Source organism: Lagopus leucura, unplaced genomic scaffold (genome assembly GCF_019238085.1).
Source record: "Lagopus leucura isolate 7727_CA_CO unplaced genomic scaffold, USGS_WTPT01 Super-Scaffold_760, whole genome shotgun sequence".
Lineage (NCBI taxonomy): Eukaryota > Metazoa > Chordata > Aves > Galliformes > Phasianidae > Lagopus > Lagopus leucura.
Genome location: NW_024962257.1, coordinates 5,106,425 through 5,357,348, shown reverse-complemented (window position 1 = coordinate 5,357,348; position 250,924 = coordinate 5,106,425). Strand labels below are relative to the sequence as shown.

General features: G+C 46.4%; 3 protein-coding genes across 6 annotated transcripts; 2 read left to right on the top strand and 1 right to left on the bottom strand.

Annotated features, from left to right (window-relative positions):
• Window positions 1–75,319: 75,319 nt before the first annotated feature.
• CACNA1H (calcium voltage-gated channel subunit alpha1 H) lies at window positions 75,320–197,191 on the top strand. 2 transcript variants are annotated; one of them, XM_042864868.1, is made up of 35 exons: window positions 75,320–75,427; window positions 84,630–84,692; window positions 87,820–87,975; window positions 88,823–88,956; window positions 92,762–92,859; window positions 95,918–96,077; window positions 103,682–103,997; window positions 115,496–115,588; window positions 117,443–118,232; window positions 122,149–122,561; window positions 146,677–146,828; window positions 147,851–148,036; window positions 148,715–148,832; window positions 150,245–150,400; window positions 154,242–154,332; window positions 156,486–156,694; window positions 158,403–158,837; window positions 159,564–159,664; window positions 160,086–160,209; window positions 160,341–160,409; window positions 160,520–160,704; window positions 162,779–162,905; window positions 163,491–163,616; window positions 164,309–164,398; window positions 165,307–165,499; window positions 172,259–172,410; window positions 174,113–174,222; window positions 175,366–175,499; window positions 176,090–176,160; window positions 185,057–185,135; window positions 186,561–186,682; window positions 187,296–187,634; window positions 192,514–192,697; window positions 195,069–195,247; window positions 195,839–197,191. In XM_042864868.1, exons 2-35 carry the CDS (start codon window positions 84,645–84,647, stop codon window positions 196,946–196,948), a joined length of 7,050 nt encoding a protein of 2,349 aa, XP_042720802.1. In that variant the 5' UTR covers window positions 75,320–75,427; window positions 84,630–84,644; the 3' UTR covers window positions 196,949–197,191. The 2 variants fall into 2 exon arrangements, with proteins under 2 accessions (XP_042720802.1, XP_042720803.1); XM_042864869.1 differs by lacking the exons at window positions 75,320–75,427; window positions 84,630–84,692 and adding an exon at window positions 83,442–83,467.
• A 4,198-nt stretch (window positions 197,192–201,389) lies between these two features.
• B9D1 (B9 domain containing 1) lies at window positions 201,390–203,659 on the top strand (the record flags this gene model as incomplete). The annotated part of the gene is made up of 7 exons (XM_042864445.1): window positions 201,390–201,623; window positions 201,769–201,837; window positions 201,910–202,021; window positions 202,089–202,185; window positions 202,584–202,646; window positions 202,965–203,032; window positions 203,194–203,659. Coding segments are annotated over 7 exons (789 nt in total), but the record flags the coding sequence as incomplete, so codon positions are not given.
• Window positions 203,660–210,525: 6,866 nt separating this feature from the next.
• Window positions 210,526–250,652, bottom strand: EPN2 (epsin 2). Of its 3 annotated transcripts, none has more exons than XM_042864229.1 (9): window positions 250,529–250,652; window positions 232,189–232,960; window positions 223,756–223,871; window positions 222,241–222,333; window positions 221,816–221,975; window positions 219,104–219,277; window positions 217,433–217,525; window positions 216,251–216,466; window positions 210,526–214,772 (listed from the first exon to the last, which is right to left on the bottom strand). In XM_042864229.1, exons 2-9 carry the CDS (start codon window positions 232,781–232,783, stop codon window positions 214,435–214,437), a joined length of 1,785 nt encoding a protein of 594 aa, XP_042720163.1. In that variant the 5' UTR covers window positions 232,784–232,960; window positions 250,529–250,652; the 3' UTR covers window positions 210,526–214,434. The 3 variants fall into 3 exon arrangements, with proteins under 3 accessions (XP_042720163.1, XP_042720165.1, XP_042720164.1); XM_042864231.1 differs by having other exon boundaries at window positions 223,756–223,868; XM_042864230.1 differs by lacking the exon at window positions 250,529–250,652 and adding an exon at window positions 249,587–249,669.
• Between the last annotated feature and the right edge of the window lie 272 nt (window positions 250,653–250,924).

The window sequence follows — 250,924 nt, the reverse complement described above, 5'->3', positions numbered from 1 at the left end:
TATATATATATATATATATATATATATATATATATATATATATATATGATGGGTTGGAGCAAATACACAGCTTGGGTGTAGCTCTTGTGACACAGGCAGTGGTCAAAGCTGAGTTCTTTGCTGTCTGGTGTTGTATTGTGTTACCTTCTGTTATTACCGACATTATTTGCTCTTTTTTAAAAGATATATAATTGGAAGCAAACTTACTTATTTCTCCAGTCCTGGATCTCCTACGTGGGTTTATTTATGGAGGGCTGTGGGTGGGACGTTGTGTACTTTGTGTGCACGTTGTGTGGCGCAGAGCAGGATTTGGGCGTTGAGACCCTGCGAGGTCCTTTCCTGGTTATTCCCAAGCTGTCAGCCCACAGCAGCCCCAAGTTATGTATGTATGTATGCAGCTCATTTTTTTATTTTTTTTTTCCCTTGAACATAATGTTTTGCTGTTGCTAACATTTGGACCATGAAGTGCCGAGTCGCGCTGTGCCCATCACTGGGTGTCCCTGCTCCCCATGGGTGCTGGGTGCAGCAGAGCTGTGCTGGGAGGGCAGGGTGCAGCCAGCTCTGTGCATGCACTAGGGCCGGAGCAGCAGCAAGGAATGCTGCTTGGTGCCCCCTGGCACCTTCCTACGTGCGTGGCTGGGAAATAGGCTGCAATCCGTGCTGGGACCTGCTTTCCATCACAGCCCCAAGTGGCAGCACGGCTTCGATAAGGCTGGAGGAACTTTGCTGCTTTGTTCGTGATTCATAAAAACATTCCGTGATTCATAATAGGTTGAGTTCTGTGTGCCTTCGTTGGAAAAAACCTCCTGTGATTTATGGTCTCGAGTGGTTACAGAGCGTGGCGGTGCCAGCGGGGTTGCTGTGGGACTTGGCTCTGCTCTCCTATTTGGTAGAGCCTCTGCTTGCATCAAACCTGATTTTTTTCCTAGTTTTTATTATATTTTCTGAAGCGCAGCTCTTTGCAGCGCTTGCTGGTCGCCCTGTCATCGCTTTGGGGCAAACCCAACATTCCCAACAACATCCTGCGTGTTATTCCAAACCAGCCCTCAGTGCAGGTGTCTATAAATACACTTGGATGCTGAAAAAAAATGTACTTTGTGCAAAATGATGTATGTGATCTGTGTCCAACGCTCCAGTTCACGCTGCAGCTCCGTGCTATGGACAGGGCCGAGCTGTTTGTTGGGTGCTGCTATGGATCCAGCCCTGAGCTGGGGCTTGCAGTTGGTTCATTCCTTATTGCATGAGCAATGTGTGCTGGCTCTGTTCTGCTGCAGTGTTGCAATTTGTGGCTCAGGGCTCTGTGCTGGAGCACACGGAGGTGTGGATGCAAGCGGCTCCCGTTGCTTTGGCAAACTTTATTTGCTTTGCGTTCTGCTCCGTAACCAGCATGTATCAGATGTGAGGAGCTTTATCAGAAAGCCTTTGCTGCTAATCTGGCTTTATTCAGCCCATACCCTGACAAGTGCAGCGGGAGGCTTTGAACTAATCATCGTTTGTCATCTCCGAGTATAAATATTGCTGTTAAAATATTGAAGCGTGCCGTGGAAAAACCTGTTCCCAAACAGCCATTCTTCTGGTATCATCCGGAGCTGCTGAGCACTCACAGAGTGCAGGGAGAGGTGCAGGTGCAGCACCCAGCAGCATCTCCTGCTGAATGGCAAGCAATTAGGCACGGCAAGGGAGAGAACTTGTGCAAATTGTGACTTGTCTAAAAATATGCTGTACATCCACGTGTGTTTTTAGTTCCGCTTATTTTGGCTCTCTGTGTTGGCTCAATACAGCTAATCAAGAGTTTAATCCCGAGCTTCCTGTTTAATGTCAACAGAAACTGGCTCGGTTGGCACCCGAGGTCCGTGCTTCCCTCACCCTGCACTCCTCAGCTTTTGCTTTTCTCTGTGAAATGCCCTTTGTTCCCATCTCCCAGCCAAGCTCAGGTGCGTGGTTCAGCAGTGGGAGTTCCCATCCCTTGCAAAGTGACTGACATGCAGGTGTAGCCACAGAGCTTCTAGTGCTGGAGCACAATGTTGGGATGGCTGGGATTTCCGGCAGGCACGTGGGGATGCTTGGTTCCTGCTTTCAGGATGGCTTTTGTAACAAGGGAGGTTGGAAAGCTAATTACAGAAATGCTTGCAAAGCAGATGGGGGGGGGTTTTCCTTGTTGTCTTGCAGTGAAGGTTGGTGTGTGGAACACCTGTGTGTGCTCGGGAGTGTGAAGAAGGGAAAGCAGATGGGGCTGGTGCTGGTGCCCAGGAATGGGAATGTGAAATTGTGGCTGGTGGAGTGAAGCTGAAGCAGAACCAGGAGAAAAGAAAAAAAATCCAAAAACAAAACGCATCTGGGCAAAGTAGATCAAGAATATAAATAATGAAAATAAAATCATATTTTTGACATTAAAAACATAACGTTCTGTAAGCTGTGGTGCAGCCATGCTGCTGCCATTCCTCACTCCTCACGCTACCATCAGCAGAGCCACATCCACCAGCCTTGAGTTGCACAGTGGGAGTAATTTCTTCTCCAAAAGGACAGCTCTGTGCACTGGCACTGCTGCCCAGGGGGTGGTGGGGTCACCATCGCTGGAGGTGTTAAGAACTACGAGATGTGGCACTGAGGAATGTGATCAGTGGGCATGGTGGGGTGGGTTGGGGTTGGGCATCTCAAAGGGCTTTTCCAACTTCAGTGGTTCTATAATTCATCTCTGTCCCTATTCCATTTGTGCTTTAGTTACAGGCTACTCATGCAGTGACTTAGAGTAGAAATTTGTCCCAATATTGTCCCAAGCCAGGTGTGTCTGAGCAGGTTTGATTCCAGATGCACTTAGAAAACAACTGCTCACCCATTTCCTCCTCGTTTCTTAACCTCCTTAGTGCTCCTACAAGAGCTGGGTGGTTCAGAAGTTAACTGTGCATCTGCACACAACTTACTATACCCACCATTCACTGCAGGCAATCATTACAATTCTTTCAGTGTGTTTGTGTGTGCTTTCCCTTTGCTATTAATTTTTTAAAATTTATTCCAAGTTGGATATTTCCTACTGAGAGAGATGCTGAGTTGTTGCAGTAGATATTAATAAACATTTCTTGTGAACTGTAGCTGTTTCACAGGCACTACTTTTTATTTTCAGGCTGTAATTTATAATGCTTCAGAGAAATTCATTTGCTGCTTTTTGAGGCACTTAGAAGCTGCATCCCAGACTGCGCTTTGTGAGGTTCTTTGGTTGCCTTCGGAGTTCTCACCTCTCAGATTTGGTGGGAACCAATGAATGCAATTTCAGTTTGCAGTTTCATACAAGTTGGCCTGATGCATTGAGACCACATGTCCTTTTCCCAGCATGTTTCCATGCCAGATCCACCATTCACTGAAACAGGAGGCACTGCGTTTGCCCTATCTCTGGTGACATGCAAGGCCATGGATGGGCCCTGGGCAGCCTGGTCTGGTGGGAGGCAGCCAACCCATGGCAGAGGGGTTGAAACTGGGTGATCTTTGAGGTCCACTCCGTCATAAACCATGCTATCCAGTTGAACTCTGCTGATTAATGGCAGCAGAAGTCCAGAGCTCAGAGTCAGTGCTATTTCCTCATGCTGAGGAAGAGTTTTAGGCAGTTTGGGGCTTCTCTGCCTCTAGATGTTTTCCTAATTACCATATAGCTGTCTCTGAGATGTTCTACTGTATTTTGGTGTGTTTTCTTGAATAGAAAAGTAGGTTTAAGTTTATAATTCAGTTATGCTCTGAGCAGCACCTTCCTAGAGCCACTCAGGTTGCAGCTAGCTCCTGTTTACCTTTTCCTTGGCTTCTGTCACCTACATTTTTAGTTTGGGGCCAGCGGCATCCACCCACCTTACTGGGAAGGAAAAGATGAGATTTATCCGATGGGCTCTGCCTAAATGACATCTTTGGAGTAACTCCATTAGAGCAACCAGGATCGCATTAGTTTACAGTGAATGAACTCTGAATCATGTTTCTGTGTTGGTTGGTTGTTTTAAATTGCTTTTACAGACAGGGAGCACTGTGAGTGCCCATGGACAGAGCTGCGATTAGTTTTCCCTGGATTATGCACAGAGCTCATGATCTTGTGCCCATGTAAATGAGGAAGAGACGCAATACAGCCCCAGCCCCACGTCTGCATGCCACAAACACTTGGTGGGCTGCATTCTTACCCCATGTTCCTCCCTGAATTCGACCCTCCTGGGCCCCCAAACCATACCGCAGCAACCTCTGCCGTTAGCGTTAAAGCTCATGCAAGAAATATGTTACCTCTATTTGCACAGATGTTTTAAGAGAACTTGAGCTCAGATTTTGCCCTTAATTCTTAAGGTAGCATCTGGCGTTCATGTCCAATCCGTTAATCCTACTGGTGAAGCAGCGCTGTGATTTTAAATGAGATATACCTTTAAGTGAATGTTTAGCTTTTGGGATGGTGGGAAAGTTATGATGCGATCTCCTGTGATAGTTAATACTAAGATTTCAGAAAGCCTAAAATCACTGGGATGTGAGCTGGATTTTTGAACCAGCGGTCGGGAGCCACTGGGCTGCATAGAGGGGGAACTGGGAGAGAACTGGGGCTGAGGTCCACTCAGAGCTGGGTGGGAGTCACAGCTCTGATGGTATGCAGCTGTAAGAGACCTTTTCCTCTTTATTCCCCATAATAAAAATCTGTACTGAGCCCTGTACCAGGCGGGCTAGTTTTGGCAATGGATTAAATGCATGGATTCGGGATCTAATAATGCCGGTTTCAATTGACAGATGGAAATGGTGCACTTTCACAATGCTACCAGTATTTTGCTGTTACTGCTCAGCAGCCGGGCCTCTGGAAGCCATCCGGAGAAATAAGAGAACTCTGTGTGCCCATCTCTGTGTCACGGTTCCTTCAGGCAGTGAGTTCAGGCTGGGCGCTGCTCTGCGCCTGCTGCTCCCATCCTTGTCCTGCAATGTAGGAGAAGGACTTGCCAGATTTTCTAAGATTCCACAAACCTTGTTGCAGAAAGTCAGCCAGAAAGGATGGGACGTGGTGGTTGGGACATCTGTTGTGTTCCAGAAGGCTGGAGAGTGCCACGAGCTGTGGGTGTTAAGAGCAGGGATGCCTTGGGACTGGTTGTCCCCTGGGGCCATTGGCATACCCAACTCTTCAGTTCCCCCCCATTGCCCATGTTTCTTGTGATTTGCTGTTGTTCTGATGCAAGGGCTTAAGCCCTCTGAGATTTGTGTTGGAAAAGCAGCAATTTGCACAGAGCTCCTGTCTCAGAGGAGCTGCAGCCCAGGTTTCTTCTTGATGTGGCTTAGGAGAGGAAGCAGCAGCAAGTTGCTGCTCTCCCTTGTTGGCGATGGCAGATGTGGGGAAGGATGAAGAGCTCACCAGGAGACAAAGCAAACTGCAGCATTTGGTACCACGCATGGGAATTCTTTGGGCTCAGTTTTCAGGCACAGATGATGGAAAAGCAGAGGGACAGACAAAAGCAATGTGTGTGTGCATGTGTGATATATATCTGTATGACACATACAGAATACTTATCTGTGTGTACCTGTGCTTTTGTTCCTAGTGGTGTAGACTTTGCGTTATTTGTTTATTTGTTGCAAAGGAATGGAAGCCCTTCTTGTGCAGCTTGATAGCAATCAAGCTTATTCCTTGGTTTCTCCATGAGGGTGTATTCAGATGGATTTGGAGGTGTTAACAGAAATCTGAACTGAACTGACTGAAATAATGAATCTGCGAGAGCTTTGTCATTGACTTTGGTTCCCTACCATAGAAGAAGCTCAGAGAAGGTTCAGTAGGAGACAATGGGTTGGCTTTGGAAAAGAAAACAAGACTTGATTCTTTTTCTTTGGCCCCATGTTCTGGATAGGTAATTCCAATGCCAGCAAGGCGGATGGATCCAGGAGCAGGATTTAGCCCTAAACACACTGTGTATCCCCAGCCTCTTATTACCAAGCCCTTTTGTAAGTGTGTTTGTGCGGAGCCTGTAATGGTATAATGTACACTGTAATTTTGTTGTTAAATCTGAGCCACTTTGGCATGGTGGGGACTAGACAGCTTATAGCGATCGGAACATTAGGGCTTATTGAATTTCATAGCCTGGGGGACTGAACCGCACAGAGCAGCTCTTGTAGGGGGAAAAAAAAAAATAATACCCCATCTATTTCTCCTGAATTTCTTTTCTGGATTGATTTTTTTTTTTTTTTTTTTCCTCATTTTACAGACTCGGACTTCTGGGCACAGAGGGTTGGGAGAGATGCCAGTGGTGGGAAACAAACCCTGGGATGGTGGTGTCCTATGAAGTAGCCTCTCAGGGAAGGAGGTTTGGATCCATTCCCAAAGGCGCTGGGAAACGCCGTGTCTGCTGGGATTTCCTTCACCTCCCTTCCCAGTAGAGGCTTTGGTTTCATCTCTCTCAATACTGGAAATGAAAAAGAAGCCAGAAGGGCTTTCTGGTTCTGATGTGGTTGCAGCATTTTCCTTTTATCATTGATCTCAAATGTTGTTTCTGCAATTCCAGGCCTACACCTGTGCTGTAACCACTTCTGCCATGCTCTCACAGTCTGCTTAGACTGGGAGAAACTTGGTCATTGAGGGCTAGGGTTACAGAAAAGGACAGGTTTTCATTACTGGGAACTTAGCTAGATGCTTGTCTCGCATACTATGGATTAGCTCCATTTTTCTGATCCTGTCTGAGTGTTTCTTGCATGTATGAGATGGCTCCATCCCCAACCCACAGCTCCACACACCCATTAAGATGAGCTGAAATCTTACTGTATTGCTGGAGCAGGGCTTGCCTGGAAAAAATCAATGCTCGGCCATAGCCAAGGGAGGGTCGTCTTAAGGCTGTATTTAGTCTGTTTTTACATTAAAAAAAAATTAAACACATCTCTTATTGAAATTTCCCAGGCCCTGCTGAGTCATGGCTGTTTTCTTGGTGCTCTGTTGAGTTTTTGACAGGCACCTACCAGGCTCTCCTGTATATGTTTGTCAGGGGGTGGAGCTCACCAAGCTGCTTCTCATGTGCACAGGCAATCAATTATGGAGCCCATTTGCTGCTCTGTTATTAATATTTACAGAGCAGCACTTGCATTATAAGAGCAGATCATGTGCTTGGAAAGCTTCAGGGAAGAAAGGTCATCATCTTGTAGAAAGAAAGAAAGGAACCAAAGCCAAGAAGCAAGAAGGTGACATGTAAGGGGCCAGCAGCTGAGGTGTGAGACACAGGTTGACAGTCAAGGTTGAGGCTGGGGCTGTAATTCCTCCTGTGAAGCATCACCAAAATAGTTTATATCCCTGTGAGCAGAACAGAACTTCTGAGATATGGGTTCTAGAGGTGAGTACCAATTTATGAAGCTGTGCACTGCATATGGTCAGCGTTCTCCAAATGCTCCAGAACTTCTGATTACCCCAGTGTTGGCTTGAGGAGGACAGGCAGAGCTTGGGAATGATGGAAAGGGAATAACTTAAGCTAAATCGCAGAAACCTTTGGGTGTTACGTGGTCATTGGGAATCTTGTCTTGCTGTGAGCTTTTCTGATATTTTCCTGTTGCTGCTTATCTGAGACCAGTGGGTTCCATGTGCAGGGAGCTTCCACCACGCAGTCCTCTATTGCACTGGTGCATTCCCACAGTCCCACTGTGACCTAGCAGAGCTGCTCATTTTGGTAAGGGCTGTAGAATTTGCCCTTAAGCAAGACAAGAGGCATCAGTTAGGCAAAATCAATCCCCTGCCTGCTTCATATCACTTTGTCCTGATAAGCTGTCACTTTGGCTCTTAACACTGCATTTGAAAGCACATCCCTGCTCTCCAGGATGGGTCAATGTCAGCAGCAGTATCAGCTGAAGGATGGATTTAAGCCTCCAGCTCATCACAAGAAAAGGGAACGACATCTGAGGCATCACTTCTTGGCAGCCTTTGGTCTTTCACAGGTTGGAGAGAAATTTGGTAGGCTAAAATATCCCTGAGCCATCCCTTTTGGTTTAATGGCGCTAATAGGAATTGTGACGATGAGGAGCTGGAAGTGTATGAAGGAGACTCTGTGTCACCTCATGGCCGTACTTGGGGATGCACCAAAGCAAACAGGTCCTTGGATGTCATGTCAGGGGGTCACGTAAGGACCGAGTTCAGCTGACCTTAACCCTGCGTTTCCTGGCTCTGCCTGATGTAAGCCAGACCTATTGCCTTGTTTGCACACTGGCTTTGCAGCGGGGGTGATGGATTGCAGTGTGAGCTTTACCACCCTTCATCACTGCTTCCTGTGCTCTTTTGGCCTGTTATGTTCAGTTCAGTCAGAGTTTATTATAAATAACTTCAGATAGCTGAAATATCCCGGGCTCGCTTCTTTTTTTTTTTTCTTGGCAGTTGCAGAGCATGAATCGGCTTTGAGGTTATTGAGGTATTTTAACGTAACATTTACAGCCCCTATCTATACAAAATGTGACTTGTGTTTATAGAAGTGTGCCTTTAACAGTCTCTTATCAAAACATATGGGACTCTACAGTTGGATGCTGGGGTTCCTCTAAAGCATTCCCCAGACAACACAGTTCCACGTTACGTTGTCTTATGATGTCTGGAGACTTAACCGAGTCTGTTGTTCTGCAAATACAGTTGTGTGTCTTTCTGTCTGGCCCATGATGCTCGCCTCTCCTCCTCTGAGCTCCCTTATCGCCGAGTCCCCCTTCGCCCCTCTGTGTCCTTGGCAGGCAAGGCAATGTCACAACACAGAAAAGCACGTCGTGCTAAATAGGATAAGATATCAGCAAAATGGAGCGACAGGCTGACATCACGATATGTCTGGGAGCAGGAGGTTGTGAATAAGCCCCAAGAAGTGACGTTTGCATTTTTCCCTGCTGCAGATCTCACAGATGTTTTGTTCTTATTTACGGCTCCTTATTTACATGGCCAGAGGCTGGGGTCAGACTGGGCTGTGGGTCACCAGAGTGTAAAACAGGGAGAGCTATCCTTCCTCAAAGACATCAAAAGGAATGTGTTTGGCCCTATGAGTGTGTCCTCATCCAGTCCCACGTTGGACACTGTCCAGGTTTTATGCAGCATCACAGGGCTCTTGGTGCAGTCTGTTACCGCCTGTTGTTTCACAGCAGGAGGACGGGGTGTCCACTAGATGCCCTCTGCATTGTAACGCCCAGACCAGCATCCTTAAAGAGTTGCGTTGTTGTGTTGCATTTAATAGGGCTGCCAAGAAGAACAAGATCTATTGGGCTCTCGTCCTGCAGTGTTGTTTTCTTTGGTACATTGTGACACGTTGCCCTTGCTGGAGAGCTGGAGAGCCTTCCGAAAGCTTCACTTTCTCATTCAGAGCCTGTCCAAGCTTCTATCCTGAGCTGCTGTAGTCTGTAAATTGGAAAGAAAGTTTGAGCAAAAATTGGCCTTCCTGTGGAAGCTCTTGTCCTCTCCAGCCCATAAATTTTAATGGGAATTGGGCATGCTGAATCCCTAGGTGGCTATGCAAATCTCAGCCTTTTCTGAACCGAATCACAAGTACTCAAGCCTAAAGTTCTTTCTTATCCTGGTGTCGGGTTTGAACTTTGGTACTTAAGTTTGTATCTTATGGCAATTTGTGAGAATTGATCAATTTATCTCGAGACATTGTTTGCCGAGGCTCTGGTGAGTTGAGGAGGATAATGCTTTATGTCTGAGCAGCATTATCTAAATTAAGTAATGAAGTTGTCTGTCTATGGGCAGTCTGGTTTGCCTTTCTGATGGGGGTAGATGGTTTGATTTATGCAAGTTCACAGACTGGTAGCCCAGGCCTTGCTGCAGCTGTCAGGGGGAAGGGAGCCTTTAGAAGGGCTGAGAGTGGGTGACCCTATTGAGCCACCCCTTGTGAATCCACGTTGCAACAGCTGGCAGCCTGTGGGGCTGATGGCTCCGTGCAGCCCTGTTGGGTTTTGGTAACCCTATAGCAGTGAAGTAGGGAGACACTGGCTTGTTTTTGGCATTTCAAAAATAGAGTACCACATGTGCTTGCTCGATGTCCCAGCATCTCCTGGAGCCTGCCTTGCTCTTGGATCTCCTGCCAGCACTGGGCCTGGGTAACCTCTCCCTGATCTTGATGCTGCCTGGTGTCTTTTGGTTGCAGTAACACCCCAGCTGTCGTGTGGTTGTCTGTGGGGGCCGGTGAGCCCCTGCTCTTTGAGTCTCATCCAGCAGGGAGGTGACTTTGCGCTCATGTCCCCTGCCTGCACGGTGACAGCTTCTTGGGAGCCATCTGTCCACTAGATGTCAAACCTCTGCTGCAGAAGGGGTGCTCCAGCATGCGGGGAGGTTTCAAACACCGATGACGTGTAGGGAGCAAAAATGGGATTTAAAGTCTGACATGGGCGGACGTCCACCGATGACCTCACTGCCCATCTGGGGAGCGTGCAGGGTTTCAGCTGGCTTTCTCTGCTGACATATTTCAGGTTAAAGCAGGGTGGGACAGGACTGTTTTTTTTTTTCTTTTTCTTTCTGGAAGCATATGAATTATTTCAAGTGAAGTATTTCAAGGGTTCAGTTCTCCTGCAGATGCAGTCCTTCGGACTGAAGGGGCTTCCAGATTCAGAAGTAAACCTACAGGGACCCACTTCTGATCTTATCTTTCTTTTATACCCTTGTTTGTTTGTTGTTTTTTAAATGGGAAGCACCTGCTTTAACACAAATAGCTGTTGATCATCATGAGCATAACTCCCTTGAGCTGTTGCTGGACATGGATGAGGCTGGAGCACAGTCAGAACCTCTGCTCTCATGCAGACTGGATGTCTCCAGTGCTGTTGCTTGCTCCAATTTTACTTATTATCAACTTACAGCAGGAATTTGGTGTTTCTTTTGTCTTGGATCTTACTGTTTCACTTTCATTTGGTTTTCATATTCTTTTTTCTCTGCTTCTTTGCTCCTGCCTGCTACCAAAGACAGGACATAGACAAATTTCTGGTGGTGCCAGGTATGCAGGCATGGATGGAGGTTGGAGCATTGTGTATGTTCCCCACTGTGTGCCTGTCCCTTAAGGGCTTGGCTGGGCCCCATGTTTGGGTGCCCCAAAGGAAGGGAGAGTGCTTCTGCAAAACAGCAGACAGTCCCAACTCTGCCATGACCCCATTGTGCCAAAAGCCAAACACATCTAGCCCTTGGCAAGTGCTGCTCAACTTGTCTCACAATTCGCATCAATCATGGTCTCCTTTTGTCTTAATTAAGCAAAACATTATGCTTGTGTGTTCCTCAGTGAAAAGCGCACGCAAGATTCCTGTTTGGGATTGTTTTTAGTCTCTGAAATTATTCATGAGGCTGCTTTTCCTGATTTATGACAGCACCCAGCACATCGTCATGTAAATGACTTTTAAATGGAATGTTTCAGCAGTTTTATAAGAATTCCTCATGTGAGGGGAAAATAAACAGTTTGTCATTTACCAGACTGTATTTGATTATTAGATTTGTTACTATAAACAGCAGGCTACGCTTCCTTAAGCTGAAGCTGCCGGAGATGTATGACTTCTGAGAGACATACTGTTAAATAAAAGCAAACCTGATGTGAGAAATCAGCATGGGACTGATCAGCCCCATTCCTCACTGGCCAGATACACAAATCTTGGCCAGAAATGAATATCTGACGCTGGGATTAACAAGGCTCTAGATTTTTATGTCTCATTTGAAGAGCTGTGAAAGGTGGTAGGCATGGGTTGGGTGTCCTAAGTACGTGATGGAGCTCCAGGCTGTGCTTTAAGGTCAAAATACTTGTGTGATGTTTGAAGAAGTTAATGCAAAGGGATGAGCATGGCAAGACAAGTGCAGTACAGTAAAACTTAAGCATTCTGTGAGGAGATGGGGTGGGCAGAGCATTTTATATGCAGGCAGTGGCATGGAGGGACCTTCTTGTTGAGTGGAAATGCAACCATGCAAATTCATCAATGTGTTGCTAAAGGGATGTAGAATGCCTCTCAGGCCCATGGGGATTGGGTTAGAGAGGAAAACCTTAAACCAATAACTGCATGGCAGGTTAGGAGCTTCATGCAGAACTCATCTTCTTCCCTCAAGCTAAAACGCACCCTGCATGGAAAGGAGTTTTGTGTAAAACTGTGATTTGGAGGAACGTGGGGGCTTTAAGGACTGCAAAGAGCATTTGGGAAGTGACAGGACCAAGCTGTGGGGCTGGTTGTGTTGTAGGTGACTGTGTGCACAGGGATGCTTTGGGCCCTCTGCCTGCAATCGATGACTTTGTGCTTTGCCACAGCACTGGGTCTGAATCCCCTGTCCCCATGCATGCGTGATGTTGGCATCCCCAGTGCACTTGGAAATGACTCAAGCACCAGGACAGACACAAAACCGGTGACACATTCCCGTCACTAGGCTCCAGGCAGCTCCATGAACCCATCCCTGCTGCGACGCACCAGGAGCCAGGAAATGTGGGGGATGCGAGTTACAGACAGAAATGAGCAGGGAGCAAAATCAACCATGAAATTGGTAATTTTAGGAGCTCCACGAGGGAAGAAAATGCTTGTTGTTAGACACCATGTAATTGCATCGCGGTGCCCTTGGTTACAGGAGCCAGACAGCATCAGTTTGCTTAGGAGTCCTCACGCCTCCTGACACCCGTCTGCAACAAACATGGGAAACAAGGCTGGAGGGAAAAGATGTCATCATGACATGGACCACGCTGTGCACTTGGATGTTTGGGTCCCCAGTGGATATGGCTCATGCTTGCAAAGGCTGTCCCTGACCTGGCTGAATTACTTTGGGCTACGTGGTGAAGGAGATGCGCTTATGTCTTATAGTATGACCCTATGGCATGAGCAGTTCTTACCTAACTCCTGCTCCTTCTCTCTTGCACGTTGGTGCAGGATTCTCTCAATTGAGGTGCGTGCTTTCAGATGCTCCTGGGGCTGGTTTGTGGTTGGTCACAATCACAGTTTTGTAGAAGTTTGGTCTTCAGAGGTTGAACCGCAGTGTGAACCAAACATAAACCATAGTGTTAGGGGTTAAAACCTGTTGCATGGTAAAAACTGAGACTCGAGGAATAGGTTAAGGTTGGATTTTAGGAAATGTTTATTCTCTGCAAGAATGATGTTGCATCAGCACAGGCTGCCCAGGAAAATGGTGGAGTCATTGTCCCTGGAGGTATTCAAGAACTGTGGAGATGTGGCCCTGAGGGATGTGGTCAGTGGGGATGGGTTGGAGTTGGACTTGGTGTTCTGAGAGATCTTTTCCAACCTGGCTGATTCTACGGTTCTCTATAATAAAGGGGAGAATGGTCTGAGAGGTTGTGGTGGTGCGTGAGTGGGCAATGTTTGTAGGGAGAGGCTTTGGGCATGAGTCCCCTCTCCATTGCAGCAGGGTTGGCTGTGATCCTTCACATCCTCTCAGCAGTGCTAAGGTTGGCAAGGGTGAAAGCCAGGGAGGGCATGGGGAGCTCGTGCTTCATCTGTCACGGGAATTTAACTGGAATTAGCGTCTGAGCCGAGTGCTGTGGTGTCAGCTATAAATCCTGCCGGGAATACGGTGTACGTCTGGGTGAGCTGTCATGGGGCTGGGCCCCTTGCAAGGGATGATGAGCTGCAGGACAGCCCTGGGAGGAGCTCTCTGCCCTGAAATCACATGTGTTGCTGAGTTTTGGCAGTTCCCAAGTCTGCAGCCCAGGCACCTGCAGCTGGGGGCCATGGAAAGCAGCAGGAGTGGGGACCTGGTGCCACCACAGGGCTTCAGATAGGATTTTTTTTTCCTTTACTTATGGTTATTTCTATCAGTGCTGAGCTGAAGGGCTGTCCTTTGCTGACACTGGGCCTGGTGCCAGCCCACATGCAAGTTTGGGTCTACCTACTCACTGGCACCCCTCTGCTCAAGGGTAACAGATTGTGATTTTTACATGCAAACTTGTTTTGCTGACTCTTTTTATTTATCCCTGAAAAATGAATGCTACCTCAGTTGTAAAAACAAATCTCTGCCCTTTGCTTCCCAACCAGCACGAGCCTATGGATGGGAGGGAGGCAGGCAGGCAGGCATGGGTGGTGACTGCCACTGAGGTGGATGCGTTCCATCCCCAGCACTCCAGTGTGCCTGGTGGCCACCAGCTCAGGTCCAGGAAGCTTTCCTGCCATGGCACACGTTCTCTGGATGGGTTTTGTTGTCTCCAGCCTTTCGAGCTGATCTCATGGTGGTAGGGCAGTGCCAGGAGGAAGCTGCTTGCTGCTGTGCAGGTCCTAGCGCTGCCTTCGCCCTTCCCTCCTCCTGTGGCCTCACTGCTCTTCTCCACAGGGAACTGTTTCATTATTCTTTCTGCCTATTGAAAAGGCCTTTACCTCCCTTGCTCCTCAAGTGAGCCTTTTCCCAAACACTTTTTTTTTTTCTCTTTTTTTCTTCAACAAAACTGATTTTTCACCTTTTGCCAAGGAAAATGTCATGCCATTCTTTTTTTTTTTTTTTTTTTTTTTTTTTACAAGAAGTATGGATTTTCTTCCTGCTTTTACCAATAAAACAGCACGTCCCTGCATCTTCACCCTTTCAAAAACTTGTAGAGCTGTGCTGAAACTGATTCCAGATTTAGATGTATTTCCATGAGGGCTCCACGTTGGGACTGTGGGGCAAGGACATGGACATCCCAGTTTTGTTCTATGCAGAGCCACTGTCCATAGCAGCCCATCACAGGGGATTATTCTATATATGTTTAAGACATTAGCATTATAATCCCAGTAATGCTCTCTTTAGGCTTAGTTCAATTCAGTGGGCTTTGGGACTATGAGAGGGACAGGATTTGATCTGATGGAGCTGTGGGAGGATGGAGGATCTGATGGAGCTCATTGCAGGGAGTTGGACCAGATGGCTTTTAAAGGTCCCTTCCAACTCAAACCATTCTATGGTTCTTTGGCTGTGAGAAAAAGCTCTATATTAACTCTAAAACAAAAAAAAAAAAAACAAAAAAAAAACAAAAAAAACAAAGCACTTTGAGAAATGGAACCTATGTAAAGCCTAATGACCATCTATTATTTCCCTTTCCTTTACTGTTTTCAAAACTTGTAATTCGCAGAGGATCACTTACGGTATGCAGCTGTGCTGTACATAATATGCAGCACACGTTCGTATTCAAAAACCCAATAAAACTGGTAATTAGCCCCTGAAACAAATTAGAACCGAAGATACAGTTTTATTTTGCGTAGTGCCTTTTTTGCAAACTATGCGTCTCAAAACACGTTGGAGAGTTAAGTAATGCAGAACGTAAATAATAAGAGCACTGGGAGAGCAAATTAGTAGAGAAGGGATGTATATTGCTGCAAAGTGTGGGAAATTGGGGTTGGGAGGTGTATGTGCAGGTGCCACGTGGAGCTCGGTGTGGTGAGGAGGGGATCTGTCTGTCTGCATGGGTCAGGCAGCCGAGCTGAGCAGCCAGGCGGGTGAGGGATGTGCAGCAGGCTGTAAAATTAAGGAGGGCAATTTGGAGGCAATTTGTTCATCTTTCCCTTCCGTGGCTGAGGACAAGCAGTTATTGCACCGCGGCGTTTCCCTTCGCTCCCTCTCTGCCTCATTGACTCAGCTGCTCGCTTTAAATCTCAGCTGAAAGCATCACTTTTTCTCCTTCCTTATAACTCTTACTTTGCCTCTCTGTGCTGTTATTTGTAATGCTAACTTCGTAGCTGTATTTAGTGCTGGGCAGTGGTGTGGGGTGTGAAATACGGTAGTGTGGGCACAGCTGAGCTTTCTCACCTTCTCCTCCATAGAGATATTATGTTTGGAAAAGGCCTTTAGGATCCCACAGTCCAACCCCAACCCATCCCCACCATGTCTCTCAGTGCCGAATCTTTAGGGTTCTTGAACACGTCCAGGTACACCTCCTATCCTTGAGATGAAGGAGATTTTCCTGCATGAGCTGAATGCTCTGGGGAAACTTGAAGAATGTGAGGGAAAAAGTATGTAGGATTTCCGTAGGGCTGATGGACCTGATCTGGGTCCCACTGAATAGTTTTAGCTTTAGGGCGTTTTGTCTTGCCTTGATAGAATGGAACTCATATTTTGATTTTTGCTTCAAGAAGAGAATGGGGAGTAAACTTTAAATAATAAAAATAATAACAGTAACAAGAAGTGTTTCTAAAGCAGGTGCAGGAAGCAAAGAAGAAACTCTGTGTCAGGTGGGAGAAAGCTGCTGCAGTTCTTAATTTCTTTGGGACGCTCACCAAGACGAGGAAGCCAAGCATCACTCCTTGCTTCTGCTTCATTGCCCCAGATGGGTTTGATTTGTGGAGCAGGGCAGAGGCAGCAGCCTCACACACATGGAACCCTGATATAGGGCTGGATATAATAGGCACATCTCTGCATGGATTTTGTTGACGTGGGGCTGAGCCGAGGCAGCACAATGGGAGCAGCATCCATTGCCCTGACCTTGTGAGGAACAGCAATCAAAGAAAGCCCAGACCATTGGTTTTCCTTGGGTGTTATGTGGTTTGTATGGTGGACATCAGCCAACCTGTGGGACCTGTAATCCATCTCCAGCCCTGGTGAGCTGTGCAGTCTGATTGTTGATTTAAAAACAAACAAATCCCTACTGTTACATCTAGAGTTTCTCAGTTTGTTTTTTTTTCAGCACATTGATCCGAATGTTTGTTTGCTTTACAAAAGCCAAGTTGTTTCAGTGAGTGGGAGCATGGATGCAGTTATAGTGGTCTAAAGGATGAAAGAAGATGAGGCCAGGGGAGCACTTTCTTTAGGCCAAATGATTTATCAACAGGGAAAAGACACCAAAAAGCTTTGGGGTTCAGAATCGTAGCTTGAGCAAAATGTGCAACTTTTGACACTTCTGAGGATTTTTGATGTTTTGTTTTTGTTTTTGTCCTGGTGCATGTTTGCTCCTGCGTACAAATTCCCCAGGCAGATCCTAGAACAGAGAATGTCAGCACCTGAATTTGTTGGGTTTTGCAGCAGAAGAGAAGCTGTGTTTACAGCAAGCCATGCCATGCTGCTGCAGGAGGATGCACTGTGATCTTGCAGGATGGGTTTGTGCCAGTTTCACAGGCTGGGAGGGAACCATTTGGTATCTATTTGGGATTGTGCAGGGCTATGGAGCACCTTGTTGGCACAGGAGCTGTTTGCTCAGAGAGGTTGTGGATGCCCCATCTCTGGAGGCATTCAAGCTAGTCTGGATGGGCCCTGGGCAGCCTGATCTGGAGGGGGGCAGCTCAGCCCATGGCAGAGGTTGGATCTGGGTGATCTTTGAGGTCCTCTCCAACCTAAGCCGTTCTGTGATCCTATGACTTGCAGTCATTCAGGGCTACTGGAAGTTGGGCCTTGAGTTCAACACCCCAGAGGCTCAGGCTGGGGAGCTTTAGGCTCGTGGTGCCATTATTTCAGTTACCATGGAAATGTGGTCAAGCTGCTGGTAACCTGCCTCGGTCTTATCTCTGGTTTGGGTTTGCTCCCATGTGCAGCCAGCTGCTGAACCAAGCTCTTGGCACACATTCATGGCTCTGCTTGAAGTTAGAGGGAAGTGAGAATATTTGGGTTTATTCGCATGTAAAGCAATCCTAAAAGCAATGCAGTTTGGTTGCCCGTCCTTCCCTGGAGCACACAGGAGGCATCAGCTCCCCCTCCTGCATTTTACCTCCTGTTGTTTTGGTGCTCTGAAAACTTCCCTGCACAGATCCTTAATGAAGAGAGATGTGCGAGCGCTCGGAGGAGACGTGGCTCTCCTTATGGTTCCGGGACATTTATAAGCTGAAAGAGGCCTGCAGCGTTCTGTATGCTGAAAGATGAAACCATCTCCTGAAGCTACGCTGGAGAGATCCGGTGATTTTTTTTTTTGTGCTTGATTTTTTTCTGTTTTACTTTTTGGGGGAACCCGGAGCAGTCTGCACAGCGCTTTTAACTCTTGTTTTGGTCTGATGGGATTTCTTCATCTCATTATGCAGCAGATGAAATGCTGTCCTTGAGGAAAGGAATCACTGCTTTGTACAAAGCCTTAAAATACTGAGCTTTTTCTTCTCTATGGAAGCCTGCTTATTTAAAGTGAAATTGGGCTGTGGTGAGAGGCACTGGAATGGTGGAACCAACCTGTCCAAAGCAAAGTTCTTTCCCTTGTGCTGTTAGGGTCCTACACGTGAAACAGTTCCCTGGCAAGCTTTGCTTTTCAAGGCCATGATAGCATTACATTTCTAAAGACCTACATTAACCCAACAACAGCATTTAATAGGACAAAACAAGCAGCATTTAACATCTTTACTCTAATCCTACTCTGTGTAAGTTGCTTTTAATTCCGCTTGTTAAGCTAATTAAACCCCACAACTAGTGTAATTATTTAGGTTAAAGCTATAGGCGTTTCTAAAAAAAACTTGTAATTCTGAATTTTTTTTTTTTTTTTTTTTAAGAGCACGTTCCTGTAGGTGGTATTTATTGTGTGCCTCAACAGCACTGGCACTCTACAGCTGAGAGATGTGGTGACTCCATTGATAGGAGTGTTTCACATTCCTCTGCCATCCTTCACAGTACATTTCTGCCCTTGAGACCAGAGAGATGACACTGCTTGTGGGTGGGTGTGACAGAACTGAGGGATGGTCCTCTTTCTTGTGTTCAGGATGCGTGATAGCGGGGATGTTTCGTGTTTGCATGGTTTGGCCATCTGCAGAGTGGTAATGTGTCATCCCCAAAGTATGTGAAGCTGGGAGCATCATCAGGCACTGGTCCCTGGGGAGAAGTGACTGTTGTTAAGCTTGGGTTTCATCAGGTGGACCAGTGTTACAGGGTTTTTTTGTGCAAAGGAATGCTTTATGACAGTGATGTTTCAGGAGGCTTTAACCTCGCCACCCTCAGCTTCTGTCCCATATGCTGATGGTTTAAACAGCAGTGAGATGCTGAGTGGCTTTTACAGATGCAGTGCTCTTGATGGCATGCAGATCTTGGGATATCCCTCCCAAGCTTCAGCTGTTGCAGAGAGCACACATGTCCTCCCAGAGGTGCATCTTCAGCAGCTGACCTGACTTCACATGTATGGACACTTGGCAGATGCTTTTTCTCTTATTTCAGATGAATTTCACTCCACAAATGTGCATGCACATGAGCTTTAACAAGCTCTCAGCAGCTTTGCATATTTGATTCTGCGATCTTTCCTGTGAGGGTGGTGAGACATTGGAACAGGTTGCTCAACCAGGTTATGGATGCCCCCTCCCTGGAAGCATTCAGGGCCAGGCTGGATGGGGCTTTGAGCAATGTGGTCTAGAGGGAGGTGTTCCTGCTTATAGTGGGGGGGGGGTGTGGAGGCGGGGGGAGGGGGTTGGATCTATATGATCTTAAAGGTCCTTTCCAACCTAAACTATTCTATGATTGGCTGGCATTGAAGGAATGGCAAGCCTGGTTATTACATCTCTGAGCAGCAAACGAGGCAGCTACCTCAAAAGCATGGTGGATCAGCCATATGCAGTGCTGTTTTCTGGGAACCTGCTCATCCCTGCTACAAGAAGATGGGTTTGAGTTTCTGTGGCCAAGTCATGCAGGATGTTTCGTGCCTTGCAGTGGGATGGGGACTGAGTGCAGCCAGAGATGTGCACACAGCTTCAATTGCAAAGAAGTCATTGGGTTGCCTTCTCCCATCAGAGCTGCAGCATCAGACTGGAGCTTTCTCCTGTGCCATCGTCTTCATCCTGGTCCTGTTGAGTCCATCACGGCAAGCCAAGCAACTCCCTCTTGAGCGCTATTAATATCTCTCTTCAAGTCTTACAGTCTTATTATGGTGAATAATGAAAGCATTTTCCCTGACCTTTGCTCCTTCGATCCAATTGCATTCTAACAAGTATGTGTATTTTTGACCCATCACGTGATGGGAAAAAGGCTCTGTCCTATTCAGGCAGAATTAAAAGGAAGTCCAATTTCAGAACGTATCCAGATGATGGCTTTCTTTTTGGCAGCTTATTAATTTGCTGACTCTCTCTCTCTTTCCATCCCCCATGTTATGATGAACTTTAACAGCAGCCTAAGCAATTGTAATAAAGAGAAGCACTGAAGTTGCTTCTTGCTGTTGTCGCTTAATTGCTACAAGGGAAAACAGTTAAGATGCCAGGTTATGAGGTGTCTGGGGCTTGGCTTATTAAAATTGAAAGAACAATCCTAGGCTGGGAGCTCAGTGGGAGCAGGGCTGTCCTTATAGCATGTTTGTGCCATACTGAGCGTGATGGGATCCCGCTCTGACTGGGGCTCAGGGGTACTTCTGCATTATGAACATCTTATTGTTCAGCTCATTTACTTACGTTTGTTGCTGTTTGGAGAATTGGAAGATTCAGTTCTGTTGAAACTTAGCAACTTCGTAACAGGTCTGTGTTAATGTTCATCCACTGGTGCTGCACAGTGATTCCCAAAGAGTCCCTTTATCCAGAGGTGATGCTGTGAGTGGAAAGGTTTGAAGTGTCATCCTTATATTTATGAACAGAGAGAAACAGCAGTGAACCTGAGTTCTGATTGATTTAATGAGATTTCTGACTCGTATCAGCAGTCTGACTTGGTGAGCTCATTCTGCTGCCCTCTTAAACACAACTCTTTTTAATTCATGTATTATATGTAGAGTTCCCAAATGTGTTAGTCCATACTATCTGACAGCTTCTCTGAAGTGGGAGGTTCTTTCACCCAAGATGTTGGTTTTACTATTTAACATCTAAATGAGAGATTAAGCTGGAGGTATAGGAAATAAAGCTTCTCTTGAAAGTCTGACAGCAGTAGGCTGGGATGTAATATTTGCATGTGAAAGGTATTGGGTTAACATTGCTAAGACTTTTTTTATTGTAACTGCAGAGGATAAAAACCATAGAGACGGCTTGATTTGTTTGATATTCATAATAGTTTATCATAAGAGATTATGTCCCATTTACACAAAGCAAACAAACATGAAAAAGTAGAAGCCATACATTCTTCCCCCAGGCTTGTTTAGTTATTATACTATTAATACAGTTAATTCAATATTATTTGCCTTTGAAAAGAATGGTGGTTGTTATAGAGGTGCTCCAGAATGCTTCATACTATGAATGCTCCCTAATGGTCCTGTGAGCAATCTCACCAAGATCTGTAAATAACAATAAAAGGAGAAGGTTTGGGGTTTGCTCTGCTTAGTCCTATACTATTTGGACTGTTTTTGAAATACTAGAGCTCCCCTGTTGAGAAGACATGCAGAATAACAGCAGAATAATAGCAAAGGAAAGCTGAGCAAATGCTTTTCAACCTCCTTGATCCACTGTGTTTGAGTTCAGCACAAGCTGCATGCATTGGAGTCTGTGCGTGGTTTAGGGAACCTGTTGGGATCTGAAAGATGTGTGGTGGTGGTATCTTGGAATAAGGGAATTCTTCAGGGATCAAATATTGCTGTCCCTTGAAGCCGCATTTCTCCCTGGAACTTCAGATGTGACAGGACAAGAGGTGATGGCCTTAAGTTGCGTGAGGGAAGACTCAGTTTGGATATTAGGAAACATTTCTTCTGGTCAGATGCTGGCCCTGCTGCCCAGGGGGTGGGAGAATCACTGTTCTGGAGGTGTTCAAGAACTTACTCTGAGGATCCTGGTCAGTGTGCATGGTGGGGATGAGTTGGGGTTGGTGATCTGAGAGGACTTTGCTAGCCTGAATGGCTCTGTGTAAATGAGGGAAACCTCAACTCAGCTGGAAAGTGAATGTTTGTTACAAACAAACAAACAAGCAGGGATTCTTCTATGCTGATCTGTAGTGTGTGTCCTGCTGTACTGACACACTGTTTTTGTGTAATTCCTGTTCCCCTTCCCCAGCTCTGTGCCAGGCAGTGGGAGCACTGTGTGCCATGCCTGCCCAGTGCCCAGCTCAGTGCAAAGCACAGAGCACTGCCATGCAGAACATCCCATTCCACCACCTCCTCCAAAAACACTTTGCAGATCTTGCATTGTGCTATAGATGTTTCCTCGTTTGCAGCAAATTTGCTGTTACAGCAGAGAATGTAGAGGTTTCCTCGGTTGCTCTCTAAGCCCTCTTAGTGCTTGCATCTCCTTCCTTGTCTCCTTCCAATCACATAGATGCTGCCGTGTCTCCCCAACGCCTCTGCGTGTGATCTCCTGTGATGCTGTATGAGCTGGGATGTCCCTGCCCATCATTGGGGTGTCCCTGCCCAATGCTGGTGTGTCCCAGCCCATTACTGATGTGTCCCTCCCTGTACACCACTGGGGTGTCTCTGCCCATCGCTGCCCACTTTGCACGGAGAAAGCCAAGAGGGAGGGGACAGTGCTGGAGTTTGGGTCTCACTCTGAATATGCCAATATCTTCTCTGAGCAGTTTTAGAAAGCAGAAAGCAGGACTCGGCTGTGGGAGAGGAAGGGGGGAACTGTGTGGGTGAGGCAGGAGGGAGAAATGTCTGCTCTCAGCCCAACCCAGGACTATTTGGCCTCCATCTCAATGGAGAAATCTTTTAATTTTGCCCTCTCCAGGGTGACATACCCCTTATAGCATGGTGCTGCCCTGCAGAGGGTGTTCGTCCACCCTAACTGCTTGCTGTTATTTTATATCAAGGGTTAAAATGGCAAATCCTGGGGGTGGGTGGTGGGGGATGGCGCAGTGCCATGTGTGTGTGCGCATCCTCTGTTGGCTCAGCCCTCCCTGGGGGTTTTGCACACCCACACACCAAAAGTTTTTTTGTTTTTTTTTTTTTGAGGGGGAAGGGAGAATTATTAATGAGTTTGGAGCCGTTACCATGGGAACCTGTTGCTAATGAATCTCTGGGGTTTCCTCTCCACCTTGAGCCTTGTGTTTCCTGGTAATAGTGTTCCCATGGCAACGGATGTCACCGATACCCCGCTGGCTCCATCCCCGCCATGGATGTGCAGATACTGCTGCTCACTGTGTTGAGTGATTCACACCATAAACCAGCCGTCCCACCTTGCACCTCCTGCAAGTTTGGAAACTTCTCTTTTTCCTTTTTTCCCTTTTTTTTTTTTTTTTTTTTTTTTTCTTTTAGCAAAGAGTTTAACATTTACCCAAAATCCCAGATGTGATCTCCTTCTCTCTGCTTGCTTTCCATCCAAAGCTGAGCACTGCTGCAAACATGACCTTTGCTTCCCACATACCTGTACGTGCAGCCTCCCCTACATCACTGTTGGGTTCACTGCTGCAGCAAGCTGGTGCCAGTTTTGAGGGCAAAACCTGGGAAATTGGTGAATTTCTCCCGAGGTTCTTTGTGTTCGGCCCAGTAGCAGAAAGTGGGAGTTGTCAGATAATTACCGTAAGGTAGTTAGTTTGCAGCCCTGTGTTTTTGCAAAGGCTGTGCTTAGCTGGGGCTGTGAGCAGTGCCATGAGTGTGACTGATGGACAGTGAACACCCCAAACCATGCAGTACCCACAGTGAATTTTCTGGCTGGGAGCAGGACAGCTTAGAGGACAAGACTTTAGGACAAGGGCCACAGCCCTCAGCTCCAACCGCCCATCCGAGATGCACAGAAGTTGCTCATCTTTGGTTTTTCACTTTTTTTTTCTGCCATTAGAAAGAAGTGCATCGCTTTAGGAGCTTTGATCTAATTAGCTCTGTGGATGTCAGCATGGATGGCAGTGGTCCCACTGCCCGTTGTCATAGGATGGGGACAGTCCTCACTCACACGGTGTGGGCAGCTGTGTCCCTGTTCCCATATTTTTTTTCAGGTTTGTTTTGGAAGTGTCTCAGTCCTGCATAGTAATGGGGAGCACTAGGAGCTGGGTTTTCCATAGTGGACAGCTGAGAACGGATGTAGGTGTCTGAGTGACAGCTTACACCCAGGGCCAGATCCTGCAGGCCTTGTGCCAGTGATACCAGCTTGGTGTGCGCATCTACTTTACTGTGTTTCTCTGCTGAAATCGAGTTTACAATTACAGGTCAGTTATCTACTCTAGGACTGATACTTGGGCATCCCCGTCCCTGTGCAAACAGTATGTGATAAAAACAAAAGAGGCAAAAAAACCACATTTGCATTCTTGTTTAGTACCAATATTCTGGTAAGGATGGTGAAAGAGGTGCATTTCCTTAATGGGAAGTGTGCCTCTGTGTCTGCTCTAGCTGCTGGAGTGGCCGGTGCAGCCTGGCGCCATGAGCTTGTTATGCAACACAAATTCATTATGAGACCACAGTGCTAATGCAGCCCTGAACAGAGGCTGTCTGCTGATTCAGCGTGGCACTGTTTGCTATGGTTGGTCTGGCCATTGGGTTTCCTATCATCTAAAAGCTGTTCTTCAGCAGGAACAAGAGTAGAGCAATTGAGAATATACAATAATGTCAGCAACAACCACCCAAAAGAAAAGAAAGAAAGGTGTTTTTTTCTTTGAGTTATGTCACGAATGCAACGTGACCAAAATCTCCCCCGTCTCAGCACTGTCTCATTGGCAAGCAATGGCAAGACGTGTAATGGATGATTAGTATCTGTGAGGCCTGGCCGTTTATCTCCTTGTGCCAGCTATCTCCCAGCCACTGGCCCTGGCTGTAAATTGTCAACGAAGGGAGAAGCAGTGTGCGTAAGCACTTAAGTGCTTTTGCTATTCAAGGCAGAGCAGACACCGAAATCCATCAGAAGGTCTATTTTTCACCAGGCGGTATTGACTAATCTGTTAAAGCCAAGTCACCTCTCATCACAGGCTTTGGGCATGATGATATTTTTCCCCTCTCTTGGCACCTCTTGTACAGTGATATTTTTTGTTGGTAGCGCTTTGTAGGTGTGAGTAAATCAAAGCTCTGTGATTGAGGTGGAAGAAGGGAGGCAAGAGAAGGCCAGAATCCAACAGGGGAGGGAAGCAGCACTGAGAACTCCCAAGTCCTCGTTCCACGGCCAGACTTTGGCTCCTTAATAAAATGAGAATAGCCGAGGGCGTTTCTCCCAGGATTGCTATCACTGGGATGAAAGCTATCTAGCGTTAATGATGATCATCTAAAGCTTTCCATGTGCCTGTATTCCGAGGTATGAAAGAGCATGGCTAATGATACCTTGTAAAATGATGAATAATTTATCTTGCGGTTGATGGTAGCTCTGAAGTAGATATGAGATCCTGTACCCATCTCACAGATGAGTAAACTGAAGCTAATTGAGTCTTTGAGAGATCATAAATAAATTGAACGTGTTGTAATACAGGATGTTGCTGTTGATATTTTTTTATCTGAAAGAGGAGGAAGGCTCTTGGCAGCATGAAATTATCACAATGCAGGAAAAGGAAAATTAAATACATGCAGCCCACCAAGTGATTGGCAAGTGAAGTGGGGTTCTGCTAAGTGATTCAGCCATTGTGTCTGCCCAGATTCCCACCAACAACAGAGAGAAGAGTTGTTTTACCTCAGTTGCGTGCAAAGACATGACTGGGGAAGGATGGGCATGGGGACAAAACTACCTCATGGGAAAAGATGTGCTCTGTGTGCTGCTTATTACCTCTTTCCAGTTCAGGAAATATAATAGTGGTACAAATTTATTGCACTTTGAGCATTGCTCATGTATCCGCCTTATGCTGCAATATGCAGTAGGCTGTTTGCATCTATGGAGAAGGAGCCGTAAATGAAGCACTTCCCCTTGCTCCTTTTTGCTTCCTTCCTGCTGGAGGCTGTTGCCTTAAGACCTGACACACTCCAGGCAGTTCCCCACATCCCACTCTCCCATCTCTGCTGGCAAAGACTTCTCTGGATGGAGTTCCTCCAGTGCTGAAAAATCTCAGCTCTTTATTAAGCAGCTGTTTGGCTGATGTTGGAGCCATCCCATCTGCTCCCACGTTCCTACTGAATACAGAGGACAGAAGAGAGATGATCTCCCCACCCCTTGCCTTTGCAGGAGCTGTTGGCTGCAGCACATGGATGATGTCCTCCCTGTCACCAGTGTTTTTTCTTCCAATGTTTTCACATGTCAATGCAGGAAATGGCAGCAGCGTGTCCATAAGGAAGGGTTGAGGTCTGCCTGCTTCCCTCTCCTCCCAATTAGTTACCTCTCATATATTTCTGTTGTTCCCAGTTTTCTTTCTCAGAACTACACATTGCAAAGAAATCTGTTGAGGGAAAAAAATCCTTTTTTTTTCCTTGTTGTTTTTAGTTGTTTTGGAATGATAAATATTTCGTCAAATGCCTGCCTTCTGGCCTTTGCTCTCTTTCAGCACTTCCAGTACAGTGTATGTAGTGATCTAAATAGATGTATTTAGATTAGAAGCACTCAGAAGAGCTGTTTGCTTTTTCTAAGAAAGTTGAGTTTTGGAGTAGGCTGGTCATCTTGTGTTTAAATCTGTGGAAGGCCGCTTGGAGTCACCAAAAAATGTTTTGAAGTCCTGTGCTCGTCTCCAGTAGATGCTTTGCCTTCCAAGGGCTCCTCTGAAATGGATGGCTTTGCTAGGGAGCCTGGAATGTTTTGCTGCTTAATTTAGACTGTTTATCTCAAGAGGTCCTGGAGTTCAAAGCCGAAGAGATGTGCCGAAGCCATTCTCTCTCTTTGCAGCAGCTGCCTCTCGGGTGCACTCATCCCGGCTGCAGGTTGACCATCTTGGGATGCCTGTGCAGAACATCCTAATCCATCTGCTTAGGATTTCTGCCTCTTCGCAGCTGGGTAACCCAACTGGATTCTTCTTCTTACTCTTCTTTCTTTCTGGAATTCCAAAATTTCCACAGAAAAACACAACATCCAGTACAGCGTTGTGTGCAGAGCTCCCACCGCTCCATTGCTTGCTTTGAAGAAGAGCAGTCAGGAGACTGAGGAGGATTTATTGAATCTGGCAGCCCCTCTTCAAGGTTGTCATTGCAATCCTGACCTTGGACAGGGTGTGCAGGACAGCACTGCGGGGTGGTTGCCAGTTGGTTTGCTGGCATGAAGTCCCCAGGCTGTCAAATCAGGTTGAAACGCTGATGTTTTCGATGAGGTCTGGGTTTGGTGGATGTGATTCCGTCTCACTCGGGCTAATTCCAAGGGAATTAAATCATTGCACGTGAGAGGCTGTTCGTGGCCTTGCCTCCTTTATCTGAGGGACTGATACAAGTTTTATTTATGATTTCTGCTGTTATCATTTAAAGTTAAAAAAAAAAAAAAAAACAACAACAAAACAAATCCCTCTGCTCAATGAAAAGAGGATTTACTTATTTCATTTAGATCGGAGCCAGACCATTATGAAATCTTTCAGTTGCGAGAAGTAACAATTTCTACAACAAAATGTTAAGTGGTCACACTCTGATATATGCTATCCTTTATGAATTTAATTAGTAAGCATTTGTTTTATTTCATCTGATAATACCAGAGTGCTGGGAAGGTATTCCAGTTGTCAGGACAACCTGTTTTTCTTTATTTTTCTTTTCTCTTTCTCCCTTTCTTTATTTTCTGTCATTTTTGATCACATCACATTGAAAGGAGATTTTATTATTTAGGTGTTCGGGCTACTTTGATTGAAAGGCAGATTTCTTACAGCTAATGTCGTTTGTGGAGCTCTTCTTGCAGAGTCCCTCTGCGTTTTTGCCAGTCCTCTACAGTAAGTCACAGTGGCAGCAATGACAGAAAATGATGTGGAATCAGAGCAACAGCAGCAAGCAGTGTGTTCCCCTCATCCCACCAGAGCCTCTTCCCTGCGGATCGTGGCTCTGGAAGTCCTTGAGCTGTCTTCCTGAGTTAGCTTCAAGCAGTGCATGCAGCACCGGCAGCAAAGCTCTCCAAATGAGGGTGTAGAGGAAAGGTGGTTCTTTTTGGGGTCAGAGTCCTGGGAAATTCCTTTTCTCCCCTTCCCTCTTCACTGCAATAGTCTGAATTTGAGGCTGTGGGAGTTGGGATAGATGACCTTTAAACGTCCCTTCCAAAACTAAGGATTCTATGATTGTAAGAAGTAAATGGAAACAAAGGAAGTCATGCACACAAAGCTTGGCTTTCTTGACAGAGGAAAGCACCTTCCAGTGTGTAGCACCTTCCCCAGCCCCTTAGAAGAGTTATTTGTGGCAGGTCCATGCACGTGCCTTGAGTGGGTCACTGAGGCTGCAAAAAGGAGTTGAGCAAAATGCCAAAAAAGCTGAATTGGGTCAAATCCTGAAAGCCATGCTCAGCCCTTGCTAGGGCAACTCTGGGCTGATGGATGGATGTGAGCCAACAGCGGAAGAGGGATGTCTTTGGTCAGCAAGGTCAGGGACTGGGGACAGTTGGTGTTATAGAATGGAATCATAGAATGATTTGAACTGAGACGGACCTCTAAAGGCCATCTGGTCTTACTGCTTAGAGCAGGGAACCCACAGCTCCATCAGTGCTCAGAGCCCCATCCAGCCTGGCTGTGGGTGTGTGAAGGGATGGGTCACCACTGTCCCACTGCAGACAGTGGGAGATGTTCTGTTGGCATTCGTGGGATGTGGTGTCTCTGCTCATGTGTTTTATTTTTACAGCGTGGATAGCATGCGTGCATAAACTCAGAAGGAAATGTTCCCACTGTGTTATTTACGTATGAAAATGTAGTGCTGTGTTGGGACGCTCAGGTGGATTGCTGCTGCTGGTGGAAGGTTTTTCTCCCCCTAGCCAGTAGAACAGCATCGTTAGATTACAAAGATGCTTGTCTTTTATTCAACCCAGGCAGCAGGGAAAAATGGGAAAAGCTACAGAATTCATAAAAGATTTGTCATTGGACTGCAGTGATTTACAGGGAGATAATTTTGTTGATTAGTTTTGGTGCTGTTCCCATGTTACACAATGTCACCCAGCACACAACCAGCCCAGATGTTTGATTTTTATTCCTTTTACAGAAGATTGGGAATCAGGCGCTAGTTCTGATAGCATTTCCTTTTCTTATGAAGTATCTGGGAAGCCCAAATGATCCCTTGCCAAATGATATATTGCTTCTCTTCCTGGATTATACTGCTTTGCATCAAGCCTTATAGAAAAATGCAATGGAACTGGTGTCCTTTTCCCTCCTTTCTTTCCTGTTTTGAAGTAATTACAATGGCTGTATTGTCTTCAATAATGATACGATATGGTTATGTTTAACAAAACACTGCTGACTCAAAATTCCAACCGAAATGCATATTTGCTTTTACTGCTGGTAGAGCCGTGGGAATGGGTACCATAAAGCAAAATGAAGGGGTTGGGGTGGGCTGGGGCTTGGGGTTGGCACTTCTGAGTTGTTGGTCTGGGGAAAAGCAGAAGGTAATCAGGTTTTCAGTTCAAAACAGGACTGTATAGTTTCTTTCCTTTGCATATTCTTTTGGTCTTAAAAGTCCCATCAAATGCATTTTAGAGCAAACCTTTTTTAAAATAAAATAAGGTCAAGTTTGAAATTAAGCACTGCACTGATAGCAGCGTATCTTGACCTGAAAAAAAATCAGAGGATGAAAGGATTGCTTACACAGATCACCCAAGTGCTGGGAATAATGGAGCAGAGCATCAAAAGGCTTGGGTTCTGAATCCTGCCTCTGCTGCACACTTGCCATATGATGTTGGACAAATTGCTGATTCTTCCTTGCCTTTAGACCCACTGTAAATGTCTGAAAAGCTTGGAGATGCTGTGCTAAAAAGCTGAGTGTGTCCCCAAAGCGTTATTATAGCGACAAGTGAGCTTGGGATGGGCCATGCCGTGTCACCTCCTCCTTTGCAAAATCTGGTGGCTGAAGGAAGAGCCTCCTACACGAGCCTGATTCCATTTGTGGGGCAGTGGCATTGCCAGGGATGATTTTGGTTGGCGTAATCCAAATTCTGCAAGTTCTTTGCTTTGACTTCTGTCAAAAGACATGAGCGAGTTGGAACACAAAGCTCATCTCCAAAATGCAGAAAGTATCATTAAAAAGGGGCTTTGCATATATTCCTGTGAACATTTAAATGCTGCAGGTTTTCAGTCTTTCATTTCAAATTTAATAGTGCTGAACAGGAGAGACAAAGGAGGTGGATTTTTTTTGTACCTAGATGGGGGTGAACCCTTTAATGGACTCCATAAATTGATTTTGTGCTGTGCCTTCTCTAAGCAAACAAAAGTAACTAGAAAATCCTTTAGCATATTTCTGTGTTTGAATTAGCAGCACATCGTCCTGTGTTACAGAGTTGGTATGTGTTGTTTGATGAGAGAAACCATAAAACCAATGGTATAATAGAAATATTTTCCAAAAGAGTGAATTTTGTGCAGATCTTTGTCCCAACTAAAGCAATGGCTTTGGCTATCTGGCTGTCTTTGGGGTCAGGCATGGAGCGTGGTCAGGGCTGATTAAGTCCTCTGCTTTTATTGCTCGTAATCAGTAGAAAGCAAAAAGGAAGATGTGAAACTACTAAATATTATGTTGAATTTAAAGCTCTCTGATTTTAAGAGACTAGTTAAATGTTTCATGGATTTCTTGCATGGCTTCCGAAGCACTCGGCTTCTTGGCATGAGGCTTTGCTGCTCTTGGCTTCCCATGGCCAAGAGAAAGCCTCCACGTCCAATTGCTACATGACTCATTTGCTGATCTGTAATGTTAAAATGATGATGTTTTTTTTATTAGTTTGAATTTTTAACTGGCACGATCCATGTGGAAGTCATTTCCCTTTCCCTTCCATTGTCCGCCTGGGACAGAGCTCCCATCCCTTCTGGGTCTATTTGGGCATCACTGATTCATCCAGCCTATGAGTTCCCAAATTAGTTAACTGTGTGCTACCTGTAAGTTGTGCTGTTTGAAGCCAAAACAAGCATAAAGTTTGCACTGTAAATAAGGAATTCTGTGCAAACCTCCTCCTGGAATGTCAGAAAGATTTTCGTGGGGATTTCAGAAAGATTGTGGCATTTCAGTGCTCACTAGAGCTGCTCTGCCTTGCAGGAACAGCAGGTAAATAAAGCAGGTAAATAAGCCAGCAGCTGATATGTTGTGCTGAGCTCTGGTGGGAGCTAAGGAGCACTGTGAAAGCAGGTGCTTGCTCATGCAACCAGCTTTTTTACAGTATTTTTTTAGCTTAATTTTTCAGCCAAACTCTTTTGCAAGCTCTTGACCTACTGTGGTCTCCTATCCCAACTCCAGCTGCTGCTCTCAGTGGCTCTGAGCATGGCGTGTCCTGCTGGGATTCCCAGGGGACTCGTGGTGCTGCTGCCTCCATGTCCTGAAGGGACATCTCCCACATCAAGAGAGAAAAATCCCTAAGATGCCTTATTTCTGACAGCAAGCTGTTACCCAATTAGATTGCACAAGGCTGGCCAGCGGAAGAGACAGGAAGCCATCAGCGTGCTTGGGAGGAACAACAAAAATGGTGCTGATGGTTTATAGCTGACTTCCAAATGAGATTAGCAGTTCCTGCTGCCTCATTGTCCTGCCAGTTGCCCTTATAACTTAATCAATAGCATTGATTGGTCAGTAGCAGCATGTACAGTGCCGGGGAGCTTTGTTTTTGGCCAGAAGGGTTGTGATGGAAATGAGCTTGGGGGAACGGGTAAGCCCATGGGAGGATGGCCACCAGTTAGGAAGGTGACAGAGGAGGACAGGCACCATCTCGGGTGGTGCCAGAGGATATCTGTATTGTCACCGATCTCTCCTGAGCTTTGTGACTTCACAGTCACACGCTGGGGATCCACCCTGGAACCCAGCAAGTGGTGGATGGGGACAAGGTTGGCAGAGGGTGAAGCTTGGGCTCGGTGGTGCTTTGGAGGTACGTTGGGGGTTCCTCTCTGGGAGGATTGTCACCGACAGCTCTCCTTTGTGCTGTATCTCAGCTGGGGTGAGCAGTTAAGAAAAAAATTATTCTCTAAAATAGTGGTGATGCACTGGCACAGGCTGCCCAGGAAGGTGGTGAAGTCGCCATCCCTGGAGGTGTTCAAGGACTGTGGAGATGTGGCACTAAGGGACATAGGTTGGTGGGATGGATTGTAGTTGGATTTGATGATCTGAGAGGGCTTTTCCAGCCTTAATGGTTCTGTGATTCTGTGATTCAGTTTGGGGGTTTGAGTTGAGTTCTGGGTTTGGGCATACATGGGGCAAAGCAGACCCTGGATGGCTGGTTGGGCTGGATAAATAACATGTACATGGCAGGGATGGAAGTTAGGGAGCACTCATCCAGGAAAAAGACCTAGCTATAGCCAGATTGTCTTCCTCAATGGTTACACATCCTTGGATATCAGAGGTTCTTAGCTCTCTTTTTTTTCTGAGGGTTAGGAGCTCACTGGGCTCAGAACTCTTCCTGCTGTTGCTAATTGCTTGGGCTGAATTCCAGCCAGGCTGATGTTGGCCACAGTATGCCTCTGAGGCCACAAATTTATTATGGCTTTGTCTCTCAGGGAAACACCTTAAAAACAGATCGACATAAAGAGGAATCAAGTGGTTTATTCTGAAGCTAATATATCTAGAGGAGTTGTTTAGGAATAGTGAATTTGGAAATTGTTCTTTCAAAATCAAAATCTTGTGTTTGATCAAATGCTCTCATTCAAAAAAGGGTTGTGGCCTTTAGTGGTGACAAGGAGCTGTGGATATTTGTGGAGAGGGAAAAGCCCTGAAATAAAGCCCCTTGGATCTTTGTGGGGAGGATGAGTTGGCTGCTGTGGGAAAGGGACTGAGCTGACAGCAGCAAGGAGCTTGCTTTGCTCTCCCTCAAATTCATTTTCAAAAAGACATAATAACCTTCCCAGCTGCAGATGGTAACCCCAAAATCTGGAGGGGTTGGGGACAGCAGGTGCCTGAGATGTCTCCTGGGTTTTCTGTGCCTCCTGCATGTTTTCAGTATTGTGTAGGACACGGAGCACACGTCCAGCTGGGCACTTTCTCCTGCTTCTGCAAAAGGCCACACTAAGCCGAATTTCAGCTGAGGAGCTAATGAGGAGGAAAGGCAAGAGAAATTGTACAGCTGCTGGTTAATTGATAGCAACATCGATTTCTCTAATTGATGTTTTAGGAGTGGCTGTGCCAGGTTCTCTGCAGAGCCTGTCCCATGCTGTCATGTCTCCCTGGTCCCTTGCTCTGTTTGCTTTCTGCACAAGAGGATTTTGCCCAGCATCTCCAGCATGCAGGCAATAAGCAGGGGACCCCCTCCCACCCTTGCACCCCATGGTTTCCCTGATGATGGACTGAAAATCAAAGTCCTTTGTGCATCTGTATAGTGATGGGGTGATGCTGTGCTTTGTACTGTAAAGTGATGGAGGTGTTTCTTACAATTGTAAAGTGTGGATCCCCATCCCAGTGGGGTTCCTCTTGCTGTGGCCATTGGTCGTGGACTTTGGGATATAGGGACACTCAGCTTTGTGTGTGAGATGGAATTGTCCCCAATGCAAAGCTGCATCACCCCACAGCTTTCTCTGTATCCAGCCACAGTTTTGAGATGTTGCTTCATCTTTGAGAATCCACTGGGCTGGGACTCACCCAGCACTGAGTAGTGAACACAGAGCCATTTTTCAGGGAGAAATAGAGGAGTTTATTTCCTCGTTTCAGTTCTGTGCCCACTCATTCATCTCGGTGCTGGCAAGTGGTGCTTTATGCAGATTTTCTGGGGGATTTTCCTGGCCTAACACTGACTCAAGGCTTGCTAAGCCTCTTTTTGGGGCATTTGCTTAGCTCCTTTTTGGGACATTTCTTACCTCGCTGCCATTAAGAAATGAGGTTTCTCAGCAGGGAGTAGCCTGGAATCTCTCCTATGGCTCAGCGAATAGAAAAAGGTGAAGATTCCCATTGGACTAACAGGGATCATGGAGGAATAACCAGTTTGGGGTTTCCTGCTGTATTTGAACCCAAAAGTGCTAATTCTGCATGGTGGCGTGCTGTGGAGTTGTGCTGAGAGTACGAATCCACCTGCTCCGATTCATTATTTATCCCACAGCATTTACTCCATACAACAGTCTCACTGTAGTTTGTGCCAGAGCCAAACAGCCCTTTTGATCCACAGTTTGGGTTTTGTCAGTTTAACTCGATCCCTGGGGGACAGGAAGGGAGGCTCAGGATAGGGGTGGGGGGGAGGTGCTAAATGGAGCAGCCCATCTGCCCTTTGCTTTTCTGCTGCTGTCAGTAGTTCCCATTTTGTTGATGATACCCTCACAAGGAGCAATGAAGTGAGATCAAAGCGAGGAGAGAAATAGATGTGAGTCGGTGGAGCTGCTGCTTGTTGCGCTCTCCCCTTTGAGATGTCTAAATTGATGCTTTGCTGGCCCACATATTAATTACCTATTGTTTTTTTGGTTGTTTTTTTTGTTTGTTTTTTTGTTTGTTTGTTTTTGTTTTTTCCTTCATGTCATTATGGAAATAGAACGGTGAAAAAGTGCTCTTTCAACTTCCTGGTGGCACTTTGTGCTTTCTTTTGAGCTGTGGCTTTTTGGAGAGCGATTTCGGCACTGGGATGGGTGTTTGGAGCCCTGTAGCATTTGTCTTGCTCTAAATAATAGGATGATTTATTTTCCTTTTGCAGAGCTATGAAATAATCCTTATCTGTGTACTTCTGGACTCTAATCCCTCCTCTTTTGTAGGGTGATTGCACTGAGTGTTGTTTTTTTAATCTTTTTCCTGGAGTCGCTCTGATTCTGAATTAAAAATGCGTGGTTCAAAACCCAGTCTGTAAATAAGAGATGAATGAATGTTTCTGTTAGATTTGTCCTTTCCCCTTGACTTCGTTTCAGTTATTTTTCCCTTGGAGTTGCCCCTCTCCAATCCTTCTCCTGGCTTTGATCAAAAATTCCAAATCCTCCCATTGGACACAGTGCACTTTCCTGGCTCCCCATCCATTGCCATTCCCTCCCACCTCAGGCATCGCATCCTATATAAACTCTCCCATGCACTTAATGGCCTGTAAAGGATTCAGATTTCCAACTCCTGCTAATTTGGGAAGCGGGCAGGCTCGCGCCGGGGCACGGTGCGTCATGGAAAAGGCTTTTACACCCTGAATGGAGGCAAAAAAGAATACATAATCATCGGAATGCAGCCACTGCCATTAGCAGGCACTGCATTTCCATCAACCTCAGCTCATCTGAGGGTGCAGCTCTCCATTTGTGGCATACAGGCAGGACGGGGGTATGCAATCTGTTGCAGCATCATTGATTCCCGTCAATAAATGAGTGCTGGTTGAGATCACTTGGTATTGTTCTGAGTGCCAAAGCACAAGGCGAGTTTAGCTCGCTCTTCACGCCTAGGTACCGACTGGAAATGCACTGGACAGCCTCCAGCCCAGCCTGGGTGTTGGATTTTGGCTATCAAAAGGCTTTTGTATTGGTTGGACTTTGTGATGGAATTATTCACTTTTTTTTTTTTTTTTTTTTTTTTTTTTTTTTTGCTGCATTAATTTAATTGACGGAGCTGTGTTTTTTTAATTATTTCTTTGGTTCATGAATTTTTATGATTGGAAGATGTGTTCTCTTGTGTAGCAAGCATGAAAGATTTATGTTGGAATAAATGGGTTGGCTTGACACACGTAGAGTGGCCACACAAATTGCTCTTTTTAAGCTCAGTGGAGATAATTAAAAATAGCTACGTGGGCATGGGAGAAACAACAGCCCAGATTCGGGCCCCATGGCACCGGTCATCTCTCTCCATTTTGCCCAGCAAAGGATCAGGAACAGATATGGGGCCTTCATTGATTTTGTATTAATTGCTCACATTTAGCGCTCGTGAAAACACTTATGGCTTTTAATGGAAAAAAATAAAAAGACATCTAGAGCCTCAGTGGGTGACTGAGCACAGGGCACGGCATCACAGGGGAACTGCAGAGCCACTGAGCGTTTAAGAGAAATGCAGTGACAACAGGGGGTGGGAATGGAATTAATGGAAGTGAAATTGCAGAGATGCTGGGAGGAGCACAGCACCCACTTCCCATAGCCCAGCAGAAGGGAAACGTGGTCAAGAAGCCCAGATTTCTTCATGTTGAGCTGTCATGTTGTAGAATAAGATCACCCAGTTAATTATCAGTTAAGGGTGGTGGTTTTGCAGAATGCACCATCCTGACATCCAGTTGTGTGAGTGCATTCCTGATGACTAAGAAATGCCCAGAGCAAAAGATAGGCAAGATAACCTAAAGTGTGGCTTTCTTCTTTTTTTTTCTTCTTTTTCTATCAAATACTGTTACAGATGATGCGTAGTTGAAATGTTTTGGGTTTTTTTTTTACTGTCCACATTTGATCCAGTGGTGAGCACGCACCTAAATCCCAGCTTCCCTGTTTTAATTCAAAGCAGTAAGGAGCATTGTGCACCATTCTCTCCCAGCTGCAAACCTGAGCTGTGGAACAGTCCCATCTGTGAAGCTGTGGGTGGGAGTCTGCTTTCAGTATTGCTTTGGTTCCTGTGCTGGCCAGGGGCAACCTTCCTGGGCTCAGCTGGACTGGTGGTAGGTCCCAGGGTTCATGACCTTGTGATTTTCCCTGGTCATTTTGTAGTAATCCTTGATGTATGATTAACATTCATTTTTCTCTGCTTTTTGAATGAATTTGAGGATTTTGAATGTAGGAATAATAAGGAGTAAGGGATTCTGCAGGTGAAGGAGGGCAGGCCATTTCCTCTGCCTCCCTCCTGCAGCTGCTGCCAATCTGGGATGTCCTGTTCCATAGGTCTGAAAGAGCTTTCAATTTGTGGTTTCTGTCCATTCCTGGACTGGAAGTTGCACAATTCCTGTGGAAATGAGTCAGATTTCCTTCTGTATCTCAGTTCTGCTACTTTCTGCTGCTTTTGTCCAATTGTTTCAGAGCTAAAACTGTGAGTTGTCATGATTTCAGGTGTCAGTCCAATGCAAAGGGATGAAGGATGCCCAGCATGTCAGTGACCCTCCAGAACCCGGCCTGTGCCAGGTGAAGGAAGTCCACATGGGTGGGTCTAGGCCAGTTCCTCTTGCTAGAGGAGACTCTTGCAATGCTCTGGAGATGGCTGCAGGACTCCTTGGTGTTTCCTTACCCCTGCAGCTGGGCTGGAGCTGGTCCTTGCATTGCCTCAAGCCCTTGGCTTCTGGGAAATTTGCCTGCAGCTCCTCAGCAGCGCTGGGCAGGAGTCTCTGTCCCCTCCAAGCCCCTTCAAAATGGTCTGACTCCATACCCCCACTATCCAACCATTTATATTAGAGGTGGAAGGAGGCAGAGACATCCTGCAGTTCATCATGCTGCTCCTACTGGGACAGGGCTTCAGTCATATGAAATACACAGAGGACAAGATATTTATCTGATGCAACACTGAAAAATCAGAGTTTTTCACAGAATCACAGAATGGCCAGGTTTGGAAGGGACCTCAAGGATCATGAATCTCCAACCCTCCTGCCACATGCAGGGCCACCAACCTCCCCATTTAATGCTAGACCAGGCTGCCCAAGGCCCCATCCAATCTGGCCTTGAACACCTCCAGGGATGGGGCATCCACAGCCTCTCTGGGCAGCCAGTTCCAGTACCTCATCACTCCCTCTGTAAAGAATTTCCCTTCCTTGCTCCAAGCCCCAAGTGTGTTGCCCGAAGGCACTGGTACAAAGGAAGCAGATAAGTTTGGGAAGAGGAATGCAATTCATTAAAACCCTCTTCCTTTTGTTTTAGATACACGCTGTGCATCTCAGAGCATCTTACCTTGGAGTCCTTAGAGCCCTTCCCAATACCTCTCTTTAGTCCCCTGCCCTTCATGGCTTCTAAATACAGTGCTTGCTTTTTTTTCTGCTCTCAATGAGTCTGGATGCAGAACAGCTCTGCTGGGTTACCCCAACAGGAGTGCTGCACTTTTTGCCTGCTGAACACAAATAATGTGACATTTGCAATATTTGCACTGGCACCGCATGCGCCAGATGCTGAGAGCAGCAATTAACACCTGATCTGAAACGTCAATTGGCTGCTGGAATGCCTTATAAAATTGAACCATTTTTTATCTGATCTTTTCCTTCTATTGTATCATGCGAGGTGGTGGCAGAGAAGTATTCAGCACCAAACAGAGAGCAGTGCTGGCACGGGGCTGTCGCTCGGGACTGCATCTGGATTTGATTTTCCTTCCAGTTTGCATCATGCGGGTGCATGGATGGTGATGGGACTTGGGGGGTTGACTCTATGCTGGCAAAGAGAAGGCTTCCTCCAGTAGGAAGACAGAAGTGCACCAAGCAGTGCACCCAGGGCTGGTCAGGTCTCTCTCAATGCCTTTGCTTCACATCACTGCTCTGAGCTTCAAGTTTAGAATGCTACAGCGTTTACAGGGGAGGATGTCTGTAAAGATGAATAACAATGATAATTTAACAAGGAGTCCGGCCAATTTTACTTTTAAATCAAATTTCAACAAGGCAGGCTGTACCATTGGAAATGCCAGGGCTATTTATAGTCAGCAGGGATAAAGCAAAGAATTGGAAAACTTTGGTATTTCAACAGCTTGTTATCGGAATGCAATTTGTAACGGGGCCGAAGCCATTAGTGGTGATGCAGACCAGGATCTGGAGTACAAATCTGTGTTCTCCAAGCCCTGCATCGTGGGATGGCATTTAGGACAAGCAGATACATCCACGTTTCTTCTGCTCTCTTGGAAAGACAATTACGGAGTTCTTATTTGGGGAAAAGTGCTGCATTTCTGCTCAGAGTGGGACTTTTTTGGCATCATTTGGGCTTTTCTGTTTCTCCTCTGGTCTGAGGAAGAAGCACCGTGAATCCCAAGTCCTCAAAAGCATTTGGCCTATTCACTCAATTTAGTGCTGACTCTGGTTTTGGCGGGAGCATGAAGCTTGGTGGTAGGATGAGCTGGGTAATGGATGCTCAAGGATGCTCTGCCAAAACCAGTGGTGAGGGATGGATCTGCAACTGAGACGGGGGTACGGAGCCTTCGTGGCACTGTCCATAGCGATGGAGGTGTGTTTGGGGCTGCAGTGCAGGGTTGTTTCTGCCAGCTTTGTTCTCTGAACTGTTGGGTAGCCAGGTGAGCCGGCTCTGCCCCGCTCCTTTGAGCCTCCCAGGATGCTCCCACCAGTGGGGGCCAGGGGATGCTGGTGGCTGCCGATGGCCAGCACTGCTCACTCCTTTTTTTCTCTTTGCACAATCCATATAAGGGGTGTTTCCAGCAGAAACCTCCCAGTAGGACTCTAATCTAAACAGTGGCAGCATCCCAGTACTTTCACATAAACGTGCAAGCATAAGCTCCTGCTTGCAGCAGCAGGGAAAAGCCTTCATCTAAAATTAAAAGATTATTAGGAATACCGAGCAGTTCATATAAAAACTCGCCTGGAAGTTGGCTCTTAAGTAGCTGTGCCTCTAGTAGAAATCTGAAAGGAAGGAACCTCTGTCTGCTCAAGATGCAGGAGCTGGTGGAGTTGGAGCTAATATGTTGCACATTCATTGCTGAGGGTTTTCTCTTTCTTCCTTTGCTGTTGAAAGCTCTGCTTCCACCTCCAGTAAAGGAAGCTAACTGTCTGTATCTGGTTTATGCAATGCAACGAACATCTGTAGGGATTTTATAAATGCATTTTAGCATTTATGCTGCTGCACTCATAATAACACCGTGCTGCATCCCGAATGTGCTGTGTGCTGAGATCAGAGGGCAAAGGCTGTGTACAGAGAAAGGGAGGAAAAGAGAAATGCCCCCTTCTCTCTGTACTTTTGCTTCTTTGCACATATCAGCAAGGAAGACTGCACCTGTGCTATCTCCCTGCAATGGCATCATTGCACAAGGGATGAAAAGTTCCTGAAAGTCGCCTCTGTGTTGGTGCGCTGCCGGTAGAAATGTTTTCCTGCTGGAACTCAGCTTCTTGGTAGTCTGAGGACAGCACTTATGTAGAATCATAGAATCATTAAGGTTGGAAGTGACCACTAAGATCACCAAGTCCAACCATCAGCCCATCCCCGCCGTGCAAAAAAATATCAACCATGCCCAGAAAGCCATCTCACTTTGCAGCCCCTCTGCCTGCATGTGGCTGGAAGAGAGGCAGAGAGCATCCTACGGTCATGGAATACCTGCTGGGTATCCCAGGGCTGTAGCACGCTATAGGAGTCACCATGTCCTATAGTGCTGCTGAGCTTGAAAACTGTATTAGGAGATGAATGGTAGCTTCACAATGGGACGACACAGGGCTCCAGTTCGTATCCATCAAAGGAAATGTAGAAACATTTTATGACTACAAAATCTTCTGACTTCATCAAAATTGTTGTTTTTTTCTTTTACCCTTTTGTTTCAAGAGTGGTGTGTTTAGGGCAAAGCGGCCAAGAGTAGGGGAAAATGGGCTCTTTGTGTGAGAGCTTTCAGTTAGCAGCCCCCTCCCCCTGTTGGAATGGTTGGTGGGAAATCAGCCCTAGCAATCTGTCATTTGGAAAGCAGCAGCCCCCTCTGCCCCTCTGTCTGCTGATGGTGTTGTGCATTACTGCGAGAACTTTGGGATGTTTTATATGTTCACAGCGTATGTGTATCATGAATGAGTTCATTTGTCTGGAAATGAGTTGATGGCAGCAATTAAATTGGCTTGGTCGCTGCCAATGTGTCTCTCTCTGGCAGGAGGCTTGCAAGGCACTGAGACAAAAGCTTGGAAGCACATGGGGAAGGGATGGGGAGGAGTCCATGCGTTGGGGATGTCCTTGGGGGCAGCGTGTCTCAGATTAAAGCTCTTGGAAGAGCTCAGAAAGGTCCTTGTAACAAACAGCAAACTGAGTGCACAGGGCAGGGCAAGTTACTCTCAGCCATCTGTGCCTTTGCATGTATTTTTTTTAGGGTTTTCAAGGCTCTTCCAAGAAGTGTCTGAGTAATTCCATTTCTATTTTGGGGTGTGGTGGGGGGTCTGTGTGCTGGGTGTGTGGGTTAGGGGCAGAGTATTCGGAGCTGTGCCCAGCTGGGTCTGGTGCTGGGGGGCACAACTCCCTGCTTGGGTTCTCTCAGCCTCACCTAGGGCTGTGCAGTGAATAGGAGGAAGGTCATGAGCCCTCAGTGCACAAAAAAGGGGAAAAAAAATTACCAAGAAGACAATAACATTTGTTCTATTTGCTCATCTTCGTGCTGTTGAGTGCTAATTAACGGAGCAGACGGGCTGGGATGCATAGGGGCCGTTTCATGGATGTGAACTTGGCCAGTGATGTCATGATCTTGAACCTGTGACATCAGAGTTCATGTTGTGATAACAGAGAAAGTTTGTGGTATCATGCCAGAGGTTTTAGGTTTGGCTGGGGAGGAGCATTATAAATAGCCCTTTTACCTAATAAGGGCTGGCTGAAAAAAACCCCATTCCCAACTTTGGCTTTTCTTTCCCCTTGCAGCCAGCCAGCTTGCAAGCTTCCCATTCATAACGTATTCAAAAAAATATTTCTTTAAGAATTTTTGTGTCTTCTCTGTGCTCATACACACTGCACAGGAACTTCTTTTGCCCAAGGACTCCCTGTGAGGTGAAAGCCCTGCTCCATCTGTAGCTGTGGGTCGCTGTGGTCTGGAGCAGCTCATTTATCCTCCCATTATTTCATCATCCACAGTTATAAGATCAGGCTGCTGTGAAGAAGAATGACCTGACAATGAAGCACTAGGAGTTAATGGGATCTTTTCAGGGATTTTTTGTGAAACTTTGGGTTGACCTGTGAAGGGATGGTGTGATGAAAGCAGACGCTGAGAGGAAGAGGTGGTTTGGAATGACAGAGGGGGGGATTACATGGATAGTGCTGGGGATGATGCCAGGCTGCTGCCTCCTTGGCAAGAGCTGGGCACGGGGTGGAGGTGGCCTCCAACCAATGGCACACATGAAAACGAGCATCCTCAGGCTGGTACATTTCTTTTTAATGACTGTTTTATTTAGCTGGCAGCCCTCCCTGTGGCTGAAGCTGTCACCTTTATTACTTGCAAGAGTAAGGAGGAGGGGATAATGCAGCAACTTAGTGCAAATATTGCCAGGCAGCAGCAGCGAGCCAGATGAATTGGCTGTTTATTGAGCTGCGTTGCCTGACAGATACGAAATTCTTTGCCTGAACTGTGTTGGGGTTTCTCTGGGGAGCAACTGCTCCCTTTTTTTTCTCTTTCTTCTTTCTGTGCATCATCACCGAGCAGTGCAGTGCAGTGCAGGGTGGAGGCGATGCCCATCGGGCAGTGCCAGCATGCACAGCCCTGCTGCTGTGCTGAGCAGAAGTGCCACATATCCTGTACTGATGCAATTCCTCCCCCTAAAATTCATCAGACTTGTGTAGTTGGGAGACCAATCCAAAATAATGACTGCAAAGTTTGGGTAAACTACTTTTACCCAGCAGCTACTGTTGCTATATGTTGGCAGGTTCAGGTTAGATAGTAGGAACAATTTCTTCTCTAAAAGAGCAGTTGGGCACTGGAAAATGCTGCCCAGGGAGTAGTGGGGTCACCATCCCTAGAGGTGTTCCAGATCTGTGGAGATGTGGCACTGAGGAACGTGGTCAGTGGGCATGGCGGGATGGGTTGGGGTTGGACCTGTGGATCTGGGAGACCTTTTCCAACCTGTAAGGTTCTATGACTCTACGACTGGTTTTAAAAAGAAAAAGCACCAAGAAAACATTTTAATAAGCAAATGGTACAACTCTGTCTGATCTTGTTTTTTTGGTTTTTTTTTTTTAGTTTTAAAGGAAAATTCTTGTGCTATTAGGGGTGTTCACACATTGTGACACAGGGAGAATACCGGAGTAATGCGATTCTCCATGTTGTTAGTCACTAAATTAATTTCTGTGCTTCTTTGTCAGAAAGTTGGCAACACATTTTGTCATTGTGAGCAGCAGGGTTAATGAGCACATTCTTCAATATTAATCTTATAATCAAATTCTATTGACTCATCATCTCGTAGACATCTCACAAAAGCCTCACACTGTTGTACGCTGTAAGGAGACAGAGCTGTACTGGGAGAAAGGAACAGCTTGGTGCCCTTCTCATTGCCCTTTGGGGCAGTTTGTGCCAGCATGGGTCTGACCCTCGTGGGATGTGATAAGTGATGTTTCGTGGGATGTGTTGGTTATGGTTGGGTAGATGCCCACACGCCACAATGAGTGATGTGGTTTGCAACCTTTTGCTTTTGGAGCTTTCTCTTGGTATTATTTTTTGTCCAGGGAAACCCGGTCTAGGGAAGCCAAAGTAGGATTAAGTAGTGCACTAAGCAGTGCACTGTTTAGATGGTGCATCTGGATGTGTCCTTCTGAGAAGATGACCTTCACCATTGTGGATAAGCCCTGGCCACGTGGAGATGCTCTGCCAGGGATGCTCTCCCATGTGTTGGGATGGTGTTGGGAGCATGGCTTGCAGCCCTGGTATTCTGTGCCTTTCCCTGCTGGTTACCCTAATCTGCATCTATCCGGGCCCCACACAAAGTCTTCTTACTGAGCAATCAACGCTTTCATACACTGTTTTCCTTTTCTCTTTTATTCTCTGCTCTCTCCCCGCTTTTCCGAGACCCTCTGTGTTTAACAAGGGTGGATTTGGAAGGAGATGGCAGCAAGGCCAGACAAGCCCTCTCAGCACCCATTAGAAGATGGGAAATGTTTCTGATGTTGAAAAAAGCATTCGCAGTGTCACTTTGTGTTAGACACAAAGCCAGAGACGGTACGGCCTCGGGTATGAGACATCACTCAATAGTTTTATTTATTGCAAAAGTACGTTTTCTTATATTTTGAAAGACAAAGCAGGTACTCAGCAGGCAGGAACGTCTCCTTTGGTGCTTTTACGTATTACTTATTGTGTCAGTGAGTAATGCAAGGCCTCTCTGTGTTGATGTGAATACAGATATTGAGGCGAGTGTTTAAAATGACGATGCGTGCCATGATGTTATCACCCAACAGATCTAACCCCGCTCTGCCTGATGGCTGCTGAAAGCAATCCGAGCTCCCAAAGGGGCTTAAAGCTGAGCAGCAACAGAGCACAGTGGGACGGGGGGCAGCTGGGAGGGGGTCCGGACTCAGCACGCACAAGGAGAGGAATTCCTCTCTGCCCCAAATACAGCGCTCAAGTCAGCTCTGTGCTTTTGTGTTGGCATCTCACAGACTGTAGAGGACCAAAAAATGCCTGATGTAGCATTTATGTGATAGAAAAAGCCCTGAAGCCAGATTTATTGCATGACAGGACAGCTTGGGTTTCCAAGGCTGTCATTTTGATGTCTTCAGGCTTTCCTTTCCAAATGGAAAGGAGCTAACACAGCCTAAAGTGCCAGAAAAATGCCATAGGAAAGCCTTCTCCTGCCACAACCCTGGGCAATTAAAAATAAGGCAATAAACGAGAACAGCTTTAAGAATTCTGCGGGAGTTCTCCCAGGCTGTGAGGGCTGCACAGGAAGTGTGCAGGGCCGTGGTGGGAGCTCAGGGCTTGAGAATTGGAGGAGGGAGGTCCCTGGATTCCCCTCCTGTGTGGAGGGGGTTAATGGACTGCTTGGGGGAAAGAGAGGAAAAGTCAGTCGGGGAGAGTGTGTGTTTGCAGCTGAGTTATAAACTTCTTGAAAATACGGACTTATAAGGCAACGCTTAGGAGAATCTCATGTTGAGCCCTGTGGCATTAATGGGGGGTGGGTCTATTTTTAATTAAAATTATGAGAGGAGAAAACTTCCCTTTGGTGAAACGGAGCAAAAAGAAAAGTGTTGGAGAGCACTCGGTGTAGGCGTTGCTTGGGGTCGGGGCCAAACCTAGGGGAATCTCACCAGCCAGGCATGAGGTCCCGTGCCTCTTAGCAGTTGCTTTCCATTGTAAATGTCAAATTTGACTTCAAAGAGGGGCTTAAAAAGGGAGGGAATAGCATGAGGTTTATTCCTCCAGTCTGCATGTTCCTCCATGAAGCTCTCAGGGATGCACATATATTTTGGCATAGTCTGAGCAAAGGAGAATGGTTAAAAACTAGAAAGAAGGAGATTTTGATAGATGTTGGGGAAATCCTTCACTTGGAGGGCAGTGAGGTGTTGGCACTGCTCCCAGAGCAGTGGGACGGGGCACCCATTGCTCTAGGAGCAGTGCCAACACCTCACTGGAGGTGCCTGAGGCTATGGATGGGCCCTGGGCAGCCTGAGCTGGGGGGGACACAATGAGCCCACAGTAGGGCTGGGGGCTGTGAGATCTGTGAATTTCTTTCTCATTTACCTAAATGAATGGGCATTTATAGAACTGCTAGGTTTGCAGTCAGCCAAGTGGTAATTAACTGGAGCTAATGAGCAATCGGCAGCAGCACAAGCTCTGCCCACAGATGGGTCAGCAGGGCAGGGTAGAAATGTGGGGTGCTGGATGTATGTGTGTTGCTGAGCCTTCTCAACCCAGAGGCGCCCTTTAAAGGGAGCAGCAGCAAGGCACCCTTGGCATCCCGGTCCAGAGGGGTATTTATCCTTACACCCCATGCTCCAGGAGCCCTGACATCTGCACAGACATCCTACACCCACACGCAGCACAGCTCGCGGCAATGAAGCTCTCCAAGGCAGAGGAACTCAATAGCATACTTTAATCCTTGGCTGAGACAGTGAAAATATCAAGGTCAAATGTGCACTGTCATGAAGGTTTCGATTTTCCTCTATACTCCTATAGCCTTTCCTTTTATATGACACATGGCAGCACGGCTCCTCTCCAGCTGACAGGGCTCAGCTGATGGCTCTGTCCCCAAGTGATGGTTGGGTGGGGTGGAAACCTCCTCAGTCCCCTGGACCAGGCACCTCTGCTCCCCAAAAATGTGTGGGTACGGTGCGGGACACAGTGCTGGCTTAGTGTCTGGAGGTAGATCTGTAGGCTCTGAGCTCCCACCAAAACCCACTGGGCTTTCCCTGGATGTCTTACATGAGATTTCAGTGAGGAATCCCCACAGCCACCTTAGAAGCCATGAAAATGCCTTGGCTGCTCAATGGGATGCTGCTGCCAGTTGTGATTCTGTTTTCTGTCTGAGGCTGAAAGCAGAACTGGATGGGATTTGGTCTTTGGAATTTCACACTTCTTCATTTAGAAGGATAAGTGCACACAGCCACCTTCTTTCCCCAGCAAACCTGTACCGATGGTGCTCAATTGCTGTTGCAAAGCCCAGTGTGGTCATGGCAGCCTCCATGCATGTGTGGGCAGATGGGACACGGCTCCTGCCACCCAGCTCATCCCCCGTTAGCACAGCAGTAACTGCCACTTCCACTGAGCAAACCCACCTGGTTTATTTGTAATGCAATAGGATTTGAGGAGACAGCAGAGAACGTCTGCGCCCAGTGTGTGGGAAATGTATTGATGTTAAACTGGAGGAGATTTTATTTAGCAAACTTTGTCACCAGGTTTGCAAGGCAATGAATCAGCTGTAGAGTGGTGGGGAAGCAAGAAGGGTTTGTAAAATAGGATAAGGAAACCTCAGGGATACACTGATCCCTCCATATCCTACATCCACAGCATGGGCATTCCACTGGGAGGGTCTGCATGAGTGCAGTCGGAGCAGAGTGAGGAACGGAGTGGGACCTCGAGCAAAGCTCTCATCTCAGTGCATTGGTTGGGCTGTGAGTGGCATTACAGAGATCCCCAAATGGGACTGCTGGGGGGCAGCAGCTATGGGGTATCCCTACTTGTGATAGCACTTTATGGCATGGACAGGTCATTGAGCTTCACCCCTTAGCTGCGTGCACATAGAGTCCAGGTATACCAAGCACGCTGTACCACTATGTAATTATTCTCCATCAGGTAGTGAACTTCCTGGTTAAATGAATTAAGAGTAATTATAGGTATCACGGCGTAATTGCAACGTGCCCCACTGTTTGCAGGATGACTAATTGCCTTATCCCAGGGAGCAGCTCAGCTGTGTGCACACACTGAGGTTAGGGAACGTGTCAGGGCTCACACCCATGTGCCCTGGCCTAGGGGAGCTGCTGGCCTCATGCTTTGCTTCTCATGCTTTGTAGCTGTGTGTTTTGCTGCTCATTTTGCTATGCATTGCCCCATTCCTGCTCCCCAAACTCTGACCTGCTCCCCCTGGTTCCTGCCAGGAGCCACTTCCCAGCAACGATGCTGAGTCTGCAGTGGGATTTGGCACTTGCCATCATTATCCTACCTGAGTCTGCCAGGATCTGCAGCCAGAAGTTTGTGGCTGAGCTGTCAGTGGGATGGGAACAAAGTGAGCTCAGGTCACCAGCCCTGCTGCACAAAGGCAGCGGCTGCAGCCTGCACCTTTGTTGAAGGGATGCCCGACATCTGGCGTGTTCAGGCAAAGCCAAGAGTCATGTTGCCATCAGAAAACCTGTGAGATACCTTCTCCTGTAGAGAGGAAAGCCATCGCCATGTTATTTTCATGGCCACATGCATTGTGCTTTGCAGCACTGGCTGTGCTATTTCCTTGGCCCGTGGGTGACATCCAGTAGCCAGCAAGCTTAATCACAAGCAAATATTTTCTATAGACCTTTCAGAATATCTACTTCAGCCTGAATTTAAAACAAACATTGCCATGTTTGGAAATCTCCCTGGTGCTCCCCCCCCCATCCTCTCTGCATGAACTTTTGCTGAAGGGTGACTCATCAGAATCCCTTCCCAGCAGCACAAATACCAACCGAGCTGCCTGGTGGGAGCTGAGGGTCTGCACTCAGAGCTTGGACTCAGGGATCCAACAGATCACACACCCTCAGCCACCAGACAGATTTTCCTCCATTTAATGCTTTTCCCCCTCATTCCTTGTTTTTTTTCCCCTCTGGTTTTAGCAGAGCAGCAGGAGCATTGCCCTGGGGTAGTGCTGCACTGGGAGCCATGCATAGCAGGGCAGGGATGTGACATAGAGGATGCTGTCACCCTGCTCGGTCCATGTGGCAACTGGGCACCTTTCCCCAGGGAGCTCATTAACCATGCCCCAAAGTGTGACCTCCGTGTATTTATATCCCCTTCCTGCCTTCTCTTCTCTGTGTTGGATTTAAATGTAAATGTTGACTTCTGGCTTTAATCCTCGCAGCAGCGGGTTGGGAGGTGGATGAGAGTAAAAATTGGCGGAGATTCTTCCGCTGGACGCCCGGGTTCTTTAATTAATGCTCTGCAAAATTGCAGTTTGATGAGGGATAACTTTAAAGATATAATTAGAGCGGTGTGATAATTAAATAGGCTGATGGGGATGTAAGCATTTCCAATTTACAGCCAACAAAAAGGTCTTTCTTTGGCAATCGATAGATACAAATCTATGAGCTCCGGTGCATCGAGGTGGACCGAGTCAGTCAGAAGCATCTCCTGAACTCCTGATTTGTTTCTCCAAAAATGGAGAAATTAAATGAAATGATGACTGCCCACCAGTGACAAGGATGCATCTCCTTCAGCAAAGAACGTAATTAGCTTTCTCAAATGGGAGGCATTACAAAAATCCATCATATTGGAGTGCAGGGAGCACCGTAGCCAGGAGGTGCTGGTGGCATTGCTAAACCCCAATAGCAGTGCACAGGGAGACTTCCCAAAACCTATTTGTTTCTTGATAAAATTCACTAAAACTTACCCCAACCCCATAACTATGACAGCAATCTGTTACAGTCACACATAACATTGTCCAGTTGGAACTCTTCCCTCTTTTCCCCCATTCCCAGCTGATCTTGTTGGACATTTCATACGAAATCTAACATCTTCAAATTCAGAAACTCCTTTTTAGGGCTTGCAGAGCAGCAGTCCCCAGTGGTCCCTAAACATAACCTGCCACTGTCAGAAAACCCAGTGTTGTCTTTGGGGGACTTTGCACGAGCACTCTGCGTCCTGGCCTGGCCTCGGTGCTGTTCTGATGGCTGAAAAATACTCAGTGAGGAGAAAAGAATATAAAAGGGAGGAAAGAAATGAAAGCTTTGCTGCTTTGACCGCATCTCATGTTTCTTAATTTATTTCAAAAAATACAATATCCAAAAGTTCCAGCTGCCAACTTTTTCCTCTTTGATGGTTTCATAAATCCTTTAAATTAAAGTTCCGCGTTTTCCCCTCAGCTGAAGTTAAAATCTGTTGATTTAGAAGAGGGAGAATGAAACTGAACGTGTATGCACGTGTACGTCTGAACACTCTGGTTGCAAATGTTTTGGGAAATGCCTTTGCAGGAGTTGGGTTTGCATCCATCCCTGCTGTTTCTTGGTAATAGTGCAGTGCTAACACCAAGCTCTGTGCTAATCCAGTGCTGCCTGGAAAACTCAAGTAGAAGGGGTTGCAGAGATCTATGTAAAACACAAATAGCAAGCAGTGCTTGAGGCAGCCTCTGCTTCCTGGGCACAAAAGTCCTTTTCATCAAAATTCAGATTCATATTTAGGATCTGATGTTAAATTTACCACGAGGGAGAAAAAACCCTTCCCACTAAACCTGCAGTAAAAGTAACTGTGAATGTGGGCAGCATGAGGATGCCAGGTCTTGACCCAAATTTAGGGGCTCGCCGGGGACACAGTCAGCTTGTTGGGTCGTGGAGCTCCAGTGCACAGCCAGAGTGCTTTGCAGAAGCTGGAAGGAGTTCTAAAGGCTTCCTCACTGAGCACATGTCCAGCTTGGTGTGTGTGTGGATGGGTGCTGCCATCCAACCTCTGCCAAAGCACTGCTTCCAAAGGGGCGGCCAGAGGAGGGGATTTCCCACACATGCATTTGTTTCCCTTGGGTTTCCCAGCTGTAGGAATCCCTGGGGATGTTGCAGAAGGACTGCTGGAGGGGCTGCGCGTGGCCACCTAAAATATGAAGGGACTTGGAGATAAAATACGGGGTGGGAGCCACCGCTGATGTGAACTCCTCTCAGTTCTGTGATTGGTTTCTGGCTGCCACCCATCCTTTGCATCCCGTCATTGCTTGCCTGGCTCTGTGGAATTGTTTCAAGGATTCCTCCTCTGTCACAAGTTGGCATGCTGGAAAATGTTCTTTGCTTTAGTTCCCTTCTGAATTTCTCTGGGCTCAGCAAGGCACTTGTCTGCTGTTTGGCTCCAGGGCTGGAAGGGGAACAAGAATTTGTGGTTGCTGGGCTGGGAGGAGTCCCAAGGTGCCATCCCCCCCATGCCCAGAGCCCTGTGTTCTTCTGGCCACCCTCTGATTCTCATCAAAATACCGAGTTGTTCATTTAAAATTAAGCTGCGTTCTCCAGTGGGAACCGCCTTGGCACCAACAAAGAAAATCCCACTTTGTTTGATGTGAGCCAGTCCCCATCCCATGAAGATGAATTCCTGTTTGCATTGACGCCCATAAATAGTCTTCCTGGGTTTGGAGGGACCGGACGTGTGCTGTGATGCTCTGCAGTGAGAGCTGGGCTGGGGACACCCATACGGGACTTGTGCCAATTGCAGGAAACCCTCTGATGTCGATGAGCCCTTAACCCTTCCTCACCACTATTTCTGTATTTGTAGAAGAAAAGTGATGGTGGTGCTGTAAGCAAATGCACCAGTGTGGCATTTTCCACTTTGTTACATATAAATCCGTGGTGTTATATACATATGCAGATGTGCACATATGGGTGCATGCAGATATGCAGCCGATGGGGGGGATAGCTTCCACCACCCATGAGCTGCATTTTGTGCTGGGTTTGGAATGCCATGCCTTCTTTCCCAGTGGGTTTGGCATTCCTGTTGGAGCCAGCAGGATGTTTTAGGCAGGGAGCCACGAGTAATATAGAAAGCAAGCCAGGGCTGCGACTTTGTATTTGAGCTTTGCTTTGTAGCTCATTGCCATGGAGCAGGCTGCAACAGAAGGATGCGGCACTTCAGGGGCAATGGGGAGCAGGCGTTGTCATTGCAGCTCTGCCAATCACACCTCACCTGTCTATGTTGCCAGGTTGAGAGCAAGTGTGTCCCTCCCTTGCAGAGTGGTTGGAAACCAAGCTTCCCTAGAAACCTCCTGGGAAACGTATTTAATTGGGCTCTAAACAACGAAATGGGAACTTCATAGGTTGTTACGCATATGTGAGTTGTGGGGTTTTTTGTTGGCTTTTTTTTTTATTATATTTTATTTTTTTTTCCCTTCTTTTATACCTTGTCAGCAGCTTGCAACTATGGTAACAACACAAAGATGAAACAGAAACTTGATTAAATCAATACATCAGACAAGGAGCTGCCATATCCAGAGCTTCCTCACCCCCAAACAGAAAAACTGCTGAGCAGTGAGATGGAGCTGTCCTGGAGGACTTTTATTCCCTCTGGAAAATCATTTGGAATCACTGTATTTATTTTTTACTGTGGGTTTTTTTTTCCTTGACTCTTGCTTTTTCATTTTTCCCCCTTTTAAACAAGATCGAGGCCATTGTTTAAATGGCAGTATTTTGCATAGCTTCGAAGTCATGGGGTAGGGGAGAAAAATAACATGTTGTTTGGTTTTTCTTTTTAACTGGGGAGCTGGATGGTGGTCCTAAGTCGATCTAAATACGGTATTTCCACAAAGCTCCACGTGTGCAAGGAATTGCACCATTGCCCAAAGTCTTGTTGCAGGGACTTTCACGCAGTAATTCCCTAGCATGTTTGCACTGACGTCATAAAGTGCCTTAAAAGCACTCGTGCAACCCTACAATAAGCAGCCCTCGAAGTGGGAATTACCTTCAGCCCTCTGCTTCCCCTCCTGCCAGCATGCGCAAACAATTCCTGGCAATTCTCAAACCTTGCTCTTCTTTCTGAAAAGAACTCTTTTAAGTGAGCATGAACTCCCAGTGCTGACGAGGGGTGAGCGCAGGGCAGAGCGGTGCAGTGAGGATGGGGATAAATCCAGCCAGCAAAGCCCATACGTCGCCCGTGCGCTGGTGCAGAAGGAATGCAGGATGCAGCCCTGGGGCTGACAGACAAAGTGAGGCACCAGAATTTGTGAACCCTTAAAATGAACATGTGTTTTTTTTCAATTTTTTGTTTGTTTGTTTTGGTTTTGTTATTTTTTTTTCAGGGCGCAAACTGATTTTTCTTCAGTTTGATTATTTTGGTGGAGAAATTTGAGCTGACGAGGGTATGCAACTGCAAGGCAGCCTCAGCAACGCGAGTCATAAAGAATCTTGGATGACTGTGATCCCTGCTCTCTTTCTACCAGAAGACTAAATAAGAAACGCTGAGAACCAGACTTCTCACTTGCTAGGAGCAGACGGAATTGGGGCCCCAAATTGAAAGCACATTCTTAAATCTTGCTAATGGCCCTGGGATGCGGCTCCTCATTCGAGTTCCATTGTAAGCCATGGGAAGTCTCTTTCTCTGAGGTAGACTGGAGCGCTTGTTCCTGTTTGGTGAAACCAGCTGGTGAAATCACAACCCGTTCCCAAATTGCCCCTTTGTCAGTTGCCAGTGACTGAGTTCACTCCTGGCCTTGCTCATACCTTCTCCTAAACCTGAGGCAGGAGTGCTTGGGTTTGTGGCTCAGGAGCATGCACAGTGCTGGAAGATTGGTTGGATGTTAAGAAAAAAGTTGTCTCTGAAAGAGCAGTGATGCATTGGTTGTGGTTGAGTCACCATTCGTGGAGGTGTTGGTGAGCCATGGAAGTGTGGCACTAAGGGATGGTCAGCGTGCATGGGATGGGTTGGGGTTGGACTTGGGGATTTGAAGGGCTTTGCCAACCTTAATGATTCTATGGTTCTTTGACTCTTTATTATAAAAGAGAGGGGGAAAACGGCGGAGAGAGCAGGGACAGACAGGTTCTGCTTATTCCAGGTTATCTATGGTGAAGGACTCAATTGCTGTACAGTTTCAGGGTATGGATGAGAAATCTCACTTGTGTGGTTTACATTTGGGATTGCTCTCAATGAGGCCGTGGTTTCCATCACTGTGGGTTGGGGTCTTCCCAGGATGGGAGTGCTTCCTCACTGATGCACCAGGGTGAGTCTCCTTGTTCATGCCTTTTCCCTTCGGACAGTTGTACAGAGTTACAGTTTTGGGGGTGCTCAGAACTGGGAGTTGTTGGTTAATTACAATTTTGGAAGTGCTGTTCCTGCAATATATGTTGACAAAGCTGCCCCAGATGCTGTGATCTCCTTGGCAGTGGCTGGCAGGAGGTTAAACCTATTTGTGATGTTTTATATATTTGTATTCTTGTGAAACATGGTTTTCAGAGTCTCTATAAATGCATTCGGGCAGATTCTTTAAATAACCGAAGATGGTAAAACCTTATCAGTGGAAAGGCCATCTGTTCCCATTGCCTTGGCAGGGCAGCGGGAGCATGGTAACTTCTCCCGCAGCCCTTCCTCCCTCCCGACCTCCCATTCTCCATCCTGCCCATTTGCTGACTTTTCTGTGCACTTTCTCAACCATTTGTGTGCCCAAAGTCTGGCTCTTCTTGGACAGAGGTTGCTCTCCGTGCTCTCCCTCCCCACGAATTTCTCCATCCCTTCACACCAGTCTGTTTGTTTGGCCCAGACCGAGGGGACCAGTTAACCTTAATCAAGGCAAGCAAATGGAAGGGTGGGAAATAACCTTGTTGAAGTGTTTAGATTTAAAGATCTGACATTAGAGAGAGTAAATGTCAAGTTGAGCTTAAACAACAGAATAACACATGAAGGGACAATTTTTTCTCTGGTAGATATGGCTGCAAATCCACTCACACAGAGTTTGGCTGCACTTCCACGTGAGGACCACATTCCCTGTCTGGGTCCTGAGGCTGCCCCGGCCACCCTTATCCTGTAATCCTCTTTCTTGGACACCCGTTGTATTTTCCCTTGTTTTTATGTCCCTATTCAGTGCTTTTTCCCACAACCCTACGTAGGTTCCAGGCTGGAGAGCTGTTCCCCACCTATTCTCACCCTTCAGCCCCATAGGGCTGAGCTGCAGATTGCAGAGCCCCGCTTTGACTCCCTTTTGTGATTCTGCTGAAGGGCTTTCCGTTCCCGTGCAGATGCTGCACTCAGGAAATGATGTTTAATCATCCCTTGATTGAACAGAAAAACAGCGAATGCGCTCACTTTTGGGTTTTTCTCGGAAGCTGTTACACAATTGATCAAATGATGAGAAACCTCATTTGGCTCAGTGGGAGCACAGTCTTCGGTTGGGAACTTATTTATGAGGTCCCCTAATGAAGACAGATGACGCTTGTGATACCTGAAATAGAAAAACATTCAGCATGCAGGAAGATAATGATTCTGTGGTTAATTACAAACCCCAGCAAAACACCTGAAGAAATATCAGGGCCCTGGTGCTACCTTCCAGCCTGTGTGCTCGAGGTGACTGCCAACAGCTTTTATTGCCAGCAGTGATCAAAATGATCCTGTATGGGCATACCTGCGAGGAGCCCGCTGGAGGCAGAGGTCCTTGCAGCTCTGTAGAGGGTAAGTGGCAGGAGCAGCGTGGAAGAAGCATGAATTAAACAGCGCTTATGAAGTAATTGGTATTAAACATCACTAAAGCTGCCTTGCTGAAGAGTTGTAATTACTGCAGAGCACAGTTGCTGGAGGCAATATGTGTAATACGTTATGAGTGAGTGCGAGGATAGCCCACAAACAGCACGTGGCTGGCTTGGCTGGTGGGATGCAGAGCAGTGGAGCAACACCTGGGTGCTCCTGGTGGGATCCTGTTGGGTTTCATGAGCCATTGGGAGGAAAAGTCAGGTCAGTTCACAGCCACAGGTTTACCTTGGCTTCTCTTGATAGCTCTGTGGTCTCCAAAAGCCATCGCTGGTACTTCTTAAATGTGCTGAAGGTGCTTTCTGGAGTTTCTAGAGCTTGTGCAAGATTCAAGCAAAGGCAAAGATTTATTTGTCCCCTTTACACACACTGAGCTCAGAGTTTTGGGGTCATCTTTCTGCTCCACTGCCCCTTGGGAATCGAGGCCCAGATAGCTCAGGCACAACTGCTGCCTTCTGTACCTCCAGAGGTCAGACATTAGGAGGAAATCCTTCACTCACAGGGCAGTGAGGTGCTGGCACTGCTCCCAGAGCTGTGGGTGCCCCATCCCTGGAGGTGCCCGAGGCCATGGATGGGCCCTGGGCAGCCTGAGCTGGGGGTGGGCAGTGAGCCTCCAGCAGGAGTGGGGCTGGGGGTGTGAGATCTGTGTTTCTTTCTCATTTACCTAAGTGAATGGGCTATTGTAGAACTGCTAGGTTTGCTGGAGGTAGCCAGCGTACAGCAGAGGTGGGGCTGGGGGGAATTTAAAATCCCTTCCAACCCAACACATTCCATGATTATAGGATTCTAAGAGCAAGCTGGGATCTTGCTGACATGTTGGGCTGGGAAGACACAGTGGCACGGGCTGCATTGCAGCTTCTTTTTGCCATGCTTAGTTGTGCTGTTTTTGGGGGCATCCGGAGTTTCTAGGATTGTTTGGTGGATTTGTCTTTGATGGAGCATCTTCATGCCCCAGGAGGTGCCTTCTTCTCCCATCATCTCTGCCAAGAAGCAGAGCATCAGGGGAGAGCTGTTGCTTTTTTTTTCCTGATCCTGGTTCTTAATTTGTTTGCATAAAAAGCTAAAATCAACTCATTGAGTAATCCTGCTCCTTGAAGAGCTCACAGTTGGCCACATCGCAAGCACTGCAGATAGGAGCAAGCTGGTCACGGTGGTTTTCATCTTGCAGAAATTTGCAGCCCAAAGGAGAGGAGTTGATGCAATGCACATTTCAGGTTTTCAGGCAAAAGTGCTGACTGTGGGAAACCTGAGCGCCCAAGTATCATGCAGAACCAATTGAAAATGGCTTCACATTTTTTCAGTGAGAAATTGCGCTCTTCTCTCAAGAGGGAACTTTTTGTGGAGGTTCTTGTTTCACGGACAAACCCACTTTGCCTTCATTTGGATAAAAGCTCCCTCAGAAAATTTATGACTTTAGCTAAGCTACTGAAGGACAAACTCCTCATAATAGGGGAAGAGGTGAAATAAAGGTGCAAACAACAAATTACATTAGTTATCTCATAAATTTTGGGCTGGAGGAAGAAGTGCGTCCTCCAATATGAGGTACATACGTGGGCTATATGTGTAATCAGGTTTATGGCCCATAGAACTGGCCAAAATTTGGGCTCATATGAAGGGTCCTTACCCTGTCTCTGCACCAGGTTCTCCTGGGTTGACATTTCAATGGTTAAATCACTTCTCCATCACTGCTGCTGCTTTCCTGCCACTGAGCACATTGGCATTCCCAGTGTCACACGCAGAGATAACTGCAAAGCTGTTCTGGGCTTGTTTAGCAAAATGAAATTATATCTCCTTCAGCCTTTGAGGAAAAGCCATGTCACTAGTCGAGCATAAAGGATCGCTGACCCTTGTTGCTGAGATAAGGGTAAAATATCAGGCTCTTTTCTTCCTTGTTCTCCCTGCTTAACACAAGGTAGGAGTGTGCCTGCCTAAAGACACGAATCAAGCTCCATTGCTTTTATCTTGAGTTAGATAATGCTATAAAGAGCAAAAAAATACAGAATAGAGCAGCAGATTTACAGGAGCCTGTGGAACCCCATCACCAGCACCGGGCACAGCAGAGATGGGGCTGGCATTGGGTGGGTGAGGGGGGCTGAATCCTGGTTACTACAGCTTCCCTGGAATTTCCTGGAATGCCCCCAGCCTGGCGGGAGCTGCTTTCATCTGTGCAGACACTGGGGCCCCTTTTGGAACCTATGCTGAGGGGTGGAAGATGATATAATAAGAATGTGACAGCAAGAAGAAAAAGCAAAGCAATGAGGAAAGACAACATCTGACAGCTTGCAATGGAAAGAGATATTTTCAGGAGCAGATAATTCCTATCTTTATGCCTAGGGAGGCTTCTGTCCATTAGTCACTTTAACGTTAATAAGAATTGTGTGGCCAAGTATTAAAGAGTGGCTTATTATGAAGCAAGCAGGCTGCTGTAAACCATGTTGTTCAGGATGATAGACTTGCCTTGTGGCTCTTTTGTCCCCAAAATGTGAGACAGAGAGGAAGGAGGGCTGCCAGCTGTGCCATATGCTCGCTGCCCAGCTTTCAGCCCTGCAAGGTGGGATTTGGAATTTCTCATCCCAGTGTACACGAAGGGCTTGGCCACCTCAAGGGCTGTTGATGGAGGAGAATGAAGAGCTCTGTGCTACTGGGTTGCTCGCTTGAGCTTGTTCTTTGTGGTAGTATCCAGCTGACATCCTCTAACAGCCCAGTGATGTGTTGTGAACTGGTGATCTCCATCCAAGTCCTGCAGAGAGCGTCAGGTCTCTCAGTACTTTACGATGGAAATGAGTGAGCTTCATTGACTTCATTTTTCCCAGAGGATAGATTTGAGTAGGAAACTTCAATTGCATGATTTAAGGGTAAAGATATGTCTGCTGCTTTTAATTGGAGCTACCAAGATAGCCACATGGAGAAGAAATGAATCTGGGAGACAGGAGGACAGGAGGCAGTAGGTGAATTGGGCTGATGTTTAAGACATAGGACACAGTGCTGTCCATTAGTGGAAGAAGGAAGATCTCCAGTTAGTTGGGCTTGTTCCCATGCTTGCTGCTTTGGAGTCAGCAGCACCACAGCACTGCATCAGCTCGCCCCATCCAGCCTGGACTCTTGTTAACACTTCAGCAGTGTTCTCTTGGTAATGCTTTCAAAAGTAAGTAGGAGAAATGCTGAACTCTGCAGCCAGCTGCCCAGTGACACAGTGAGCACTGTCCCATCAGAGCACTGAGAGCATGGCAATTCCTATTTCCTATTTCAGCGAGGTTTACATGGCTGTTATTTTTAGTTCCAGCACGTTACCCGTATCAAGTCATCTGTAGGATCAGACACTTTCTGCACAGTGCTGGAGAATTCATGTGGGGGAACCCTCGGGATTTACTGTGTAAGTTGAGACCAGCCCCGGCTGCCCAGGACAAGGCTGGATTTCCCCAGGCGTCCCCACCGGCTGCTGCTGCATGCCCAGGGGCTTTGGGCTGGACAAGCCTTGGCAATGCAGGTACATCCCCATGGGACCGTCAGCAGGACTTGGCTTTTCTCTCTGCGCACTCCACTGGATGTTCATAGGGTGCAGTAGGGCTGCCCAGTGCAGCCATCCCCATCTGCAAGGTTGACTGCTGGAGCGTGCAAAAGGGTTCGTGCAGAAGCTTTTAAAGCAAGGGAGGGGAGGGGAATGAACTTCGTGTTCAGTCTGTGGCAGTCTGGGTTCATTATAGCTCCCTGGCAGCTCTGTTCTCCTTCCACCAGCCACTTGCTTTATGAATTTGTCCATCTGCTTCGAGGGAAAGTGAGAGAAGTGGGACTGGGGGTTTTCTCTTTCCTTTTTGCAGTCCGGGAAATGGGGAAGAAAAAGAAACATCATCTGGGAAATGTAGGCCATCCCATTGTGCCACAATCTGGGTCTTGAAACCATCAAGCTGTGCTTATTTGATAGTAGCCCTTTCTTCCTTAGTCTCGCCCTTTTGATTTTATTTTGGTTTTATTTTATTCAGTCATCTGGAACAAGGAGGCACGGAGGGGAGATGAAAGCAGAGAACACTGATAATAGTTCCTCGGCAGCAAGTTGTGCATAAAATAGCATTATCTGGGGGTTTTGTCCTTTTGTGCTCAGATATGCAGCAGTTGTAAAGCATCTGGAGGAGGGCTGAGTTGGGCCTACCCCAGTGGTTGGTGTTTTGCTGAAATCTCTATCCTTTCTGCTCAGGGAGCATAGTGGGGAGCTCCAAGCACTTGCTCCACGTGCCTTGCTGCAGAGCAGAACTGCTGAGACCCAGCCTGCTCCTGTGCTCACTGCTATCCCATGGCATCCCTGTCCTTGGGATAACAGCATCAGCAAGCTGAAGGTCTGCATGTGCAGACCGTGGAGTTTTATTCTTTTGCCTACATACCTCTGACAGTGATCGATTAGGCTTTTTACCCTCAGAGAATTTCTACTGGCTCTTGTCTCTGAACCCTGAACTTGCTGCTGTGCTGCAGACTGGTTCCCTGTGTTCTCTGCTACTTGTGCTTGCAACTTCTTACTTGCTGTAGTTCACTTTAATTGTGTCAGCCCCAAACTTGGCAGCTTTCTGCTCGCATGGCATGCAGGATGCTCAGGGGTGTACATGGAAGTTGCCAGCCAGGAGGAGCAAACGTGCTCACGGCTTCGGGGAGCAGCATGGATGCGTGTGCACTGTGTTCCTCTTTGCCCTTTCTGTTGTCATCAATCCACTGTTTTCTATCTGCACTTTTCTTTAAATCCAAAACCTGGCCTTTCCCTCCTTCCTGCAGTCTGTCTGTTATCCCTGTGAGGTCTCACAAGGTGGCAGTGTTATTGCTCTCCGCCGGCATCTCCTCACTATATGTTTAGCACAACGTATGGTTCAAGTCAGCTGTGATACAGGCTGTGATGCTGCACATGGTGCTTTATACCACAGAGGAGCAGACAGCAGCATGTCCCCATGGAGGGCTTGCAGGGATTGTCCCACACTGCTGCTTTCCCACCTTTGTGGCTTGCAGATGCAGTTCTTTGTCTTAGCAGCTCCCATCTGCAGTGCTTATTGGTAGGGCATGCACAAGGTCAAATGCCCCATCCTTGGAGTACTCAAGGTCAGGCAGGACCAGGTTCTTAGCAACCTGATCAAGCTATGGGTGCCCCGATCACTGCAAGCTAGTTGGACTAGATGACCTTTAAGGGTCCCTTCCAGCTCAAACAATTCTGTGGCTCTAAGGTAACCGGTCCACTGTGTTTACTGAAAAGCTTCTGTGCATCTCTGTTGCTATAGTAAGGCAGGATTGCCATTTGAGAAAGCAATTAGCTCATTATGTGCCCCGATTTTAGCACAAAATGCCAGACATCACACACATATGAGAGTGCCTGGCTGAAGCAGGACCCGTTTGGGAGTGTAAAGACAGAAGTGCAGAAGGCAAAAATCTTGTGAGCAGTGCAGTGCCTGCAGAGCCGGAGGAGGGCTGGGGCTGTGGGAAACCCATGTGAACCTGCTTTGTAGCAGGCACCCATGGTGGCACAGGCACACATCTGCTGGCCAGAGGGTTTGGCTCCTTGCTGCTTTCCCTATGCCTTTGGTGTGAAAGTGGCTTTGGAAACTCCTCAAGAGCAGAGGGGTGTCAGAGCTGCCAACAAACAGCTGCTGGGGAGCTTCTAGAAGAGAGCGTGGGGCTCTTTGTAGCTTGCACTCACCCACCACTGCGTGGGAGAAGTGCATGCTTCCATATCACAGCAGCTCCAGCAAGCAACCTCTTGTTAGAGCCATGATCAGAAAGATAAAGCAATAGACCTAAAGCATTTCCAAGGACAAACTTAGATCCTTCCCTTACGCTGAAGAATCATACAATCTCTAAGGTTGGAAAAGACCTTTAAGATTGTCTAGTTGAACCATCAAGCCCTGCCAGCAGGAGGGCTACGCTGGGATAGAGCTGGGTCTCCTCCAGCCACAGTTCCAGGCTGCTGTCCTGGCCAAGGGCACCTTGAGCTCCCCTGGAACTTCTCCATAGTATCAATCCCTCTGCTGTACCAGGGCTGTGCTTCTCCCCTCGCATTGGTCTTCCAGCATTCTTATGTTCATGGCTGATAAGAGTCATATATAATATCGATGCAGATCTTCTGACAGCCTTAAAGTGCTTTTGAAGTGATGGCTGGAGCATCAGAGCGAGCGCTGGTTGTAAAACCAAACCACTGCTGTTCTGCGGTATTTCTGGAGCAGGCTGAGCCAAGATGTTGAAGTAAAAGGCAATTTCAGGGACTGCAAGGCTGGTGAGAGTTCCTTCATCAACTTCTTCCGAGCAGAGCTGTTTTGTTTGCATTCAGTTAGTACGCATGCCTTTCCAAAACATGTCAATTAAGAAAATTCTGAAGGGGATTCATGAAATAAACACATTTTCTTTTCCTGAATTTGTTTTTGTTGAGCTTTCATCTGAGAATTCAAAGCTTTTTTTTTTTGTTGGGGATTTTCACGTTGAGCGTTCTGCTCCTTTTTCAGTTCTGGCTGGAAGTTCTGAGTGCTGCATCCCTGCCCAAGGATGAGCTGTTGCTCTGGAGCATTGCAGTCTGTCCCCAGTAGCCTCTGCTCATAATGACTTGGAAAAAAGTAAATAAAAGAATGGCTGGGTCGATGTGCCGGTAGCACATGTCAGTAGTGAGCAATTCCATGCTGCTCACCAAAATAGCCTACAAAAACACAATGGAAAATCAGAATTTCTAAGCTTTTTTTTCTTTCTTTCTTTTGTTTTTGGCTCTATCGTGTTTTTTCTGCTGGGTGATGAATTGGCTGCAGCCTCTTGCTGGAGACAGTGAGGGCACTGTGAGTCCAAGTGAGTGTAAGCTTTGAGAGGAGGGAGACAAAGGGAATTCGGGGTGCTGGCAGTGTTGCTCAGGGGGTGGGATGCATGTATGCCTAAGTTGGGATGTCCTGAGCAGCGCGTTGGTCCTGAGCAAATGCTCAAGTATAGCATTTCCCATAGGACCTCTCTGGGGCAGAGCACGAGAAGGGAGGGAATGGGAAACCCAGGCTTTAACAAAATGTTCAGTTTTGGTGGAGGAAGCAGCAGTTCACATTTGCAAGCTCAGCTGGTAGCAAGAAAGTAGGAAACTCCTAATTAGCAATTAGGAAATGTGTTCTTAAAGTCAGCAATTGTGACAAAATGAGTCTGGCTTTGTGGCAAGAAAAATGTGTGATTCAAGTTTTAATTCCTAAGGCAACAGAAAGGAGAAAATATGCAGATGTAGGAGAGAGCAGGGAGGCCTGAGAGCACAAAATGTCTTAATGAAGATTAAAACCAATATTGCTACTTCAGCTTTTGGGTGATTGTACGAGAGGAGTGTTATGAAAACTTGGAATTAATAGGTCTATTATCCTCTGAATGGTAAATGCAAACAAAAGCCTCCTATACGTGGAAGCTTTTTTATATGTGAAATAACTTCTGTATTTCTACTGTGAGGTGCAGTGCAAGTGGGCTCCTGGTGCAGACTCATTGCTTCAAGGTGCCTTGTTCAGGGCTGGGAAAGGTATCTCGTGCTCATCCCAAGAAGCACACATGAAACCCACAAATAAGGTGATGTTCTTTCTCTGCTTTCCTTTTGCTGAAGACTCCATCATGGGGATATGACTCAAGGGATGGACTCCTCTGGGTGCTTCAGTCGTTTGGACGTCCAAAGACAGCAAACCTAATGGCATCTCTGCACAGGGCACGGTTGCTCAGGGCAAGACTCGAGGGACCTCTAGGATAAGCACTGAGCTGAGAAGTGGGATCAGCTAAGTGCGCATCACCTCCATGGAGGTTTGGCTTCCTAGATCCACGCATGGTTTGGAAATGTCATCCTTCCTAGAATCATAGGATCTATCTATCTATTCATCTTGACTCTGTTCATCAACTTTTGTTTCACCAAGGAGTTGCTCAGAATGAGACAAAGGGCTCTGTGTTGCGACGGTGTAGCACTGCATGGAGAAATACAAGCATCCATGGAGTTCTATAAACTTGAGCTGCTTTTTCCCTTGCTTGCTTAGTCACAAAGCCTGTTAAATCAGAAGGTTTGTAGCAGTGGTTTAATGTCTTAAGCACTGACCCAAATTATCCACTGTCTGCCCCATGAGTGATTGAATGTGCTGCAGCTCAGGGAGAGATTGTCTGCTCCACAAGCCTTCTCGTGCCCCAGCAGTTCAGCCTTTGCAAGTTTTATTGGTTTAGAGTGTATTTGATAGCAACAATTTGACTTTTGTTTATTGTAATGCTTTTTTTGTAAGCAGATTGGTTTGGTTGGAGTTTGTTTTTAAAAGCCTTATTCATCTCTAATCCAGAATAATACTATCTCTGTGGCTTTTAACGTGATTAAATAAGGACAGGCTATGACGACACCGGGCCATTTGCTTTCCCAAAGCGTATTGGATTTAGCACAGAGGGAGGCTGTTGAGCCATAAAAGGAAGGATATTGGTGGCCTCGGTCAGGCAGACCTTAGCTCAACCCCCGTGTTCTCCCTTGAGGTCACAGTAGCACAAGTGCTCCACAATTAGAGAGTGGGAAAGGAGAGCCTTTGGCAATCAGTTTGAGCCCCATCTCTGGATCCGTCATGGAAAGTTGTACCATGTTCCCAGCCATCAGCTCTTAACACCGTGGGGTTTCCTTCCTCATGGGGACTGGTGATGGGAGAAGCAGTGGTGTGCCCTCTGCATTGCCATGGCTATGGATGATCCCAAGTCCTTGGGATCGCTCAGCAGGGGAGATGCTGCTGCAGCCTGGCAGCACCCAGAAGCAGTTCCTTCCTGTGTGATCTCATGCCAGCCACTCAGCCTCATTATGTCCCATTTCCTTTGTACATGAGGGGCGGATAATCCCTCTTAAAAGAGCTTTCCATGAGTGTTGTAGGGATAAACCTATTTGAGACCTCAAAGTGCTCCCAGGTGCAGTGATGCTGGGTGCCCCAGGGCTGAGCCATGGCACAGACGTGAATCCAGATTCACAAAGCGTGGCAGAAGCTGGCAAATACAGCACATAAAGGTGCTAGGAAAAAGAAAATCTCTGCTTGTTATTATTGTTACTATCACTCCTCATAATAGCAAAGTGCTGTAAAAATAAGTAGCAATTCACAAAGGAAAGCCATAGGCCAAAATCCTCCGCTGGTGTGAAGTAATCTAGGGATTGAGCTTGTTAAATCTGCTTCCATAAGCTCATGTTTCTCAATGGCTATAATCTTAATGCTCTTCCAGTACAAATTCTCCATTGATCTGTGAATACATACATAGAATTTTGCAGGAGTTTTTTTTGCCCCAAATTCTCACCATTTCCCCCAACATGCTGCTTGCTCTCAGCTGCCATGGGTTGGCTGAGCATGTCTTCCAGGGTAGGACCTTTGTCCAGAGCTCATCAGATGGACGCTCTGGGTTTGAAAAGGGACAACGTGAGTGTCACTGCTAGGACTGCCACCAGCTCTCAGTGCCTAAGTATAAATTACAGCATGTGTTACCTGGCTCCAAAGAAGATGGTTTGTAATTATGAGGCAGCTTCTCTGTGTCCACGGTGTCATTAGTAGCTATCAGAAATAATGAAAGGTGACGGTGGTGGGATGAAAGCAGAGGCACCTCTTCTGCTTTTCTGAATGTGGTTGCCCTTTAGGTAAATGATAGGCTTTTCCACAGCAATTAGTGCTTTTTGAAGTGTGTTTGATTAAATTAGATATCTCCCTTCCAAAAGCAGGAATAATTAATCTGCTGGTGACTTGAGTGCTGACAACTTTGTCACTTTGCCATCAACATTCAAAGTATTTCTCTAAGTAAGGGACATTCTCATAAGTAATGAGGACACTGCTTTCAAGTCCTCCTTTTTGTGAACTCTGAGGCTGCTTTTTGGTAACTCTTCTTCATCCAGGGCTTAAGCACAAGTTTTGTTTCTGAGGCGTTATTGAGCAGCCAGGTGGCACATTCATAGAATCACAGAATCATAAAGGTTGGAAAAGACCTCTGAGATCCCAAGTCCAACCCCAACCCACCCCACCGTGCCCACTGACCACAGCCCTCAGTGCCACATCTCCACAGCTCTGGAACACCTCCAGTGACAGTGATCCCACCACCTCCCTGGGCAGCAGTGCCAGTGCCTGACTGCTCTTTTGGAGAAGAAATTGTGCCTAATATCCAACCTGAGCACTGAAGTGAGGCATAGGGTTCATATTTGGTGAATCAAGGCTGTATCTCATGGTTCGTAGGCTGGAAGCCAATGGAGTTTGGATCCCCTTTTCTACCAGCAGTGGAGGTGTGCTGTGGAGAGGTGTGGGAAGCCAGGTTTTCTGGTTCCTGTGCCGACAGAGCTCTGTGCCCATTGCTCTGCCAGTCTCTGTGAGCCAGGAGCAGGCTGCCATCTGTGTGACCAGCTGCCAGCTGTGTGACAAGGCAGGCTGCAGCTCAGCAGCTGTTTCAACACTTTGTCACCGTGTTGCTGCAGGAGCTGCTCCTGGCACTGATACAGAGCCATGGGCTCCAGGGTCCATCCCATGGCACAGCATCCCATGGCTGCATGAAGGTGACGTTGTGCTTGGGAACGTCCCATCTCCCATCACTGCGACTGCACACCTCACTGCCTCACAGCATCACCAGCAGCCCGTGTGGCTTTGCTGTTCTCCTCCCATCAGGGTCTCTGCAGGCGAGGTCAGCTTGCAGCACACCACTCTGCTGACAAAGAGGGAAGTAGGCATGAAGTATAATTAAATTGAAAGCATATTTAAACTGTTTTCTGAGCACTACTTATGAAGGAGCATGGATATTCAGAGCATATTAAACTGTCAAATTTAATAAATCTTAAACAGCGTGGCCATGGGCCAACACCAATGCATATTTTTTGCAGCACCATTTAATTAAGAGTGAGTATTGTTCTTTAAGCTTACTCATTGTTCATCCAAGGCGGAGTGCACAGTAAGAGCCGTAGAAAGAGTCGGTTCAATAAATTAGACCTGGCTGCTGCTTTTTTGTTCGGTAGCATTGAATTTTTACCCAGCAAAAAGAAATACTATGGAAAAGATTAGGGAATACAGGGTGAAAATAGCACTGGTGGTGGAGAAACCGGAGCTGCACGCTCCATCCTAAAGCAGTGTGAGCGCAAGGGATGCATATGAGGCATTTCTTGGGGTGAGTTACAGTGGCAACAAATCAGAACTGGAACAGGTCTTAAAATCAGTTATTGCTGGGAGCTCGGAGCTGTTGCAGCCTCGGCAGTGTTTTGGTGAGGATGGATTTTCTTTTTTCTTCCAATACAACCTTGTTCCTTTGACACAGGTTGGGCAGACCAGGCTGTGAGTGGCCATCTGATTCAGAAATGGCTCCAGCGTAGTCTGTGGCATTAAAAATGATGACTTGATTGTGGGAAAAAGAAAGTGGTAAGGGGCAAAGGAGTTTGCCTTTTTCATGCACATTGGAACATTGCTTCCAGCAGCGTTCCTCCCTGTGCACAATTGCATTTTTCCATGTCTCAGCTTTGTCAAACAAGTAGTGGCCAAAGGATTTGTGGGAATTGCAATTTCCCAAGCAGAGATTGCAACAAAACCATTAGTAAAGCAGTGGCGGGGAGAAAGGTGGTGCTCTGGGATGCTTGGGAACTTTCTGCTCTGGGTTGCTGCTGAGTTCAGCTCTGAGCTGGGTCGGCTGCCCCAAATTCAGTGCTGCTATGCTGGGTTAAGAGATCTCTGGCAAAGAGGATGCCAATTTGGATGCTGTGTAGGTCTGCTGGTGAGGCTCTTCTCTTCCCTTTCACATCCTTCAGAGGTGCCTAAAAGTTAACATGGAGGTTGCAGCACTCCAGATGTTGCTCTTTAGAAAAAAAAAGAAAGAAGTCAGAATAATTTGCTGAGGAACTTCAAATGCAAACGAGTGAAGCTTTCCCAAGATCAGGCGAAACGTAACATTAACATTCACACCCACCACTTCTGTCATGCTTTCTTAGGCTCTGACAGTGAGGAGGCCAATGCTTGGCAAGTCCTCATTTAGAGCTGTCAGTCTGTAACCATTGATTTAGATAACTTGCGAGAGGAATCAAAGTCCCCTTCCTTGTGTCACCTCCTCAGTTCCTCCCCATTTGGCTTCTCAGTCAAAGAACGGATGCTTATGCCCTTATTCTTTACCCAAATCTTTGGGTCAGTGAGGCCAAGGAGGCTGTGATGTTGCTATTTCCTCTCCCATGTGCTACATTAAGACCTTCATCTCATAATAAGGGTAATTCAGGTTGTATATTAGGAAAAATTTCTTCTCCAAAAGAGTGGTTGGGCATTGGCACTGCTGCCCAGGGAGGTGATGGGATCACCATCCTAGGAGGTGTTCCAGAGCTGTGGAAATGTGGCACTGAGGGTCGTGGTCAGTAGGCATGGTGGGATGGGTTGGGTTTGGACTTGGGGATCTCAGAGATCTTTTTCAGTTTTCATGGTTCTGTGATTATATGATTACAAAAAAAAAAAAAAAAAGAAAAAAGAAAAATCCAACAGTAGCTAGTGAGTGCCAAGCTGTAATAGTCCTTGTAAATCAAGAGCTGAGGTCTCCTTTTACAGGGAGATCTGATGGTGTGTTGCCTCCTGCCCAAGGCTTCAGCTCTTCCTGCTTTTGTGTTGTTCCCACCTTGCTTGCAAGAAGTCCTTGTGCTCATGTAGGTTGCAGCCAGATCATTTGGAGGCTGAGATGCAGAGCTTGGTATGAACCATCTTTGAGGGGTTTTCTCAGCTGAAGCACTTTCTATTTGCATGGAAATATAGAACAGACGTTTTTGATGGCATGGCCATTCAAGAAGGTAGGATCACCCCTTGGACATCCACCTGAGCCTCGCATCGGGCTGCAGATCCAACTCGATCTCTGCAGCTGCGTGATTTTTCAGAGGACAAGCAGCCGAGCTGTAATGGAGTGGCTGACACACCGTAGGGAAGGGAAAAAAGATAAATCAAAGAGGAGATCGTCTCTTGAAGGTGACAAGTGCTGAGGTACTGGTGGGAGGTTGTCAGAAGCAATTAGGCACGAGAGCGGCGGTGCGGGCGCACGTGGGGATGCAGGGACGGCGTGGGCAGACTCGATGCTGTGTTCCTAAACCCGAGTGAGGTAATGGGGGAAATCCTCCTCTTGCACTGAGTCACTTCTCACTGCTGAGACGTTTCCAGAATTACGCGTCCGATTGCCAGCAGCCTCCCCAGAACTTTGCAAAACGCTATTTTAACGAGTGCTCTCCACCCCCGAGCTCCCAGCAAGGCTTTGGGAGAAGACCTTGAAATGGAGCACAGCATGTTTCCCTGCTTACGCCGCGGACAGGGTGTATTTCTGGCACCATTCAATGTCAAAACACCCTTAGTATTTTTAGTAAAATTCCTCAGTAGGCACGAGCTTCTTGCAAATCAACGAGAAACAGAGCTCCCCTGCAAATATTCCTGGGATTCTTGGAAAGGGTATCGGGCTCTTGCTTTCCTCCCACTGCAATGGCGCAATCCCACTTTAATTAAAGAAATGATGAACGTGGAAAGGCACGGAGAGCAGCTGACCCAGGGGCAGGCGCTGCCATAGAGCAGAGCAAGTTGCTTCATCCCATGGGTTTTCACGCTCTTGTTGTGCTCTGTCCATTAGCCGTGTGGCACCACAGACAAGTGGCTTTGAGTGGCTTCTTAGGGTTTTCTGCAGTCAGACAGATCTTAAATGCAAAGATTTCCCATTTGCATGTGACCGAGAGGTCTGGATGCCTCTGAGCTGGAATGCAAATATTTTTCAGTTCAACCTCTCCATCCAGCTGGGGAGGAAGAGCAAACAAACAAGCAAACAGATTAAAGCAGTGCAGAAGGCAGATAAGAGGGCTGCTGAGAGGTAGAGACCAAAGTCATTCCCTTCTGATGATGGTGATGATGATGATAAGGCATCTGAAGCAGACGCGACAGCGGGTATCATTGGCTCCAACAAGTGGAAACCCTTTGCATATCTCTGGTTCATGTGCTCCATCTCCCTGTGGACTCCTATTATTTAAGCCACTTTTTGAAACTAGGAAAGCAACAAAGAATGCATTCTTCCCCAAGTGCCCATGCTCCAAAACAGCCCCATCTCCTTTGGCACATACTTTCTGCAGATCGAGAATGTTCACCGTCGTGGCCTTGGTCTCAAATTTAATATGCTGGGTTCTGCTGGTGGGGAAAGAATCAGAGGGTTTTTTTTCTTATTTTTAATCCTTCAATGGGCTGCTTAGTCACGACTCAAAGTGGACCCGTATTTCTGTGTTTTGTGAAAGATGCGACTGTCATTGCAAAACAACTGTAGGGAGAATGTGAAAACAGAATAAATCATGAGATGGATAAAGGGAAGGGTGGGATGCTTTTATGTTGTCCCATAGTATTAAGATTTTATGCCACTCACATTCACTTTCAGATCTGCGAGACAAGAAAGTTGCATTGAAGAGGATGAGAGGAGATAATGCAGTGGAACATGGTTAATTATTAATATTAATATTTCAAAAGAATTTATGGTGGTTGTGGAAGGTTCTGTACTACGTGTTTTCCTCTGCAATGTGCAACATATTTTGCTTTTTGCTAGTAAACTGCAGGGTGCAAAAACTCAGGTTTTGATGTCTGCAGCTCCATACCAGCAGGGAGCATCTTAGGGGTGACCATGTGCGTGCTGCAAGGTTGAACTTGAGGGTTTCAGTGAGAGTGAAGGAGAACTTGAGCTTGGCACACCTATGCAGGGCAATGCATCCCTGGGCCAAAGCTCCCAGCCAGGATCTGTGCTATGTTGCAGCCACATCGTGGGGTCCCATGCTATGGTGTCTGTGCAGGTGGCTTTGCTAGTGGAGATCAGCCTGGTGGTGGTGAATGTGAAGGGAGCAACGTGACTTTCAGAGCCATATCTGAAGCTCATGTAAGATCCAGAATTTGAGAAGTTTGTCTCATCCTCTTCTGTTTGCCATCTGAAAGGTATCAAGACGCACGAGCAGATCGTAGAATAGAATAATAGGATCATTAAGGTTGGAAAAGACATCCAACATCATCTAGTCCAACCGTCCACTTCCCAGCTATACTGCCCACTAAACTATGTCCTTAAGTACGAGATCTACTTCCTTAAACACCTCCAGGAGCAGTGACTCCAGCACTTCCCTGGGCAGCCTGTCCACGTGCCTAACCATGGATTTAGCTTTAATTGGCACTAGTTATCTCCTAAGCTCCTCAGAACGAGCCTTCACCGTGTCCTTTTAAAGGATGAAAATTGAGATCTGCTGTTACTTCTAAGCTCTGTAAATTCATCTCTGCCTGCTACAGCAAGGCGCGGGAGAGGAGAAAAGGATGCAATACGCACATGCTCTAGCTGTCACTGCTGGGCTATAACTGCAATTTCATCCAGTCCTAATTTCATTGCTGTCTGACACTTTGATTGAGCAGTGTGCCGGTGCTGGCCGGGGCTGCCACGTTACTGTGTGTTAATGCAGGTTTGCAGTGCTTCAGCGTTTGCTGCTCTGCAGGATTGATGGACTTGGAGTGAACAGAGGGCAGACGGGTGCTGCTCTGTGAGCTTCCCCAGCTCCAGCTCACGGTCTCCCACGGCTTTCCTTACAGCCTGCTTGACACCATGTCTAGCAAAGTGCACACAGCACAAGTTGGACTTGAAGTGAAGAAGTGCTTTTGTCTGGATGAGTTTGGAGAGTCCATTTGGAGTGAGAGGCTGCTCAGAGTCCCTGAGCCACAAAAGCCACTTCCAGCCAGGAGGTTCCCACCTGGACCCCAGGCAGCATTTCTCCCTGCTGAGCTGTACTGTGGAATTCACAGAATCACAGAATCATTAAAATTGGAAAAGTCCTCTCAGAGCACCAAGTCCAACCCCAACTCATCGCCACCATGACTCCAAACCATGTCCCTCAGTGCCACATCTCCTCAATTCTCAAACGCCTCCAGGGATGGTGACCCCACCACCTCCCTGGGCAGCAGTGCCAGTGTCTGACTGCTCTTTCGGAGAATAAATTTTTTCTAATATCTAAGCTGATTTCCTTTCTTTGCATTGCCCGATGAGGTTTGGGACCACACAAAACTTGACATTCCCAGATGAAGCAGAACAAGAAGCATGGCAATTATTCACCAATTATTTCTATCCCAGAGGGACCATAGGATTCCTGAGTGCCTTACAGAACCCAATCATTAATCCTGGTTAATGATTTTGCCATTATCACCTGGTTTTGTTACAGCCTTCCCTGGTGCTGTGCTGTCCTGCAAGGAGAAGCGAAGAGCACCAGCAAGGAGCAGGGCTGAGCCTATGGCTGTGTACAGCTGTGTCCGTCTGTCTGTCTGTAGGTGGGAGGTGGGTAAACTCTCTGCTACCAGGGAAAGCAGCCCCATACATGGCCTTAAGGAACATTTTCTGCCTTGGTTTGCAGAAGGCTCACGCAGGTGTGTAGTTATAGTGTTAGTAGGGAGCATGTGAGAGTGAGACCATCAATAAAAACCAGAGCTCCATCAAACTGTCCTCAGATAACACTCATCCTCTAAGAAGTGTTCTTCCGCTCCTCCCATCAGCCAGGAAAAATGCACACTGAAATTTTCAACCAGAGAGGTTTTGTTGTTGTTGTTATTGTTTCGGGGTTGGTTTTTCTTTTTGCATTTTCTCTGAAGGAAAACTCACATCAAAAGGCACCAACCCTGTGAGCACACAGCAGCCAGCACCACCTCTCCCCAACAGCTGTTCTCTGCACTCAGAGCCAAATTGCAGGTGCTGCTTCGGTCCCTTTCATTTGGGGAACTAAAGGTATAATCAAAACACAATTGGGCATCGCTGCCCAGACATGATCTGCTCCTCCCTGAAATTCCATATTCAGGGGAATGATGGAGGTAAAGCAGTTCTGCCACGTGAAAGCCACCCACGATGCTTTGCTGAACCTCATCCTGCAGTGACCCAGAGCCCATTGCTGTGTGCTGTTTCCCCTCTCCATCCACCCTTAAAGCTGCAAGCAGCATTTCAGCTCCTCTCTTTGGTTGTTTTCAGAGGAGAGTGCAATAAAGACCACTAAAAACTCTCACTGCAAAATATCAAGCAGTTTGGCCAAGGGAAAGGCCAGGAGTATGCTGTGAAGCAGCGCTTGGGATGAGCAGAAGTGGGTGTTGGTGGCAGTATGGTTTTTTCCTTCTGTGCAAGTGGACTTTACAGGCACATCTGCCAGACAGTAAGAACAAAATAAAGAACCGAAGGAAAAAAAACCCACAGATCAGCAGAAGGAGAAGTCCTGGATTTGAATGAAAATTCCCACCAAACCATCCTGTGATTGCCAGCTGCCAAATGAGGATAATCTTCTGAATTTCATCTTGTGGGCTGTATTTTTTAAGTGAAAAGCCAGATTTCTATTACTGTTACAAAAAGTCATCCGCTGTGAAAACTTCTGTTGCCAAGCAAGTAACAGAGGAAAGCTCTGTGGTGATGTCAGGAGTTGGGCCAGGTGCTTGCAACAAGGGACAACCTGCACCAGGGGAGCTGCTGCGTTGCAAGAGCATTGCTAGCTTTGCAGAAAAGCTGCTGAAAGATGTTTTCTGGAAAAAAAAAACCCTTCTCATGCATCTGGTGTCCCAGCCCAGTGCTTGGCCATCCCTGCACAACCTCTATGCACAGCACTTTGGGAGCTGCAGGTTTGTGCACTGGGGTTTGCAGGCTGGAGATGCCAAGCAGAGTTAAATTAGTTCATTAGAGCTGCACGAGGCGCTGCTCAGCACACGATGAGCTCTGATCTGTGTTTTTATTGAAGCTTATTAGAGCGTCAGTGGATGAGAATTTATTTTTGATGTATTTTATTGCACGGTGATTTACAATAAGCTCTTAAAGAATGCACCGTCATTGCTCCTAATAATCATTTAATACATATTCATAAAACATTTCTAAATGGTACCTTTGTTCAGAATATGTTATTGGAAGTGGTGCCTGGTTGTGTTGGAGCATCTCAGCAGTGAGGCAGCTTCAGTCATGGCATTGCATTGAGACCCGGGACTGAGGATTCTGAGGGGAAACATGAGTTGGTTGGATTCCCCCAGCAGTTCAGAGAGAATCCTGCTTTGTTTGAAACCCCCACATTGCCCCCAAAAGGTGGTTTATGGGTGTGCTGCACTGTGGGGCGTAGCAGCACTCGGTCCATCACGATGCAATTTTGGTGGTGGTTAGGAAAAAGCCCGCATGGAAGAGATGGGCTGAAAGGAACTCGGTGCTCTGCTTGCAGGTGGTGAAGTTAGGTGGGCACAGTGGGGAAAGTCAGAACTTTCTGAGGTTAACTGCTGAACTTTAAACAGTGATACCTATGCTTTGCTTATTGTTTCATACCTTGCTCACCTCGAATGGAGATGCTGCGTTTTCTTCTTTGAGTTCTGGGCTGCTTCAGTGGGATGGGCTGAGTGGGCAGCTTTGTGAGAGCTTTGTGTGATGTCAGCATGTGATCTGATCACAGACGGCCATCGCTGGGGACAGGCCTTCCTGCAGGTATCCTGCTCTTCCCATGCGCTGATACTGAGCAACTGAACCTCCCATTGAATGCTGGGGAAGGTTTTGTCCTTGGAGCTATTCCCTCTCTTTATAGAATAGGTTTTATCCTTGGATTTGTCTGCATGGGAAGGATGGGTTGCCTTTGATTCAGGTACTTTGTTCCAGGAGCTCAGCAACCTCCAGCCCCTGTTGTGAGCCCAGGTACAGGAGCTGCCTCCCTTCCTGAGAAATGGCAGTGTTCATTTTGTGCTTTCTCTGAGCTTTGTCACCCTGTGCTGAGACTCTGAGAGGGCCGAGCACTTTGCTTTTACCTACAAAGAGTTGCAGATGGAAAGGGAGCCTGGGGCACAGCTCCTAGGGAAGTGATGGGATCACCATCCCCGGACATGTTCAAGAACCATGGAGATGTGGCACTAAGGGACGTGGTCAGTGGGCATGGTGGGGTGGGGTGGGGCTGGACTTCGTGATCTGAGAGGTCTTTTCCAGTCTTAATGGTTCTGTGCCTCTCTGACACCCTGGTCCCACTGCCAGCCAGATCTGAGCACGTTCACCCTTACAAAAGCAAAGCTAATATGCAAATATCACCAGCAGTTGTATAGCGCAGAGTCATTAACATTTGGGAAGCTGTGATTGTATAAGAAAACAAGAAAATAAATCAGCAGGTACTTTATCTTCCTGGTTAAACGTCCATCAAGGGATCCAGTGGGATAGTTTCATTCCAGCAGAGCATCGAGTGCCGTTCTGAGCGGGGGCTGCTCTTGGGTGGTTAATCACAAGGCAGTAATTGACTGTCATAGTGCTTTCTTTCTCATTTTTCTTCTCATTATTCATCGCCCAGAGAGCAAAACAGAGCAAGAGGAGCTGCTGTGGGGCTCCCTGGGGGCTGTGTGGGGTCTCCCTGTCTGCAGGGCTCTGTGTCACTGATGGGGACATGGCCTTGGGGGGGGGGTTTGGCACAGAGCAGCTCCCTGAGGGCACGCAGGGCTGGGAGCCCGTCCACCCTGCACGCTAAAGGCTTCCCCATCAATTCTTTAATTAAATGTTTTCCAGCAGTTTGTTGGCCAACGAAGCACTAAGCCTAAATTTGTCTGTTGCAATTAATGAATTCTGGTCCACAGGCAAATAGTTCTTTCTTCTTGGATTTATTTTTTTCTAAGTCAGATGTATTTCTCTGCATGCCTTAGAGCGAGAGCATGCTCCAGACTGCCAGCCTCACCCTGTCTGGTTCCACACTCCACTTCTGGTCCCCACAACCCTCAGTGGCTCTGACCATCTTCTTCCCTTGGCCATTGCGAGCTGCTTCTCTCCCTTCTCCACTCAAATTTTTCTCCCTTCCCCCTATAGACCCCACTGGTTGACCACCCCATCCCAGCATGCATCCCATGCACCCACACTGACACAGGGTCTGAGCTGCTTTCTCGAGGTTGATTTGAGACCAGAGAGGCACAGTGAGATGCACGTTTTGGTCCTTCCAATGCTCAGCTAATTGAGTGGGGAATTGAAAGTCATTCTTACTCAGTGCAGTCTGGAGACAGCAAAATATTTTTCTTTCTGGAAAAATTGTTGGACTGCTCAACAAATTTCACTCTCACCACAGCCCTGCAGAGTCCCAAAGCTGCCTGTTTACCCAACACAACCAAGAAAGGAACAATACTGGAAATTGCAGTTCAGAGCATCAAAACAAGGCCTTGGTCATTTCCATCAGCTGGGGTCTGGGGCTGTGCTGGTAGTAATGCAAAGTGCCATATCCTAATGCAGTATCTCAAGTGGGGAGAACTGGTGCTGAGGGCATGTATTAGTGGGCATGATGGGGATGACTTGGGGTTAGACTCAGGGATCTGAGTCTAACCCCAAGGGCTTTTCCAACCTCCACATTTCTGCAGGTAGCATCACGCTGTTGAAGTGCAGTGGGGGGAAAGCCCTGTCCAGCAAAATACCAGCAAGAACCTGCCTCCCTCTGTGCCATCTCATGCAGCAAGCCCCATGGTGTAGTGGCACCACAGAAGCTTCACAGAATTGCCTGTGCTGCTCCATACATGTTGCTCTTTCCATTTTTTCACCCTGCGCTTGCAATTGAGACGCTCCTGCTCTTGCTGTTCTTGCTGTGGGAAGAACATCCACGGGGATGCCCTGGGGTCTGCCATCAGGTTGACCTCAGAAGTGGCCCCTTGCTCTGCCCCACTGCCTGCTACCATCTGCAGAGACCTCTGCTCTGAGCTCCTTGCTGCAGCCTTGAGCACCTCTTCCCACCTAGCTGAAGCACCTCTGCAAATTCCGCAGTGCTCAGAAACCTCCCATGTCTGCCAATGTTGCCAATTTACTCCAGATAACTGGAGAGAGAGGTAATGAATTTCAGCTGTTTACCTCTTTTAAAAACTCGTTTCTGTTTAGACATAATTACCCAGCCACTTCTAAGAAAGGCACCATTGATTGCGGAGCTGAATTAGCATTTTGTTGCATTGGCTCTGACAACCGCCCTCACCGACACGAGAGCTCTTCATGAGCATTAACTCATTTAAAGTGTAAATTGCAACAGCATAAATTGTGCCGGCTTTCTCGTCTCACAGCCTGGGCCTGGCTGAGCAAAGCTTTCTCTGTGGCTTCTCTGAGCACCTCCCATACAACACCCGAGAGCTGGGGGCTTCCCCAGGCTGGGAGAACTGCTGCACGCAGGTTGTTTGCCACCAGGACGCAGCTGATAAACCTTCCTCTCCTTTGCAAAACTTATTAAAGCCTGAGGACAAAAAGGTTTATACAACAGCAGAGTACGATTAGTAGTTTAATCTCCAATTTTATGAAAAATGAGTTTTTTAATAAAACTTCAGCCCTTCCTAGCTAGTGCCCGGTGCCAGCATCCGCCCCAGGCAAGCAATTATGAGCAGCTGAGCTGGCTGAGCTCAGTGCAGCCGCCCGTGGGCTGCTCTGCTCAGCTGGGAGCAGTTTTCTCCAGCAGAAATGCCCTCACTGAGCTGTAGCAGGTGTTGAGGGTTTGCCTTATTTTGCTCCTGACCAGGCTGTGCTGTAGTTAGTTTGGTCTTTGCTCAGGTCTGAATGGAGTGCGTTCTGCTGGGACAGATCGTGGAGCAATGTAAAACTGTGACTTCCTGGTAAAGTGCATTTCTTATTATTTATTCCTATTTTTGCAATATTAAGCTTGACTTAGAACAGTGGGGAGTGCTTTGGGGATTTTCTGTTCGCGATGCTTGGAATGCTATGGGATTTTGTTATGACAGCAGTTGGCAGACCTGTTGTGATCTGCAGTGCTGGGAGCCCACGTCCACGCTGACGCCTGCATGTTCCCAGTGCTCAGGGCTTGTGCCTGGGCCAGGATTTAGGGCTTTGTTGGCCCACCCTGAAGTTGCTGCCCTCCCAGCTGCATCCCAGCAGCACAGGAGCTGCTATGCATGTCAAGGATCCTGCATCCCCACCGCTGCGCAATTTCCATAGAGCCATAGAATGGTTTGGGTTGGAAAGGACCTTTAAGATCTTCATCCTTCCTTCTCCTTCCTCTCTATCCTGCTTTCCCTCCTAAAGTCAGACTCTTCCTAACCCATCCAACCTGCTGATAAGCAGGGCCTCGTGGAAGCACAAGGGTGCTGGCTGCTCCCTGAGCTTAGGAGAGGGGAGAAATGCTCCCATGTTTTTCATGCTTGCAAAACAGAATTTCCTTGCTTGTTCCTGTCCTGACTTTGTCCCGCTGGCTGTGCATCCTCATGGCTAGACATGGGATGATGGGGACAATGAGAATGATGCTCTGTGGCACCACCCTGGAGCCACTGTCTGCAATGCCCACTCCTCCTCAGGCTCATTCCTCATGTGTTGGGGTAATGCTGTTTTGTTTGGATTGCAAACACTGCAGGGGGAATTTTTAAAAAGCCTTCTTTTATTGCTGTTTAAAAATAAAATAAAAAATGCAGCCCAACAACTTTTCTATTAATATCAAGCATTGTAAGTCTTTTGTTTGCTTGGTTTGTTTATAAAATCCCTCATTTTGGATCTAAGCTACTTGACAGCATCCTTTTGAATATCTGTTAAAATAGATCTCAGTTTCATTCCATGCATTTTGGGAAGGATACAGAGCAATTTCGCTTGTTGGCCATGAACAGGAGATGGATGGGGCTGCTCCCCAGGCAGCAGCAGGGCAACGCTGGGTGCTGCTTAGCATGGGGAGCTGCCCTGAGTGATGGCTTTTAAATGGAAAAATAATGCAGGAGAAAGAGTCCTGCTGGGGACTCTATGATTTATGCAGTGAGTTGAGCTCCTTGCATGCCCACATCAATCCAAGGCCTCTCCAAGCATTGCAGATGGTCAGGGTTTGCAGGGCAGGGTGCATCAAGCTGTAAAGGAGAGGGTACTCTGCAGCAGCATCCCTTGGCTTCCATCCCACCTGCATTGTTAGCAGTGCAGGTGTTAATCACCATTATTGTAACGAGAAGGTTGGGGTGCAGAATCTGCTCTCCAAATAGTGTGCGCCACAGCAATCAGCAGTCAGTGCAAAACCAGGCTCTGTTGCTCAGCGCAGTGGGGTAGGAGGGAAAAAATCCCCCACCCTGAAATTGACAAAACTGAAGCTGATTTATACCAAGGGAGGGGAAAAAAAAAAAAAAAAGGAGAGAGATAGCATCAAAGTCATGCAGAGGGTGAGGTCTGAGCTGGTGGCTGTGTGTCTGAGCCTTGTGTGGTCCAAAAGCTGCTGAGAACTGGCTCGTGTCCCCTCTGCCCAAAGGATGGCCAGTGCTCCTCCTTCCTTCTGCCTGCTGCATCTCAGATCCACTGTCTATTTGCTTTGATGATGCTCCAGCTGGAGGCAGGAGTAAGAGATAACAGGGGTGAGCAGAGAGAAGTGAGGGCTGTGAGGGTCGCTGCAGAATGCAGATAGCTGCAGAATCACAGAGTCAAAAAATAATGCGTTAAAGTTAAAAAAAAGAAAAGACCTCTAAGATCCCCAAATCCAACCCCAACCCATCACCACCATGCCCACCAGCCATGTCCCTCAGCAGTTGTTTCAGGGACTTCTGTCCCTTCCCATTTCATCATCCCCATCCTAGAACTGTTCACTGCCCCACTGTGGGATTTCAATCCTTGGCTGACAGGAGTGAGCCCCTGCAGGGCTGTGGGCAGGGGGGGGCTGAGCTCCCTGGATTTGCCTCGTCTGCTTTTGCACTTGAGCACAAATCCCATTTTCAGCACTACCGTAAGAGTAATTAATCAGATGCTTGCATGTTGGGTTTGCCCACTGATGTTGCAAATAGGTACATCACCACAGACCAGAATAACTACGTTTCTTCCCATCCCCTTTTGCCATCCCTGCTTTGATAGCTGAGCCAGCTGAAGAGGGTATTTTCCCACTGAGCTCATGGAGGACCAGCAAGCCTTGCCAAAACGCCCCTAGTGAAACATTTCTACCGGAACAGAAGAGTGGAGAATCAATGGGTTTTGTGCTGACGTCGCTGCTGACTGCTGACGTGATCAATGAGTGCTGCAGGGCCAGAGGGGCCGTCCATCCAGGGCTGCAGTTTGTTACAAAATCACCATTCTGCCCAATTGATGTCATATTCCCCCGTTTGCCTGTTCCATGCTCATCCTAAACTTGCGAGACACTGCAGTGTGTCTGCCCCACAGTGTACCTGACTGCACAGGGACCCTGCATTGCTTCGTGGCATTGCCATCATCCGCCCAAAGCAAAGCTCCTCCTGGCCCTCATGATGAAGGTCTTTTGCATCCTGTGATTCTTGTAATTTGGGGTTTTATTACGTTGCAACCATGGGACATGGAGTTATTTAAAGCAGTAGACAGAAATTCACCAGCTGATCATACAGCTCGTTTTAAAGTTGAGCTAATTTAAATGTCAATCCAAACTGCCCCTTGAATCAAAGCTGCTTAAATTATTCTGGAAAATAATTACCCCTATTCATCAGAAGAATGTGCCATGGATCCAAGTATAGCATGAAGCGTGTTTGATTGGGGATTTCATTTTATTTTCTCCTGGTTTTTTTTTTTTCTCTTTTCAGTATTGCAGTCGGTTAAAAAACAAAAAAGAAAAAGGAAAAGGAAAGGCTCTCTGCTCTGCCAGCTCCTTGCAGGAGTTACCCTTATTGTACCCAATGCAATCATTACAGGCTGCTGGGCAGCCCCTGCCTGCAGCAATGGTGATACACAAAGACTGCAGCAGTGGGACCGAATCCAGCACCTGTCAATGCTCTGCTCCATGGTGAAATTTGTTTCCTCCTCTAAACAAACCTTCTGTCCCACGTGCCTCCCTGATTTTTACCTTTCTATTAACATTTCCCAATTATTCAATGCTTTCTGGCAGGGTGACATTTGGTATCGCTGTTTATTGACCCTGGGGACCGTGGCATTGACATTACTGCTATGGAGTGACATTTACATGGACAGCAGCATTGTATTGATATTGATAGTGGCAGCCAAGTGGTAGCATTAACCATGTGAGGCAAGAAGGGCAGTTTCTGTTATTAATGCTGATATGCTTCCAAAAGCTTGCTTGAAGGAATTTCGAGCAGAGTTTTGCTGGTCTTGTGAGGTCTGCAGGGAGTCAATCCTGCACTTGGAATCTGCAGAGGTGGGTTCGATGCCTCTGTTCCTTTTGATTCTCTTTCCCCAGCGTAGAATTGATCTGTGTGGGGCATTAGTGGAGAGCCAGGCTCATCTGGCTCTGCCTGCTGTTTGCTGCTGAGGGTCATTGGGAGGCTCATGTGTGGTAATTGGAAAATTTATTCTCCAAAAGAGTGTTCAGGTGCTGGCACTGCTGCACAGGGTGGTGGTGGGGTCACTGTCCCTGGAGGTGATAAGAACCATGGAGATGTGGCACTGAGGATGTGGTGAACAGGCATGGTGCGATGAGTTGAGGTTGGACTTGGCGATCTGAGAGGGTTTTTCCAACCCTAATGGTTCTGTTATTCTATGAATGTGCCCTCAGTCCTGCTATGAGGCACCATGCTTGGTCTGTGCTCATCCCATCCCAAAGACCAGGTTGGCAGAACCTGGTCAGCAGGGTTTGGGTTTCGATCCAATTTGAGACAATCCCGTGCTGGGTTGTGGGGCTGGTGCTGAGCAGAGGGAGACCTCCAGAAATTCTTCTCAACCCCTGTGCCTTTAGCAACCTGTTATCCCCAGAGCTATTGGGCTGCAATGTGTCTTGTTTCCGTCCCACACAGCTGTGCCTGAGCTGAAGCAGAGGACAGAGGAAGGAAAAGCACAGCTGTTTCTCTTACAGCTTTTTTTATCCTTTAGCCTTTTGTTTGCCATTAGCAACCTGCAGGAAGGTTTGGGTTTGGTCAGAGCAAGACACCATTTGCCCCATGCAGCATGACTGCTTGGAGGTTTGCAATTCCTGTTGGAGGGAATTCCTGCCCAGGACAGCAAGCACAGGGGGTATGTGCTATTGGGATGCTCCTGCTCTGAGCAACTCACTCAATAATCTTGGCCTGAGAGCCACATTCCCACATGGGAGGTCTTGCTAAGAAGTGCTGGCTATCAGCCCAGCAGTGCACACTGTCCTGCTGTCCCCATTTGGATGGCACCAGTTATTCTGTCCAGGGGTGGCTCGGATGGTGTGTGAGCCACCTAACACCCACTGGGACCTATGTGCATCTCCCAGGGCTGTTTTGTGTGCCCAGAGTGCCACTGCAGGGTTACAAGCAGGGCTGGCAGGAGCTCTGCAGCCCTCCAGCCTCCTCCTGCGCTGACATTTCCCATCTGTAAAAGGAGATTTTTCTTACCCACCACACGGTGCTTCTGCAACGTTTAATTTATTTGCTTGCTTTCTCTTGTAAAGCATTTCTTCCTTGGCTGGAGATATGACACAGAAAACAAAGTCATCCTCTTCTCTCTGTGTTCAAGGTTGCAGCTGAGTTCACTTCCCCAGGACAGCGCTTTCTGGGCAGGGAGCAGCACAGCTGGGCGCAGACTGGAAGCAATGCCTTTCCCTATAGGGACCTTTGCAAATGGGATGCAAAGGTGAAGTGTTTCCATGGGAATTGCAGCCCTGGAGCTGTTTCGTCTTCACACTGAGATTTTTCCCCAGGAGGACTTGGCAACACCTGGCAGTGCCCTGCAGTGACAGCTCTGGCTTATGGGCACTAAGGGCACGAGGGCACAGGAGGCTGCTTTCCCTCCTCCTCCAGTGAATTCCCCAGTATCCTGGGGAGAACAGAGGAAGTAATGCTCAGCTCAGACCTGTCAGAGCTGTGGGCATTTGCTCTGAATCCACCCACGTGTCCCTCTGTGGGAACGACACTTATGCCAGAAAGCAAGCTCCAGAAAGCCAAAGCACTGCTGCCCCATAGGATTCAGCAGGTGGGTGGAGAGCCCCATCCCACCCCCTGTCTGCAGCCCCCCTCTGCACAGTGCTCAGCCAGGGTTCAACCCGGCAGCATCCTCCGAGCATCCCCCCGTTGCCATGACACTCAACCACCCCCGGGGATGCGGCTGCAGCTCTCTGCCTGCACTGACCCTCTTCCCCCAGGATCCCGGCGGCTCACCCACACACCCATCACTCTCAGGCAATTACCTGCTCTGATTGCTTGCCGCCGAGATGGGTGCTTATGTGTATTTTAATCAAGTGAGTCACGCAGGCAGAGAGGACCAGGCACAACAGTGTTTCAGCCCTTGGCTCCTTGTTTGGGAAAATGATGGCTGGGAATATAGTGAGCATGATATGCTGCCGTTTTAGGAGCTTGAGTGGATATGGTGGGTGAGCAGGTTGGGATGTGTGCATAGAATGTTTGGGTGTGTTCAGGGTGAAGCAGGTGTGGTTCGATCTCCATCCTGGCCCTGGGATCTTTGTAAATGGTCCATCGGGAATAACAGCCTGGAATGACGGAGGTGTTTTGCCATGAGCTGTGGGAACAGCAGGAAGAAGCCCTCCTGGTGTGCTCCTGCCGGCACTGTGCTTTGCTCCCAAGGCCCATGGCGCGCATCCATCAACGTCAATTCAATTGATACAACCTTATTTCCTTCCAGGGCATCCCACAGCACTTCAGGATGCCCCAATGATGTGCTCAGTCCACTTGCTGTCATCGCCCTGGGCACTGGCAGGCACTAACGTTCTACAGCTAGCAGAGAGGATTTGCCCCATGCGTGTGGCAGTGGGCAATGCGGTTGGAACCACATCTTTTTGATTTAAGAGGAGAGGAAATGTCTTCAAGTTGCACCAGGAGAGGTTTAAGTTGGATATTAGGAAAAATTTCTTATCTGAAAGAGCAGTGAAAAGTAAACAGGGCCAGGAAGGTGGTGGAGTCACCATCCCTGGAGGTGTTCCAGAACTGTGGAGATGTGGCACTGAGGAACATGAGGATGGGTACAGTTTGGGGATCTGGGAGGGCTTTTCCTGCTTTAATGGTTCTGTCATTCTGTACAAAAAGACGTGGTTTAGCGAGGAACATTTTTTGGTGGTACAGTTGGACAGTTGGCCTGGGTGATCTTGGAGGTCTTTTCCAACCTTGGTGATTCAGTGATTTCCCTGCTTGTTTGAGACCTAGGGGACTCAGGGCAGGGATGCACAAGGCAGGAAGGAGTTGTGTTACGACCCCGGTTTCACTCTCAGAAAGCCCCAGGGATGGAGGTCAATTTTGCATCCATCATGCACCCCTCAAGGTGCTTTCCTGCCCATGTCATCTTTCAGCTGGGAGTTTAATCCCCCACTGCTGCACACCCGGCTCATAACAGCCTCCAAGCACCACGACAACAGGCAGGGAAATGGAGCTGTCTGACAAATGACACATGACAAGGACTTAGAGTTAACTGCTTTTAAATTCATTATGGCTCCAAAAGATTGGCTTGAGCAAGGTGAATGATTTAAGGTGCATAATGAGATGGATTTATCCTCCTTTTACTGCCAGTGAATGATCTGTGAACAAGCTTTGATCTCTGCACTACAGCCATTACCAAGATTTGTCAGCACGGGGGGGGGGGGGGATTTGAGGACTGCTGCTGCCCATTCTCAGCAGTGGCTCAGTGGATGCGAGCAACCCTCCTGATGGGACGAGTGCCAGCTTCTTGGTGTTTTCAGAGAAAATGCCTTTGGTGCAAACACATTTCCAGTGAACCCACCATGCCAAAACCAATGTGGGGATGTTGAGATGGCACTGTGCATCCATGCTCTTCAGATTGCTGTATGCAGAGCATCCAATGATGCCAAGGCCGGGAGCTGTGCCTAGCATCAGTGCTCCCGATCTCTGGCTGTGAATTATCCCTACGCTGGGAGAGAAAGGCATGTCCTACAGCAATCACTTGGCTTTCACACGTGTTGCTCTGCGTCCTTTTGGTGTCTCGTGATTATTTCACATTTTGTAACAAACAAATGGGGTGCAGTTGCTCCAATAACTCAAGCTAATGCTTTCTTAAACAAGAATTCCCTGTGGTCAGCCCATCTCCAATGACATGTGCCAACTTGGTGTCTTTGAGGCTGAAATATTGCTCCTGGGCCGTATGTTTGTGGTGCTTTTAGGGAGGTATATATTTCTGAAGTGCAGCTGCCTCATTTTGTTCTACAAGTCATAAGTAAATGAACTCCAATGATCCAGTGCAATATGAGCACTAAAAATAGCTTTAATCAATCAACTTTTTAAAAACAAGAATGTTCCTAAAAATTATGCCAGCCCAAGCCAGCGCACCCCCCAGGGATTTTTGTTCTGAGTCACTTTTCTCGCAGTTCCTTTCTTTCTTCCCCTTCATTTTTTGTTCCTGCTCCTATTTACCAAATACCATTTGAGTTTGGACTGTTTTCCATTGCTTAGAATAAATGACGAGGTGGATATTGCAGATTTTTAAAGCTATTTTTGTCTCTGGTTGCGTGAGGTGATGGGAAGTGTTGTTCCCACAGCTTGCTGCTGTTTCCCAGGTTGGATGGGGCCATGGGCTGCCTGACCTGGGACCCATGTCAGGGGTGGGGCTCAGGGGGCTGTAAGGACTTGTAGTGGCACTGCTGAGTCAGGGTCTGAAGCAGTGATTGAGCACCTGGTGGGAAGGCAGGGCCAACCCAGGGGAGCTCAGGTGTGTGCAATGCACCTGAATGACTGGATGGGTACAGCCAGGATCCACCCCGTCCCAAACCTCATTTAAGGGTTGGCAGTAGAGGTAGGAGCATCTCTTGCTGGAAATCCCTGCCTACCTGAGGCCTTCCAAAGGTAAGCAGCTCTTTCTCCTTTGTTTCTGTATCTGTGGCTGCTGCATTTGGGCTTGTTCTCATTTACTGTAGCTAAAGATTGCCATCCTGATATTATCATCCATTATAGCGTTACAGGACCCTTCCAACCCATTCTGTAGTTCTTCAACCCAACTTATTTTCTTATCCTATAGTTCTGTAATCATGAAGGTCTGTTCCAACCCAACCGTTCTACAGTTCTATGATTCCTGTAACCATTTCGCTGCTCCAGAGCCATGCTGCTGTCTCCTATGGTAGCTGCTTTGTATGCGCCATCCCAATATATATCCACATGGTGGGGTCCGAGCATCCCAACCTCCCCAAAGTCCTTTGCCAGGGATGGATGCTGGGCTCGGCAGCTTGCGAGCAGCAACCTGGCTTCCAGCTGGCCTTGTTACTGAATGGAAAGTAAGTCTGTGGAGTTGCAACACAGGAATTACATCCCCAGGTGCATTGCATACTCAGCTCTCCAAGACTGCTCTGAAAATCCTCATCCCACAAATGTGTGTGTGCATATATATATATGTGTGTGTGTATGTGTATATTTAGTGCATTAGTCACATCTTAGACTGTAAAAGCTGAAACTTCAGTTGGCTGCTGCTTCTGTAAACATATGTTCTCCTTGTAACTATAACTTGGCTTTTATTGCTGTGTGTTATTCCTCAGCATTGTGTGCAGTACGTACAGATATGGTAACAGCAATAATCGCAATGCCATCAGATCCAGGCCTTTCAAATAATGGGTTAAGTCTCCAAAATCCCCTGACTGGCTTAAAAATAATAAGATTATGGGAAAACAGTAAGGACGATGAGCTTGTCTCACTGCTTTGCTGGTGCTGGGTACTGGGCTCCCACTGCTCTACTGTAGTTTGGAGCCAGGGCAGCTTCCCCTGCCCCTGGGGTTAAGCAGCACTTCCTTCATCACAAGGCTTGGGATGGAGCAAGGAGCTCTATGGCACTGCTGTGACACTATGGTTTTACTGTGTTTATTGCAGAAATATTTCTAAAATTCGAGGGATGGATGGTAGAGATTATCTTAATGGTGAGGCGAGGGAGGGGAAGAGCAGTGTGTGAGGGGATGACTGAGCCCTTCCCATGCCCACACCTGGAGTTTTCTATGTTTTAGGTTTGTTTTTTTTTTTTGAGGAGAAAGGCACTGAAATGCAGCCTGGGGCTGCAGACTTGGCAGTGAACCTGGGCAGCTTTAATGTGAGTATTGAAAACATTGCTTTCTGGTTAGACAAGCATTTTCTTTTTTAGGCCTTTCATTTTTCTATTGAAGGAGGCTTCCAGATTTTTAAAGGAAATATTAAGACTTTGGCCTGCAGGCCAAGAAATCCCCTTATAACACTGTGCAAATGTGTAAGTACAGTGAAGTCTTCCAGAAACAGGAACTCTCCACATCATTTTGCTGGACGAAATGCACGCAGCAGAGATCCAAGTTGCATCACTGCCGCTCATTCTGCACTGCACCTCTCTTTGTGCCAAGAATCAGAAGTTTATGGGGCAAGGAGCTGGGAGAGGCTGGGTTTGTGTTTGGGTTTTTCAATGAAGCAGAGTCATTCATTTCTATTTCTTTGCTATGGGGCTGAGGTCAGCCATGTGTTGACGTGAAGATGTGGCCATGTTGGGGCATCTTTGGGCAACCAGCACTCTCCAACCTCAAGCCACTGCTGGTGGTCATTTTGATAAAACCCCATGAAAGCTGCTGGTGTGCACCAGCCCCTGAACTAGCAGCAGGTGGTACCAACACGAATAATGGGGCAGGGCCTAATTTCTGTGCTGCCTCTTGTAAACACAGGGTTAGATTTTAGCAAAAGGGCATGTGCAACTATGTGAGCTTGGCCCAGATTCGCTTTGGATGCTGTTATCCTGGAATGTGCAGCAAAGGATGAAACATTAAGCAAATCTTTTGCGATGACTGCCTCCAGCGGTTCATCTGCATCTCCCCTTTGCATCTTTTTCAAGCCTGAGAGTCACAAAGTTGGCTGCTTCTGAAGGGGATGATGCTGGAGCAGTGATATCCATGGCCTGGGGTACCAGTTTTGCAGTCAGAAAACTGGCTGGGGGGGCTCTGACTGGCCAAGGGCTGAGTCCCAAAGCTGGGGGCTCTGCTAATGTTAGCAGCAAGGAAGCAGGGAGTGAGCTGAGCCTTGAATATCTGCAAACCAGGGGGAGGGAGGATTAGTCCCATTAGGGCAGAGCTCTCGGGGTAATCCTGCTTTCAAATTAGGGAGCAAATCGCCATCATTAATCTGATTCAAAATTAAGTAGGGCAGGGACTTACTGCTTCCTCCTCCGCTCCATTCTCCCACCAAAGCAGAGCTACTCCCCACAGCTCCTCCTCAGCCTTTTCTTCCAAAGTAGCCAAAGTTCTTCTGTCTTCTTTCTTGCTGCTGCAGCTTTGCCATTTGGTGGAGGCTGACCCTGGCTCACAAAGTGATTTGGCACCAGGGTGAGAAAGATCTGAGCAGCAAACAGACTGCCCACACTCCTGAAGTCTCCATTCGGCAGCAGTTAAGCCTTCCTGGGGACAGGCTTTTCTTTGTTTTATCTGAAAAACTCCATTCTGATGGAGTGTGGCTGTCAAAGCCAGTCCATGCTGTTGATTCACTTTTGACTAATCAGTGTTTTCTAATGGAAAACAAAACCTAATTCTTGTTTGGCTTTGCTGAAAACAGAGGTTGGGATGGCAGAGAGCATACTGAGAACAGGAACAGAGCAAGCACCCCATGTTGGACAGTGATTCTGAAGCCTCATTCATTCTTGCTGTAGGGAAAAGTGCAGGTGATGTGAGCTCAGTGTTTCCCCATCGCTGCTGCAGTGGAGGAGCAAGGCTGGAGTAAACAGATCCTTATGTTCTCCTCCAGGGGAAGCAGACCTCATTCATCAGCATGCTACACAGGTTTTACTCGTTTATGGTTCAAAATCCATATGCTTTTATTTCTTTCTTTAAAGAAAAAAATAATCCACATATGTAAGTGGAATGAATGCGGCTGCAGGCACCCTGGGAACAGTCCAGGAGCTGTGTTTACAGGGATATCCACACGAATCCCATCAAGCAATGCAAATACTGTAAGTAGGACGTGGCCATGGGTGAGGATTTGTTTGGGTCTGACATGAGCTGTTCTCTCTGTGGAGCAGGATTACTGCTCTGCTCCTAATTAGCTGAGAGGAAAGGGGAGCCAGACAGCCCCTAAAAATGTCAGAAATCAGAACAAAGTCAAAGGGAGAGAGGAATTAAAACAGACCAGTGCTGGTGTTGCTGCAGACACGAGTGCTCTGGGGCTGTGGCCAGAAGCTCACCTGCTCCAGCTCCCATCGAGGGAGCCCAGTTTTATTTGTTTCAGTTGTTTGGTTTATTCCACGTGTGTCCGTTTTAGACAGATTCAAAGAAGGCAGTTTTTCGTTATCAGAAATGAGACAATGCCTATGTTCTTCCCTCTCCATGATCCCTCACTGGTGTGTTTGAAAGCATAAAGGTTTATTCATACACAGGTGTTTCCAATTATTTTCCCAAGAACAGTTCTCTCATTCATCTTTAATTTGTGAAACTCCTGTTTAGTTCCCCAGAACCTTTTTTTTTTTATTTAATTATTTTTAATAGTTATACCAACAGCAGTAACCATAAGCTCTGGGCCTGTTTTGCAGTGATGCAAATCACCACTTACTGTGCTGTAACTATTAATGTTGAACACTGGTGGATCCTGCAAGACAATGCAGTCTTTTTTTTGGTGACTGTGGTGACAGCCTTGAACCCTTTCCTTCCCTAAAGCTGTGCTGAGCACCCTGTGCCCTACATTCTGTGTTGCAGCATGCCAGTATGACTGGCCTTGCCAAAACTCGTCCTGGTCATGATGGCTTGGCTTTGCTTTCATCTTCAGTCATGGTGCAGAGCTTAATTTGGACTCCATGAAGCTTAGAAACTGTGCAGGGGAGAGACAGCTGTGTTACGATGCCATTCTATTGGTGTGAGATAGAAATAAGGGAAGCAGCCCTATGGATTGGAGCAAAGAATGGGTTGCAAGCTGTTTTATGGTGGTGGTGATGCCTGAATTCACTCATTTTGTTTGGTCTTTCTTCATCTGGCAATGACAGAGTTAATGCTATCAAACTTTTGGGGTGGCTCGGTGGTAAAAACCCTTGAGTTCTGGAAATGAGTTCTGCTATGGAAGGAGGACAGAGGGCTGCCCTCAGCATGCACAAAATACAGCAGATGGTGGTGTGGAGGACTTCGGGTGGACTTCAGATTTTAGCAAATCTGGGATGCTAAGGGGTGTTTTCAGTTTGTGTGATGAGCATAGGGTTTGTAACGTGTAAGTTGTGCGGTTCCCAGGCTTCCTATTGGCAATGCATGTGTTCCTTAACGCCTCCTCTCACCTGGTTCGAGCACGTCAGCATGCTGGTCATCCTTCTGAACTGTGTCACCCTGGGCATGTTCCAGCCCTGCGAGGACGTGGAGTGCCAGTCAGAGCGCTGCACCATCCTGGAGGTAAGGCTGGCCCTGAGCTGGGACCCATCATGTCCCCAGGATAACCAGAAATCCCTACACGTGGAGGTGGTTTCTGCAGTCAGACACACTTGGGCATTCACTGTCACCCTGACACATGGTAGTGCAACACATTTGAATCTGAATGTGTATCTGCTGCTTTAATTCCTTCTGAGTGTCCCAGCATTACAAGGAGGTGACTGGGATCCTTCCCAGCAGCTCCTTCTCCTTTCAAAGCCTGGTACTGGCTGAATGATTACAACGTATTGAGTGTATTTGTGAAAAACAGAGTGTTATCCCAGAGAGTTTGCAGGCAGAAAAGGGCTGTGACTAAAGCCATTGCTATTTTGTGCTGCCACAGCTTGCAGGAGTTAACAGAAGCCAAAATATGAGGTAGAAAAACCTTAACTCCTTTATAGTGACATTTGGATGCTAATTATTAAACGAAGTGAAATAATGGAGTGAAACTGTAGTTTATCAAGGGATAAGGTAATATCCAGAGAAGGTGCAGCTCACGCAGGCCATGCGAATGGACATTGGTGTACAATGGGAACTTGGCTTCCATGTGGGCACTGTCATGTTTACCAATAATCCACCTAGGCCTTCAAATGGCAATGCCAGAGACTAATGCTCACGCTTTACAGGCAACAGACCGAGCACGAAGCTATGCCCAGGGGTTGCCATCACCCACCAAGTGCTGTAGGTCATGTTTCTGAGCTCAGTAGGTGGCACTTTGGTACCACTGCCCAGCCCTGCAGCCTCTGCCAGGATAAACAGTGCCCCTGCTTTCCCTTTCCATGGTAAGAGAGCACAGTAGAACTGACTGTAATAATCTTTTACTGGTCTCCAGGCATTTGACGACTTCATTTTCGCTTTCTTTGCGGTGGAGATGGTCATCAAGATGGTGGCTCTGGGGATCTTCGGGCAGAAGTGTTACCTTGGAGACACGTGGAATCGCCTGGACTTCTTCATTGTGATGGCAGGGTCAGTAACAAAACCTCATAAAGTTGCCTTTGACGTGAATGCCAGAAAACGCCAGGGAACCCAATCTGTAGGTTGTCCTGGCTGGTTTTCATTACATCTTGTGTATGATTCCCAGCTCCAGCCAAAACCAAGTCCCATAGGTCTCATTTGGTTTAACCTCTGGCAATCACACCAGGTTATGGAGTGCAGCGTGGCTGTCAGGGCAAAAAAAAAGTAGGGATCCTCTGGCCAACGTCAAACCAGGTTTGTGCTGATCTAACCCAGTGCTCACGGTAAGGTTTCCATCTTGACAAGGGATGGAGAAAGCACAGGGCAGCTCAGTCCTACTCCTGCCACGTGGTATCATCAGAATGAGACAGAGGCAGAAATTAGACAAACAAGGGGAATCAAGCCTGAAATCTGTTTCAGAAGGTTGAAATCCCAGTGCGAGAGGCTCTCCAGAAGTTGACTAGCAGCTGCTGTTGCTGATCCTCCCAAATTACGAGTGCATGCACATGTCTCCAGTAAACTTCTGTTGGTTTATGTTTATATACCGTCTCTCGCAGCTGCTTATTTGTGTAGGATGTGTTAATAAATAGATACAGTTTATTTGTGGAATCACCCCAGGAAGATCTGTCTGCTTTTGACATCAGCTCCTGCAAAATTGCAACTGTGTGAACTGAAAACTTGGCAAGTCTAAAACTTTATTCTATAAATAGATGGATTTTAGAAACTCCAGGCTCTCTTACCTGCTCAGTGTACCCTACGAGTGGATAGACTGCTTTAATGACAAAGCTCTGCCTTATTTCTGAGTTCCTGGCTTTATAATGACTAGCCTGGGGTTAATTAGAACATTCCTGTAATACGTTGAGCCATTTTTACCCTTACATTAGCAATGTACAATCTTAATTGCTCTTAGAGAGTTGCATTTTCATCCACGTTATTTGTCTGGTGTACAGCTTGGATTGGCCTTACAGGCTTGAATCAGACAGGAGCCCTCCTGAGCAGAGCTGCTTTGAACCAGTGTGAGGTTTCAGCCTAGGGAAGAACAGCAAGAACAACAGCAGTCGTTGATAATAATTTTTTTCTTTTTTATTTTTAATTTCCCAAGCTGCTGCAGCAGCATTTGAACATTTAGTAGAAGAGTGGGGCTGTGACTGTGGGGCAAACGTGGGGTCAGAAACGTAACGTTCATAACCAAAGCACCAACAGGACCCTATGCTGAGCTCTCCTGATGGGCAGGCAGAGCCATCAAACAGGTCATGGCAGTGTACTTGAGTATATTTGGGCCATATAGCAAGGAACACAGTTGGAATAACAGGTGCTTTTTCCAAAGAGTGGATGGCTGTGTTGCAGTTCTTATGAAGCAGTTCTGATAAGAAGTGCTGCACAGAGCTGCCTGCATTGTTTGTCCTATTTGCTGTCCTTAAATAAGCTGATTTGGCTGACAAGCAAGTGTACCAAAGAGAAAGGAGGGTGAGCAGGGAAACTACAAAATAAACATATCTTCTGCCTCTAGCAACAGATTGTGTCTGAAGTTTGTTCCAGCACTGAAAGCCCTTTCATGTTCTGCTCGCCTGAGAAATGTACCCTGGAAAATTTCAGAGCAAATGGAGCTCACAACCTCTGGGTCTGTCCAGCAGCCAAGTTGAAAGCATTTCCCAAGCATCAAAAATGTTGTCTACAAAGGCTGAAAGCAGAGATGTTTCTTGTGCATCCTTCCCTGGAGGTGCTGCAGGCTCATGTGGTATGCTTTGGACATTTTTATCTTGACAGCTGGAGGAGTAGGAGCTGCTCACAGCAGCAGACAAAGGCTGTGCCTCTTCTTTCCCACTACCCAGAGGCTGTGGGGAATCACCTCTAGTCCATGCATATCCCTAACATCCAACTCCAGCAAGTTTCCATTGGAGTTTTCCAAGGTATCCTTGGCTGAAAAGTGCAATGTGCAGTCAGGACCCCAAGCTTCTCCTTGGCAAAGGATCCTTGGACTTTTCCATGAAGGCTTGAGTTGATTTTGCTGCAACAGGTCCAACCTGGAACCCATCACCATCAATCAGGTGGATCAAGATGGCTACAGGGGGCAACTTGCTTTGAAATCCTAAGTGGAATGCCATGGAAATCCAGAATGTTGGAGTCAGAAAGGCTGTTTCCTAGGCCATAGCCTGGATTATTCATCTTTCTTCAGCACTATTGAAACTCCAAGTGAAGCCCCAGGAGCTGGCCCTTAAACAAGCACGTGGGTGCATGGAGCAGTCCGTATTCCTTTCACATGCTATTAGGAGTTCAAAAACTGTCTCAGTTACAGCAAAACCCACATGTTCAGTCACCTGATAAATCGTGTGTGTGTGTGCTGTGCTGGGACCAAGCCAGCCAGCAGGCTCAGGCTTCAGCTCTATGCATTGAGACAGTGCTGTCCCTATTCCTGCAAGGGCTGCTTCCAGTGCTGGCTCTGGGCCCCTCGGTGCAGGTGGGGAATGGCATCTCCACTGGGTGGTCCCAGCAGCCCCACTCTGGCTGCTCATGTTGGGTGTAAGGTCTGGTGTTGTGCTGTGTCTGTTCGTCATGCTGGGCTCAGTTCCTACAGACAAGCTTTAAGGTGGTTTTGATTTATAAAGAAATGTTAACTGCTCCAGGGGAAAAAAAAAAACACCCCTGGGAGGTTATCAAATAGCTAGCCCCAAGTCACTGCTGGGCACAGAGTAAGGTTCAAGGTGCAAAGTCACCTCTGTGTCATAGCAGGGATTTTGCGAGGTGACACCAAGAAGCTTCTTTCCAAGGCAACAGAGAAGCAAACATCTGGATATTCCCAGGCAAACTCAGCAGAGCGGAGCAAGGCACCAAATAAGAAGTGCAGGAGCACCCAGGTAGTGATATTCCCAAGCAAGGCTGGCCCTAAACCAAACCCTTCTTCTTTGTTGCCTGAAATCCAGGAAGTATGGCAACTTTTTCTTGATGGTACGTAACCATTTTTGGTCCATCCTGGCTGGAGAATGCTTAACCTGAAAATCTCTCCACCGAAGCTTCTTCTGACAGCAGTTCTGCCTTTCTCCTGTATCTGTTGATTTTCTTATTTTTTTAAATGCTCATTCCTTATGGTATCCAGCAGCTTACTTGCAGGGTTCTTCTGATGCTGTTATGTTGTTTGAACAGACATGGTGAGAGATTTGTGATATATTTACAAGTGCTTCCCTGTAGTCAAACTCATAAATTGTAATTACAGCCGTGCTAACTAGCCATAACCCCATTAAAAAACAACACTACCCACATTTGCCACTCGTTGCTATAAAAGAAGAAAACTGACTAAACTTAATGTCCTTCCCAGCCTGGGAGAGAAATATTTATGTGAAATGGAGACGGAGCCTGAAAAATAAAATGTTCCTTATTCTTAATAATAAAATGAGAACCAAACTACTTCATAGTTGTTTTTTTGGCTTCATTATTCACACTTTGGTCATAGGAGGATGGATAAGCTGGTGTGAAAATGCACCAGGATGAGGGCAGGGGGTGTACCATCAGAACATCTCATTGATGTGGAGCTGTGCACAATGAGATAACAGCAAGGGTGAGCCATGGGGAGCCCCAGCTCTGTGTCCCTTATTTGCAGCTCCCTGTTGTGCCAAGTCCTGCTTGAACAGAAGCTCCCCAGGTGCATGCCTGTCAGCTGTCCATGCACCATGCTGCTTGCATGAGTGTCTGCAGCCCTTCGAAGGTGGGAATATCCATTATATCCCATACCAACAGCACATCAGGAGCTGCTCCCCCATCCCACAGCCTCGTGCTCGTGCTGCATCCTATGCCCTGACACCTCTTCTCTCTTTCCCTGCAGCATGATGGAGTACTCTCTGGATGGACACAACGTCAGCCTGTCTGCAATCCGCACCGTGCGCGTGCTGCGGCCGCTGCGAGCCATTAACAGGGTCCCAAGTAAGTAACCATCAGCATGGCTTTGGAGGGCTCAGCTTTAAGCTTTCTGATGTCCTCTTCTCTTGCTGCCGAGGGCAAGTTCATTGATTTTGGGTTGTTTTTTTTTTTAATGTGAAATTGGACATCATTTATTATTATTAGTAGTGTTAGCAAAGGACAAGGGAGATTTTATACCTGGGATGCTGAATTTTTGTAGCTGATTTCTAGCATTTTTGTGAACTCTCTGAAGCAAGTAACTCCCATCTCCCACTAAATAGCAAAGTTCCCGTAAAGAAAGGGGAGAGATCTATTCTAGAAGAGATCTTCTTGCCTGGGATGGACTTGCTTTTTTCCTCTAGGTTATTTAAGGTCTCTCGGTCTCTTTGAGTTCAGGGTTTGAAACGTGGTATTCTCCATCGTTGGTAGAACACCATGAAGGAGGATTTGCTGTCACGTAGTAGAAAATTGGGTTCATCCACAATAGGAAGTTCAAGTGGTCCCTAAATCCATTTTCGAGTGGCTTCAGCTGCTTGTCTCCTAAATCCAATTTGACAGATGAACCAACAAGATGAAATAATTTCCTGCCATACCAGCTGTCTGCTGAGTGACCCTTGCAAAGCACTAATTTCATTGCTCTTCACTCACTTTCTAACCATGCTCTGCTCAACGCAAAATGCAGCAGCATTGCATGGAAATCACGCATGCTTCTCACCACAAAAACGTACGTTTTGGGGTCTTTTTAAGAGCGTGTTTGAATAACACACCCCACCAGTCATACAACCATAGAATTAATCATAGAATCATGAAAGTTGGAAAAGACCAATAGGATCATCAAGTCCAACCAACCTTCCTGAGCATCCTGCTGGGATTCATTGCCCGTCACGTTGGCACATCCGCAGACAGCACAGCAAACTCCCCCGGGTCAGTTTCAGTTCCAGTGCTTCAGACAAACATGCAGTTCTCTTTGTCAGTTCGATGTTGGAGCTTTGAAGTGTGTCTTTCAGGCTGTCTGCTGCTACCCGTGATAGTGAGGTTGTTTTCTTTTGGTCAGAAGACCGGCAACAGGAAACCATCAAGTTTTGTTAATAGCTCATGGGATCAAACCCAAAGATTTAAGCCCATTTTTGGTGTTGTCCAGCGTGCCAGGCCTGGAGGACGGATAATCACAGATTTACCTGTTTATGAGACACCAGCTCCCTCCACTTGGCGCTTTACTGCTGTCGCTGTTTCAGACTGATGCTGTAATCCAGGGCCTGCAGAGAAAGGACAGCAAAAACCTTCTGTGTCTTGGATTTTGGGGTTTCCAGTGATGTACCGTTGCTGCTCTTTCATCCATAGGGATGGTCCAGCTCCAACAGGGGAATCACCTGGGACACCCTCACTTCTCAGTCTGTGCCCATGTCCTCAGTGGGATGCCATCATCCAGAGCAGTGTTTTCAGCCACAGAACAACACTGAGCAAATATGAATTATGGCTGGAGCTGGCACGCAGTTGCAGGGACCCATGAGAAATTGCCCAGCAATGTATCCCTGTGGTGCCTGGGCACTTTCCTGGGCTCCAGCCAGGGCTGCTAGCGCCGTGCTTCCAGGCACAATAAATTCACCCACGAGATTATTTTATTTTTATTTGTTAAGAAGAGAAAGGAGAACCCCAGCCAATAAAAACATCGTCTCTATTAGAAATTATTCCTTGGAAATGACTGGAAAAATACAATTTCTGCAATTTATACGTTTGGCAGGGGCTGTAGTTTGGGTGGTTGTTTTGCTTTTTTTTTTTTTAGTAGTGGCTGCTGTTTTTTCAAGCCCATTTTGCTGCTTTATTTTTACTTTTCTGCTGTGTGGTTCCAAGCCCGTTTCACATGGAATGGGAACAAAAAGAAATCCTCTTTTCAGCCCAGGCAGTCCTCGTGGAGTTTTCCCATGGTAGAGCTGTACTCTGCTGAGAGCCCCGAGCACCCGGATAGAGAGCAGATGGCTTCCATCTCCAGAACAGTGCCACCAAACAACCCAAAATACCAGAAGTAGCTGAGCGGAAAAACGTTGTCTGGCACACAGAGAGGAATTTTAACCGTTTTTTTGTAAGATAGATAGGTGCAGAGCTGGAGGCATCGTGGTGCATCACTCCTCCTTTCACCAGGCCCAGGGGCATCACGGTATGAGCAGGAGCATTGGAAACTGGTGGTGAGCTGGAAATCAGTGGGGGGAAAAACAGCTCACATTGCTGTGAATGTGGCTCATAGAATCATAGAAACGGTTTGGGTTGAAAGGGATCTTTAAGATATCCAGTTCCAACCTGTGCTGTAGGCAGGAACACCTCCCTCTAGACCAGGTTGCTCCAAGTCCCATCCCCTCGTGGGGCAGCTGATGGGCTGAGGAACAGACCCCACACAGATGGTGAAAGGAGTTTGCTGAACACTTATTAGTGGGACAAAATGCTTCCAAGGGCGGCAGCAGTGTCACCACCTGACCCTGCAGATGCAAGGTTTGCCATCGTGCTGTAAACCTGAGCCCTTCTCTCTGCCAAGCACTGGGCTCCTGATGTTCAATTTCTTCTTTTATTCCTTCCTATGATTTAGCACTTGCTTTTGTCTGTTGCTCTTTTCATTATTCCTCCTCTCATCAATTATCTGCTGTTGAAACGAGAGCCGGTCACTGTCTCCGAGGCTCATTTAACCTCTGCCGAGCAGCAAGTCCTCATTCTCTTTTTATTCTGGCATTCTCTTTGGGTTTGAAGGTGCCCTGGGGCAGCACCCAATCCCTGCTCAGTCCATTCAGAGAGCGATGCCAGGAGCTGATGAGGACACAAAGGTTTGCTGCAGCCCCACAAGCTTCACTCACTGCTCCATCATTTTGTTTAAGCTGAGAATTCTTGCACAGAAATCAACTTGTCCCTGGCAGCACAGGTGCTGGGAAGCCCCTAATGTGCATGCATGTATACAGAGAGCCTCGCAAGGATTTACAGGACTGAATGAAAATCTGATGGGCACCCCCCAGTTCCTGTGCCCTGGCTGCAAGGCGTGGAGCATCCTGCTTGCCCCATCACCCAGTTCTTCTAACCTGTTTTCTCCTTCTCCCCCCAGGTATGCGAATACTCGTCACCCTGCTGTTAGATACTCTGCCTATGTTAGGCAACGTCCTCCTCTTGTGCTTCTTTGTCTTCTTCATCTTTGGGATCGTTGGTGTGCAGCTCTGGGCAGGGCTGCTAAGAAACAGATGTTTCCTGGACAGGAATTTGGCAACGTAAGTACAGCAGAAATCTCCTGTTCTTCCTTTCTCCCTTTTCTCTGATGGAGGAGCCCATCGTGCTGATGGTGGCACTCAGGGGGTGCTCAGAAGTGGCCCCCCCAGCACACCCTCTGAGTCCCATTTCCCTCCTGGCACTCAGACTGTTGGTTGCTGGCTGCAAGACTCCAAGTCCATCTAGCTGCTTCTTGTTGGCAGCTTTCTGAGGGTTTGCAGTGGCTTTCTCGTTTTTTTCCTGGAGTATGAAGGTGTTCACACCACGTCCAAGGAAGATGAGAACTCTGACAGGGGGAATTTTGAGGATTTAGACCAAACGAAAGCATGAGAGCACTGTGACAACTACTGTGTGGGTCTGGGAGGTCACCCAATGCAGCACAGCCTCTAGCACAAGGTTAATTAGGAGTGTGCATGCTAGAACATAGAGTGACATAGAGATGCTGCTGAAACACCTTGTATGTATGTCTCTGTAGGGTCAGTAAGATAAGTACCATGATGCTGAAGGCATCAAAGATATTTGTACCACTCTCAGCCTGAAACAGAGATAAGGAACGTGCAGCACATCCAATCACCTGCTGATGCAAACTTTAGTTAGGTTCTTGCAAGCTCAGCAGTTGCATGGGACAGCATCCCTCCCAGGTGCTGCAGGTGCTAAAAGACCTTAATTGCCCAGGTGACCTTTACCTGGGTGGGTCCCCCACCATGCCTGTGGCCCTTCATTTAAGCTCAGCGTTGGGCTCTTGGCCCTGCTCTCAGCAGGGCTGTAGGTGCACCTGCCTCCAGCTCCCTCCCAGTACCTCTGTCTGGGCTGCCTGGATGGGTCTGCCCCTGTTCCATCACTTGTTACACTTGGAGCTGGCATTGGGTGACCCATGGCTGCTGGCTTGTCCCCTATCATAGGGCAGCTGTGCCCTTGCTTGCCTTATCATCACCAGCAAAATCAGGACTGCATGTGAGTTGACACTGTCCCCGTGAACTCCTGCAAAAAAGGAGGCATGCAAAATAAATCCTTGCAGAAAGTCTCCTCTTAGAGGCTGCTGAAGACACCAGTGGCTCAGAGGTGAGGAAATGCCTGAAGGCAATTAACTGGGGCAGCTCCAGCTCTTCAAGAGGAGATAGGACCTCTAATTATGTCTGCCATCATCTGCTGCTTGCAATTGTATTGTCTTGGAAACGAGCAGGTATTATCCCTTGGATTTACCCTGGGTCCTGTTCCTGCCTCACACTGAGCAGTGTGGTGGCACAGAGCAGTAGCTGGATAGGAAGGGACCACCAAAGATCCTGCACCAGGAGTCTAAAATACTGTGTGATTTCCTGCGAAGTGGAGCTTTTAAAATTAATCACAAGATGATTGTTTGCTAAATAGAGATATTAAGCAGTCAAGAAACAGGCTGTTATGTAAAGGCTATTAGCAGCATCATAGGCACCACAGGATCTGTTTATCAGGGTCTTGACCGCTCTGCAGCAGTCAGGTTCCTTGTGATTAGCACTGGGAGATGTTTGGTGAGGCAGGAGTACTGTGAGATGTTCTCCTTCCACCTTCACAGCCCATCAGGAGCTTCAGAGAAACTCCAGATTTGCTCTGATGTTCTCACCCAGCCTGAAGCTGCCATCTGAGTCTGTTTTGCTGGGTAAACTTAAGACCATAGGAAACTGGCAGGCATGGAGATAGTGTGCGCTGATCCAGCTTTACAGTGGCCTTCATCACCCCAGCAGTAAGTTGTGTAGGTGCAAAGGCATGGAGTGAATCAGGAGTAGTGTAACAAGGAAAGATGTGCACATGGCCCAAACTCACAGCTCTGGCCTCAAACAAGCAGTTCCCACTGACCAGCAGTAGGATGCTAACTGCTTGCAAAGCAGCATGGAGATGCAAGCCCAGGGTTGGGCTGGAGAGGATCCATCACTTTCTCCATCCCTGTGCTGAGCTGCTGTGCTTGGCATCACTGTTGAGAGCCTTGACCATACATTCCCTCCCAGGGAAAGCTGCCAATGAGAACAAAACAACATCCAAACCTTTAGGCAGGGGCTGTAGGATTAAAGTTAAGCTCTGGTTTTGGGTAGAAGTAAACAGAGTGGAGCTCTGCAGGGAAGTAGGAATGAGATGCTGGTCATCTACTCTCATCTGCCAAGTCCTGCTAAATCCCAGTGTTGTTGTTCTCAGTCTGAAATAATGTTCACCAGTGCTCCAGGAAGCTGTGTGTGATTGAGGGTGGATGGTGCACTGTGCTGAGCAGGTGATGCTCCTGGTTCAGGTTTTCTTGCAGTGCTGTGAAGGGGAGGACCTGAGTTATGGGCAGGGCTCCTCGTGGTATTTGCAATGGATGTGTGAGGCTGTGACTCCCTGGCCAGAGGTGAACGTCAGCTGTGGTGTCTTGGGGGCTCCGGTGGTTCAGAGCCCCTTCAGCTCCTGGAGAGTTTGGTGGCCAGGCCGTTTCACTTAGCGTCACACGGCAGCAAGAATGGCAGTACCAGGATGGGCTCTGAGTGTAGGAGATTCCCAGCAGTAGGAACTGAAAGGGAAATTTCACACTGCTTTTGGGTTGGCCTGGGTTGAGAGTTGAGAGTTCAGCATGGATGGCAAAGGCAAGCGTGACCAGCAGTTTACCTGTAAGATCTCAGATCTGCTGTCCCCATGCAGCCCTTTTGGGTCCCTCCTGCCAGCAGAAGATGCTGCCATGGTCAATAAAGGATCTGGGTCATCCCCAGAGTGTTGTTGCTGCTCCTCTTAAGGTAACACTTGTGTGTTATGTTGTTATGCAGAGGAGCGTTTTCTTCCTTGCGGAGCCTTTCGGAGATCTCAGCAGGTTGGAAGGGGGAGAGAGCTGTGAAGTGTTTTGTGTTTATCTAATGCTGCAGGACAATTCTAATGTGAGCGTTTCGGTCTTAATTAACTCTGTATCCGTTTGGTGTTGTACTGCCTTTGGCTCCTTGGCTTTTGTAGACCTGTGCAAAGGCACACACAGCCCAGGCAGGCAGCTGGCAGTTTGAAAGGTATTTCTGAGGGTTGCTTAATTGCTCCTCCCGGCATCTCTCCATGCTGCAGAGATGGGTTGGCAGTGGGGTTTCTTCCAGAATGAAGCCTCCCCTCAGAGGGAAGTGAGCTTGTTTGGTGCTTTCTGCCTTTTCTCTTTCCTCCTCCATTCCTCAGGAAGCTGAAGCAGGATTGTGTTCGGACCGTGCTCCAGCACTTAGGGATGATGCCATGGCAGGACTGAGACTGGGGCAGATGGGGCAGAAAGCCTCCTTTGATATGAGAGAAGATGGACTTTCCTGCTTCAGTGCTATCCTTCCTGCACATAAATGTGCCCAGGGAAATACAGCAAAGCTGCTGTAAGCCCAGAGAAAGATGCACGCTGGGCAGCTGGCCGAGAAAGGGGCGTTAATCCTTTCTAATGTGATAACAAGATCCATTCTGGGGCTTAGTTTCTCATGACTTTTCCCCAGAGCACAAGAGTCTCATGATTAGTGGATTCATTACCATTAATAAGTTCTTTGAACTGTGCCTGTTGGCAAAAACCAAGGCAGTCCAATTGACCTTTCGTGCACATGGAGGTAGGTGGTCTTGGCAGGGTAGCTGTGGATGTTGGGGATTCTCTCATTCTGTAACACTTCTCACTCCTGCTCTCTTCCTGTCTTTCCCCTTTTTGGTTTTGCCAGCACAACCTTCAAACAGGGAAACTAAAAGAAGGACTTAAATTTGCAGTGTTGTCTGCTGGTTGGGGTGTCCCTTCCCACTGCACTCTCTGTGCCACTATGGGTCCCTCCCCGCTGGATGGATGCTTATGATGTCCTGTGTCCAGGTAGACAAAGAAGGGAGAAAGGCTTGAAAAGGGCTGGGCAGGAACTGGCCCTGGTGCACTTGATGTTGATGCACTGCCTGTCAAGAGCAGGACTCTTTTAGTTTGTAATTTTTATTTATTTTTGGGGGTGTGGGGGATGTTGTAAAAATGAGGAAGGAAGAGAGAAGGGAAGATAAAACCAGTTAGCAGCAGAACCACACCAGACTTCATCCACCCTTTGCAATCAAGCTGTGCTTTATTTTCCTGCTTTTATTTTCCTCCCACAGTCACCAAAGTGTCGTTCTTTGCGTTTCTCCCCAGCGTCTGTGCCCAGATCTCTCTGCAGCTTATTAGATCACAGCCCGAGGCAGCGTGTCTGCAAGCAGCCTTTTCTCCTTCAGCCCAGGGCTTCCTACACCATGACTCAGAGGCAACATGCAGCCTCTGAGATCTGACTGGCTCACTGAGGGCCTTTCAACTTGCAATGTGTAGTGAATAGAGAGGCACGGAATGAGATGGGGTTTGGTCCTATGGCTCCCCAGCCTGGCTGCATTCTCCCTGCAACAAAACTGGGTGCATGGGCTCCCACAGAACCAGCTGGCATATTGCTAGTTGTGTCCCTGCCCAGCTGGGCTGGGCACATCGGGAGGTTGGAGATCACCTCTGGAGGCTGAAATGAAGATGATTCATCCGGGTCAATGTACGTGCATCCCTCCTGCAGCTGGGAGGGCAGTGAGCTGCACGCAGCACTGACTGCCATGTGTCACTGTGCCACGGTGCGAAAGGCAGCTCGTGGGGCTGAATGCTGTGTGTCGTTGTGCCACAGTGGGAGAGGCAGCTCCCAGGGGCTCGGCTGTGAGATCGGAGCAGAGCATCACACTGACGCATCAGCCCTTCTGTCTGAGCACTTCTTCCATGGGCAGTGTTCTTGGCACGGGCGTATGTGTGTCTGCATTTGAACATGAAACTGCTCCCGGGAAAGGAGCTTGTGCAGCCATAGCTGCTAATTACCCAATCATCCCTCCAGATGGTCCCTCTCCCTCTGCAAGTCCAGCTTTGCTCTGGGTAGAATCCTAATTATGCTGGCCTGTGAGCTGCAGCATGCTGAGCCTTCCTGTCCCTCCCGCTGCCAGCTGCCTTTTGCAATCGGGGAACTCCTGCTGCTGGTGTTGCTTCCAGGGTGGGGAAGGAAATAAGTTTTTGTAGAGTTTCACAGCTCCTCCTGGCTCTGGAGGAAATTTTCCTTTGTGATCAGTTCTAGTCTGGAGGAGTGTCATCTGGAGCGGCACATCCAGATCAAAAGGCATTGCTTTAAGTGAAACAAGAAAGAGCAAGAGATGTTTCCAGGATCACTCAGCCTTGCTGCAGGGATAGGAGTTCAATGCATAGCTACAGGTGTGCAGCTTACGGGCTGTGAGACTTGCCTGTGGCTGTCCCTGCTGCAAGCAGCAGGTTTGGGCACTGGGAGCTGCCCAGCCAGAGCCAATGCTTTGGGTTTACGTGATGCATCTCATCAGGATTTGATGAGAACTGCAGAGAGCTACAGAACCTAAACCGGAGATCTAGTGCTTTGATGGGAAGGCACCATGTGAGACATCTCAGTATCTCTCCTGCTATTGCCTTAGGGACTCAGAGAGCAGCTTTGCAAGGTCCTGGTTTCTGCATCTGAATGCAGCCCCTCTGTACCCACTAAGGCCAAAACAGAGCTCCCTGCTGGTGGTGAGTCAGGAGAAGTTGCTGCTTGTCTTCTCTGCTCCCTCTGTTTCTTCACTCAAGTTCCTCTGCTGTCTTTGCCTACAGGCTGTAGCAACTCCAGACACATCCCTGTGTCTCGGTGCCTTTTAATCCTTTGCCTCTCCACCATAACCCCCTCTGTGTGACAAACTCCTCTGCTTGGAGTGTCTGATCTTCCAGCAAACAAGGTGCTGGTGCAGTGCTCACCTTTATCTTCTGCTTGTTTTATATGGAAATTTCCTCCAAGTGAAACCGTTCTGTGGGCGGAAAGGAGAGGGCTGAAGAAAAAACATTTTTCATGTGTTTCTTCCTTGTCTCTCGAATCTAAGATACGGGGAGGCAGATTTTACAGTTGTGTCTGGGGGGAAATGGGAGTGTTGTGTGATGGGCGATGAATAGCTGCTGAATGAGTTGTTATTCACAGCCAACAATGCCCAGTTTCTCTACCGTGCTCCTCTTGCAGCTGGATGAATCTCAGCACCCATCTCAGGTAGTTCATTGATGGAGGAAAAGGTTGTTCAGGACAGTTGTTCAGTGCTTATTTCCCCTTGGCTCTGCCCTGCAGCAATTGCTCTCTCCTAAAGCGCAGTTGCTGAGTGACTTCACTCAGGGGTTATGGGGAGCAATTTCAGACCATCATACAGAGTATCACTTGCTCAGCAATCATTACAGCCACATTTATTCAATCGTTGGGAACATTCAGAGCAGATTGAAAAAAAATACAGCTGTCCTGTCTTGAAGAATTACCTGCTTGTCTGCTACCCACATCTCACTTGGTCATGTAATTTGTGTTGCTTTTTCCCTTATCTTCTTCTTGATTGTAGAGCACCTTAGATCCCCACCGCTCTGAACAGCAGATCTGCTGCTGGAGGTCTTCTCACCTTCTTGCTTTGAGCAGTGCTTCAGCAGTGAGTGCTGATGTGCCCCACAAATGCTTGTCCATTGCCATGGAGAGGCCTGCATTCAGAGCACCGCTTGGAAAAGGCACATCCCTGCCATGCTGCAATTAGAGCACTTGCTTATCTTCTCTCTAACAGAGCTTTATAACTTTATCCAGGCCAATTAAATCAGCATCCAGTTCCCATTAATGTGGGCTCTTTCCTTCTGCAAGAACAGAAGGAATTTGAGATGCCTGTAGCTGCCTCTCTCCTTATTAAAGTTCAGCTCACTCATCCTGGAGACGTGCTGAGGGGGAAATTTCTTGGAAAGCTGCTTTGCCTTCGGGTCATCTGAAGCATGATCTGAGCATCAGAAGAGCTCTCTTAAAATCCTTAGCTGGGAACAAAAAGTTACCTGCCCTCGCTTGTAGGAAGTACTTGGGCTGCTTTTTTCCTCTCTTTTTACCACTTCATTTCAGCTGTCAGCCGTCTTGCCTCATTTGCTCACTTGGAAAACTCAGGCTGATATTTAACTGAAAGGTCACTGGAGCCTTACACGATGATGTAAGCAAACAGCCTTACAGGCAGTGGTTGGGGCTGATGTCTCTGCTGTTGCTTCCTGTCCCCTGTCTGGTGAGGTGGAAATGGGAGGAATTGGCATCAAGTTGCAGGGCTTTGGGATTTGCAGGCAGAAGGGAGGCACTTCAGAGCGGTACAGTTGCTGAGACCTTGTCCTCCTACTGATGAGGTATGATCCAGACTCATAGTCTTACTTTTGGCCATGGAAAGAGGCAGTGTAAGTGATGCTTCTGCAAGTTTTCATTAGTCTTGCTTCTCTTTGGTTGCTCTATATATTGAGGAGCAGGTGCTGGATGATGGGCACTGGTGCTCCTGACTCCAGGGGCACAGCCATGGAGGGGACACTGCACAGAGAAAAATGGTAATGGGGGGTGACTGTGTGATGGCAGCTGTCATGTGGAGCTGCAGGAAGATTTGTTGATGTTCCGTGGATAGCAGCATTTCACAGAATGGTTTGAGTTGGAAAGGACTTCTGAAGGCCATCTGGTCCCACTCCCTGTGCTGAGCAGGGACACCCACAGCTCCATCAGTGCTCAGAGCCCCACACAGCCTGACCGTGGGTGTGTGCAGGGATGGGGCACCACCACTTCCCTGGGCACCCTGTTCTCATCCATCTTTCCTTCTTCCCCTCCAGGACATATAACCTTACCTTCCTGCATCCGTACTACCGCACAGACGAAGCAGAGGAGAATCCATTCATCTGCTCATCCCATCGTGAGAACGGCATGCAGAAATGCTCCAACATCCCAACCAGGAAGGAGTACAAGGTGGAGTGCACCTTGAGCATGGACTCCTACACCCCAAGTTTATACAACCCTGACTTCAGCAGCAAGAATGCCTGCATAAACTGGAACCAATATTACAACGTATGCATGGCAGGGGATGTAAACCCACACAATGGAGCTATCAATTTTGATAATATTGGCTATGCCTGGATAGCTATATTTCAGGTATGATTCTCTAAAGGTTTCCTGTGTCTTTGTTTTGTCATCCTTTGCCTGAGAGGATTTTGATCAATACCTCAGTGGAGAAAGGAATTTGCTTGCCACCTGCATGAAGCTGCACATAATGACACGTAGAGTAAATGAATCAGACATTGTGCACCAATGCTCCAACAGAGCACTCAGAGAGAATAGGGGAACGGCCACTTTTTGGTGTTCTGGAAGAGGGGGGAAATGCTTCAGGCAGACAAAAATCTGGCAAGTTTTGGCACTGCAGATTAGACCTGGATAAATCCTAAGAAGGAAATCTCTTTGAGAGTTGGGGTCCTTATTTATTGCTGCAGCATCAGGAAATGGAGAAAAATGTCCACATCCTTAAGCAAGATTTAATATTGTTCTGAAATGTAGCAGCTAGCATGATGGCAAAATTTGGGTCTGAATCAAGAGTTACGAGATCGTACTGGTTAGCATGGTATGCTGTGGGGAGGAGTAAATAACCCAAACAGACTATTCTGGCTGGAATTCCTGGGAAGGGATGTCTAACCATGTGGGGCTGGAGTCTGACTTGATCCACTCTTGTACAGCTCTGCAATAAAGACCACAGTGCTCCTGACTCAGGCTGGGGAAGATTTCACGGGTGGCAAATGATAAGGCATACTTCAGTAACCAGAGCATTTTCAGTGCATTTGTAGCTCTGGATCACTGCAGAGCTCATCTGCACAGTCCCAAGGCTGTGGTCTCGTAGGGCTGGTGGATTTGAAATGAGGTGTGCGTGGTTTTCAGTCTTTATTTTGCAGTTTGTTTTTGATACCGATTTCTTTGTGCTTTCAGCTACACGTCCTATTTTGTTTGGTCTTCCTGAAGAGCAGGTGACGTCTTCCTAAAAGAGAGACAATCTCCTTTCAGTTTTCTTAATGACAAGTAATTGCTCATTCACCTCTCTAAATTCCACTCCTGAATTTCCTTCTGGTTTCATATTATAATATGAACGTAATGACTTGTCATTTTATCTGAGAGCTGTGAAGAGGCGTTTGCTTGCTCTGAGCATCTTGTTTGCTCTCACAGCAGCAAACCTCAAATTGCACCATTGCTGGTGTCAGGGACTCAAAACCAAACCCAGAAGGGCTCAGACAGACCTCATGCCTCTGTTAAGCTGTTTTTAAAGATGCTTGGGTTCTCTCCTGTAATTAATATGTTACAAGAGAATCCCAGCTGGTAGTGAGTGCTACATGAAGGGAAGAGGGAAATCAAAGCATGAGTCTTAGGCGGGTCTTCAGCTGCACTTGCTTTCTCCTTCTGCTCTCACACAGATGATGACGTGTCCAGGAGGTCCTTTCTGGCTCCCACCACAGGACAGCGGTGTCCTTTCTAGAGAAAAGGCAGAGGCCAGTGTGTTGCAGTCTGCCTGTGCAAGTGCACTGAAATTGGGCAGGTGCTTCTCCAGGGCTCCTGCTTCCTTTGTGTTTCCCGAGCAGATTTGCAGGCAGCAAGCCTTCGTTTCATGTTGGTATTCTATTGCTCCAGCATGCATGGCCTGCAGATGTGCAGGTTTAATCCGCAAAGATTTCAGCTGGGGTCTTTGGAAAGAGCAGAGGGTCTGGCAAAGTTGGATTTTGTAGCTATAGATCACTTTAACCCATGCCAACAGGCTTATGGATGAATTTAATGCCACTTAGACCATCCAAATGCTAAAGAGTGTTTCCAGACAAACAAGGCTCTTACATCTTTATTCCCTTGTCCTCTCTGAGTTTTCAGAATAGAAAATGAAAACAATATAACTCCAGGTAAAGTAGCAGCTGTTGGGAGTAAGGTGGTTGCTTAGCTTGGGTGTGGAAAGACTAAATCATTACTGCAAGAGGTTGGATGCTAAATCAAAACAATTGCTATAAGCAGAGAACATTTAAGAAGTAAAGCTGTTGAGTTGTGCTCTCATTACGTTTAATATTGAGGCTGGGCAGCACCAGGTCAGCAGTTAGATGAGGCCTCAGAGGAAGGAGTGCAGAAAGTAGAACTGACGGCTTTCGTAGCCTGGGAGCTTCCCTGCGAGATGCTATTGAATTACTGGGCAGAAAGCACTCTGCTGTGCTCTGAATGAGACAGATCCAATTGTCCTGAGCCCTTCTGGGGAATAATGAATACGTGGTACTTTGCAAGGGTTATGACAGAGGACTGAACCTCAAGGGCTGGCGAGCCTCCCGTTTGCATAATGGCAATCTTAAGACTCAGCTGGATAAAGCATCCCTCATGATTTATCCCAAATGAGTTTGAAATCTAGCACGGTTTAAGAGCTGTCAGGAGGCAGATTGGTGAAATGAGCCCCACAGGTGAAATAGGGAAGGAATCTTCTGAGTACGGTCACTGCAAGTTGTGCCCATGAGTTTTCAAGGGCAGTCTGATACTGTGCAGTCTGCAAACAAACAAAACCAAAAGCAGACTTTGACAGGGGAATCTGGATTTCTCTGCTCCTTGTGGATGGGATGCCAGTGCACAAAGCTAGCAGCATGGCTGAGCTTTCTCAGCTGCCAGAGTTTGGATTTTAGCAGCTAAGCTGAAAGATGTTTAGCTTCATAGTAGGGGTCTTAAACTTGCAGATAACCTGGCATACAGATGGGGGACATACAGTGGGGCACACCAAACAGTGAAACACATTGCTGACCTAAGCAGAAGAGTGAGAAGCATCAAACAGGAAAGCCAACCCAGTTCAGACAAAATCTGAGAGTAATAAGAACAGTAGCTGCATCCATGGGCGTTTGCAAGGATAATAATTCCTTATGTAATCCTGAAAGTGATTCATGTTTTGATTCCCCTCATTTGTTGTGTAATAGACTAATTCATGTATATATTTGTTACAAAGGCACGTTCAATGGCAAATTATATGAACTAATTAGCTTATTAGAGAATAAATGAAAGGAGATAGAACCTAAATTAACTGTGAGGTTTGGCATGATATTAAGATCCCTTTACTGCATATGAGTTTCAGCCATAACAGTAAGAGCAATAATTACAGGTATTGTCACACTACAAATGATGAATTACTCACCTAACCAAAGTCCAATTTAATTTGAATCACTGACAGTCTCAGTGGAAGAACCAAAAAGCTGCCATGTTCATAGCTGCCAACCTAGTGCAGCCAGGCCTGAATGCAGAAACCCCATTATGTATACAATACAAGGGTGTTGGATGGTTGCTGAGATGCACAGTTTGGGAAAAATAAAGCTGATTTAGGCTGCTTTGTAAATCATAGAACTGTTGTGTAGATGACTTCAGGTCTGACCTGCAGAAGAGCAAAGACCTACAATAGCACTTTACATTGGGAGGCAAAGCTGAAGGAGCAATAACCATCAGTGGGGTGGAAACAAGGAGAGATCAAGCGAACAAACTTCCTCTCTGCCTCCTTCCAGGATGTAGGTGCAAGGACTGAATTTTGAGAGCAAGTTTTAAGGTAGCGTTCGTCCAACACAGGAGAATGTTTGTTTGGCAACTTAAGGAGTTAGCTTCTGGTGAGGGCTGATTTTCCCTTTCCATGGCTTCTTCTTAATACGGTGCACTCCAGAAATACCTGCATTTTCCAACGGGCTTCCTTAGAAGATCCTCTTGAAATTCCTATCTGGATGCAGCTCTCGGATTCGTGACTCTCTTCCTGGCTTCAGAGTGCATATTGCTTCTGCGAGGCTTTGCTGTAAGAAGACATCTCTGTTAACAAGTTAATCAAGTCCTACAGGTAACACATCTCTGGCCCATCATCAGAAGGCCCTAGCGAGGGAATTCTCAGAGGAGACTGCTTTGCATTCAGCATCTCCCTTACTGCTGTCAGAAGGAAGAAAGAAAAACCTGGTCGTGCTCATGAGAGCTGAAGACAGCCCAGCAGGCGCACGACATGATGAGAATGCCCAAGAAAGAAAAAGCTGAATCACCTTCTCAAAGATGTCTGGAAATAGAGCAGCATTAAAGGAACTGTCAGCAGCAGCAAGAGGTTGAGGAGTTGTCTTGATTGTGTGCTTAGGTGGATAACTCATTGCACCTGGTTTGCTGAAGCTAGGAGAGTGTCACAGCAGGTGTGCTGACCTGCTCAAGAAGAAAAGTTTGGGATGGGAAGTTGGGGGAATGGATGCCACCCACTTCCTCCTTCATTTGTCCTTCTGTGTGGATGCTGTACTCTGGAGATAACAGCAGGCTGCCTGAGCAGTGTGACAGCTGGCAGTGACAGCCACCTGCTGCTGGCCACCTACTGACATGGTCCTTTTGTCTGCGTGTGAAGTTTTCTTTCCTGTGCTCCAGAAAAAAAAAAAAAGCTCCTTGGAACTTGTGCAAGCTATCTCAATCGAATCCCCATTGATTCACTTGGATCCTGCTCCATGTGCTGATGGGGAGCTTGCTTTGTCTCTGTGCTGCTGACTGCTGCCACCACGATGCCTACCTTGCTCACTGTCCTTCTGATGGGTCAGCTGGGGAGGTTCACATCATGGGATTCCAGGTTTGGAAGGAGGAAGGTCCTTTTCTCCCATTTCTCTGTACTCTTCCTTGCTGTGATCTGCTAAATGTGGGTCCCTGCCCACCCAAACCATGGTACGCTTCTATAGCTTTTTTATGGAACAGAAGGAAGTGGAAATAGCCTGAGGCTTCCAACTGCAATTCTATGTATGTATGCAACACATAGTCCTGTGGGCCATGCTTTTCAGAAGCAGCTGTCACTTTGGGTGCCCTTGTTTTCAGAGTTTGTTGTATAGATAATTTTCTTGTCCGAAAAGGGACTTTTCTTGGTCAGACGTTTCATTCTTTAAACTAGAGATGTGTGTCATTATACTGGAGCTGTGTGTCAGCATTGCTCATCTGTGCTGAGTTTGGCGAGAAGTTTTGGCCATCATCTAAATTACAGGGTTTGAGTTTTGTTGGTGTTGTGTTGTTGTTGTTTCTTAATTTGGCCAGCACACTAAACGTTGTTTGCTGCATTTGAAGAGCTTTCATGCTGAATACCCAATCTAAAGTTATCCAGCCCCTTTAAAGCATCTCAGAATGTGCTTCCACGAGGACTAGCTGCTTTTGGAAAACCTTTAATTTTGAAGGTTAGGAGGAATTGTCCCATGTAGCACAAGCCAGAGCCATCCTGATTCCAGGACCAGGCCCACCAACACGTGGGAGGTATTAGAAGGATCCAGGGTTAGACAGAAACCTGCTATGAACTCTGTAGCTTTGGAAGGGTTTCATCCTACCTCAAAAATGACAGATTTTGGTATTTATGGCAGAAAGAGGGGTTCCTGCAGCAAGCTATGGATCTCTGGAGTAATGTTAGCGATAACAAAAATCCTTGCTGTGTTGGGCTCAGTACCCCAAACTGCTACACGTCCCAGTGGTGTCTGGAGGAGCTCTGTTGTGCACACAGCTTTCAGCAAGGCTCTCAGTCTGGCGTAGGCTCTCTTATTGCAGGTGCTTCATCTTTCATCTTTGCTATGAAACTCTGATTTATGGGTCTATATGATAATGGACTCATTATTGCTGAAGTTAAGCAGTTAAGTACATTCCCTGTGCATAAGATACTTTACACAAACAATGAAGACAGGATAATTATGCCAGTAAATCAAACCTCATGAATATGGACTGAGATGTGATTTGTTACAAGCAGCAGTCATCTGAAATCAGGGATGTTTTCGCTGAGGATCTTGCATTATTTAGCGCTAAATGGGGAGACAGCAACAAACCTTTATTGTGCAGCAGAAGTTGCTGAGGTCTGATGCCATTTTAAGCTCTTACATTCAGTTTCATGTTGTTCAGAGCCTCCAATAACATCATGACCTGTCCAACTGTATTGCACTCTGGCTGTGTTCTGCTTTTTGGGATCCATTCTGATTTGGTAGTGTTGGCCAGGGATCACGCTTCCATGGAACAAACTTGAGAGGTTGTCACTAATCCAAGATAAATGCAAGGTTGCACTGTTTCCTTTTATTTTCTGTTTTGCAGCTTTTCAGAGCAGATGCATGCTTTGCAAGACTCCCAGTTTATACAGGAACTGCTTAAACTTTCTTTGCAAAGTGAGCCAATCCTCAAAGTGAAAGGAGAAGCAGCTGTTCAAAGGACATTACTCAGAATACAATAAAATCTGTTTTTCTGACCACACAGGTTACTTAACAACATGTGTCATGGGGAAATAATTAAAATTATGAAATTGACTTCAAAAATAGTAATTTGATTAGCTGCCAAGCACGCTGCCTCCAGAAGAGGAATACTCCATTATTCACTGGCCAGTGCTTGCTAGCCAAATTGATGCTCCAGAGAGGACAAAGCGTATAGATAAGAGGCTTTCTGAGATGAATGCTGGAGGCCTTATAAAACTTACTGAGAGCATCACAGTAATTAATAGCTTTCAGAGTTTATGTTGTTGTATCTTGTCTCGATGAGGTTTGTAGACGAAAGCATTGCTGCCTGGCCAGGGAAATGAGATAAAAGTAAAATACAAAACCAACAAAATGGAATAATCATGACAGCACTCAGTTGCTGTTCAGTTTAGCATAATTGATTTTGCTGCGGCTAATGACCATCTTGTCCCCAAAGGACCTTGTTTAGGCCAAAAAAGGAAGAAAAAAAAAAGGCTAAGTGCAAATTGTTTATGTGAATGAAGATGAACACTTCCAATGGTTTGGAAACACTTGGGTTTCTCTATCTGTCACCTCCTGTTCCAGTTGGGTGCTGAGGTGAACAAGCACCTGCAATTCTGAAATCAACCCAGGGTGTTTGATGGTGGTTGATAAAAGTGCAAGGTACTGATTTTGGTTCCTGTGCTTAAAGAGGCTGTTTCTACATGTGAAGCTGGCTCAGGTAATCAGAGAAGTGAAATTCTACCATAAGAGAGGTCCAGGCTCTGGGCTAGCTTGGAGTTCTGTATGCTGCACCTTCAGCTCTTAGAATCACAACAATCTTCCTGGCTTCCTTCAACTGATGGGTGGCACCTCGAGGTTGGTTTGTCTGCAGCAGTCCATCTGGCAGTAGCCATGGGTGCTTTCTAATATACAGAAAAGAGATCAGTGTTTGGCTTTGCTAATTGGAGGAGCCTAGGTTGAAGTTTGGGTGTTTTGGTGTGATTTTTCCCTTCCCTGGATAGTTATTATTTTTTTTTTTTTTTTTCCTTTTTCTTAACTGACACTAAAGCAAAAAATAACCTGCTCTTCAATGGATTACAGCCAAGAACTTGCAAAAAATGTTGGCAGAGCACAAGGGCAGGGATTTTTATGGTGAAAACTCCTTGAGATAATAAAAGAAATTGTTCTGCAGAGACCTTTCATGTGACCCCAGGATAAAAAACAACGTAAACTTTCTGTCTCCCTGGGAACAATGAGGAGGTCTGAGTTAATTGCCAGTGTCTTTAATCTACATCTCCCTTGTGATTTTCACTCTGGAGTATCACATTGATTCTGATTAGCTTGACTAGATTCTGTCCCCAGTTATGCTGCTATAAATCAGATGAGCATCTTAGTGAGAGCTGATGAGATTATTGTGGTATGAGCAAACTGAGAGAGGCAGAATCACAGAGCAGGAGACTTAAAAACAAAATCCAACTCTCCACTCTCCTGTCCATCTGAATGTGGTGATGGGGAAATGCCAGACTAGGAACTGCATGGAGGAGCTGAAGATCGATGAAGACAAAATCTGTCTTTCCATTCACCTCAGCGAGCTTTCAGTTAAATCCTTGCACTGATGTGAGAGAGGCTCAGACACAAGATTTAGGGCTTTAGTACTTTGCCTCAAGGGTATTAATAGGAGAAAAATAACATATCCTATCCCTGCCCATGTTGTGTAAGAGCCACAGGACTGAGTGAGCTGGTGAGGACTGCATGAGCATCACACAGGATCTGCCAGAGGTTTGGTGATGGCTCTATTCTCTGTCCTCTGCCTCAGTCCTTTGGAGGCCAAAATCCTTTTCCTGTGCAAAGGGGGAATGTCTCCTTTCCCTCCAGGTCTGCTGCATGCAAATGCAGTTGGCAACTCTCCCAAGGGCAACCTTGCCAGTCATCTTAATTGAATCTTTCGGTTGTTTCCCTACAGCTGATGATTTTAGTGTGCCACGTAACTTGCACATCTTTTTCATCAGGGCAGAATTAGAAAGCGTGCTTTTTGCCATCTTATCTCTGTTGATAAATGATTGCATGTTGCGTTTATAGGTAGTTTTGAACTGGTGCATTTGGAGGGGCTGCTTTATACGTCTGTCTGCGAGCAACCATGGCTTAGACATAATTTCATTACTCAGGATGGATTGCTGAGATTGGAAAGCACAGGAAAGGTGCTCCAGGTCCTCAGAAAACCTCTATAAAGAGCTTGGAGGGCCAAATGCTGGAGCTGCCATCAAGTGGATTAATCAGATTGGAAAATGCAGAGTGGAAGGAGTCATTTCTGCTTAGCAAAGTAGGTGGTATTGCATTCAGGAGGCCCCCAGGGAGGAACAGTAGTCCACGCAGTACTGAAAAAAATGTATCAGTGTTCTTGGAATTCTGGAGAGAATAGGAGTTGTTAGTTTTCCCTTTGAATTCATCTGGTCTGAGAATGAATGTGTAGGATGAAAGCCTGTGCCGCAGCAGTGAACCTTGCACCAGTGCAGATGCCTCTGTCTTGGTTCCAAAAATAGTGAAGGAATTTAGTTTGTGGTGGATAGACCAGCTGTTGGCTGATTCAAATGGTCAGGTTCCCATTTACACCAAGGCCTTGCTTGGTGTGTGCAATGGGATCGTGGAGCAGATAGAAACACACATGTGAAGTCATTGGGAGCCCTTTAAAGGGCAGCAGGAAAGAAGTCCTCAGCATGGCAAGAATCAGGCTATAAAAGTCATAGAGACTGTTTCAGTCCAGACAGGTGGCCATGCATGTGTGTCATCCTGCATTTCTCCAGAGCTATTTGATTAAAAAAAGAAGGCAGATGTCTGTGAGCACACTCTCTTACAGGATTGCTAGTACTCTGTAATCCTCGGCAGCTCGGGAATCCTCCCCTAGGTGCTGCTGCATTTATACTGGGCGATGAGTCCAAGAATGAATCCACAGTGATGTCAAATAGGAGAACAAAAGCCCAGCGGTCTGTTTATTCCTCCTGTGTCCCACTTGGTTTACAAGTGAGTAGTAAATAATGCAAATTCTAATTACATCTTAAATATTCTGAAAGCTGGATGAGCCCTCCAGAGGAGAAATGTGGCACGTTGATTGATTCTTGCTGCAACTGCTGTCTAGCATGCAAGAAAAATACTTCGATAGATGTTGGGTTGGCTCTCACACTTCTCTTGGCAGCTGTTCCCAGGTGGGAGCTGGCAGTGCCTGCAGAAGCCCAACGGCAGCCCTCAGGTAACTCCTTTTGTGGAGAGGGCTGTTTTATTGGTTTAATTCATTTGATTTGAGGATTGCCAGACAAATGTGAATTCGACAGAGGTGTATCTGATATGTTTGGAGTCCGTGGGCTCGTTTTTCATCCCTGAGTGTAAATGGCCGGAGCACCTGCTATGGCAGCTGTGCTGAAATGCCCCTGTAGCTGAGGAGAAGGGGGATGGAAGGAGGGGACTTCAAACAACATGAAGGAGTTTCTTGTATAGCTGGTAGTGATTTAGCTTACCTTTGCGTCCCAATGAGATCCGTCCATTTTCCTCATCAGCTTGCACATGCACTGATGCTTTGCTGCCATGCATGCAAGGGATGGGGCTGGAAAGAACTCTGCTCTCAATTTCAACTTGTTAAATGAAAGATAGAAAAGGGCAGTTTGAGTTTGATTGCTTGTCTCTTTCACACCACTGAACAAACTGATTACTGCCAGTGTCTGCCCAGACATCTTAGCCCATTCTCAGACTCAGGATGAGTAGCAGCCCTTGCATCCGCACACAAGGTGTGTCTGTTGCTGAATGCTTCCTATCAGAGCTCAATCCCTGGAATTTACATTGACCAAGAATATTGTCTCTTTTTTTTTTTTTTTTAAATCCATGGCACCAGAGCTCAGCATTGCTCTCTGATACCTGTACAAGGATGTGATTTTTATCTAATGCATGTAATGGGGAACAGGAAAAGTGGATGCAATTTGTGTAAATGCAGCTAGCACACCATCAGACCTGACTGCTCCAAGGCTTTAGCAGTGCTGACAGAGTATAATAGCCGCAGAGACAATTTGTACCTGCTCCTTGGCAGATGACCTTTATTGGTGTTAGTGTGGGACTGGCTGCAGGCTGACTGCAGAGGGGTTTGAGCACATGGGATGGCTCCTCACCCCACTGCACAGTGGGTGCGTGTGCTTCAACACAGGAACTGGGTTTGAAAAGTTTGTGGTGAGTCGTCACTGCACTGACTTTAAGGTGAGAGGAGTCAGGGGTGAGTAACATCTCTCTCTTCCAGCATTCATGAGCTTTAACAGTCTCTGGCAGGCTGTAGGGACCGACGGTTGTGAGCACAGCAGTGCTCTCCCTTTTGCAGATGTGGTCATATCCTAAAGACCCATGTCAAGGAGCTTCTTGCAGCTCTGCCAGGAACAAACAAAAAGGGGAGAAAAGTGGCAAGAATTCATATCTGACTTCCCTGAAAACATTTTGCCCTGATGCTCCAGGTGTGAAGAGAATGTTGTTTATTCACTGCTTTGACAAGTGCTTTGTCAGCCTGCTTTTCTGTGCTGTCCATATAGACAGCCATCTGTACTGCTCAGTCTTGATCCTTTCCTTGTTCCCCACACACAGTGATGAAGCAGACTGATGTTTCAGTTCCATCATTGTAAGCATAGTTAAACTTGGGAATGATGCCACTGAAATTGGAGGCTGCAGGTAATTCTGTGTTTTGTGCTAGGGGTGCATCAGTGCAAGTAAATTCAGAAGGAGCTTTGATTTTATTGGAAGTTGTGCTGGAATTTCAGCTCTAGCACCACTAGCAAGACGGCACTAGAAGTTTGGTATGTTTTATCTAAATAAAAAGTGTAAATTACATGGCAGCACTCGCTTTGCTCTGCACACAGTCTGTGTGGTGTTAATTAAATCCTCAGCTTCTTTCTTAGGAGAAGGAAGATTGAGAAAACAAGCATGAACTCAGTTCTCCGTTTAATTAAAGTAACTCTTTTCCATTCGGATGCTTTGCCACTACGATGCTGGCCATGCAGGTGTAGTGGTGAGACAGTAGGTATCACAAAGAGACCAGTTCTGTAGAAACAAATTTGGCTTAAAGCCTTAGGAGTTTTACAGGTAGTGCTACACAACCTGGAGCTGAGGTGGAGGCCCGGATCACCGCACAGAGAGACTTCTGCTTTGTTTGTAACCTTTCCTTGGTATTTATTTGCACTGGCTCTGAACCAGCGTTTCAGATGTTTTATTGTATTGTTTTATCATTTTTATTGTGCCAGATTTATGTAGAAAACTCAGGACTGTCCTTTGGTTTATCCTGAGTCAACTGGGAATGGAAGTGCAGCAGATCTGGGTAGATCCTGAGAGAAGCTAAGGAGTGACGAGTAGCAGAAGACTGATGTTTACTGACTGACTCTTGTTCTCACACTGTCTTTCTCTGTCTTCCTGTAGGTTATAACCCTGGAAGGATGGGTTGACATCATGTACTATGTGATGGATGCACATTCTTTTTACAATTTTATATATTTTATATTGCTTATAATAGTAAGTATGAACTGTGAAATGCTCCTGTTCCTTGTCCTTGTGGGGTAAAGGTGTTCCCCTTTCACAGAGGAGAGCCAGCTGGGATTTGGGATGGGAGAACTTCCTCCCACCCTAAAGTCTAATGATGCAGGCTGTGATTAGTGCTTAGGGACAGGTTATTGGCTACAATAGGCTCTGTCCTTTTTGGTGTCATGTGTGATGCATAGTCACAGCTTGTCAAGCCATATGGTCTTCCTTCCTTCATAGTCTACTAGTCTTGCACTTGTCACCTTGGTATGTCCTAACAATTGTGCCTTGGCCAAGCAACTGCTGATCAGAACAAAAAGTAGAGGAGATACAGCTTTTCTTTAGATTCCTCAGCATGCCAGAGGGAGCTTATATCAATGAAGAGCACTCAAAAGAGCTGCTGAACTTCACATGAGCCTTTTAAACAAAGGTAATAATAGCATTACAACTTTTTGAGGTCTTACAGTGCTGTCATTTCTAGAAACAAAGTGTCATTCATTGAAGGAGCTTGAGGTTGTTCTCAGAAGCTGCTACCCTACATTGGCAAGGCTCTTTTTCTGTTTTATAAAGGGCACAACCTTCCCCAGGGATCTACATCTGTGGAAAAGAAACATTTAAGTCAGGAGGAGTGCAGGGGACAAGTTTCATGTAGATGTCAAGTAGGACATGGGGTAGGGGCATTTCCAAGTATTTTTATGACTGAATATTCTTTATATAGAGCTCTGTCCTTGCCTCTGTGGTTTTCTGTGTGCATCAGGGCAGTGTGAGAGATAGTGATAGAGCATTCTGAAGCTGGTGATGTTTGAGCCTTTAGCAATGGGCCATGCATAACGGAGAGTTACACTCCACTCTCTTGAGTTCTTTTCTACATATGGATCCTTGCAGAGAAGCCATCTGACTAACCCCCAGGTCACTGGGAGTTGGGGTAGGCACCCTTGCTGCTTCTGAAGCACTCTCCAGGCTGGTATTACGAACTGGAGAATAGCACTCCCATTGGCTTCCCCTGAGATTTTCACCAAACAATGGCCCAGATTAAATCCATGCGTTCCCTACCAAGCCCAGCACAGAGGTTTGGCTGTGTAAGCCCTGGCACTTTCTTGACGTCAGTCCCTTTCACATGTAAGGGGAGTGATTCTCTAAGGGGAATATTTGACATTTTCCTTTGGCTGATTTACGAACTCAAGTGATGAAAAGCCGGTTAGTGGACTCACCAGCTGAGGGGAGGGGTGTAGTCCTAGGTCACTTCACATTCCTGTCCTTGGGAATTCATTTTGAAAGCCTGCTGTCACCTAAGAATTCATCAGTTCAACCAGTCAGTAAATCAGGCCTTTCTAGGAGCACCAGATCTCCTAGAGATAAGTTTCTCCATGTCAGAAAGGTACACGAGTACAACATTACAGCACATGAACCCTGATCCTCCTCCTTGAAAGGAGGATGCCCTATGTGGGGTGTGAAGTGATAGAGGGAGAGAGAGTCTTGGTACAGCACAGATTGGTCTTCAAACCATCTTTTCTTGCAGATTGGCTGGGTGCTTCCTAGTGATCTGTTTTGCTGTAGTGACTGATTATGTTGTGTTTCATGCACCCTGCATTAGTGGCAAATGTCATCACTGCTGAGAGGAGGAAAGTGGCGAAGGCTATTGTTAACAGCTTTCTTTGCCACTGCCAAAATAATTTACCATGGTTTAGGAACAAATTTAGCAGCTTAGGCTCATGTTGACATAACATTTGGTGAGCAGACCCCGAGATTTGGCACATTTGGAAATCGCAGGATTTCTAAGAACGCTTCCAGCACGGGCAGCATGCATTGCTTTGTGAAGTCCCTGCTAATTCCTTTTGTTTTCTCCAGGTTGGTTCCTTCTTCATGATTAACTTGTGCCTGGTTGTGATAGCAACACAGTTTTCTGAAACAAAGCAGCGGGAGAACCAGCTGATGCAGGAGCAGCGGGCCCGTTATCTCTCCAATGACAGCACAATTGCCAGCTTCTCAGAGCCAGGTAGCTGCTACGAGGAGCTGCTGAAGTACATCTGCCACATCTTCAGGAAGGTGAAACGGCGGACGATACGCCTGTACAACAACTGGCAGAGCAAGCGCAGGAAAAAAGTCAACCCAAACAACACCACAAACGGGCAGAGCCGCCGGAGCAAAAAGCGCATCACCTCCATTCACCACCTCATCCACCACCACCACCACCACCATCACCACCACTACCACATCAGCAATGGGAGCCCGCGGGGGCTGCGCTCCAACCCGGAGATCTGCGACCTGGAACTCAAGGTGATGAAGCCTGGTGGGCAGCTGATGCTCCCTTCTCCATCACCCAACTTGCAGAGCCCCGCGCCTCCTCCAGACTCGGAGTCTGTGCATAGCATTTACCACGCAGACTGTCACGTTGAAGGACCACAAGTGAACTGTAAGTCTTCCAATGCCCCTGCAAGCATTAAACTCACTACTGGACTCTCCAACCATGGCAACATGAATTATCCTACCATCCTGCCTTCACCAACTAGCAAAGCCAGTTCTGTCCCAGTTCCCAAAGGAAAGAAGAATGGCAATTCACCTGTGGCTGTAGTCAGTAGCCCAGTAACTTTGGGCACGGATTCTTATGGGAAGCTGCAGCAGCTGGTAGGAGAGCATGGTAAGGACAATTGAGCTGATTTTTTTTGCTTGAGTAAAGGGCAAAAGGGCAGATTGCTCAAGAGAGATGTTAAGGATAGCCAAGGAGGTTGCTGGAGATGAAAGCTGTTTTGTGCTATTTGCTATTTGAGGTGATCACAGAAGCCAGAAGTAGGACAGGTTGAGAGACTGACAACTCTGTTCCTGCTAGCCTTGCATTTGCTGTCACTGGGTAAAGCACAGTATGAGATGATGTAGGCAATGACTTCAGACCCCTTTCCGTGGTTACAGAGTATGTATTTTTGAGCTTTTCTTTGTGCTTTGTGATATCCTGAATGTTCTCCCTCTGCTCCCACCCAAGCGCAGATCAGTGCAGCCCCTGGAATTGAAAAAGTGTCTTGAAAAGGAATGGTGTGTGGAAGCTGGTGGGAGAGCATGACGTATAGGAGGCATAAGATGTGTAAAACAGGGAGGCGTTGAAATAACCTACAGCAGATACTTCCAGAGACCCCCTGGTGCTGCTTTGATGGGCTCTGAGGCCCAAGGTTTCTTTTTGAAAGAAGGAGGAGAAGGTTTGGAGGTAGGCCTGCGGATACCGCAAAGGCTAGCTCTGTGTTAGTCCTGAAAGGATGCATGTGAGAGCAGGAGCACTGCAGCTCTCAGGCTTCCCCTCTTCTTTTTCACCAGTGTAGAAGAAATGTAGGACTGAGTGTTACTGCAGATTTGGAGATCCATTCAGTCTGAGTGAATAAAAAACATGTTAGGGACTCTGTTGTACCTCTGTCCCATCCTTATCTCTACAGACTGCAGCCACAATAGCACTGCTAGTTAATGCAGCTTTATCTCCACTCTGATATAAATCATCCACTGCTGGAGTAGTGATTATGTGCAATTCTTAGGTTTCTGTTTTGCATATTTTCTCCAGTTTTGCATATTTTCTCCAGTTCTCAACAAAGCTGGAATCAAAAATAGTCTTAAGCCCTCAGAAAGTCAAAAAGATCTAGCTTCCATTTTTATTTTTGATATCTTTAACACAAACTCGTCATCTGTTTTTTTCAATGCCTGCGTTTTCCAAAACCGTTTATCTGCTTATGCATGGACACAAATATTTGTCCTAGTGATGTGTGTGCTGAAAAAATACCAAGCCTAGCTTGGGGGAGGTCACAGTAAAGGTTGCTTGCCAAATAGGTTGGTTGGCTTGTCTTTGTTAATATATATTTTTTTTTAAGTGACCATACAAAAGGGTAAAGTGGATTGTTTATAGAAATTGCCTTCGGCAGATATTTCTGTACTTTTGGAGCTTAGCAGAAGGGCAGAAGGGCCAAGGTTAGTGTTCCAATGTTCTTCCGTTGTTAAGCAAGGGTTTTATATGAATCACTGGTACATCTTTAACTATGGAAGTTAATGAAGGTTATTATGAGAATGTGTATTTACCTTGAGATAAAAGTCCAGGCTCACAGAAGTCTGGAGCTGGGAAGCCAAGGACGAGCAGAAGAGCTGTTGCAGAAGGGAGTGCTCAACTCAGAGATTTGGTCCTCTGTGCTCACAAGAGGATCTGCTGCTGGGGCTCTCTCCAGGAGAATGAATCTCCACATCTCAGCTAAGCCTGCAACGCTCCAGGGCCACTCCATTGAATTTGCAGATTTTCACGTGGCCTCTGGTGGTTCTTCAAAAGCCTGAGGTTAGATGGAATTGCTATTAATAATGGAGCTATAATACCTTCTTTCAACGGGGCATTTCAGCCCAGAGGACACGTCAGTGCTTTAAACAAATCTGAGATTGTTTTGTTTCAAGTGTGATTATATGGAGGAAGCGGGTGGTGGTTGCAGCAGCTGATGTAGCACCGTGGGCAGCACAGGGGCTGGGAGAGGAAGGAAGCCGGCCACGTCCATCTGGAGATCTCAGTGTACGAATGCCCAGCTCTTCACTTCCACAACTCCAGCTCTTTCCAGGTTCTCCTTCCTGCACCTGCCACAGGCCTGAGTCCGATTCACTTCTGCACCACATCCCTTTTTGTACGGTGTGAATGACAGACTGTCTTCCAGGCTTTGGGAGGATCTTTAGGTGCCAAGCATCTTAGGTCAACTCATGGTTCTCCATCCCTGCCTGGACTTAGCAAAACAGCCATGCTAAGTCTCTGTGCCAGGCAGGGAATGTGACTTGGGCTCACAAGCTGTGCCTAACCCTCCTGTCCTCCACCTCTTTGAGCAAAGGGCTGTTTCACTTAGTTCTCTCCCCACTCTTACAAGTCAACAAGCAGAGTCTGTTCGCCGCAAGTTTTGTGCAAGGGGAGCACACAAGTGATAACTGAGTACATTAAGGAGGTATTAGCAGCCAGGGCACTCTCAAACCCAGCTGGAAGCAAGGTTGATGTCTGCTGGGAAAGATGCAATTGTGGGAGAGAGTATTCTCTTCCCTTCTTTTGTTGTGGAATTGAGCAGCATAAAGTACAGCCTGTTCCTCTGCATTCTCGTGCCCTGCAATGCTGTGAGGTTATTTTAGCAGGCAGCCAAGGAGACTCTGGTATTTTGAAGACATCTGTGGCGCCAGTGTTTTTCATACAATTTTTAACACTTTGATAGCATACAGGATGACTGGTGAGCCCACTGCCTCTGTATCCATGCTCATGGGTCCATTCTGCAGTGTTTCCTCATCTGACCAATCCCAGTCAGAAATGCCTTGCTGATGTGCAGCGCTGACCAGTGCTGCTTGCAGGCTGAACAGGGGGGCAAATATTTCTGACCTGCCTGGTGTCTGCAATGTAAAGACCAGGAGGAGGTCTGCCCTCTCCTACAAGACTATTTTGAAGGCCACTGATATCTGAGTGACATTCAGGCAAGTAAAATATATTCTGACTTTTGTCACCACCCAGCTTTCAGTCTAACAAGGTGCTGGATTTTGTGGGCTGTTGCCTTCTCTTTGAAGACGTCCTCAAGTGTCAGCCAGGAGTAGCTGAAATCAGCAGCATTAATGCTGGGTGAGCTCCAAGCTCCTGGGACCACAGCCAGGAGCATCCACTCGGTGCTTTCTGCATGGTGTCCCTGAAATGCCTCCATGTGTACCCCCTCCCATCTCCAGGAAGGAGCATTTCCCAGTGGAAAAGTGGCATTTGCACCTTGTTTTCCATCAAGGAAAGTGTATGTCGATTCCTCTTGGCTTTTTTTTTTTTCCTACCATTAGTATCTGGCTGCTAAATATGAGGAAATTGGGGATTTGGTTCCTGAATGGGAGGAAACAAAATCTGATTTCTTTTCCACCTGATTCATCCTCATGATGCCTGCCCACGTCATCACTGTGCCCCAGCCCCATGAGGACAGCCAGCATTTCTCCTCACACCACAAAACATGTGGTGATGTATTTGATTTTAGAACACCCTGAACACTCAGTCCCCTGCCTCAAGTAAAGAATACACCTGAGCTTTATTAAAAGCTGAAGGAGGGATGAAGGAGAGCAAAGGGACTACATGACTCCAAACTGATCTATGGTCTGTAGCCATCTTTGGTTCATTTCTCCCTCTCCTTCCTCATTATTATCTAAATGGAAGCGCTACCTAAATTGGGTGTAACAGCTTGATAGCACTCAGATCACCGCTAATGATGCTAACTTGGTCAGGTATAATCAAAAATAATTGAAAGTGAGAGGTGTGTGGGTCAGTCCTTCCCAAGCAGCGGAGCACAAAATGGCCATCACACTGCAAGGAGAGGTCCCTCAGCCCTGGGACAGGGTTGAAGCGTGGAGTTGGGGATTGGATAGAGCAGAACAGAGGGAAAAATAAGGCGGATCGAGAGCCGCTTGGTAAGATGGAGTACTGCAAGGCTTTATTCAAGGATGTAGCAGAAGCCACTTCTGCTGCCCACATGGGGATGCAGAGGGCATGGCCGCCATGTTGCAGGGAGGCCGTGGGTACAAGGAGCTCACGGTGCGCTCTCCCATTGCAGGTCTGCGGAGGACTCCCAGCCGGCTGTCGGGGCTGAGCGTGGCCTGCCCACTGCCCAGCCCGCCGGGCGGCACGCTGAGCTGCGAGCTGCAGGACTGCCCTTTCTGCGCCAGCCTCCTGGAGGACCCCGAGTTCGCCTTCAGTGAGTCCGACAGCTGCGACTCCGACAGCAACGGCATCTATGAGTTCACCCAGGACTTGCGGCACGGTGACCACAGGGACCAGCTGCAGCAACAGCGGGGCAGGAGGAAGAGGAAGAAAAAGAAACCCAAGGAAAGGAACAAGGTCATCCGCCTGTGGAAGGCATTCGGCAGCAAGCTGAAGAGGATCGTGGAGAGCAAGTACTTCAACCGAGGGATCATGATCGCGATCCTCATCAACACGCTGAGCATGGGCATCGAGTACCACGAGCAGGTGAGTGCAGATGGCCTCAGCATCCTGGAGGGTTTGCTGTGCTGGGTGCTTGTGTGTGGCAGCTCTGTGGCACGGGATGGCTGTGGCAAAGCCATGGTGGAGAGCGGGTTTTGTGCAAGTTGTAAACGCCAGGTGGGACCAAAGCATGATCCTGATGGCATGTATGAAGCAGAAGCATTTTCATGTGTGTGGAAAGCCTGGAAGGTGGTTGTCAGCACCACTGAGGTGCTGAGATGAAATGCACGTGTTAGGGCTGGGCAGCTCACGGGCTGACTGTGAGTTATCTGCTGTGGATTATTCATAGGAGCATGAGTTGTTCTGGTGGAAATGCCCCTTTGGTCTATGCTGGTGGTGTGTGGGTACCAAGCTGCTCCTCCAAGGAGCTCCACCTCAACCCATCCAGAAGGATCTCCTTTGACCTTCAAATAAGAACTTTAGCTGTCAGGCAACGCTAAAAGCAATGAGGGAAAAGAAAAAAGAAAAAGAAAAAAAAAAAAAGAGTTCTATCCTGAAGGCTCCAGCATGTTTAATTTGATATCATAGGGTGCAAAGTAGATCTTTCATTTAAGTGCTTGGAGGGAGGAAAGAGGAAGTCATGCTGTTCCCAGTATTAGTGTGAACGTGGCGATGGCAGAAAGCAGTGCTGGCAGCCGAGGACAGCTTGTCCTTGCTGGCTGATGGGAGCCACGGTGGGAGAGGGAAGTGAGTCATTGATGTCTTCAGCTGGTCACTCTGGGGAAGGCTATGCTTTTCTGTCTAAGGCAGAAATGGTTGCTTTCAGCTGTTTTCCGAAGACATGCTCTGGAGTTTCTCATGCTGCCTTTGCGTTGGGTGTTGAAAATATCCTCAGCAAGGCCAGTAGATCCTCATACTCATTTTCTGGTTGGAGGTTCATCCTGTGTTCCCACAGGTTTCCCCTGCAGGGTAAAGAACACGACAGTATCTGTAAAGCTGTTCCCCCTCTCTGACACTGTCTGCCCAGGAATGAGGAGGAAGGGCAAACAGTAGCATGGTACACCAAAAGGCAGGATGCTCTGCATTTTTTTCTCCATCACTTTCCTGAATTCAGTTCTTTTCAGGACTGTGGCAAACAGTCCTCCAAAGTGTTACTCTTCTATTCTCTCCCTGCTTAGGTGTTTTGAACGGCCATATGCCCATACTCTGCTGTCTGAGGCATATTTTCTTTCAGAAAAGCGAGTACTCAGCTGAAACACATGAACCTCAGCTGTGCAACAATAAATTAGTTCACGCTTACAGCAGAAAGAGTCCAAACTCAACAAAGCAATAGCTGTTACTGTCAGCTTTCTGTCTGCTTAGTTGTTCCACAAGTTTTAAAATTAGGAAGTACACCTTGTCAGTCACCTTTGAATAAACCATTCACTCCTCACAGCAGCTGCATTTCTGCATGGATACCCTTTTGTCAGGCGGTTACACGTTTGTCAGTCCTTGGGTATTGCTGTGATGGGTGCTTGGGGAAAGCTTTAGGCACGATGCAGAGAAAGCCTGGGGATCACATGGAGTCTGTCCACAGTCACTTGTACAAAGGCAAATTGCAATAATTACGTCCTTGCTGCTAATGAAGGAAAACTCTGGCCGGCAGATTTTTATGGGATCTTACCTTGTAAAACATTTGCTTTAAGCCATCTCAAAACCAATGGCAATAAAGATTCTGAGCCTTTTGGCTAGGGAGCATCAGGCTTGTGCCAGCTTTGTTCGCAGGCACTGCCCAGCTTGGGTCCAATAAAAAGGGGGGAATTTTGAAGTGAAACCTGTAAAAGTTTCTCCACGTGCTTGCCTGAAATGTGTCACTCGTGCCCAGCAGGGATAATGAGCTGCAGAGCTGTCAGAACCCATGCTTGATGCACCTCACCCAAACACTCTCCCATCAACAGAGTGATGACTGAAAGCAAGAGAAAATGGCTCTGAGCTCCTGAACTGCTTGGCACAAAAGTCTGGGGCTTCTGCAAGCAAAGCAGGGTGATTTCAGAGCCCACAGTTCTTCTGGTGTGAGAATTGGTTGTGAGGCTTGAGGTGCAGGGCTGGCTTTTTGGGAAGTTAAGGAGAAGATGCCTGAGCAAAGCTGTCATCAGCCTGCAGGGCGGTGTTGGAAAAGGGGGGCAGGAAGTTTAAAAAAAAAAAAAAAAAGGCTTGTTTTGGTACAGCATGCTTTGTGCCAGGATTAAGTTTAATTATTGCTTTCTGGTTGGTGATTGAGGGATGCTGCCATGGTGCTCCATACCTCTGCTTAGAGCAGATATTAGAAGGTGTGAAGGTGTGAGCATTCTCCAGGCTGTTAGCCAGACACAGGCATTTCCATCATCTCCTTCTCCATTCTCCACAGGGCAAACCTGGAGGCCATTCCCCCAAGGGTTTAGGAGCTTGTCTACAAGGCAAGCTACCCTATACTGTCCTCCTGGCTCTCCTCTTTCTTTGCCTCCCTGGGCTGTTCAGTGTTACCAGTAAGCCACATTCAGGGGCTTGCTGTGGGGAAGCCTCCTGTCCTCTCAGCAGCACAAGCTCTGAAGCCCTGCAAAATGTCATCTACCATGGAGACATTTGCTCTGGGTAGAGCAGTTTAAGCAAGTTCCCTGGTTCTGATTCTTGCCATTTGTTTTACTGAACAGTCACTATATGGCTGTATTAAACTGGGCTGCAATCAGTGCAACAGCCACAGAGAACCTCCCTCCCCAAACCTCCCCAACTGTAAGAAAATGCACAGTCCCTTTAAAAAAACGCATTAACAGCTGTTTCCTTTTCCTTTCTGGCTTCTCAGACTTCAAGGACATCAGTCACTTGGCAAATAGATGGGTGCATTGCATGCCTTTTTAGCTGAGTGATGTTCCAAGTCAAGGCATAGGTCCTGTGCATGTGGCCTGGGTGGAGGGCACTGAACAACACATAGCATGGAAGAGAGAGCAGTACCAATCCTCAGTGCGTTGTCTTACCTCTCATCCTGGGACATGACAGCGCTTTGCAGAGAAGTCGCATGGAGCCCTCTTGAGGCAAGCAAGCAGTATCGTTGTCCTTCCCTTCTTGACGGAGGGAATCAAGGTTGCAAGGTGCCAGGCTGGAGGAAAAACCTGATGGTTCTCATCACTTTCCTGCTGGCTCTCATAGTAGCTGCAGGGCAAGGTGCAGCGCCTGTGTCACAGCAGAGCTTTGGCTGTTCTCTGTCTGCACTGTAGCAGCCCCTGAGAGAGACCTGTCTATATCCAAATTCCTTCAAGGCTTGAATGTGCATTTTTATGGGAGTCTGAAGCTCCCAGCAGTCTGCTCACACAATTACTCTGCCTGCTCTTGGCTAACACAGCTGGCACCACCCCATTTAATGCCTGCAGCCCTTTTATAATACTCTCTTAGGTGAGGATCCTGTCCTTTGGCTCAAGGCACAAGTGAGATAGCAACAGAGAATTCATGGGGAGGAAGAGAAGCTGGAGCAGCTTTGCCCAGAGCTGTCCTTTAGCAGGCAGCTCTTCCTGAAGCCAGACTTGAGGATTATATAGCAGTGCAGCCCGTGTATGGCAGGAGGTCTGGGTAGCAGGAGGCAGCTGATGAAGGCAAGCGAGTTTCTGTGGGACATCAGTCATTAGCAGCAATCGGATCCTCCCGCACAGTGCATCCGCCCGGTTAACAGCCAGCAGCATCTCCAACTGCCAGGTTGTACAAGGCTGGTAATTAGGAAGTTACAGGATGCTGTTAGTTAGCATCAGCACAACTTGTATTTCAAAGGTTAATTGCCTGCTTTGGAGTTTGTTTTTTTTTTTTCTTTTTTTTCTTATGCTTTATATATTTCTCTATCTCAAGCACAAACAGGTACTCCCACAGATGAGAAAAGCCAAGTACAAAGAGGAAGGCAATCCTCACATTAATCTTCCAGGCAATTTCAATAAATTGGATGATTTTATTGTGCGTTCATTGCAGCTGACAGTTCTCCAGGGTATCTGAGAACGTGCCATGGTACTGCAGTAACCAGGCAGGAACAGTGCATTCCAAAAACATGCCCTCTGCCATGCCACTGGGGCAGTGTGAAGCCTGGCACAGAGCAGACCTGTTTAGGAGCCAGGTGTCTGAGTGCCTCTCTGACACTGAAAACTGGTAGCTTGCTGTCTCAGTCAGCTCCTGCACATGCTTCAGTGCCTGGTCTGAAGAAATAATTGTTTCATTTGGCTTCTGCTGCAGGGTCAGTTCAGCCCTGGCAAAGGGTGGTGGACTCAAATCCTTCTCATCTGTTGTCAAGGCCATGATAAAGTGAGACGAGTTCAGCCCTGCTAGGAGAACCTGATTCCCCCTCCCCCATTATCTGGCAGAAGGACAGAATCCTGTTCGTTTGTCCAAGAGCAATGCTGGTGATATCTCTCCTTAAAGGCGAGCTCCAAATTCATCCCTGAGGGCCCCTGACTATTCTAAATTGTTAGAAGAGACCCCTACTTGGCTTCCCAGTGGAATTTGCAGAAGTAGCTGCTGATACTTGTAATGATTCCACATAAAAGGATCAATTTACATCAAATGGCAGTAGAAATGCTATTTTATATTCACTTCTCAGAAGAGAAGTACAAATTAGTATTTGTTCCAAGCTATTGCTGTTCAAAGAGCTCCTAATTGGTTTTCTGATCTCTCACCCATGGCGTGTCTCATTCGGAGCAGCTGTCTTCGCAGTAGGTTGGAGATGACCTTAGTGAGCACCCAGTGGTCCATGGTTTATCAGTGTAAGAGAAGTATTGGGTTTGAGTAGCACATTTTATTCTTCTGGAGTAAAAGTAACTCTGTGTGATTTAAGGTAGCAACCAGCTTCTCTGGTGAGCATTTGTCAATTTTGGCTTGAAAAATTGTTTTGGCCTGGAAAGCTCAGCACTTATTCAAAAAGCAGAATGGAACCTTTCAGCAGCATTTGAAGCAAATTGCTTAAATTCCTTTTGAGTTGTGAGTCAATAAAATATTATCCCGATCTAAGATAATGACTTTCAGCTAGTAAAACTTGTTCACTCTTCAAACTTTGTGTGATGCAATTTTAAGTACTCAGTCTGGAATTGAGGTAAGCAGATACCCAACAGCCCAACTCAGGATGTGTGAATTCAGCCCAGGGAATGCCCAGCCTGCTTCCCTCTGAGGCTTTCCGCACGCACTGGTTTGGTAGGGAGGCTTTGAGAGCATGTATTGGGTCTTCTGAGCAGAGCAATGGAAGTTCAACTCATTCAGCAAGCACCTGCTGATGGCTGAATTCCCACCATTGAGAGGAACGTGAAGGGCTTTATCTGGAGACTTTGGGGAAGTGCTTCCCATTTTCTTGTGCACCAAGATCACACCACTTCTTGAGTGCTCTCCAGACCTCATTTGACGGATACTGCTGGGACATTTCCAAAAGTGCCACCAAGTTTCTTATCCTTCCTGCAGAGTTCGGGCTGCAAGGCTTCTGATTAGAGCCAGCAGCAACTCATGGCTGAGCGCTTACACCCAGCAAACATTTCATTCCCATATCACAGGGAATTGAGGGTCATAGGCAAGAAGTGAGGTACTTGTGTCCTAACATGGCACATAGGTAGCAAATGTAGCAGTCCAGAGGCAGGTGTCCAGCTGCAGACTGGATCCCTGTCTGCTGAACCTTAGTGGCCTTCATGGCAAAGGGTGTAAATCACATCCTTCCTTGGGAAGCCTGCCTGTGAATGGTGTTCATGGAGGCTTTTCTCTTACTTAATTTAACTGATTCCTCCGCTGTTCTGTTTTGCTCTGCTGGATTGTATGTTCTTGGTATTTTATTTTATTTTTTTACTATATAAGGGCAAGCATACTAGAGATCCTTTCATTCCTCTGCCTCCTACCAGACAGGAACAGCACCTCTCCAATGCAGAAACTGAGCATAATAACTCATTTGAGTGCTGACATACTGAGCAGTCACAGGAGAGTCAGGAGAACAACAGAGCTAGTCATGGCAAGGGGAGCTTGCAGTCTGATCTGCTTCCTATAGATGTGCTCATTGGCCTAGGGGGTAATACAGAGCTATTCCCCATAGAGCTGCAGGCACATTTTTCCCCACCACCAATGGCTTAGTTCCTTCCCCTCGCTTACGCCACTAGTTGCTCTGTGTGGCGAGGGATTGACCGCACAAACGGCATCCGCTCCCTGCTGAGATGACTCCTTAAGCAGGTGACAGTAACGTGCTTCCCAGCATAAACAGTGCATGGAGGCTGGCGTTCTGCTCGGTGCCAGCAGTGGGCCTGCAGCACGTGGCCGGACCCTCCAGCTGCTTTACTTCCATCTGGGTCACGCAATAAGTCAGCTGAGCCAGCCCCAGTGCCTTCTGTGGCTGAGCCCGTTCAACTCCCATGCTTCACAAGCACGCATGATGGCAACGGGTGGTTATATATAGAATGTAGACGGATTGTTTGCATTTCAACTGGCAGGTAAAATAAACCAAGTGTAATATAGCCTCAAGAATGAAAGCAGAGTGCATTTGCCAGCTGCATTTCATCACAAAAATGTGCGTAAATCACAGCCCTGGGCAGCCAGTTTCAAATGCTGTACTGACAATGGCTCTAATGTGCTCCAAGGCTGGGAGGTTTGATACAGCTGGGCAGCGGGGTGTCTGCTTGCTGCAAAGGGAAACTGTGATAAGAGAGAGCCTGTAATGAAGAAGGTGGTTTTCACAAGCAATGAATGCGACGTTGCATTGAGCCTGTGCCTTCCTGCTGGCCATCAGTGAGTTTTACCAGAGCAGGAGAGGAACATGCCCTGGAGTGGCAGGAAGCAGGGAATGCCTTACCTTCTCCTGGGAGTTCTGCTGTTCTGCAGAAACACCACCTCTCACATTAGCTGAGGCTGTCTTGTTGTTCCCTGATGCTTCCCCAGTCTGTCTGCATCTTTCTTTGCTTTTCTTGGACTTCTTTGCTCCTCAGAAACAAGGATTGTGTTTTGTTCTGTGTACATCACCCCACCATGTCAGACTCCCAGCTTGCTGGATGTTATTACAACTAATAACAGTGGGAATGGGAACAGTGCTTTGCCTCTCTCAGCATTAGTATTTATGCCTGAAGGTTGCAGGTAGATGCTGCAAAAGCAAGTTTACATTCCAGATTCAAACCAGAAGCAGTAGAAGCGTAGCACGAGGAGATATGGACCATAACACAGGGAGACATGCTGAGAAGAGACAGGGTGGGGTGGTGCAAGATAATGCTGGGCCAAGGGCTAACAGTGCATATAGAGTGGTTGTTCCTAACTGTCAGCTGGCAAAAGAAATATTCATATTTAATATCTTTGTGCCTTTCCAACCACTCCCTGTGGAATTCTTTCTATGAAGATTTAGAAAAATATAGGAAGACTTGGAAATACATTTAACTGATAAAATATTAGGGAGTTGTAGGGAGGACTGTCACGGCACACCTAAGAGCGAAGTGGGATTACTGTTTGGCAGTCCATATGGGGTGATGACAATGTAGGCTGTGAGCTCTGGGAAAAGATTCAGTAGCATTGCTGTGTGCTGCCCATGTTCTCAGCGCTGAGGATTCGCAGGCAAAGGATTCAGGATGCCCAGGTAGCAGTCTAGCTAGCTCCTTTCACCAGAGCAGAAGAATCACTGCAAGGAAATAAGCAGGTGTGTTTACTGCTGCTGTCAACCTGAGTCATGGGTTTTCCTCAGGTTTTAACCAGGGTTCACCAGCTAGGACAGTGAGATTATCCAGAATTATGAATGAAGCTTTAAACATCTCCTTGAAACCTCCTTCTGAATCTTTTGTCACAAGATCAGGATGTTTTTATTATAACTGAATTGGAGAGGTGGCGGGGGGGGTGGAGAGCTGCATCTGAAAGTAGTGAGACTTACTCAAAAAACGAGGGAGATTTGGCATGCCTGTGTGCATTCTTTTCAAGCTCTATTTTTGTTTGCTCTGTCTGGTTTACAGCCTTTAAGGCAGCCTGAGTCCCAATTTGGGAAAAAACACTGTGTGCATAGGCCTTGTAGCAGGAAAGCTTGCTAGAACCATAATCTGCCACAGAATAGCACAGGGGCAGGAAGACCCCACGGCCTCTCCCCCGGTGAAGGCATTTAATTTCCCTGTTGTCAGATGTCCGATGCCTTTACAAATGAATACCTCCACTCTCCCTGTTCTGTCCCATGCACAGATGAATCCAAAACTTTTTACCGTAGTCCCCCAGGAGAAAACAGCAGCAGAAGTCTTTTATTTAGTTTATGTACTCCAAAGGGAATTGAGCTTGCTGCAGACAGATGGATCCTGTAGTTCTTTGGCTCTCGGCATGACTATACATGGACTTGTCTGTGCTTTAAAATTAGTTTGGTTTGAGGTGGTTTGTGAAGCATGAGTGTGCTGATTGCTTCTAGCAGCTCTACCTGTGGAGCCTTAGGACAGTGCTTACATTTCTCACTTAGCTCTCTGGGTAAAACGTAACTCACAGCAGTGCTGTTCATTCCCTGTGGTAGATGGTATGGCTCTCCACGTTGGGAGGGCTTTTTCATGGGGTGATAAATGCTATTCTGGAGTTGGAGTGTGTATACCTGGAGTCTCCCATCCAGGCAGAAACTTCATAGCTCCAATCTGTCCCAAATCCCATCAGTGAGAAACAAATTTAACCACAGGGAGCTGCTCAACATGGCAGAGAATGAGACTTCCTTCTGTTTGCCAAGGGCTCAGAGCTATCAACTGTGTTAGCTAGCATTGTTTGTCTCTGGTCACTGCTTCTTGGGAGTGCAAACAGTGTCATTTGTGTAAATGATTTTCAGCCCGAGAGTCTGAAAGCAGCGTGGGTTGCTGAGCAATTATCTTCTTGCGAATGACCTGTGTTATGGGGACCATATTTCTCATTTGTGCTAAGGTCTCTTGAACCTGCCAAAATAAGAGATCAGCATCTTGGATGTCTTTAAACAGAGCTACTGGTGTGGTGTGCTGAAGTCCTGGCAGGTACCAGCTGATATGTGTGCCAAGGTAGAAGGGGCAGACCATGGAAGCAGAGAAGGATTAAATCCCAGAAATCCTAGTTTGTGCTGAGGACTGGGAGCTTCAAACACCTCTAAGGTCCCTAGAGGTGAAAGTAGGGCTGCTCACCACCGCAACACTTTGCAGAGATACCGAAGATACACTCCTGCCTCTCATTCCCTCTCCTTTCCCTAGCTCTGTCCCCTATGCCACTTGCAGTCTCCCAAGGGTCAGGCTGGAATTCTCTTTTTTGTATCCCTTCCTTCCTGCGGCCAGAGTTCCAGCATATGCAGGTACCCACCAAAGTAGCTGGAATCCCTCCCTTGCTATAGAGTACGTGACTGAGGACATACATGCCTCTCTCTTTCTCATGCACGTGTTCTCTCTGTTTCTGAGACTGTTTAACCTGTAAGTGAGTGATGGACAATCAGGCTGAGGCCAACAGACAGATCCTGACCCTGCAGCTAATGGTGGAGCAGATGTTTCCCACCCAAGCTTGAAGAATTCCTTTTGTGTTTCAGAAATGATTTAATGCTATAGATTTCCTCTCACTCCTTTTCCCCCCTTTGCTCGTCAGGGTGTAATAGCAGAGGTGTTCATACATATTTGATCTTCTAACTATAGCATGAAATCTGCATGCCATATTTATTGTTGCAGCTGTCACTTCTCTGAAAACATTCAGTAAAATGAAGGTTAACAAGCTTGGGCTCTTGGGAAAGCATGTAAAACATCACTGCGGAGGACCTCATGTCATTACAGTGGAGTAAAGAACAGATGCTTTCTGAGTTTCTGCAGTTATTTGTCATCATCTGAAACAAATACTTTTCTAATCGTATGTTCTTATTTGAAATTCTCAAATCCCCAAATCAATATATTTTTTTCCCCTTGTACAATATACACAGCAAGTACAAGATACAGAGCCTGAAGTGATGGTTTAATAGTTTAAGAATCAGGTTGGCACTGGCCAGACTCAGTGCAGCCAGCTGTATGTTCAGATCCCAGGGGTGACCACTCACTGGGAGGTGGGCAGTACTCCATGCTATTTATTATGTGCTCATTGAAAACCAGGTGTCCAGTTTGCCATAGCTGGAGGAAGGGGTCCTCTGCTACTCTTGGGAGGAGCAAGGGCTCAGCACACTGCTCTGTGTCCCCACCATAGCCGTGTGCTTCCTTACTCCTGTGCGTGCCTGGGTTGAAGTTTAAAGTTTGGTTGATTCCAATGGAGGTTTGCTTAAATAAGACCAAATGGCTTTTGGCGTTTGCTTATCAGCTCTTTGGGTGTATTAAGTATAGGTGGTATAGAAGGTCTTGTCAGAGCCATTGGGCTTATGGCTGTCTCTGTAAAGTCTCTGTACACAGGTTTAGGTTCAGCATGGCTCAAGGCAGTTCTCAACATGAGAAGTGACGCTTCAGCCATGCTGTGGGCATCTCTGTGTCCCACTGTACTTGGGAAAAGCAGAACAGAGCCAAACTGGACCCTGGTACAAGTGCTGTGGCAGCTGGGCATTGGTGCAGGCCCAACTCTGATCCAGTGGGACTGTGCAGATGGGATGGAGTGGGATGAGCTGGGAAAGCTCCTTCTAATGATGCAAATGGAGAAGCTGTCGAGACTGATTGGGCTGGAGTGTGGGAGAGTTCAGACATATTTCTAGTAATCACATCCTTCCTGTTGTGTGTTGTTTTTGTTTTTGAGACTCTAAAATAGATTGTGTAGGAAGTTGCAAGATTTGGACTCCTCTGCCCAGTTTTGCAGATGAAGATAGAGAGGAGATAGAGCTGCTCTGAGAGGCAGCCAAATGCAGCTTCGGTGCACTTCTGAGAAACCTCTTAATGAACAAGAATTGCTTCTGCCTTGCAAACGCTCATCCCTCCCTCTCCCTATCACATCCACACTGTAAGGAAACTGGGCAGGCCGTCTTCCCCTGTGTGAATGTCCCATCACCAGCAGTTAATTAAACTCTGTGCGTTGCCGAGTGCAGCGTGTCAGTTTGGTTAACGAAGCAGTGACTTACCCCATTAACTGCAGCTCTGTGTAAGCAGTTGCATTCTGGGGCTCTCATTCCCTGCTCTCACTCCTCTCACCCCACGTTCGCTACACACCCGTAGTTTTTGCTGTGCCAAATGCAGCACTCAGAAGGTGTCGTTCTGTTTTTTTAGCATCTCCATAGAAACCACTTTGGAGTTGCAATGTTCAGGGCTTAAACAAATTTGAAAAGATTTACTCTAGTGATTTGGGTTGATCTGGTTTTAGACTGCCGGTCACCAGGAAGAAGCGTGTGTTTCAACGATAAAGTTGGGAAGGAAAACAGTGGAAGTACTCAAAGGTAGAGATGCAGCAATTTTCTGTCATATCAGCCCAGGCTGAAGCTTTTGTGATAGCAGAAAGTTTATGTGAGGGTTGTTTGGAGAGAGATGTGCCTATTTTTTTAGTCTTACACCAAAGTATAGATGAATTTCTTGCCTAGGAGGATGCCCGTCTGGGTGTGAAGCTGCCTCTTTATGTGCGGGCTCCCTCCTTCACCCTATTAACACCACCACCTCTCAGTTTGACCCCTCTTAAAAGGTTTAAATGCATACAGATTGGTGTACTTCTGATGTATGAAGTCCTGAGCCTCCTCTACTTTCTTCCTTTTACAGCTTTTAGATGGAGGGCCAGCACTGCTCAGAGCAGCCAGGATTGGGCATAGGGTTGGTGTCCACCTGGCTGGCAGCAAAGGCTGCTCTGTGCTGTGCCATGGAGGGGCTGGTGCAGAGGGTATGTTTCTGTGATCGTTTGGACCTCTGTCCCTGGCACAGCAAGCCACAGCAACTTCTAGACAGGGATGAGCTCAGAAATGAAAGAAAAATCATCAGACAGCAAAGGAGGAAGCCCCTTGCTGTGCTCGGGTGTCCAAGGGTCACGGTGGTTTCGCAGCGACCGTCCAGGCCCACAGTCACCGAGGCTCATTGCCATGGAAACACCCATCGCCTTCTCAAGCGAGAGCATTTGAGCGAGTCCCAATGTTTAGCAAATAATTGCTTGAGAACCACTGTGTATCCCATCCCTTGATACTTTAGAGGCTAAGAAATAAAGTAGTGTGACAGCTTTCGCCGCAGTCTATCTGGTTTGGAAACCCATGAGGAGGATTCCCACTGGAGGCAAATCTTTGCAAGCTCAGTTGCTTTCTCCATTGCTCACTGTTTGTGTGTGGCTGACTTGTGGCTGGTTTATTAAAGCCACTGCACTGGAGATTGCATCTTGGTTCTCTTTCACTCCCACTCTTTGAGTAAAATTGTGCGTTGCCTGTTTCATTTGAAAACTGATGTTGCTGTGTGGAAGATAGGGATCGGTTTGGCTTTTTCCTAGGGTTGCCTTACAGCAGGGGATGCCTGGCCCTGCTTCCAGGGCAGGGAGTGGATCAAAGCCCAGACAGCAGGGCCAGCTGGAAGAAGGGCCCATCTGCCTGGGCCTCGCTGCTAGAAGAGCATCATTCCTGCAGCCAGAGCCATGGCAGGGGTGTGAAATGCTGCCAGAAGGAAAACTTGAGTGTGACATGCATGAAGGCTGCAAATTAAATACGTTTTTTTGCTTTGCACCTTCTGGCAGATTTTCCCCCTGGTGAGTGCATGGTGGTGGGCTACGGGATGGCAGAGCCACATGCTTTGGTCAGGTCCTGAGCACAGCAGGCTTTGGGTGGTGGTGCAAGGCAGCACAAAGGACTGCAGAGCCTGCATCTTCCATAGGGAAACTGCCACAAGCTGGTAAATCAGAAGGTGTGTGCTGCCTCTTATACCTTTGCTTTCATCTGCTGCACAGGTCCACTTAAAATGACAGCAGCACTTAATTGCATCGCTTTGGCATTCATGACATCGGTGCTGATGATTTGAGAGGTGCTGTTATTGTTGCCATTAGCGGTGTAATTAGTGTTAGAAGACAGTCCCCTTTGCCCAACGCACCAAGGCTGAACAAACAGCTTCCAAAACCCAGTGCATCCACTGCAACAGTCCCTACTCTCAGGTGTTCAGCAGCCCTACATCTCTGGCAGCTTGGCACAGCAGCCTCATAATACTTACAATAACTTGAATTAGTGCTTCTGTTATTAGGGCTGAAATAATTGTTATTTCTCTGTCTTAGTAGGGATTTTATTTCATTACATCCAATAAGCAAATACAGTCTGGTTTTATACCCTCCCATTTTTGCCTTTTCTTTTTGATCATTGTGGATGGTTTTAATTGCCACTTTAGCGTGATGCTCATGGCTAAGAAGAATGTATCAATAATTCACTTGCAAGAACAGTGTGGCAGATCTGAAGTTCCCATCTGCCTGCTTTGGCTGCAGGCTAGAGCACCCTGGGCTGCTTGCAGCGTTGTGTTCTCAGGGACAAATATGAACTTGTAACAATTGCTTGGTTTGCTTTAGGCTTACTAGAGGGGAGGAAAGGTGGATTTTCCCTGAATTTGTTCTGCTGGCTCCCAGTGTATGTCTTTGATGCAGAGAAGAGAGGAGCTGCTGCCTGTATTACAGATGTGAATTTGCAGATAATCATTTCAGTGCTGATGAAGCTTTTGAATCTCGAGCAGCTCATGAGTGTTTCTGGAAGCTGCAGAAAGACTACATCAAATCTAAGTCTGTACCAAACACAGTCCTCTCTGGAGAACAAAAGAGCTGGAGGTTCCCACAACTCTGTTGTCCCCAGAAGATATCCCTGAGAACTGAACTTCATCAGTTTACAAATACAGAAGTAAAATGTAGCTACCCACAGTATTAGTGGCCTGGATCTATTAACCCAAGAAATCTTTTTCAGCCAGTGTCAAAAAAAACACAGCAAATAGAGCTCAACTCACCCAGTTCCTCCTCTTGTTCTAAGGCAAGTTCCATTCTTTATATATGAAGATCATAAGGAATTTCGTATCTTTTAGGATGACTGCATAAGGTGGGTGTCCTTGGTTAAAGAAAGTCTCTGCACTCTGCCTGTGCTATGGTGTCTGATACTTGTTGAGGATCATGAGAGAAACTAGACAGTTAGGGAATTAGGAAAAGAATTTGGGAGTCCTGACATTTGGCATCCAGATGTAGACACTAGACCTTCCCCTGATGAGCCAAAACTCAAGGCTCAAGTGGACAATCCATGTGAGAATTGTACCACTAAATCTTCTCCTGATGTCCACCCAACATTTTTGTTTTCTTCTATGTGAAGGTCTCTGAACCGCTGTAGGAAAGCTCTCCTAATCATCTTTTCTTTCACCCAGTGCTCAGAGTTCAATTACTGCAGATTGCTCAAGCTTCTAGAGAACTCTCCTCTCCTTGAACTTATTTCCCCATCAGCCCACTTCAGTTTCTTCTCCTTGGGCTTAAAAGTTAACTTAGTCAAGGTCTTTGTCAGCTGTAGACTAAACATACTCCCCATCCTGTTCTTCCCATCAGCAGTCCTCTGGTGTGCTTTCTTGATGCTCCTCATCTCCTAATACCAGTACACAGCCCACAAATGATGAATGCACATTATTCAAAGGGGCTCTCCATAAAGGTCTGTTAGCAGGGGATGAATAATATCTTGACAAAATAGATTTAAGTGGCCCCTTCTGAATCATCTTGGCAGTAATAGAGAGAGTGTGTCCATTTTTTGATTAAATATTTCCAGTGCCATTAGCTTGGGTGAAGTAAACAACTTCTATTGAGTTTGTCTGCTAATGACAACCCAAAGGCTTTTGATCTGTGTGTTATCAGCGAGCGAGCCTGTTGCTTAGTTGTGGGGAAAGATCATATAATCATTGCTAAAGGTGCCTCTTGCAGGACAGTCAAATTGTTTGGAAACAGTTCTATGTTCTCTCAGCCTTCGTGCATCTGCCACCTTTAATGCCCAAGGACAGAAGCTCTGATGTACAGTGCTGTAACCACAGAGACTCTGTGCACAGTCAAAAATAGGCAATTCTAGTTTGGCTGCAAGATTTTTGCAAATGAAATCAACCTTGATTTCTTGTGCAGACTCCTTTGTGTCCATTTATATCTCAAAGCAGTTGTAGCATATTCTTTGTGTCTATTCTTTGATAGCACATTTCACAATACTGTGTGCTTTGTCTTAAATTCTCTACCTCCTGAAATCCTCTGACTCAGTTTATAACTAAAAGGAAACTGTAGGCTCTAGCTCTTCTTTCTAGTTAATGGTTTGAAACGCAAGGCATTTTCAGCCCAAGTATAAATTAAAAAAAAAAAATCATGTTCCATGGTGCATTATCTTTTTAATAATGCATGAGTTGTGAAGCTGATTTGGAGCATTAGGCTGATGATTTTTGTCCGCTTCTTGTTGACTTCAGTAGAGAGAGTGGTCAAGACCAAAAAAGCTTTGCAACAGACAAGAACTGTGTGAATACAGTTCATTGTGTGAATATATAATTTTTTCATGGTGAGAGATTAGCCAAGTATATTGGATGAGAGTCAACACAGGCCTCGCAAAGCGATGTCGTGCCTCGCAGATCCGCTGGTTCTTTGAAGGGCTCCACCAGCATATGGATGAGAATGATTCAGGCTGTATAATTTCCTTGGAATTTCGCCAGCCACTCTTAAAGGAACAAAGCCGAAGTGGGATGGATGGCATCCTGCTCGCAGAGAGAAGCCTGATGATATTTAACAGCTGCTTGAGAGGAGAGGATGGACAGAAGTAACGGGTCCTCTGCTGAAATGCCAGTCACTAGGGGTGTTTTCTGATGTGCTGGGGTGGGTGCAGCCCAGTTGCCTCACTTGCACCCGACGCTGTAGAAGCAACTGGGCATTTGTCACCTTCAACTCAGGCAGATTTGCTTTTATTCTTCTATTTCGATAAAACTGATCATTCTATCAGTGACAGGCAGGCAGTTTACAGTCTGCGCTCCGGCCTCTGTCCCCAGATGGGCTGTAACAGTGCCTGATGTATGGCTGCAGGCTTTCATCCCTGGTTGTTATCTGGAGTGCTGGCTCTTTCCTCCTGAGACTTCTCCTCTAATGACTAAACCTGAGCACTTTGGGCCTTGTTTGCGGGGTTATTCATTTATTTTTTTTTATTTAATTTCAAGTCTTATTTTTTCAGCCATCTGTCAGGGCATGTGATCCTCCATCAAGATATAATCTGGCTGATTGACCTACTTTTCAAGAATAGTAGCTGTAGTTTTGTATGCTACTGCTGGTAGCGATTCAGATTGCCCAAGTCCTTTCCTCCTGAGGGTGGAGAAGGCAGCAATTGATCTAATCCAGCTTGGCATTTATGCCACTTGAAATGAAATTGCATTTTGCTGAATGAAACTGAGAAATGGAAAAGTAATACAGCAAATATGTTGTGCCATGTGGGACCTTCTGCCTGCGAAGTTTCCTAAGGAAGCTACAAAGAAGAGCTGATTATCCTTCAGAGCAAACTCCCTGACCAATAGCTTTTGTTACAAGAGATAGAAGTACGGTAGCCATGATTTCTTCAGTAGAAAACACTCCCAGGAGTCAATATCAAATGAATGTGAAGGCTTTGTACAGTAGCCCCAGGTTGTATATAACTTGGCTGTGTATATGGTCATTGCTGGATGACATTTACTCTAATGGCTTTTTTTTTTTTTTTTTTGCCTTTTTCTTTCTTTTTATTTTTTTGCATGCTGGAGTTCATTAGGCTTGTGCAGCTTCCTCCAGTCCTCCACTGAAGCCTTGTTTGCAGCTCCAAAAGGGAGCGGTACATTTTGCATTTGTTTGACAATATGCAGTTAGGTAAGAAATTATGAGCAGTGACTTTCATCCACAGAGCAGAGACGTAAAAGCAGTTCCACAGAGCATTAGAAGATCAAGTAGGTCAATTGAAAGGAAGAAAAATTACCATCAGCTACCTTCAATTAAACTATTATCGCTCCACATGAAGGATCCCATTTAGAGGAGAGCATAAAACCTGAGAGTAGAGGTGAGTAAGAGAAAAAAATTGCCATTTATAATTGCAGAGCCAGAAAGGGAACATTCATCAGTACACATGAGGAAGAGATAACTCTCCTTCTCTTTGCCTACTTATAAGTAGGGCACCCTTGGAAATCTCTCAGCGAAACATTTTTTGTCATCAGAAAGCAGAAGCTTGTCAAAGCCACACTTCTAGTAGAGATGGTAGCCCCATCTGTTAACCCCAACCCTGGTTGGCTGTCCAACACAGGGCAGAAGGCACCTCAGACCAGCAGACATCCTGGTGGCCAGGGCAGGCTTCTAGGAGCTGGGGCGTCCTGGTTCAATTTGCCGGTCTCTTTCCAAGGGCAGTGAGCTTAAGTAACTTTTATCTGCACCAACCAACCAAGCAATTTTTGCTAGTAACTGAAGCCATATCATATGAAGGCAAGGCAATTTCTGTTGTCTGTGCTTTAGTCTAGATCAGCTAAACTAGTTTGAAGTTGATTGCAATACAGTGAGAGTCCTAAGAGTCAATAACCTACATCAAGACAGTTTACAAAAGAAATACTTTACAATGCAGTAACTCGAAGGGCTACTTGCATTATTCTTCCTATGTTTTAAGGTCAAATTATGGGCAAGGAATGAAGAGGAGAAAAGAAGCCAAGTCTTAAATAGCTTTTCCTTTCCCTTTTGTCATTTCTTTTCCTCTTCTCACTTCTTTTCCCTTCTCTTTTCTCTTTTTTATTTTTCTCTTCTTTTATCTTTATTTTTTTTCTTTTCTTTTCACCATAGAAATATCAGTGTATCCCCTTTGGTCTTTGACAAGTGAGAAAAAAAATGGGGAGAAAAGGTTAAAACATGGCCTTCACATTTGCTGGCGGCCTTCTGAGCTGTCACTTGCATTCCTTGACGGCTCTCTGCTTCAGCTGTGAGCTTCTGGCTCTTCAAACTCCCTCCAAGAGAGCCTTTTCCCAGATTGTTTTATAGATGCTAGAATGAAATAGCTGTAAAGAACGAAACAGTTGCAAAGAAAAACAAGCGCACAGCTCGCAGAGTTTAGGGCAGCTCTGTCACTTCTGCTGCAGTTTCAGTCCGTACGGTTACCTTCCCTCACCCATTTCTGGTGTTAGTTGTTACTGTGTTACACTTAGGTCTCACCACAGTGCATGAAACTCCTCCTGCATCCCAGCCCAGCTGGGGCTGCCTTTTATCAAAGCCTGCAAGCTCTCAAAGCAGGAGGCTGAGCCCTCTTGCTCGTGTTCAGGTGGATGCCAACATTGGCTGTGTAGCAAGATGCCTGGGATGTGGATTTGGGAGCAGGAACACCAGCTGCTGTGAGCAGCCACCTCCAAGGAGAAGAAGGAAAGGAGAAGGGCTGCAGCTTGCACACCCACTCAGCCTCCATCAACACCCCTCTGTGTTTTACCCAACACCCCACCCTAGGTTTGTGGAAGGCACACAGCTCCAGGGTCGCAGGCTGAAGCTCACTATGAGAGTCTGCCTGTAGCATTAGCATTGTACAGACATTTCCCACATGTTCTGGCTCTTTAGAAAGAGTCAGAATAATATTTTGCAATGTCAAGCTCTCTTTAGCAGTTTCATTGATTTGCTCCCCTCCTGTAGTGCCAGTGCTTCAGACTCATTTAAACTATTTTCCACAATTTTTTACCACTATTGCTTATTAAAAAAAAAAAAAAGTAAACTAAACTAATTCTTCCCAGACATTACTTTAATCTGTCCCAGAAAAACTGGCTTTCATCTTGCAATTGCTTTCACAGTGGCATGTAAACCATACAAATGTAATATGGAGCCCAGTAATCCATCAGTTAAACACATTAGTTAAGTAGGAGGCTGTGTGGCTTCAGTGAGTGAAGCAAGCAGGCTTTAATCTCATCCATAGAGGAAAAGCTGTCTCAAGTGTAGCTCCGTTGTGTGCAGCCAGTGCGTGGCAAAGGGATGAAAACTCAGAGGGTTGTGGTCATGGTGCTCTTTGGGAGGCAGTGCTGGGCTTGAGGCCAGGCTACAGAGGAGAGTGTCACTGCTCCCGGGACTCTTTGCATGGATTTTGTAGGATTCTCACCTTTTTGCAGCTGGTAAGATTGTGACAGAGGCTGCAGGTGTCTTGATATGCTTTTACAACCTGGAGTCGTACTAAACCGTAAAGATGCTTAGTGCTTGGATTATCTAGGATTGTAATAATTGCCATAATTTGGGTTTATTCATGCAAAGAGTTGTGCGGTTTGGACTTTCCTTCCCTCTACCTCATTGTAATTAGCCCAAAGGCCCCTCTTCCCTGCTCCCTGCCTTTCTCTTGCGTTCTCTTCAGGTATTAATTGTGAAACAAAGGTGATGCCAGAGCTCACAGGCAGGTAAATTCGTTGTAATGGATTAGCTGGTAATTGGAAAATGGCAGCCCTTGAAAACAGTGTGAAGGGAGAAAATGCAGAGTGTCCGGAAGCAAAGCGTAAATTGATGGTTCATTATGTCTCCTTTTCCTGGTCAGTTGCTGCAGACTGAGCTTAAAAGTATAAAGCAAGAAAAGCCAACATAAACAAGTGCTCAGAAGCCCATTGACAGCTTTCGGCTCAGGACTAGAGAAAAAAACAACACAAGTGCAAAGGATGTTTATGAGACTAAATGTTCTGGATTTGTTTACCACTCCTCTGCGTCTCTGCCAGCCTCTGCTCTGCCTGTTCAGGAGGAGCCAAACGACTGCTTTGGACTTGAGGGGGATTGCTGAAGCAAAGCACATCCTTTACTCTAGAAATATCCTTCCCTGTTCATTCAGCAGGAGGGACCAGGTGTCTAACAGCCCTTTTCTCCGGTGTAATGCAGACATGATTATTTATTCTCAGTATCAGAGCAAAAAGGTTCCCAGCCAAAGCGCAGAGGCAACCTGCTGGGGATTGAGCCCAAGCTATGTAAAATAGGTCTTTGTGGATGCAGGAATCAAGAGGGGGAAGGTAGAAGATTGGCAAAAGGATGAAGAAATGTACAAGGAGATAAAATGGCTTGCTTGAAGAACTGCAGTAATTCAGCTGCACTAAGAGAATCTTGGGCTGCAAAGTCTTACTCTTCGTCTTCATCCTCTCTTTGTGGGCGCCGTCAATAATTTGACCATTATGGATTTCTCTTTCATTGATTTTTCTCCTGATTCCAGGAAGGCTTTGGGTTTGCACTGCATCTTACTAAAACCAGAAATATTCTCAGAAGGAGACCATCCTTCCGAGGTTTTCAGACCCAAACTATTTAGAAAAGGATTTTTTGTCTGTTTATCTGAACTCGGAATGAACTGCTGAAATGTTTGATGTTTGTCCCTAATAAAAACATGGTTTTGAATCACTGCAATATTCTGCAGCATAAATATGGACTAAAAGTGAGCAGAGGTGGTTATGCTTTCCTGGGACGTGTTTTGCTTGGAGTCAAGGCTAACTGTTGCTTTAAACTTACATTCAAGGATGCTGAAATCTTGCAAATTGATCCCATGATGGGATGCTTACTCCTGAAGCTAAATAGGATTAATTTGAGTCTGAAATCTGTGAGATTTGTGTTTGAATTTGAACCATTTACAGACATTACATGGGACCTGATCTGGTGGAGGTACGTGTGGGTTAGCCATTCTTTGTGCTCATTTCTGCTGTCTCCAGCACGACGCTTCCCATCTCTCTCTGAGATGCAACTGTGGTCTCTTATGCCCATGAGACAGCTTTACCCACCATGTCCTGCACTGCATCCATTGTGGTGGTTCCTGGCTGTTTTGTAGGAGCACACTGTGTTACTTGGTTGCTGTCTGACCTGTCCTGCTTCTAAAAACTTGAACCACCATAAAGGTCAAGAATTGCAGCAGTAAAAGATGTAGAGATATCCAGAGCGGATGGTGGGTCGTGCACTCTCACTGTCTTTTGAAAAGGACACTTCTCACTGATACAGATTGGGGCCTTACAGTAGTTGCCTTGTCATTGCTGTTAGGGCTTACAAAGCATTTGGTAAAAAGCAAAAAATGCCACTTTAGAGATACTCTCTTGGATGTGCATCATTTTGATGTCAAGCTTTGTTAGCCACTCCTTGCTGGAAAGGCAGGTGTATTTTGCAGCACAACCACATCTGAAGCAAAACGTCTGAAATTTCCTTTTCTGCGCAGGTCAAAACAAGACATCACAGCGATTTGAAAGCTTTGTTGCAACTTCATTTTCTCCCAGCCAGGAAGTTTGACAGAAATAATCCTTACCATGAAAAGTTTTGTTTTCAGCAAATCAACGTTTTGTTTTTCCCAGAGAAAAAAAGGCTCCTGGAAAAATTCCTGCTGTAGGGTTGGTTTGAATTTGAACAACACAACAGTGTCTCCTGGTGGCTGACTCCAGGGGAATGGCCAAATCCATCTTAGCTTAGTGTCTCTTCCTTGACCCTCCTTTAGATCTTTGCTCATCAGTGAGTGAGAAAAGTGGGAAATGAATTGTGCTCTGAGCAACAAACTATTTCATAAGCCATAAAAATACCCACAGCAGGCTGTTTTCTAGGTTGATGTTGAAAGAAGGTAATTACATTTGAAGACAGTATCACTGGATGTTTGGCTAATCTGCTGTTCAGCTTCTGCTCTAATAATACAGAAGCTCACATCAGCAGCTCAGCCAGCATGAAGGGCCACCCATCCTTGTCACTGCCCAGTGGGTTCTGCCTGCAGGTCACTGTGAGGCTGCACTCTCACCACCTCACATTCCAGCAGCACTTGGCACCAAATGAGTTCTGCCTCACACCAAATATGATCACTGAAGGATAATTAAGATCTCGTTTGAAACACAATTATTGGCTTTGCAGCATTAGCCTGCTGCCATCACCTTACCCAGGCTTCTCCCATCGCCATTCTTGATCTGCTGGATCAGCTCCTCACCACTGCTATTGATTCCATCTGTGTCCCTTCCTTTCCCTCTTCCTCACGTCCTATCTTACTGCCCATGACAGATTTCTGCAGCTTTTCTTCTGAACTCAAATATGAAGCAAAAGCTAGAGAGTAAACAATAGGGGCACCAAATTGTCAAAGGAAGTTGCCCCATCAGTATAAGCAGTTGTACTGGCACGTTAACTGGATGCAATCCCATGTGTTCAACAGGCCACAAAAAGTTGTGGGGTTGGCTTAGAAACCATGGGATTTTAGAGAATAAGAACTTGCAAATTCTTCTTATTTGCCAGAGGGTGTTTGTAAGTTTGTCCAGCTTATGCTTGTCAGTCTGGACAGTGACTTTTTGGTAAATCCTCCTGAGGCTGCTGCATTCACACAGCCACAGAATTAGGGATTTTTTGAAAAGATCACCAGGTATCCCAATTTCATGATAAAATTGTGGCTCTTGGCAGCACATCAGGCAGCAGTGAGACGAACTGGGAGAGTGCTGAGGTAGGTGTGGCTCTATTGGATCAGACAACTGCAGCACTGCAAACTGCAATTTGGGATATTCTGCCATTCTATATGGAGACTCATTCTGCTGCCTGGAGGGCTGCAAGAATTTAGCAAGCTATTCTGCTTCTTGTCGAGAGTGCTCTTGCATAACTCCAGCCCAGGGGAAGTGGAACGTGCCAGCTGTGTGCTGATGGTGACAAATGGCTCAAGGATGCCATGGGCACGGTGTCCTGTCACCACTGTCGCTTACAGCAGGGTGGCAGAGCCAGAAGGGCTCTATTTCGGGTGCAGTCTCCACTGGGGAGCTGGTTAGGTGCCATCTTCGAGCAGTCCTTTTCTTCAGCTGGCTTTTCCAGGACATTTTGGCATTGTCGGAGAAGGGAATAGTGTCACAAATGCTTACTGATGGTAGGGAGGGAATTGCTGTTTCTGCAGTGAGAAAGGTGCAGGGAGGGCAGCCCAGGGGCCATGCTGTCTTAGTGCTCCCTACAGCCGCCTGGGTCGCCCCTTGCTGGAAACTAAAGAATGGAAATTGCACAGTCCTTTCCCTGGTGTCCCTTAGTAATTAGTGTATATGAATTGTAATCATGAGGACTGAGGCTCTTCGTGCTGTTTCTCTTGGATAAATGGTTGAGCAAAAGGCAGACTATAGCATAAAGTAATTTAGCCTATGAGTGATGGTTCATTAGCAGCCCACAGACTGTCGCTGCCGATAGTAGGGGCTGTGCAGACTTTTCCTAGCATCAAGTTAACTCTTTTCCCCTCTATTTCAATTGCCAGAGATTCACTTTGAAGAACATGGAGTTAAATGTGGTCATGGCACAGGATTAACTGTGCCTTCTCCCTTCAGAGCCACAAATAATGCAGCAACATCCCTAAGAAACTGCCAACTATTAACATAGCATCTAATGACGGATGGGGAATAAAGGAAGTTATTATCAGTCAGGAGATGAGTCAGATATGAAAATAACACCTTTTTCTAGGCAATATTATTGCACAGAGAAAATGAAAAAGAGTCATTTTCTTTCACAAAGGAGCGGGTCGTGAGCATTAGAAATGCGCACTGCAGAGCTTGGTGCTGTTGGAGCAAACCCCAGCCAACCTTATGGATGTGTCCCTGCTGTGCCAGGTTCTTGCCATGAATTAGGAGCCCAGGTGCTGGGCAGGCACTGCTGCACCTCCCAGGAAGGGAATTTCTGAGGCCGTGTCTGAAATAAGAGATTGTAGCCCAAGGTGATTTGGTGCTGATGATGAAGGAGGGAAATGGAAAAATCAGTGCTTAGGTGTAAGCTGCATGCAGACTTGTGTGATCAGAGAAACCCACTCTGATCCTAGAGGGAATTCTGGCATTTGCAGCTCTACTGCTGTCTCTTTAACGGGGTCTGTTGTGAGTTACTGATAGGACTTCAGAAAGAGAAATCATCTTGGATTTTTTTAGGGCTGATTTCTAAAGGCAGTCAAGGGAAATAAAACTGTTGATCCTATTGACTTTCACAGAGATTTGTTTTCCTAATACTTTTAAGAGCTATCTGTAGGAAAAATGCTTTGTTTGTATGTAAACAGAGCTATGCTGTGTTGGAAGTGCTTCTGCTTGGGATATAGCAGAACCCATAAAGCTCTGCAATAAAAGCAGCATGAGTGATGCAGTTCTAAATAGAAGACTTAAAAGCCATACTACCTTTGTAGATGTTGTTGTAAGAATGGACAAGCACCTTCCTCTGCATAGTTTCTTGGGCCCTTATATTGATTGCACGTGTTCTGACACTGCTTCAAAAATGGACTGGGATTCCATGTTTCCAATAAGACTGGGGGCTGTGGGAGGGACGCAGGAAAAACATGGCCTGAATGCATCATTAGCACAAATCCCAGAGGGAGAGGGACATATCAGCCCATGGCTGTTTTCCCTGTGCATCTGTTTGACCGTGTTGCTTTTTTGCCCCATAGCCAGACGAGCTGACCAATGCCTTGGAGATCAGTAACATCGTCTTCACAAGCATGTTCGCCCTAGAGATGCTCCTGAAACTCCTTGCCTTTGGCCTCTTCGGCTACATCAAGAACCCGTACAACATCTTTGATGGGATCATAGTTGTCATCAGGTCACTGCCAGTTCTTTCTCCACCGTGGCTTTTCTGCCAAGGGCTTGGATCAGCTGGGGAATGGGATGGGAATGATATGACATGTATTAATCCTGAGTTCTCTGGTTATCATGGGGTATAATTATGCTGCCCCATTTTATATTTCCACCACTGGAAGGGCCATCCAAAGTAAATGGACCTGGCAGATGGAGAGTAAGGTCTATTTACGCCGCATGTCTGGCACTGTGGTTAATTTTCCACTGGAGTGCAGAACTGCTGGTCCTGGGAAAGGAGTACTGTGAGTGTCCGTATCCCAGCAGTGTGCTTCTCCCAAATTAACATGTAACTCAGGCCAGAGCAGGGCAGGCAGGAGGGCAAGAGAGGGCAGTGTTCTGCTCTCCTCTCCCAAGGCAATACTGTCTCAGCCTGCACTGAGGATGGCACAGCATGCATGTGAGAAGGTTGTGCAGCACCTCTCCATGCTGGGTTTCAATCTACCAACACTGTTCGTACCTTGGTCGATAATTTGAGGCAGAGAAGACAAGGCAGACGTAGGAAGTGTAAATCAAGATAGTGCTCTTGACTTCTGTTGGCTCATCCCTTTGATTCAGAGAAGTGAGAAACAGAGAAAAGGCCCAGAACAAAGGCCAGTTGTGGCTTGTTAAATATTACACACAGATCAAACGGACCCACCCTCACAAATGTAAATCCCTCTGCATATTAGCTTGGTACAAAATTGTAATCTACTTCTTGTGGCTAGGCTTGTGGCTGTGTGTAGTGACAGCAGGAGACATGCTGTGTTGTGAATAGCCACAAGCAAGGGAATTAAAGAACCAAGAAACCAGCTATAAAGGATATAGGTTGTGCATGAGTTTGTGGCTCTGCACAGCTGGAAGCAAAGGTGTTTTTCAAAAGTGAGAAAGCAGCAGCAAATCAACTACCCCTTTAGGACTTAAATGGTGTGAAACCCTGCAAGAAGCCAGCCTGCTTAGGGCTTTCAGTGTACAGGACTGCTGTTGATAGTTGTTCTTGGCTTCCTGCAGTGTCTGGGAGATCATCGGGCAGTCGGACGGCGGTCTTTCCGTGCTCCGAACTTTCCGGCTGCTCCGGGTGCTGAAGCTGGTGCGCTTCATGCCCGCCCTGCGTCGCCAGCTGGTGGTCCTCATGAAGACAATGGACAACGTTGCCACCTTCTGCATGTTGCTCATGCTCTTCATCTTTATCTTCAGGTATCAGAGGCTGCAGCTCTTCTCTTTCCGTTAGTATAAGCAGAACGCTTATATAATGCATAGATGAGAATGCAGCACTTTTGCAAGGCTGCCTGCATGACAGAAGTGCTCACAATAGGCTGACAAGCAGACGCTCAACAGATTATTTACTTCCTTGCAGCCTCTGTTTTCTGTGCAAAACTGTAATTCTGTAGATGAATAAAGAACACAAGCGGGCAACAACTGTAAAACAATTGCTCTGGAGTTCTTGGGAATCTCCTTTAGCTGTGTCTCAGCAAGCTGTCAGAAACGGGACTTTACCAGCCTCATGTTTGAGATTGAGGTTGTACAGACTTTGAAGCTTTTGACGCCATAATGCTCCTTAGGATCCTGTTCTTGGAAACCGGATGGATTAGGCAGCTGGCATTGTGATCTGCTGTTTTCTAGAAACATGAGATGCCTGATTTGACATCAGCATAGATAATTATAATAACACACAAGAGCCAAATAGCAGGATTTGATTGGTGATCATGTATGTCAGTGGTAATGCAGAGCCCGTCTTCCTGAGTGATACCACTGGCACAGAGAACACTGGGAGGGGAAAATGTGTCCTAAAAAAGTACTGCAACCTTCCCTGCAACCATATTTTGCACAATAATGTATTTCTTCCATTTATTTCCTTTTTTCCTCCCACTCCAGCATTCTTGGCATGCATCTTTTTGGATGCAAGTTCAGTCTGAAGACTGATACAGGAGACACAGTTCCAGATAGAAAGAATTTTGATTCCTTGCTTTGGGCCATTGTGACAGTATTTCAGGTAAGCTCTGAATTCTGTTGTCAGTAAAAGTCTAAGAAGACTTGAAAATCCACCCTTATTTTTCCTTTATATAGTAGTTAAGGCCAAGACCCGCAGTCTGCTCTCCATTCTGCTCCTGTTGTGTAGATATTTGTCTCCTCACTTGTCTTCACTGCACACACAAAAAATGCACTTTCTGAACAATTTCATTTAACCCAGAGTAGCAAATACTGTCACAAATCAGAGCAGGTGTTGCTGGCTCTTTATGCTGGGGAAGTCTTTGTGCCAAAAGCTGTGTTTCCTCTGTGGGCAAAGTCTGTTATACATTTGAAGTTACTGGCTATTCCATAATGGAGCAGTAAGCTGCTAGACACAGGACATTCTAAATATAAAGATTAGTCTTTACTGTTAAAAAGCTCAGTCCTTACAGCCTAAGTGCAGCAAATGGAGCACAGTGTAAACAATATTAAGCAAAGTTTCTAAATGCAAGGTGCAAACCGGCCCAGAGCCTTCACTGTGAATGTTATAACTTCTTGCGAAGAAGGAAGGAGAAATCAGTTGTAGTCTCATAGATTTGGTTTGGATTTGTTCTGTTTTGGTTTTTTTCCAACATAAATACAGACTTCTGCATTTATTCTGACAGTCTCATTGACAAATAGAGTCAGCACAGAGCACAAGGGTTTGGCCCTACGTCCCATGAAGGTTAACAAGAGATGTGGCTTAGTGCTACTGACTGCATTCCTACCCCAAAGTGACCTTATTTTCAGGGTTAGAGGCCACTCTCACTGCAAGCCTGAATTGATGAGCAGCATGCAGCTCTCATCTGTATTCCATAGGCTCCTGGATTTCTGAGCTCCAGGGAAGCTGGGAAAGTGGGAATCCCTGAGGAAGACCCCTTGGAGCAAGAGTTCGCGAAGATGTGTATTTTTTGGTCCAGTTTGTCAGTAGTCTTACCCAGAGGAAACTCTGGGTTTGCTTCTCTGAGTTTCTTAACCCAACTCATGTCATTAATCATGTAAAAAATTATGTTTCCTGCCCTTAAAAATATACCTTAAAAAGAGCATCTCTAGAGAGGACAAGAGCCCTGGCCCCAAGTCTGTTACCTTTTGATGGTTATTGAAGGAGGCAATATCCCCACTAAATAATGGGACTCTTACTTACCATATCCTTTATATTGCTGTATCTTGGATCTGAACTAGTCATCTTACAAGCAGCAGCACACTAGATCTTCCTGCAGAGAGGGGAGGTTTGGTCAAGGGAGAGCTCTGACTAAATGAATGTTTTGCTGTCTGTCTCATGAGACCTGCTCATAATTATGCTTAGAAAAGGTCAGAAGGAAAGGAAGGAATGAGTATGTCAGCGAGGAATTGGTTGCTCCTGCTATGCATGAGAGGAGTGGAGTAATCAGTGTCTTCCCCTTCACCTCTCTGCAGATCCTCACTCAAGAGGACTGGAATGTGGTCCTGTACAATGGAATGGCATCAACATCTTCATGGGCAGCGCTCTACTTTGTGGCCCTGATGACCTTTGGCAATTACGTGCTCTTCAACCTTCTGGTTGCCATTCTGGTGGAAGGCTTCCAGGCAGAGGTAAGAGATCTGAGCAGGGGGAGGGAGAACCGTGCGCAGGCAGGATTGTATGGATCAGTTCACGTCAGTGGATCCAACCATGCAGGCAGCACTAAATTTAACCTTAAGCAGTGCAGATAAGCTGGGTTGGGCATGTGGAGCTCGTTTGAGTCTGTCCTTGCAAATAAGGCCAGCTGGACTTGGCATGAGGCTTGGGTGAGCAACACTTTGGTTAATCTGCTGCAGGGTGGAAGTCACTTAGGATGGATTGTGGTTCTTTATGAGGCACCTCATGTCCCATGGAGCAGGTAGGATGCAAGCTGCTGAATCCAGGACTCTGCTTGAGACTCTATCCCCTGTCTGTTATTGGAGACTAATGGCACAGCAGTTAAAAAAGCTGCATTGCAAGGTTGCAAACATTAAATTTTGAGATACTTGGATATGATATAGGCCACATAAATTTTTACTCGCACTTGAAATTAATGTCTGTAACATTGTTTTTCAAAGTCCTAGCTCAAATGGAAATGAATTTGAGACTTAGCAAAAATCATTCAGTCTCAGTTAAAGCTGGGAACAGTGCTATCAGAAAGGCTTATGTCACGCTTTGGAATTTTTTAATTATTGCTTTTTTTTTTATTTCTGTGACCATCAAGAAGGCAAAGCTGGAGTGGCTTCAGAGGCACATTGACTAAGAAACAAAATGAGAGAATGGTTTCACTTTTCACCGCCTAAGCTCCCAAGGGAAAGAGGAGAAAGAAACTGTTTTTATGGGTTTTTTTCACTTTTCATTTTTTTCCCCCAGAAGTGGCATCATGCTCTCATTTGCTGTGTTTATATCACACTTAGACAAGCCATCACGGACCATGGAATATAATTGAAATATTCATGGACCAACAATTCCCTTCTCTCAAGCCAGCACAGCCACATTATGTCCTTCAAGGATGTCTGCATAGATTCATTATTAAAACATCCCTCCTAGCTTCCTCACAGCACTAACAGAGGAAAATTAATTGAAACAACAGGAACCAAGGCCCGGATTGTGAAAAAACAACCGTGCTGTACGTTGCTGAGGGCTGTTTCATGGATGCTGAGGGCTGTTTCATGGATGCTGAGGGCTGTGAGTGCCACCTGCACACACAGAGGAGATGCAAGTGGTCCAGCTCTCTGCTTTCAGAATGAATGGCTCTGCACTGCATGAGTGAGCATCCTGATGGCTTGTCCAGTGGGGCCCATGCTCTGAAGATCTAGCACAGCTGGCTGCAAAGACCATGAAGATCCTTTTCCAAGAGCAAGCTATGCCCCATGAGTCAGAGCTAGTGTTAATGCTGTTCGCTTTCAAACTAATGTCCTTTTCTTAGTGTCACAGACCTCAGCATCTGCTGCTCTGCTCTGGATACTGTAACACCTTTAGCATATTCATGTGCTAGGAACGTGTGGCAGATGAAGATGTATGTTCTAGCCATTAACCTAGTGAGACCAAAGAATTACCAGTATTTCTACAAGCCCTGCAGTAACTGCTGTCTTCCAGGCCAAACATGATTTTCCTCTAGGAGATTTGTTGGCTGTATTGAGAGTGGCTGTTTGACCTGTGTTCTGTTGGTAAACAACACAGGCATAGCAGAATAAAGTCTGTGCTAATGCAATAGATTTTTCTGAACTGAATTTGGAAGCAAGTGATACATCGGCCACATGGTAGTTCAGAAAAGAGGTACTCAGTGGGCAGCCATATGTCAGATCCCCTGTGATGGCACCAAGCAGCAAATCTGGGTGGAAAAAAGAGGACATGGCAGGGAAACCCAAATAGATGATGACAAGGAGGTATGACCTGAATGACTGGAAACTACTCCTGCTCCTTTTGTTGCTGGTACGCTGATGCTCATAGCAAAGTGGAGACATTTGGGAACCATGAGTTCTCCTATTTCCTTCTGTCCCCTTGGCTGTGCCTCTTTAGCACATGGAGATTTAATTCTTAGCCCAAGCAGTCTTACACTTATGAACAGAGGGCCCTTGCAAAGTCCCCTGCTTCTCTGTTACGCTTGCAGCCCCCGAGCATCCTTTGATGCTTTGTGTTTGAGGCCACAAGAAGGCTTTCTCCACCCAGCAGCCTGGCAGCTCACAGTACATTTGTACTGTGTAGATCCTGTTCCTTGCCTGCCTGCTCTCTTAGAGCCTGAATCACCTGCTAATACGAAGCCAGAAATGGGCAGCCTTGTGCAATCTTCTCTGAGTGTGTGATTACAGACCTGGCCGATTGGCTGTCACTTCTTGCTCAGAGTTAATGGCTCCTTTCAGAGCTGTTGTGGACTGTGATTTAAATATGTGTAAGGAGTACTTTTCAAAGCTTGTATTATTCACTCAGTGCTGCCTCGGAAAAGGCCAGCAACCACAAGCATGACATTTGCAGGGCGCATTTTGCTCTCCACTTCCATTTATTATAGAATTTGACATCAGGCCTATGGGCTTGTCAGATGCCTCACAGTGAGGTATCAGCTGTGCTACAGAAAACCCTTCTCAGGGCTGTGTTTTGGCTGCAAGAGCTCGGTTCACTTATAAATGCATAACTTATCTCTGTTTGTAAACCAGAGACTGTTACAGTCTCCTTGGATAACTCCCAGGAAGAAACTGGAGCTGGATGGAGCTGACTTCTCTTTTTTCATCTCTAGTTCTGTTGGTATGTTGGCAGAAATCCGCATTTTGACCTCTCTGACTTTGCCCTCCTGCAAAGAAGTGCTGTTAGCAGCGATGACAGACACTGATGTGCACCTCTCCTCCTTTGGCTCAGGTGTTTCTTTCCCTTGGATGGAGAGTGACTCCTGGGAGACTTGGGCAGCTAAGAGGGTGCACATTAGAGCGGCTTGAAGCTCTGAACCATCAGCAGTATTTCAGCAAGGACAGTAAAAATTACACTGTGAATCACAGTACACAGACTCAGCTTAATCTCAGCTTCTGATCTGCCTGTGGAGCAAGTTTGGCAGCCGTATCCCTAAGAAGAGAATAGGCTTAACTGGCCACAAAACCATTTTTAGTACAGACTATTCCTCATTTACGCTTAGGACAACAAGCAGCCAAATTTCAAACAGGACCATAATTGCATATTTGTGCTTCCATTGTTCCCCTGTCGTTTTGAAACCTACCCCAGAGCTGCTCCAGAGAAGCCAACAAACCTTCCAAAATTATGCAAATCTTTTAGCTACTCTGCAGTGGTGCTTCTGCTCCGAAACAGAGAAAATGAATAAAGGAGCTTAAACCTTTCAGTCATCCTGTCTGTTTGGCTGCACCAGTTAGCAATACATCACGGATGAAATTAAGTTCACTGACGCTTTAGCACCGTGTCTCTAGAAACCATGGTAATTTGTTCAGGCATCAGTTAAGGAACTCTGCTCCTTTCTCTAGGCTCGGCTGCTTCAATCCAGCCTTTTCCTACTGGTTTGCACTGCTTTACTGAGGTCTCGATGGATCAAGCCAGCCATGCTGATAGCTTGCCAGAATCCCTTATCACTGCAGACCCACCAGCAGAAGAGAACCAGCCAGTATCTCTTTGGTGATAGGCTTGCACATGACTTAGGCTGGTCATTACTGATAGCAGGTTGGGCAGTGAAGGAACAGTGCAACAACATTGCAGGAACAGTTGTCACAATCACAATATCATCCTTTCTAAGCATGAAAATAAATCATATCTAGGAAAAGGGGTCATTCCGTAGGGCAGCATAGAGGGAGCTTGGCAGTCTCCTCTCATGGTCGTTGGGCCAAGCTCTAACTGACCACGATAAGCTGAGGTATATCTGAGCTGCTAGCTAATCCAAATGGCTTTTGTGCTAAAGGTGAAATGAATCATCTGTAAATTACCTTCTCCTCTCTGCAGGGGGATGCCAATAGGTCAGACACAGATGAGGACAAGACATCTGCCAACTTTGATGATGATTTTGAGAAGCTGAAAGACCTCCGTGCAACAGGTAGGATCTCATTTCTGTTTTCCCATGAATTTGAGTTGTGCTACAGCTCTCCTCCACAGTCATCTCCTCCTTGAAATGTATGGAAGAAAATGGAAGAATCATTTTTGATTCACAATTAGTCTGATAGGTGTGTTAACAGAGCAGTACATGAAGCGTGTTGGGAAGCTAAATGAGCACTGATGTTTCCTTTAAACAAATGTCTTTCCTCATTCCATCTTTAGTAGAATATTTAGTTATGTCTCATCGTTTCTTCTGTATCATTACCACAAAACAGTTTGCTGACAGCAGTACTCTCACACGACTTCTCAGCAGCTTTTCTGATCAATCATGTTCTCATCTGTTCTTTTTGATTCCTCTCACAAGAGCATTTAGGCAAGGTTTGATTGATGGAAATGGTGCTGATTATTTGTGTTGCAGGGGGACCTGACAACTGGTTTGAAATAAATCCACACTGCGCTACTGCATGTAGTATTGCTGCACAATAAGCATGGGATAATAGGTGATGGTTTTCACTGTGTAGTGTTTGCAGCAAGGGAGGGGAATAGAATGGATCAGGTATTGAAAGAGAGTGAGTATTACAGTGGTAAACAGGAGCCAGTTTAGTTTCTCTGTGTTTTTATGCTCAGCTTGGGGGTTTTGTTAGGATTACTTTAAATGTTTCTAAACTAGGGGTCATTTCAGCTATGGAAACAGTGCTGATTTTAGTGAACAGATGGAATTTGGCTTAGGAAGAGGCAGAAGTAATTTGTTGAGAAAGCTGAGATAGAGCTAGGGCACAGCAAGGTAACACAGCTACTGGGACTGCAGATCAAATAACAAATTCCAAACACCAAATGGGGAGAGGAATCTCCATTGCAAATAGCTGGCAAGGAGACTCACAGCTTAAATTTCCTTTGCACCAACTATTTGGTGGACAATTTCAAATAATAAGACAGTTCTATGGAAAGAAATATTTTCACCTCTTCTCAGGTAGTAGAAGAATAGAAAACAGGGCTGAGCTTATTGTCAGTCAAAGTCCATGAGAAATGGTGTGTCTCCATAAGCCTCCTATTTGCCAACCAGTGACTAAACAGCATAAGGACATTAACAATTCTATTACAGTGCTGTTGGTCTGTAAACAAATACACTGGCAAGAGGAGTGTGTATTGCAGATGAGCAAATTTTGAGCTGGATCTTCCACCCCTTGAAGTGAGTGGCAGTGTTCCCAGGGACTTCTGTGGTGCAGATCAGATATTTGTGTCCAAGCCAGCTACTAAACAGATGACACAGTAGAAGCACATTGCATTACAAAAGCAGCCAGTGGAGGAGAAATAGCAGGGGTAATGCACTCACTTGGATTTCTCACTGCAGACTTCTCTATCTTTCCTGCCCATCACAGATGCTCCCATCCTTTGCCCTCTACAGTGATGCAGAGTGACTGTGATGCTACAGTTATTAAACCAGAATCAACTAAACCCAGTAAAACTAGAGTTAGTTCAACTTCACTCTTGTGTTTGAAAGTAGGCTGATGGTTTGGGGTACTACTGCGCTCCATAGGGCCAGAGGCATTACATCTGGCTCGTCCTCAGTTTGAATACAGTTGCAGCAGTCCATACGTGCTCTACAGCTGAAATACTTCCTACATTACCACATTCGGATGCACCATTCAATTTCTCTGTTACAGAAGGTTTATTCTTCTAGGCATGTAGATGTTTAGAAGCCGCTTCCATTTCCTGCCCTCTGAACAGATGACTAAAGGCAGTGACTAATGTTTGCTTCGTGCCTTCCACGCAAAGGAGCTCGGAGCACATCAGAACAGCATAAAAATCTCTGCACAGGATGCTGTGTCAGGGAGAACAGATTGACTTTGTAGGGTGAGTTTAGCCAGTCCTCAGTGCCCTTTACCTGTAAACTCTCTCTCAGAACCAAAAATCTGTGACTCCGCTCTCCTAATCCCCAGAAACGCTGAGCAAGAGCAGTTCCCTTTAGAGAGCACAGTGGTATTTGCCTTGTGCCTTTCAACGTAGTCGGTTAATCTCAGTGTTCCCCACATCTTCTCATCTCAGTTTGGCGTAGTTCCTGAAAAGACCCAAGAACCAATGGCTGTTTTGAGGAGTGATTTCTGTCACTCTGGCTGAACATCTACCATGTGTTTTCTCTCCCCTTCTGTCCAGAGATGAAGATGTATTCACTTGCTGTCACCCCGAATGGGCACCTGGAGGGCAGGGGAAGCATGCCACCCCCTATAATCATGCGCACCGCTGCCACACCGATGCCCACACCGAAGTGTTCCCCACACATGGATTCAGTGCACACTTTTGTGGACTCAAGGAGAGGGAGTAATGCTTCTCTAGATCCCCTGACCTACGACCAGAAGTCCTCGGTAGGTTTTCAAGACTAACTGCTCTCTCTCAAGTGCCTGAAAGTAGCACGGGTGTTGCATGCATGAAGTTCTATACAGTGATTCTGGTTTTGTGCTTCTGGTGCTGCCACAACTCAGCAGGGCCAGCTGCTGTGTTCCTCACTGTGTGTACGCTGCTGTAAAATGGAGAAGGCAGAGGGATGGGAAATACAGAAATGCAGGAGAACAAATTCCAGAGGGAGAAATGAGTGGGTGTGGGACACTGTGGCAGGACAGTGACAGTATGACGTTCAAGGACAGTGAGTATGTGAAGTAGGCAGAGAGGGATGTGCTGGGATTCAGTGTTTTCTTGCCCAACATCTGATCAGAAGTCCATGCCAAGCCTCCCTGGAGAGCAGCAATGTGAAATAGGTCACAGGTTCATGCAGCTGGCTTAGCAAACTGCTCTGAGGAGAAGCAGGCACCTTATGCCAAACCTGCTGGCCATGCTATGCTGTCATGGTATCAAGTGTACCTGTGGAGCAGAGTGAGATCAGTGTTTTAGAGTTGGAGTTGGGATCTGCAGGAAATGAAGCATTTGACCCCAACAGCTGAGCCCCCTTTATTGCATGGCAGCCCTGTTGGAGGGGAAATAGAGAAAGCAAAATGTGAGCAGACTGATTGCCACTGGGAACAGCTCACAGAGCAGAGATCAGGCTGGAGCTGGCTGGTGTGGCAACTGATTGTATTTTGCCTGCAACTAGGGAGCAGGAGGGCAGCTCTGTGAAAACAGAGGGAGCAGAATTAATAGACAAAGTGGATTTCTGCTGCTGTTTATCTGGCCTATTCCTCTGCTCTGTAACTGCAATATCATGTTCAAATCAAGGCAGCAGACTGTGAAGGCACTTTATACAGAGACAGTAACCATCCCTTTGGTAAGCTGCTTAGTCAAGGTAGTGCTTTTGAAAAGAAAATAGAGATGACTGCTGTTTGCCTTGGGGTTTCATGGGATTGTGAGTAGTTGGAGAGGGTTGTTCATGGTTTGAATCCTTTCTCTGAGAACACATCAGTGCCAACAGCCAAAGGAAGATGAAGCAGTCAAAGGAGAGCTGGCCAACACTGAGGAACAGGAGGAGAAAGGCAGTTTGCCTTGTTTCTGTGCTGGGAGGAAGCCATGAAGGGAAAAAGGAGTTTTCCTTCTAGTCTTCCTGTGCTGACCTTAAGTGTTCTTAGTGTAGCAATCACCTGCCAACCAAATGGCACTAAGATACTGCTCACAGTCAGGAATTCACTGTGAGAAAGACATTCATTCTACCTCCTTATGCAGCAAATTGAATGCAAATTTGGGCACAGTTTTCAAGTGACACTTGGGTGATTGGGTGCCAGCACCCTTCTGGAAGCCAAGGAGGTTGTGCGCTGAAACCACTTGGAAGTGAGGAAAGAAAATGCTGTTTTGGCAGTTAGCATCTTTGGGTTTAGTTCTTATGCACAACTGACATTACCAGGACAGTAGGAAGTGATAAAGCATGGAGGCTTTGTAGCTGTGCTGTGAGTGTAGTTCAAGGAGTGCCTTCACAGTGGGTGCTTGGTTCCCATCTAAAGACATTGGTGTGATGAAGTCGGAGCAGTAAGGAAGGCTGGAAGGGGAAGACACGTTTTGCAACAAGAGGGATCTTCCAGTCTGGAGAAAATGCCATACCCTTTACTTCTTCCTGCAAACAAACCCTCAAATGTCTTTCTCCTCTCTCAGTCCAGCCTCCGCAGTTCCCCTTGTGCCAACTGGGGTACCAACAGCAACTGGGGAAGCCGGCGCTCAAGCTGGAACAGCCTGGGCAGAGCCCCAAGCCTCAAGAAGAAGAACCAATCTGGTGAAAGAGAGTCTTTGCTCTCGGGAGAGGGGAAGGGCAGCACAGATGATGACTCCGATGATGCCAAGTCCAGCACGGTCAGCAGGCCCTCACTGCACCGCCGGGCAGAGTCCTTGGATTATCGCAGCTCCCTAGACCTGCCCGAGCTGCTGCAGCTGCCCCCCATGCGCCATTCGCTCAGTATCAGCCCCATGGCTGTGCTGCCTGCTGAGTACCAAGACTGCAATGGCAAGATGGTGCACGTCCCCAGTGAGTTCTTCCTGCACATCGATGGCCATAAGGAAGAGGCCGTGGACTATGAGGATGACATGGAGGATGTAAGCTGAGGGGAGAATTGGGTACTCGTGCATTAAGTGGCTGCTTAATCAGCCACTTTTAATCAGCCTGCGCTCCAAGAAGGCTGATTAAAAATCCAGCTCAGGCTCAGATGTGTTGGGGCCTGGTGGCTGGTGTAGATACAACCAATCTGTGCCCTCTGTTTCCCAAAAGGTTTTCACACTAATGGTGTAGGCTGTTACATTGCAGTGGTCTCTAACAGAGTGTTCTGGCATTTACCTATTTTTTTTGTCTGGTTGCTGTTGTCTTCTTGGTCAGGATGCCTCCAAAAATGAGCTGTAAATCACAGAACTCATGACTTTGCTCTCAGGAGCTGTTTGGTATCTCAAAGGCTTGGAAGTTCAGAAAGAGAGTTCTCTTCATTATTTAACTCTGTGATTGTTTGAGGCCGTTTTGATTCTGACACAGCTCTGGATCTCAAAATAGCATTACAGAATCACAGAAATAACACATTCTTAGAAGCCTTGATTTGTCGTGTTTGTATCACACTGTAAAGCAGCCCCTTTCTTCCCCTCCTTTCCTCCCTATTTCACTAGAAAAAATATGGCAAACCCTCCCTATGCCTGCCTTAGCTCTGCCCCAGTGCTGGGACTACCTTCAGGCACTCTGAAATGCCAGGTACTGCTCCCTTTCACAGAAGGATTGTGGAAGCTGAAGAGGCAGGAAAATAAAAGAGGAAGAAAAGGTGTTTCTTCTTTTCTATCCAGAGTTACTGCTACCGGATTCGTAAAGTCCTGGAGCCCTACAAACCAGAGTGGTGCAAGAGTCACGAGGATTGGTCTCTCTACTTGTTTTCCCCACAGAATCGGTGAGAAATCCCAGCCCACCACATCTGGGCAGTAAATGAATATGACATTTATAGCTGACCTTCCCTTTGGAAGGATCCTTCCAAAGCAGTAGCACTGAGTGTTTTATAAATCTGACCCTTGATTTTTAGGTAACTTTTCTGTTATTAACTGTGGCAGAATTGTTGCATGGGTCACTCCATGCCTGTCTGGGAACAAGAATGGTTTAACCATCATTTATACTAGCCGTTAGTACATCTGTTTACTCTATATTTATTTCTGATAATGGTAGAAGCTTTGTGCTTGTGGAGGGAGACTAGTTGACCACGTGGGCTGATGCTGGTGGCACAGCTGCTGGTGGCTTCCAAGGACATGCTGTTCGGGTGGGAGTCTCTCTCCAACCCAAATATCTGAAGGATATTTTTCTTTCCTCCATTTCTCCAGGTTCCGAGTGATGTGCCAGAAGGTCATTGCCCACAAAATGTTTGATCATGTGGTGCTGGTCTTCATATTTCTCAACTGCATTACAATAGCCCTGGAGCGACCAGACATAGATCCGCACAGCACCGTGAGTCATTTTATTCCTTGACCTCACTTGAACATCTTAATCTTATCAGTGCAAGACCTTAGAAATAGAATATGTTTGTTTCCTATCCTCTTTAAATAACATGCTGGTTTTTGCTTGTTTATGTTTTACAGGAGAGGATATTCCTGAGTGTTTCTAATTACATCTTCACTGCAATCTTTGTGGTTGAAATGATGGTTAAGGTAATTACATCTCCATACCGTGACACGCAGTGAGGCCTGACAGAGGCTGAAAATCTGACATAGTTATGATATGAATACAGTTTTAAATGTCCCTCCTCTCCTGGCTGTAGGTAGTAGCTCTTGGCTTTTTCTCTGGGGAGAACACCTATCTACAGAGCAGCTGGAACGTCCTGGATGGAGTTTTGGTCTTCGTATCTATCATAGACATTATTGTCTCCATGGCATCAGCAGGAGGAGCAAAGATCCTAGGTGTCCTTCGTGTTTTGAGACTGCTGCGGACCTTGAGACCTCTCCGGTGTGTTCCTGGATAGAGTTTGTTTTATGTTCATAAATCAGGACATTGGGAAAAATGTGTATGATCCATCAAGGCATTGCTTAATAACACGAGAAGCTGAAATATGGTATCATCTTTGGGGAGCTCTTGTGAAACCGTTTGAAAAGAGTGAAATTAGTTCTAATTATAACCTGTCTTCTACAGTGTGGAGAAGAGCGGATGGAGTTTGGAGCGAGTGGTGTTATCATACTCAGGCAGTTAGTGCACTGAATGCCTCCTCCAGCCTGCAATTTTATCACCGTTTTACAAATCAGTCTCTCTCCTTGTTAAACTGTGCAACCTCGCAGCCATTCCCAAGCAAGGAGGTAGCATTGGCTGCGAGGGAATTTGCAATTGAACAGGTGCTGGTGATAATTTGATAAGCTCAGGCATCTATATCTCCTCTCCTGCGCCTGCATATCTAACATCACTGCAAAACAATTTAGCTCTCAGCTAGGAATACGATTGAGAGATGCTTTCATTATTTGAGAAAAGAAATAAAAAGAATTTGTATTTTGTTTGCAGTGATGCAATAACAAAGAGTGTTAATGCTTGGGGGATTTTTATCAGCTCATGGCTCCTGTTCTATTTCCATCCTGCTCAGCAAGAAAGAAACACAAGGCTTTTTTCATGAAATTTCAGAGGCAGTAAGATAGGCACCTCTAGAGACCTGTAGGCCATCTCATGAAAAGCTTCTTGCTGCTTGCTTATGAGAATATTAAAAAGAGGCAATCTTGTTTAGGCCCATGACTGACGGTGCAAGAGCTATTTGTCTGCTGGTCTGTATTTTTGGTGACAAATAGCTTTATGAGCATTTGCCTCCTCTCTTGCTCCCACACTCTGTTCTGTTGGTGGCAGCAGTGTCCCCTTGCAGTGCTGGCTGCTCTGGTCACCCTGGACAAACTGTGGCTTGGTTTGGTTTCAGTGCAGCTGTCTGACACACGTAACTCAGGGCAGAAGTCAGGGCTCAGGCAGCTCATAAGCAAACGTAAGGGGAAAAAAGAATTGGTCTTGGAAAATAACTAGGCCAGATCCTATTAATAGAGAGGAATCCATCACACCTGATGGTGGCTTCACTTATTACAGCTTCTAGGATTCCTCCAGGAACCATTCCTAATGCTTTGTAGCTGCAGTTCAGACAGCCACTTTATGTGCAGCCAAACAAGACCATATTGAAACCCTCTGTCCCTGCAGCATACACTTCTGATGTTTTCTCTATCTGGCAGGTATGAAAGCCTCATTACCCTGCAAGGGCTCTGCAGGCCCCTCCTAAAAAAAGCCTTGGTGTTCTTCAGTCAATACACCTGCCTGCCCAGAAAAGCTTGCTCAGGCTGGTTACACTTCCGTGTGCAAACACATTTTTCAGACACCTATGGGAGAGCCATTCTCCAGGCATTGAAACACAAAAGGAAAATATGTGTTCTCCACAATACCCGCTCCAGGCCGTGCTCAGAGCATGCCTGGCCTCTTGCCACCTCACAGCAAGCAAGCCGTGCTGCTCTTTAATGGGATGACCTTCTGGCTGTGGAGCTGTTGGTCGCAAGTCCCTGTTGGTGAAGAGTCCGCTCAGGAACTAATTACTGCACCAACTGAAATTCAAATCAAAATGACTGTTTTCGAGATGCTGTCACAAGGTTTGGGCCAGGAGGGCAGTCATGCACTCTGACCCTGCCTTTGAGGCTTCTGGTAATCTCAGTGGTGGCAAGGTGGGCATCGCTTTGTGTCCCCCTGCTCTGTTCACAGGGGCCTCAGTGGACCCAGCACTCTGGACCAAGCTGTAGTGGGAACTTCCATGATGTCTTGCCAGTAGAGAGTATTTCCTCCTCTGTTACTAGGAAGTGGTTGCCCAACACAGTGTCTTACACTTTTTAATTCCATCTAACGTAACCGTGCATGTTCTGATTGCCTAACTTCATCAGTAATCATCTCTGAATGCTGCCTGCAGATAGAGAGGGGCTGTGATAGCTTCACCGCAGCCCAAGCAGGAGAGGAAAAACAAACACACTGAAATGCATTTAAAAAAAAAAAAGGCTTTATTGTTTTGCTATTTTTTCAGAGTCATCAGCAGAGCCCCAGGTCTGAAGCTGGTGGTAGAAACCTTGATCTCCTCCTTGAGGCCTATTGGGAATATTGTTCTCATCTGCTGTGCTTTCTTCATTATCTTTGGGATTTTAGGGGTGCAGGTAGAGTATTTCCCTCATCACTGCCGTCTGTAAGCAGCTGCTGCCCGAGAGTTTTTGTCACCTGGGGTTAAGATGGAAGTAATGAGTTTGAATCTCTCCAGGAAAAGATTTCAGTTAGTTGTTAGGAAAGAAAGGCCAGACCCTAAAAGGAGTGCTCAGGGGTGGGGTTGGCATCTCCTCATCGGAAGGTGCATCAGATTAGAAGACAAGACCTCCCTGGCTAGGGGAAGAGAAAAACAGATTCCAACTGTCCCACCTGTCTCTGTGTGCTGGGATTTATAGGGTAGCTCTTCCTCTAGAGGAGAGATTCCTATCCCCCATCAAAACAGAGCAGGACTGAAGGATCTCCTTCCTACTGTTGTGTCTGAGGCAAGAAGCAACTCAGTCTCAAGACCTGAATTTTCACCTGAGTTCATTTCCTGCTGTGTGTGTTAAGTCAGGTATCTGAGTTGGGAGGAAAGAAAAGGAATTTGAACTTGGCAAAAGGTTCTACCAGGGGACAGAAAGATGAATCAGGGGGACAGATTTTCCATAGCTGCTCCTTTTTTTTGTTCTTTTTCTTTCTTTTTGGCTTCTCAAACACAGCTTTTTAAAGGCAAGTTCTACTACTGTGATGGTCCTGATGTGAAAAACATCACTACGAAGACCGACTGCACCAATGCACACTACAGATGGGTTCGGCGGAAGTACAATTTTGACAATTTGGGACAGGTAAAGTCCTCATTGAGGGATTTTTTGTACCAGTTTTTACTAAGTGAGCATTTAAAATGTATTTTTGAGAAAGGTGTAGAACAACTATCAGAGGAAGCTTCCAAGAACAACGTAGATATCATCAATCAGAGACAACTCTGACTTTGGGTAGGAATGAATCAGGTCACCTGTTGGTGTTTTGCAATCAGACTACCTGAAGTTATACAGTTTCTCTTTAATAAGAGAGTTTTGTCTTAGAAGAGCTGTTTTTGCATGCAGTCCCTTTTGTATGGATCTCAACTGTCACTTTTAATCTTTCGGCTTCCAGATGTTAGATTTACAAATGAAAAAACAATAAGGTCTTCTATACTGGCTATAAAGCCTATAGTAGACACTGGGGTGTATGATTACTTTATAAAACCTCGTGACATTTTGCCAGCCTGACATCGATTTTTAATCATGCTGAAGCAACTGGGCAGCCTGATTTGGCCGAGCAAAAATCAATCTATATGTGAGGGAAAAGTAGTGTTGCCAGTTTGCTCGCTTTTAAGCCAGATGTGCAAACAGGTAAAATCAAACCACAGTATGTTGCATTTCTCCACCAACTCTGGGCCAGATCATTTGTGCATTGTTTTGTTGAGCATTGCCTGTTACTAGTTTCCTCCTTGAGGGCTAAAATGCTAGAACAATCTTCCTTGCTTTTCTTCTTACAGGCTCTCATGTCCTTGTTTGTCCTTTCCTCCAAAGACGGCTGGGTAAACATCATGTATGATGGTCTGGATGCTGTGGGTATTGACCAACAGGTAATGTACTGAGAGATTAAAAGTGCTGCCATCAGAAATTCCATACTTGGGTGACTGGTTTTTGAAGTTCCATAAGCTGCATACATTTTTATCTCTTACTTCATCAAGCATCAGTGATATACTCAGTCAACCCTCATTGTCATAGAATCATAGGATCATGACAGAATCATAGGATCAAGTGCCAGGGAGGAGCAGAGTTATGGGACCTACTTGAGGTCCATGTTAGGCTGCCGAGGGTTTCTGCTATTATAGTGGCTGGACCTCTTGTATACAGCCAAGCACTGATGGGGATTTTAATTACAACGATAGTTCTTGAGTTGTCCCATGTGTGCTGTTGCACTGTGGCTCTGTGGAAGATCTGATGAATATGAGCAAACATGCATGAGATGGGAGACAACCAGAGATGTGAAAGAAGCATTCTGTGATGTGAGACGTCAGTGAAGGGTAGTCAGGAGTCTTCAGTGAGTAGTACATGATTGTAACTACTTGTAACTCTTCGCATTCAGTCTTCTTCTGCTTCAGAATCTTCCGTAACAAGAAAGAAATGTTAACAATATTATCTCAAAAAAATAAGCTGAAACCTGTCTTTGCCTGAAAAAAAAATCACCCAGGTGGGATGATACAAATGCACTGAGATTTATTTTAAGCTATGTGAAGTAAGTGCCAAAATAAATAATTTCCATAAGCCAAGTTATGGAGACTAAGGCAGGTTTTACCAAAAAAAAATTGCAATTCCAGTCAGTAAAAAATGAATAAGAGGAAAAATCTAAGTCCTCCCAGCACTCTCCTCCTCCCCACGCAGCTGTACAGTGCTGTCTTTTAGCTACGTGGCCAAATGTGCCAACTTGCACACATCTCATCCACATCACTTCTCCTCTCTCTCATTTTTTTCTTCTCCACCTCACCAGCCCATCCAGAACCATAACCCTTGGATGCTTCTCTACTTCATCTCCTTCCTGCTCATCGTCAGCTTCTTCGTGCTCAACATGTTCGTGGGGGTGGTGGTGGAGAACTTCCACAAGTGCCGGCAGCACCAGGAGGCAGAGGAGGCCCGGCGTCGGGAGGAGAAGCGTCTGAGACGCCTGGAGAAAAAGCGCAGGAGTAAGGAGATGTACCTGTCTGGTCGGTAGACTGCGTTACAAACCAAAATCTTTCTGAGCCCTGCCTGCTCCCAAAGCAAGACTTTTCATTTCTCTTTGATTTTGTTTCCATGGGATTCCAAGAGGCTGTTTTGCTTCGTTACTTGGTTGGCGGTACCTTAAGTCTCAGGTTGCCAACACCCTGGAATTGTCCTCTACAAGCCTGATGTAAAGCATTACCTGTTTACTTGGCTGGGGAGCAAACTCTCCTCCAAGCAGAGTCCTGTAGCAGGAACTGGCAAGCTCTGCAAGGCAAAGGTGTCCCTAACGCTCCCAAGCACCAAGCGGAAGCTCGTGGTGTGACTGAGGGATGCAGTGAGTAAACAGCTGCAATGCTTGCTGTGCATGTGAAGGCCGGTTCTGAGGGTATCCCTGAGGCTTAATGTGCCGCTTGCATATGATGATGGTGATGGTTTGATTTATCAGTTCTTTTCTTAGCCCAAGTAGTTGTGATGCTTTTTGGCGTCCTAGTGCATGGCCCGCATGCTACAACCGTGATGCATGAGGGCATGAACATACCAAGAGCCCTCAGATGGGGCTGTCCGGAAAAGCCTTCTTGGGAAGATGTCCATTACAAGAGATGCTTGTCCCATCACAGGCTGGGGGAATTCCTTCAGTGCTACATGCTGGCACTCTGTTTATCGTGCAAACAGTATATGTGCAAATATTGGCCAGATGCAGGACCATTAAGGTGCAACAGAAAATCTTTAGCTGAAATCTGTTTCTAGTGTATTCAGTAGGAATGATCAGATCAGACCAGAGAAACACTGGAGTATGTGCTCCTTTCGTCACTCAAACCTTCCCAGGGTTTCTCATGTATTAATTCTCACCTCCACTTCTCCTTGGCAGGCTTCACCAGGGATAAACCTATAGCACCTGGAGGGTATTACTAGGGAAACCCCGGGAAACCTGCCACAGTAACTTCCCAGGCAGCTCGAGCAAACAGAGATAGCCTGTGTTTGATGCTGGCAAGCATTTTGCAGGAGTAAGCAAGGAGACTTGGCCACTGTGATCAGGGATAAGGCTGGAGTGCTTCTGGCCCTGCTTGCCAGAGAAGTCTCTTTGCCTAGCACTGTGCTGTGTGTGAATTTTCTTGTAAGGATATAATATCTCGTTGTGATTAAATGGCTAGTTGTCTCCCAAACATCAACCCGTAGGTATTCATTCTAAGCAGGGAAATTGCATTTAGATTGAATAGTCTTTTGTCTGGCTGTAAAGACTCAGCAATCAGAGGTTTTGCTGACAGAAACCCCATCCCTAGCCAATTTCCTCCGTTCATCCACACAGTTGAATCAGAAGGCAGGCAGCTCTATCCCTTGCAACTCCGCTCCTGTTCTTGTGCTTCTCTTTATTAGAGTCACAGGAGACCTCAGCACTAATTTCTGCACCCTCAGGGCCTTAATGACAGTCTGACCTGGCACCAGACTGAAGGCCAAGCCCATTTTGTGTTAGCTAGTTGTGAGTTAAGAAGGTGGGTTAAAATCAAACCTCGGTCAAACTAGCCAGTCACAAACAGCCTCTGAATCTCTTCGAAGATTTAGAAGAGTTTAACTGCAATTTCATTTCTCTTTTCCCATCTTGTTCTTTGTCTGGGGCTCCAGCTAGAGTTAGAAGAGGAAGCCCTGAAGGCAGCATTTCAAGCATGATAAAAGCAATCTGTTTCAGGCTTCCTGAAGGAGAGGAGGAAAAGTCCTCCTGCTTGTGCAGTTCTTCTACCTCAGAGTGCTGACTCAAGAAGATGCTCGGATAAACTCAAAGGTTACATGCAAAAAAAATAACTTCAATGCAAAGAACATAAAGCATCCTTAGAGAAAATAGATTGAGGCACAGGTAAAGTGGTGTAGCTTATCCACAGCCAATTGTTGTCCCTCATTAGTAAGTAAATCTTATTACAAGTACATCAGTGGCTCACTGCTAGTCACTGAAAAGAGCCAGTCCTTGTCAAAGTGATGGACACAGTTACTCTGTCCTTTAGCCAGCTAGATATAGATAGGATGGAGTCAAGAAGATGCCTTGTGCTGCAGACCAAAGCACTACAGAGATATAGGCTGTAACAATTCATTGAGAGCACGGGGAGGAGGACAGCTTTCTGGAAGGGGATCAAGTCCAATAGAGCAAACAAGAGTCTAAACATTTGTTCATGTGCAGGGCTTCTGGGAGGTTATGTCTGATCATCTGGCTCTGAGATCTCCTACCTGCTTCTGTTCAGCCTGGAGAACTCAGCATCCAAGTTTGTGTTGTTAACGGGGCAAAATCAAATATCAGATACACGTATTGGAGGTTTGTTGTATAGATTTGAATGTTTGGGGTTTTTTATTTAAATGGGAGGAGTTGTCTCCTCCTGGGTAATTTAGAAAGCGATTGTATTTGATTTCAAAAAAAGGAAAAAGGAGCAGTCTCAGAAAGATGTGAGATGTGGTTGGTGACGTGTGGCCGTGAGTCTGCTGGAGTGTTGGTGTGCGTGTGCTGGCATGGGACGCTGCACAGTGATGGGTGGAAGAGAGCCCAGTCCCCATGGGACAGAATGGTGCACAGGAGACTGGTGGTCCTGCAGAGGAAGCAGGAAGCCATGATGGGCAGCCTAGCCGTGCTTTTCCTTCAGCTGCTGTTCCTACCTGAAGAGATAATAGGGGAAAGAAGCACTAGGGCTGTTAACAGCAGCCTCCGTCCATCTGGAGTTGCCCATCTGTGTGCCACCTTGTCGTTGTGTCCTTACTCCTTTCTGTTGTGATGCCTTCTGTGTGTGGCGACCCTATGTGTGTTTCTGTGTATGGAAATCTTTGGGCACCTGTAGGTTCCTCCATGCAGGAATGCAGCATTTGGGCATAATAGGCTGCAGCTCAGGACTGGAAAAGGTTTAAACCTCAGCTTGTCAGTGCCCCATCCGAGCAGATCTGAGGCAAGAACTGTAAGATGTGCAGGTTGGGTCCAGGGTTTGGACTCAGCTGAGCATGGCCAGCACTGAGAGGAGGGAGCTGCCCTTCTGCTTATCATCAGTGTCCTGACAGTGCCCTTCTGGGTGCTTGTGGTGACATGGACTCATCAGTTCCTGTCCCTTTCTCCTCTCCCATCACCTCTTGGTGAGTGCTTTTGTAATCCATGCACTGCAGACGCTGCTCATGTACAAAATAGGTGCAACAGCTTTCCAGCAAGCAGTGGGTTTGCCAGTTAAGTCTGCTCACATGAAGGCAAAAAAAGAAAAAAAGAGGGCAGGGGTCAAATATGCCATAGAAATGTATTTGATGTGTTTTTTAAAGATAGAACTGCATGGAGTACTTTTTTTTTGCAAAGATAAACTAGAATATTTTTCTGACACAGTTCCTACCTCCATCAGCTCTATCTACCACTTAAATAAGTGTGCGGTAATTTAATCATCCTGCCGCTCCTCAGCCTTTTAATGAAGTTCTCAGAAGACACCGACTGAAAGCAGCCTCCCCAGATTGAAGTCTTTGATTAAAGTCACATGGATCAGTTTGATCTTCTCTGCCTTCAGCACACAGGGCCAAACCCAACCCACCTGCATCTGGTGAAGCCAGCAGCTGCTGAGCAGAGCGAGGTCAGGTCAGACACAGGCGGTACCCTGGGCTTCAAGGGCTGAAAGCAGGTCTGGGGGACACTGTGTGCCAAAAACGGGGCAGGAAACTCCAATTGTGGCATCTCCCAACACAGAGCCGAGCATCTGGGCTTTGTAGAAGCAAGAAGCTGGTTTTCTTTTAAGACCCAACATAGATACCTTTCAGAGCACTGACTGCTTCCTCTCTAGGGATGAGCAATCATGGGCAGCACACAGTGGTATTTAAATTAGCCCATCTCAATGCCGTGCATCCAGCAGAAACATCTGAGCTGTAACTAAAAATTCAGGCACTGCGTATCTTAGCGTTTAATATTTCCAACTAGGGAATTATCAAACCATCTTGCTTATTTTTCCAGGCAGCTGCAGGTATAGAGCTACTGTGTGCCAAGCATGCTTATAAAGCCATTAGGGCTTTCTAATGTTTCATGCAGAGGAGAATAATGGAGGAGCTTTAGCAAGCAATTGTAATGCCAACCTAAATGGTTTTTAGCTGAGAGACAGTGCTTCATTAATTTTTATGTCAGCAGAATCGCAAGCAAAGAAGTTTAAATACTCGTCAGAGAGGTGAGTTCCAAGCATTAGCCAACATGCAGAAGTGGAAGCAAGACAGGACTGTGATTTTCCTTTTGTCTGTGTTTGATGGTGTTCCCCTCCCATGTTTCCACCAACTCAAACCATCAGCTGCAGCTGCAGGGATGCTTGTCTGCATTTGATGTTTGTCTGCCAGTTGGCCGGCTGGAGTCTGGTCACAGAAGCTGTTTCTGTGGAGCAGCCAGGCACAGGTTGCATTCTGCCTGCTCTAATTAATGATGCATTCAGTGTTCCCTGTTTGCAGCGCCCAAGTCCCCACCGTCCAGGTTCTGCAGAGCCCACCTCTCTGGTTGAGCAGGCTGTAGCTGCAAGTGTGTGCAGTGAACACTTCCACCCAAACTGCTGGAGGGTCTGAGCTGTAGTGTAGCTACGTTGACTGATCTCTCTCTGCTTTCACCCTCTGCAAACCTTTTGCCATCATGGGATTGCCCCAGCCTAATACCAGCATCACCAAGAGCCCTTCCTGCACTGCCCTGCTGACTACCATTAGCCTCGCATGAGCAGTATCTCCTCTAATGGACATTGCATGGGTTGCTGCACTGAGTATGACAATGTTGTTGCATGTGTTTCCAAGCATTGCCAACTGTATCACAGATTGTCTTTGTATGTGTACGCCCCAGGAGATGTTTTTTTCATCCGTTAATCTGGCTTCAGGGGTGCAGAGCATACTAACCCTGAAAGGCATTCCCTAGGGCTCCCTCATCCTGGCTGAAGCTAAACCTGTCCCAAGTATCGTGGGCAACCAGATGACCAGGAGTAGCAGGGTATTCAGATACTGCCCACCACTGCTAGTGTTCTTCTGAGCTCTGTTCAGCTCTTCCCAGAAGTTGTTTTTTCAATTTTCCAAAAAGACATTTACGGGGGGGGGAGAAAAAAAAAAGCAACAAGCCAAGTGTGTCAAAATTCTGAATACACACAAAAGCATATTTTACAGACTTTAGTAATATTTTGTATTTTTATTATTGCTTTTTAGACACACCAGATTGGCTGAGCTCAATAGCAAAGAGAGTCCAAGATGGCCAGTAGGACTTAGGCACATAAAGCAGCATGAGAATGGATTCAAAAACAGTTGTGTTTTCTTTCACCTTGTATTCCCACACCCTTCAGCAGAAAAAAAATAAGTCTGTGTGACCTCAGTCTGAAGGAAATGCTTTCAGAATGCCTCCACTCCACTTTCAACTGTCATAAAAAATAGAGTAGTTGAAAGAGAGCAGCAGATTCCGTTTCCTTTTATCTCATTTATTTTAAGGTTTTGGACTCTAATCTGGCATTAGTTGCACTACCAATAAAAAAATCAAAACCAACTGCATTTCAAGAGTCACTCCATCTGAAAGATATTAACACGATGAGAGGAATGGATTATGTATTTCACGAGGGCGCTGAGTGCTTTCAACTTCATTTCCCTCCCTGTTTTTAAGGTGAAGCGACACCCTTTTTCCCAACTGTTCCTACACTTACAGCTGAATTTGCTGAAATATTTGCAAAAATGCCCTTTTTATTATGAAGAATCCTGCTCTGGCACAGTGTGACCTCACACGTCTCTTCCACTTGCAGAACTTGCGCTAATGCTGAGTTTGACCTTGAGTCCACTCTTGGAATATTTACGTTTCTTAACTTCAGAGAGTCCATCTGAGTGCCCTCAGCCAACTCATGGTCACAGCCTAATTTAAGAGATGCATGCAGTAAATAGAATTCAGTCATGGGGCAGCGTCCAAACGCTCGCCTTGGGACAGCCCTGCAAAATTGGTCATGTGCAGAAGTTTCCCTATTTCAAAGAGAAGAAAGGAGCCATGACCGGAGGCAGAGAGATAAAATTAATGCGGTCAGAGCCTGAACGTTTTCTAGATGCAATCATGCCCTTGTCATATTTGCAGAGGAGCTTTTCCTGATGGTCTCTGTAGAGAGAAGCGCTGAGCACCCCGCTCCATTGCTGGTGATGCTGTCCTGTGTGCTGTAACCCTCACGCATGTGCTCCACTTTGCCACAGGCGTCGCTGTGTTTTCTGTGGACCTCAGTGACGCACCAGAAGCTTTCTCATGCAGATGTTGAGCTCAGGTTATGCTTTTCTCTTACTTACACGTAACATGTCAACAACTGGTTGAGATGTGTTGGAGTCCCGAGCAACAAGACCTGCCCTGGGCCTTTTTTCTAAACTGGAGTTGGAGCTTTGCTGGATTTGGAGCTTTTTGGTTCTCATTTCCATCCTGCTTGCCACCGTTCCTGGTTTGTGACAGAGTCTCATCACATGAAGGTTGTCCCCTAGCTTGAGGCAGAGCAATACGAACAGGGAACCTTGGGGAGAAGAGGACCTGGCTGTCAGTGCTGTGGGGGTCCTTTAAGCAGACCCATGGACTTTGGCTCAGCCTGAGAGCCCCACTGTGGTTCTTGAAGACCTCACTGCTGAGTAGAGGTGCTTTGCCTTCCATCAGGTGCTCCGATCAGTTCTCCCAAGGACTTTGCCTGCACTGTGTGTGTGCAAGGTGTGGTTGTGAGAGCTGCCAAGCGAGCAGCAGGGCCTGTGCTCATTGCGTTGCCTTTCCTTGTCTTTTCCTGCAGAAGCCCAGCGCAGGCCTTACTACGCTGACTATTCTCCAGCACGGAAATACATTCACACCCTCTGCACCAGCCACTATCTCGACCTCTTCATCACCTTCATCATTGGAGTCAACGTCATCACTATGTCGATGGAGCACTACAACCAGCCAAAGGTAAGAGCCATCTGTCAACATGTGAAACGCAGACACGTGGGCTCAAAACTTTGCTTTTGCTAAGAAAACACTGGTCCAAATGTTTTCTCTCCTTATCCCAGCTCTGACTGACTCTCAGACTGTAAAACAGTTCTGTGTTTTAGTCCAGGGTTTTAGAACGTTCTGTTAATGGATATAACAACGAAGCTAATGCACGCAGGGCAATGCGTTTTTCAATGAGTTTGAAATAAACCAATTCTAAGTATAGCCTTTCTTGTTTTTTTTCTTCACAAATCCTCAAGTCCTTTTTTCCAAACTTCTGGTATAAATCACATAGCCTGTACATTTGCAGCATATATGAACCTTGCATTGCATTATTGTTCATGGAGCTGTGGGCTTAGTGTTTGCTTTTTTGCTGTTGCACATTCTGCCAGGTAACCTGCAAATGTCTCCTGGGAGCTAAGCCAGGGGGCACCAAGCCACAGGGTAATGTGTGTGTTTTACGCCAGCAGCCTGAATGCTGTTCTGCCTCCATCGTTCCTTTACATAACAGTCTCTGTTTCACGTGTAAATGTTATTTATCCAGATGAGATCGTATTTATACTTGTTTTACATTCACGTTTAACAGCGTGGTGTAAACCTGAAGGCAAACCATCACAAATGGTCCAAGAATTCGGGCTTAGGCAGTGAGCTTTATATGAGATAGAAAATAGCACCACATTCTTTTAACTTAGCTATTCCATTTTAGGAACAGACGCAGGGAGGGTGAGTGGTGCACTGAGGATTTCTAACATCTGAAAAACTTTCAGCTCCTGTTCCCAAAAAATCAGCATTTAGAGTCAGCAAAGCACAGCCATCACACCGGTGTGAGGAGAACAGCTTTCCTGTGGTTTGAGGCTTCCTCTGTCAACAGAGCATAAAAGCCTTTTTCTCCTCCTCTGATGCATTTTATTTCCAACTGTGTCTGTTTTGAAGTTCATTGTTGTTATTTTTTATTGTAAGAGACCTGTACTTCATTTAACTAAATTCCCCTTTCCTCCCTCCTCTCTCCAAATCCTTACTCAACCAAAGAGCTGTTTTACTCTGCAGCTATCTATTTTAAGATCCAAGCAAGATTCTTTTGCTATTGTTGGCCTCTAATTCCAATCAAATCCATTATAAACACTCATCATCTTGAAGTATAAACACTGTGGATTCCTGACTTCCGAGAGCAGCTCTATAGAGAGTGAACATTGCACCAAATATGGATATATTTGCCCAGCTTTAGAGATGTAACATTTTTCAAGAAGGCAAGACTTAATCCATCTCCAATATTATATATTTTTCCTGAGTGCTTTAATCAAAGCCATTGTCCTAAGGATTGCCATGCAGGAATGAAACCATCCATTAAAGCCGCTCAGAAAAAGTAAACTTTTTTAGTGGGAAAGTGATGCAGTTTTCTCTCTGCCCCGGACCCTGAGCAATTTATGTAGTGAAGTTGGAGGACTGATGGCTCTTACTGTTCTTAGCACATCTAATATTAGTGCTTGTGAAGGTTTGGTCTGCATCGGTGTCTAATACTGTGTTTTGCTGTGTAATTTAGGGCAATTTTGTACCAGAGTTCTGCAGTCTGTTACATCACTAGTTCTTACATCTCTGTGCTTTCCTACCCTTGTGTCTGCCAGTCCCTGCGCACTGGATTGAGGAAAGGGCAGATTGATTTAACTGTTGCCTCTCTTTGCAGTCTCTGGATGAAGCCCTGAAGTACTGTAACTACGTGTTCACCATAGTTTTTGTGTTCGAGGCAGTCCTGAAGTTGGTGGCATTTGGTTTTCGAAGGTTCTTTAAGGACAGGTGAGAGTATTTTAAACTTCTTTGTAATTGGGACAGAGCTGTAGTGACCCAGTTTCAAAGCTAGCTGCTGAATAAATGTAGCATCACTACAGTAGTACCGCATGCTGTGCGCAAGGGAGAGCAAAGGGCTGCCTCTCCATGGGTGCAAACTTCATAGCATGGGAACTAAAAATCCTAAAAGCAGCTGGGACTGCTTTGCTGAGGGAATTCAGGAAATCCTACAAAATTCTAGACCCCCTCCTTCTGTCATTATCTGCTCTGTCAGACCTGACCAGCCCAGCCTAGCGGTCAAAAAACCTATTGGCATTAATGTAGTCCTCAGAAGAGTAGTTTTGGCAGCATGCTCTCACACAGTTCTACAGGCAAGTCTGTTCTGCTGCTGGACCCACCCATTCCATTGGTAGGCTGCTGGCTTTAGAGAAGCCCTTGGCAAAGGTAAAGACAGTTGTGTTCAGCCCCACTGCCTTCAGATCCTAGCTTCAGAGACATTCAGATCATATTCTACCATTCAGCCAGAAGCAATTGTGTGTGAGAGCACATTATGGTCTGGCAACTTGCTGGGGAGCAGGGTGAGATCAGACACTTTTCCACAAAACCAGTGGGTTTGGTTCATTTACCGTGCCTGGGTGGTGGAAGCTGCTATGAGCAACGTTGCTTAAGAGGGAAATTGCATTGGAAAGACACTCAGTCTCACATCTCACTGTATTGCAGTACTGGTGTGGAAGGTCCTCAGCAATTGTTAGGCTGTAAATCAGTAAAGATACTCAAGTGGAGTAATTTAGTTGAAGGAGCAGGCGACACAACATGGTAGCAGCTGTGCTACATCACATTGAAGATACATCTAGCCTAATATCTTGTCCCTGCGACTGGATACCAAGGGGCAATAGGAGCCCCAGCATTGGCAGTAGCACTTCCCAGTATGGGATCCCAGCCAACAGCAGCTTGTTGCTCAGGGCTGTGTGCCAGCTTCAGTGAGTTGGTTTTATACCACATAGAAGATCACGGGCATAGAAGGTACAACAGCAGAGAGACCTTTGGAATTTGCTTGTGATTGATTTTAGAAGTTAATTCTCTGTTTTTGGATGGCTGTCAACATGCAATTAATAATTTTTTCTTATTGTCCTTCCTCTCTTTGTCTATTAGATGGAATCAGCTGGATTTGGCCATAGTTCTCTTATCAATTGTGGGAATCACGCTGGAGGAAATTGAGATGAATGCTGCACTGCCCATCAATCCCACAATAATACGCATCATGCGGGTGCTGAGAATAGCAAGAGGTACGGCCTGCTCCGTAGGTCTTCAGCCATCCCTCCAGACACTCCAGGAAACGGTTTGGCCATTTGTTCTTCTAGTCCTGCTGTTTCAGTTTCAGTTTGAAGACAGTTAGGAGATAAGCCTGCAGAACGTCGATTCAGAAACAAGCCGGGTGGGGTTTTGTGGGTTTTTCAAGAGGTGTCTCAGATTGGTCTCTGATTCAGACCTGGGCTCTCTGTCTTTCTGTGCCAATACCAGACAAGATCAGAAACTGAGAGAGAATCACCAGTGGTGGAGGATCGAAGTTTGAGATGATGCTTTCTCCCCAGCAAAGTGTCTCCCCTTTGGTCTCCCATTTTCTTGCTAGGGCATGCTGGAGTTTTGTGATGTTGGATTTGTTTCACTAGTGTCACTAATGTTAGTTGTTGTGGGATGTAGTAGGGATGTTTGGATTTTCGGTGGGCCCTGCCAGGATGCAGTGAGCTCACCATCTCTGTGATATGAAAGCAAGAGAGATGGGACCCCTCATTTACGAGGTCTGAAGCTAGATTTCCTTGCTGGGTTCTTGAGATGTTTCCCAGCTCTGCTTAACAGGATTTGGTTCTCATTGTAGTGCTGAAACTGCTTAAAATGGCCACCGGAATGCGAGCTCTCCTGGACACAGTGGTACAAGCTCTTCCCCAGGTAAGCTCCCAGACTTCATCCATGCCTGGTTTGTTCCTGCTGACAGACTGTGCCTTTTGGGCCTGGGGATGGCTCTGTGCCATGGGACTTGGTGGGCACTGGAAACCAGCTGGGAAGGACGTTCAGCTTTTTCCACTGCCACCAGCACCTTGATAGAGGACTTTTGCCTTGTCTACATAGTCTGTGTTAAATGGGAGAAACAGGATGGTGGAAAAAGAGTTAATAGCGTGTTGCTGTAGGCAGAGCTCTTCTAAGACACAGAATTCACTGAGATGTTCAGGAAAGACCAGAACAGACAAAGAAAGCTATTGGTGAAAGCTCTGGAACGAGTTAGCTTCCAGCTCAGCAGGTTTCTTTGGAAGGCAGCAACAGCCACATTTATTGACATGTATTGACAGAGGAGCTGCAGACTTTAAAGCCAAGTGGGAGACGAATTTCTGAGTGTTAAAAGCCTGAAGTGAGGTCTCAAATCACTGAACTCTCATGTGCTGCAAGAACAAAGATTCTGCCAATCTTAATGGCACTTGACAGGATCATTCAAGTGTTCAGTTCCTGGGACTACTTTTTTAAGGATCAATTTATTTGGGGGGAAGAAGGGGGGAGAAAGAAGGAAGTTTTGCTGACTTGTACTCCTCCCCCCCAAAAATTTGGAGTGCATCAGAAGAAATCCAAGAAGTTTAGGGCTCGTTTGTATTTAAAATCTTACAGTATTTTGTGTTCTGCTGATTTGTGGGTTTGGTGTTCAAATTCCTGATCTTCCTGTCTTTAGAGTTCAGCAGCCTACACATTCCTATTTCATGTAGGAATATATAGCAGGCAGCACTGGAGGTGGGGAAGGGACTCTGGATTCTTGTGGATTTATTGACTCCTGAACAAGATGGTATGAAGATGCTCTGAGATCAGAAAGGAAACTGTGCTGTGCTTTGTCCAGAAACGAGTGCCATTAAGGGGTCTCAGGACCTCAAGGATCAAGCAGGGAATTAATAGGACTAGTGTGTGTAATTACCCAAATAAACCTCTTTGAGCTAGTTGCTATGTGCAGGATCTGTTAAAAGGAGCTAGGAAACAAGGGGAATTTCTTTTTCTTGGAAAGGCCCATCTACTTTTCATCACTATCATGAAGATGTTTCTAATGTGGGACATTTGCCATTTGGTATTCGGATCTCCTTTTCAGTGAAGGAAAGCTCCATCTTGGCTCGGGCTGAAGCATGGAATTTACCAACTTGACCCCTGTTTTGGCATTTCAAGAAAGCTTTTGGTTTGTGTCTATTATTTTTCTTTTGAAAGCATTGTGATTACAGAGTGTATTTTCTCTCCTTCATTCTTTTCTTTCCCCCAAACAATAGGGTGGCTGCAGGCCAGACTTTTTGTTTCCTCTGGGTGTTCTTGCAGCTAACATTCAAACTGAAGCCTCTTCTACAGGGAAATCCCCAGGGATATTCTAAGCAGATCTGGTGCCGATAAAAATGTCACTTTGCTCATCAGTGAAATCCTTCAGATGAGCAGGGAGGTTTTTAGAGACCTTTTCTACAGTGGTCACTTTTCATAAAGCTACAGTTTTCATTTCAAAGGCAGGGGAAGAGTTCCTACTCCAGTGATTTTAGCAGCCTGAAAACCACAGCTGGAAGATCCTCACTGAATGTACATAAGTGGCAAGAAAAATTGATTTCGTGTTTATTCATTCAGGGGAAAATTCTTCATCTGGTGTTTGTAGAATGCCCTTTTATGGGCTTACAAACATAAGATATTACCATTCCAGTTCTCATTTTTTTCTTTTTCTTTTGGTTGACTTTCATCAGCTTCTTATTCGGTTTGATTCAGCAGCGGAGAGAGCCTGAGTGAATCCTAGAGAACCAACTATCCTCAGACCTGGGGGACGTGGCCATTTTGATCCAAATTTGTGGATGTCATAAAACAGGCTGAGTCTCTTCTCTTGGAATACAGACTGACCTTGAGCTTCTGTTTCTAGTGCAGAAGGACTTCCTGCCCTGATGCATCCTCCTGTTCTAGTAAGCTGTTGTCTACTCCTGTACATAGCCCCTCTCCTTCACCAGGAGACTGAAAAGAAATGAAATAGAGGAGAGCAAAAAAAACAGAGGCAAGAGATACAGAAAGAGCAGTCAGGGAAAGATCTCAAAATGGCACCATCTTTGTCCACCATCTCCATTCCCTCTTAGCCCCAGAAAGCGTTTGGGGTAGTTTGAATCAGTCATCACGTCCCTGCTGCAGGCCATCTCTGCTTGTGCTGTCCTGGTTCTTTTAACCCCCCCCAACACAGTCTTAGGACAGCATCTCCTTTTCGAACAGGAATCCATTTTCCAATTTCACAGCTGGTTAACTGAGAGGTTAAGCTAGTAATGGGGCCAGGGTCACCTAGAAAGGCACTGTCAGCCTCAGCTCTGACCTGTGGTGCACTCTTTTAGAGAATAACAGAAGCCTGTCATGGACTGTAAGGCACAAATTGTTAAAATCTGCTGCATTGGTGGAAACTTGAACTAGATGCAGTGTTTTAAACCAAACAGCTAAAAACAAAGCTGGGTTAGCACAACCAGCACTGACATCACCACTCAGACATTGCAAGACCCGACTCAGCCAGTTCAGTGCTGTTCACAGATTGAAAACTTCCTTGTGACCACAGAGGCCAACTCCCAGCATAACACAGGGAGCCTGAGCTCCCAGCTGGACTTCTGTGTGTCTTAAAAGCCACCCTATCTTGTTTAAGGATGGGAAGCGATGAGGCATCGGCCATCCACTGTTGGTGAAATGCATTCTTCCAATAGGTGTGTGCTCTTTCTGCTAAAAAAAAATCTGGTGTCTTCAATCTGAATTAGGCATGTTTGCTTTTTTCATTGCATGTTACTTTGCTTTTATCTTCAAGAACTTCTTTTTGGAGGTAGCAAGAGAGAAATCTCTTGCACTCTCACGAACAGAAGAGCATTGAACTCCTTGTTCTCTCAGTATGAAGCATGTTTTCAAGACCCATTTCACGTTTTTTACTCTGAGCTCTGGCCCCATTAAGATTATGTAATGAATTACACCACTCAAGCTTCAGCTGGCTATTTACTTGCTTATATGGCTGGTGGCTGCATTGGTTTTGTACGCAATGTCTGCACCGTATGACTCCTATTCAACAGTAATCTTTCAGTCTCTTTCACATCCCCGGCCCCACAATGTACAATTCACTCTTTCTGCAGCATGGTCGGCCCTTGACCCTCAGACTCATTAGCTTTGCATTTGGCTGAGTTAAGATGCTTATTGTGTGAGTGGTCCCCATACCGAGCAGCCCAGCTCAGTCTGCACAGCATTCCTAGTATCAGTTGCCAGTAACCTGCAGCCAGTGCTGAGCTGCCACCACTGCTCCTGACAGCACAAAGTGGAATCCAGCCCAGTTTGCCAGCCTGGCTCTACAGTGCCAACAAGAGGAAAATGTGGATTTTTCCTGTCAAATCTTGTTTGCAGGATTAGCAGCAGACACAAAGGGAGCAAAGGGTGTCAGTTTATCCGTGAGCTTTTTGATGTCATGATTTCACTTCAAGCAAGTAACGCAGGGTTTTTAATCCTGAAGCAAATGAGGCAGTCATGGAATTACAAGGCACAACTGAACAGCTACAAGGACTTATTTTCCAAGGCGGTCTGCATAGCTTTGTTTTCTTTTTTCTTATGCTCATCTGCACCACTCTAATTCTGCTGCAGTGACTGATTTTCACCGCTGTGACGAGGATTGAGATCCAGCCCATCTCTTTAGACAATCTGGGCTCTTTTTCCTTCTTTTTTCTTTTTTTCCGCTTGGTCTGTGGACAGCACATTAATTAAATGCAGGACTGTCCAGCATACCTCCTCCTTGTCTTCAAAGCTTGGAACTCCCCCCATGTACAGTCTGTGCCAAGAAAAAAAGTGAAGAACTCCTCGTCCTATCCGTCCCCTGAAGGACAGCCTATAGTTTGTTTCTGTCCAGGAGTTCAGCTCTTCTTAGTGCTGCAGTTTCTGTGCTTATCTGTAGCTCTTGAATATGTTTTTTGGCATTGACTAATGGCACTTATGGGACATGCACAACAGCCTGCTTTTGCCAGGAGCTGGAAACACAATGACTGTGAAGCAAGAATAGAAATGTCTTAGCAGCAGGCGTTTCAGTTGAGTCTGGTTCTGAAAGATGGGTAGGTAGGTATGTGTCATGCTACACACTGGAAAGCCTTGCAGAGCAGCCTGAGAGATATCCATAGAGAAAAGAAGCAGAAATCACTAAACAAGGAAACCACTGCTCTGCTGGCTGGTAGCACTGGTCACTGTGGGGCTCGGTGGGTACGCAGTGAGGGGAGCTCATTCTATTCAGCTGGTGGCCCTGTATTTGCACCACTCAGATGATCACAGCCTCAAGCTTGTCTGACTGGCCCTTTTCCACTACTCCTGGAATTCACACAAATGGCCTCTCTTTTCCAGGCAAATACATCCATTTTCTCTTGGGTTTAATGCACAAATTAGCCTATGTTTTCTTGCTTCCAAGCCTATTGCTCTCATTGAAGAGCGCTGGAAGGAAGATGAGACTCACGTCCTTGGAAAGGATTGGCACAGGCTTAATTTTATGAGAAATTGCTCTTGACAGGCATCCCTGTGTGCATTGCCTGCGTGGCCAACTGAAATGCCAAGGTGTGGGCCAATGATGCAGAAATAATTGATGTCAGAGCAGGAAGCGGCACGAGAAGAACCTCAGTGTGTCTCAACCAGCCACTGCAGGAGTGGGACACCAGAAGACAAATATTTCATCAGTGCCTCATACAGAGCAGGGAGAGCAGAGACCAGCGGGTGCTTGAGGGATTTGGGCAGGATCACAGGGCTGGCAGTGCAGCAGAGGAGTGGTGGTGCCCAAGTGCCTGGTATCAGTGCATTAACAGTGAGCACAGTGACTTGCCCGTAGCACTTGGCATCTCAGCATCCCCAGGGACTTCCCACAAGGAGTGAACGCCACTGCCTGTGCAATATTCAGATTAGGACCAGAGGCACAGCAATCCACAGGGGAACTGGCCTTACTGGTAGCAGTGTGATCTAATACAGAGGGAAACTGAGAAACGGAAGAGCTCAGTTCTCATCTGTTATATCCCATTGACAGCGAGACTGGCCTGTGTCCAGAGGAGTGCGTCTCACACCTCCTGCAGCCCAGCATCACTTTGTGTCACTTGGGAGGCGCAGCACTTGCATATCAAACTAACAGAGCTTGGTGTAGTTTCTCTGCAGCCCTGTGCTTGCAGATGATGGCTTTTTACTGGCATAGGTCAGAGGTTGGGTTCTGACGGGACATACAGTGGTTCCACAGTCACTTAGGGAGAGGCAGAAAGCTAATGGCAGAGGTGTCTGCAAGAGCTAAAGCAGAGACAGCCTTCCCAGGCCTTGCAGGAGTGGTGGGAGAAGGGTTTTGCTGGAAGCGTGGAGGGTAGAGTTGCTTTCCTCACTGCTAAGCAGGGTTATTCCAGGACTTTTGCAATGGTAGACCACAGATCCAGCCGGAATGCGCTGTATTGAAGGGAGGGAGCTCCTTGCACAGGGCCTCCCTGCTCCTCTGCATGGATGGGATGGAGAGCTCTGCCTCTCTGCCCGCAGCATCCCCTGCCCCAGGCACACGCACTTTAGCCAGCAGCAGATAGCAGCCAGAGTGCCAGGGAGTGAAGGTCCAGGAGGAATCACAAATATTTACCAGTGGCTCCGTCTTCTCCTGTGGTTTCTCTGAGGTACTTAAGGACACCAACAACATCTCCAAGACGTTCTTCATCTCTGCTTCACTTCTTCCAGGCCCCAGCCTCCCCCCAGCACTGGAGCCACAACAAATGATGGATAGCCCCTGGCTGACAGAGGCTGGGGTTATTTGTAGTTTTCTCTGCCCAGCCAAAGGCACCAGTCTGGGGGAGCTTGATGGATAAACACAGCATGGGCTGTCCTGTTAAGAGCTGCTAGAGCAGAACCACTTTTCAGAGCCTGCCCGGGTGACTGGCTGCCAAAGCTGAGGTTTCTGACCAGAGTTGGATCTCTGTTCTTGATGGAGATTCCAGCACAGGCATCCCAGCCTTTGGATGCTGGGAAAAGTGCCTGGACGTGCTTCTGCCCCCTCCTGCTCCTTGCAGATACATGTATGCTATGCATACATACGCATAGCATTTTTCTTGTCTGGCCTCAGTGGCTCTCAAAGTGCTTTAGAGACATTAATTACCTACTCACAGGGGTATTAGAAATGGGTATGTTGGGTTACAGGAGGAGAATGACTCACACAAGGTCATAGGCTCACGTTCAGCCTGCTGTCTTAGCTGCTCAGCAGCTGCTGGCTGACCTCACTGCTTCCACCTCAGCTCGTCTTAGGAACATGCCTGGGGTCTTTCTCTGTGCTCATGCCTTGGTGAAGGCCATGGGCTGACGAGGACCCTCCTTTCCCTTACTGAGAGATGCAGACCAGAAGGCCACACGTTGGGAGAGACAAACTATTAAATCTGGCATTGGCTTCTACTGATTCAGTAGAAAGCCAGAAGCTGCACAAATAGACCAAGTGGTAAAAGAAAAAGAGGTAATCCATTTTGCTCAGCTGCTTTCTCTTGAGCATCAGGTGTTCAAAGGCTGCTGAGCTGCTGGTACCCTGTCCAAGTCAGGAGCTGTGACCTCAAGTTGTCTAGATACAGGGTGGGATAGAGTTTAGCAGTAAAGATGATGCCGTCAGCCATCTTAGGGTCTTTCACTTGCTGCTGTCTCCCATGTAGTCATATTTCCACATTGCTGTCAGATTTCAATCCCTTTCCAAGAGATCCTGTGCATCAGCCAAGCTTTGAAACTGCCCCTTTGACTGCTCTCAGCCCAGGGCAGATACATCTTCAAACACTTCTCAGATTTATTGTGATGTCGTGAGCCTGCACAGCAGCTCGTGAGTGCTCTCTGAGCTAGCTGTGAGACGTGTTGGTTCAGTAATGTAGTCACAATCTTAAATACAGAGTCCTCTACAAATTCTCACTGTGCACATTGTTTATGAGCAAATGTCAGCTCAGTTCAAAACAACCAGTTATCAGCATTTCTGCCTACAAGGTGCCGTGCTTTGTATGTTGGCAGCTGGATAATGGTGTTGAGTGATAACCTGGTAATAACTTTGATGTTATTCTGAATTCTTTGGAATTTCATCAATGCCAGAAGTTTGCAGGCTGACTTCTAAAGCATTAAAACAGCAGTAAAATTTTCAGTTTATAGGTTGCTTTGAAAAAAAAAAAAAATCCAAGCTCCTCTTCTGCAGTGCTGCAGCATCAGTCTTTCATTTACATTCAACCTAGATAACTTGTTTATAACAAACAAAAGTTGTTTGTTATTATTTGCTCATTTGCCTCCCTGGCAGGATGCATGTGCCTCCTTTCCTATGTTTTCTGATTTGCAGTCATTTTGCAGACTGCCTCCCCATGTCTTACAGACTGTCAGCGGACCCGCAGACTTGAGCTAGAAAGCATTATTCCAGAAGGCAAAGAAATCCATGCAGTGAAATAATCCAGAGCAGCCATCCACATCACTGCATTATCTCTATTATTCCCCGGAGTGTGGTAACAGTGTTAGTAGAATTGCAAAGCTCTATGCGTAGGAGCCTGCTTAGGCTTTATTGCAATTACAGTCTCCACTGGGTGATTGGACTGCTCCCATTTCTTTAATAGAAACAAACAGACAAAACCAAACAAGAAACACCCACCCATCAGTGATAGCTGTGTTAATTTGGGTTATCATTATTATCCTGATAACTTTTCTGATGCCATTAAGCAGCATGGTAGGAATATCCAGCAACACCTCAGAGAAGAAAACTCTCTGAAACTGAAGAGTTAAGTGGCAGATACCTTGGAGATGGTGAATTTCTTGGGTACCCAAATCACCACCCAGCTGTTACTCAGAGATAAAATGAGGCTCATGACACACATCTAATGGGGGAGCAATCGCTCTGCCTCCATCACAAGCTGATAGACACAGGCGTTTAAAAGGGCAGGAAAGGTAAACGTGGCCAGTTAGTGGCAGGTAAAATGCAGGCAGTTAGCTGGTCAGGTTACTCTCCCCTGAGTCACCAATAATCTGCACTCTGAGGTGATTTAAAGGCTTAGACTCTGGGGTGGATCAATGTAATGCTGTTATTATCAGTAACCTCTGGGTTCACTTCAGCATCGTTGCACTTCTGTTACCATCCCCTTTGGCCTCTTTGCAAATGCCTGCTGATACCTGATAGCAGCACACCACGCAGCGTTCAGACTGCAAGAGGCTGCATCCCAGTGTTGGTGTATGGAATAAGGCTTTTCTTCTGAGACTCTGAAAGCTCAAAGTCTGGTAGTTGTTGCTGAGAAAAATGTCTCTGGCAAGGCTGGGAGGATATACATCCTACTGGAACACGTGTTCCTTTTCCAAAAGTCCTCCAGAGCAGCAGAACTGTTGAAAACCAGGCGAGTCCTCCTGTGGCTCAGAACATATCTGAAACCTTCAGCCTTCATGCTCAGAATTGCAAACCTGGCAAGCAGAAGGGAAAGGCCCTTAAAACTCAAAGCAGAGCACACAGTCACTTAAACTAGCAGCGTCCCTTAAGCTACCCCTGTCTGAAACGCAGTGCTAAGTGCCACTGGGGCTGCAGCTGTGGGCTGGCCAGGTTATGGCTGAGCACAGCATCCCAGGTAAGTGGAAGTGGGATAGAGGCACCGGCCCAGGGGCTGCTTTGCACACAGGAGCTCCTTCCCCCGCCTCCTCTGTGTCTGTCACAGCAGAATTGTGGAAGGGCAGCAGGGTGCTGGAAGCCAGGAGATGAAATGCCCCTGGCCACCGGTGTCCTTCTGTTGCTTGTATTTAAAATGTGATGGAGCAATTGAATCTGTGACCTCAACTTGCCTGACCCTTCTTCTGCTTTCTCCTTGTGTAGGTAGGGAACCTTGGCCTACTTTTTATGCTCCTGTTTTTTATCTATGCTGCCCTGGGAGTGGAATTGTTTGGCAAGCTAGGTGAGTAATGTGCCTGCCACAATTTATTTCATCCGGTTGATATTTATTTGATACCTAGCTGCTTCCTTTCTTCCCCTTATTCTTGGGTCTTCACAGCTCTCTGTCTGAAGATTAAAGCTTTTCTCTTGATCTCAGGGTCACGGGTGACACATGAAGATGTAATACAGAACCTGTCCAATGCGCACACACACACGAGAGGTTTGTCCCACACCACCCGTGGCTGTAGAGGAGCTATTTAGTGTTTAAATAGAAGTGTCTAGCGTGGATGTGCTCACAAAGATGGAAGTTTGCTACTTCAGACAGCACACGAGTCTGCTGAGCCTGATGGCAGTCAGATTCGTGTTGGAGTAGCGCCACCATAAACACGTCCTTCCTTGCAGCTTCCACCACACTCCATTAGTTTGTGCACTTGGCTGACATTGCTCTTCCAGCTGCCCAAGTTTGTCCATCCATTGTTCTTCTCAGCATCACTTTCTTCTGTCTGCGTAAATCAGGAAGCATCCACTGGTTCCTGCAGGTCCAGCGTCATTTCTTCCTCCAGCTCAAGGTGCTCGTGTCCACCTCTCCGAAGTCAGGCAGAGGCAACCTATATTACCCATAAACCTGGCTGAGCTGGGCAAGCAGGGCAAGGCAGGGAGTGCCTGTAAACGTGTAGTGCAAAGCAGACGTGTCTGCCCTCCCAATGCTTACATCCCAGATAGCATCAGTAGGGCCCATCCTCCGTGGTGATTTTATGGCTGTCATTAATCCCCTTTATGAGTTCAGCCCTGTGCTCAGATTACAGATGCCTGAAAGCAGAATATTTCTTTCAACCCAAGACAAATTATTTTTCAGTCTCCACAGGTTCTGTGTCCACCTCAAATGAAATACTGTGCATTTTATATTACTTGTCTGGATATATGGATATGTATTTATTCAGCCACAAAGGGGAAAAGAGTCTTGTATGCAGAGGCACCTTCTGCTGAGCTGAATCCTTTCTGTGTTTTCAGGCACAGCCTTGCCAGTGCCAGCCCCCAGGTAGCCCAGCACATGGCAGGGACAAGGCAAGCCCTAAAATGCCTAATGGCAAAACTCCCATGCAAGAACCATTGCTGCCTTTCATCAGGAAAACGTAATGAGCTCATGTTTTATGGAAAGAGGGATATTTTGTGTGTTCAATTTGCATTCATTAGTATATTATCTGTCGGGGAAAAAGAAAAAAAAAGTAAAATTAGTTGATTTTATTGCATAGAAATAAACCTTACCACAGGTAGGCACTGCACAAATAATCAAGGTGGAAAATGTAATCAGCAGAATAACAGACAAAGCAGATTGTGAGGGGCAGTGTCTGTATAGACACCCAGCAAAAGGGGCACAGGGGGCAGCTCTGAATGAGCGTTGGCAAACAGCCCTTCACTGATGTGCTCCCCCCTCATCCTCCTGCAGACTGCAGTGAAGAGAATCCTTGCGAAGGGCTGAGCCGGCACGCGACGTTCACCAACTTTGGGATGGCCTTCCTCACCCTCTTCAGGGTGTCCACGGGGGACAACTGGAACGGTATCATGAAGGTGTGTGCAATCTCTCCTCCTTCTTTTTTACAGATATGGAGCTGCAGTTTTCTGGCAAATGTAGGCCCCTCTTGTCTGAAAACAAAAGCAGTTTCCTTAAAAGTCAAGTGTGTTTTCAAAGCGTAATATTACCCACGTCTTGCTCAGCCTGAAACTTCATATTCTTAACATATGTAGTATTCTTTAGGAAAACTGAATCGTAGAGTGGCCCGGGTTGAAAAGGACCACAGTGCTCATCCAGTTCCAACCCCCTGCTATGTGCAGGGTCGCCAGCCACCAGACCAGGCTGCCCAGAGCCACATCCAGCCTGGCCTTGAATGCCTCCAGGGATGGGGCATCCACAACCAAATTGTGCCAGTTGTTGTGGCTCAGAGAAGTAGCCACAGACTCCATGTCCGGATCTCTTGGGAAATAACACCATCCTCCTCTTTGTAGATGAAGTCTATATTTTCTTCCGTTTGTTTGGGTTGTACCCACAAGCCTTTGTGCCTGGGATATGTTACAGTATATGAAGGTTGAAAATTACCTTTGATCATTTTTGACATTAAACTATTCTCTCTGTAATTTGGAGCCCCAGAGTTTACGAATCCCTCCCCTGTTCCCTCTGTTGCAGGACACTCTCCGGGAATGCACTCGGGAAGACAAGCACTGCCTCAGCTACCTGCCTGTTATTTCTCCTGTCTACTTCGTCACCTTCGTCCTCATCGCACAGTTCGTCCTGGTCAACGTGGTGGTGGCTGTGCTGATGAAGCACTTGGAGGAGAGCAACAAGGAGGCCAAGGAGGATGCTGAGATGGATGCTGAGATCGAGCTGGAGATGTCCCGAGGAGCAAGCACGTCAGCCACCAGTGGCAGCAGGGGAGGTGCAGTGGCCCTGGAGAGCAGAGCACCCTGCAGAAGCCAGGAGGCCATGAAGTCCGAGCCAGCAGTGCAGGCGAAGCACCAAGCCCTGGTAATGGTTTGCTTGAGGTGTCTGCTCTTCTTGTGCTCAGATAGGGAGGGCATGGTTCCTGCCAGTTCCTGATACCTGCTATTGGGCAGTCTGGTCCCAGTGACACAGAGCCCTGGCAGCATGGGAGAAAGGCAGTTTGCCTTATGGCAGAGGTGGAGTCTGCACCCCGCACCTCGAGCCATCTCGGGAGGTTTCCCCAAGGTGGAAGGCAACTTGTGACGTTCTCCAGGGCTAACACTGTCCTGGATGTTGTTCTAAGGGAGAGTTGAAAGGAGATTTTTTTAGTTTAGAAGCACAGTGTCCCACGTCCCTGTCCTGTTCCTCCAGGTCCTTGTTGTTTCAGCTCAAGCAGCAGCACCAAGGAGTAATCTCATAAAGTCCTGATGCTCTGGCTCTGATACGTGTGAGAGGGATGGCAGAAATTCCCTTCACACAGACACAGAAATGCTGCTCAGGTTCTTTCTAGTGCCATTCTGGTATTTCCAGATGAAGCCTCAAGCAAATTGAAGCTCTTGCTCTGCCTAAGGCATGGCCAGCTTGGACCCTGAGTGCTGTCATGTCCCCACCAAGAAGCTGAAGCTTTGGGGCTGATCTCCCAGATAATATCTGCCCCCCAGTTCTTCTAGCTCTCTGGAAAAATGAGGCAATCAGAAGTCAGGAGGAATAAAGGAGGGGCTGTGAGATGATTGTCTCATCCAATGTCAGCAGCGTATGATTAAGAGTGAAAACAGAATTGCTTTGTCACCATGATCGCAAATAAATCTGCTGCAAAATCAATGGGGGATGTGAGATTAAATTACATTAAATTAGATTTTTGTAAAATCCATCAGACTCTATTAAGTCGAGTAAGAAGGAACTTAGTTACATAGCAATGGGGAATTCACTACATAAATGTAGTTGCTAATAGAGATTCCTGCAGGAAAACACACAACCAACACCTGCGTTGCCTTTCTCAGCAGGGAAAGACAGTGCACGTCCCTTCACACAGGCTCACAGGGAGGTGTCAAAAGGTGCCCTGCCACGTCCTGCCACTTGTGCAGCCCACATTTCCTTTTCTCTTCCTTCCTGCTCTGAGCAAGTAGGGCAAAACACCGTGGGGCAGACGTGTTGGAGCACTGGGACGGCCTTGCTCTGCTACTGATGCTTTTTATCTCCCTAATTTGAAGGAGGCGCTGAGCTGTGAGAACGTGTCTGTAGCCATCCCAGACACGCTGGAGGGGGCTGAGACTCCCATGATGGAAATCCCGTCCTTCTGCTCTGTTTCCCACCATGTCCTGACACCTTCCCACCACCCCCGAGGCCGCGAGGCTGAGGTGAATGGCTCCGTGCTGTTGTTCTGCGTTGTGGCGTTGTGCTTTGGTGCTGTGCAGCTGGCAGGGCTGTCTGAGATGTCCCCCACCTGTCGCTTGGCGGCCGCAGCGCTCGTCCCATCCTCAATCCTTCTTAGTTCTGCCTTTGCATGTGCAGGAGAGCTGGGCAGGGGGATGGCGGTCAGCCTCTCCTCCCAGTAGCTAGCGATAGGATGAGAGGTAATGGCCTTACATTGTGCCAGGAGAGGCTTAGGTTGGATATTAGGAACAGTTTCTTCTCCAAAGTAGTGGTGATGCTGTGGCACTGCTGGCTGGAGAATGGTGGGCTCACTGTGCCTGGAGGTGCTCTAAAACCGTGGAGATGTGGCACTGAGGGATGTGGTCAGTGGGCACAGTGGGGATCTGGGAAGTCTTTTCCAACCTCAGTGATTTTATCATTCTATGTGCTGTGCTATGTGATGTGTCAGCCGTCTGTCTTCAAGCAGTGCATTGAGAGCTGGAAGCTGGCAGAGTCTTTTCTTGCTTTGTGGAGAGAACTGGACCGCTTTGGTTACCTTACTGTGTCTATAAGACCTTGTTTCTGGTATAGTATTGAGGAACCAGCAAGGCATGAGCAGATCAGCATGTTAATCTGTGAGGCTTTCAGCAAGCACCAGAGCTGTGGTGTCGGGGGATGCTCTGGGGAGGTCACTGTTCCCTAGAACAGCTGTAGCCCCACAGAGTGGCACCCAGCTCCCATCATGTAAGGATCCTGCATGGATACGCCATGCTGCAGGCCTGTGCACGAGCACATGCAGTCAGCCTTGGGTGTCCAAGGGGAGCTGAGCCAGGCACAGTGAGGGCTGAGTTTTGAGCTGTGTGCTGACAGCAGGCGGCTTCCTGCACTCTATGCTTTCAGGCTTCTTCCTTCAATGCTGGGGTTGACTTTGGCTTGGCACTGGGTGAGCAGATCCTGTTAGGAGCCTCAGAGTGGGGTGGTCTGTACCATCAGCCCCAGACCGCCAGAGGAGCCTCATTAGACACTGGGAAGCAGAGGAGCAGCTGCCCCACTTCTGCCTGCGCCATCCCATTTGCAAGACAGCACAGCATGCCATGCTGCTGCATGTCATCAGCCCTGGCACTCTGTCACTGCTGAGCAGCAAGACAGAGCAGGCTCGTTAGTAAACATCTCTCTGCCTCCTGCCTCACTCATCCCCCCTCTTGGATATCCTAAATCAGTGGGCTGCAGTCATTCAGCACAAATGGGCCTGGAAGAGGAGAAGCACTGCTGTGGAGCTGTGCATGCAGCAGTGGGGAGCACATCCACTGCCATCAGGAAACTTGCAGTGATCACCCAGAATTAATTTGCTTCAGGCTTGGCCCATTTTCCTCCTTCATGTGACTGTCAAAGCACCGCCTAGTGGCAAGCATCTCACAGTATTCCTAGGCAACTTCTGGGTTCACAATAAGCTCTTGAAGACCACCAAGCAGGTTATCCCTGCTCAAGACAGGCAGTGAGTGATATGAAGGAATAATCCTCAAAGAAGTCCCTTTCATGGAGCCGTCTGAAAGCTGTGGGACCCCAAAGGAGGATCATTGTGAAGGCATCTCCCAGGGACAGGTGATAACTGTGACTTTGTAAATGCAGCTGCATTGGGGCTGTGGCTTTCTGCTGGCAGAGGGGAGAGTTTGTTACCTGACAGCGCAGCCCAGGTTCTGCCAGAGTCATCCCATGCAAGGGCCCAACAGCTGGAGCAGTGCTGGAGATGCACAGCCCTGGGATCAGGAATTCCCTTCCTCTGGGAATTTTGCCCACAGCTTGCAGGCTGCAAGCCTCTGAGAATTGATGGTGTTCCCCAGTGCAGAGCATCCCACTGATTGCCTTTGCTTCCAGAGGACCTTCTGGGCGTTCCATCACTCAGCAAAGGTCATGTCCTGCAGAGAGATTAGTGGGATTGTGTTTTCTTGAGTTCCCTCTGCACCAGAGCAAAATCAGAGCTCCAACAGCATTCTGATCCCCAGACAAAAGAGGAGGGAGCAGTGCTCACTGACTAAAAATGCTTAACACCAAGCTGCATCTTCAAGGCCCTCCTGGGTCCATTTATTGCATTTCTGCTGGTCTGAGGGGGGTCTCGCAGCGAGTGGGCTGCTGCCTTGCACCTCTCCATCATGTGCTGCAGTCCTCCCTCACTGCTTCACAGGCTGGGAAGGAGCTATGCTGATTGCTGTGGATGCAGCTCCCAAGCACAGCAGGCATTTCCCAGCAAGGAGGAGGAGCAGTGGTGGTGGGGCAGCTCCAGACCTTTCCAGCTGTCAAGAGCAGCTCACCAGGTGTGAGCCAACAAACTCTCTGCACACGTTTAATAGTTACAGGACTTCTGACAGTGGCTCAGAGCCACTTGGAATGTACCCAAATCCCTCAATTGGGTCTCAATAGCTGAAAACTTTAAAACTGCAGTTGTTTATGTCAGAGGGGATGTCTGTCCTTTTGTCCCAGCCAGAGAAGACGGATAGGTGAGATCCCTTAGAGATGAACTGAGATTTCCTAGGGAAATGCCCCAGTCCTTCTGCTGCAGTAAAACAATGGGACGAGGACTTTTCTTCTCCATTCAGCACCAGGATTTCGATGGCCACCATTCAGTCCCTGTTGTGAAGCCAGAGCTCGTTAGCTGGGAGCTTGTTAGCTGTGATGGCCAAGGGCCAGCTGGCACAGCCATCACACCGTGCTCTAACTGAGCCCAGAGGGATGCTCCAGATGCCCCCCATCTGTAATAGCCAGTGTTGGACCCCCAGCTCCTCAGCCAACTTCAAGAGGGCAAAAGCATGGAGTAATTTGTCTCCGAATGCATCTCTTTTGGGATCTGAGGACAGAAATTCATGAGGAATGTATGGAAAATTAAACAGATTTAACCAGATCTTTGGTGTACTCCAAATTATCCAGAGGGGGATCTCAGGCACAGGTTTTGCTTGCACAGAGGGAAAACAGCCCAGAGGAGCAAAGCAAAATACATTTAATTTAAGACATGCAGCTGGGAAAATGTTTTCAGTCAGTCACTGGGAGACTGACATTAAAGGAAAAACCAGAGGGATTCACTGTACTTTAGATAACAGGGTGAATTGTGAGGGGGATGTGTTGAGGAGCCCTGCTTGAGGCCAAACACAGAAATCCCTTCCCTGAACCCAGCTCTGCACCCACACGTGTGATGCCCTGGGATGCCCTGCAGCTGCCTCCTCTGGGGTCAGCAGTGCCCAAATGTCACAGGGGAAAGGCCGCAGGGTTTGCAGTGATGTTACTGTGGGTGTACGTTTCAATGTTTGCCTCTGTCTGTGTGTGTTTGAGGAGATCATGTATGGATTTCCAGAAGCACGTGGGGCCTGGCACTGCCAGCAGAGCAGTGGCTCATTGGTGCCTTGTTTCATTCGAGCCAGAGTCTGAACTCTGTACTCAGCTGTGCTGCCATTGCAGTCACCAGGGCTGCAGGTTCTCTATGAGGTGCCAAGAAGAACATCTGCACGAGGTTTTAAAGCAAAAAAAAAGCCATAAACCCACCCAGATGCTGACAGACCCCTCTCTCTCTCTTGCTTTGCAGGGAGGCATGGCCAGACCGCAGCCTCAGGATTCCCAGAACCTGCTGACGGTCCGCAAGATCTCCGTTTCACGCATGCACTCCTTGCCCAATGACAGCTACATGTTCCGGCCTGTGATGCCAGCCAAAGCTCCTTTTCCCCTCCACGAGGTGGAGATGGAGACGTATCCCTGCAAGTCACAGCGAGGTACCATCCGCGTGGCTCCAGCCAAAGCCATGGGGCAGATGCATGGTGGTTGGATGGGGAAGATGCCCCCAGAGCTGCGTATGGGTTGGGTGTTGCTTTGGTTGTCCTGACACCACTGCAGGACTGCAGCTTTGTGTTTCTGTCACATCCCCGTGTGGGGACATCTGGGGAGAAGTGGGGCTGCCAGGCAATGGGAGAGGCGTGGAGGACGGGCTGCTAGCCGAGGAAAAGGATATTAACTGCACATTTCATCTCGAGTGATCAGCCCTGACATCAGGGATACGAATCAATAAAATCAGCAGGAATGAAAGCTAGTGTCGGCAGTGCTTCCTGAAGAGCTCCTTACAGCTCTTGTTTCAGTCTCAGAGCAGCTCCTTTTCGCACGGTACATTGAGTTCATAGATGGAGGAGTTTCTTTGGGAGCATAAAGATTAGAAAGCACCCTCCAGTGCCTCCACAGCCCTTACAGTGAATCTTGGGCAGAGGCCCTGCAGCCAGGGAATTGCAAGCTGTGCAGAGCCTGGGAGCATACATTTACCTAACTGCATCCAAATACATTTCCCCATTCTGTCTCCTTTGTTGGTGAGTTGGTTTGAAGGGGAAATCAATAAGGAAGAAACTATCTGCCTCCCTAAAAGCACATGTGCTGCTTGAGTGGCTCCCAGGCACTCACCAGCCTGGTTTCCTTTAGTGCAACATTTGGAAATGCACGTGCTGCTTGGACAGAAGAGCAGTGGGTTTACAGACCCTGATGGGACTGGCAATGTCTGCTCTGATTTCCTGGGGTGAATTAACTCTATTCGCTCAAGCAGCCTGGATACCAGGTAATGTTCTCTGCTCAGTATGTGCTAGTATTATTTCACCTGCAAATTCTCTGAGCAAAGAAAACAAGGTTGAGTTTCATGGCCAGACGGCTGGGGATGCTTTTCATCTCTGCGGTGGGTGTAAATCAGGATTTATGCCAGTGTAGGACTGCTGTGATGGGGGCAGGGGTGGGTAGAGCTGACCAAGGACTCTTCATCCTTCCCCAGTTTCTCTCCAGGAACACTCAAACGATGGCTATGGTGGGTGCTTATTTTCTCTCTTACTGAAGTCATAGTCCTGTAAGGTACATGAATTGTAAAACTGAGCACACACGGATTCCCATTAGCATTTATTTTGTCATGGGCTTTTCCCTGTTAGTTAAGAATATCTGCTGTTCTGCCCATATCTTAGCGCCAGCACGCTGAAGATGCTGTGAGATGAGCAGTCTTGGGCTGTTGTGGTCATACAAGCAGTTTGCTGATTTATTGGAAGAACAGGAGAAAAGTGTGCAAATACAGAAGTGTTTGGATTCCTTCAGTGCTCCCGACTGTGCTATCTAGAGGGGTTTTTTTTTAATTTGTTTTCTGTATAAGAGCTAGATGGAAAGTTTCCAACAGAAGGAAATTCCAACCAAGGACGGGAAAGAAAGTGTAGGGTTTTGATTTTATGGCTGTATTTGTAAAAGGTTTTATGGCAACATTTTTCTGCATCATAAAAAACGTTTTGTGAAGCCTGGGTTAGTGCATGAATAGCACAACTCAAGAGTGAAACTCTGCCCATAGGAGAGCCCAAAAACAAAACAGGGAGAAGTGGGGCGGGTTGGGGGGTGGGAAGCCCACTGCTCTGCTGCTTCCGTGCTGTTGTGGAGAAAAGCTCCAAAAGAAATGTGATTAAACAATACGTTTTCTTTCTTCCCAACAACAAACCTCTTTCTGAAATGCAATTGCAAACTGGATGGCTTTTGTCACAGGTTCAAGTTCCCTGACCTCTGGGCGAGATCTCTTGAAGTGATGGATAGCTGTGTTTTTAACGTGGAGCGGCAGCGCAGGAACAGATGCTGGGTTTCAAGCTAATGAGGACTATAAATCCTGCAGCCAAAAAAAATAAAAAATAAAAAAACAAAGATCTTTCAAACAAAGTAGAACCGCAGTAAAGCAGCACTATGAAGGGGATGGGGAGGTGGGATTGCCTTTAGGTGCAGCTGGGGAGCTGGGAGCCTTCTTCAGGAGGAGAGCGGTCCCTGCCTGGTATTGAGCTCAGGGAGCAGCCTCTGTGCCATGAATGGGAGCCAGCCACGTTCTGCCTCGTGTCAGGCAGTGGTGGGACTGTATGAATGGTAGCAAATGGGAATTCTGTCCTGTGCATGTCAGTATTGTCCCCTCCTGGGAAAGCCAGGGCAGGGTGTTGCAAGAGAAGGTTTCTGTTACCTGAAACAGAAAACAGAAGCTATGAGCATCGAGTTTATAGTGGGCAATATCCTGGAGAGGGCAGGGCCATGTGTAATGCAGATGCTGGAGCCTACAGGCGCCACTGCAGCAGCAGTGACCGTCCCCTCTCTGTGTCCCAGGGTCCATCACCTCCATCCGCTCGCAGCCTGTGGGGACGTGCTCCTCCCTGAGGGTCCCCCCCGAGTCCCTCCATGTGGCTGTGCGTTCCCCCGGCCGCGAGGGCTGGCACCGCTGGAAGGTCCTTCCCCCGCACGTCGTCCCCCGGTCTCCTGCTCTCAACAAGCTGCTGTGCCGGCAGGTAAGAGGCCAAGAGCCAAGAGAGGGAAACCCCTGTAGTCACCTTGCTGTTTCTCTTCTTTTCCAGTTTTCTTGGAGCTGACAGCAGCATTCCTCTTTTTAGAACAAAATGTTTCCGGTTCTGTTGACATAAAATCACAGAACCATGGAATAGTTGGGTTGGAATGGACCTTAACACCCATCTAGCTCCATCTCCTGCCATGGGCTGGTTGCACAATGTTCTCCTGTACAGCTATGGTCTGATGGGAGCTGGCACAACAGCACAGTGAGGGATGCGTACACCCACCAACTTCTCTGCCACATGCAGTGCCTCCCGGCAGACCCCCAGGCTCTCCTCATCTCCATCTCTCTCCTCATTTTCCAGTGCAGCTTCAGGTTTACTATCAGAAAGAACAACTTCTCTGAAAGAGTGGTGATGCTTCAGCACAGGATGCCCAGGGAGGTGGTGCAGTCACTGTTCCTGTGGAGGTTTTAAAGAACTACAGTGGTGTGGCACCGAGGGATGTGATTTGCTGTCACGGTGGGGCTGGGTTGGGGTTGAACTTGGTGATCTTAGAGATTTTTTCCACCTTTCACAATTCTCTGATTCCAGGAGGCCGTTTGGACAGACTCTGTGGATGGACACCCTCCAGACCCTAAGGACAACGTGCAAGCAGAGCATGGAGAGATGCCACCATCACCAAAGCACCCTCAGCACACCCTCACCCCCAGCCCTCTCCACCTCGCAGCCTCCTCCCTGCCGTGCTCCCCTCCACGCTCCCCACCAACCTCCCCACACCGGCACCCATCACTGACTCGGAAACACTCCTGCAGCCAGCACGGGGTCCCCAGTCCCACCGAGAGCCCCCCAAGGCCCCAGGGCTGCCTCCTGGAGCCCTCCGACCTCGCTGACGAGGAGGTTCGCCACATCAACAGCTCAGCCAAAGACTGGGGGGAGCACTCAGAGGCCGGGAGCTGCTCCACATCACCGTTCGTCTCGCCGGCCGCATCGCCGGTGCCCTTGAAGAATTGCAGCACAAGCAGCCTGGCAGCAGGCAGCAGCAAGGAGAGGGACTTGAAGAAGTTTTACAGCATCGATACGAAGGGCTTCCTCACCAAGCCCAGCTGGGCGGATGACCAAAGGCGGCACTCCATCGAGATCTGCCCCTCCGTCCGCGATGGGGACTGCGGCTTCGAGGAGCGCGCCGAGGAAAAGCCGCGCTCCCCCGCCCACATCCAACCGGAGTCTGAGTACATCCATGGAGCCCGGAGGAAGAAGAAGATGAGCCCGCCCTGCATTTCTATAGATCCTCCCATGGAGGATGACGGCGGGGCGGCCTCGCGCACCAAACCCTCCGAGAACAGCATGCTGCGCCGCAGGACCCCGTCCTGCGAGTTCCCGGCGTACCGAGAGCCCCTGGAGCCGGCGGAGGCGCAGCCGGGGGAGCCGGGCTGCAAAGCGGAGCGCCGCGCCCAGCACCTCGCCATCCCCGGCTTCTCCTTCGAGCAGTCGGATGGCGGCGGCTCCCTGAGCAGCCTCTCGGATCTGCTGGACAGTGGGCGATCCACACCGGACTGCGAACTGAGAAAGCCGGAGCCCTTAAAAACTCAACGGAGCAACGCCGAGAAAAGCAAAGAGCTGCTCAGCGTGGCCAAGAGCCCCGTCCGGATGCAGGACTTGGTGACTGTTGCGACAGAAGAAGACATCGACGAGCCCGTATAGCTGTCTGGGATGGGGGTGTGGGGGGTCTCAAGGGCTTGACACCGACGTGGGGTTGGACACAGAAGGGAATGTGCGGCCACGTGGCCACGCTCTGGTTTTTCCCTTTCTTGCAGTCCCTTCTTCTTAAGCGCTGTGGAGGTTTGCAAAAAAAAAAAATGAAAACATTAAAAAAAAAAAATTATTATTATTATTATTATTATTATTTAAGAAGAAACCAAACAAACGGATGAAACGGTGCCGGGTTTCGGGGCGGGGGTTCAGAGGGGGCTTTTCTAAAGGGCAAAGTGGAGGAGGCGGGGGGCGGCTCTCGGTCCTGTGCGCCCTCGGTCACATTGATCCAGGTGGTGGCGGATGGGGGCTGAGGGCTCTCTTGGTCACTTTGTTGTGGGGGTTTTTTTGTTGTTGTTCTTTTTTTTTTTTTTTTTTTTTTGTCTGTTTGTTTCGTTTTGTTTTTAAAAAGATGCTCAACTTTTTAAAAGGCACTTTTAGAGATGTCACACGCCGTGAGAGCGCCCCGGAGATGGGAGCTGTACGTTGTCTGTATATCAGCAGTTATATAAATAGAAATAATGTATTTGTGAGATACAAAACAAGGCAAAAAAAAAAAAAAAAAAAAAAAAGTACCCACAAAAACTCTTCTTCTTCTTCATAATGCACATATTTTTATAGAGAAACAATACTGTTTTTTGCATTACGTGTGACTCCGCGGCCAGGTGGTGTTTCCTTGGGTTTTATGTGGAACTGATTATTACAGCCGTTCGTTTCCCAAATGTTTCTGCTCCTCCTTTGCTCTCCTTCCCCCTCGTTCCCCCTCACCATCAGCCCACAGCTCCTCCTTTCGCCACCCCTTTCATTTTTCTTTTGTACTTTAGAGGTTGTGTCCTAACAACAGAAAGAAACCAAATCACTACTGAATTGTAGCCAGTGCAATAATAAGTTATTCATCCTTCTCGTCTGTACAATGGTCCTTTCGCTTGTTTTATTTTTTTTTTCCCTCCTTCTTTTAACAGATATTCAGGTTAAGCGCTGCAATAATCTGAAGCACCGTGCACAAACAAGGTGTCCTGCATCACACACTAAAAAAAAAGGCAAAAGTTCAATTGGAAGAGATTAAAAAAAAAAAAAGACAAAAATAAATAGTAAATTATTTAAGAAATGTATTTTGTTTCCTGCAGTTCAAAGCGAGTTGTTGGTACAGCGTGTCGAGGCGCAAAGAGCTGCTGGTGGTGGTGGGCCGTGTGAGCAGTGGGATCTGTTCTCCTCCTGGTGGAACGCTGTGAGATCACAGTGGTGGCATTAACCCCTTCTGTTCACAGTGGTAATCAGCACCAGTGAGGCTGGGAAAGGCCTCTCACATCCCCAACCCCACCGTGACACCAAACCACATCCCTCAGTGCCACCTCCCCGCGGTTCTGAGCGCCTCCATGGCACTGACCCATCGCCGCTATTCCAGAGGAGGAATTGTTCCTAATATCCAACCTGAACCCACACCCACACGGACGTGGTTCCTCTGCCACGTTCCAAAGCCTCTCGAGTTCAAGTCAACACCATTTTAATACTTTTTAATATACACATGTTTCGTTTTGGGGTTGATTTTCCGTTCTTAGCCTCCATTCCCTGCCTCTTCCCTGCTCCTCAGCCAGGCCCTCTGCTCAGGACAGCCTCACCACAGAGCACTGACATCACGTGTCGGTCGGCCCCAGCACTGCGCACCAGCAGCAAAAAGACACAAGGGAAAAAAAACAACCAACCAACCAACAGAAAGAATTAAAGCAACCGTTTTCGTTTGGTTCATTCCATGCCGCTTCATATTTATGCATCCACGTATATCTTCTGTTATTTATGCATTCATTACTCAAAAGGAAATGTATCTCGTTTCACATGTATTAAACTGTATAAACTGGAAGCCTGGCCTGACTTTGTGAGCAGCCCGGGGCCCCGCGCGGCTCTGTGCAACCAGCAGCCAGGGGGGATGACTGCAGTTCTTCCTTCCTGTTGGTTTAACGGGGGATTCTGGAAAAGCACCATCAAGGTAATTCCTAACAGCGCTTTGGGGGCAGTGGTTGTGTCCTTTTGAGGAGAGGAGGGGATGCGGACTGAGCCCTGAGCTGAGCACAGCGGTGCTGTGTGTCCCGTGGTGCTGCCATCACTCTCCAAAGCCCCGGGGGGGGACCCAGGTTGATGGGAGCCTGGCAATGGATGGAGGTCTGTCCCACAAAGCGCTGCTCTGCTCTGTGATTTCCAGTTGAGGCTCTGCAGTGGGCAGTGAGCTGCATACAAACCCATCTCCAACAGAGAGCAGCCATCTGCTGCCTGCTGCTGCTGACCAGGGGGTTCCTGCTGAGGAATAAAAGCCAGGTTGAGGCTGGAACATCTGCTGATTGGCCAACATGTGCTTTCCAAGGTAATTAATAATAATGAGGCCAAATCAGCAGCAGGGTGAAGCTCTGGGCTTGCTCTATGGCTCCCCCTGTCCATGTGGGTAGCCTGGAAGTGTTGGTGTTGGGATGATCTGGGAATCACCTGTGTGCTGAGTGCAGCTCCTCCACCCCATGCTCAGGGATGCTGCATCCCCAGCATCCCCCCTACAATGGGAACCTGACCATGTCTTCCTGGCTCTCCTTTTCTCAAAGGGATGAAATATCTGGAAGGACACAGTTGTGAGTATGGGAACCACTCGCCTCGGCGTGCTGCGATGGCTGGGAGCTGAGCAGGCACAGAGGCAACCAGAAAGAGAGGTTTGCTGGAACCCCACTGGGGCAACCCCATGCTGAAGCACCCCACTGGTGGTTCTGGCCAACCACAGACCTCATTTCTGGCTGTGGGAAGCATTTGATTCCCCTCTCGAGTGCATGGATGAACTCAGCTCCTGCAGCAGGATGGCACAGAAGAGAGTGCTTGGAGCAGGGGCAGCACCTGAACTGCAGCAGTTCCTATGGGGGGGAAAAGACATCCCCGAGCTGCAGCCTCAGCAACAGATGTGGCCATAACCAACAGAGCAGAGCTCAGTGTTGCTCTTCCTGCTCACTGAACCTCCACAGCACTGAGCCGTTTCCACCAGGCTGCCTGCAAGGGTGGTGTTGCTGAAGATTGGAAGTGAAAAGCACCGGATGAATGTGAATTGTTACTATTTAAATGGATCGATCGCTCTTCTGCATTTTTAATTACCATTTGGCCAAAGTGCAGCCTGCAGGGACCTCGGGGAAGGCAGCAAGCGAGGACCTTGAGGCTGAATCTCAGATGGCATCGACCTGAAACAGCCAAACTGAGGAGAGAATAAAAGCATGAGAGCAGCACAGATACGAACCATCCCCATGCAATTACAGACAGCCCTTAATCAATCAGTGCTGCGAGATCGCGCGGGTGGCACTGATACTAATAACTATTTGATGTTTGTACAATCCTCCTTAGGTTGAATAATCAAACTGACTTTATCCATTAAACCTTTGCAATTAAGCTTTAAATCCAGGGCCGTGTTTTAATGGCTGAGTCTATCGCTTCTTCTTGGCAGGGTTTTCATTGGGGATTTTGCTGCATCCCACCAGACCGAAGCTTCTCCCACTCCCCAGAGCTGCTCACTCTTCCTGTTCCTCCAGCCCTGACCAAACCTGGAACGCAGCTCCTCAGTCCTCCTCCTCACCCTCTCCCCATTCCTGTTGGCATGCTAATTTATTCCATGGCTCAGATGGAGGCCCTAATTAATTTTCCTCATTAATCAAAAAAGAAAGGGAAAAAAAAAAAAAAAAAAAAGGGTCTCACAAATGGAAACACGTTCCAATACAAATTAATTCTGAATAGAAAACCGTGCATCTCATAGCAATGCTCTGCAGCTGCTGTCAGAGCCGGACCCCAATCCCATCAATTACCCACCATAACGAGGGGTGGGCGCGGAACAGCAAAGGCCGGCATTTCTGCTTTGGCTTTCTGCTGCTCTTTTCTGCTCCAGTGGGATATCGGTAACCATTCCTGGTTGCTCTGAGCTGCAGCCCAGGTAGCCGGCAGCCAAAACAAACAGCCACAAAAGGAGTGTTAATTAAACGGCTTCGCTTTGCAGCAACGGATGGCTGATCGGGAGCGGTTTTATTTTTCCCCCTGACAATTTTCGGATGAAATATACGACTTTCTTTGAAACCTTCCTGAGGGACGGAAGGGAAAGGATAACATTGCGGCCATCCCCTCCCGCCCCTCCGCCTGGATCCATTCCTGCTGCCCGGCTGTTGTTTGCTGGGCGTTGAAATCTCGAATACAACCTGAAAAATCTGACTGAACGTCGGCACAGAACGCGTCCGTGGGAACGAATAATGCTGGAAACCGTGGGGACGAAGCAGCTCTGTGACCCCGCGGGGTGACACCAGACCGCGTGGGAGCCCCAGAGACCCCCGACCCGAAGCGTTCCCTCCCACGGACAGCCCAGGCTCGGCTCCTTGCCCAGCAGCAGCACCTAGCGGCCGTTTCCCTGCGCCTGAGCGGCAGGAACGGCTTACAAAGAGCCGCCCGAGTTCGGGAGGTTTCCGAAACCCCGCCCCGCCGTTCCGCGGAGCGCCGCGCCCCGATGAAATTTGTCCCTTCCGCCGCTCCGTCCGTCCCCACGGCAACGGCCCCCGGCAACATGGCGGCCGCCAGCAGCCCCAGCGTCTTCATGGTGGCCGTCAACGGGCAGATCGAGAGCGGGCAGGTGAGCGGCGGGGCGGGGCGGGACTCGGAGCGGTGAGCAGCGCGGCCCAGCCCGGCGGCTCGGCCCCGTAGCGCGGCCCCGGCTCAGCTCCCGTCCGTGACGGCGGGCCGGGCCCGGCCCCGCTAACGCAGCCTCTCTCCTGCAGTTCCCCGGGTTCGACGACCTCTACTGCAAGTTCTGCTTCGTCTACGGCCAGGACTGGGTTCCGGCGGCGGTGAGGCCCCGTTCTGCGCCCCCGGCAGCACGCGCAGCGCAGGGCCGGGCTCACGCCGCTTTCTCCCCGCAGGGCCTGGAGGAGGGCATCTCCCAGATCACCTCCAAGAGCGACGTCGCACCCACCACCTTCGTCTGGAACTTCCCCATCGACATCACCTTCAAGAGCACCAACCCGTCCGGCTGTGGGTGCTGCGGGGTGGGAGCCAGCCTGCGTGCAGGGAGCCTCTCTCACAGCCACGTCTTTTGCAGGGCCGCAGATTGTAGTGAGCGTCTATGGACCTGATTTCTTCGGAAATGATGTGGTCAGAGGTTATGGAGCCGTTCACATTCCCTTCACGCCGGGAAGGTGAGGTGACAGCCCTGTCATCGTTCAGGGCTGAAATAGAGATGAATTTCCAAGGTACCGAGTCATTTCAGAGACAAAAGCATCTCTGGATCTGCTTATCGTGTCTTGTTCGTTTGGCAGAAGGGACGTGGAATTTCTAGCAGTAGTCCCATGTTATCCAATAGTTTTTGGCAATCCTTTAGGATTTTGGTACTCCTTAAGTTAGAACTGCCCAAAGTCAGCCCACAGATGAAGAGCAGTACGTTAGCTCTCCCCCCATTACTCTCAGCACACGCTAAGCTTTCGTTCTCACCCCTGGAAACTGACTCAGTTATGCTCTTCCTATGCAAGCAAACACTTTTGATACAAGTATTTTTTTTTTCTTTGTTCAGTGCTCTGATGTATCTGAATTGTTTTAGGCATAAAAGAACCATTGCTATGTTTGTTCCGGAGTCCACATCCAAGCTGCAGAAGTTTACAAGGTAATTATTTAAGATTGCTTATTTTTAAAGAAGTTCATGGTTTTATTCACAAGCATCTGCCCAGCTGCTCACTGATGAGTGTGTGTGTGTATTCTTTCATTCATAACCAGACAGTTTTGAGCTATGGAGGTAAAGTCACATTCTCAGGTGTCTGGGTTTTTTGAAGCATTTTAAACTGAGTTAAATGCCTGTCTAACTTGTTGGGTTTTCATCCTCACATTTCAAAATTGTTGGTTTGAAAAAAAAGGACAGCAGTCTGGTACCTGAATTCTTTTACCAACTGTGTCCAATTATTTACTTGCTGTTCTCTTCTCCAAGTTGGTTCACAGGGAGACGTCCAGAATTTACTGATCCAAAAGTGGTAGCACGGGGAGAAGGAAGAGAAGGTAATTCTGCAGGAGCTCCTGCTCTAACCCTTGCATGACAGCACGCCACAGCTTGGCCATCTGCTTCTCCTCCTGGAAAAGCAGACCTGCCCTGTTACTGAGTTCAGCAATGACTCAAAATTTGCTGCGAACCAGCATTATTCATGTCTTCTTTCTTCTAGTAACGAGGGTACGATCTCAAGGCTTTGTCACCATTTCCTTCAACGTCGTGACTAAAGATATGAAGAAGCTGGGCTACGATGTGAGCCCAAGCGACATGCAGAACCCCTGCCTGGTGCCTGCTACAGAAAGGATTCATAAGTACTGAACTCAGAAGTGAGATGGTCAAAGGTACACACAGAAGTTAAGCAGCGGGGATTCGTTTTGGTTTTCTTTTTCCTTCAAATGGAAAATGAGCATCTGACTCAATTGAGAACATTTTACCTGACCTTCATTCTAAAAACAAAACACTAACCCATAAGGCTTTGGAGTAATTATGTAGAATATTATTCTTTCAGAAGGATACAGGTTGAGAAAACATATAAATTAATGCTGTCAGATCTGTTTAGCGTTGTATGGGAACTGCTGATCAGGTCTGAACCTCTGATTGACCACCTGAGGCAAGCCATGAGCTGCAGAGCACAGGTGAAGGCAATTCTCCTGTGCTACCAGAAGGGGTGGAGCCTGGCTCCACCTCTCCTGGATCCCATTTAAGTGCTGACTGCCACTGAGGAAGGATCTTTCTGGAGATTGCTCCTTTTGCGAGCCTACGACGTCGGTGAGCATTTTTCATTTATTGTCTTTCTACTGCGATAATCCTGCTTAGCCTCACCTCTGTGCACCCATTGACTGTACAGCATTTTTATGCATAATATTGGACTATCTCAAAAGAAGACCTGCCAAGTCTTTTTGTAACAGCCTTTTTTACTATCTTTTTGTATTTCAAGAATAGGAAGGTTTGGGGTTGTACTGATTTTCCTTTGTTGAAAACATCAGTGCAATCCCAGTTGTTTTTACTAATAATTCTGTGGTAGAAGTGGGAAATCATTGAAATTAGGATGCTTTCCAAAGAAGAAGGCAGTATGGAAATGTTGCAGTGAGACATGCGCTTTTCTCTGTGCCATGCACTTCTGTCTGCAAAAGCCACAGCAGGTATCTTTGTAATCCCATGTAGTACTGAGCTGGTGCAACTAAATAAAGTAAAATAGTTGTGCACTGTAGAAACCAACCCTTCCACATTGTTAGTGGGTTTTTGTACTTCAGAACAAGATGATGACTCTTTCATTTCCAGGTTCTATTTCTGCATCAAGCTGCAGGAGGGGGGAAAAAAAAAAAAGACAGCTTATTTTACAAGTGTTAGAGAACGTGGTGTTAAATATATGCCTGCTGCATGCTTTTAACCTCTGATAGAACAAACAGAATTTAATGTGCAGATATTGACTAAAAAGATAAACCTTGGAGAAGGATTTGAAATGAAGTTGCAGTCTCAGCCAACCAATCATGTGTGCTGCATTTAGCTCCAAGTCACACTGGTTACCAGAGGCACTGTGCTGTACAGGACAGTCAGGAGTAGCAGAAAAGACCACATTTGCTTAAGATGGTCCCTCCAGGCCAGCAGATCTTGGTGTTTCACACTAGCCAAGGTTCTAAGCTGCATGCAACATTTTTTAACAGCCTTCTGCCAAAATAATCATTCAGGTGACACACTGTTGTGACAGTATGGATTCAAAGAGGAGAGAATAGAGTGTGAGGAAGGTGTTTGTTTACACAGTTAATGGTCGTGTTTGCTGTAACTAGGTTTTCTCACTGCATAACCCAAATGAATGACCCAAACCATGTTATTTGTTACTGGTGGGTGTAGAAGAAATGTCAGTCAGGGCCTGAAGCAGTGACTGAGCACCTGGTGGGAAGGCAGGGCCAACCCAGGGGAGCTCAGGTGTGTGCAATGCAATGGAGCTAGGATCCACCCCTTCTCACACCACATTTAAGGGTTGGCAGTGGAAGCAAAGCTGTCTTGCTGGAGACTGCAGCCTACCTTCCAATGGTAAGCAGCTTTTTTGTGGTTTCTGCTGTATTTGGGTTTGTTCTCACTTGCTGAAGCCTAAGACTTTGCTGCTTAGCTGTTATTGCTGTACTTTCCATCACATTATAGCATTACAGTGCGTGACAGGAGCTCTGAAACTATTCTCAAATGCCTTCAGTGTGAGGACACAAAGCTGCTCCTCAGTCTGAACAGCTTCTTTTCTGACATCTTACCACAGCCTTTCACCGAATCCTCCTATGAGCTACTGTTAGTGCTCTTCCTGTGGGCTGAACAAACCCCACTGTCTACATGTTTTTGTTTCTGTCTTTCAGCTGCCTAGGGTTTGTTTTTGTTTGTGCCAGCATGGATGTTTCTAAGTCCTGAATCATCCAAGGTATCAATTGTACCTATAAGAACAGCACAGAAGTACATGCTGTGGTAAAATGACTAATTGCCTAGTCATCTTCATATTTACATGTGGACACGTAACCTCATGTGTTTTGAGTGCATGTATCAGGAGGTAACTGTGAGAAGGGCTTACAGTGATACCACCCTGTAAGTGAACTACCAGGACCTCGAAACTGTAGGAACAAAGAGCCTCCAGAACAAAAGCCAAGTAAAGCAGCCAAGTTAGAAGTGGTTATTTCACACTGTGCTGTCACCAAATAAAGATAATTTCTGAAATGATAACATGAGCACTGGGATTTTATTGTGAGCGTTTGCATCTTTACAATATCGAGAAGTACTTCTCCAAATGGCCTTACAGATCTCTTTCATCTCTTTGTTTCTATTCTGGCTTGTTTTTGTTGGTGGATCCCTTTACTAGAAGTGTAGAACCAGTTGTTTTGGCAACTGTTGTGATCTCTCAGCTGAGTCACACTGGAATCAATATTAGTAAGTATTTCCTGCTGGCTCAGAAGAGATATGAGGAATTTTTGTTTCCTTTTTAGAAGTATTTTGGAAGCAGTTATCGACAGTAGCAGGAGAAATAGCTGTGTGTGAAAGACCTGGAACACACAGACATTACCAGCTACCACTGCTTAAATCTCTCTTTTCCCTGGAGCACAGTTACCTGCCCCAGCTCCAATCAGAGCACAACTGCACAACAGCTTCTGCTCATGAAAAAATACAGTTCAAAGCAGATAAAATGCAAACTCCACGCCCAGAAGGCTGCAGTGAGTTTACCTGCATACAGCTTCACACTGTGCCACCATCTGAAGTGATACCTGGTTGAAAGGTCTTAAAACATGTTCCGTGCATGGATGCTTTGCTGTAGGATCTCTTCAGTCTGACAGTCTGCTCCTTATGCAATGGCACGTGTGGGGGTGATGTTTTCAACAGCAGTTTCCTGAGTTCAATGCCATCTGTTTCTTCAGAAAGGTGACTGTTGATCTATCTAATAAACATGTTCTCCCAGAGCCAGGCTTGCTGCTGCCTTTATGATTTTCCAGACAACTGTCTCAGTTTTAAGTCTCTGCTCCTCAGCCATGGCAGAGGGTTTGCAGGTGTTTCACACTGGGGAGATTCTCTGCTCTCATGACAAAAGAACAGAGACACGATGCTGTGGCTGACATTAATAAGGTAGGGATTTATGGTCTGTAAGTGTTCACTGCAGTTGCTGTTAATATATGAAAGGTTAAAGAACCCATTATTTGAGAACAGCCAAAACCCAGGAAAAAAAAAAAAAAAAAGTTGTTATAGTGGAGGCTTGAAGTAATTTCCTTTGCTCCATGCTCCAGGCAGCTGTTCCCACCCTCATCATTTACTACTTACTCATTCTCCCTTCTCCAACCCTGGGCTGAAGTTCCCAGTGCTTGTAACACAGATGGTGGTACAAAGCTGTCAGCTGGCACTGCAGCCTCTGCTTTGTTCCACTTAAATCTCTCCCAGACAGTGAAATTGGCCATTAACCTCTTAATTCCACATAAAGAGTTTTTCCTGCTTATTTGGAACTTGTGTTCAGCTACCCTGCAGGTGGTGGGGATGTGAGTGCTAGTGCAGCAGCTGTTGGAATTTAACGCAGCAATGACAGTGCATGTGAGGGATTTCTAGTGAATATGCAGATCCCCGTTCCTCCCCCCAGCATTCTGGCCAGGCAGACAACACCAAAAACAGCAGTGAGGATGGAGGTTATGGAGGTTCTTGCTGCTCCATCCAGAGCAGGGAACAAATCAAACTTCACCTGGAAACAAACCCCCTGCGGAAAGGGCTCAGGACCAACAGTCCTTGTGCTGTGGGAGAGCTTTCCTGCCACTGAAGTGGAAGCTGCCCTGGAAGGAAGCAGTGAAGGATGTGGTCTGAACACTGACTTGAAAACCTGTCAGAAATGTATTTGCAGCTCTACCAAAACCAGAAACAGCAGCATCAGCTCCTGCCCTCTCGTGGCAGTTCTGAGGAGGACGTTAGAGATCTCTAATAACAGTGAGCTAATAGCACTGTATGAAGGACACCTGAGTCATGCTCCCACGGAGAACTGCTCCATGCTGTGGTGCCAGCTGCTTTGGTCCTCAGGTTGCTGAGGCTGTTTTGCAACAGCAGCTAGAAATTATCTCCATCTGAAAATGAGTGCCTTGCAGACAGATTCAAGCTGACAAGTGCTTCCCTGCAGCAGTGCTGGTTACAGAACAGGAGCCTCCTGAGGTACAAAACAGATTGAAAGTCAAGAGTTTCAGCTCTAACTCTGCGCAGCCCTATCACTGGCAGCATTGCAGCCCAGCACCAAGCAGTCCCAGGATGGCCCACCTGGGTCTGGCAACATCATGTCAGGACTCCCTCCTTCCAGCCCTTTCCCATTTCCCCATCAGCACGGGCAGATAGCACCAAGCAGCAGAGCCTGTGCAGGATGGCTCCAGAGCATCCCTTGTACTCAAGGTTTGTGGTACATTTCCAGTACCCAGCCATCTTTGGAGCACAGACATTAGAAAGCATCTTTTGGCCACTGAAGCCGGGACAAAGGCCATGCTGCAACAGCACAGTGAAAACAGGATTTTCCCTACTGGCTGCAAATGTTTTGGTCTCTTGTCCTTCAGCAGGAAGATTAGCAGAAGCATCTAGATGCAGCAGGCTTCTATTTTTATACCTCGATTCAGGTCAAGATATTTAAGCATCCAAATTCACCTCAGAGAATATCACTACATTTAGTGCTAGACTTGCTGATGAAGATATATTTAAAAAAATAAAAAAATAAAAAATAAAACACGACCACCCAACACAATACCAGCCAGTCCAAGGTCTCCCAGGTAATACACCATTACACCAAGTCAAAACTGGTTCCCTTCAGCTTGGCTACCCCTCTGACTTCCATTCCCCACCTAAAAAGCCCTTACAGAAAACCAGAGACCCCACTGAGAAAACAAACTCCACCTCTACTACTGCTTTAATCCAGCCACTTGAAATAGCACTGACTTTTTTCACCTGAGGATGCACTTGCTCAACCAGTGGCACAAGCACTGAGATCAGATCAGCAATGCACCCAGACTGCTTGCATCGTGCACTGTTTGTGACCTGCTGAGCATCTGCTCCCTCTGCAAAGGGAGGCCAAGTGCCTGCGCTCTGCACCACAGCTGCTGGCTATGGAGATGTTCAGATGCATTAGAAAGGCCCTGCACTTCAACAGCACTGTTTGCTTGTTTCCATGCATGCCCTAGCCAGCAGTCCTGCCATGAGGACTTCACCAGCACGCGTGGCTCACTGACTGGAAGTTGTACCCACTGGCTGTGTTACACTGGTAAGCTGCCGATCCCCTATTGATCACCACACTGCTGCCAATTAGCCACCTGATAGGTAATGAGCAGGGAAGTTTAAGGCACCAAAGGGAACAGAGAGGGAGATTTCTAATCGTTGAAGCCTGAAGTCTTTAACAATTAGAGGGTATAATCGATCGACACTAAGAGGCTGGATTGCTACCGCCGTATGTAACACTGGCTCTCAGTTATTTATAACCCTGAGCTCCAAAACCATCTGCTGTCCTTACCCAAATCAATGTTCATTTGCGTCCCAGCTCGAAATACAGAGAGGACATTACCTGGAAGGCACACAATAGCTACGTTTTTCAGAAAGAGGAAGTTTGCAGCACGAGGGACTGCGTACATCAAGTCTGGTTCTCAGAAAAGTGGATTGCAGGCAGCTGCGGAAGTCTTGCCAAAGCCAGAGCACAAGCTGGCCACAAGCATTTCCCCACAGCTCACTGAAAATGAGCGGAAGAGCAAAGCCTGCACCACTCGCAACCCAAAGCAAACAGGAGGCAGTGGCAATGCACACACTCAGCAGAAATACTTGGCGCTGCTGGCAGGACAAGCCTCTGCACAATACTTCATCCAGATAGCCCTCTTCCTCCCCAAAAGCAGGCAAATAGCACCCTGATTCACCCTGAGAAGAGGAAGAGGAAGCCTGTGGCAGGGAGAAGGCAGCCTGCCCAAGGTCAGAGGAAGCACAGGCACAGCCACAATCTCTCCCAGCAGCATTATCAGCTCTGCCCTCCTCCACCAGTCCTTTGGCTCGCAACAGGCTGCAGTACTCGGCTCTTTTTGAAGGGTTTTATAAAGTCACCACAAAAGTTTCCATTTCAAACCTTTCTGCAATCTTTCCTGTAGCAAGCAGCGTTACTTCCAAAATACATACAATTTCAAGAGGCCATAGAAAGAACAGTGAAGAGAATGGCCAGAGGAGCAATAATAAGGCACAGGCACAGAGAGGAACTGTTCTGCACAGGAGCAGAACATGAGCCACAGGACATCCGTCTGTAAAAATGAGAGCTACAAAAATCAAAACACGTTTTGGCTGTCAGCTGTGGCAACATAAGTTTCTCTCTCTTCCCTTCAGGCCCCAAAACAGAAGCAAAATGAATTAAAGATCCGACCAGAGGCGAACTCGCTCTCCAGGGAAACTGGAATGCTACGGAAGCGGTGGGTTTGTGAAACACCCACAGCAAGCTCTGTGCCACAAATCCAAAACCGAATCGTTCACAGACCTGATGCTTCTTTCCACGCCTGCCTCGCCAGCTGCCAGGTCTCTAACACCACTGCAGCTTCAGCCCTAGAAATTATTTGATTGCTGATAAGTCTGACCGGCAGTAAAGCACAGCTACAGGAAAACTGGGGGAGCTCTGGAGAGGCAGCTCTTGAGATAACCCGATAATGAAGTACTTTCCATTTAAACCATCCCAAATTAGAAGCAGAAATCACCTCCCAGCTGGAGGCAAGCTTGCTGCTGCCCAGCACAGGGCAGCTCCATTGAAGGCACAGAGCCATGGCTGCAGGAAGGGCAAGGCTGAACCTTTTGTTTGAAGGCAGAACAGGAGGCAAAGGCCAGAAGTCAGTTCTGTCACAGCTCCCCCAGCCCTTATTCCATGAGTGACTGGCTTCACAAGTGAAGTTCTTCCCAGCCTTCTGTCTCAACATAGACACTAAAGCCTCTGCGGGGAAGTAGCTTATCATTCCTCTGAAGATGCTGTTTGAACAGTGATGTGGTTTAAAGAAGCAATTCAGTCACCTGCAACACAAGTCTTCCATTTTTATTGAGTTAGTAAGATCTCAACTGGTTCTGAATTAAGTCTGTAAGAAATCCTCCTTTCTCATAGCAAAAGCAGGCTTGCCCCAGGAAAGCCATGAATTCATTGAAGGAATCACATTGACAATACACAAGAAGCATCACTCTCAATAACCATCAGATTTCTCCTAGAGCCTTGGACTTTCAAAAGCACAAACCTTCATCATCTCAACCAACCCACCAACCTCCTTGAAAACTAAATCAAGCATGGCAGCAACCGGTTTGGAACAGGATACAAACGCTACGCAGAGTCTGGAAAAAGCAACACGTCTGGAATATAAGCAATACAATTTTAATTCTGACCAGTCACCTACAAACCCCTCGTCTTTCCACTGTTCTGATGGCATTATTAAATATCACATTCGTGACATCGCTCGGGAAAAATGACACAAAGATACAGACATTATGATACAATAGTACAAATGATAAATTATTTATACAGTAAATAATGTCAATAGTCAGCACAAGTTCATAAAAAGCAGCCGGCTCCCAGTATTATGAAAACAGTTTGGTAAATATTTAAATCGTAACACTTGTAAAGGAAGTGAGTCTTGTGAGATTCTGCTGTGAAAAATAAACCATATATTTCTCCACAATCTGTGCAATATTAATACATACAGTACACATTAGAAACTGTAACAGCAAAAGGGAAGATGGATAACAATAGTTGTCTCAGCTACGGGACTTCAAAAAGACTGTAAACACCACAACCCACCACGGTTTTCCTTCCCTGTCCCCTCAATGTAGTTTAGTTTCTATATAGTATAAAACTGAATAAATAACTGAGCTTATTTTGGGTTTAAAATTATGCCAAGATTTTTTTTTTTTTCTTTTTACAAAATAATTAACACTTTATCTTTGGTCAATTTGACCAGTAAGGCTATTCTGGGATACTAACATTATTTTTATTTTTAAATCAAAAGCACTTTTAATATCTGCAAGTGAGAAAAAGAAGGGGAAGAGGGAAACGCATTTGGAGAAACAGGCCAGAGCAGACATGATCAGATGCACACACATCCCCCATGCAGGAAGAGGCGGAGGCGGGGAGGGGGGAGGAGTATTCTGAGGAGCAGATAAACTATCAGGACATGGATTCACCCTTCTGGACACAGCTGAAGCTTCAGCAAGGCAGGGGCAGAGCCAGGCTCCAGGCTGGGATGTCGGCAGGGCAGAGCCCTCAGCCCTGCAGCACCACTGCTCCCCGTTGCCCTGCCATAGGCTGCTGCGCTGCGCAGCTCCGCGCAATGGGAAGCGAGCAGCAATTTGCCATTCAGCACTTTCATTAGGCCAGGGCTCCCCACCGGACCGGCGTCGCGTTTGGATCAATTCACGGTGACGGATGGTTATCCTGAACTACAGAGGACTTTATAATTTCAAGTACTATCAACTCCATCTGGCCTCAGAAAACAGTCACCTAGTGTTAAACGAGAGGCTGTGATTAGAACTGCTTGGCTGAATAGATGATGCCCCATCTAGCTGTCACAAATGCGTTCAAGGGACTGACTAAGGGAAAAAAAAACATCAAGTGACCTCAATTTCACTGTTGATAAACTGGAAAAATAATGAGAGATAAATCTTGCCACAGATCAATTGGAAAGCACTTCCCCCCCCATCTGCAAGAATTACACCCTTCCTGGTCTAAACTTTTCAATAACTCCAGCAACAACAAAAAAGTAAAGTATTTTTTCCTCATTCTGAAAGGCAACATGAATGTTTTTTCTTTTGTTTTTTTTAAAAAGACATACTGGGTGTGGACAGCCATTCTTTTTCCTCTTCTATGAAAACAAGAGCAGATGAACATTCTGAATCCTACTTGCAAATTCATTAGTATCAAGAGGATAGAACAATCTGCATAGAAACATCCACATGTTTAGCATTCCATCTACTAAAAGAGCTACACTGACCTACACAGCTAAACTCTGTGATTGTACCCTAGATTTGATAGTCTTTCAGCCTCCCTGCCCACCACAAGATACAACCAGCAGCCAGCCCTTCCCTCTGCAGCACCCTAGGACTGTCCCACTCAGCATCACTGCACCAAGACATGAAACTGGCAATCTCTTCCAGCCTTTTTTGTCCTCCTAACTAGGGAAAGGCCACCAAGATGCATCAGTTCATCCAGAGACGCCCTCGAGGCAGGAGCAAGCACTGGGACCTCCCTTCCACACTCTCTGCACACGTCTGCATTGCTTGCGAGAGCAGAGCTCAGAGCACTGCCACTCTGAGCAGCCAGGTCTGCACCAGAGACACGGGCTGAAACCTGAGTGTGGTTTAGTGCTGATGAGTCCAGACATGCAAGTTAAAATGTATAGTTCAGCTTACAGTGAGTAAATGCAACCGGTTATTAATATGGAGCGCACCTTTCATTAAGAAAAAATTAGTCCATACAATTAACGAGCTGTGCCTGTACATTAGAACTTGAAACATCTGAAGAAGAAATAAAAGACGACAGCCTCTCTGCTGCTCTTTGTGAAGGCTCACGTCTGTCCGTTGTGGTCATCGGAAAACGGGAACAAACCAAGGGAAAGGAGACTTTAGTGTTTGTTCTTTTTAATGTAGTCTTAAATCACGTTACGTTCAAATTCAATTCATCTAAAAAATAATTAGTCGCGAGAATTTGTTTTGAACTGCATTATGAATACTTCATTTAAAAGTAAAATATTTTAGTGTTAATCTTCCCTTTTAAACTCTCTTTACAGAAACGAAGAGCTAAAACCATAAATAAGAGGGCATTAAAACCATAAAAATGACATTTGCCAATATCTTAATTTTTCAGCCAGACTTGATAAATCTATCAAAACCAGACAGTTAAATAAGAACCACATTATAAAAATTAGCAAAAAAAGGACTATCAGGTAACTCTGCAAACTCAAATATGAAACTGTACTAAACAAAATATGTGCAAAAGTATACAAGAGTAACTGCATATAGCAAGGTTAAGCCTGAATTAGTTTTAAAGCTTGCCACGGTGAAACTGAATTCAAAGTTGTCCCACTGTATTTCTTTTTTTCTTTCAACTCACATTGTAAGTCAAATAAAAACAAAATACACGTAACTTCCAAACGAAGCTGGTACTGGACAAGCACAGAGCAGGACACTCACTCAGCACGAGTGCAGCATGCCACTCACAGAGAGTTCCTCAGGAGTCCATAGAGTAGTGTACGGATTCAACACTGCATACAACAGCACACGTTATACTTGACAACTTGCGAATGTTCTTGGGTTTTTTGTCTGCTTTTTCCTTTTGAGACAAGCTTGCTCTCTCGGTCAGACCTCTGATACCAAAGCAGTGCGATTTTGCGTTGCAAGGTTTAATGCATAAAAACCAGCCACCTGGGCTCTCCGAATCATTCTCTTCTAAGAGTAAGGACTATGGGTGAACCAACAGTCTAGAACTGTGTACAGTTATGTGCAAAACATTCACTAGCACTCTGAATCTCAGGTCTATCGTATGGGCATAGGAAGTGACAGATGCAGGTAAATAGTAATTTCAGGATCCAGCACATCATCTGACATCTACAAAACAGCCAACGGAGTTTAAAATGGCAGGTTCTCCCTAGAAAGTGTATTGAAATGATTAACAAAGTAACAAAATGGGCAGAATCTAACTTTGGTGAAAAGTCTGAACATTTCACATAATGCTCAACAAGCCAAAGTAAGGTACCATCTGTAGCAAAGACTAGATTTAGATTAACTGGTAAGTAGAGACAACTCTTCAAAGATCGTAACTGTAAACTGCAAATCTACTTCCAAGTCTCTTACACACCATTCAGTCCACACAGGCCACGTTTGTTTCGCTGTAAAGACTTCAGCCTGGAAACACTATGAAAAGAAAGTTCCTTTAATTGGGTCTTTATAGGAGAAAAGGGTTAGTTGTATTTGTAGACTGGGACGCTGATGGTGGGATTCCTGTACTGTGAAGAGGTTGGGTCATTGATCCTGCAATGCTCACGTTCATCCCCTGGCCTATCCTTGTTATGGATGCCACAGTGCCCATAGCTGGTATCGGTGCCATTCCCACAGGCACTGGGGCCATGGAAGACAGAGGTATTGGCTCCATGCTTATTGGTGGCACAGCACTGAAAGAAGGACTGGTTCCCATCACAGGACTTGCTCTCATCTGATTCAGAGTGAGCGGCTGAGGCTGATTCACTTGGAAGGGGTTGATTGGAGTTGGTGCTGTAGCTGCACCTAGTTTTGAGAGAAGGGGGGAGAGGAAAGAAGATCGCACCTCCATAAATGCTGAGGTTTTGGAGATTACCTTTTCCAGCAAAGAACGCTCCTTCTAGACATGCTCCCAATCCCAAGTCACCCAGAGGACGCCACTCAGCAGGCTGGTGCACACACTCAGTCTGTCTCATTCAGCCCACCTACGCCACAGAACGTTCATTTACTGACCGACTGTTTCCACTTTTGCTGACAGTAGCAGAAGTATCAGGTTCTAAATCAAACACGACTACCTATGAGGTTATTTAATTTAAATTTAAAAAAAAACACCTTAAAATTTGCCTTTAGAAGGCTATTCCTACTCCCTTTCTGCAATCTAGCTACTGCAGATCTTCAGGATCTCTTCCAGTTCACTCCATTTAGAAACTGTACATGTTTCTGGCACTGAGCTTTGACAAGAATTCATAAAGTAAACAAGTTGTTTCCGAATTACAGCGGTGCTAGAAAAAGCAGAGAATGACTTTCCCAGCATTTGAGGTTTTTTGGGCTGCTGCCAACGCTACAAATTCCTTTTACCGTATATGCACAGTGTTATTTGGATGGCCCAGTGACCCCTCACAAACTTTTTGTAGTAACTAGTAATGGCAGATGCAGAGATTTTTTCTGGTTAAGCACCGCCAAGTTCCTCAGAATTGCTGCCTTTTTCTTTACTCGAGAAGTTTAACAAACTGTTGTTTGTTGTTTTTTTTTCCCCTGCCAGAAAAGTGAAGAAAATAGATCCTGAAATACCATTTTAAAGTATTTCATCACACCAATGTCACACAGAAATTTTAGTGCATGAGTAGCTTTTAAAAATACACACATCTTCCAAATGTTTACTGCCACCTTCTGAGTTCACTCAAAGTAAAGGTTCACTTAACAACAGGGTAACACTGTGAGTGTATTCTGATCAAAACTGGGTTACCATGCTTGCCTACAGACAGCCTAACACCAGCAGCCTAACCAGCAGCCCATGAGAATAGACTTGGAACCTAAGTTGGAGTCAGAGATACTAATTTGTTGAGCACCAGTAGGAAAAGAGCTTGCCACAAGAATCTACTACCTACCAGTCTCCCAGCAGACTCTCTGGTGGCACACGTTCATGTCTTACCTGTTCTGACAATCAGTCAGTTTCAGTCAGACATTTTTAATAACCAAAAGTCTTCCTCTAACTCAGATGCTTTCAAGAGAGCAAGTGAAAAATTGGAAGAAAGCCTGCTTGAACAAAGCTAGCCCAAAGATCAGCTGCAGGCACAGGGGTAGAAACTCTAGGCTTTCAACAGCAGCACGCCTAGAAACCACGCTGTCCCACCCTTCTGCTCCCAATCATGATCTGCTGGCTGAAACAATCAAGAAAAACCAGCCAAAAACGGCTTACATTAAACCAATTGGGAATGAGTTATGCAGAGCTTTCCTATAGGAAAGATAAAATAAAATAACTGAAGGAATGTGCAGAAACAGACCTGGTGCCAAAAATGGATTCAGCGAAGTTACAGGTTGCGGTGGCTTAGACACCAGTGAATCCAGGTTCACCAGAGCAGCATTGGGGCCCAAAAAAGACTCGGGGGTTTTCCGAGCTGCGCTCTGTTTGCCTGATGTCATGCTTGAGTGTTGGGAATCAAAGAGATCAGGACTTGTGGTACCGCTATGCTGGGACGGCAAAGTGGAACCCGATTCAGCTGTAACAACACAAAGAAATAAACAACACTTATCTCATTGATTACATCATCAAGCAAAGAAAACCCTGAGGTCTCTGACAAGGGAAATATTTTAAAATCTAACATCCATGTAGGTCACCTTCAAAGGTTCAAGTACACACAACATCCTTTGTATGCAAGCAGATACACTTTAACTGTTATTTAGGAGAGTAGGAAGAAGCTACAGTAAGAGTTGCAGTGCTCTTCAGAATACCCAGCCCAATTTGCCCAGGTGAATATTCCTGTAACTGTGTTGCAACTAGGAATTTCTGAGGAAAAAAACACTCAAAAACTTCCGTTTCTGCCCCTGCAACACCGCACTGCTGTACCCTCTGTAACCAGATTTCACTCACGTTTTCTCCTTGTGTTGAAGAAGCCCATCCTAGTTTGACTCAGTCACCAGCATTTCAGTCAGAACCTTCCTTATAGTACATATTACCAAAGCACACACATGCTATGGTTTGGCAGTTTTTACTTAGTGGGGAACTATCAAATAACAACATTTAAAACAAAAAAACAAAAAACCACCCTAAAGCATTCATAGAAGCGTATTTCCTCATTCTCCTACCATCATCACACATTGCATGTAACTAACATATCTGAGAAATTTAGTCAGCACAGTTCTGTGTGACCATACAAACCATACAAACCATGCTCCAAACACATCAGACGCCACGAATACAGAAGCCAAGCAAATTTCTGGGCTGACCCAGCAAAAGGCTGCAGAGTAAAGTTCTGTGGCTCACAAGGCCAGAAGCCAACTCCCCATGAGCTGACGCACAGCCCAAAGCGTTAACAAGCCCTTATAGATGCATTATCACCAGCTTTAATCTTGGCTTACATGAAAGGCAATGGGGTTTCACTTTTTTACATAAAATTTGAGAAGAAACACAGTTGTTGTTTGAGACTATACCCAAATTGTCTGCGTGCTAAGGATTTAATCCATACCTGGCTTTTTGGAAGTTCGAAGTGTGTCGAATTCAGAAAAATCATCTTTAACTGTACCATTCAAATTACTGAAGAGGTCAAAAGATGTACTTCCTGTTCAAAACAGCAAGAGAGCTCTGTTATTAGCAGATCTTTGATTGCATCACACATCTGATCCTACCGAAAGCAATTTCTAGCCACTCATATTACCAGGAAGCCACTCTGTCGGGTCCCAGGGCAGCGGCTCAGAGCAGCCAGAGAGCTCCTACTCTTATGAAGGATCAAGGAGAAGGGTAATGGCAGAGAATTCTCCTCACATTATCAGCTGAATGATTCACAGCAATGTGCTTTTAATCACAATGTAATGCACACTTTAGCATGCTGGGTTTTTATTGCACTTAGAGAGGCCCAGGCAGGCAATGATTGCTGTGGAAGAAGAGAGAGCAACAATTTCACAGCCCGAACTCTGGAATGTGTTGATCAAGAAAAATACACTTCTGAATATGCTTCTAAACACCAACGTAGTGTCACTGTAAGTTCAGACTTTACTTAAAAGGAGGAGGAATGCAATAGTAAAAGTTACCAGTACCACCTAGAGATGGTGAGGCTCTGTTAGCTGAAACACTGACACTCAGCAAACAGTTGTAACAAATGAAAACAAAACATCTTCAAAATGTAGACACACCCTTGTCTCAAAATGGGGAATGAAAGCCACACCTAAATGAGCAGCAATCACACTACTGAAAAGCTTTGCCCTTTGCTTTTTCTTTTTGCATTCAGCAGAATGTTCTTTTCATTTAGTTTTAACCTCCAACACATTTCAAGCAAACAGGGGTACAGACCTCAGCTCTGTAAACAGCACAAAAAAGACAACAACAAAAACAAAAACCAACAAGAGAACAAGCAAGATTCTACATAACAGAAACACTTAAAGAGAACGATCACCACAGTTAAACAATCCCATAACGATCCACTTATATTCCTTAGCCAAGGCAAAAGTATGTTAGACAACTTTGCACAATATCCGCTTTGTGACTCTTTGTTGGTTAAGCACTGGGATGAATGACTGGCAGAAAACGCATTTCGGATGTATTTAGCCATGGTGCCAATATGGAAATTCCAGGTACTGAGACTCATCAAGGCTGCATTAGTTACAGAGCATGAACAGACAATTCTATCAGCACCTTCTTGCTGCGCAACAGTTTAGGAGCAGATCTGACACCCTCAGTCTGAAGCAAACTTTAATTTGCACCTCTAAAAATCTCAGCGTGTGGAGCTGCTTAACCTGTCAATCTGTGTCAGCAGAGACATCCATCTGCACAGCCATTTATCACGGTGAAAGGTAAAATTATAGCAACATTCATTTCCAGAAATTAAATCCTTGTCTAATTAAAAATAAAACTCATTTAAAAATGCAACGGCAGCAACAGTCATAACAGCTCGGCATGCATCCACACATACTGATAGAAGAATGTAAGAGAGCACTAAGAAAGCAGCAGCACAAACTCAGAGCTTCAAGTTAATCATATCTGAAGTTCTTTTTGCTGCTAGCTATAGTAACTCCTGTGTATCTCAAAGAACAACACTGCAAGTTGTTCAGCACATTATTTAACTAAGCAATACAAGAAATAGTCATTCAGATTTCACTTTTTCACTCAAATAAAACACACATGGAATGAAACAATTGCTCACCAGAAGTAGAGAGGGGTTTGTTTGCAGGTGCTGGTCCCCAAGGATCCACCGAAGATTTTGCTGCAGTAGAAGATGGCTGAGCAGGAGCCCACGGGTCAACATTTTTGGACAGAGACTGAGTTGCAGATCCTGCTGGTGCTGCCCATGGGTCAACAGAAGCAGCTGGTTTGGCACCTGCAAAAAAAGCCAGCAGCAACACAAGTCAGTGCAGGTTCACTCTGGAAAGCTTTCCTAGGAGATCAAACTCTCATTTATGAGCCATAATTGCCTACTAATGCTAAACACAAAAAAGGTGAAGCAATTCAATATTAGGAACACCAATCAAGTCTCAGCATCTATATTACACATGCAGAAGAAATAAGCAAACTAAAGTCAGTGGGAGACAGATGAATAACACTAAGCTCCCGTTTGAAACTGAACTTTAAAAGACCTGCAGTTCCAACAAGAAAACGAACACGCCTGTGCTGCAGAACTTGCCATCTCAACAGAGAGTATGTGACTTGCAGCAATCCACAGCACAGGGGATACTTATGAACTCATACACAGAAGATTTCTAAACAGCCTCTGGGAAAGATACAAAATACGTAACCTTAAGAGTTGAACCAAGACCTGCCAGATGCAGACAGCACAGCTGTCAGATTCTTTTCCACAAAAGTGCTGCTTTACAAAAATATCACCTGGTTGTGCTTTCTTTTAGTAGATGAATATTCATTTCCTTTCTCAATGAAATTCGGACACAGTTTAATTAAATTAATTAAACATAGTTTAATTACTGCAAACAACTGTATGATCCAAGAGAAGAACAGAATTACCCGTGCAGTACACAGCTGATGCCTTTAACCACCTCGTGGATTTTTAACCACCTCGTGGATTTCAAATCACAACTAGCACTGCTTTATATATTAAAAGTACATACAAACCCCCACCCCTTTCTATCACAGTTCTGCACTGCACACGCAGTACAAAACCCAATTTGCAATATTGGTCTTTGTTTCATCAACAGGTGGCACGGCCTTGCTGCAGCTTCAGATCAGGAAATACTCCAAATAAATCTAACTATTCCCACTCCAGTACTTAGATTTCCTTTATCTGCCCTCAGCACTGAGTTACAAGCGATGCCACACAAGAAATGCTAATGGCAGAGCTTCCCATAAACGGAAGCTTTCAAAAAAGTCTCTTCCTTCATAAAGAGAGCTTACAAAATGAGAGCACTCAGGAAGACACCTTCCCTTAGCTTCCATTATCTCTGCTGAAATGCCAAAGCACAAGCAGGATTTGAGAAATACTGTTTAATGAGTCACTCTTTTATTAGTAGTCAAATTCATAAATCTCACATCTCCACGACTGCCCCTGGGAGCCAAGCAACCAGCAGGCTGGAACAAGGGGTTGTTATATGGCGTTAATAAAGTCGGGAGCCACTGAGAGGAAATGCTACAGCTGCAACTGATGCAAGGAAAATCTTGTCAGAGGGTGATACATTGACTACAGCACTGGAGGGAGGTGGGTTTTGTTTGTATTTTAATCGTGCAAAATTAAACCAAATTTCCATTACATTGGCGCCCAAAACTTTGACTTGTTCTAATTTTGCACTTGCAGTTTTTCCACCAATGGAGTCACAAACTGCACTTACACAATGAGCTGCAGTTATGTCCTAGCAGCCATGTGGGTGCTTTTAATGCCCCATGAGAAAAACAAATGCACTTCAGTATTAAACTTCAAAACTCGTCATGACTGAGGAGGGAAGCGCGCTGACTCCTCACACAACCAACTTTGAAGCATGTTATAGCAGAGCTCCTGGAAACACCAGTCTGAAGCAGAACTGACAGAACTAAGCTGTAAGTCTTCAGGAAGAACCATCCTCCTGCACAAGAACATGCAGAGTTGTTCCCTGTCCCCCACAATAGAAAACCAAAGCCAACCAAAAAATAGATTCAACTGTGATTCCACAGACAGTTTAACATCTGCTGTGAGGAACCATCAGCTTTCCAAAGCAAAGGAGTAAATCCTTGGGGAGACTGCAGAGGCAGCAAAACAAGTACATACACAGCAAACGTGCAGCACCTGGAATTATTGCCCTTTAACACAAGAAACAAGGATCTTTCCCTTCAGAAAGATCAAATTTAGTATCAAAAACTTGTGAGACACTGAGACTATTCAAGAGTCATTTCAATTTTTCTTTAGTCTAACAAGTAATTAAATTCCAACAGGTTAGTCCATTTCATTCTGATGGTATACACATCCCATTTCCCTAGGAGTGAGACTTGGCAATTCAGAGCTACAGCTTTCCTAGCCAGAGCATCCTGCTTAAGCACTATACTACACCAAATGCTGGCAGAAGTCTACACCCATGACACTGGACACAACTAGCAGCCAAAGCATGAGCATCTCCCCAGGGTGAGATGAGCTGTTTTGGCTGCACAAAGAGAAGACAAAAGCTTCACTCTTCTCCCTTTTCTTAGGATTCAAAATGAGCACACGAAACCTCAGCTGCTTAACAAAGATGGAAAGGATTGCAACTTGCATTTGTTTCTGCCTGAAAATGAGTTAAGAGGAATGTTAACTCTGGAGTCCAGGAAGCAACCAAAACGGACTAATCCATTTCTGTTACCAAGCATGACATTGTGCACTGCTATTGAGAAACCTGGAAAAGTTCAACATTAAAAGGCAAGCACTTTTAAGACAAACATTCTTTCTGGCAGAGTTCATTCTTACCAAACGATTGCCATGGGTCAGAGGCAGAAGCTGCAACTGTGGGTCCTCCCCAAGGATCCGTTTGGTTTGCAACAGCAGCAGGAGGTCCCCAGGGCTCTGTTTTCTGTGGGGCCGGTGCCGACGAGGGCAGGGCATCCATTAGGTCCAAAAGAGTAGTATGCTGAGGGCAGGAACAATCTGAGCTTTAATCAAGAGCATTACCGACCTGAAGTACAAACCCATGAGCGAAGAAGCAATTTTTTTTTTCTCCTTTTACACACCTGCATTGACCAGTACTTTGAAATTTAACCCGCGTGGAAGAAGTTTTAAGCTATACAACAAAGCAATCCCAAAAGCATTAAAATGCTCAGTATTAAGCTATTTTTGTGTTACTGTATTTCAGCTTTTGGCAGCGTAACCGGGAATTTCTTAGTTGAAGGCACTACCTCCTTCTTTTTGGGAATTTTAATTGTGTCTCTGCGACTCTCCTCCAGAGCCATCTGTAATCTCAGATCATCTCCGCGTCTGAGGCGCTCCTCCTGCAAAGGAAATCAACACTGTTGATATAGACCATGAGCCTAGACTGTGCTGCCTGCTCCCTCCGGCGCGTGGCCCCGCTGCCAGGACAGCACCGCCGGCCTCACACTGCCTGTGCTCATCTGAACCCAGCAGGAGAATCACATCCTGTGATTCTCAAAGCTCAGGAGCTCCCTGACCCCGCGCCGGCAGTGCTGCCACTGCAACGTCCGTTTTGCTGCTTGAAATCTACCCTTGTGTGGTTTTACTCCTAATGGGAGAGCTATAAATGAAATGTTTGCATTCAAATCAGCACTGAATTGTGTAGTGATTTAAAGTCTACTTCTGCTGGCTTTTGTCAGCAGCTCTCTGCAACCTACATATATCGACCGATATATCTACAAAGAAATCCAAGTGAGTTAATCTAGCCAATTCCACGTGTATTTTGTAGGTTTTTAACATCTGTCAACTACCAAATTGGTGGTAGATTCAACTATTGCAAATATTTTTGCTGTGTTTTCACTTGGTCTTTCAGAAGTTGACTTACTCCACAACTGCCAATTCTCTCACAGTTTTTTAAGCTATTTCAACTGAGGTATTCTGATGAGTACTTTCTTTAACTTCATTGCTTAGTAACAATGAAGTTTACAGGGTAATAACTTCCTTCTCAAAGCACAGAGATCCTGATGTGAAGATACAGCAGTATACTACACTTGTTCCAGGAAGCATTGAAAAGTATTATGGACACTCAGCATGGCAGATGTGAATTTCCACTCAGAGCTGAGATTCAACAGCTTCATTCTCTATTCACATGCAATAAACTTTACCCACAATTACAGCATTTACTCCAAATTCAGAATGAACCTCTTGAGACTTAACAAAATAATGTAGCAAGAATGATAGTTTAGGAGCTACTAGTTTAGGAGTTATTTTAGAATAAGTTATTTATATATCCTAGCTGTGTCTTAGATCACCCTTCTGTTCCAGACAGATCTTACCGAATTAACAGATCATTCAAAAATTCATTATAATCAGAATTCACTGGCATTTCATATGCTGGCCCCATTAAATGAAGGCTTTCAGGACTAGTCATGTTTTCAGTTCTTCCTAACTGAAAACACCTTCAGCAGTGTGATGATTAACATCTTCCCACACAACAAAGTCTTCTTGCAAAGCGACTGCCGTCTTCCACTAGTCTCAACAGCAGAAGGCCATAGCTACTTTAAAAAAAGGGATTTAAAAGAACGATAAGAAAACAAAAAGAATAAAAGAGCAACCCTTCCAAAAAGGCCTTTTTTTTTTTTTTTTTTTTTTTTTTTTTTTTTTTTTTTTTCTTTTTCTCCCCCTATTCCACCTGGAGCAAAGCCAAGCTGCCATTGCAAAGAGAGGCGTGTAGTTGTAACTATGAAAGCATGAACACGTGGGAAACCTACACGGGCACTGACCTGCTCCGCCACCTCCCGGCTCATGGCCAGCGCCAACTGCAGCTGCAGCTCCTCTTCCCCACTGGTCTGGGGCCGGGCCTGCTCCAGCTCAGAGGAAACTCGAGGGGACGTTGCTGCTGGAAGACAAAGCAAATTGTACATGCTAAATACTAAAAAGGCGGCAGAGGTCTGATGTCTTCACTCCATATTCACCCCATGTTCAAACACCATTCTCCAAGGTCTGACGGTGGCAACACCGCAGGCAGCACCGGGCCATGGGGGGGACAGGGCTGCTCCCAGCACTGAGCCCTCAGCGCTCGGCCGACGGCCAGAGAAATTGAGAAGGGAGAAATCCACAAGGCAGTTCAGTAGCTTTAAAAGGAAAATGCAGCTGGGAAACAAAGGCTTCTTGTGCCAGCGAGGCTGCAGGGTCACCACATCAGCAAGCTGACAGTGAGCAAGGCTGAGACCCCCAGCACCACAGGGCTTGGGGGAGAGTCATTAACTGGAGGTACAAAACAGATTCTTCAAGGACCATTTCTTGGTATTTCTTGCATCTTCTGATATCAGTAAGAATTTGCTGGGAGTCAGCCAATATCAGGGTAAAGCTGGATACCGCCCACTTCTCTGTAAAATAATACGGTCTTAAATGGGAGAGAGAAAGGACTATTCTTAACTGCTAAGAAACAGGCTCTGAGACCAACAGACCAGCCTTTCAGTCTCAAAATTTACAAAAATATTTTATCATTCTTTGCTTAAAAAAAAAGTGTCTCATATAGGTCAGGGGTACTGTTTATTTCTTCTTGTTGGCCAGTTTGCCCTTGAGTGCAGGCTAACAACTAGCTGGTAAGCCCTCCCCATCCCCCCAAAACCATCAGGCTTGGCATCTAAAACAGAATTTCTCAATACATAAACTGTCTTGTGCTGCTACTTTCATGACAGTAGCATGCAGAACTCCCATCCCACTGGGATAGCACTAACAGGTTTATCGCTACAAAGTAATTAAACAACTTGCACACTCTCACAGATAATTTTCTAGCACCCAGAGATATTTCATCTTATTTTATTTTAGCAAGGATGCATGCATTTGATGGCAGGAATGGTAATTACAATTTTCTGAAACACATGCTAATATTCAACAAATCAGAACTATATTTTGAAAGTAGGATGTCAAGATCATAGAAATCAGGTTCCTTCACAGTAGTTTGGCTGGGGAAATAGAAATGAAATTGCCAAATTGTAATCTTAAAATCACTTTTTCAGCCACTACTTCAATCCTTCCAGCAGTCCCCCTAAGCTTTAGACCACAACAACGCTAGATAAGAAGTGCCCACTCTTCTCTCACCCTATGGGCATCCAGGAAGCTGCATTTAACGTCTATCCCACCCCACTCTGCTCCTGAAGGGAAAAATTTATCACCAAAAATTCAATTCAGTTCTGGTCCTGCTGCTTCCACATGAACCAGACAAGCTCCCTGGTGAAGGTGTTACTAATACTTCAATCCCATCACTTTTCAAACTCTTTCTCATATAAAGTATCTAAATTTAGCCAGCTTTGCAAGCCCATTTTGCTCCAGCAGTCACAAACTGGCTCTCCTATATGTTATTTGGAATATTAAAGAGTAAGAAGGAATAAAAAGGACATCTGACAGCACGAAAAAGGATGGCCTTAAACAGTTTGCGAAGTCCAAGTATTCTCAAACACAAAAATAAAGAGAAAAAAAACAACAGAAGAGGATAAAACTCAACAGGAGGTAACCGAAGGCAGCACATGACAGAAGAACTGAGAACTTTCCACATTCGTTTGTTTCATTTAACCGAGAGAGGAAAAAAAGCAGTGGGTACCCTGTGAGGCTGATGCTAAATGGGACAGTGCTTTCAGAGGCCACTGCAAGAAGCAGCACTGGGCACAGAGCAGCTGCAGAGGAGTAGGCATCAGAACCACCTATCCCCAAGGAAGGTTCCCAACACTTTTTCAACAAGTGGCCATAAGCCCAACCTATAGGATAATTATGTAACCAACAAAATAGAGGAGATTACAGAAAGCACCAAGACAATGTTCAGAAACAGCTTCACATGAGAGGGAAAAAACAGAATATAAAAAATCTGATGCCTGAGAAGGGAAGAACGGAAATGTGGTGATATGCGAGAAGAAAAATACACTGGTGACAATCTTCTGCAAACTGGTGGCATCACTGTGAAGTGCTGGGGGTATACAGAACGGTGTTCAGTGCCAAGCCACCCGCTAACCACCAGCCACGAGCTTAACGCAGCTGTCATCAGCATTAGCACCACTGCAAAGCATTACCCAGAAGTAATCTAACATACCAAATGCAATTCCAGTCATACAAATCCTAGACTGATGGTTTCGTAACAGAATGCTGCAAAGATGCTTCCCCTCTGAGCACAGGGAATGTTTTACATGTTTATCTTTGCAAAAAGATTGAGCAGATTACAGTTGCTAAATACATCATGTTTGCCAATACTATGGAGTGCAAAAAGCCATTTAAGATCAAGGGGCAAGAAGCAATGTTATAAAATAACCAGAAATAAACTTCAGCCACAAATGGAATTGGGTCACCTCCAAGAAGCAGTTTTGCAGCAGGAACTACAGAAAGGAAGATTCCTAACTGATTTCAAAGCTGAGTGGGATACACGCACAAAAGGGAAGCAGCACTGGGAAGCAGATGGCAGCTGCAGCAGGTCAGGAAGGTCCCTCTGGCTTCTGTAACCACGGTGCTGGGGGAGAAGGTGGCTTCCTGGGCACTGTGCACAGGAGCTTTTCATCTCTGCTGACATAATTACATTCCACAACAAGTTAGCAGCTGATGGGAGAACGACTTTACAAGCATATGAAATGGATTCCTTAAGTCAACAAACTCTTCCTTTAGCCTCACATTAAAAAACAAACAAACAAACAAACATCATTAGAACATTGTCATTTTACATTTAAAGGCCAGCAGTCCTTGTAAAGCTATCTACATTAAATAGCAGACAGCATGGGATTTTTTGAAAAAAGGATTAAAGGACACTGAGCACACTGCTCTTGGCAGTCATATGGCACTCTTCACCCAGCAGCATCACTTCCCAAGTTGCTCAGCCCCACAACTGCCTTTCGGTGCCCACCACGTCCTGCTTTCACATTTTCCCTGCAAGGAGCTGGGATAAAGCCTATTGCCTTAGTGACAGTATCACTGCCACACAAAGACTCCCTTACCCCCCAGCACATGACAGTTAATTCAGATGTTTATGTCAGATGGGACTCGATAGATTGATTCTGACCTGCTAAGTCCCACTTTGGGGCTGCTGTGAGAATTTGGAGGTCCGAGCTCCTCTCAGCTGCTCAGCAACAGCTACAAGGGGAACACAGCATGGGGAAGTAATTTCCAACCTCAGTTAATCACTAAAGTAGGATTCTGCTGCACCATCTGTCTCCTGCACAGGCTGTGGCATCTTTTGTACGTATTTACTAGAAAAGTACTTCATCTTGGCTACATTAAAAGCCCTCTGGAGATGCCCAAAGGTTCAGTTAAGTAATGAGTTAAAACATATGTACAGTACACAGCTAGAAAGCAGAGCCACTGCCTGCATTAGTGATAAAACCCATCCCAGTATAAAAATGACACTGAGTATCTTTATCCAGAAGCTTGGTTGTTGTTTTCTCATTGCCACTCTGCACCACATGAAGAAGCCCCATAGTGCCTGGAAAAAGAGAGCTTCACCTCTCAAATTATGAAATGCCACGTGCAAACTGCTTGTTCTGGGTGGAACTGTGCCAACCAGATAGATTCCCCATGGAAAACTGATACAGGATGGGAATTAACAGCAAATCCTTAAGGTTTATTACATAGACAAATTTTTCTCTCAGATGATCACTACACTCAACAGAGTAACTATATTTATCTGGATGAGTGTAAGTACAGAAGCCTGGTTACACCAATGCCACCTCCCACCTTTACTCAGAGCACCAAGCAAACACAACAGTCAGAGGATTAAATCAAGTTGTCAAGTGATGCCCGACCGAACACACAGAGGAGCATACCAGTCTTACTGCAACACCTCAAACTACGGATGCTACCCCTACAGTTCATCCAGACTCATTGCTGGATGCTATGCCAGATGTTCCATGATTCAATGGAGATGTATTCCAACCTGCAAGGCTGCAGAGCGGATTGTAAGGAAACTGCAAACAGAGCATTCTCTGAATGAAATGACTGTTGTCATTTCCCACCTGAATGAGTTACTTCTGAATTATTTTTTGCTCCAGAGAAAAAGGGAGACAAGAGCTGCAACAGCTGAGTGAACGCAAACTTGCTGATGCTTCACAAACCTGCTTTTGAAGAATGAGTCAACCCAATGTGAATAATTGCTGGAAATATTAAAACACATCATCTCAGGTAGGAAGATTGCTCCCAATATCTTTATACACAAGGTTAACAGCCTTGGCATTTCACGAGGTCCATAAAAGCCTTTTTCAGTCCATCTTCCATCACTCCTGTATCCATCAGGCCAGCTGTGTAATGAATCTGAACTCCCAGCCAAGCAGCCTACCTCCGGGCAGAACGCTCCTGTGGAATCAGGTCATGCTGGGCACGCCGTGCTGCTCTGACTGTGCCACGGCTGTGTGAGATCAGGACACCAGAATGTGCACCAGCTGTGCTCAGCAGCACTTCTAGCTGCAGCCCAAACCAAGGCAGTAGATGGGCTGAGGAAAGGATGCATACAGTCTGAACTAACACAGCTCCTGGGCCAGGCCTGGCAGACAGAACCTCTCAAGAAAGCAGGGCTTCTAGAAACTTGGCTTTAAAACACGAAACAACACAGGGGAGGACTGGTGTTCTATGGAGATCCTTTGAAATGAAGAATGTGGGCTCTGCTTCTGTCATGCTGGTGGCTCCAGTGACATCCCTGCAGTGAGCCTCTGCTCAAAGAGCACCCAAGAAAGAGAGGTACTCAATGAAGGCCTTGACTGAGAGCAGGAGTTCTAACAAAGGTCTGTGAGAGCCTCATGTTTGGACTTAAAGCTCTATATAAAGAACCAGAATCCTATTTAAGTGATTGTTGGCAGCCACAGATGGAACAAGGCTAGAAACGATCCTAAGTTCTCAAAGCTGGGTGACAAATGTCTAGCAGAATGACAACAGACAGACACAAAGCCAGATCAGCGGTGGGGCACTGCTGATCCCAAACATCTCAAATATTACCCTTATATTCCTCCCACTCCCAGCCTGGTTAGTTTCAGCACCACACAACCATATTCAGAAACAAAACGTCTGCTACCAGATTTCATGCAAATCTATATAATTTACTTACTTTCTAAAAAACCTGAATAACTTTCACATATTTTGTAATGGGACATTTCATTGTTTCTGACCTGAACGTCAGTAGCCCCTAAAGCTAGCATCTGGCCTCAACGCATCACATACTGCTGGCAACACAGAGGTCAGGACGACGGCGCTTTTGAGCTTGTAGCTGCGAGGCACCTCTCATGGCTTCTATTTACACAGCACAAGACTGTGATTATAAAAATATTAGCAGGTTTTTTTGCTGATGACTACATCAATAGTAATCATCATAGGCCATAATGTATTCCCAGAATTAGACAAGCTTTACAGCACAGAGATACTCAGGGCCAACAAAGACATTAAGGCAAAGCTGTGAGGGGAAAGGATTTTAATGAAGTCTACCATGCTCCTCCACTGCATTTCTCACTTTTTCTAGCTGACTGCTGGAAGTCAGATGACTGCATCTGCAAGGAGAAGGGGAAAATGTCCCTATCCACCAGCGTGCCTTGCTGCAGCAGTAAGGGACAATGGTAAATCACTCCAGAGATATTTCTCTATCTTTAATTCCCTCATCCTACACAGGCCATCAGTGCTGTTTCTATTTTTCCAGAAAGGATAATTTGGAAAAATCCTACCAGAACAAAACAAAACTCTCGAGCTCAACATCAAATACGAAAATCAAGTCATGTATGCACAGTGGACACAAGCCTACACACATGCTTGAGGAGCTGGAGAACAACAGCAGTTTGGGTACTGCAATACAAAGTCAATGCTGTGCAGCTGAGCTTCTCCAACATGCTGAAGAAATCGAATGAAAAATGGTGCACTGAGCTCTCCAATGTTACCCACTGAGTAACTGACAGGAGAGGAAACATCCCTCCTGCTGAAGCTTGAGAGATTATCCACGGGAACTTACTTGATCTCCTTGTGCTCTGTCTTGCAAAGGCTATGAAGCACTTTCAGACTGCCCAGATTGCTTCTGGAAGAAAGTTCTGAAAACTGGGAAATGTTTCAAGGCATTGTGCTTGACTGCAAACAAAGAGAAGGCTAAAATCTCTCAAAATCTGCAATCCCCATCCATTGTGCCCAGCCAGGAATGAAAGTAAGATCTGCTGCCACCAAAATAACTTGATGAAATATTTCTCTTACCCACACTGACAGAAGGGCTGTTACAGACTTTTCCCAAACTTTATTTGCATTGAAATACTAATCAAGTATGCTATATCTTTAGCAAGAATTAGTGTACATTTTCTAAGAAGCAAATCTCATGCTACTGGAAAAGATATTACAATTAAATCTAGATGCCTCTATACAGGACAGTCTGTAACAGAGGAAGAATCTACAGGGGGAAAAAAAAAAGCAGCTTGGGAAATCTCAGGCTTGTCTGAGGTATGTGGCTAACAAGGGAAGAGGGAAAAATGGTTAAGAAATCATTACCTCAACAGGAATCTTTCAAATAGAGACGCACAGCAAACCAACATGGAGGCAAATGAGAACATCCAGTAACCTCATGCTCGGTACTGAAAGAACGACCAAAGTTGACATCTAGTCCCCCATCAAAATTCCTCAAATGTCCAAGGAATAACAACTCAAACACCCTGCATTGCTCAATCCTTGCTGTGAGAAATAGCTGGGAGCCTCTGGCAGCACTCAGCATGACAAACACTGGTTGCGTGCCCCAATTAAAGTATAGCTGGTGAAGAAATAGCAGTGGGACAAACCAGAGGTGTGCTCAGTGTGCCTCGGTGGCTGTTAGTTCAGTCCTTCAGCAGACGTTAAAAACAACAATATTCCAAGCTATCTCCTTCATTAGGGATAATTTTTTAAGGTCATTAAATGAGATCTGAGGTCCATATTAAAGAAAAAAGTATTCTGGCAGGGACAGAAATGTGTCTCCTTTAAAAAAAACACACTGAATCAATGCTCAAGTATGGTATTAAAGAAAACCTAAAATATCTGTTATTCCATTGTTAAAATAAGAGACAAACATGGAAATTGCCATGCCTGGATGTCTTCACAAGCTTTTTGCTTATAGTCCTGGGTCCTAAAAGCATTTCCTTTAGGAAAAACGTTACCTTCTCCTGCTTTTTCTCTACAGCCTTTATGAGACTGAGATACTCTTCATCCTTGCTTTGTCCTGCCAGCTTCCTGCTGCCTTCCCCAAAACCCACCCATGCACAACAGAGGTTCTGACACCATTCCCACACTTTGGGATGCAGGACACAACAAACAGGGGATTCTTAAAACTGGTGCTCCATCAATTCACCACGCTGGCTCTGTTACAGCCCCCCACACATTATAAGCATTCATTTAAGAAAAGATTTTCCTTCAGAATTAGACCACAACCACTGACATTTCAGCCAAAGCAGCTTTCATCAGATCATTACTTACATTAAGTGCCAACTCAGGCCTCTTCCTAACATCACAGGGAGTTCCCCCAAGCACTGGTATAAAGAATCCATTCTTCCCACATCACCATACTTTTCTGGTGGCTTTATTTATTTATTTTAAGAATGAAATACAGTATTTTGTACTGATACTTGCACGGCAAACATTGATTGTATAAATATCAAAATACTGACACATTCACAGCGTTACTACTCTACAAACAGCAGAGCAAGCAAGAAAAGCAATAAAGGAAGTTCAGTTCCAATACTCTTGCTAAAATGGAATAGCAGCATCACAAACCTCCTAGCAAAATGATGCCAGACAAACCTGGTATTTCTAACTTTTTTCCACTTAAATTTAAAAGGGAAGGAAAAAAAAGAATAAAAAAAGTCAAGTAATTCTTTTAAAAATAGGGAAAAAGAAAATTAATTAACCATCTCCCTCCTGGGATTGAGGACCTCTCACATCAAACACTGGAACGTGCTCACAAAAGCAGCCCTACAATGCTATGCTTGGGAACTGACAGTAAATAACTGCTTTTTTAAAGGAGTTTATCAACACACCCATCCTCTCCAGACCAAAAACCCAACCGAAGAGACCTCAGTGCCACACAGCAGGCCTTCCAAGATCCAGCTCTTGCAAACAGCCCCTTGCAATCAGCACCTTAACCCTTCTAGAAAGCGCCACGTACTCTCACTTCTAATGGCAAATCGGAATAGAAAATATCTCAAAAGGAAAAACAAAAAAAGAAGAAAGCTTTGCACAGGTTTGCTTGTACTTACAGCCATGGTAGGATGCTGGGGAGCCTCCAGACTTGCCATACTCCTGCTCCGAGTAGCTGGTGGACAAGTTGGGCTGACTGGAGCCCCGACCGAAGGTGATCTGGTTGCTGCCCACCCCAGTGGCCACCTGAGCCATGCGTTCTTTGGTCTTCAGTGCCTGGGCCCTCTCTGTCTTCAGTCGCTCGTCATCCTTCAGCAGAGACACAAGCTGCTTGGATTTCTCCCTCACATTGATGCCCTGGTCTTTACCATCTCGATCAATATACTGGAAATCTTTCAACGTTTGGATAGCAAAAATATTCTCTTTACACTGCTGCGCCACTCTCTCAGAACCAGTTTTAATCAGGTAATCTAACAGAGTGAGGGCCTTGTACACGTGTCGCCAGTTCTTGCCGTGGTCATTGAGTCGCTTCCAGATCATGCTCATAATTTCAGAGAAGGCCACAACGTTGTAGGTCAGATCTGCTATTTCAGTCATCAGCGAACTCGAGGGACCCCACGGGTCGTTGGAGGTCGCTTCCCGCACTTTGATTTCGGCCTCCGAGTAATTGTTCACAATGTTCTTCATCTGCCGCCTAATAGACGAAGTCGTCATTTTTATTTCCCTTTTCAATAAGAGAGCTGCTGGAACACAAAAAAAGGGGCTATATCTGCTCTTCTACGAACGTTTCTGAACTACGACGAATCCGTATCTGTGGCTTATCTGTAAGAAGTTCCACTACAATCATTTCCTCTCTTCAAGAAAATGACACGAGAAAATGAAAATCATGACCTAAGCAAGAAAAGAAAACAAAGCACAATTAGCTGCGGCTTCAATTATTCCTACTTAAAAAGCAAAGCAGATACACTTTTGAGAAATTCTGTTAAGAGTGATGAATTTTCTCTCCGAATTTCTTCAGAGTGTCGCATTTTGGAAACAAATTGCTCTTCCCACCTCAAGAATAAGGGGTAGAGTAACTACTGCAAAGTTGCACTATGAAACAATATTGAGGCTCAATAACGTCTGAGCTGCTGAACAACACAAAAGCAAGAAAATCACCGTGCTGATGAAGATGCAGGATTTGAAAAGGGAACCAAAGTCCACGAAACTGAATTGCCTAGAATTTTTAATTACAGGAAATACAACATCAGCTTCCAGAGTTTATGGGAAATTACATTAGAGCTGACAGTCGCAGTCTGCTCCCATTGCTGCAGTAATCTTGTGCTGAGAGAACAAGCGAATTTCCTGCTAGTAGGCAAGCAATTTCCGAGGCCCCAGACAAATGCAGAGAGCACCAGGGTCAGGGCAGAGATCTTGAACTGTGCTCTGTGTTTGCTCCAGGCCCAGGGAGGAGCACAGAAGGATGCACTCAGCTCAAGGTGACCTTTGGTGCTAAGCGGATTACAGGGAATGTTTTTTCCAAATGCATTTCCTTTGTGCATCTAACAGCAGTCGCCAGACTCAATTTCTGCTCTGCGTGTCTTTCACACGGCACAGAAGAATTTTTAATTATATGAAAATGGAAATGTAAAACCAAAATGACCAGCAAGAAAACCCAAGGACAAGCTGTGGAGCTGGAAACCTGCTTCAGTTATTTTTTAATGCCATTGTTTCAAGTAAACAGCGGCCTATTAAGCTTTAGAATATGTTACTGGAGCAAAATGGTAGTTTTTGCTGCAGCATACACGGGTTGCTTGAACACTAAGCACTGGTTCTGTATTTGACACATTAACAGAGATCGCATTCTTAAGATGTCCTCTAACAACATTTCTCCACACACCCAAAAGAAGGAACTGGCTTGCTTACAAACAACACGGGAAAGCAACAAAGCACGGGCTTCCTTCCCAACACTGTTACCATTCTTCAAATTGTTATCATGCCATTTAAAATGAAAGCAGAATTAGGCGTCAGCTCCGACAGCAGGCAGCCCTATAACGACTTCTTCAGCATAAAGCCATATATTCTCCCTAGAAAACAGTTCAGCTACGGCAGAACAACTCCAGTGTGCTGCCCAAGTACAGTGATGGAAAGCAAGGGCCCATCCTCTGCTGGGACATTCTCAGAGCCTCAGCACGGTCCTACAGGAACCATGCGCTCACAGCTGCGTGTCAGAAGTCACTGCCCAACTCTGCTGGCTCGCCTGTCCTCCTGAAAGCTCCCTTGTGTGGCTCTGAAGTGCACTATGCAACCAAGTGCCTCAGCTCCATCTGCCTCCACAGGAGAAAGAAAAGCACGTTTCACTACATCTTCCAGTTTCACAGATATTGAACACATCTCTTCAGTACTACACATGATATCTGGAAAGGTAAATTTTACACTACACAGACACATTAGTCCTAAATAATCATCTCTGGTCAATGGAATAAGTAGGAAGGATGCTCCAAAAGTAATGCCTCCTATTTTATTATGTTGAGTCACATTAGAGGCAGTGGAGCTATGACCACTATGACCACAACACTTGAAGTTGAACCTTCCCACCAGTATTCCATTAAACTACATTGAAAAATACCATTCTGCAGCTGAGAATTCACTCTACCAAATTGTGCTGCTGTACCCTTTGTATCTATTGTAGTTTCCATGGAAGCCTCACTTTTGGAGTGACCTATGAGAACCAAACAATTCCAATCACAACACAGCTGTGCAAATCCACTGGCTGCAGCTCCACAAAGGAAAAGTGTCTGCAGTTTGCTATAAGGCAAGGGCAGTAATGGGAACACAAGTCATGGCTCACGGAGTTCCTTGTTTACGAACTTCATTTTATTCTATTAAAAATGCAGAAGGTGATGGGAGTGGAAATAGGACATCTGTTTTTTTTCTGCTGTTTTTTCTCCCCCTCCATGTTCTGGTTGTAACATTCAAGACTATTTAGCAGGAGCAGTGAGCCTCACTGAGAACTCTGATGCTTTCGCTATCTGCTTCTGCGTCACAAAAAGGAAGCGTTTGACCCTATTACAGATCCTGGAACAGCCAATAGCCCATCTTACCGGCAAAGAGATGAGAAAGAGCCAAACAACCCCACTGCACAGAAGTGAGAAACCACTTCTAATGCGCAATCACATTCTTGCACAGAAAGCTTGGACTGTTTCAGAGACCTCAGTGAATCCACATCCCACAACAAACCACCAGGAAGCACAATGCACTTGCAACTTCAGCACAAATCTGTGTTTGCATGCTTAACACCAGCGTTGCAAGGACAGCAGAAAGCAAGAGCAGTTGGTTGTAGCCACTGTCCCCTGCCAACAACAGGAAAAGCACCATCAGCTTCAGAACGTTTCTTTAGAAGGTCAGAGGGAGAAGAGGGCTCTTGGCTTGCTCAGCCCAGGTGAGCCTTCCAAACCCTGCCTCCCTGGGCCCTCTCTGATAGAAACACACATTTCTGTAGACAACTAAGTGAAGCTTCCTTGTGCTATCGAGGGTAACCCGGAGGGCAATACTCAATTTCCTTTGCGCTATGCTGATAATTTCATTACACAAATAATCCCAATGAATTCTCATGGTGCTTTTTTAGACACAATGTTCAGACAGAGGGAATTCCTGACTGAACTTCTCAATAGCTCTCTCGGAGATCAAACTCACTAAATGAAGGAGACCATATTTAATTTGCTGAGACTAAGGCAGAACTGAGGCCAAGCCACAAAGTCCTTAAGAAACTCAGTTCAAAGAAGCAGCCACACAAACCCACCTATATGCAGACTTTCAGCAGAATCCACTCGGATCTCAGGAATGCAAAACTCAAACCAGGGTTCGTCTCCACTGATAAATGCCCTTCCCTTTGAGCCTGGAGGTAAATACATACACAGCCCAGTTGGGTATGGACTGGAGATGGATGGAAAGCCTTTCACATCACATGGGCAAGAAAAATGGTGGAAAATTACAGTAAATACAAGCAGGTTGTCAGAAATTTGCATTAAAAAATTGCTGTGGACTACAGTGAACATCTAATCTAATTTATGCATCAAGTTATATTTTTTCCAAGTCACTAACTGAATCATCTTGCAATTTTCAGGCAGCCACTGCAGACATCTTCATTTACATCAGAAGATTTCCCTTCACACACAGAAAGATAACCACAAGCTTTCAGCCTTGGACTCACGCTGCAGTTAAGCAAAGAGCTTTTGCTGTCTAGCACCAAACACTCCAAGAGCTCTGGCAGTGCCCAGGACCAGGCCCACAGCAGCTGTGGGCAGCACACAGCTTGATTTCTGAGATCTGAACATACACAGACCCCGAGATCTGCTCTCTTTGCTATCAGGGTGAAGTGACAGAGGCAGGCAATCCTTGGGGAGCTGAATTTCAGGGTAGATCTGAGACTCCGGAGGTTGGGGAATGCTTCTCACCAGGCTGCAAAGAAGCCGGCTGGAAGGGAAGCGCTGCCAGATGCTGAGTAAGGGAGAGTTCCCCCAGACAGAAACTCACCCCACACCTGCACAGAGCACAGAATCTGCCCACAGACACATCCCCAGCCGTAACCATCAGCCAGCAACTATTTATGGAAAAGGAAAGATTCAAATCACCTGGCATTGTAAATTCTCATCTTGCTTTACTGATGGTACTTGTCATGTGCACAGACAAAACCACTGTGCTTTCAGAAAGCCTTATTTGCCACACATGGGAACCAGAACTCGCTGATAAATGAACAAAGTACAAACGTTTATGTGCAATCCAGCCACATAATAACCCAGAAATAAAAATGACAGCAAAAACAGGTTGGATATTTAGGAAAAAATTCTTCTCTGAAAGAGCAGTCAGACACCAGCAGTGCTGCCAGGGAGTGGAGGGGTCACAGCCCTGGAGGTGCTCCAGACTGGGGAGATGTGGCACTTGGGGACGTGGTCAGTGGGCATGGGGGGACGGCTTGGACATGGGGATCTGAGAGGTCTTTTCCAACCTGAATGATTCGGTGATTCTGTGATTTTTTTTCTGATTTTTCTTACGCTGGATCCCACACTGCTAAAGAAATTCTCCAACTCAGTTCACGAAACATTTCCCTGTTTATAAATAATTCTTACGGAACAACTGGATGACCAAAAAAATATCACCAGACTGCCCACAGTGCAATATCCACTGTAATACAAACATTGATCCCAAAACCAAACAGGAAGAGGGACAACTGTATGCTGCAACGCCTCGAAGAAGAGTGGGAAGAGAAGCAAGGAAGCTTGGTACTGTGCAGACGAGCCAACAAGCAGCACACTTATTAGCTCTCTCTTGCTGCTACACAGCAGAGAAAACAGCAATTCATGTGAATAAGGCAGTAAAATGAAGACACTGAAATTACCATCAATGTCCTTCCTTTGCTTATTTAGGAAATGAATTATAAACACAGATTGGCAAATGGTTTGAAGAACAGGCTGATCTCCAGAAGAAAGGTTTGATTTCCATTTTATACAGTTTAAACGCTTGTCCTCCCCTCAGTTTAATTTCTGAGAAAAGGAAACGGTTCAAAATTAAAAGTTTTGGAAGCCTTCCACTCCCTTTTACAAATGAGAGAACAAGCCCAGCTTTCACAGACAGCAGGTGGCCGAATGATTTCTTTAAATCGAGAGTTAATACTGATAGATACCCTCCTTCAAACCATGCATATTCATGAAGCCCAGGGTTAGTTTCTGCACTGACTGCACAGCAGTGCCAAGTCCAGCCCTCCACCCAGCCACAAAGCAGATTTACAGACACAAATTTACCTTCAGTTGCTTCTACTCCTTTACCACCTTTTCTTACTACAAGCCTACCTAGTATAGGAAGGCAGAGCTGAACGGAGAGCTCAGCTCACACCTCAGCCTACAAGCAGGAGGCACAGGGCAGAAAGCCAGGGACATGAGCACAGCAGCACCACCTGCACTGCCAGCACCAGTTCTGCAGCAGCTCACATCTGGCTTTGCTGAAGTACAGCCATGCAGCCCCAGTGATGCTCGCAAGTTTGCCGTGCAAATCACCGCAGCAATCCAAACCTGACCAACGCTGGAGGTCTAATTTTAGGATTACAAGCTTTGACAACATCTCTTTAGAATAACACATTCCTCCTTCTACGGTTAGGTCAAGTGTCATCAACAGTCCTGGCTTCATTTTATGCTGCAGACCACAGTTTATTTTCCACCAGTAATACAGCAAGTACCGGGTGTGTAATGAGTAACAGAATATTGCAGAATTACAAACAGCATAAGGTCAAGCCATTACGCACTGAATCAGAAATGCTAAATGCAAATTAATCCAACGAGGCAGTGAAAATACCTACCCAACCTCTCAAAAGGAGTTTGTTCTCTGGGGATTACCTACTTGAATGAAAGGACTTCATCTTTGATTCTCACAATTAGGGAAGAAAAAAGTAATCACCCAATGCATGCCTTAGAAAAGGGCAATAATTTGAAATAAATTCAGTTCACCAGCAATGCTGAGCAGTGTTTTCAAATGAATTAAAGACAGTGGGAGACATTTCTCTCTTTTCATTTTGGAAGGGAGAAGGAAGACATCTGATGTTCTTGCCAGAGGACAAGCCTTAGATTATAACTGATTACAGAAGCCCAGCCTTGGTAGTCGGGCTGCTTACAAGGTGACGGGCACCAGCCACAGGGAAGCCATCACTCCTCCACCCAGCAGCTCAGGGCCTGACAAATCAGCTCAGCCACCAGGGCAGTGCAAGCAGTGCAAAGGAAGAGCCTGCAGGACTACAAAACGTGAGCTACACCTCAGCTCTTATACTGCTTTACACAATTTTGGAATACAACCAACAACCATATTCCTATATATATTTGAGCTCACCCACCAGATGTCATGTGGGGAAGGTACCTTCTCCTTACAGCTGCACAAAGATCTCATTAACTCAATTTGGTTTGCACTTCATTACTACAAAGCAGACGTCACCATGAGCAGTTTCTTCTCCCCACCCACACACCACAGCCATGCAACCACATTAATAAACTCAATAGGACAAAGGCAAACACTCATCATGACACAGATTAGGAAAGAACACTGGTTTAACTCTCCATGTTACCACAGCTAGAAGCTGAGAGACTAATTAATACTTTTACATTACAGCATGAATTCCTAATGAACTGTCTGAGGAACAGCCAGATCTGCAAAGCCATCACTGTTCAGACAACCAAGACCAGCTACGTTTTTCTCTGGTAACACTGCTAAGGTAATGGCTACCTGCACAAATGGGAGCCTGTAAAGAGCCCAGTGCTTGATTTAGTATCTTAGCCACATTCTTCAATGCCCATTCACAGGCTATGTGACTTCAGGTGCCACCTGACACAGCCACCATACTTGCACGCTCCTCTTGAAACATCAACACATGGACTTAATTCACCTGTAACTGGCAATAGTTAACATGAGGTTACTTCATTCCTAAAACATTAAGCTACATGCAGATGTGTGCTCATGACTAATTAAGTTGCAATAAGAGGGAAACTTATAACCTAAAATTCTCTGTGCATGGATTTTTTTTTTTTTTGGCCAAAATCAGAAGATCCAGGGGAGCTGGGTTTTCTGACAGATTGGTCAGAATTAATCCCAAGGTCACTCTTAAGTACTTTGAAATACAAACAAGGGAAGTAACATTCATTTCAACAGCATTCCCTAGCTACAATTCATGAGGCAAAAGCTAAAGCTGCATGTGGAAGCCCAAATAGCTGCAAAGACAGCAGCTGAGCCCTGAGACTTGCCTTCAGCAGGTAAGAACTGCAAGCAGGGGATTTTCTGGGAGATCTCCTTTTTATCACCCAGAAGAGTAAAACTTATTCACTTTGTTTCAAGCTGAAGACAGCCACTAAAAAGGAACAACAACAGCAAAAAAAAAAAAAAGGGGGTAGCACCATGAAATCTTGGACCTGTCCTTCCTACAGACTGATTTCAGCTATCTGTCCTGTAACACGTCCATCTTTCCCTCTTATTCCTCCTTATCTTTTCATACCATACACCTTCTGTTCCCAAATATTTTTCACGCACCCAGCTGCTGCTCCTCTGTCTGCAGCCTGACTTAAGCAGGGTTACACTTAGCAGGAGCCAGCACTCACAAACACTGCTAATTAGTCATTTTGGTCTGCTTCTGCGTTGCCTCAGATCCTGATTTTGACCTACATAAAGGTCATCTCTGATGGAAGTGAAGCACTGGAAGACAAACAGAAATCAGCCCACCTGTTAAAAGGACTCCTTGATTTTTCTTCATTATGCTGTCTGCTTGCTTCATTCAGGCACTGATAAGGATCCTCCTATTCCCAAATGTAAATATTTATTCTTATCTTTATTCTTATTTTGTTGATGACTGTGGAATTAGGAAAAAAAAAAAAATCTACCTGGAAAAATGCCAGAGAATCCCACATTCTCCTCAGCAGACACGCAGCAATTTTCAGCTGTCATCACGATTGCTCCACGCTTCTGAATCTATCCTACAGCATCAATACTCTACCTACTCTCTACCTATTCTGGACACTTAGATGGAAAGTGAGTGGGAGTTCACTCGCTCTGCACACAGAGGATGACAAAGACTCGTTACTAAAAAGCATCTGCACCTGTTTCATTATTAAAGGGCATTTCTTGCAGTCAGCTCTTGCACAGCACACGTCACAGCCCCCCGTTTTGATACTCTGCCTGTTCTGTTCATGTCCTGAGGAGTCCATAGACCCTGCAAGGAGCCCCAGAGGCAACACAAAGCATCAGGATCTGAGGCAACACAACAGCACTCGTAATACAGAAGTCAAACCTCTGGTACTTCAGATGCATTTGATTATAGCTTAAGATGTGATTTTCATTTTGTTGCTGTTGTTGTGTTGGTGAATGTACTTCAAACCATGTAATACTACTTTCTGTACATCCCATGGCTGCCTGCACTGCCCTGTGGATTATTTTTTTAACCACCTTTAGTGCATATTATTAAAAGCAGTCTCTCTCTTCAGATTTATAAACAGAACAAGAAAGTGACTTAAAAACTCACCCACTCCATTTTCTAATTTTTTTTCGAGAGCGTTCCATCTAGTTTGAATGCACAGCAGACATTCTAGTCCATTAACATCCATCAGCTAACAGAAGGGTAATGAATTCATCAATACTGCTAAAACGCGTGGGTACAGGATCATGCTGAATCATTTAGTAACTACATTTGCAGCAAGAAAAGCTCAAACAACCCGCCCTGTGCTGTCAGCAACCATCTTCCTGAAGGAGGAAAAATGAATGTACTGAGATCACCCTCAATCCTGTTATCCCTCTTGACAAGGCTGGCTGTGTCCCTGCACACAGCACTGCTGTGCCAATGAAATCTGTCTGCTCCCACTCGTCCCTGGACATCAGCTGCCTCCGCCAGACCACCTGGACACTTGCAAGAAGCTTTCATTGCTCATTTTCCAGTAAAGGACATATGGGCCTGGCTTTCCCCTGCTTGCTAGCAGTGGAGTCATGTAAGTCTTTAGAGTTCTCAGGTTATAAAGGAAAACAAAAGTAAATCATGGTTTGATGGTATGGTTCCATCAACACCAGGCTAGCACTGCAATTGTTAAACGTGCTACAGATCCAAATACAGCTTTTCCTTGCTAGCTATTTTCAAAGCCAGGGAGGGACCACCTCCTTCCAGCAACAAGTAGTCCCAACAGTGCTAAGTTCTAAGTACACAAAAAGCAAACAGCTCCCCAAACTGCCAACAAACATGGAAGCAGGACTACCAAAATTCCCATACCCGTACCTTTAGTCCTGCCATGGGTCAGAGGAACCACATTACTGAGTACAGCAGCATTAAGTTATTGTTCTCATAACACTGAAAGGAATTAGTATCTACTCTTTAGAACAAAAAGTCAGACTTAATAATATTAAGAAACAAAATGATCTTCAAAGCGTACATTAGAAACTACCTTGCTTGCTTTGCCTTGTCAGGTCCGCCAGGCCTGGTATTCTCTGTCTCACAGCAGGTTTATAAAAGATAGTTGGTATACTGCACTTTTGTTTACACTTTCAGCTTTTTATGGCATCTACTCTTAATTAAGGCCCAGAATAAGCAGTGTTTTGTTAAGGTAGCCCTCACAAACTGAGTACAATGAACTCCACACTCAGTAGTCAGCCTCCTTAATGCAGATAATGCCTTAGAATACATACACTTACACATGTGTCTACATATCCTTAACTCCCACAGCTTAGTTCAATTAATACCATTAAATCTTTAATGCTCAGCTTCAAAGGCTTTCCAAAATTTTTAATAGCTCTCATAGGTTAGCATGAATGTTTTAAGTCTTTTTACTATATTTTAAATAAACTCATCTTTTCTTTCCACTTTGATGTCTGCCTTTCTGACAACGCTCTGCTCTCTGAAGCTCCTGGCACCTTGTTTTCTGCAAAAAGGTGACATTACAAACTCCAAAAGATATGTTAATAGCTGAGCTGCAATCAGGGACTTTTCCTCTCACCTGCCCTCCGGGTTGGGAGTTGGCCATGGAACTGCTTTAATCAAAACAATGTGGCAACCCATAAGGAGAAAGGATGCAACACTAAGGGAGGGGACTCTATTTGCATCTATTTAGCATGTAAGCAGCAGGCGGTGCTTAATTTTCCTTTACTCTGCTTTCCCATGAAAGGAGAAAATAGAAAAGATACTGTATTTTAATAGCAGCATAGGCAAAGTGCAAGGGGGGACTCAGAGCACAGGCTCCACAGCATTTAAAACCACAGAACCCCCTGAACTGGAAGGGACCCAGTGGGATCACATCCTGCACTGCACCCCTGCAGGGGGCTCAGCACCCCTGTGGGGCCTTGGACACCACCCTCCTTCATCTGCTCTGCTTCTGTGCTCTGAGGTTGGAAGGGAAGCAAGTTTTGATGATGTATTTAAGCTTTTTTATAAAACACAAACTAGAAGGAAAACAAACAGATTTTCCTCCTCCTTTGAAGTGTATTTTTCTTTTTTTCTGAATTAGAAAATAGAAATCCCGTCTTAAAATAAAACCAAAGATCAGCATTTCCAGAGACAGGAAAAGCCACTGTGCATTATATACACTATCCACAAAAAAAAAAAAAAAAAAAGCTGAAAACTCTGGCTTTGTCCCAAGGCATCCAGACACAGCTCTGTGCTGGCATGCACACAACAAAGACGCTGAATCCAGGATGTTCAAGTTTCCTTCACTTACACCTGGTAAGCTAACAGTACCAAAGCCCTACATGTTACTTTTGGCATCGACTGCAAGTGACCAGCGCAGCCCCAGACCCCTCACGTCCAAAGCCATAAATCTCAGGACAGAAACCCCCTCAGGAAGCATATTAAAAATGGTGTAATGAAGGCAACCCACAAAACAATCGGTTCTTCTTTATATCTTCAGTGCTTCAGCAGCTGCAGCGTCAGCACAGAATTACCACCACACCGAGCACCTCTCAGCACCGCACGCTGCACATACGTACCACGTTCTGCCCTGCAAAGCACCCACAGGTACTCTCTTGGAGGCATCACGTACTCAGGTTATTGGGAAGTTAGATATAAGAGGATGCTCTTAGTTGGAAGACAGACACAGAAATGTCAGTTGTGCTGTTCAGTGTGCTTTAAGCAGCAGGCGAGGCAAAAGGAGATTATTCCCCACGTTGTCAAACACACAGAAAGCCAGCCGTGTCTGGAGAGGCACTCTGACATGTCACTGTGCCTCCGTGCCTCACAGAAGGGGCAGTGATTTGTAAAGTTTAAATGCAACACTTAAGCAGTTCAGCTGACTAAAATAACACCCTCGCATCCTTTCATTATATACCTCAGTGTTTCTCTGAAATATAAGTTTAAAAGTGAGTTTTACAGTGATTTTGTTTGTTGTCACAAAAACATTCATCCTCTGTTTTCCCTAAAATTCAAGAATTCTAAAACAAACAAACAAGACCTGTTACAAAGCTTTCTGTAGGCTGCCTCTTTATTAACTCTTTCCAAGAGAGCTATAAGCACACAAACAGGAATCTTGTAGGCACATCATGCAAGTACCAATCTTTAAAAAACACCCTCAGAAAGCAGTTCTTCTGATGAAAAAGTGGGACGTGTAACTGCAGTCCAACACAACGTCCTCCTGTTCTGAGCAGCACGCAGAAATCGGTGCTTTCAGAATATAACAGGAGACAATGACAGACATTCTCAATGGCTGCACCTGCAATGTCAAATATTGATTTCCAATCGTTGTTTGCATGCTCCTAACGAGGGAAGCACTTGGTGCCACACTGTTTATCTGAGCACATTCCTCCAGAGGCATTATCTTTAGTTTCTCAGAAACGCTCTCCCAAACCGGTAACCCAAGTGTAACTTTTCTGACCTTTGTTCAGCAACAGCAGCAACAAGATAGCAACACTTCTCATCATCAATAAGCATTTCAAGCCTTCAAAAAAAAAGAGAATTACTGCAAGAAACACAGCATTACAAGAAACAATCATAAAACCATGCAATAAGCCGGTATGCGCTCCGAGGCAAACATTTTATCAGATAACAGATGTGAGTCTGATGTTTTCAAATGGCTTTTGCACAAAGAGGTTTTATCAAATGACGAAATACCTGGGCAGGAGCGCTGCGAAGATTCACCACATCTCCCCTGGATCTGCACACTGCTGGAAATGCAGGATTCCTGTCTCTCCTTAAGCAGACATAACTCCTGATGCTGCAGCAACGTCACCAAATGGTAACGTGTTTCACTGATTAATTAGCTAACTGAATAATTAAAAGTGCTGAAGTTCTGTTTTTCAAATCATAATTTGGGCACTTCCCTTCACATACAGCACATGACAGAGGTGCGCGCCTGGCCATCAGTCAGAGGGCAGGCAGGCACACCACAAGCTCTATTTACAACAGAAGGATGAGGATTAACTAACAATCTTCAGTTTTTGCTGATTTTATAGGGTTAGGGAAGGGGCTGGATCAAACAGCTGCATCTTCCTGCTGGAAGTCACAAGCCTTATCCCCGCACAGAGTTGGGTCTCAGCAGAAAGGCAACAGCACCAGCAGCCGAGTCAACAGAACAGGCTGAGAAAATCCTGACTGCTTCAAAATAAAAATCAGGAGAACGGTCAAACCCAAACATTGCTCAAGTCAGCTCACCCAGCTAGCAACACACAACTAACCGCTCCAGTACGGGTTTCTTATCTGCAAGGAAAGATGTCTGAGGGAGTCTTTCATGCCTGCGTCTCAAGGGAGGAAGTTGCTTTTAAAAATACTTTGTTTTGCCTTTCCCCGAGGAATATCAGAACTGTATTCTGATTATTTTTGTGCGTTTTGTCCGTGAGGTCCTACAAACAAAGGTCTTATTTGTGAACTGTGCAACCCTTACACTAGTGAGCAATTACTCATGCAATCAGTGCCAATGAAGTCAGAAGAACTGACTGGGAAATAAACTGTTTGCCAACCTACGGGTTGCACAATCAGAAAAAAATACAACAGAAACACAGAGGGGGAGAAATTGCATCTGGCAAAAACTACAATCAAGAAATACCTGGCAACAGATTGTTATTTAAGTACAAGGAAGGGATTTAAATAGGAACAGTTGTAATAAGATTACACAATTCTCCATGAAAATTCTTAAAATGCCTTTGTTCTAGTAAAGCTAGGAAAGACCACTGCCCTGGTAAAGGTTCAGAAACTGCTAAATCGATGTTAACTCCAGAAATTAATGTAAGTTCAAACCAGGAAAAAAAAACCATCATTATCAGCTCCATCACCCACCTCACGCCTTCAGCTTGCATGGGCACAGCGTACATTGGGAGATTTCCCCGTGGCACAGCTCAACCCAATGGAAAAAGCCAGCAAACTGAAGTACAGAGCTCACCCTACTTGGGTTTCTGCTTCTTAAGTAATGAAAACTACCAGTCTGATTTTGGAGACATCACCTTATGATGTGACACCTTCAGAACAGCAAGAACATCCCTCCAAGCAAGGTTAACTCAACGTTTGGCAACTGGGTTTCTCAGGAGGGACAGATGTGGCGTTTAACTACAGCCCTCACAATTCACTGCCCATCTCTATGCTGTCATTTCTAGAACAGCAGCCCCACAAATTGGGCACAAGTTCAGCTACTGCTACACTGAACACCTGACAAGGGTATTCTGATTCTATCCTGTGGACTGGACATAAAACACCCTCAGGTAAAGGTTCCCAGCATGTTTTTAAACTAGCAAGCAGTTTTACAATTTAAACAAGCAAACAAAAAAACCCAGTATCGATTAATTTGTAAAAGTATTAAGTGATAACATTATAAGTATAAAAAAAGTGAATGATTCACAGCTTAATATTTTACTCTAAGGGATAAGAGCAGAAATTTCCATTGGAAAAAACCATACCACAAAATATTGGGTCTAAAGGTGATCATATCTAAGCCATGGTGAATGTGCACATCACCCCAGGAGAGACAGGAACCAGGACATCTACTTAAATAAGCAATAAAATGGGTGTATGTTTGCAAAGTGCAAGGTAATCACGAGGGCAAGAAAGTACACCGAGACAGAAGTCTGGGAGACAAAAGATGAGTTTGTACCACTTCCACAGAAGCAGACTGCATCCCACCTGATCACCCTCCAGAACCATTTTACTTTCCATGCCTTGTAAACGTAGTATTTATTATACTGGTATATGATTGAAGACTCAGCAAGTGGAGACTGCATTAATAAAACTGCACTTGAGGAAACACAGGAGCAGCCAGCAACATGGAAGGGAACTGCATGGATCACAAGGTCTCGCACCAGAATTCCCACTAATTACTTCAGACAGCCCAGGGAGCTGCATTCCTAACCGTGGAAGAACTATGAGATAAAATGAAAATAAACTGCATGCGCCAGGACAACAGAAGTACAGCGTCAGAGACTTTGGAGAACTGTACACAGCCACTTCCACTGCAAAGCCAGGATGAAGAGAGCCTGGGATGCAAACAGCTCCAGGAGCTGGGACCTGCTCACACCACAGCTCTGCACTGTGCTCCAGTTCCCCACCTGAGAAGAGCAGTCGTTGCCAGGTCAGCATGCAGGGCAAGGCGTGAGCAGACCAAGCCTGACCTCCAGAACAAGCTGGGAAGGAACAGTTAGAGACACTGATGTTACCAGCCCTGGGTGACATGAAAACAGATATACACACTATTAACAACGCGGTGCAGGGCACTGATGCTGGGATCTATTTTTAAGATTAGTTTTTGTAACCGTATGAAAGAATGAGCTAACAGTTATCTATAAAGGAGAAAGCATTTCACTAAACATAGTATCACTGAAAGGAAAGCATCCCAAATAATGTTTCCACATAGAAATGCATAAGGGCAAACTAAAAATCAAATTCTGATAAACATTCCCAGTTGCCAACGGCACTGGGAGTAGAAAACACAAAATACTTTTATATCCATTTTCTAATGCTATAATCACTCACATAAATTCCAATATTAGGTATTTATATGCATTGAACTTCAGGTGGTAACTCTGAACACATACAGTACAGCCTGGAGGAACACAGCCTCAGTAATTTTATTTACCTCCTACTTAGAAACTGCCCCAAACTTCTAATTGCTTCCAAACTAGTTTGCCTGATCACAGTTTAGACCACCACCACAAAGTCTACCAAAACCCAAAGCAATACTGCTACTGGTAAACACGCAACAGCAGCTTTTCTGTAACCTTCTGCCTCCTACATCACTTCCCCAGAGGCTCAGCTGCTGTGGCCATCCAATTCTAGATCCATCCTGAAACTTACAGCCTCCCAGTTCACTTATTCTGTTATACAAGCATTCTATTTTTCTTTTTGTTTTTTTTTCCTCATGGGAAAGGAAAGCAATCCCATACCAGCCACCAAAACTGATTAATTCTGAGATTTTTAAGGTCTGCTATTCAGCACATACCAGTATGTAACCAAACTGACATATATCAATGCTAGCAGACCTGCAATTAGACCTAAAAGGTTTTATTCCAGAGGACAGCATACATGTTGTTCTCCTCCACAGTGTCTCATGCTTTCTTAATGAGCAGCTAGGCTACTGAAATGCACAAAAAACACTGCTCTTTGAAGCACTTAAGACAGCAGGATACTGGTACATTTCAATACTTTCCCTGCACAGATCAGAGCAAGACAAAGTGGAAAAAGAACATTACAAGCATTCATACAAACCAGACACCTTTCATTTCCTATTAGCAAGATCCCAAGAGACAATTTAGTACTCTGCAAATACGGCACTGGAAGACCTGAAAGTTGTTTCCTGAGCACCAGTCATTGCACAAAGGTTTCAGAGTATGTTCTATTCTTGACCACACAAAAGCAACACTAATTTCCCCATCCTATACAGGAGCAGCATCACGCACATCACAGCTAATCAGTAGGATATTTCTCTTAAGACATTAGAATTTAATCACTCCTTGGGGTGAAGGAAAAAAAAAAAAAGAAAAAAAAAGCCAATTCCTCTATCAAGATTATCAGCATTTTTCTGAAGTAACAAATTAGGCCTTTGGCATTTTGCAGCAGTGATCCAAGATTCGAGGCTTCTTAAAAGCTCCAAGTTTTGAAGCAATCAAATGGCTGACAGCTGGAACACAATTAGCATGATTAACCAGTTATTTAAATAACAACACAGTCAGTACAAGCACAATTCATCCACACACATTGCACTGCACATCAGATGTTTGTCAACTGGTCATTAAATATGACTCTAAGAATAATGGATGTGGAAAACACCATGGAATTACCACCAGGAAACTGACAGCCAGGGCTTGGGTCTCTGTTCTGGTAGGACAGGACCACCAGGTCACTCCCAGGTAGGACTTTTCTTTCCCACATGTCACCCAAGGCAATTTAGCTCCTGCTTAAGCAAAAAGTCCTCTTTTTTTTTTTTCTTTTTTCCTTTCTCCTAAAAAAGGAGTGGCTTTTCATACCCTATTTCTTCAAAGCAGGCACTATTTTTCATTGGTCAGAACTCACAAAGAGCTGCCGCCCATCACTGCAGCAGGATGATGTCACACAGCTGCTCTATGACATCAAGGAAGTTGCAATCAGCATCACTAAGTCAAACTTCCTGAGGAGTAACTCGCAGTCAGCTCAGCCTTATCAGATCCCGTCTTCAGGAATGCAAACTCACGGTTAATTTGTACTCGGTAATTCTCGATAACACGGTTAAATATTTAATATATGGCAGATTATCTCTGAAACTCTATCCAGTCAGTCTGCCGCGACCCCTGAACTGCAAGAGAAAACGTATCAAAAGTTTTAATCCTTCACAAGGAAACACAATACAGGAGTTTGTTTGAAAATAATGTGCCTGGGAATCAGCCAAGATAAACATATTTTGAAGTACTTCCTAAACAGACTGCATTTTGCTGGAGATACGGTTATTACATGTTTGTATTTTAATCAAAAACCAAAATCAAAATCTAACATCCAGCATTTTAAACCTAAGCAACCCGGTTCTCTCTGACCTTGCCTCGCACAAAATACAGCATTACGCAAGAGCCCCATATTTCCATAAAACACACATTTCAGCGGGGAGAATAATATAACCCAACGCCGTGGCCTGATTTGCATTCTGAACTCCTGAAGTCCAGCCTGCAACATCCGCAGCTCGGCCATCGGGACAAGTGCTCCGTGCCTCCGGATGGGGTACTTCCTTTGTAAGGATAGAACAGTAGGGTTGTTAAGGTTAGAAAAGACCTCTTAGATTGTCGGGCGATCGCAGTCGGTGTCGATTTTAACGATCACTGAGCTTTCTGGATGAGTGATAAGGAGGGGGGAAGGCACTGCACGCCCCTCGGCCAAACGGCGCTGAGCTCACATAGCTGTTAGCGCTGCGCCTCACGGCTTTACAACAGGGGAGGCTCATTGTTGGCAGCCCGTAATGATCGCTGCCGAAATATCGTTCCGAGATACAACGATTAACGCAGGGCGCTAACTGCTCAAAGCACAGCATCCAACCTACTGCGGGGAGAGGATTAAAAATCAAAAAATCAAAAAATAAAGAAAAAAAGGAGAAAAAGAAAAAAAGGAGAAAAAAAAAAAAAAAAGGGGGGGGGGGGGGGGGGAGGGAGGGGGGAGAAGCTTAAATTTTAAAAAAAAAAAAAGCCCCGTTGCTCACAGAGCCGGGCCGGGCCGGGCCGCTCCCGCAGCCGCCGCTCCCCCCGCCCAACGCCGCGCTCCTCCCGGCGGCACCGGCTGCGCTGCCGGAACCTCCTCCCGCCATGATGGCCGAACCGTTGCTACCCACCGCCCGGCGCGGACAACAAAAGGCAGCCCCGGCCCCGCTGGGCACACGGCGGCCTCCCCCGGCCCCGCTCCGCACCTCACGCCGCCGGGCCCCGCTCGGCCCCCCGGGGGCCCTTCCCGCGCCCAGCCCGCGCCGAGGGGCGAGGCCGAGGGGAAAGGAAGGGGCCCGAGAGGCCTTCCCGCCGCCTTTCCGCGCACACCCGCGGTCCCGGACTGACCTGAGGGGAACGGGAGGAGCGCAGGAGGGCTCCCGGCGCCCGGCCGCCGCCGCCTCTGGCTGGGTTTGACACCCACACGCACCATCCAACATGGCGGCGGCCAGGGGGAGGCGGCGGACGAGGAGGCGGAACCGGCGGCCGCGCGCGCCCCCGAGGCGCGGCACCGGGCCGGGCGCGGCGGGGAGAAAGCGGGGGCGGGAGATGGGAGAGCGAGCGGCGGCGGGCGGCGCCCCGCGTCCTGAGGAGCCCGCGCTCCGCTCCTCCTCGGGAGTTGGCCGGGCCGGCATCGCTTCCAACCGTCCGCATCCGCCGCTCTTCTTCTCACGGAATCACAGAATGGCCCGGGTTGGAAGGGGCCTCAAGGCTCACGAATCTCCAACCCCCTGCCACATGCAG

Bases quoted from the DNA above. Each gene is read 5' to 3' on its own strand.
- CACNA1H (XM_042864868.1), top strand. From the start codon at position 84,645: ATGCAGCCTGGGGCTGCAGACTTGGCAGTGAACCTGGGCAGCTTTAAT. The intron at 148,833-150,244 runs GTAAGCTCTGAA...ACCTCTCTGCAG, and splicing joins CCATTGTGACAGTATTTCAG to ATCCTCACTCAAGAGGACTG. The intron at 164,399-165,306 runs GTAATGTACTGA...CCACCTCACCAG, and splicing joins CTGTGGGTATTGACCAACAG to CCCATCCAGAACCATAACCC.
- EPN2 (XM_042864229.1), bottom strand. From the start codon at position 232,783: ATGACGACTTCGTCTATTAGGCGGCAGATGAAGAACATTGTGAACAAT. The intron at 219,278-221,815 runs GTAAGAATGAAC...CTTTTTTTGCAG, and splicing joins TGACCCATGGCAATCGTTTG to GTGCCAAACCAGCTGCTTCT. The intron at 217,526-219,103 runs GTGAGCAATTGT...TGTTTTGAACAG, and splicing joins CAAACCCCTCTCTACTTCTG to GAAGTACATCTTTTGACCTC.